At 41.2% G+C, this 260,000-nt stretch overlaps 10 protein-coding genes and 4 long non-coding RNA genes across 32 annotated transcripts; 4 read left to right on the top strand and 10 right to left on the bottom strand.

Annotated features, from left to right (window-relative positions):
- Window positions 1-14,302: 14,302 nt before the first annotated feature.
- Window positions 14,303-23,030, bottom strand: il17rel (interleukin 17 receptor E-like). The gene is made up of 18 exons (XM_035528598.2): window positions 22,709-23,030; window positions 21,485-21,512; window positions 20,959-21,102; window positions 20,466-20,572; window positions 20,088-20,205; window positions 19,832-19,876; window positions 19,570-19,709; window positions 18,994-19,065; window positions 18,848-18,902; window positions 18,584-18,747; window positions 18,427-18,471; window positions 18,173-18,230; window positions 17,676-17,812; window positions 16,302-16,367; window positions 16,140-16,197; window positions 15,660-15,779; window positions 15,243-15,305; window positions 14,303-14,822 (listed from the first exon to the last, which is right to left on the bottom strand). The coding sequence occupies exons 1-18, from the start codon at window positions 22,805-22,807 to the stop codon at window positions 14,668-14,670; spliced, it is 1,674 nt and encodes a 557-aa protein (XP_035384491.1). The 5' UTR covers window positions 22,808-23,030; the 3' UTR covers window positions 14,303-14,667.
- Window positions 23,031-27,582: 4,552 nt separating this feature from the next.
- On the bottom strand, window positions 27,583-30,680 carry LOC145659934 (uncharacterized). Its single transcript, XR_014126116.1, has 4 exons — window positions 30,557-30,680; window positions 29,743-29,820; window positions 29,390-29,433; window positions 27,583-29,245 (listed from the first exon to the last, which is right to left on the bottom strand). It is a non-coding gene; the product is annotated as an uncharacterized LOC145659934 (long non-coding RNA).
- Window positions 30,681-31,195: 515 nt separating this feature from the next.
- On the top strand, window positions 31,196-51,899 carry LOC113573553 (protein phosphatase 1H-like). 4 transcript variants are annotated; one of them, XM_081723397.1, is made up of 11 exons: window positions 31,196-31,595; window positions 35,352-35,517; window positions 39,431-39,772; window positions 42,203-42,315; window positions 43,111-43,195; window positions 43,687-43,805; window positions 46,016-46,079; window positions 46,828-46,935; window positions 48,060-48,211; window positions 48,657-48,748; window positions 49,125-51,899. In XM_081723397.1, exons 1-11 carry the CDS (start codon window positions 31,369-31,371, stop codon window positions 49,271-49,273), a joined length of 1,617 nt encoding a protein of 538 aa, XP_081579523.1. In that variant the 5' UTR covers window positions 31,196-31,368; the 3' UTR covers window positions 49,274-51,899. The 4 variants fall into 4 exon arrangements, with proteins under 4 accessions (XP_081579523.1, XP_081579524.1, XP_081579525.1 ...); XM_081723398.1 differs by lacking the exon at window positions 35,352-35,517; XM_081723399.1 differs by lacking the exon at window positions 39,431-39,772.
- Window positions 51,900-52,767: 868 nt separating this feature from the next.
- LOC113573571 (uncharacterized) lies at window positions 52,768-53,872 on the bottom strand. Its single transcript, XR_003410220.3, has 3 exons — window positions 53,659-53,872; window positions 52,975-53,465; window positions 52,768-52,815 (listed from the first exon to the last, which is right to left on the bottom strand). It is a non-coding gene; the product is annotated as an uncharacterized LOC113573571 (long non-coding RNA).
- Window positions 53,873-55,343: 1,471 nt separating this feature from the next.
- On the bottom strand, window positions 55,344-74,649 carry usp15 (ubiquitin specific peptidase 15). Of its 9 annotated transcripts, XM_027003887.3 has the most exons (22): window positions 74,447-74,638; window positions 73,450-73,577; window positions 73,041-73,171; window positions 71,021-71,147; window positions 69,901-70,046; window positions 69,558-69,619; window positions 69,012-69,101; window positions 65,362-65,506; window positions 64,792-64,965; window positions 64,308-64,466; window positions 63,505-63,729; window positions 63,241-63,324; window positions 63,057-63,151; window positions 62,729-62,917; window positions 62,467-62,579; window positions 61,412-61,687; window positions 61,030-61,100; window positions 60,816-60,931; window positions 60,197-60,346; window positions 58,431-58,534; window positions 58,245-58,333; window positions 55,344-57,401 (listed from the first exon to the last, which is right to left on the bottom strand). In XM_027003887.3, exons 1-22 carry the CDS (start codon window positions 74,533-74,535, stop codon window positions 57,171-57,173), a joined length of 2,994 nt encoding a protein of 997 aa, XP_026859688.2. In that variant the 5' UTR covers window positions 74,536-74,638; the 3' UTR covers window positions 55,344-57,170. The 9 variants fall into 9 exon arrangements, 8 of the variants coding, with proteins under 8 accessions (XP_026859688.2, XP_026859689.2, XP_035384331.1 ...); XM_027003888.3 differs by lacking the exon at window positions 69,012-69,101 and having other exon boundaries at window positions 74,447-74,636; XM_035528438.2 differs by lacking the exons at window positions 73,450-73,577; window positions 74,447-74,638 and adding an exon at window positions 72,219-72,278 and having other exon boundaries at window positions 73,041-73,170.
- A 1,564-nt stretch (window positions 74,650-76,213) lies between these two features.
- kdm5a (lysine demethylase 5A) lies at window positions 76,214-91,310 on the bottom strand. Of its 4 annotated transcripts, none has more exons than XM_027003889.3 (27): window positions 90,105-91,310; window positions 89,570-89,647; window positions 89,049-89,171; window positions 88,364-88,534; window positions 88,009-88,209; window positions 87,267-87,345; window positions 87,048-87,136; window positions 86,734-86,892; window positions 86,395-86,514; window positions 85,980-86,138; window positions 85,536-85,717; window positions 85,225-85,387; window positions 84,987-85,106; window positions 84,452-84,646; window positions 83,696-83,877; window positions 83,198-83,322; window positions 82,901-83,051; window positions 82,544-82,658; window positions 82,057-82,412; window positions 81,476-81,614; window positions 81,129-81,308; window positions 80,227-80,943; window positions 79,576-79,704; window positions 79,258-79,402; window positions 78,737-78,957; window positions 77,835-78,284; window positions 76,214-77,438 (listed from the first exon to the last, which is right to left on the bottom strand). In XM_027003889.3, exons 1-27 carry the CDS (start codon window positions 90,249-90,251, stop codon window positions 77,193-77,195), a joined length of 5,142 nt encoding a protein of 1,713 aa, XP_026859690.2. In that variant the 5' UTR covers window positions 90,252-91,310; the 3' UTR covers window positions 76,214-77,192. The 4 variants fall into 4 exon arrangements, with proteins under 4 accessions (XP_026859690.2, XP_035384330.1, XP_081578570.1 ...); XM_035528437.2 differs by having other exon boundaries at window positions 82,544-82,661; window positions 90,105-91,309; XM_081722444.1 differs by lacking the exon at window positions 86,734-86,892 and having other exon boundaries at window positions 82,544-82,661; window positions 90,105-91,309.
- A 749-nt stretch (window positions 91,311-92,059) lies between these two features.
- On the bottom strand, window positions 92,060-96,929 carry LOC113573542 (aldo-keto reductase family 1 member D1). Its single transcript, XM_027003868.3, has 10 exons — window positions 96,816-96,929; window positions 96,408-96,514; window positions 96,080-96,247; window positions 95,734-95,850; window positions 95,563-95,640; window positions 93,307-93,429; window positions 92,970-93,079; window positions 92,646-92,811; window positions 92,487-92,569; window positions 92,060-92,235 (listed from the first exon to the last, which is right to left on the bottom strand). The coding sequence occupies exons 2-10, from the start codon at window positions 96,498-96,500 to the stop codon at window positions 92,193-92,195; spliced, it is 981 nt and encodes a 326-aa protein (XP_026859669.1). The 5' UTR covers window positions 96,501-96,514; window positions 96,816-96,929; the 3' UTR covers window positions 92,060-92,192.
- Window positions 96,930-97,423: 494 nt separating this feature from the next.
- trim24 (tripartite motif containing 24) lies at window positions 97,424-104,706 on the top strand. The gene is made up of 18 exons (XM_027003867.3): window positions 97,424-97,709; window positions 97,923-98,041; window positions 98,661-98,808; window positions 98,959-99,091; window positions 99,193-99,309; window positions 99,413-99,527; window positions 99,616-99,762; window positions 99,857-99,971; window positions 100,117-100,508; window positions 100,670-100,804; window positions 100,913-101,033; window positions 101,187-101,244; window positions 101,386-101,521; window positions 101,605-101,843; window positions 102,304-102,436; window positions 102,607-102,681; window positions 102,906-103,061; window positions 103,187-104,706. The coding sequence occupies exons 1-18, from the start codon at window positions 97,424-97,426 to the stop codon at window positions 103,838-103,840; spliced, it is 3,279 nt and encodes a 1,092-aa protein (XP_026859668.2). The 3' UTR covers window positions 103,841-104,706.
- A 2,841-nt stretch (window positions 104,707-107,547) lies between these two features.
- On the top strand, window positions 107,548-112,962 carry LOC113573551 (fibulin-1). The gene is made up of 14 exons (XM_081723177.1): window positions 107,548-107,645; window positions 107,791-108,070; window positions 108,162-108,312; window positions 108,488-108,550; window positions 108,658-108,750; window positions 108,840-108,977; window positions 109,078-109,215; window positions 109,467-109,610; window positions 109,722-109,847; window positions 109,928-110,053; window positions 110,140-110,259; window positions 110,413-110,544; window positions 110,676-110,799; window positions 111,570-112,962. The coding sequence occupies exons 1-14, from the start codon at window positions 107,548-107,550 to the stop codon at window positions 111,949-111,951; spliced, it is 2,115 nt and encodes a 704-aa protein (XP_081579303.1). The 3' UTR covers window positions 111,952-112,962.
- Window positions 112,957-140,603, bottom strand: LOC113573526 (potassium voltage-gated channel subfamily A member 1). 2 transcript variants are annotated; one of them, XM_027003835.3, is made up of 2 exons: window positions 137,671-140,603; window positions 112,957-114,561 (listed from the first exon to the last, which is right to left on the bottom strand). In XM_027003835.3, the coding sequence occupies exon 1, from the start codon at window positions 140,326-140,328 to the stop codon at window positions 138,643-138,645; it is 1,686 nt and encodes a 561-aa protein (XP_026859636.2). In that variant the 5' UTR covers window positions 140,329-140,603; the 3' UTR covers window positions 112,957-114,561; window positions 137,671-138,642. The 2 variants fall into 2 exon arrangements, with proteins under 2 accessions (XP_026859636.2, XP_035383640.1); XM_035527747.2 differs by lacking the exon at window positions 112,957-114,561 and adding an exon at window positions 124,821-125,766.
- Window positions 140,604-142,201: 1,598 nt separating this feature from the next.
- On the top strand, window positions 142,202-150,331 carry LOC145659920 (uncharacterized). 3 transcript variants are annotated; one of them, XR_014126091.1, is made up of 4 exons: window positions 142,202-142,633; window positions 143,122-143,359; window positions 143,866-144,115; window positions 148,038-150,331. It is a non-coding gene; the product is annotated as an uncharacterized LOC145659920 (long non-coding RNA). The 3 variants fall into 3 exon arrangements; XR_014126092.1 differs by lacking the exon at window positions 148,038-150,331 and adding an exon at window positions 144,216-146,184; XR_014126090.1 differs by lacking the exon at window positions 148,038-150,331 and having other exon boundaries at window positions 143,866-146,184.
- LOC145659919 (uncharacterized) lies at window positions 149,075-152,078 on the bottom strand. Its single transcript, XR_014126089.1, has 3 exons — window positions 151,682-152,078; window positions 149,426-149,508; window positions 149,075-149,204 (listed from the first exon to the last, which is right to left on the bottom strand). It is a non-coding gene; the product is annotated as an uncharacterized LOC145659919 (long non-coding RNA).
- A 23,281-nt stretch (window positions 152,079-175,359) lies between these two features.
- On the bottom strand, window positions 175,360-182,694 carry kcna1b (potassium voltage-gated channel, shaker-related subfamily, member 1b). Of its 2 annotated transcripts, none has more exons than XM_027003920.3 (2): window positions 182,090-182,694; window positions 175,360-181,650 (listed from the first exon to the last, which is right to left on the bottom strand). In XM_027003920.3, the coding sequence occupies exon 2, from the start codon at window positions 181,459-181,461 to the stop codon at window positions 179,974-179,976; it is 1,488 nt and encodes a 495-aa protein (XP_026859721.1). In that variant the 5' UTR covers window positions 181,462-181,650; window positions 182,090-182,694; the 3' UTR covers window positions 175,360-179,973. The 2 variants fall into 2 exon arrangements, with proteins under 2 accessions (XP_026859721.1, XP_026859722.1); XM_027003921.3 differs by having other exon boundaries at window positions 175,360-181,640.
- A 14,165-nt stretch (window positions 182,695-196,859) lies between these two features.
- LOC113573529 (shaker-related potassium channel tsha2) lies at window positions 196,860-205,965 on the bottom strand. Its single transcript, XM_027003841.3, has 2 exons — window positions 202,371-205,965; window positions 196,860-198,668 (listed from the first exon to the last, which is right to left on the bottom strand). The coding sequence occupies exon 1, from the start codon at window positions 205,633-205,635 to the stop codon at window positions 204,199-204,201; it is 1,437 nt and encodes a 478-aa protein (XP_026859642.1). The 5' UTR covers window positions 205,636-205,965; the 3' UTR covers window positions 196,860-198,668; window positions 202,371-204,198.
- Window positions 205,966-260,000: the final 54,035 nt, after the last annotated feature.

The raw sequence follows: 260,000 nt of genomic DNA, 5'->3' as shown, positions 1-260,000 counted from the left end.
CTGTCTAGGGTTGACACACACTCATACTGACGCATCCATGCTCACATAAACCCATACCCTGTCCTATGCTGACACACAGATACTCACACATGTACACACACACACGCCCACATATGTGCACAATGGGGCTTCTAACAAGTGTCTGCCTCCCCTGGTCGGGCAGCCATCGTTCTCCACTCGGACGCGAAAGTCTTTCATGTAGTCTTTCAGTTACAATGCTGCACAGAGGCTGCACAGAGGCTGCACAGAGACTGCACAGACACTGTACAGAGGCTACACAGAGACTACACAGAGACTGTACAGAAACTGTACAGAGGCTACACAGAGACTGCTCAGAGGCTACACAGAGACTGTACAGAAACTGCGCAGAGGCTATACAGAGACTGTACAGAAACAATACAGAGGCTACACAGAGGCTGTACAGAAACAATACAGAGACTGCCCAGAGACTGCACAGACACTGTACAGAGGCTACACAGAGACTGCACAGACACTGTACAGAGGCTACACAGAGACTACACAGAGGCTTCAGCAGTTCTTTCATTCTTTCAGGAAGACTAGTCTCCATGTTTACATTTGACAGTCATGCAATTAGTTGAGTAGTATTAAATATTTCTTAATGGAAACATAATTTCACCCTCCAGTGAGTGCTTCGTCCTCCATAAAGTGTTTAGCTAAGCTGTCAGGGAGATCTCTAGCCTTTAACAGGTCACAGAATGGCCCTCACTCTCTCATCCTGTTCTCCTCTCTTTTCCTTGTTTTAATGGAAGGAGAGCTTGTTTTAATTTTGTCAGCAGCCTCGTGTTAACAGTGAAGTGTGATGGCTAACCGCCCCCCCACACACACACACACCCAACACACACACACTGTCTGCACTAGTTTCCATAGCACTTACCAGCAGGCCTTCAGCACCTAGTGGCATTTAATGTCCCTGTTGCATCTTGGGAATTGGAGAACAATTACATGGCAGATCGCCTGCAGTGAACAGTGTTCAGTCTTGCCCAAGGTCTCTCCTGGGAATAAGGTCTACTTATTAAGACCAGTGGATGAACCGCAGAGTCACACACATACCACCATATTACACACAGAGTCACAATGTACTGGCAGCTCAGGTAGACTTACTAAACGCCTTGACCTACATACTCTCTTCCTCCAAGTCATAAAAGAAATGTTATGAAACGTAATGCTAATGGCCACAAATACCGCATTACCTGCTGTAGAGGGGATAGGGGCTGTTTTCAGGTCATTCCTGCCCATTGTTTCTACATGAACGATGCATGTAATTCCATGACTTGGCCTGTTGGAGGTGCTGTGAGCCCAGTGTGTCTGGAGCATGCCGTTGGTGTGAAGCATGATGTGCCACTCTCTCTCCCCCTGCCTTGCCACGCTCGCTGAGGACATCTGATGGGCTCCGGGCACGGGCAGGCAGGCGCTCTGCCAGGGAACCATCACATGCAGGGAGCACGCATGGCTCTGAGGCTCTGCTAAGGGGGCGGGTGGATGCTATGTGCCTGACTCCTGATAGCTGCCTGAGGGAGGCCCCAAGGGCAAGAAGCCAGGATCAGGCAGTGTGTGGCACTGCTGGCATGGTTTCCCACGTGCTGCTGATATGTGACCAGTTTAGCGTAAAAACAGGAAATAAACTGGCAATGGCAAGGGCTGCTTTGAGATCAGAGGAGAGCACTTTGAACTAGCACGGTGGTGCATGAAGGTTTTTGGGGGGCTTTTGGGGGGGGGTCATCTGCTGTAGATTTTTCTTTCTGTAACTTACAGCTTTAATGTTAATCTTAAAACAAAAGAGGCTTCTTTCCTCTGATATGCACCTGAAGCTGATCTGACCAGCATGCGGGTTCTGAAGTGTATTTCTGCAGCGTTGCCTGCAGGTCTGTTCCTTCCAGATTCTCTAGACAACCCCTGGTCAGAGGTCATCTGGCAGCCGTCAGCAGATGGCCCTCCCCCAGCCGCAGCCTGCCGGGAGAAGGAGTGTGCCCATTGTGCACTCGCATGGCTAACATAACAACAAACACAGCCACAGGGTCAGGAGTGTGAGTTGGGTGACAGAGGTCAGCAGGGTCAGAGGTCGAGGTGGCCACAAAGCCGGCCTCTCTGTTGAGGTTAGGGGTCCCATGGGCCCGTCTGTTTCTTTCATGAGCTTTTATTGTTTGAGCGCATGTGACCTGGCATTTATATGCATGTCCCTTTGGATTTAAAGGAAGAACTCGCTATATAAACTGTAGTTGATTAATAAACCCCTGCCCCAATAAAAGCCATAGTAAACCTCATCTCTGTGTGTGGTCATTTTTTCTTTTGTACGTGTCTTGTGAGTGAGAGGGAGAGAGAGTGAAGCACTGTACTTCATGGAAACTATGATTCTAATGGAACCCTGGGTTCTAATGAAAAGATTCCCTTACTATGTTGTCTTAAGTCTAAACAGACACGTGTGTGTGGGGTCACCCCAGGATACAGCATGAGATCATAGAACTTCTGCGTGGCTTTGCCCGGCCTGGCTCCCATTATCTTATAAAGGCTCTCCATGCATGCCTTGTTTGCTTTAGTCAGCTTGGGTTGGTACTGGCACTCGGTAGACGGATGCAGGAGGTAAATATGCCTGACTGCGCTACCCTGTACCTGGGGCCAGTGTGCGCTGCTTTCAAATGCAGAGAATGAAAAACAAGAGGGCCATTGTGTGTCGGAGGCTTACCTGTCCATCAAAAGCCTCGCACGAGAGCCTTACATCTCTCATCTCTCCATCTCTCTCCCTCTTTCTTTCTCCACTCCCATTTCCCACTAATCTCTCTCCCTCTGTGTCTCTCAGCTTGCCTGTCAGAGCCCTCTCCCAGATTCAACTCTGCTTTGGAACCTTCAGCCACCACCTTGGACTCTGGATTCATAGCTGGTGACCTCAGGGTGGACTGTGCGTGCTCACTGGCGGGCCTGGTCTTATGTAAAGCCTCTCAGTCAGCAGGGCGGTGCTAGTGACAGGCTCACATAATGCCCAGAATGCTGGAAAACATGGATTAGGACGTCAACTCTTGGTATCAGTGCCCACACTGGGGATTGTTTTACACCTTATTAACGGCCACCAAAGAAGATATGGATTTGACAAGGGGATGGTTTTCATTTTTTGTGTTCAACTTCTCTCCATCCCCACCTAAAGAACATAAACCCCTGATAATATGGCATGATACTTTCTACTTAGCAGGCCGGTGTTGAGGTTATTGAGGTCATTTGTTTTTGTTGGGTTTTTTTTTTTTGTTTATTTAAAAACTGCAGTGATAGTTCAGTACATGCAAGTATAGCGGTTAATTAAGAATATTGTAATCTGACAGCAACACATTATGTCTTCCTTTTACAAGTCACGTAATCAATGGCCTGGTAAAAATAAATAAATAAATTCAGGTGACGCTTCCAATGGAATTCTAATCGAACACTGCCACCTTCTGGTGTGAAAGTGTCAGTATTTGAAATGCATCAGCTATTATTCATTTATTTACATTTATCACAACCCTAAAATAAGCAATAAGACTCCATATTATTAAACTGTCTCAATAATGGAAATAAACAAATAAATAATAAACAAATTTATATAAAAAGCCAAAAACAACTGGAATGAGCTTCAGTGTTAAAGGAGACAAAAGACAGACAAATACGGAAGTACTGCAATTTCTTTTTTTAAATTATTTTAAATCACCAGTTCCTAAACATTTACGCTAAACATTTAAGTTGAGGCTTTAAAAATGTTTAGTACTTAATTCAGTAAATAAGAATAAGATCTTACATATAGCTAGCATGTCTCTCTGTTGTGGTCACTTTTATGCTTCAAATGTAATGCGAGTGTTAACCACTACACAATCCAATTTGCTATTGTGGGTATCTGATTATAACCGGAGACAGAATCATTTAATTGCGTGAGTCTTTCTCTTTATTGGGTTACTCCTCAAAAGCCCAGTGGTAAAGTGAAGGCAGTAAGTAATCTGACGATAATAGTAGAAACTTAGGCCAACAACACATCGCTGCCTTGATGAAGTGATGCAAAAAGGATAATCAAAACATGCGCCAATGTCACGGAAATTAGCCATAACCGGGATTCTTTAACTTACTATTTTTGTAAGATTTATGTTTAAAGAATTATAAATTTGAGGTAATTAAAAGAATGCTTAAGTTCTGCTTCTCGCTGCAAGTCTTAAGATGGCGCCGGTGAGGTCGGCCGTCGTCACGACTGCTCCGTCCACACCTGGCACTTTTTTCGCTCTTCCCGCTACCCCTGATTTCTCCGCAGCTCTTCTCTCTACACCACGACGCGTATCTCGTACAGCAGAGACGCCCTTATTTCTCTTAATATACATAGCACTCACAGGAAAATAATCTCCTGAGCGTCAGTAAAACAAAGGATCTGATCGTGGATTACAGCAAGAAGCAGGAGTGGCATTACCAACCTGTGAGGATCAGTGGAACCACGGTGGAGAGAGTAGATAGTTTCAGGTACCTTGGTGTTCACATCTCGCAGGACCTGTCCTGGTCCCGCCATACCAACTCCCTGGCAAAGAAGCTCGTCAGCGTCTTTACCACCTCAGACGACTAAGAGACTTCAGACTGCCCTCCAAGGTACTGCAGAACTTCTACACCTGCACTATCGAGAGCATCCTCATGGGGAACGTCACAGTCTGGTTTGGGAATAGCACCAAGCAGGTCAGACAAGCACTCCAAAGGGTAGTGCGTTCAGTAGAGCGCATCACTTACACGGAACTTCCTGACCTGCAGACCATCTACTACAAGCGGTGCCAGACCAAGGCCAGAAGGATTGTGAAGGACCCCACCCATCCCAACAATAGGTTATTTTCTCTGTTGAGGTCAGGGAAGCGCTTTCGCTCCCTGAAGACCAAGACAGAGAGACTGAAGAGGAGCTTCTTCTCACAGGCCATTCGGGCCCTGAATCAGGGAAACTGATAAACTGTGGGGACCACCACCACCATGTAACATAACTGTATATATATTCAATAACTGTATATATATTCAATTACCACCATGTAACATAAAAACTGTAAATATATCTTTTTACAAAATGGATCTGTACATTGTGTACATACATATATACACAACCATATACATTGTACATTGTGTATATAAACATAATATACATATATTGTACATACATTGTTAATATATTTTGTACATATATAGAATATATATTCCTCTTTGGACAGAGCACTCTCAACCATTTCACTACGAGTTATATTGTGTATGACTATGTATGTGACAAATAAACCAAACTTGAAACTAAATCATTTATTCATGTTCTAAGAACTGTTAAGAGCACGGGGAATTGTGTTAAAATATGTGGCAAAACATATCCTCTAAATTTTGAGTAAAATATGTCTCCATTATCCATTAATAAAACAACACAGTGAAAGCTCACACTGGTGCAGCTTTGGGACAGACATTGTCCCTAGATATGAGATTCCATTGTAATTGGTTTAAAACTTTTGTCTGACTCAATAATAAACTTGTTAGGTGTTCGTACTGGAATATCCTACTATCATTTTAAAACTACAGCGTATGCATGTCTGTTGTTGTTTGAATGTAAAATGTTTGCATATAATATGAAAAAGACTAGTAAACAAAATTAGTTGCAAGAAAAATAACTTGTTTTTGCTTCTTGTGTCCTTTATAATATTTAAGACCAAGATGCTTTTGGGCATCAGAATTTTAACCCCTTGAAGGTTGATAACTTGACTTTCCCCCACTTTCTCCTAATTCTACAGTACGCCATTACAAATTTTGCTGGGTCTTGTAGACTTTTCCAAACATGTAAATATCTTAATCTGTTTGAACGTTTCAGGCTCTTGCACACTTATCACAGCCGTATCACGGATCCGATTTTATGGCACATTGTTCGTGCCTGGGCAATTTCATGTCAGTTTATGGGGGCTCGACACCACCAGTCACAGATCTTGGAACCATTTAATTAGAACAGTTAGAACTGAAACAATTAGTCACCTCAGTTCTCAGCATGACCCATCATGTCTTCCACTGTCTGTTTACGACTAAGGGCATGTGTGTAATGCTTGCTTTGGGGTCCATAAAAAGTAAGTGAAGTGTTACACCACAACTTTGGGCATAACCCTGCGTGTGCTTGCCTTTGCTCCCAGCACTCCACTGTGATGTCACCGACCTCTGGCAGCGGCTGCCGTTAGTGTAGCCTGGAGGTGTTTGGGATCCATTTTTCCAGTGGCAATAGAATCTAATTATACTCAAAAACAAAACATATATACACAAAGTCTATAAGATGCATGTCTTCGTTAAACAGCAGAGTGGAAACCCAGTTATTTTTAAATAGTGTTACACATTCACACGAAATTGTAAGTGTTCTAATTTGGTATTCACTGTATTTCGTAAATAGAAAAACTACTACTCCACAAAGGACCACACAAAAAATACTGGCACCATTTTATGGTTCCAGAAATTGTGCCAACCCTAATTATCCGGTTTATGTGCGTTTACAGAGTGAACGAAGAACCAACAGGAAACTTGATGTCAGGTCTGAGCAACAGGTGTTCAGCTATGCTCAACTTTCACAGTTTGCACTTGTGTTATTTTTATCAGCTGAATCACCACTACAGGCCATAATTTGGACTGATTGCTCTGGCTAAAAAGCGAACATAAGAACACAACAGAACAAAACTATAAAGTGAGGCTCATATATTTTAGGATTGCTTACAATGCCAAAGATCCTTGGGGTTTCAAATGGATTTCAGCACTTTGGGTTTCAAATGTCACATTGATTCCTAGGGCTAAAATGCTGTAAGCTTTCCTTTCACTTCCGTACCTGAAATTAAAGCACAGTTTGTGCATTGTCATTCTATTCTAGAGCACCTGAGGTATTTGGATAGAAAAACAACTCTATTCAGTAAGGAAGTCCTCTTTGTATTTGATTGCACATCCTTGTAGGATAGGGACATCCTTTTCTGTGATGCGTCAGGAGTAGGTGCTGTCTTTTGTCTGAAATGCTTGTTCTGTTAGATTTAGGTCGAGTGACTGGTTTGTCAGTAAAATAATTCCCACCTTTGGGGAAACAAGCTGCATTCCTAAAGGTGAGGTTTGGTTTTGTTGGTTTTTTTAAAGTAGGGAAGCCCTTCAGAGACCTTTGTCTCATTTTCTATCAATAGCAGATGAAATAACAAAGAAATAAGGAAATAACAATTCATAAAACAAATAAACAAATCATAAAACAAATATATAAAGGAAATTTTAGTAATATTGCTAATACAAACATTTTAAATAAAAATGTAAAATCACAAATATATATTATTATAGTTTAAAAATAATTAAAAAGCAGATTAGTCCCATGCAAACAAATCAGTTAAAATACTTAAAATGATTAACTGAAACAAGTTTCAATTTTAAAGTTTTAAAGTATTTCAAAGAGAATATGAACAAGAATAGCAAATGCTAGTTTTGAAGCCAGTTTTACTTATTGTAATGTGAAGTGCTTTCTAATAGATAAAATGGAGCAATATTAGCCATTCTTATATGTCAGTATGGGAGATAAACCAACTGTAACGTGGGAGGCTTGTCAGGATGCAGAAACAAGCCATGTAGGACATGGTGGCGTTTATTTACACACACAGTGAAGACAACATAGCACACAGGCTAACGTATGGTCAAACACGACAAACAGTACCTTATATACATACACAGTAAGGACATAAAATGAGGAACATGTGTGACACACGGGGAGGGCATGGCCATGCACACAAAGATACATAGACACACACACACACACACACAAGGAGACATCTGGGAGGAGGGGGTTGTGCTGTAACAGAACCCCCTACCCCCAACAGCATGACTCCCGGCACGCCAGCCTATCGGGCTACAGCCCCCAGATCAACGCCAAACAGTGAGGCTGGAGGACTGAGTGACCTGACATGGGTCACGGGTCACGAGAGCAGGACAGGAAGGAGGGGAGGAAGACCAGGACCAAGACAATGACAGACGCAGGGACAGACGCAAAAGGGGGCAAAGTGAGCAGTAAGTGTGACGGGACGGGTACATTAACAAGCCCACACTGGGTTGTGAAATAGTCCGGGGAAGCTGGCAGGAACCCCAGCCAGTCCCCCGGTCATCGGCTGGGTTGAGGTCCGACTAGCCTGGGGGGATCGCTCATCGCTGCCTCGGGTGGCGGCGGTTTCTCTGGCTTTGGGGAAGACAAGCCAAGAAGTGGACCAGAAGAGAGATTTTTATTTTATTTATTTTATATACAGAAAGTCGAGTATCATAGATTTATCGTTAACTTTCCAAATAAATTCTGAATGAGAATTTATGTTCTAACCATATGTACAAATATTTATATACTGAAACTTGGTCAATAAAGGCACCAGAAATGCTAATGTGCTGACCACTACAGTCAATTTTCAGGGCTTTCAATTAAAATATATATTTTTTAAATTTAAACTTTAGAAAATATATATTATTTTACATTATGTCAAGATTCTTAAATATTTTCAAATATCCTTGTGTGTTTTGGGGTGTACAGGTATAGAATCATCAAAATACAAATTATACTTTCATTTCTTAATTTTGTGAAAAATGTAGAATACATAGTTTTATAATTTGTTGAAACGAAATCAAGTATTGTGCATGAATTAGCATTAGAGTATGGTCTGAAAATGCATAAACTTCTATCCTCTATGAGGAAAGAATTTCAGGGCCAGATAGCTCAGACAGTCTGTCTTACATGGTCAAGTCATAAAATATTCCTAAAAGAACATGTTCTCTTCTGACCCAGACAAAATACATACACCACAGGTAAATATGAACATACAGAAACCTTCCTACTGGCAACCGCTTAAATGGGTGAAGATTCCTCATGGTGAGGGAGTCGTGTAAACCCCAGGTAGACATTTAGTGGTGCTATAGAGGTATTAAGAGTGGGTGAGACTAATTAGATGGGCCAGCACCGTGGAGCGGAGTGCAGGGAACAAAAGCAAATGCATACAGGATTACGTCCAAAGGTTCCCCCTATTTCAGATTAACACAATTAAATGTTATCTTTTCCTCTAGAGAACGGACTGCTTCGTGTTACAGAAAATGCATTCTTGTAATGAAATAAAGGTTTTTCTTGAGTTTTTAATAATTGTTGCACTGTGTCCTTCAGTTGTCCTGAATCTATGTTGTAGAAGAGAGATATTTCTCCACAACAGTGTCATATATGACATTATTAATATACAAAAATCAATCAATCAATCAATCAATGGGCCTGTTATAGACCCCTGCATGACACCAGTGTAATCTTAATGAAACCTAATTGCATGCAACCTGGAGATACACACTGGGCTCGTTCTGTAAAGTCATTTAAAGCTTTTATAAATAATCTAATCAAGCCAAAATTATGAAACTATATGTAAATGCAGCGGGTAATTCACTCTGAATGTATTAATATCACTTTTTGTTCACAGCCAATACTGAGTACCAGTTTTTAGTTGTAAGCCAGTATGAGTGGAGCAGAAAGGCTTGTAAGGCTGGTAATTGGTGACACTGTCTGTTCTAACTGCCTTTTTTTCATTGGCAATGTCAATTTTTGGCTCTTTAAGGAAGTAGTTGTCAAGTGTATTGGGTCGTTTAGCTATTTCTAGCCATTGACCAACGTGCCTTTACCATATAACTAATTTCTAGAGAGAAACATTACAAGCTCAGCCAATCTGTTGATCATTATTACTACCCGGTGGACCCTTAGTGTCATGTAGATCAGTCTCTGTTTATAGTACTTAGTTTTGACAGATGTCAATATTCCATAATTAAAGTGAATTGACGAACATTTTAGGGGAAGCAAATGCCTTCCCATGCACCCCCAAATATCACCTGTGACTGTACTCAATGGTACCAGTATTAACCTACTGACAACATCCCATTTTGCAGCTAAAAGAAGATGAAAAACTATGACATCTTTTTCAAATGTCTAATGGCTCTGACATTTGATGCTATTTTATCTGTTAGTTTTAATACAGTACACATTACTGAGAGCTTACTGGAGCAGCTCTGCTGGAGGAGGACTAGTACCAGCATCTCTGGTTTGGGCTGTCCTCTTACAGCATGATTATACATGTCTGCATTCTCTCCCTCCTTAAGAACTTCTACTAATCTCTTATTTTTCAATTGATTTTATTACTTTTATTTTTGTTTTAGTATTTTTTTGTAGTTGGCTGTGTCATTTTCTGTGCAAGCAGTGCTATCTGAGAAGCAATATTTTAAATGACAGATGTTTGACAAATGAAGTGTAATAGATGTTTGACAAATGAAGGAAGTCTACTTTAATCTCTCCAATAGGGACGTAGGCACTGTTGAGCAAATGAGCTCCCCATTCTGTCATTCTTCATATTTGTTAAACAAAATGTTCATTTGGTCTTGTGTGTTTTAGGCCCATTTTTCCACCCTCATGAAAGCCTGTTTTACATATTTTAGCACTTTCAAGTTTCAAGTTTGGTTTATTATGTTTATTACTTGGTCCTTATGTTTCCAGATCATGATTTCTAATTGAAGTATGTGGTTTTATTTGGGGTTTTTTTGTTTGTGTGTGTGTGTGTGTGTGTGTGTGTGTGTGTGTGTGTGTGTGTGTGTGTGTGTGTGTGTGTGTGTGTGTGTGTGTGTGTGCGTGCCTGCAGGCATGTACTGCATGGCACACACGTACATGTGTATAGTGTTTCACATTGTCAATGCTTCCAGGTATTAACTTTCTAACCATGCCATCCCATGTTGAAAACATATTCCTTAAGCATATTTTACATGAACCAATACACCTAACTAGCTTCATTAACAACAGTGACTGAAATAAGAAAGTAGGCATACAATATCAATTTCTCTCTTTCTGTATTCCTCAGTGTCACAAAAACCTACCCACTTAAGCATGAACACTGCCATTGTGTCATTGATACGTCAGCAGTGCGTAGAGGAACAGCAACTCTCTTCCTCATGTGGTTTCAGCATTTTAGGCCTCATGCTGAGAACCAAGCACTGTATATTTGGACTTATGGATGAACAAATTCACTTGCACAAGCATTGCTGGATAAAGGACCACTTCAGCCATGGAAGGCCACTGATGTTTTTTAACACACACTTTTTTCCTTGGTTGTACCCTATGCACAGCGTAAAGGTTCAGGTACAGTTCGTCTGATATATGACACGCCCTTTGTATAGTCTGCATACTTCAACTGAATCCTTTCATCATTGGTTATATAATAGGTTTTGAAGAAGCCCTTTCACTTCCTTCCTCCAGCAATCAAACCATTCATAAACACAGGTCATTGGCTGTTTTCGTATTTTTTACACACGCTTATGTGTGTAAGCATTACACACAACACCTCATTTTCGACTTGTTTTCAGTTTTTAGACCTGCATGGCTTTTTTTTTGCCCATCAGAGGACAGAAAGCTGAGACCCAGAATCCCAAGGTAAAGTACTACTGACTTTTACATGTCCTTCTCTATGCTCAGTCTTTAGTTTTCCTGTTGTTTCAGATACCCATGTCCGTCCTGTTTCATTTCAGGATGTGGCTGATGAACAACTGGAAATGTGTGAAATCAGAGCTAACCATTAACGGTCATTGTTATAGGGTATGATGTATGCCCTCCCCAGACACATTCATCTGTACCATTGGTACAATAATGTGTTTAAGATTTTTATAAAAGTGTTCAGTTATCGACAAAGAAATCAATTAAAGAAGCAGTTTGGCATTTTTAAAGGAGAGGTTTGGCAGCAATTATACATCTACTGTCAGGTGAATTAAAATTCCATGTCTTTCATCAGATCAGTGAGACTGAATATGTCTTTAGAGTCAAAGCTAGTAAGTTAACTCACTTAAATTAACTAGAGGTCAAGAGCATAGCATCAGAATTGCTAAGCAAATGCACTGTTGGATCTAAGCCATGAATTCCCATAGCTGGATTGAGGCTTCAGATATGTCAAAGGCTTTGTTGGGTTACATGAAAATACAGCACTTTTTGAAGGTCATTGCAGCAGGAATCAAATCTATGCAGCTCAGACATCTACGATAATGTACGATTAGCAGGCTGAGTATGAATAAAGGTCCATGTGGGAGGAGGTCTCAAGCAGCCCAATGCTCTCATTAGGTGCTTTCACACTAGAATATTTTTCTGGACCCAGGACCACATGCAAGTACGAAAGGTGTTTTAGAGGCCAGGGTTGGACCAGAGAACTGATCTCTGGTCCTCCTGAAATCCATGGTCTGGAGTTCAATCGAATGGTGTGGTTTGCTGCATGCTAGGAGCTATCCACTCCCGGTGCCTCATGTTCTCTGTGGTTAGAGATAAACCATAGTCCACTTTTATTGATGTAAGTGAAGCCATTATCTGGCCATTGGAGGACTCCATGCCCAATAGCTGCAATGGTCAGGAATAAAAGTGAAGTATCTAAAGGATGAAAAGCGTTTGGCCACAGGCTTGCCAGAAAAAAAAGCCTATAACTTTAGAGGATGTTTTTAAGTTAAGATTAGCCCAGGCTATCACAGAACCCACTTTACACAAGGCTAAGACTGAGCACACAACTTCTAGTAGACAAAAAGTATAGTCTACATATACTTATTATGGGCAGCATGCACATTTCAAGTGTTTCAAGTGCAACACTTTGCTAGAAAATGTCGGGATGAAAAGGGCTTTCTAGTGTGTGACCTCAGACAGAACCCTCAGTCACTCAGCAATCCATGGGCAGACCATAGATTCACCTACCAGTGAGGTTAAATTGTAGTTCACTATTTGAGTGTATTATTGGCAAATGTCCAGTAGAAATTGTGAAAAGTAGAATGTCACATATTCTCAAACTTGGTAGTCAGGTTTGTTATCTATTTGGGAAAGAACATCTGTTTGGGTAGGATGAGTACATGCTGTATACTTGATACCACACCAGCTGGGAAAGTAAAGATTTAAAAGAGATATTCCAGGAAATGAAGAATGTCAGCAATGTTGAAAAAATGACCTTTGGTAAAGTAGCTATAAAGTACATTGTGCGCACCAAAAGGGAATGAAACATATTTCAAAAGGGTTCTGAAGGCATGTCATTGGAGCCAGTCAGATTAGCCCTACCTGATCTGATCATGGTCCCACCTTTCATCTCTTCACAGAATCACTGTTCCACTGTGAAGTCTTCCCAAGGTACATTATCTCGATTGACTGTGTGAACGTGAAAGGTCACCCAAGATAGTCTGAATGGAAAGTTTCTAATAAAGTAAAGAAATCACTCTGCTGTGTTCCCAGTAAAAGAAAAGGAATTACTGAGGCAGCCATTTTTTGAGGGCCTCTCAAAGATTACAGGCATTTCTCATGACATAGTGAGCACGTGGCTTCATGTGGGTTGTCATGCAAAGAGAACTTTTAAGATTGTTTTATTGTGGTTTACTAAGTGTCAAAAATTGAGCAGTTAAAAAAAAGTACTCACCTGTGGTGGTAGAAAGCAAGTTATAGAAAGTTCTTGGATATGCCAGTAGTACATAGCACCATGCAGAAAGAAAAACTAGAAACGACAGTGGCATGAACTGCTTTCCCTTGAATAGCCCATGTCCAAAAAGACCAAAAGGATATTTTTGAAGATTAGTTTGTTGCTGTGAGACAGAGTTCAGACACAGAGCTCTTTTATTTTTCAAATAAGAAAGAGAAGATGACCCCAGGAAGCAAAGTCATAGGGAAACATTTCCCTAAACATCCTCTATTCTAATTTCCCTTTTCCGCACTGCATCTTTCCACAGCAGGACTCTTGCTCTTGTTAATACTTGCTTGCTCTTACTCGCTCTGCATCTAGTAGCCTACTTAAAGAGTACCATCAACGAGATGCAGGTACAATCAATTATAATTACTCACCTTACTGTATCTCAGAACAAATATTGATTAAGTCACTTCTATTATACAGCATGCAGCTTGTGATTCTGGGAAGTGGCATTGGACTGATGGAAACACAGCCTTTCAGGTATACTGCAAATTTCAGGAAACTGAATGTCTGAGCTTTTCACTTTTAAAGTGGTTGCTAAGCACCCCTCATTTCCTTCTGTTATCTTTCGCTCTATATTCGGCTGAAGGGAGTAGAATCCTGTAGTCTTATCTGGTGACTTACATGTATCAACATAACACTATGTTGTGTGTTATACATAATTGCTCAGGAAGGATGAAAGATTCTGTCTTAAAGCCAAAGCAGGTATCTCAGGTTCAAAGCTAAGATCTCCCATGGAATGACTGTCACATTTAAGTTTCTAACTGCCACAGAACACCTGGTAACTCTTAGGGAACGTGATTTGCCAAAAAGCACATTTTTATTTTATCTCAGGAAGCTTAAAATGGGATGACACACAAAATATCAATATTTATTTAGAATTTTTTCAAACAGAATGTCCAGTATCACTGGATATTCATAAATGAGCTGCAGTCATTAAATTTCAACAGGAACAGGCATAAACAATAGGCATCTCTCAAAACATACAGGACATATATCATATAAATAAATGTATTCTACACCTCAACATGAAATGAGAAATGTGTGCAATGGTCTTTTAAAAAAGGAGGATGACAGCACAATAAAGGATTTTCATGAAACACTCCAGCAATGCATAAATAAAGAATTTAAAAAAAGAATACAACTAAGTATATACCGTCTTTGGCAAACTCCAGAGCTACACTTCAAAGTGCTCTGTAAAGCCTTCCAGTAGATTTGACTTGTCACCATGTCTTAACTGTGGGCTTCCTGAGTGGCATGGCACATGAAGACAGGCTTTGCACGCAAGCTCAGTTTCTAAGCTTGACTTCCCAGTCATTGGAGAACATGAGCCTGAAATGTATTGGGAACAATATTGGTCAAGGAATTACATATTGTTTGCAAACTGAGTGGTTTGCAGGTCCTTAAATATGCTTTGTTATTGGTTGTGTTTTGCACAAATAAACATTAAGGCCAATAATGCCCTGTTCTTGTTAAATAACATGAAAGCAACTAGTAACATGGGTTTCTAATTAGCTCAGTTTGGGTGGTGGAGAGGACTACAGATGGGATCTGTATTCATTGTATTCATTGATAAATAATTAAGTAAAAAAAGTATTTGGGTAGTGAATCAGATTTTTGTGCCTTACTGTACTTGTGCTTCTTAGTGTTTGCTAAATCTTATTATGTTTTAGGTTTTCCAAATGATCTGCTTATGCTGAATACAGTTAAAATGAAAATAGGTACTTAGAAGTAAAAACATATTTTTCTTACCTGTGTGAACTCCTGGCAAGCTGACATTATCCAGAGCCTTGCTCACCGATTTGAACTGGTAAACTTGAAATTGAACATGGGCATCAGCGCAAATTACAGACATGTTGTTCATTGCGTTCCTTTTTTTCTACCTTGTATGTTATGCATAGGCATGTCTGGCAAGTCAGAAGCATTACAACTGGTCTGTCTGCGTGTGACGGGACGCGACAAATCACACTGATCATATACAAAAGAGTAAACAACAAAAAAAAAAAAAACAGACTAGCCTGCTATGAAGGCATGGGCTACTAATATGCTGATGAATTAATGCATTCAGATATTCACACGTCTGGGAATGATGTTTTTTCCCTACTCTGCATGAGTGCAAGATTTTTGCATTGCTATGTCACATGAGCACAGCCATGCAAAACAGCTTACCAGTCATCGCAATGGCCATGACAAGAGTAGCCATGACGATAGCCATAGCCAGGATCGCCGCCAATGGCACCACGCATTCGAGCCATCCAGTGCTCGCGCCAGCATATTCGAAAGGTAGGGCTGTGGAGAGAGAAGGCGACCATTATGTGAAGACAACTGTCGCCATCAGATCTTCCCACAGCTTTATTTTTCACATGTGGAAAACATGTTTGCCTCAGGATTTCTACTTTTGTTAGAGCTCGGGCATGTCTTAAGGTGACGTCACATATACAGTCACAAAGGGTGCTGTTAGGCATGTTGGGGCTTGCAGGGAGCACAAACATTCCAAAATGCAGAAATGACCCACCTTAGAACTGACAGATAATATCTTGTATGACAGGAACTGATAAACTTTGTACGTTGATTGCAATTTTCTCAGGTATTCATATTCCTCTTAAAGAATAAAAAGTCCCGCAATGAGTAAACTGGATAAAAACTTACAACATGGGAGCTGGCAGTAGAGAATGGTGATTCCATATTCCGTATCTGCCCTCTTTGCCTGAGTAAGTAGAGGATTTAATTAGCACTGTCATTTAAGAAGATTTTCTTGTGGATACTGAAGTTGGTCACATGAGCACTCAGCCTCCAATTCATCTCTCTTACCTTGATGCAGTATCCAGGCTGGCAGAGATCCATGGTCAGATTGGGTTGCACAGGCTTAAATTTCTCCTGTTAAAGCAGTAGAAACATGCTGAGCTGAGGTCTACCATGTCTTAAATCTTGAACCTTCCCCCTCCAGTATTATTAATTATTGTGGCTCTGGCCTTGGCTTTGGCTATATTGCCGAAGGCTGCATTAGGCAAATGAACCCTAATAAATCACAAAATTCATTTAATTTGTTGCTGAAATTTTTGCAGTGAATATGCTGAACAATTTCAGACATTTCTAACAAGTGTTCTGTGGATGGTTTGATGAATGTCGACATTTGTGAAATATGCAGCAAGATAATCAAGTCAATATTTTGGAGAACAACACATTTAAGATGTAGATATTCAAAGGCATGTTATGAAAGGACTCTTGGACTCCTGAATTATATAGTTGTGCCAGATGACTCATTCCTTCTTATCTTGTACTGCTGGGAAATTCAGTGCAATTTTAAAATGGGCAATTAAATAATGTGGCTTCTTTTCAAATGTACAACAGTGCTTTTTTTGAAAGTTTCAGCATGCTTCCATGCATGTTGTCATTATTTAAATGTAATTTAATAATTCATTCATTTTATTATTAAGAATTCAATTGTAGATTAATCAAAAATAATGCCGTCACTGTAGATTTAAAAAAGCTAGTTTCTTGGGCAATGAGCGAAAGAAGAAGATTGCAGTCAGAGGCGCTTGATATGAGCTTTCTCTGCTGGGTAGTAGTGCTTCTGCTCGGTGACAGGGTGAGGAGCTTGCATGTCCCAGAGGAGCTCAGAGTAGAAGCACTGCTCCTCTATGTTGAGAAGAGTTAGTTGAGGTGGTTTGGCATCTGGCCAACTCTTAAAGCTTACCAAGTAAAGCTTACCACTTACAACAAAGCGATTTAAAAAAAAATCTTTTAGCATGGTGGATCATGTTTTTACCACAGTGGAATGTACAAATATTGAAAATGCCATTTTTGGTTGTTGCAATTTGTATTCACACTATGTCTGATAGGCCTTCACTATATCTTTTGTTATTACTAGTTTCATTTATTATTTCCCCCTCTACATCTATCTAGATATCTTTCTATTTATCTATCTGTCGTGAGAATCATTAACGTGTGTAATTCTGACAGTTTGTTGCCTTTGGTGCATAGTCAGTTACTCAGTTATGTTTTGTTTAGACAGTGCTAATCTTTACAAAGCTTTCATACTATGAGCTTTAAGACGATGATGATGTGACAAGTATAGCTAATCACCATAATGGAGATAAATCTCTACATATATCAGAAATGTCTCATTATTTGACTGGATATTGGCTGGAGAGTTCCTTTTACAGGTCCATAACTCTGACTTACCACATCAACTAAGGAGGTGTGTGTGTTTTCACACATATCAGACCCAGTCCTGGAACATGTGCTCACAGAGAGACTTGCCCTGACCCGTGATGTCACAAGCAGCTGTGGCTGACTTTCTTTCACTTCCAGGTACCAGACTAAAAGACACATATGCAAAGGGAAGTTTTAAAAAGGTCATATAAATGTCTGTTTACTTACACTACAGAGTTTATACATTAACCTAGTGGTTAGCTCTTCCCTAGTGTATTGTGCTATGTAGGAAGGTTGCAAAGTATCACTTTATATTACATTATCATATTATCCTCTATTGTCAGGCATAAACTACACCTGAACAGCATTATGCATCCAATTTATTTACTCAACTTCTATAAATACATGTAAAAAAAAAGATATATATATATATGCATTAAAAAAATCAGTCACTGTATGGCTCAAGTAACTTCAGTAAACAGGGAGTTGCAGCAGTAAATTTGTATTAATAAAGGGAGAGTAATTACCTGGGAAATCCCCCTCCGAAAATGGGCACTTAACCCACACCCCAGCCTCTGTCTTGAACTAAGGTTGAAACACAAATAAGGTCACACAGTCTGAAAAATGGGTGATAGTGTTATTCACATGATTCAACCCAGCGTGCAGTGTGGTGAGCCTGATGCAGTACTGTACCTACATGGTAATGTTAGCGCTGCCCTTTAATCATAAAAAGCCAGAGTGCGGTTGATGAAAGGGAAGCAAATGAAAAGGTAACATTTACCTTCATACAAAGTCGTGGGTGAGGATCCACTGCTGAATATGTCACCTGAAAAAGGTTGTGTGGTTAGGAACAAATTAAACGTCTCTGTACTCTTAATCCTTCATCTTTCCTTTCTTTCTTGTGTTTGGTTTTTCTTTAGTTTCAGTGACAGGCTTACTTTTCCTTTGACGTAGGTCTGATGAGAATGGGCGAGGTCTTCGCACATGCCCCCATCGTGTAGTTCGCACAGACTCACGACAGCATTGATGTGGCATGCTGCTTCCCATGACAGTGTCCCTGTCACAGGGTCAAAGGCTATGCCCGACCACAGCTCCTCAACCCCTGAGGAATGACAGGGTTAGAGTCGCCCCAGCTCACCGGCAAGAAAGCTGATGCCTCTGTCTGTGCTGCTTACATGTGCCTTAACTCCAAGTGTACTTACGATGTTTGAAAGGGCACACCTGCACTCGCGGCGCATCTGTCATTACTGACCAGCCCTAGAACAAAACACCACCACATAGCAAATGCTACTCAGATACCTCTCCTATTGTTGTTAATGTATCAGACTGACATTCTGTTTCCGGTTACCTCAATACACAAGCACGGCACAGGTCTGGAATACTTCAAGGTAGCATTCTTCAGTGGATTCTCCTTTTTTAACTGCAAGAAGAAACCCAACTTGGAATTTTGCACAACTCTATTTTTGGAAAGTCACATGATTTTCTGTACTAGTTTTCCTGGCCAAGATTGTATATTGTAAACAGGTTTGATGACCTGGTTTTGTAGGGTGTTTTGTAGGGATACACTACTACCTATGGCCCCTACCCATGTGCATGTCTTGCAGCTGTAAGGCCTGGTGTTATAAGTGATATGTTTCCCTTGTTCTACTTCCCTACGGGTATGTTAGTGTAGCAGAACCTAATGCGCTGCCACTTTCTGCTTAAAACATGGCAGCATACATCATGAAGTTTCAAAGCCAATCACTGGACACTTCCTCCAGATCTGTTCATGTAAATGTAAATTATGTAAATGTTCAGCATGTGGAAGTCTCTGCTTTATTCGGCTCACTAAGTTCTGATCAAAACCGAGAATCCTGGCTGACTGATATTAGGTGGAACATGACTCTTGCCACTTCCCAGAAGGACAGTAGTTAGAATGACTCACCAGCACATGTTCCCCAGTGCCTGTGCAGAGGAAGCCCTTGTGACATAGCCTTAGGTGATAGTCTCTGTCCTCCAGCATCTCTGACACACTTACGGCCAGCTCCTTCCTTTCCACATCCACCTCATAGTGAATCCTCCCCGCTTTCAAGACAGGAAATATTAAATGTCATGCACTCTTTACAATACTGAAGTTACTGTACAAATAAGTTTTTGTATGAGCATAGAGAGGATGGTTTCTTGGAAGTGTTATAGTCTAAACTTACTGATGCATTCAGTAACACTTCTTCGTATGTCCATGTTGCTGCAATCTGACATAAGTAAGAAATAAAAAGTACAAGTCAAAATGGACCCATTCAAATAGATTTTCTGATCTATGTCAGCAGATAAATCTACCTTTAAACTGGTTCAAGCTTGCACATTTCTAATACATACAAGTCTGTATCACTCAGAAAGTGATTTTTTTACTTAGCAAAAAGTAAATGATACTGGAACCTCCTCCCCTCCCCCTCTCTTCCATACCTGGAGCATGGTGTAATCTGAAAACATCCATGTCACAAAACCATGGCCAGGTTTTGAGAGTTATATGCATATCTTGCCCTACGCCAACTTCCAGGCAGTCATCCTGAATATTCACCTTCTGTATGTAATTGGACAAACGTCATCGACTGTTAGTTTGAGTGACATATATAAGCAAAGTTCTGATAAACACAGTTGTTTTTAAGAAACACGGTTGTTCTTTGCCTCATCTGTCTATGGCACAGGAGTAGAGTGCACTTGTACTTGCATGCAAGAGTTTACTGCTATGCTCCCTTGACATAACTAATCTATGGAAATATGTGCTATGAATGAATGAAAGTTTAATGTATATTGTTGGCAACACAGCCTGCGCAGTAATACCTGCTTGTCCACCAGTTTTGCTCGCTGTGTTTTGGGGAAGTTCACAATCCTGCAACGCTCCATCAGCCCTGCTGCAAACGTGCAAAAGTAGATCCCATGGATGTGTTCTGGAGGAGAGGAACAGACCTGCAGTCACACACACGTCAACAAGGCCAGTAGCAGCAGACGTGAAATATGCGATGTGATATGGAATTTATTAGCAGTATAGCTTTTTGTGTAAGTTTGAAAAATAAATGCTACAGAAACTCTGCTCACTGAGTTGGACCAGTGTACTAATGCAGAGAGAAAAAGTGCTTGGGTTGCCACCTTTATAGGGTTTCAACCTCTAACTGACTAGTTCTACATGAACCCCTACATAATCGGTTTTGAATTAACTGCTAAAACTAATGTCAAACTAATGTAACTCCCATATTCAAGTCTGCAGGAGGTGGTTTAACCCTGGTCATTTTGCTTATGATAGGACGGGTGTGTGAATGAGACAGGAGCTATGTACCACTGATCTGCAGAACAGTGCTGACTCTGAGATGGACAGAACACCGCTGGCTCGAGTCACACCTCATCACCGTAGAAACACTGGTGTTGGTGAAAACGTCACTGCTCATGCTGTCTGGGGGTTTCTTGCAGAACCCAAATGACACTGGGAAAGCAAAAAGCCCAAAAGGCCCAGGTCAGGTCTCATTCTGACCAAATGCATGGGGGATTTGGGTAATCCTCTGGTCTCTAATCAGTGTGCATTCTGTTTTAGGTTGTCAGTTTTTAGTTAAGTGGAACAGAATAGGGTTTGGAAAGAGCTAGAATGCAATTAAGAATGACTGACACAGGAGGAGTGAGGTATGAAATATTTTTTTAAATCAGTTCTGTTCCAACCTTTGACAGTACACTAACTAATAAATGTTGAGGGAAGCTTCTGGCTTCCTGTAAAGATTACATAGTTATGAGATAAGAGCGGCAATCACCCACATAACCAGTCCCACACACCCACTAGTAGAAGATTTAAAAAAAACAAAATCACTACTCACCATGAGATTTGGCTTTGCAGCGAAGTCCCTGTAAAGAGAGACACCCAATAGTACAGCTCAGCACTTCTGCTTTATCATGACGCACACCGCAGGAACATATCACACACATCACGTCATGCAGTAAGAGTCACTAGCCATTGATGTCACCATAATGGATGGGTCTGGCATGCAGCCAAGCAGCAGGAAGCTCAGAGACAAAAGGGGTTTTCCCAGTGTGCTTTGTGCAGCGCTACATCCTGGTTCCACACCGAATTCAAGTGCAATTGCGGCTATATGTGCAGACATCCATATCGATAACGTCCTCACTATACCTTTTTATGTCTATTACAACAAGTAATGCTTCCTTGGGAAGACTAGAAATTGGATAAGCCTTGTAATTATATAAGTCCATAATTACTGTAATATCTGTTCACAGTGTTCTGGTGAAAAAACAGAATCGAAACAGGAATAGGAAATGTCACCCATTGTGTTTTCCTTAGGATGTATCATTGGATAAGTACAGTAAGTTGTAAAAGCACAGGGGAGGAAGTTTTGACTTCACGCTCAATTGACATTGCCTTAGATTTCTTTTTTACACTGTAAAACATTTTGTAATCATTTCTAATGACAGTGTTGTAAGTGGTAAACCATTTTACCCCATTAGTAAAATGGTCTTGCATGAAGTCCATATTAATGTGCATGCCAAAGTCACTGGAATACACTAAATATCATATAAGGGTTAAGATAGAGCTGTGTTACACTGCTAGTTCTAAAGTGTGTAGAATATGTATTGTGGCATTTTCAAAAGCAGGCATTTGTATTTTGTTGTCAACTCATTCTGTCAAATTAATGATTAAAGGTTCAAATATTAATAATGTTCAGAGGGATAAATATAGCCTAGATTACATAATGAGTAACAGCTATGCTACACACCCATGCATACATCCACATGCACATACCTATCCACCCACAGTCTTCTGTTACTATCTTTGTACCATATTTCCAATAAACACTGATTTAACGTAACGTATGCCTACATGCCTTCAGCTTTTTAGACTTTTTTACTACTACTGTGACTACCACTACCTCATACTTATACTGAACATAATTTACCAGCCTAGCAATAATAAATTCAAGTCAAATTTGACTTGAACTTGTTAGTGCTCTGCATTAATCTCTAATAGATTTAGCATAAAGAAGTGAACTTCTAAAGGAGAATATAATTTATGGTAGAATTTCAGGTACCTGAGAGCAGTGGACTCCGCACTGCTCTATCTTCTCTATCCTTTCTCCTTGCACTCTGGAGCTGTAGAAAGCTAGCAGCAGAAACACCACCTTCTTCATCCTGATAAAAACTGAATCTGGGTGAGAGCTGAATTGAGTCAAGAAACTGCTCAGGAGCCCAAGCCCGTTTGGTGATAAAGTTAGAGAAAAGAGTTTTGACAGAGCAGCTGGAGACTGGGGCTACACGAAGCTTAGACTAAGGGCAAGCAAAGGTTGTTATTCCAAACTGTAGCTCTGCTCTACCTGTTCTGTTTATAAACCGAAGCTCTGCTCTACCTGTTCTGTTTCCTCCTAAATCTTTGCAGCCCTCTGAGTCAAAGATGAGCTTTTAATATGTTTGGCCAAGAGGAGGGAAAATAACCCGCCCCATAAGGCTTGCTCTCCCTCCCTCCTCCATCTAGCCTCTCTCTCTCTCTCTCTCTCTCTCTCTCTCTCTCTCTCTCTCTCTCTATCTATCTATCTATCTATCTATCTATCTATCTATCTATCTATCTATCTATCTATCTATCTATCTATCTCTCTCTCTCTCTCTCTCTCTCTCTCTCTCTCTCTCTCCATATATATATATATTTATATCTGTCTGTCTCTTTGTACACATACACACTGTTTGGCTTGTAGTAAAAGAGGAGAGACATATCTAGATACAATGTTGTCTAGTACCTACACAGCTTAGAATGCAATTTCAAGCTGCTTGAATGGATGTGTATTGAATATAATGTCCTGCAGGGATATTGCGCCCTTTGGTTGTTGCATGTATGGATTGGTGGTTTCTACAGCAGGGTTTATTTGGGATAGAGGTTGAAGTGGTGTTGAAAAGGTTGTTGAAAAATGAGAACTGAGCAACTGCTTCTGATTGGCTCTGAATTAGGTCAAACCTCAGACTTGCAGTTTTAAAGTTAAATCAGGTCATTTTGAAATGCAAGTTGGTCTTTGTGCAATATACAAATAAAACAGATATCGATATTGCAAACTCTACAGCTGCAATCTCTGGCTGTAGATACTTTTGAGCAGTCTTTTTTTTGTCATAATGCCAGTAATGTTTAAACCAGTTTAAATGGGCAACCCTGCAGTCATATAGAATGTGTTAAACTGTACTAACAGGTAACTGGTTTTCTGTAGGTCAGATCAATTTATTTAATAAAACAACTGTGCTTTCTACTTAAATTGATACTGGCTATTTTTACAAGTCTGGTAGCATAAAGTGTTATTTTATAGTTCTGATGAAAGTTGCTAGTGTCTGCATCTTATAACAAAAAGTCCTGAACTACTGACATGATCCCATGCCCACTATTGGGAAACCTATATTGGTTTTATCATTGCATACAGCCAATTGGCTGCTTTATTACTTGATGTATATTTTTTAACAACTCAACTACCACCCACTTTGTATTAATTTCCTTGTAATAGGACAATCAATGAGCCAAAGCCTGCCAGAATTAGTGGCCAAAGCCAAATCTGACACAGCAAAACAGATATACAGTGATGAATGCACTCACATGATGTGTAGTCACTGTAAAATACCATATTAGGCACGCAGGGATGACTTCCTTATAGAGAGGTTTCCTGATTGGTTAACACCACTGTTGAATTTGTAGTTGCTGATTGCAGAGCCAGAACTGTCAGTGAGATCTTTTCCCCTGAGCAGCTATTTTAGTGATAAAACTGTCCATTCATCCTGATGGTTAATAAGAAAAACCACAGCTTTAAATGTCACTTTTATTGTAGGACATTCACACTTTTTTTTTTACATCAGAAGTGAAATTTATATTTTGTCACAAGGGCTATACATATTTGGCTAAGCACAGTAAATTGTAGATTGTGTACATATATACACAACCATATACATTGTACATTGTGTATATAATCATAATATACATATATTGTACATACATTGTTAATATATGTTGTACAAACATAGAATATATACATTTCTCTTTGTATATATATATATATATATTTCACATATATAGAATATCTATAATTCTCTATGCACCTGTTTTCTTTTCCTCAGTTTGGACAGAGCACTCTCAACCATTTCACTGCGAGTTATACTGTGTGTGACTATGTATGTGATGAATAAACAAAACTTGAAACTTGAAACTTGAAACAGTGCTGAAATAGCAGTCAGAACAACAAAAGAAAAGCCCTGTCATGTGATCATCTTTACAATAACTTACCTGTGGGTCTATGTAATTTATGTCACAGTTCCAACAGCCTACATTTCATAGTTAACTGTTGTTTAGAGAACATTTTCTTCATCAGTTTCTGGTTCATACATAATAGGATGTAATGAAAGATCTCACCACCCCATCCCCTTCATAAAAAATAAAAAAGTATGCTGTATGCTTCAATTATCTCAGATAGAACTATTCAGTTTATCCATCCACCCTAACAGTCAGCCTAGACTCACATTCTAGGTTGAGGATTCACCAGGGATTCCATTGAGAATCATTAGTGGTCCTTTGTTTCTCATAGTAAACCCATGCATATTTATTGTAGCAAGATGTACTTGCCTGCAAATGTTTGACATTACTGTCTTGGAAATCCAAGGATTTTCTATACAAATTTGGACAGCTTAGTCATAAAATAATGTCCAAATGTATTGTACAACTTGAAATGTCTGCAATCTTGTATGTCCATGTTTGTCCCTTAAACAGGTTGATGTAATTATTTTTGCAGTTAGCTACAAAATTCATATAATTAAAAACAAACTCCACCAAGTTTCTATGCCAAAACGAATACCTTTTCAGTACTCAGTAATAATTGTTTCTTCCCAGTAAAACTGTAATTTCTGTTGACCTTTATTGAATCGATAGGTGCAGCATCTCTATTTTTCAGCCTAGTCTACTATATCAGATCTACCTGGTATCCCTCCACTATACATGAGCCACTGTTGTGTCAGACTGAAACCCCCACACAGCTAATGCTAAGTGTGTTTTAATGGTCAGATGAGATTGAAGAAAGAGGAAAATGTGCTTTTAGGCTCCTCAATACAATGTGTAACTCTGTAGAGTCATTAAAGCTGAGCAACAGTGAGTCTGCAACACTGAAAGTAATGTCAATGCAGAACTAGATCACAACAGCCTGAACAAAGGAAGTGTTGTTTTTTTTAACTAAAAGGTCACAACGTCTCAATTGTTAAACATTTGCATAGTACCATGTTGGAAATGGTTGATAGGTCTGGTTTGCTTTCAGGAGTCATTTTGGAAATGATTAAAGTGTGAATCTGAAAGACAATTAACTGAGTCAACTAAATGCAACAAAAGACTATTTTTTAAATGTCTTACCAGCAGCTACCAGGAAAAAGCTAGCCAAAATGGCAGCTCCACTGCAGTCACTTTCTAACAGGTTTGTTTAAGAAAAAGGACAGAGTCATTTTGCTAACCCAACACAATAGGTAACAATGAAGTAATTCCTATTATTTAGTGGTGTCTAATGTACTCGGGTTGTTTTTAAGACATCTGCACACCAGCACGGTCACATTCCATGTCATGCAGTTTGACCCAGAACACCAGCCACACCATGTTCTGCATTCTATTGATGTTTAAGGAGCAGTCTGCTTCAAATATATGCTATTTGTGGCCCAGATGTATAACCGATGTAACTGATTACACCACCCTGCGGGTAACTATGCCTACTAGCCTAATAAGGCAGCACTGGTGTCACAGGAGCAGCACAATTACCTTCTCAGTTTCCCCAAAATAGAAATATTACAATTTCAATAAAATGTATAAAAATATAAGGAACCCCATTTAAACGCAAGGCAAGATGTCAAAATCCCCCAGCAGCATTCACACAGGAGCACTGAATCCAAGATCCAAGTCCCATATACATCAGTCACATAGCCACTCCTCCACATCTATTTGATTTGTATGGGTCACATGGTCAGGGGATCAAAATACAAAGAAGTGCACATTGCCAGTACCGAGATCACTGACTGCTGCATGCCATCCTAAGGTCAGACTCCATTCTAATGGTATCTCACTTCCACACTATATTGGCTTAACCAACTGTAGTGTCTACTTTGACAAGCTCTTGTTATTGCTAATAAACACATCTTTCTGTGAGTTTCCATTAACTAAAAAAGAATCACAACAAACTCAGTGCATGCATACCAATGTTATTTTGGGGGTAGCACCTTGTGCATGGCTGTAAGTATCAAGATGATTGCCCCTTTAGTCTCCCCCCACTTTAACTCATGCTGCACTGCTAATTGGGTTGCACAGATTTGTGGCTCACACCAAACTGGTCCGCACTGCATGGTTAAAACCCGCCTATTCCACACAGTCCAATGAGTCTCACATGTCAATTACTCCACACTGTGCTGTACAGTGGTTCACATCACCCTATCTAGAGGACCACAAGTCCATGCTGCATAGCTTTGGGTTGTTGTTGTTTTTTTTCCTAAGGAGCTCAATTTGGACCATATTTTGAGGTGTTTGATTTCGCATACTCAACCAGACACTCACTCGCAGACTGATGATAGACTAAACTAATCCCCTGTACGTGCGTACTCAGGCCACGGCAGGACGTGCCGAACAATTACCTAAAAAAAATCAAGGCGTCTATCCGCCAGCCTTTAGTGAAGCAAGGCCGCCTGAAAGAGTAGCGCAACCGGCAGACTCTCAACCCTTTCGTCCGGTCTCCCACCCCTTTTATAACGGACAGCATTCGGGGCTAATATATTACCCGCCGACATACAGATATTGCCAATATAATTTAGGAAAATAGAAAAATCCTTATTGGTGTAGGGGCGATCCTTCATACAGTCCAATTAACAAATCAATTTCATCTGTAATCAATATCGATCAGTGTCACAGCAAACCACAAAACCACAACAAAGCCCAACAAAATAGACGTGAAAGGAAACCACACGTTATGAGCTACAACGTTACAAAACAAAATACAGTATTGATTACAAATTACAGTAGGTTTCCCCCATGCAACATCTAGAGCAGGTTTTATTCCCAGAATGGATGTGTTAAAATATCCATATTTAGGCGTAAAGTGAGTTTATTTTAATCTAGTATTTTTTGTTTACTTTATTTGTAAACAGTTGTACGAGCTACTATAGTCTGTTTATGAAAGATAGTTACCGCACATACATTCAACATAACACGGCTTTTTTAATGCATTTGCTGGACCTTAATACAAATCCGAATGTACCTTCTTCTCTTCTTCGGTGTTTGCTAAGCGCCTATAATAAATAGAACAGCAGCGATAAGATCGTCGTTGAGTAGTAATGGTAAATTAGCCTTCTCCACTCTGCCATAACATACTGGTATCATAATTTCTTCCATACGCACAACAAAGCACCATTGTAAGGCGCTCTGGACAGAAGCGTCTGCCAAATGCTGTAAGAGTAAATGAACGTCGTCTATAAAGTGTACAGCTCTCATGTCGGCACAATTAAGCAGTGACTTTAATGAGCTCGCCTACTAAATAAGATGTATAAACCTCTTCGATAAATGTTTGCCTAACATAGACAAAGGTCTCCACCTAGTGGCCGCGATACAGAATTTAACAGCTCAGTTCCAGAATGCAGATCTCAAGGCTATTGTACTGCACACAGTAGTTCCCTTAAGACTTGTATGTTTTGGATAGAAGAATACACATTTGCATGTTGCAGTACGCTTTGAATCATTCTGTGTTACATTTTAAAAATTTATTGTAAACAGCAAACATGGAACATAAATATGTTTTTACATTATTACTACTACCACTACTACTATTATTATATCAAGATTTTTGTAGATAAATTGTTTTCCTCTTTGTTATTATACAAAATGTATGCTGACAAGTAGAATAACTCACACATACACATATGCCTTGGCATATGTTTTAAATGCCTAGATGGGTAACTGATCGACTACCAAAGTGCATATAGGTGCAAGATCAGTCAGTTAATGCTATTAAGTTTGTTATTGTTGTTGTTTTTGGGTGTTTTTTTAAACTTATATCTTTTTATGAGGCCATGTTAAGGATAACCTGTATTAGGACTACAATGTTGAGTCTGAAGACGAGAGTTGTCAACAGTAATGAATGAATAAGTGGCTCATTCCATTTAATACTCAAAAACCCACCCTACAGCATTGCCACTTTAACTAAGAAGCACAGTTAAATATCCATTCTTATCTATGCTGTGTTTAGACTTATTTCAGATTTTGCAGTCAAACCTTAAGAGGAACCAAGCCTCAAAAACATGGCATGGAACAACACAATGACATAGATGAAGTGAACAAAAAATAACAACAAAGATGAACTAGGAATTATGATTACAGCGAGCGGAGGATTATAATGGCATTATAGTCTCTAAGAGTGACTTGGCAGTAGTGTACCAATATCCAGGACCACGTCTGGTGGAATGTCAGCTCGGAAAGTGTTTCCTTCGTCAGGTGGTAGAGACCGATCCAGGGACAGGTGGGCAGGAAGGCAAATGACCTCGCAGTGGGAGAGACATGGACTGGGCAGGGAGGCTCAGTCTTAGCTGAATCGCACCTAAAGGAGCAGGGAGAGCTCAGAGAAAAAAGAGAAAAAGGCAGGAAGAAAAAGAACGTATATTAGTAGATATGCAAACAAAGGCATATGTAGGCATAGTACATATCACTGAATGTTGGCTGGAAGATGAAGCAATATAGTTACCATCCAGCTCAGTTTAAGGATCGGAGGTGTATCGGGGTCCAGTTCTGAGGCAGGGGGCATAACCCCAAATTGGGGTGTTGAATAGATGTTCAAAAGGGTGTTGAAAACAGAGAAGACAGTGGCAGAGAATAAGATGGGAGAGAAGAGGTTAGACAATACAGAGTGATAGCAGTAAATTGTCACTTACTATAGTGATGAATGTGGTAAAATAATAGCCTACTTAAAAGATGTGCATGGGTCAGAATGACCTGGCAGTATTATTGCATGAGTATAGCAGACTAGCCAAAGGCTTGTGCAAACAGATAAGTTTTCAGTCGAATTTTAAATATTGAAAGTGTGTATGAATCCCATACTGAGGTAGGAAGTGCATAGTTGGGGTGCCTTATACGAGAATGCCCAGCTGCCTGCTGTGATTTTATTTCAGGAACAGTCTGCAAGACAGCACCCCATAAGCAAAGGGTACATGCAGGGTTACAGGGTTCAGTAAATTCTCTGAGATACTGAGGGGCCAGCCATTTTAAAGCTTTATATGTCAAAAGGAGAATTTTATAGTCAACATGGAATTTAACCGGTAGCCATTGCAGCAGAGAGAGAATGCAAGTGATGTGCTCAAATTTTCTGGTTCAAGTGAGAAAACTGGCTGCTGCATTCTGGAGTTTATTAAGTGGATTACTAGAAAAGCCAGCTAGAAGAGCATTTCAGTAGTCCATCAAAGAGGTTATGAAGGCATGGAGGACCTTCTCAAGCTTTAAGGGATAATATCTTTCGCAGTCTGACAATATTATGTAGGTGGAAAAAAGCTTTTTTGACTGTGTGCATCTAATGACTGGAATCAAAGATAATACCAAGTTTTTTTTACATTTGTTGATGGATTATCTAAACAGCCGACCAGATTATGAGGTTTGAGATCTTATTTTTTGCATCTTTCACAACCCTTCACACTGCAGGTAGAAGTGGGCCAAAATCCGATTTTTAAATTAGTATTATTATTTGTAGGCTTTTCACTATATATTTTTAGCATCGTATATTCAACGTTAGTCTAAACAGACCAGGCTCCTAGAATGACACGCATGTGCAAAATTACAATGTTTCATGTGGCACACTCATCCAGAGGTAAACCATTCAAATGGAGTGCATAATAACAATTTGTTTAAAGTTAATGCTCACAGTAATCTGCATTGGAGGCCGCCGTTAAAAAATCAAGCGCGCTTTAAAATGTTGTTTATCCTGTCAACTTCCTCACTGTTATCACCTCTTTCCTTCCCGGCAGTGAGAGAGTATGGCGAATGTGGACTTGGATTGACATACACGTCGCATATATTTGCTGGGGACGTAGCTTTAGTGACTGCCCTTTGCCCCATAGACCACAAACTGCGAAAAATGTTTCCGTGTCATGTGAAAGTGAACTCAGTTCAGTAAGATAAGCCCATATCGATCGCTTGTGTAGTAAATCTACAGTAACAAGTTAGACCAGGCTTAGTAGCATACAAATTGCAACTCTGCCTTAAGACCTCTACCACTTACAAAATAACGTTTTCACTGTGGGGTCAATACATAAGAATTTTCTTTGAAGCTGCGTGAATGTGAGACGGATTCTAACTTATTCCGCCACACAAATCAACGAAGGCTTACACTGGATTTAGAACTAAGTCAAACCTGAATAAACGTACGAGTTAACTAGCCTAAAACTAACCAGCACAGAGGAGTCCTGTGCGACAGGGACATGGAGGCTCACACGGGCCACCCTGCAGGTCTGAGCGATGGTCCAGCCCCTCGCCAAGTCATGTGACCGCTAATCGCGCGAGTATTTCCGCGTTCACAAGGACTCAAGCAGCGGCTGAATGAAACCTCGAAGTGGTGTGTGTTTGTTTGTTTGTTTGTTTTCCTGATAACGACATATCGAGAAGCTGGGGTTGGGTGGGGGGAGTGTTCAGGTAAAAGTACCCGCGCAGGTCATCGCACGGATACGCAGCGCGAACATGCTCACCCGCGTCAAATCCGCGGTGGCCCACTTCATGGGAGGTGCCGTGGCCCCCAGCAGTGACCGCTTCAGCAGCGCGGACCTGCCGCTGAAATGGCCGTACATGCGCCCGGACTTCCTCGGGCTGTCAACGGACGAGATCGAGTGCTCTGCGGACCACGTTGCGCGACCGATTCTTATCCTCAAAGAGACGAGGAGACTACCGTGGGCGACGGGCTACGCAGAGTAAGTGCACACCCATCTTTAGACTAACAACACCGACTGCACCGGGCTGCGTTTGTCGTTATTTATTTATTTTCATCAAAGGGGAAAATGTGACACGGGCCTGAACCATGCTGAACTTGACCGACCGCGCCGCGCGTTTCATCCCGTAAGGTGTAGGCTGTTCGCTAACATCGCAGCTTCCAGCGACAGATGCATGTTGCATCCTCTCTCATCACACATACCCAAACCCTTACATCTGTACTACAGACGGCCTGAAGTAGGCGAAGGCCTGGTGTGCTATATTGTGCCTGCGTTTTGGGATTACACTTACACGTAAATAGTAGTGTATTTGTGTTTATAATTTGTGTTTTGTTACTAGGGTTTTTTTTTACCCACTTGTCTGGTATTCTCGTCAAAAATCCAGAACCTGATGGGCACAGTAGTAACACCTGTCTGTAGGCATCACTGATCAACAAACTGGGCATTAATAAAGGGTACACTTCTGAAACTCAGTTACCAATTAAACATGATGGAGAAACATACCAACCGATAGTTTATGTCTTGGCTTCAAATCCAAATGTATTTTTAATGAATCACAGTGATTCATATTGGGACAGTTTGGATAACGGAGAAACAGAATCAGTGAGTGAGAGTGAGCTCATTGTATTGTCAGGAAGTCCAGATTTGGCACTTAAAAGTAGAAGGTAGTGTCTCTGCAAAGATGTTGTAAGTCTGTTGATAATCATAAGAAAAGTAGAAGAATAAAAAGTTTACATATGGGGTGCTGTAGAGACCTGTCCAAAATTGCAGAAAATTGAGCTGTACTGAAAAATGAAATGTGATTATATCCAGCCGTATTCTATCTTAATTTCAGCGCGGGCAGTTACTGCTGGTGAAACGTATTTCAGATTTATATCAGGAAAAAAATTGATTGGGGACAGGAGTATTTGGTTTCAAAGCACTCTACAGCCCCTCTAAATGGTGAAATTTCTTGCTTTATTTGAAGGGACCAGTTTTCCTGCTAAGCATTTAAACTAAACAGGTGCACATTAACCTTTTCTGTATGGTTGTGAGGATGGATATAAAGGTGAAAGTGACATGATGCCAGATAATGCAAATTCTCTAATCCTCTAATATTGACATGGCAGATCCTGTTGTACTGAGAGAATTTCATGAGAGAAATGATTTCATTTTCAGTCAAATCATCCTTTGTGTGCTTGTCAGGCTAAAGCTGAAGGAATACCTTTTCATGCAGTGGTGAATACTGGGGTTATGATAAGCCTTTGAAGTTGTGAGATTCTCAGCGGGAGACCCACACAACGGCAATCTCTTTCTCTTTTTCTGTCTTCTTTTTTAGTGTGTTGTCAATGCAGTAAAATATTGTTCTCTTAACTTCAAATCCTTTGCCAGCCAAGGCATCCACTGAGGAAAGGTAAGAAATGGAGTTTGAACTCAAAACGAAGTCCCTGCCTGGATGATGGATGTACTCAGGATGTTCAAGAGCTTTATAAAGATCACACACACGGATGCATACTGAGTCATCTTTTTTGCATGCCTCATTTAAACTCTCCTTTCACATTCCTCTTTGAAGCCTAAGAAGGAAAAGATGTATTGAACAAGATTAGATGGCGCTGATGTGAGGAGTCTGTAAGTAAGCAACAGAATAAACTTGACAAGGAACATTTTATCTATAGTTTTTATTTGTGAATTGGGCAAATTTCCTTGTAGTGCTGCCTTTCATATTGGCTTTGAGGGGTCAGATGCGCCGTTATGTCGGATGTGGAAGTGTTACAGCTTTGGGTTAAACTCGTGAAAGTCACAAGTGAACACTGCCCAGTCTCTGCACAGAGGAACCGAGCCGTGTCACCAGCTGACTGGTGCCACTTTGTTAATTAAATGTAACGAACTTGTTTATGGAGAAAGGATCGATCCGTTTTGGTCAGATATGCATGCCTGATTTTTCTAATTTGATCCCATTCAAGCAGCAAGACGCACATGGCGTTTTCAGTGTTAAACGTCCAGATTTCTGCAAGCATCACTTTAGGGAATATGCTTTCAAGCACACACACTCAAGTCCTGCTCTTTTGGGAATACAGCTTTTTCAAGAGGGCAGGAGATACAATTTTGACTTATGCCACCATTTTTCCCTCAACAGTTTACTATTAATAATATGCCACTGGCCTTAGTTAGCAAAATGACCCCCTTCCCCCACCCCCTTAAAGGGAACACAATTCTATCCGACTTTGTGTGTAAATAACCTCTTAATCCTATGACTCCTTTGGTGGTTAGGCACTGTGCAAATCAAACCAAGTACACAGAATCTTCTTTGTGTCTGTGCTGTACACTAATTCACACTGCATTCAGACTGACAGTCGGTTCTTCAGCACTCATTCCACTGAGCCCTGCTGAGAGGTGCAAATCAGCTTTGCTGGAGTAAGCGCTGGCTTCAGGAAAAAGCAAAGTTCATACACATTGTCATGCTGAGTCCAGGAGGCTCGCTGTATACACCCATAAAGCCTCACCTAGAAATAGCACTCAGTTCTCTCCTTCTCTCTCTTTGATGCTAACACACACACACACACACACACACACACACATACATGACACTGTGTAACTCATTTCCACTTGTCAGCTTTCTCTTGCCATTGTCACTTTTGCCTTAGCACTCAACCCAAAATTACAAAAAGAACATGTTTACATATTTACAGGTCCTCTTCTACATGTAACCCCTATGCTTATTTGTTGCTTATTTTTCTATTACTATTCAAATCTATGGCCCAGGGGGCACGAGGGCATCATCGCAATGCTTGAGAAGCTCTGCTATGTCTGGCAGGAACTCCCGCTTGCTAGTGACCTGAGTGAAGACCATTTAGACTCACTTTACATCCAAGGACACTCCGGTCCCTGTGCAAAGAGCCCGTTCAAGTTTTGCAGAAAGCTCCTTTGAGGTTTTTATCAGAATGGCTGGATTGACGAGACCTGATTTCCTTTTCACAGAGCAAATCTGTGAAAGAGCAGCATGTGCGTTTCGCCCTGGTCGGCAGCCATGTGCATGACATCTATGCCAAGAAGACCAGATGCAACAGGCACCCGCAAATTGAAGGACTAAATCTTCAGTAGATTCAGGAAAGGACCCAATTAGATACCATGCCAGGAACTGCGGTCTCCACAAACAATTTCCTCCTATTATTCTTGCACAGGCATAAGATGGCAAAGCAAAAAGATGCTGTTCGAGTCCCTAAGCTTTGAACTACCATTGCCTTTCTTCTCTCTTATTTACTGTTCAAATCCTGCTTAAGCTGTAAATATCCAATCAACGGACTGTCTGTTGTTGCTTATTTTCACTCTTTATGTTCGTGTTCTTCTGTATTCATGTGCAATGGCGTTTTAATAAGCAAATGCTATTCTGCCTATTCTGTTTTTTATATGAAAAACGTGGGATAAAAACAACCATGCAGATGCATGAATTGAGCAGAATAAAGAAACCATGGTGAAGGTGAGAAAATGCTGACCAAAATCTACTTCAGAAATGAAAAGTCCCCAACAGATGGTTCTGGAAGGTTACAGGTCCTCCACGATTTGTAACGTTCTGGTTTGTATCTTCCATGTAAGCATGCATGGCCTTAATATGATTTCTGTCATGTTTCGAGTAGTTTGAAACGAGCCGCTCTGCGAGGTAAACAAAGGCGTGCCCTACGAAAACCTAAAATGGTCCTTGTAGCACCACGTATTCTTTCTGCCGTGGTTTATTGCGGGCATGTGCTTGTTTCCTGCCAGGGTGATCAATGCAGGGAAGAGTGCTCTGAACGAGGACCAGGCCTGCTGTGAAGTGCTCACGGTGAAGAGGCGCCCAGGAGCGTCCTCCACGCCCAGCAAGGCGACGGCCAAGAGGAGGTCCTCTCTGCCTAACGGAGAGGGCCTGGCCCGCAGGGAGAGTTCTCAGGTGAGTGCACTCCAGTGTGGATGTCCTGGTCATAGCCACAGGCACCCAGACGTGCCAGGCCCTTTTTTCCACAGGTGTACCTCCTTGTCCTTTTGTGATTTGAGCCTTTATCTCTCCAGTAAACAGTGAATATTCTTGACTCTATATCTTTTTGTTACAGCTACTCCTCCATTAATGTCGTTTGAATTTCAATCACCTTTAAGTCCTCTGATTTTGCTGTATCTTTCTATAACTCCATTGCCATTGACACATTCTTCCCTTTAACATGAGTATAATGTAAATTCACCAGTAGCATTCCCACATCCCAGCCCCACTAGGCATTGCTATTCCATTTTCCTTCTATGTTTCACCCACGTCCACTGCATCTCTAGCCAACCTTCTAACTTGTCTGTTCATATTAGTGAAGTTCTGCTGTTCCTGTGTCAGTCTCTGCAGTCACATCACGCATTGGTTTGACCTCTCCAGTGGCCACACACGCTATTGCCCATATGAGTAATGATTCTCCCCCACCATATATCCATATATCCATATATATATTAGAGAGAGATATAGATATAATACACACACACACACCCCCTATGGATTGGTCAGTGAAAAGAATGTTCAGCTGTCTCAAGGAGATGAAAACAGGAAGAAGGATTTACCACGATGGCTGCAATTTATTTTTAGGATTTGAAATGTGCAAATACTGCCATACTTTTTTGCTTGTTCAGTAGTACTGGAGTTGATTTGTTAACAGAAAGTTGGAAACACTCTCACCTGGATTTCTCAATGCAGGTTTAGGCTCTGGGATGAATTATTTCAACATTTAGTAATGATAAACCTTTTCTAGACCAGGTGTAGGCTTTGTCATCATCTTAGGCTTCGTTCATATTATCAACCGGAAATAACACAAGTGCATTCTTTTTATTTGTAATGTGCCTTAATGTGGCCAAAATCTGATTTCTTTTCATGGCTATGTGTACGCACAAAACTGAACTTTTCAAATTGGATTTGAGTCACTTTTATATGTGATTGTAGATCGGATTTGTGTCTGATTCTTGGCCATTTGACTTGACTGACAACAGTCTGATTGGCATTCATGTAGCTTTTTGACTGTACACACGTGCTTAGCATCGTCATCATCAGAGCAACAATGGAGGAGAGCAAGAACAGTCACTGCAGTAGCTGTGAGGATGGCTTTAAGCTAGCAGTCAGCCTTTTACTTTCACATGTACAGCTTACAAACTCTGTCATCCTCCAAATCACAGTGTGATGCATACATGAGCTATACATGAGCTCATCTCACAAATATCATGTTTTTTGTTGGTGATGCGGGTGACTTCTGGTGGTCAACCGATTATTTGGTCTTTAAATGCCATTTTGAGATGATTGGCATTGTCTGATTTTGTTTTTCCAGCATCAGTTTAAGGTTTTGTTTGTTTATTAATCCGAAGGTTGCCAGTTCAAGCCCCACCAACACCACCACCAAGTTGCCACTGTTGGGCCCCTGAGCAAGACCCTTAACCCTCAGTTGCTCAAGTTGTATTCAGTCATAATTGTAAATTGCTTCGGATAAAAAGCATCAGCTAAATGCCCCAAGTGTAAATATTCATAGTTGCTCTTTAACTGGTTTAGTTGTTCTTTAACTAGTCTTTCACCTTCACATAAACAACTGCTCGTGTCTTGTCCCTCGCTGTCCATCTGTGCTTGAGTGGGTGCTGCTATCATGGTGTGCCTGTGTTTGTGCTCAGCTGTTCTAATAGCTGTTCAAATTTAAAAACCATCAAAAGCAAGAGGAATGGGGTAGGTCAGACTTTCTGTTCCTTATTCCTGGGCAAATCAGGAGGTGCAGCTATTCTGCTGCATAAACCTGATCCCTTTCTGCACTCAAATGGTATTTCTGGTCCTACTTTAGATTCTGGCCAGATTTTATGCTCCCAGTATGGATGATGTCTTTTTTAAGCATATTTTCTTAACCCTCCCTGATGTGGCTTCACGCTACTTAATATTAGTAGGAGACTATAATTGCTGGCGTAATCCTCTCTTGGATCATTCTTCCTCCAGTGTGTGTATGCCTTCAAAGTCTGCCAAGGCAATCCAATCCTTCACGAAGGAGTTTGCTGTTTTTGAAGCTTGCTGCTTATTTAACTATATATACCCTTTTTCCTCATTTTCCTGGTGATTTTACTTGTATTTTTCTTTTTCTTGCTTGACCACTTCCATCTATGCCTGCATGTAAATATAACACCATTGACATATCTCCTCCTGCTCCAATTTCAGTGAATATCTGTTTTAAAAACTTTGCGAGTACATGGTAAATTAATACACGTTTATATTGTATTGAGGCTTGTCTTATAGCAGGTACATTAAAAAAAAGAAAAAGAAAAAAAAAAGGTATTCAGCAATATGTCAATTTTTAATTTTGTAATGTCTTTCTTTAAAAGTTTACATTTTTAGCACTTAGCAGACACTCTCCAGAATGTATTACAAAAGTGCTTTGTCATCTACTCATAGAATACATTATAGCCTGTATAGTTGGTTAGAGTTAAAGATACTGTTGAACTAGAATACTGCTGAAATAAAGGAGTCAGTGCAGATACCAAAATTAAGTGCAAAATTTGAAAGAAGAGATTGAAAAAGCAGTGAAGTAAGGGTTGCCACAGGTTAACAGTTTTGAGACAATAGTAAACCTGTGCACCACCCCTGGAGAGACGTCTCGGAGAATGTGTGAATGAGACGGGGCAGCCGGAGTCGCTGAGTTCTCAGGGGTGGTGCAAAGTCTCTGTCAGAGCTCAGATGTGTAGCGACTGGAGGAACGCTAGGGCTGAGATGAACTCGGCCTTCTGGACAGCAGACTGGCAATTGCAGAGCCCTCTTGCCTCGTGTATGAGTCTGAGAGGTCCGGTCTTCGTGTAGGTGAGGAACTAGAAGGAAATTGGAATGAAAAGCAGAACGTGTATGTCTGTAGCGGAGTCGCCCTAATTTATCAGTCCAGTAAGTGTTGTGTCCGCTCCCCAATTCATATCTAGGGGCCAAGGTGAAACCACACCTGCAGTGAGTAATTGGAGCTAATGACAGCTAACAAGCAAGGAGGTCCAGACAAAAAGCAGAGAAGCAAATGAATCAAAGGCTAATGTAATTAAACTCCCAGCCTACCTTAACCAACTATAAACTAGTCCAAGAGAGGGGGAAAAAGGGGTGTGTGTGTGTGTGTGTGTGTGTGTGTGTGTGTGTGTGTGGGTGTGGGTGTGGGTGTGGGTGTGGGTGTGGGTGTGTGGCTTTTTTTTTTCTTTCTTAAATGTACTGATGACTAGCAGACACTAGTCTGCTATATATTCTTATATTCTTCACATATATTCTTGTAAAACCCAATAAATCTAAAGTTTTAAAAAAAAAGAAAGGGGTTGTTCCCAGTGCCTTACATCAGGCCTGTTGATGCCTCTTTAGAGTTCTGCCTACTGCCTCAGACTCTATAGAAACACTCAGGTGAATTGATGCTTGTTCAACAGAGTCCAGTGTGTGGACACTGCTCACCGTAGAGCAGCCTCTGTAAGGACAGACACGTGCTTGGCTGGAGGAGATCGCCAGAAGCAAATCCAACAGCTCCCAACTCGGTGCTTCTACTTCTCAGTGCTCCAAACTCAGTGCTTCTGCGCGTCTATGAACGTAGTGTTACAGTGATGGTGAAATGACTCCTTTAAAGCAGGAAGGGTTTAGGCAGGGTTCTCGGGTTCTGGAAGTGTTGTCGGATGAAGCAGTGAGGCAGATGCCATGGGAACACTTTAGAAGAAAAGAACATTAGATTAAGTATGCCTGCTTACCCTCATCTTAATATGCTTGGAACTGCCTGAAATATGCAGTGGTACTTAAACGTGTGTATGATCTGTAAGGGGCCAAATGGATAAGTGTCTGTGTCCTGTGCTTTATGTAGGAGTCTGCAGGGCTGGTCTTCCACTATTGGGCACTGTTCGACGGGCACGCAGGCTCGGGCGCCGCCCTTGTGGCCTCCAAGCTGCTGCAGCGGCATGTCGTGTCGCAGCTGCAGGAGGTGGTGGACGTGGTGTGCAACACGACCTTGTTGCCCCCCACCCTGCTGGGAGTGGAGAGCGAGCAGCGTGGCACGCCTGCTGCACACCGCGCCCTGACCCGGGCCGCGTCGCTGCGCGGGGCCTCCGGCGCGCCCGGCTCCCCCGCGCCCCGTTTCTTTGCCGAGAAGAGGGTCCCGCACGAGAGCCTGGTGGTGGGCGCGCTGGAGAACGCCTTCAAGGAGATGGTGAGTGGAGGTCGGGCGGGTGGGCGGCGCTCCCCACGCCTCACAGACCCCAGATACATTTCCTCAACTTTGAACTTTGTTATTCTGAGAGGGTTTCTGCAGCTTCATCACATGATGTGCAATTAATGTAGTCGTGTGTGGGTTGTGTCTTTTTATTCCTCTAATCTGGGGTTAGGGGTGTAATTTTTGCTGTCATAAAATGTAATCTAATGTTTCACGCTACATTTTAAAACCCTTACTGATCACATGAATGTGTCTCTGTTACACAACAGGCTTAAATCCCTGTGGCTTTGCTAATGGCACAGAATTAACCGTGAAGAGCCCTGTGCTCTCCTGTCATGTCTCAGTAAGCAACACGTCTTAGAAAAAGTCTATCATCCAGTATTTAGTTTGATGTTCTGTGAAATGCTGAGGAGGAGTGTGTTCTCTTTGAAGATCGTGCAAGAAATTTCAATTATTAATTAATATTCCATTAGAAAAAATAAATCTCAGAACAGTGTTGTCCTAGCAAGCAGTGCCGTTTAGGACATATGACAAAGGCACTTCAAGAGGAGCTGTATTGCTTGTCTTCTGGTAATGCAGTGCTCTTGTAGGAGTGCCCTTTAAACATCACTGACTGTGCACCCACACTTTTCCACTTGTTTCCTGCACTGGCCTGACGAGCCTTAAAGTCCCGGCCTCCTGCTGTGAAAGCCCTTGTTTCCAAAGATACAAGGTCAGTGATGTCATTAGTAGGACTGAAAAACAAGATGATTTTATACAGTTTGTAGTTTCGCATGTATTTACATTCGTTTTGCATTTGAATGAATTGTTTACAGTCTTATAAATCATTTTATTCCATGCTACACTAGTGATGCAAAAGCACAATTTTCAGTGATTGTGTTAACATTTCTTTCTGTAGTAAAATAAAATGTGATCTTTTGCCACTAGGTGGTAGCACTCCTCAAGCATTCTATCTCTTGATACGGGTCACAGTAGCTTTATTGAGCCACAAGTCCAATTCCAATGTGCAAGAGATACGAGATGCTCGTATTCTGAAGGAGCGGCCATTACTTTAGAGAGTGAATCAAACACAGCAAGCACCAAGCACTAATATACTCATCAGATGGTTCATTAGGAAGCTCAGTGGGAGATGGCCAGCCCTGCACGCCACTTCCTGCCCTCCTGCCCTGTGGCCTTCTGCCCCCTCAGCTGCTGCTTCCCCTCCCGCCCCCTCGGCCGCTGAACTGCTCTGTCACTGCTTTCAGTTCCACATGGCCCAGATAGACATGCATGCCTGCGCACACACACTGACTCACTCCGTCTGCTGCTGCTGCCCCGCGTGTGCACCCTGGAGCCTTGCCGTGCTCATGAAATGAGCACAAACCAGAATCCCTCCAGTTTCGGGGCAGTGTCCGTAGTGTTCTGCGCGGAGGATGGACGTCGTTTGGCACATACGTCGTAGCCAAATACGTTGGCATTTTGATCGGCCTGCAACTTGTGGTGTCGTCACAAGGCCAGCACGCGTGCTTCTTTGTACACCTTTTCCGATGAGACACGGATGTGGATGATGTGCGCCTTGTCAGAGACACTGTTGGGGCCGTAGCATTGGACTACAATGGCTTCAGTAGTTTCAGAGCACCCAGAACTCCTGTGGGCTCCAGAGGGAGGGAGTAAAGAGATGAGAGAAAGAGAGCGAGCGAGAGAGAGAGCGAGAGCGACAGCGAGAGCTGCCATATTTTCTTGAAAATGAGTACAGCACACTGGCAGCATTGTATGTTCATTCCTGCCACAGTCTGAAGGACAGTGGGTGACCATATTAGATACCAGAGATACAGTGCCTTTTATCATCATCATCATCATCATCATCACCTGTTACAAAGGTAACAGTAAAAGTAATAATGGTAATAGAAGTGTTGTTGTTGTCTTTTGTTTAACATGGTAATTTCTTCATCAGAGCTTTAGCAATACAAATGTGAACCATTGAATTTAACACACAGAGCGAGAGGGAGAAAGGAGCATTCATTCAGATAAACCCTTTAGTGCCGAGTGTGTCAGCAAAAAAGCAAACTCAACAACTGATGGGAAGCTTTCTGTTTGTGTTTGTGTATGTGTGTGTGTGTGTGTGTGTGTATGCATGTGTGTTTCGGTAAGTGCTACTTTTCAGGACTTATTTTCATCCTGGCAGTTTTACAGATTTTTTTTTCTGACAAGCAGGGAGTGACTAGCAGTTTCCACTGATTTGGTAATTCACTGGGGAGTCTTCCATGAGACGGAGTGTCTGCTTCCTCTGCACCGGCATTCTCTCTGATGACTGCGTCAATCATACACACACACAGACAGACAAAAACATGTCATTCTGGTAGGGTATGCTGCGTTACCTTATGCACTTGACAGAACTAATTTCACCACTGTCTTTTGTTATCTGTTCTGTGTGTGTGGGTGTGTAAGGATGCCCAGATCGAGCGGGAAAAGTCCAGGTATAATGTCTCCGGCGGATGCACTGCACTGGTCGCCACGTTCATTCTGGGCAAGTTGTACGTGGCCAATGCAGGTGACAGCAGGTGTGTTCTGCTCACTTATTCCAATATACTGCATACAGGACTTTCAGGGGGCTTCATTACCATTTCACAGGGCTACTGGCACTGGGGACAATACTGCCTGTAATGGAGGCACCTTCCATTCCAGGCTAGGAGACTGGCGGCATTTGGAATTTATTAGAAAGTTATTCAACTTTACATTCCACAGTCACTGATCCAGAGTAACTGTATTATTAATTACAGTTCAGTAAGACGAGTAACGGTCTTTAACACTGCGCTGATACTGAGAAACCCTGATGACGAGTATTGAAAATGAGGCACCTTGATGAATTGGTGAAGATTTTCCTCCAAGGCCACACTGATGAGCTTATTGCCTGCCCGGGGCTCCTGCAGTGCTTGCTCTGAGAACAGTGGTTGAAGCGGTTCTCATTCCCTCCTGCACCTGGGCAGCCCACATTCTTCTGCATGCTGCGTAGCAGCTGTTAATGAGAGGTTATGTGGAGCGGGTCATTAGTGGCCTAAAAATATTCCAGCCCTACTGACTCGCCGCTGGTACCGCTCTGGAGAGAGAGGCCATGTGCCCTGCAAAACCAAGTCCAACGCTGGCATCAAACTGCACGTCTGCTTATTAATACACACTGGAAATCGGTCTCGTCTCCTGAGAAGGAAGAGCTTAATTTGCATGGTCACTCTAAGAAGTGTGACTACAGTTACCCCTCTCCGTTTGCAAGTTTGATGTAATTGTTAGAATATTGACTGCTCAAGTACGTGTGCATGCGTGCGTATGCGCGTGCGTGTGTGTGTGATCTTTCCCTTTAGAGCCATCATAATCCGGAATGCAGAGATCATCCCCATGTCTACAGAGTTCACCCCTGACTCAGAGAGACAAAGGCTGCAGTTCTTGGTTAGTTTGAAAAAGTTTGAAAACTAGGAAGAAACGCCACTTAATTGAAATCTTTAGAACCGAATCCATTACAATGTCACATGTGGAAAGCATAAAGAAAAAAGCAAAAAGACCTTTAAAATCCATTAAAAAACCGTCTGCATCTGCATATTCACAGCTTGTACATTTATAGCTTTCACTTCTGGAAAAGGCAGTAAAATTGGGTCTATTCTGTATTGAATGTGTATATATTGTGTACATACAGACTTGAGGGGGACTGTGTACCCAAACTCTTCATTCACCTTCACATCTGTGCTAAAGTGGCAGGAAAAAATGAAAGCGATTTGATTTGACCTTCCATCAACGTGCTAAACATTTTAAGAAAATCTGAAACATGTTTTATGCTTGGTGTGTAGTTTGGTATATGAAGTACCATATATGTTTATCATTAATAATAATCCCAGATAATTGAGGCTCGTCATGTTCCCTTGCTGTGCTCGGTTTGCGTGTAGGGTTATATGCAGCCCCATTTGCTTGGGGGAGAGTTCACACATCTGGAGTTCCCCAGGAGGATCCAGAGGAAGGAAGTAGGCAGGAGGATGCTATACCGGGATTTCACCATGACTGGCTGGTGAGAACACTGTGTGGGTGTGTCTTGTGAAGTGTACTAGGCTTTATTAAGAAAAAAAGAAATGAAAGGGGTTATTAGATGAGTAAGTAAATGGATGTATGGTGAATGAATGGAAAATATCACATTAAAGTCCTAATGTGCCCACGGTTATGCAGGTCTTTATCAGTTTCTACACCCGAAGAGCTCCTTGTGATACATGAGGCACTTTGTTGTTTAAGATTTATTGGCTTTATCATAGTTGTTTGCACACTGTTTTTGCTTGAGAAATAAAATCTCTTGGTATCAAGCAGAAGATTCCTCTCTGCTTACATTATCATTATATTCTAAACATACTCATTTTTTTAAACAATCAATTTATTGAGTTTTTCAAAATGATATAAGATACAAAGTAACAGTAAATACAATATTGAACAGGTAGTCAATACAAGAAGGGGAAAACAAGCAAACAAAAAGTCCCCATTAAGAACAAATAAAGGGAAAGAAAATACCGATGTAAGTGAAAGAAAAACACAAGAAGAGGAATGTGACATGCTCAGGTCATAAAGGTCAAGGATGGATATATTTATTTATATAAACACATGATTCCCATATGAAACCATTCATAATGCATCTAATTTCCTTCAGTTCCACAACACCAAAAAAGTCTCTAATCCATATAGCATAAGAGGTAGGGTAAAGGAGATTTTCAATGAAGTAGTCTTAATTGCCGGAAAAGAAGTACAACAAGACACAAAACGGCTTCTGCAGTTGAAAGGGAGATTGAGGGGTCACACCAAACAAGGCCACAGGGGCACTGGGGTCAGTAGGTTTTACTTTAATATCTGTCAATGATTTCAACATCTCTGACCAGCTGATACAAGGAAGGGCAGGAACAAAATGTGTGCAAATGTTTCACTGGGGAATGGTGAAATCTGACGTCTGATGATGATAATCAAGTTTCTCATAGATATTAAAAAGTCTGACTTGCGTGAAATGGGACTGCCATTTTACATGACATGAGGCCATGGTTGGCGCACGTAGATGATTTAAGCACTTTCTTTAGTGCACTATCCCAAAGTACTGGAACTACCAGAGAGATTGAATAGTACTAGGAGAAGCTGAATGTAAAGAATGGACCTGAAAATAAATAAAAGTATGAAATCAGTCGCTTTGTAGAGGGGGCTGGTCAGAGGCAAGTGTTTGGGGAAAGGTTATGGATTAGGGTGTTGCGGGACAGTGCCACACTCATCACCTAATTCTGTTCATTCTGTACCATAAAAACCTTTCTTTATTCTTTTACTTCTGTCTTGGTGCAATATTTTGAACTTTTGTTAAATGCTGCAATTTGTATGCTATAAAATTAGAGAGGTATATATTGCATGGAATTCTTTACAAAAACCATTTGGTCTGTTGTTTTCTTCTTAATCGGATGGCATTTTCTCATTATGGCTTTAGGGTTGCATTCTGAAATGCTCTCTTTGTGAGGGATGAAAGTGAGAGCTTTACAGTGTTCTAGTTAGAGACATGTTCTTCAGTTAGTCTGCCACAGGCTATGAAATGGCTAGACAACTTGATTCACTGAGCTTCATTGGCATCTGTCTGCTTTGTATGTTTGTGTGCGCACACAAATATCTATTTGTGCATGTGTGTGTGTGTTTTAAATATGCTGTAGGTTTATTCAGTTGGAGTGTAGCATGCCCCCTTTCTGTCTAGTCTCCCAAATCAAGAGACCAGAGTCAATTATATTGAAGCTCTAGTTTATTCGCAGCAGACGGAGGGTATTTGTAGAGCTGAAGTGTGTGTGTGTGTGTGTGTGTGTGTGTGTGTGTGTGTGTGTGTGTATGAGAGAGAATGTGGGAAGTGTTACAGGGAAGGGTGTGTGTGTGTGAGAAGGTCATGGGGTGATGAGGTTGGGAGCAGCTAGATTATCCAACTGCTACAGGTTATCATAAGTTCTAAAGATACAAGGGAAATCTTCTGACATGAAGTACTACACAAGGTCAGAGGGAGCAGTTTAGGGGGCATGGACAGTCCATGCCTGAAACAAAACAGAACAAACATGACTATCTTCATCCTACACTAACAGAGTGATTTTAAAAAATGTTATTTAATAATGTTAATAAATAATGTTATTTTTGTACATGAATGTGCAAACAAAGATTATGAAAGCAGTTGTGCATTCTGTGTTTGAGTTTCACTGTTCAGCGCTGTTACGTTTTTCCTGTTTGCAGGGCATATAAAACCATTGAGGACGAGGACCTCCGGTTCCCCTTAATATACGGAGAAGGGAAGAAGGTAAGCAGTCGGGGGAGAGTAAGGGGTGAAAGACACTGAAGGGAGACACAGCAGGACACAACCCAGAGCGAGACGAGAAAGTAGGAGAATCGGTTAATAAAGAGAAACGGCTGAAGAGCAGATGCTCAAGGCCGAAAGAAGCGCAGAAAGGGCGCGAAAGAACGATGGTGGTAGGAGAAGGCTTGAGCACGCGCGTGCCAGAGGACGCTGGCGTGTGTCCCCCCGAGGCGCGTCACTCGGCTTCAGCCTTAGAGCTGTCACAGCGCGGGGCCGCTGTGTTCTGCAGACAGTCATTAGCTTCCGCCATCACTCGAACGGCAGAGCCACGGGGCGGCTGTGTGACTGACACCAAGGCAGCACGTGCTCTCGCTCTCTCTCCCCGATCGCTCTGAGGCGCGAGGGAAGTCTCCTGGACATGACAGGGCCGTCTGGCACGCACAGCGTCTCTGACTGGCTTAGTCCGCAGAGGATTATGGCGGGAAAAGGCAGGCTGCCTGGGCTTTGACGTGCTGGTGAAAACAGTGGGTGGTTTTCAGAGGGGGAACTAAATAAAAGTAGTCAGGTCTAGCACTGGCAGCAGACGCCATTATGCAGCGACTCTGTGCTCTGTATTATGATGCCCTGTCCAGTGAGGACAGGATTTATAAGTGAGGTGTCAACACTCCTGACACACACAAAAAAAGTGTGTGTGTGTGTGTGTGTACACACGTATGTGCAGAGTTTCTAATGAAATGCCACGCCTCTGCAGGCTCGGGTAATGGCCACAATAGGAGTGACTCGTGGACTCGGCGACCATGACCTCAAAGTCCATGACTCCAATATCTCCATTAAGCCATTTCTCTCCTGCTGTCCAGAGGTAAGCTAGCTCCACACACTATACAAGGCAGTGGTGTCCTGAACTACATGGTACATCTAGTCCTGGAGAACACTTAATGAGGTTCATCAAAAACCTTTCCTGAACTAGAAACATTCATGAGCCACTGCTTGAGGAACATTTTGTGAAAACCCAGTTTTTGTAATCTACATGTCATATATGCACACAGATGTTTCCAGTATTCTGAACTTTATGCATGCTGGCGTATATGACTGCTCTAATAAATCTGGCCCACTGGCTCTGTAGACCTTACTACCCTCGGGTCTGCTTGCTGTCCCAGTGCAGAACGTGAATTCCCTGCCTAGCCTTGCTTGCAGGCCTCCCTGTTGCTGAAGATCTCTGGCGCTGCCTTCAAAGCCTCGCCTCTCCTCGTCTCGTCTGATCTTTATTTCTGACTCTCCCGTTCCAGCGTCTCTGTTGATTTTTAATTCGTCACGCCCCGAGTTCAGCTGGAGTTCACCCGGCACACAGCATTTCATTTGCAGATCCACTCGCCCCACTCCTGCGGTTTAGCTGTGCTTTCTCGATTTAAATCGTCTGCGGTTTCTTTCCCCCGAGAAGATGGAAGTGTTCTGAGCACCCTTGCCTGTCTTTTTCAGTCGCCTGCTGCTGATGCACCAAACAGTGTGGGCTTCACTCTGGGACTCGTACCTCTGTCCTAAGCGATCCTACATCCATCCCTTTTGCGTGCATTGGCCCACAAAGCAGGGGTGTGTTACAGCATTCTGCTGGAACACACTAGAGGGGCTTAGATTGAATCCAGTCCTATGGCTGCTTGTCTTCAGATGTCTCGATGCAGTAAAAGCTGTTTTATAGGAATCATTTACATTACATTTACAATTACGGCATTTAGCAGATGCTCTTATCCAGAGCGACTTACAAAAGTGCTTTGTCATTTACTCATGGAATATATCCTAGTACAGTACAGTAGGTTAGAATTAAACATACCAATGAACTAGAATACTGTAGAATACAGGGATGAATGCTGATACCTAGAAGTACAAAATATATAAGGTCTATCTTAAACAATAAGTGCTATATCAATGACAGTAATGTACTTTGACTGAAGCGCGCGTGTGTGTGTGGGGGGGGGGGGGGGGGGGCAGGTGAGAGTGTATAATTTGACCCAGTATGAGCATGGGGCGGATGACGTGTTGGTGATGGCCACGGATGGCCTGTGGGATGTTCTCTCTAATGAGGAAGTGGCGGAGTCGGTTACATCTTTCCTCGCCAACTGTGACCCAGATGACCTGCATAGGTATGATGTTTTGATTCGGATTACACACGAAATCCCAAATTTGAATGTGTATACAGTGCTGTTGAACAAATGAACTAATGAGGTTAAGTGAAAGTAACGTCTTGTTTCCTAAAGGCTGAAAAAACAGTACTTTAATCAGCTATATAGTAATTTCATGATTTTAGTGCTTTCATTTGTGAAGTCGTTGTCCACTGAATTCACTGGGCTTCCATAAAAGTTATGATCTACTGTACAAAACATTGTCTGTTTAAGACACCCTATCTGGACAATTTGTGCTCTTTTAATACATGCTAGCTGTCTGATAAATAAATAATGCTAGCTGTCTGATTAAAATAAATAAATAAAAACAAAACAAAAGCAGGGGATCAGAAAGATTCTGGGATGAACCTTGACCTTTTCTGAAATCTGCGTGACCAGCGTTTGGTGGCTTCCCCTCGGCCTGCAGGTACACCATGGCAGCCCAGGATCTAGTGATGCGTGCCAGGGGTGTGCTTCGGGACCGCGGCTGGCGCATAACCAACGATCGGCTCGGCTCTGGTGATGATATTTCCGTCTATATTATCCCCCTTATGTATGGTAACCGACAAGCATAGAGAAGCACGATTACCCTCTCTCACTCACTCACACACACTCCCACAACCAAAATCGAGTGTAGAGCAGTGGGAAATTAATTGAGTTTTTTTGTTTTGTTTTGTTTTTTAAACAGTTCTCCACACCCTGTAGTGTTCATGAGAGAAACCATGTTACCTGTCCCTTTCCATATTGCCACTGTGTGGCCATGTGGGGTTTTATATCAGTTTCTAGTACAACCCAAACAGTAAAGTACAGTACTTTTTCCAAATAAAGACAAGTGTTCTTTGTAGCCCAGTATATAAGTAAGCATTAATGACAGGCTTTCTGTCTCTTCTAAAAGACAGTGTCTTCTGTGCGGCTTCGTTGTTGGGTTTTCACGTCATGCAGGAAGTAAGGAAATGTGAGCAAAGTGCAATGAATCATTACTGCTTTCAGTTCATTGTTGGTTCCCTTTTCGTTCCATGCCCCAAATTGGTCACTACATTTTAGTATATTGCTTGTATAAACAGAATTCTAATGTTTTATTAATTGAATATTGTAGAAATGGATCAAAGGCTTAAGCTGTATTGCAGTATGTTGCGTGTGCACATACAAATTTAAGATATTTTGGCTCATGTTTTAGTAATCTTGATTTGCTTGGCATAATGACACTTTAAAACTAAATTATTTGTTGCTTGTCATCCAATCTCTTTGAGAGTTTTTCTTTCCTTATTTTGTTCAATCATAACCGAAAAATGTGTCGGTATGAGTTCAATGGATATACTCCACTACCAAAAGTGAAGGCACTCAGTGTCATTCTGTGCATGCTGTAGTGTTTACATTGCCAAATACCCATTTACATTTTGCTAAATAATTGTTTGAATTTTCAGTAGCACTAATTTATATATTTGCAATATACAGTTTATATATTAAAAATCTTATGTATATTTGTAAATAGTGTATGTAGTTTAGTTTATGTAACTTATATATGTTTACCTCCAGCATATATGTCTGTTATTTGCAGTAAATGTATTGTTAGGTTTGTGTCTAGGTGTTATAGTGCTGGGAATCTGCTTCTTCACTGATCCATAAACCCCCTCTGTCAGATTAGATAATGATCCGAAACCCAGTGCTGAGAGACTGCGTTAGCTGAAACCAAACCATTACCCAACATGCATGCAGACCTAAATGCTCAAACCTGCATGACCGTAGATCATCTCACCATATGCAGTGCCCTTATGGGGTGATTAGTGGAGCAGTACTGTAAGTACTCTAAGAGGATGTTGTTTAATGTACGTACGCAAATCCATGGTACTGTTTTATATAGGAAAAGAAGTTAAGGTTCCCATGGAAACTGATTAATTGCTTTTCGTTTTACTTCATTATGGGATGAATTTAGCAGGCTGGAATGTTACTGCAGGTTCATGGCTATCGTGTCCTTGCTGTAAGTGTATGTGAATTTTATGTTTTTCTTTTCCATAGAGAGGAAAGAGTGTCACATTTTGAGTGGATAGATAAGATTTTTAGGTATGTTAAATACCTTCAGAACTGTGCCATACTAAACCAAACATCCAAAAATAAAAAAAAACTTCTAACCTGATAAACATGAGAAATTGAGCTCAGGGCTTTTAAAGTATTGCAACTATGAAGGTTTAAATATAAATACAACAATTCAAATAGTTTCATTACTTTTAAATGACCTTTGTTGAATTAAAAGGTTTATCCTCCTCAGTGCATTCCTTTTCTACTGTATAGTCTTTGTGGAAAGATGGGGAATATCAGTAAGTGTAACATACACCAGTCAGCCACAACGTTAAAACCACTGACGAGTGAAGTGAATAACATTTGAATATCTCATTGCAATGGCATATGTCAAGGGATGGGATGTATTAGGCAGCAAATGGAAAGTCAGTTCTTGATGTGTTGGAAGCAGGAAAAATATGCAGTTGTAAGGACCAGAGTGACTTTGACAAGGGACAAATTGTGAGCGCTAAACAACACTATAAAACAGCATGTCTTGTGTTCCTGGTATATAAGGGTTAGTGCCTACCAAAAGTAGTCCAATGAATGAGTAAACTGGCAACAGGGTCACAAGCATTCACGGATACACATGGGGAGTGAAGGCTAGCCCGTCTGGTTTGATCCCACAGAAGAGCCACTGTAGCTCACGTAGCTGAAGCAGCTAATGCTGGCTGTGATGGAAAGATGTCAGAACACAGAGTGCTGTATATGGGGCTGCATAGCTACAGACCAGTGAGAGTACCCTATTCATCACCTAAAGTGCCTATAATAGGCTTGTGAGCATCAGAACTGGATCATGGGTAATGGAAGAAGGTGGCCTGGTCTGATGACATTTTCTTTTACATTATGTGAATGTCTGGGTGCACGTGCGTTGTTGACTTGGGAGGAGGTGGCACCAGGATGTACTATGGGAAGAAGGCCAGCTGGTGCAGGCAGTGTGATGCTATGGGTAAGGTACTGTTGGGAAACCTAGGATCTTGGCATTCATGCTGAGGTTACTTTGAAGCATACAACCTAGCTAAACATTGTTGCAGACCATGTACACCCCTTCATGGCAACGGTATTCCAGAAGGCCAGTAGCCTTTCAGCAGGATAATGCGTCCTGTCACACTGCAAAAAACGGTCAGGAATAGTTTGAGGAACATAACAGAGATCAAGGCCTCCAAATTCAGCAGATCTCAGTCCGATCGAGCATCGGTGGGATGTGCTAGAAAAACAAGTCCATTCCATGAAGGCCACCCTCAAACCACACAGGACTTAAAGAATCTACTCTACTACTAAGCTCTTTGTGCCAGACACCACATACCTTAAGAGGTATGAGGAGTCCACGCCTCGATGGGTCAGAGCTGTTTGAGTGGCAAGATGAGCATAAGCTACACAATACTTAGGCTGTTGGTTTTAATGTTATGGCTGATTGATGTGTGTATATATAGGTTTCAATAAATCTGGATAGACTCCTTGCTTCCTGTGTTTCGTTTTGTTTTCTCTCCCTCCATCCTTTACTGTAATCACACCTAATTTCAGTTTTACAGATAAGATGGTGGATATTTATGTACTGTATCAGATGAGACTGTATATTAGCAGTTATGCTTTTGGAATAAAATGGTACACTTGATTCTTCCCTGTGAATGTGAAATGTACATTTGTAAAGTGATTGAAGTAAAAAAAAAAAAAAAAAGCGCTTTGTGTATCAAATTGGAAAATATTTACTGTGATTTTTCCAGTAATAAAATTACAAAGCCATGGCTTGTCTGTTTACATGCAATTTTTAGGTTTTATTTTGTGTGTTAACTTGACTAACACGTCGGTCCTTCAATATTTCATTAAAGCAGAATTTGAACACCTACGAGTTTAGCGCAGCTGAGACTTTCCTGGCTGCAGTGTGATTTCCCCTCCCCTCCCTTTTCTGGTACGTCTTAAAATGAGAATTGGGCTGTATGAAGTTCATTTGCTTGTCAACACTTAATTTACCGCACTTACCCAGGGCGATTTTCTTTCCACAAAGGTAGGCAAGTGTGGTGTTGAGGAGTGTTGCTTAAGGACCCTTATTGGTATAACATACAGGACTTGCCCAGACTTGAGACGCAGCATCTTTACCCGCTACACTAGACCTCACCTAAGCACACCAAGCTCTTGGCTCTTGGTGTCGCGCCCGATGCCTGGGGATGTGCTAGTGGAAATTTCACTGCATGCCATCAGAGAGGAGGGAGACTTCCCGACGTTGCTACGGAGACGCAGAATCCGACAGCGATCGGGGCCATCTGGTTAGGACATGGCTGTTAACGATCTGCTTCATCCGAGCCCGAGTGTAGTTTTGACTTGGCAAAACATTCTAGTCTTGCACTCTAACCTAAATCTTAATTTCCTCTGCTGTGACTTTGTCACTTCAGTGCCGTCACATTTGAAAAACAGTTTCAGGCTCTAGCTACATGACCAAGTACTCGTCCCACCAGTTTTTCTATTTTAGGATTATTTTTGAATGCAGTTCCCGTCCTCCTGACCGCTCTGAGAAGTCACTGCTCACCGCCAATCTGAAAAAGAAATTGCTGGCTACAATTTGCTTAAATGCCTCTGATTCTAAACGCAGTGCCTGGACTAGGATAGGAAATATTTCAAGCATTTTTGATCACCGCTCGACAGCACTCACTGGTTTGCCCTGGAAAGGTCTGATTTCGAACAGTCAATCTTACCCTGGGGTGCAGGCCAGCCGTTCGGATCGCACATCTTCTTTGTGTAGGGCAGCGGGGTAGTTTCGGGTAACCCTCCAAGCATGCGGCGCCACGTGTTACAGCGGCGGGGGAAAACACCCAGACGCACGGAACTGACAGCGTAGGAAGAAAGGACTGGCCACACCAAAGATCCACGCTTTTTTAATGCAACTCGGTCATCATTTTACAAGAAAAAGAGCTTCATCAAACATCCAGTAATTGTAACTGAAAAGAACAGCCCCTACAAAGGCTTCGCCGCGCCTCCTCGTCGGTGGTGCATCACCAGCTCCAGCAAGGCAGTGGTTTGCGCAGTCATCTCCATAGCGGGCAGTGTGTCGACCCGACAAACAGCACAAACCACTACCTCAGCCAGGACGTGGCTCTTCACATCGCGCTCCTCCATGCACAACTGCGAGGGAAAGCCAAGCAGGCCATCTCACGAAACAATGCAGCAGTTGCAACAGTTATACAGCCTACAAATGACAAACAGCAGCGTGCGTTACATTAATAAAACGTTACGGAGGCTTCGTCACGCCTCGGTCCAGAACCAACACAAAACAATACAAAGCCCGCTTTTAAGAACCAGAAAATAAGACACAGCGCATGCAAAATTACGCGATTTACCGACACGAGCGACGTTACGTTGATAAACTTCATTACACTTACTGTCCATGTGCAGACCCATCACTTCATTACTGCAGGACCGATTAGGCTTAGTGCCAGAACATCGGTCCATAATGTCATACGATCTGAAGCAAAAGAAGGAGCAAATTTAAGGGGGAAGCACGTTTACTGTTAAAGGCTACCGAGTACACCTTCCGAGAGCTCCGTACGCGACTCGAAGCCCGAAACCGCGTCACGGAAAAAAAAATTCGCGGGAACGTCGGGCAGCGGGAGTAAGTGCCGAGGAGGGCGGAGGGCGGAGGCAGGTGGAGGGTGGAGGCAGCTCTCATTGGTGAGACGGATCAGACAGGACCCATGGGCAGGAGTGCAGGGGAGTGTAGCGATCGAAAACCCGATTCACCGATTTTTAATATCGATCAGCCATTTATTTTTGCTGGTACGGAAACGAAAAAAAAAATAAAAAATCGTTGCACCATTATTAAATAAAACCAAAAAGATGCCTTAAACAAGTTCTGCTGCCAAACGTGGTTTCATAAGCAGTCATCAGTTAACACGTCCAAGGTTTCCAGACAAGCAGGATGTTTCGGATAGAGGTCCACCGGCTGTGCAGGCAAAGTGTTTCAAAAGGTCTAGGTCTGTTTAGAAACGGTAGCTGGTTTACTCGGAACATTCATTTCATATTCAAGCAGCGATTTGCTGTTAGGGGTCCAATTAAGTTGTTCCTGCGTCCTTAAGGCGTTCTTGCCGTCTCCCCGAAGGGCATTGAATGAGGACGTCGCGATTACTAGCTTTAAGGCCTTAGTAACAACGTTAAAATTCAGCATCCTAGTCTAGTATAACAGTCTATATACGCATTGGTTTTTTTGGCTTTGTTGGCAATCTTCATTATAATGATCTAGAATTTTCCTGTAGGGCCCATGCGGTTTATAAAAGTACTAAATTACTGTTTATTTCTTTTCTAATCAGATAATGGCACGTTGTTGTTGCAACGACTACAGACTATAAAATTAGGACATCAGCAACTTTACAATTACTGCCCACGCAACCATTTTCTACCAGTAGATGGCATCATTGAGGAAGTAAAAAATGCAGGTGAACCCACAGAGGAGTAATAAAACAGCTCACAGGCACATCACAGCTCTAAAGGCACAAGGTTCTAGGCTGGGGTTTATCTCCAGAAATCTCCTCTGCCTGCACCACCCATTTAAAGAGGATACACAGACTTACTGCTGTATGACAAACAGCAATACATTTTAGCAAGTAGTTAAAAATTACCTGAACAGCCTTATATTGACAATTTATGCATACAACAATTGTAGTACATACAAGAGCATAAAACGTGAAATCAGAGTGAATGATACATTTTTTCACCATAGTCCAAGCCCATGGGTCAAAGTTTTAGCTTGAAAAAAAGGAACATTTCAAAGAAAATAGTCATATAGTGCTTACTGAAGTTGTGACAGCTTTATTAGACCACAAGTCCACAGGTCAGTGTGTAAATGGGAAAATATGCATCTCCAGCTTTAATTCTGCACTGTAGCTGCAATATTCACATAACTCTATATATACACCTGTTTGTATTCTATGGCACTGGGATGTAATGTCTCCAAAATGTGTCTTGCACAATTTACACCTGTTCCGCTGGTAATTTAAAAAGAAAACATTAAAGCAATAGTCTTGGTTGGCATTGCCTTAACAGAACATGCAGAAAAGGAGGACAACAGCAAAAGGCTTTACACAACTTTATTGAAGTCTGTATATAAATACACATGCACATTTCAAATGTAAACCCAAGTGAACTCAAGTGCAGCCAAACGTCAAAACCCCCTTCGTCATGCAAGGATGCCCGAACGAACCTTTACAAAAAGCAGCAGGCAACGAAGCATCCTTCAGCAGACCCACAGCCCAGCCAGACTGCTGGACTGAAGCCTTCTGCAATATATATTCTTCCGTAGTCTTCCTGTGGTCTTAAATACATTGTTTTGCAATGCTTACATATAAATAAATAAATTTATCAAATGTGCACTCACAGAGTGAACTCTTATATACAATATTTATAAGCCCTATGCAATCAGCCTCGCCCAGTCTGATTATCCTTGTGCCCACCTTCTCCTCGACAGAAGACACACACAGCAGTACCCCACTTTATGTGTATTTACCATCAAAAGTGATGAAATGATTTAACCACCTCCCCCAGAACCCAAAAACACATACAGTCTAAAATAAAAAGGCAAAAGAATGGGGAAAAAAGTAAGTTGCTACTCATCCCCATGAAAGGCATCAGTCAAATTTCAGGCAAATAAAACCTCAGTCATATACATTCCCGGCTGCCAATCTGTGAGAATTGGAGCATGTTTCATGACAGGAGATAGTAGTGGTTCCTCTGTGTTTGTAGGGCTAAAGTAGAAAGTGTGATAAACACGTGAGTGTTAGTTTGTGTGTGTGCGCGCGCGCATTTGTGTTAGGTGTTAGTGTCCATTTGGAGCATGTATGGGGCAAAGTAGACAGACACGGTGACGTGATTGTGCAAAGTAAAGGCAACAGTCTGAGATTAGATTTAAGGCCAAGGTGATGGAGGCAAGAGACAGAAACCTATTTCATCACCAAAAATTCATAATCTCAATAAAAAGCCTCTGTGATGGTGTGAAGAATGAGGCTTACTCCAGAAGCAGTGGCAGAGATAGAAGTTAAGTTACACCTTTAATCAAGGTGTTATGTTTTTGATGTAGCTGTCAAGGAGCCTAAATATCTTTATTTGCAAAACCTAAGTTATCCTAGGGAAAAGAAAAGAAAAAAAAAACCCTAATTAGACATACAGCAGCACAACTGACTAGTTTTTAAATTACATATCAGTGCTCTTTTGACGCAAGTGAAACTGCCTGTAGATGCCACTGGTTTAAAGGCAGATCTTTAAGCAGCTGAACAGAGGGGATTCTGGGTAGCCATAAACCACTTCTGCAGTTCACATGGCACTAACTATAAAAACACATGGAGTGATTGTGCAACAAAACAGTCTATGGAGTTTCAATACCTTTAAAACCCCAGAGATTTACTGTCCATCAAAGATTATGTACAGGGCAACTTAAGGATAAAAGTTAAACACCACTTTTGCAAGTTCTCTACACACACACACACACACACACACACACACACACACACACACACACACACACACATACACATACACAGACAGACAGACAGACAGACACAGGGCTTTCCACCACTCTGAAATCATCAGCTTACACAGCAGTGCTGCAGAAGTTTACATTTGGCTGCACTGTGTGAAAGAGGGGCCCTTGTGGAAAAGTGAAAAATCAGAGGGGGACAAAAAATAAATGATCAACCTGCTATGTTGGCTGTTCAAACAGGGGCTCGACTGCTCAGTTTCGGGGCGTTCTAGCTGACTCCTTGGCACCCCTGGGCCCTGGCAGGCACTGGTGAAAGCAGGGGATGGCCCTGGTACTCACTGGGCTGCACGCTCCTGATATGGCTTCTGATGACACCCTGACATCCCCCACTCCACCCCCTCACCACTCTCCAATGTTTATGCCACCTCAGTTGGTGTTCATAGTGATGTCATTGTTGGGCTCGAGGTCGTCATCCTGCTCATTGTCATTTAGGTCTTCTTCATCCTCCTCCTCCTCATCATCTTCGTCACTTTGGGCATTGGCTCCATGGGCCGAGGTGCTCTCCTGCTCCTCTGGGTCCTCGCGGTCCAGGGCAAAGTAGCCTGTGCCCTTAACCGTGTCCTGGCGCTGGTAGAACAGTACGTATGCTGCTTTGGACTACAAACACACACACACACACACACACACACACACACACACACACACACACACACACACACACACTCTCAACAATGAGCATTGTGAGTACAGTTTTTGTGTGACCTATTCCTGCTAAAAACAAGGTGACAACATAACTCCAAGCAATGCTAATACAGTCAGAAAATCCTGCAGTTGAGGAAGCTGAATCTAAACAAAACAAAACAAAACAAAACAAAACTAGGCAAACCTAGTTTAACCGCTCCATACAACACACAGAATCCCTCCATCAAGTGTTAACAATACACATCTAAATGCCTGGAAATCTTTGAAAGGAAGCTTGGAATATGAGTGGTCTCCTGTGTCTTACAGATCAGAAAAGGTTAATTGCTGTCTTCAATAGTAAATCTCTTTGTGCAGCACTAACTCGGCTATATCCATAGATAATACTGCACAGATGCACTGAGATCCCTTGCAAATGAGCCTTTAGCAAAGAGCATCAGTCTGTGACTGAAAGTGTCAGTGACTTTGTGAACAAATGCAGTACAAAATGTGCATCACAAATGTGCATCTGCTATCACTTACCGCTTGCTATCTAAAGTTCATTAGCTTGAAATGTGACTGGAGGTAGGTGCAGAAAACAAATTCATGCAAGTAGACAGCAACTAGTTTGCTAACAAATGCTGTAGTTGCATGGGTATGACCAAACGGCCCTGGCATCACTTATGGTTTTCTTGCCAGTGTTAACTACACTGAAATTAAACCTCATGGATGTGGGACTCAGTCAGCGTGCAGAACTGCCTCTTCTAGGCCAGACCCCTAGGCAGTCTTGAGAAAGACCTAACTAAATAAATAATCCCTTACCACAATCTGATCCTCGCTGACTGGAGACACGATGCTGTCATCAAAGTTGTACCACTTGCCATCATCCTTGTTCTTGGCGTAGGCGGTATCTGACAATTGCAACAGATTTGTGCGCTATGCATAAGTGAGAAATTCAAAGTGTTTCCTGGTGACTGTGTGTACACGTGCACCTGCTTTAACACTCACAGTGTCCTCCTCCCATTCCTCCGTAATGGTTGGACACAGCAATGAGGTCATAGCGGCATGGCCCAGCGTTGGGGTTAATGAGGAACTCGGACATGTCCAGATCACTGGAGAGCAACAAACCCCTTTACTATTATGTACGTAATATATATGTACAGACAGCCACTTGTACACTTTAGATATTTATTTTTATTTATTTATATATATATATATATATATTACATATTACACACAGAGTGCAAAATTATTAGGCAAGAGAATATTTTGACCATATCATTTTATTCATATTTTCCAACTCCAAACTGTATAAACTTGAATGCTTATTGGATTTAAACATATCAGGTGATGTGTATTTGTGTAATGAGGGAAGGTGTGGCCTAAGGAGATCAAACACCCTATATCAAGGTGTGCAGAATTATTAGGCAGCTAATTTTCCTTAAGCAAAATGAGCCAAAAAAGAGATTTAACTGACACTGAAAAGTCAAAAATTTTAAGTCTTTCAGAGGGATGCAGCATTCTTAAAACTGCTAAGATATTGAGCCGTGATCACAGAACCATCAAACATTTTGTTGCAAATAGTCAACAGGGTGGCAAGAAACGTGTTGAGGGGGAAAAAAAAGCAAATGAACTGCCAAAGATTTGAGAAGAATCAAACGTGTAGCGGCCAGGAGCCCGTTATCCTGCAGTGCCGTCATATTCCAGAACTGCAACCTACCTGGAGTGCCCAGAAGTACAAGGTGTTCAGTACTCAGAGACATGGCCATGGTAGGCTAAGGAAAACTGAACTCCGACCACTACTGAACAAGACACATAAGGTGAAACGTCAAGACTGGGCCAAGAAATATCTGTAGACAGATTTTTCAAAGGTTTTATGAACTGATGAGACGAGAGCAACTCTTGACGGATCAGATGGAAGGGCCCGTGGCTGGATCAGTAACGGGCAGAAAGCTCTAATTCGACTCAGATGCCAGCAAGATGGAGGTGGGGTACTGCTATGGGCTGGTATTTTTAAAGATGAGCTAGTTGGACCTTTTCAGGTTGAAGGAAGACTCAAAACCAACTCCTAAACCTACTGACAGTTTTTAAAAGACACTTTCTTCAAGCAGTGGTACAGGAAAAAGTCTGCATCTTTCAAGAAGACCATGATTTTTATGCAGGACAATGCTCCATCTCATACATCACTATGTACTCCGAAGTACTCCACTATGTGGCTAGCCAGTAAAGGCCTTAAAGATGAAAGAATAATGACATGGACCCCTTCCTCTCCGGACCTAAACCCTATTGAGAACTTGTGGGCTCTTCTTAAATGGGAGATTTGTGGTGAAGGAAAACAGTACTGCTCTCTGAAGAGTGTCTGGGAGACTGATACCTGCTGCACAAAAAGTTGATTGTCAGCGCATTAAGAAACTGACAGACTCCATGAATGAAAGGCTTATGACTGTTATTGAAAAGAAGGGTGGCTATATTGGTCACTGATTTTTTTTTTTTTTTGAAGTGTCAAATGTTTATTTGTGAATTGAGTTTTTATTATTCTCACTTTAAAAAATGAAAAACAAGTGAGCTGGGAAAATGTCAGTTTTTCCATTTAGTGGTCCAATAATTATGCACACAGATATTCCTCATTTTTCACTTTCTTATTCAGGTTTGAGGTTTACTAACATTTTGGACTGACCGAGAGCACTGTAGCTGTTCAACAATAAAATGAATCCTCAAAAATACAACTTGCCTAATAATTTTGTGTGTGTGTGTTGCTACTAGCAGGCAATTACCGAAGTGGGAAGTCCACAAGTGAGTCCAGCTTGTCCCTCATGTAGCGGCTGTAGGAGAAGCGCTTAAGGTGGACCACCAGCACTGGGGGCAGGGACCACAGGTCCAGCTTCTTAGTGGCCTGCTGGTGCTGCTTGCAGCTCGGGCAGTACCTGCAACCACACACATGCAACACACACACACGCCGGTATTTAGATGCAGTCAGAAGTGAATACACAATGATGTAAAGCTATATGCTTTTTAGATGTTGAAAACATCATGATAGCTACCCAGTGAGTGACCCAAGTCTAATGGAACAGTTAAAATTGCTGAAAGAGGGCTGAGTGTACCATCATCTGAGGATGGTGAAGGTACACATGCATAGACATGCCAAGCACACACATTTGAAGTCTTGTAGAGCCACGATTGTTAAAAAAAAAAAAAAGCACCTTCTGTTGTAGTGCAAATAACCAGTTCACTTTAAATGCTGGTTCAGCAAAACAGACACAGAACAGAAAAGAGAAGACAAACACTGACTATTCCAATAACAAACATTTTTGCTCTTAGATGACTGAATGCCCTTTAAACTAAGTGAATTTCATGGTTAATGGGGTCATTTAGAAGTGCATTTCCCAAACTCACCAAGGGTCCTCTGCCCCCAGTTTCTCTTTGGTAGTAAAGAGTTCGATGCAGTCCTTCAATTTAAAGAAGGCCTTCTTCTGGGGTTTGTATTCCATGCTCTCATGCTTATCAAAGTCCTGGAGCAAGAAAAAAGAAAGAATAGCAAGGTAATAAACTCTGTGGACGCACTCAAGGCAAAGGCAATAGACAAAAAGACTTTTACTGCCAGCCTTACTTCCACTGCACTTTCATCAAAGTACTTCTTCTTCATCTCTGGCTCCCAGTCCAGGGAGAGATAGGACCTGTCTGTGGTGGAGAGGTGGCAGAAATGTAACACAACTGTCCAATGTGTGACCACAGAAACCCTGTCACTGTGGCACAAACATGGACTGCAGTGCAAAAAAAAAACAACACAAAAGAAAACCCCCAACACTGATACAAACGCACTGGAATACACAGGAAACAAGCGCAAATAAATGGAGAAAATAACAGCAGATCCTTTCTCCTTTTTATTTCCACCTAATCTAAAGGATGTGGTCATTATTTCTGTGGTCAAGCTTATGCCCCAGTGACAGAGGCACAGTATTGCTGCTCGGATCGGCTCAAACGGGGCGTACCACTGAGGCGAAGGTGTCCCTCATCGAATCGGATCTGCCGTGGCTCCTCCTTGATGAAGCTCAAGTCGGTTTTGCCCATGTTGTTGAACTGGAATGTGAAAAGTCGCTTCTTGTGGCCTGTGAGCTGCTGGCCTTTGGTCGAGTTCTCTGGGCCAACCCCGTTCTCCAGGTCGTTGTCTCCGCCCACCGAATCCTCTGACTGGCTGTTGTCGTTCTCAGAAGGGAGTTCCTGGTCCTGACTGGACTCGTCATCCTGCTCGTCAGTCTCCATTTCACCTGAAATTGGAGGGACTATTCTGTACACAATTCTGCAAAAAAAAAAAACGAATTTCTACTCCAGTCCCATCAACACACACCAGGGCTGGCACATGCTTTGCTAGTAGTGACACTTGAAACTTTTACATGTTTTAAACAAATTCATGTTTCAAAATCCTAAAAGGTCAGACAGGTAGCATTCATTATTCATTCAAATAGCATATCGTTCATCAGTGGCACTGATTGACAGCTTTGGCTGTTAATTGGAAAAGGGTGAAGATGCAAAGCGCTCTCACTTGCAGTTCCTACCACTCTACAGGACCTTCACTTTGTGGGATAATAGTGCAATTTGGCCTCCAGCTTTCTGCTGCTGTAAATTACAAGGATTTTGCACAGGGTACATGTGCAAGGAAATGCAAAACACAGGGCCTATGTCCACAGAAAGAAGCAGTGTGGATCAGCATTAAGTGGTACATGGTGCTTTGTCAGGACGCTCAACAGCTGAGCAACGTACTTTGGGCCTGGGATCTCTTTCGACCTTGCCAGTCATTATGTTCTACCTGCTATAGACCGCAATTTAGGCTGAACAGCAAACTACTGATCAGGGCTGCCGTTGTCTATGTAGCCCCATCCATCACACTTTTAATTTAATAGGTCCCTCTGTTTAAAAAAAGCCCTTTGGAAGTTTTAGCTTAGAGGGCTCCTAGACCACTCTATATGACAAGGAAGGTATGCTTGTTGGGATTTTTGTGGACACAGTGCCAGGAAGCGAGACGCCGGCACTGCAGCTGCATGCTTACTGGGCGAGCCTTCCTCCAGTATACCATTGGGGGCATTGCCGTTGATGGCGTGCTGCTTGGAAGAGTGCGTCTCCTCCGAGTCCTCTTCTTCCAGGCCTGAGTGCACGAAGCGACTGCAAATGCACCACAGAAGAAGCACCCGTTCAAAACGTGTCCCCCAAGCTGGCCTTTTTCACCGCTGCTTATGCGTCAGAAGCTAACGAGGACGCGTCGGTCAAGGTTGACTTTTCATGGTCTGAGGGGAGGGGAGGGGGCCGCGTACCACAGGCGGAGGAGCAGCAGGTTGTAGAACTTCTCCTCACTGAGCGTGCGTGGGACGGTGAGGAGGAAGGGCAGGCCAAAGAGCGGCGTGCTGGTGTGGTTGTAGCCAGACTGCTTGTACTTCTCCCGGAGGTGCACGGGGATCACCACATGCTCCGTGTCCTCCAGCCGGTTCACCGCTACCTCGAACCTGAGGGGTCGGGTGCAGAGTGGCAAGAGGCGGGGCTTCACACAATCATTACTAAAAATGGCAAATTATCAGCAACACTGCCAACAAACACAGAAGGCTCAATGCTCACCGAATCACCGCAAGCCCTCGCGATACTCACACATAGATATCGTCCCTCTCCATTATACTGCTCAAGTTTTCATTGGTGGCAAAGATTCTATGGAACCGATGGTTGTAGATATCTGTGACAATCATCTATGCAACACCAAAAGGAAATAAAAGGTTAGTGTGTCAGCTGCGTGTACTGCTGACAAAGTGATTAGGTACAGGCTCTGACGTTTTACCTTCTCGGCAGGTACTCTCGACAGGGCTGAGAGAGAAGCACAGAGGTCTGAGATGTAGCCCACTTTGGGTACAGTCAGCTTATACTGCAACACAAATGCATACACGTGGCAAGATATTTCAACGGATGGCGGCAGAATCTCTGTCTGAGGCAGGTTGTTTGTTTGCTCTGTTGTAAGGGAGGCGTGCAAAGCTTAAACACCCTCCGCATACACGTTGTGGGGGGGGCTGAGCCCTGAGGAGAACATGCGCGCTGCACCCCGTACCTGCATGGGCTTGGTCATGGGGTCCAGCCGCACTAGGTACACCTCCAGCGTTCGCTCCTTCTTCATGGGAAGCGGGAGCGTCAGGTAGCAGAACGGGTCAAAGGTCACGGAGACCTTGGCGCACACAGGGCATACAAGGGTGGACTTGAAGAGGCCGTGGAAGATGTCCACGATGATGGAGTCATTCCTCTTGATGTGGTTTTCCCAGGCTTCTTCAGCTACTACCTGAGGGGTGGAGCGCTCGACTTCAGTTTGGGTGGGACTAAGGCATACACGGTAAGTCCTGATCTCCAGGACATATGGCTGCGTTTGTTAGTCATTACTGCAGCACTGATATCACAGCAGGCTACGATAGGAGAATGAAATGATACCAATGACAGTTCTGTGGGTGTTTCCATGAATCACAGCATTCACATAATCCAACAGATCTAAATAAATTAGTTAAAAAATACAGCAAGCCAGACTTAAAGCATGCAACATCAAGAGCTCGTTAGTGTGGTTTAATATTCTGCAAACTATTGCCAATGTAATCCTGGAATTTTTGCCCAATATTTTGCCTAACCCTGGTATTCACACTACAACAGCATTTGCAATTTATACAATGTGTAAAAAACACCCCATTCTTATATGGCATGTACATAATCGTGTGTGCGTGTGTGCATGTATGCGTGCGCAAGACAGCGATACCTTAAAGCTGAATTAATTAGCTTCGAGCACATACAGCGCAGCGTGACGTCATTTGCACTGACCATCCCCACATGCCAGAGTTGTGACGAGCACCCAGGGAGGGAGCAGGCGGCTACCTTGTCCGGCCGGCCGGCGGCGTCTTTCAGCTGGATGTAGGGCTTCTTCCTGATGCGGTTCAGGTCCTCGTGCAGGCCGTCCAGCAGGAAGGCCAGAAGCTCGTGGGAGTCCTGCTGCTGGTAGCCTGAGAATTGAGGGGCGAAGCGGCCCACCTGGGTCTGTGGTGGCCAGTGTGGTGGAGGGATGCAGGCAGGCAGAAGGGTGGGGGGTGGTGGGGGGGGGTCAGTTCAGGGACGGCAAAAGTCTTTTGTAGGCCGAGTTTTCCAGAAGGAAATAATAATAATAATAATAATAATAATAATAATATAGCAAGAAACTGACAATTAATTCTCTTTCACCGTAAAAACAATGCAGGCGGCATAAAAAGGAAAATAAACAGGACAAAAATTAAACGACCCAAGCAGTTTTAATAGGCTAATTACAAGTCACACCAATATGATTTAAAATTTTACATACATTTCTCCTCAGTTGTTCACACCTTACCTTAAAAGGTCTGGGGGTGACGTAACTGTATTTGCCAGACCAGAGCTGCTTGATGAGCTCAGCGTAAGCCTTGGCGATCTCCCCTTTCATTCCTAAAGGGTTGTCCTCATTCAGTTCAGCCTGGTACTTGTCCTTCAGGTAGTACTCAGTGAGCGGGGGAATATTGCTTAAACACTGCAGGACACGAGCAAACACCAGAGTGAGGGGACCTGAAGTGCTGCCAGCAGGACAGATAGAGCACAAAGCACCAAGGGTGCCAGTGACGCCCAGCGCCTCTCCGCCTAATTACTACAAGTGATCAGTATGCTGCCCGCAAGGCATCACAGAGGTGAACACGTCAATTCCTAACTGCCTAGCTAGCGTTTGAGAAGCCTCAACAGACTCCAGTAAAAAAATAAACAAAACATCACTTTTAGAAAACGAATTCACTATGAACTCTGACCAGCACATGCTGACTGTTTCCATGCATTAAAAAATAAAAACAACAACAACAACAAAATTCATGCACAGGTGAAACATACACAAAGACCGCAATTTACTGATTCCACGGCAGCTGCAGGCAAGTCGTACCTGTGTAGCGGAGTTCATGAAGCAGGTGTTGCCCAGATTGGATAGGCCACACAGGCCTGCCTTCTCACTGTGCCTGCTCTGTTCCGAGTACTCGTAGCTGTTATAGGGTGGGTAGGATGGGAGGCTATAGCTAGAGTTTTTTACACTGCAGTGAAAGAACGGCAGGGAGGGAGAGACAGAGGGAGGGAGGGAGGGAGGGAGGAAGGGAGCGGGAGGGGGGGAATACAGGGAGAGAAAATAAAATTAAAGCAAGAAAAGCATCTTATAGAAATAGAAACGAACAGAAGGCATACCACATGGCAAACAGTCCAAAACGAAGCTACCACATATAAAAAGCCTGAACTGAAATCCTACAACCACATGTAATTCACCCATTTCCTAGCCAGTCCTGTCTTACAAAACTACGCTCCCATACAAGCAAACATGAGCACAATATAGCAGTTCAAGCCTGCCCTGCGGCTGCGACCAGACACAGCTCTAATAAAGCCTGTCCTCTCCGTTCTTGCTCCCCCCAGCTTCCCACTACGCCCACCCCCATCCCCAACCCAGGATCCAGCAGCTAAGAAGCACATGGCTTTGCAGCAGACCTCCGAGTAGCATGCACGCCTGTGTCCCACTGAGCAGGCTGTGCGGCTTCGGCGCTCAGCACCCTCTCCACCCTGCGCTCTAACTCCACCCTCTCCGGCCTCGCGCACCACCAGCAGCACAGGAGCATCTCCGGCCCCGGGCGCCATGCCCCGGGGCCCGGTGCACAGCCCTCAGCCGCCCGGAGAGAGCCCACCCCGCGTGCAGTCAGGGGCAGGACAGGCGAGCTCCCTGGTCACTGGCAGAGCAGAGGAGCTCTGTGGGCCAGGAGTGTCATCCTAGATTGTCCCGCCCCCAGTGCTCAGTCAGAGGAAGGGAAGGAGGGAGAGGGAGAAAGAGCAGGGAAGAGAGTATAGGGGAGAGAGAGAGAGAGAGAGAGAGAGAGAGAAGGGGAGAAGGGGGGAGGGAGGAAGGAGGAGGGAGGAGAGGATATTTATAGCAACAGCAGCAGCAGAAAGCTAGTACGGCAGCTTCAGGAGTCGTTGGTACAGGCAGGGAAGGGGAGATGGAGAGAAGCAGGGAAGAACGAGAGTGGGAGAGAGAACATCCTCTTGCTCCACTAACTGAGTGTGCAGCATGCCAGAGACTCAGTAGAGAAGCTGTATTGTGACTAAGCATTTCGGAGCAGTCTTAGCTTCCTGTATCAGAGCACATCTAGCATGAAGGGGAAAAAAAACCAAGGGAGCAATTCCTCCCTACAGTGTGAAGGTCACAAAGACTGCAGAGTATGCAGAGCTACATAGTGGACAGAGAGAGAGAGAGAGAGAGAGATGGAGTGGAAAAGCCAGAAGGGAAAAAAAAGAGAAAAATGGAGGAGAGAGGGAGAGACAAGGAGAGAGAGAATGATGGGTAGAAACTGAGAAGAGACAAAAAGGAGAAGAGAGAGAAAGAGAAAGAAAGTGAAGGACGCAAAAAATACCGAGGGCCTAACAGTCTCCGATTACCTTCATCTGCCATGAAAAGCCCTTACATCACTGTATCAATGGGAAATTATGTACCGGACGCTAGTTTAATTCACACGATGCCACCCAAGGTCTGGGACAACAGTGTCTCCCTTATCATAATAAGAACACTTCATCCAAAGCATAAAGGTATTATATGTTTCAGCAAAATATTCTACAGAGTAGTCGTACCAGAACGCAACTTAATGGTAGGGATGGAGAAACTCTCAAGAGCATGCAATGAAAATGAAAACCAAGGTGAAAAGTGGAAAAAGAACACCCCGGTATTGGTACACTTAAATGCTGATGTTATCTGCTACTGAGGGCTTGGCCTGTGTTAGCATGCAAGACAGCAGGAGAGTGGACAAACACAAACAAACTAGTGAACTACGCGACACTACAAAACTAAAATCTATGCTAGCGCTCTCGCAGCCCAGCTCTGAGGGCCCGCGTGTGTGCTGATCTTATGTCCACATTCGCTGAGGTGCTGATTGGGGTTGCTAATTCTCACAGATGATCAATATGGGCATTTCTTTCTGCCTTCTAGGATCCAGGGGCAGCCATTTTTTAAATAAATAACAAAACAGCACATGGATGCCATAAAAATGAAATTCTCAACTAAAGAAAATGCACAGGAAACAAGCAAGTTCAACAAAGATAAAATAATTTAAACAGGGCATATCACAGATGTGTGGTTTAAACTTTGAAACCATCAATAGTTTACACCTACATCACTGTTCTTACATAGCTACAACAGATGGTAACACTGGCAAGTGTCTTAAAGGACAATAAAATAAAGCCAGAGTACTTAGAGGGTTTTGGGCAGCTTGAGACAGCCTGACATTGATTGTGATTTATTGACCATCTATAGCCCATTACGGAACATTTGTGCTAAACGACAAAAGTGAAACAATGTAAACCTGTGTAGGTGTTCAAGCATCATTTAGTCACAGGAAAGCTTCAATTAACTACAGTTAACTTGCATTCAGAAAGACCCACCACCAGTGTTCAAACCAAAAGAAATAACAATGCTTATGATCCCTCTATTCGCTCAGCGCTACCTTGGCCAATATTTCCAGCAACATTATCCATATCAGACATGCTCATTTGAGAGTCATCTTTTGTGCCGTATGACCAAGTATTAAGGCACAGATACATCTCCTCCAATCATGGCATAGCCTGGCTGTTTCCTGCTTTAAAAGCTGTGGACTGCACAAAATACTGAAACAGCCTGCGAGAGGTTTTAGAAACACAATTAATAATTATAAAACATTTGGCCCATTTAACACAGGCAAGAAACAGTTCTATTTGGTTCACCAAGTGAATCCACCTTGTAAAAACTATAACATTAAAAGTGTTGATATATTAGGAAAATTTTATTTATTCATGCATACCAGGAAGTGCCTCAAACCATACTTTCAGGCCAGTCTTCTAAAACAAAAGGCAGTAATACTGGTTTTTAGATGGCACTTATTTCATAACCTTATTAACTAACAGATTATTACACGTACTCTGCCAGCCTAGACTAGCCTATATTGTTTTTTTCCTATCTGGCCCCCAGTAAAAAACGACACATTTTATATGGACTGTAAGAAGGATTTTTAAGGACTTAAATTCATGTTGACTATTTCATAACACATATAAAATCCTTGAAATTGCCTTTCTACAGAGGGCATCTGTGCTGATGCTGGGAACCCTGGCATTAGATGGTCCTATCAACAATCCTGGTGCTCCACTTGGCTCATTTTGGATTAAACGGAGCAACACAGCAGCAGAAACCAGCACACACACAGACAGTCCTCAAGATGGGCAGTAGACCACACAGAGACTCCATCCCAATACTCCAAAATCTTTTCTTCCTCTTATCCCTTGTGCACTTTGAAGTATGCAAGCAGCAAAATAGCTGAGAACCTAAAAAACAGCCCTCTTGTTAACATTTTACAAGAATCCTGGTGTTGACACAGCAATTCAGTGCTGCTTCAGAGAGGACAAAGGAAAGGAGGCTATTTGGTGCACTAGGACGGCTGTTGAGAGTATAAACAAACACAGACCCATGCTGTTGTTTGGGTTATACTAGACCCATTAATGCCCCTCCCACTGAGCCACGCCCATTTTGGCGCTTACTTCCTGCTGCTGAAGCTGCTGCTATGATTGTTTGTGAGAGATGAAGGGGAGATCTTTGGTAAAGCAGAGAGATTGGAAGTACCAGATGACCTTCAAAAGATAAGAATACCATGCGTTAGAAGAAATTAAAGCCTTTATTAGCCTTAAAAATCGAAGTAAGTGTTATTACTCTGATTGATTTAAAAAGGAAAAATGTTATGGGTTATGGCAGCAAAAGAGGCAAAGTATACATCGGGCATAGCAAATATGTAGAAGTATATGACAAACAAGAATTTGAACAGAAAGTACTGAGTGTAAGAAGCAAGATAACAAAATCAGCCAAGTGCTGCAATGGCTGTAAGAGGGTTTTTGAGCCCAGTTTCTAAACAATATTCATTAACCAATATACAAATGATGGGCTACTTCTACCACTGTGAATGGAACTTTACCTTTCACTACTGCTAAGCAATCACCCATACAGAACAAGGGTGTAGAACAAACACGTCCGTCCACTCTATCCGCCTATGATGGTGAAGAGCAGAAGAGAACATCTCACTAATCACTTACTTCAGTGTGGAGGAACCTCGAGGCCATGTTCCATCCTCATTCTTCTGCTCTATAACTAGAACCTACAAAGAAAAAAAATCAGCAATCAAAAAAGCCTACAGACTTAAATTTAGAAACTGACTTTTATATCTGTGTTCATATCAATATCCCAGATCTTTGGAGCAAGTCGACCCTTGAACAGTGTGGTGGTATCTGAGCTAAGTTCCCAAAGTCCACTCTAGTGCAATATTGGCTTTCTGAGTGAAAAACTCTGGAGTCACAATATAAGTGACAGCAATAATAGCGTGATACTACTTGTAAGCACCATTGGCCTGTAGCATCTGAACTAGCCACATTTTCCTACCTGCCCCTGGTAGAGCCCAGCATCCTGAATGGTGCTGTCCGGCTTGTTCAAAGACTCAAACGTGTTGCTCATGTATTTGTTCCACAGTCTGGTCTCCTTCTCATCAGGAATGTTGAACAGTTTGCGCATCTCCTTCTCAATGGTGTCTGGGAGGGACAAATCTCACATCAGACCTTGCTTTGATATTATATACTGCAGCGCCTTGCATTGCCCCAGTCTGGGTCCACTGGAAGGATCAGTGGGCCGAGCCTGTATGCCTAGTTTTGCAGCTTTTGGTGTCTTTTTAATCCTTATAATCACGAGATTGTCATTTAATAAATCACTGAGTTAAAAGTAAACAATTGTGTTTTAACCCTCATTAAAAAGGAATCAGGTTAGCGTTCCTTTCAGTCTTAATTTATTTATTTTTAAACCACAGGGAGGTCAGGAACATATAAACTAAAATACTCAAGCAATAACTGAGCAATCTGAGCACTGAAAGTTAAAACGACCTATGCTATCAATATAAGACAACTGATAATTGGGGAACTATGCAAAATCGAGACTGCTGTGCTGAAAACACATGAGAGTACTATCCACATCTGACAGTTTTCATGCAATTTCTTATGAACATTACATAGCGACTACATGCTGATATTTGATGTTCCTGAACATATGAAATACAATAGGATTTTTGTTATCAATCCAGCTACAAAGTCCAGATATTTGTATAGCATGTAGTTTATATAGCATGCAGTGTCCTTGTTATTAACAAAACAAAAGCAGTCGATAGCAGCTGCACTGTACTAGTCCAATAAAAAGTAAGTAAAGTCTGTGCAAATCTCCTGCGTTGTCTCCTTGCCTATTTGTTATATGAAAATTAGTCAATGGGACAAGAGGAAGGGGGAAACACAGTGCACACGTAGCTGTGGATGTGTGTGCGTGAAATCATTTATGGACAAGAATCACAAAAACAAGCATGGCTCTCGTGTTTTTTTAGACCATGCGAGACAACCCGCAAGACATAATGACTGTATGAGAGTTGGAGTAACTTATCTCTCTAAAGCAGACGTGTGCTGCAGTCTTATCAAACCCCAGATATGCACCCAGGACGTGTGCAGTTTTAATGAAGGAAACACACCTATTGTGTCTGCTTTGCTGAAGCGTCTGGTGACGATATTGTCCATGTTGCTGTCTTCACATAGCTTCAGCTCGGTGAGGTAGACCTCCACTTTACAGTGCTTCACAAACATACCCTGCTCAACCACCTGAGAAGAACAAAGCAGAGGGGAGAAAGGGGCTGAGAAAGGGTTCTGCCGGTTAGTCACTACTGGCCCAATGCTGGTCACACAGCAGGTCACACAGCTTGGCATAACCGACCGCTATACAGAAGACAGGCATCTCTCTATTTCATACAGGCACCTCTCAGCACTGTCATGCTGCAACAGAAAACTTTCATGTGATTGGTTGAATCATTAAATGCTTCATTATGAAGAAGCTGTTCACAACACCAGCATTGCAGCATTAGCACTGTTCAGTAGGCCACAAAATGTAAGGGGCAACAATTAAAACTACAATTCAATAGCTTGTCATTTTGTTAATAGCTATATTTGAATTTGAAAATGTAAAAACATGCACCTGTCAAACTACAGTACTGACCACCTCTACTTTATTCTGTTAGAGGTACTTTGCTCAGAAAACAATTCCTTTATATGGGTAGTGACTATAATAAAAATAAAGATCCCTTACAAAAATCTGAACCTTTTTCCTCCTGTAAACAAAACATAACCGTAGCAGCAGCAGGTGCAAAGGCAATGAGGGTTCAGTGCTGCATAATGGCAGTTAATGCGTTAAAACAAGCAAGAGACTCTTAATTTAGCAACCAAGCACAGAGACAGCTGGAGGGTCCAATCCTATTTATTTCACGCAGCCCCTCCACTGATGGCCCAGCAAACCATAAGAACAAACTGCCCCAGAGTCTTGGTTCAAACCCTCCACAGTCACTTCGACTGAGCCAAAGTGCATGAAGTATTATTGTGACTGCTAAAACTCTTAAATGAGCAAAACTGTCCTACATTAGTCATGACTGCAACTTTTGCTCTTGCCTTGGTGTTTTCTCGCTTTTTCTCACTGTCTGTCTGCCTGTCTTCCCCTCTGTCTAACTCCTTTTCCCTCACTTTCTGACCTCAACCAACATTCCTCTTCATTGAATACAAGGACACCCCAAAACAGGCGCCTAGAATCAGATTCTAGGCCACATCAAGACCCAATAAACACGTTATATTCCAATCGACTTCCATTCAGAACCGGGAGCCCCAAAAGTGAGAAAAAGAAGGAACCTCTTGCAAGCTGTGCCTAGCAGACCGCTCCATGTAGCCTTTCAGTCACCCAGAGTCCCTCTGAAAATAGAAACGCACGAGCCACTTGACACCCCCTGCGACATACATGGCAAAAGGGGAGGATCGATCGGGTAAAGAGAAACCCCAGAAGCAGCCATGATGCCATGACTGAGTAAATTTGAACAAGCAGTATCGGAAGTGAGAAAGGCCTAAATGGCTGCGATGGTGTCAACATATAGAAAGGCACAGAGGAAATCTCTAGGTGTATTTTAAAGGGGCCATGCCTTATTTATTTTTAAATGAAAAATATTAAGGAAATGCCAAAAAAAAACCTTCAATTTTAAAGCAGCATAACCCTTTGCTGTAGAACTATGCCAACACAAAGTTTTATATATAAATATAAAGCAAAATTTGAATAAACTTGACTTGTGTTATGGAACTCAACTGAGCAATTTTTTCTTTATAATGAGGTTTTTATAATGAAGGCACAGAGGAAAAAAAAGGTTTTATGGCATAAATAAATAAGCTTATTTATTTATTTGTTTGTTTGTTTGTTGATTTTTGTTTCAAATCATGTAAATTCAATCTACCAGCATCATGTCATCTAACAATGCATATACATTCACATGTAAAATGAACAAAAGTAGACCATCACCAGTCTTTTCTAAATATGCCCTTTCAAAATGTAAAGGATGCCAATCAATCTTTCAACTTACCTGCTGTTTAACAAGTAAAACACACCATAACCATACTAACTTTAGGATTCTCATTATCAATCAAAAACATAGACCTCTACACATACTTAGACTGAAAGAGAAATACCTTTCGGGCGATTGGCTCCTGGCCCTCGGTCAGCCCATACCAACTCACTAACTTATTCCAACCGTCAGTGGGCACAAGGATGTAGTCCAATTCATCAATAAGGTGCTCCTTAATGGCAAGCACATCACTGTCTTAAAAAAACAAATAAATACTCATTGTGAATTAGAGCAGAAATGATTATGAATAACCTTATTTCACAACATTATGAAAAAAACAATGAAATTATTACATTTATCCATTAATTTTATTCAATTTTTATTGACTTCAGTCCTGTAAATCTGAGTTTTTACTGTAAATACAATACTTTCTTTTAGCATTATTGGGTAATTCTTCAAGCCAATTATGGTTTAAGCAGTATGCTTCCAGCCAGAATATTAACTCACATCACAGTATTTAAGCAGCAGCTAACCTTTAAGGAGGCCCGCATTGTCCACTGGTCCAGGGTAGACGTTCTGATCTCCCATCTGGTACTTATCCCAGCTATCAAAGCCCACATATTTTTTCCACTGTTTGAACCAATGACTGTCTATTAAGTACCTGTGAAACATCATCAAGATGGAACATTTGATTGGTTCACTTAAAGACAAACTTTCATGGACACTTGATCTTAACTCCAGGGTTCATGCAGAGGCAGGTACAACACAAAACGACCCTGACCTTTCTCTGAGAAGGTCTTTATTATCAGTGACGACTGTGCTACAGCCTACAACATGTGCTCCTTCTTTTACTCGGTGATTGTAAACAGCAGCATAATCCAAATGTTATCTAATCGACTCTTGAAGGAAATAGGGCTAGTGGCTTAAGAGTGAGTTTGTTTTCTTTTTCTGCTAACTCATGGAACAGCGTAAGACTAGTTATTAACTCAGTACAGAATTAAAGGAAATAAGTATCGATCCTCGTAATTCTAGAGATCTTACAGAAGTTTTAACCTGCCTACAAATAACGCATACAAGACAACTGAAGTAACATCAAAACACTCCCTAACTATAGTGGATTCTCTAGTAACCTAACAAGTTTAGGCTTGCTCTGGGAGGCTGAAAGTCTACATGACAGGTGCCTCTCTCGTCTCCGCCCTGACAGACGCAACGCTAGCCAGCTACTTGGAACCAGCGCCAAGCCTTTAGGTGAACCAGTTCACGCGTTTTGACTCGGCTACGAGGACAACCTGTGACTCTGATAGAATATCGTAACTACGGTTTCACTGGGTGTAATTTACAGAGGAAAACGCCAACAAAATTCGAGCGGTCGGTGTCAGACGGACAGGCCAGCTGGATAACCGTTACGCCGAGCGCGCTGTCAACACGGCCTGCGCCGCTAATTTTCAGATAACCTCGCGTTTGACAACAGACGACACAGCCAGCCGGCAGGCCCGGCAGCTCTGAGAACGTTTGCTGGTCAGCCCTCACCAAGTCTCTCCTTTCCGCAGCTGCGTTTTCACCAGCGCAGCAACCTCTCCTCTCTGAGTCTCCAGATCGGCCGCTCCTCCCTCCGCCATCTTTCCTCAGACATCGCCCGCTGCATTGTGGGGCAAGGAGCGTCGCTGACGTACGTCAGGTTCATTAGCCAATCACCATTAACCTTCGCCTGGGGGGAGGTGGGGTCTCTTCATCGGGGCAGGCGGACAACTGACGCGCATGTTTACAAGACACCCGTGGACAAAATACGCCATCTACAGGTAGCAATTGTAGTAAATTATTATTATTTTATTTATTTATTTATTTATTTATTTATTTATTTATTTATTTTTGATTATTAAATACAGGTCAGGGAAGTTAAAACAAAGAAAAGGAATTGGTGTTGATTATTCGGCTTTTATCTTGAAATTCTCACGCACACCATTTTCAGGCTAATAGTTACCTGCGCACTGATAGTAATTGTACCGATTAGTTTTTGTTATCTGTTAATACAGCTAATTCGGGTGTATAATCACGTTTATATCACCGAATTTTTAAAAATAAATTTGAGCGTGAGATGTATTCTGGTGTGCCAAAAGAATTACAACCAGATATTTGTGAAAAGTGCTATTATTAATTTCACATCCAAGTTCCACCTTACAAAAACAGGAATATTATCTTTGGTCCCTTCACTGAAAAGGAAAGAATTATTCTCAGCCTAAGCCTTTTCTGCAGGTTAGAGACGGGTAGAGGTTTGGATTATTACTGTGCATCAGTGAGAGACACAGGTACAGGTTTGGATTTTTATTGCAACCTCCTCTGAACTGCCTTTCCCACTTAAAATCTCTCTTGTCATTCAGAAACACAATCATGATTCTTTTTAGTACAAGGCTATGGATCATGTTTCAAAACTTTTGGAAAAACTGAAAGAAACTGAACTATTTTAAGGACCAAACATTTCTCAGGACACAAATACACCAACCTAAACTCTATGAATATTTATAGCAATTTTTTATAGCTACTTTATCTCAATTATTATAGGTCATTAATTATCAAAACTGCAAGGGACTGCTAAGAATCTTTAATTCATAAATCAAGTACTTTATACTTTCATGCTGAATTTTCCCCCAGTTCCTATGCTTTACTTATAAAATTCATGGTGGTGTGTTTTCGATCATTTAATGTCAAATAGGCTTTTTATAGGCCTGCCAATATTTGCATATAACATCAATGTTGGCTTGTTGTAGGAAAGATGTGTTGGCGCATATGACAGTGTGCATAGTTATCCTTTTTCCAAGTTACCACCATCTAGTAGGTTGTTTACTGTTGCTGGTGTAGCAATGCTGTTTAATTAAGACAATGGCAATCTCACTGAGCCAAGCAGATAGGATGCAATTAATTTTAATAAGTTTGAAATAAACAATGGCTGCTTGAAAAATCAATGGTACTTCAAAGAATCAAACACTGCTCTACAAAGCTATGTATTTAAATTCTTCATCCATTTACATTTAATATGAAATCACTGATACTGTCAGAACAACGAGACATGCTAGGCTATAAATTCAAGTTAAAAGGTAAAGTAGGGCTGAAGTTCTACACGAAATTCCTTAAAAAGTAGGCAATTTGGAGCTCATTAGTTTCCTCTTTTGCTTAAAAGATACACATGTGGAGTACGACAAAGTAAATCTATCACAACCCACCACAAATATCCAAAAATATGTATTTGTAAAATCTCTCATTTTACATATATTAAATGCTCAAATAAAACAATAATCTGGCTTTGTTTCACTAGGAATAGTTTTAATAAAGTTGAGCAATGAAAACAGCCACATTATGGATTCCTTAAAACCTATTTACATCATAAATATATTTAACTGCATACAACTATCCAGGTGCTACATGTTGAGTGGCAACTTGTTTATTCACCAGGTAGATCAAGATGAGCAGGTTAGTAATCCTCCTAGGCTGTTGATGGGACATCCAAAGCCAAGTAGATCATTGGGGGATACCGTAGGGTCAAAATATTATGGTCTGTGAGTACAACTGTCAACATGGGGGGGAAATCATTAGGCAAGTTTAAACAATCTTGACAAACAATATCCCACGTGTGTGCTGGTAGGTTGCTGGTGTATGTGGTCGAGGCTCAACCTAAGCTCTATAGTCAACCAGTCTGGAGGGTGAGGAAACAAAATGAAAAAACAAAAACAAAATATGAGCATTGAGAAGACTGATGTTTGTTTGGCCATGACATTTTTTGGGTCTATAATTATGGCAGGGGTATTCAAATCACAGGTCTCATGGTCCTAGATTTTCCACTCTTTCCCTTTACTTAGCAGTCAGGTGTGATGGCAAAGTGGCCAATCAGTTATGTTAACATTTCCTTCAGCTATCTGTAATTACAAAAGATCTGCATACCCCTGGATAACCCTAGACTACGGCGCAAGATGGAATGTCTCCAGTGTGCCATTTGACCAGTTCTGAGTTTCTCCAGGCCTGTTCATCAAACATCTTGATGCAAGTGATAATCCATGATTAGAATCCACCCATGCAGACACCATGACAGACTACTGCTCATGTAACATAACTCATCCTTTTTGTTTATGCACTGTGCAGCAGTGAGGTTGCAATTATGCATCACAGTCCACCAATAGGTTCAAGAGGGGATTTCTGGGTTTGTATTTTGATTGGCTGCCCTAAGGACTGGAGCAAAGAAACAGAGCAGTTCTAGGGACCGTATGTAGTCCACAGGCTGTGTGGGTTAGCTGCCCTCCTGGGGCTCTGGCTGGGACAGGGGAGAGAGTGTCTGAGTACTACAGACGGGGGATGTCACTACCACAGCCTCCACACCCACTTTAATGCATGCCCCGCCTCCAGGAAGTGCTCCCGCCTTACGGGAGCAGGCGGAGCAGATATAGTCTTCGTTTTCAGCCATCTCGCATGACACACCGACGCACACCTGATGGAACCACTCATCACATCCGCCATCACACTGAACCCAGTCCACCTGAGACAGAGAGAGAGAGAACCATCACTCTTAAGTTTCACAAATGTGAACAGTTTCCTTCTGAGGACATTCAATAATAATGTTACACAAATGTAGGCAGCAACAGTGTGTTAGGATGCAGTGCTATTAAAATTCATTAGTGAGTAAAAATTACATGCATCGCAATGAACCAAAGTTCAAAGAGTGAAAAAATACTGAGGAAATTCCAAAAGCATGTAGGGCTTAAACTCCACAACCTCCTCCCTTTCCCCAGTGATGTACCCCGTCCTATGTACACTGAAGCCATATCACTTAAATCAAAGTAAAGGAGTGCACGTGGCAGCCTTCTGCGTCATAAGCACTGCCGTAAGAAAGACCAAAAGACCACCTTGTGCAGCCATCGCTCTGCTCACTAACCTTGTCCCTGCACGGCCTCTGGCAGTTCTTAGCGGCGCACACGGCGTTCTCGTCGTTCGAGTCCTCCGCTCCCGACCAGTCGTACTTGGAGGGGATGTCCAGGACCTTCTTCTCCTTCTTCTTCTCCAGGCTCTCCTTGGCTAGCTCGGCCTTGGCCGCCGCGGCCCTCTCCTTCCTCTTCCTCTCCTTCTCCTCCTTGGCCAGGCGCTTGGCCAGATGCTTCAGCTCGCGTGACTTGTCCGGGCTGAACTTGAGCTTCTTCTTCTTGGGCTTGCTCCCCGCCTCCAGGACGCGCTTGATGTCCTTGCACTTGGGCCGGCCCTCCACGCCGCCGCCGCCGGCCGCCATCAGCAGCTGCTGCTGCTCGGCACGCTCCAGCTTCCTCTTCCTCTTCCTCTCCACGTCCTTCACCTTCAGCTTCATGGGCTTCTCCAGCAGGGGCTCCTCAAACTGGGGGGGTGGGACACAGCACAACAGGGGAAAAAAACCAAAAAAAACCAAAAAAAAAAGAACCATCGCGTCAGAGGGCATCAGGACAATATTCGCTATATTTCACATTCATGGCATTTAGCTGACGCTTCTATCTAAAGCAACTTACAATTATGACTGAATACAACATGAGCAATTGAGGGTTAAAGGGTCTTGTTCAGGGGCCCAACGGGGGCAACTTGGCAGCAGTGAGGCTTGAACTGGCAACCTTCTGATTACCAGTCAAGTATCTTAACCACGGAGCTACCATTGCCTTAAATTACAATAAATGGACAAAATGAGGAAACTTCAAATGAGTTATGAGGAGAGTAGGAAAGTCTCATGCATGCCAGACTGAACTATCACATTCTGCCTCCCTGCCTCTAGCCCAGAGCGTACTGCCGCGGCACGTCATGGTGCATCAACGTGCTCACCTCCATGATCTGCAGGAAGCGATCCTCAGAGGGAGGGTGCGTGGCCTGCAGGATCCTCCAGATGTGCTGCGTCTCATCGAGGGAGACCTCCAGCAGGTCGCCCTCCATCATCAGCTCCTCCAGCTGGGCCTTGGCAGGCGGGGACAGCTCCAGCACCGGCGGCTCCAGGCTGCGTGGCACCAGGGGTGTCTTCCTGGGCTGCTTGCGTGGGGTGGTTTGGTCTGGGGAGGTCGGGGGGAAGTGGTTGGGAAATGTGATGTTGAATTGTGTCGTAGTAATACGATAAAACAAGTTTGCTAGGATCAACCATATAACTAAAGTCATAGCAAAAGAAGCAGGCAGTCCAGTTGAGGAAAGCAAGCCTGATTCAATAAATATGCCGCAAGGTACGGGATTTTCCTTTAAACATGGTTACATGTTTTTTCTTTGCAAAACATAAGTATGTCTGTATTTTATATATAAAGTGTGGATCATATAGTATATGGGTTTGTCAGTCATGTTGTACATGTAGCATTGCTTACTCTGGGGGCAAGACTTGGAGGCAGAAGAATAGGCATGTTCTGCGCAGAAGGAGGGCGTGGCTGGCCACATGTGACTGACGACTTCTTCCGATTTCACAGGGATCTCCTCATCACAGAACAAGTAGGGCTTCAATTCCCCAGAGTCCTGAAGGCAGGGACACACACTCCATTTACACCGACAATGCCTGCAGCACGCTTATATAGTACGACAGCATCACACTGAAACGATGAGGACTTATTTTCCACATAGATTAAAATCAAATAATTTTTAAAAAGAAAAAAATTTTATTTTCTGCACAGGCCTTTCAATAACACCACCTTTACGTCATAGCCGTAAGTCTCGCGGATGTCCTCGTCAGAGTCGGTCTCCTCGTCGTCGTAGTCCAGGGAGGCACGGGGCGAGGTGGCCCTGCTGAAGCCTGCCTGCTGGAACGTCTGGATGTGACCCTGGGATGCAGGGGAGTGCAGCGGCACACCAGGAGACAACAGCGCCGGTTATACCGCACTTCAGCAAACACCCAGGAGGCGCAACAGCAGAAACCGTGACCCACAGCAGGCAAACGCCGCCATGCCATGTACAGCGGGTCAGTACTGGTATTTCTGTCAGTAACTGACGTTATCATGTTATCAATTCAGCTCAAATATATTTGTATAGGATTCAGACAATGGTCACTGTCCCAAAAGAGCATTAGGCACATGTGGGGTCAGACCTCCAATGGTCAAGCAGAAGGGAACAATGGAGAGGAAGAACTAGCACCAGACAGACACCACGAAGGAGAGTAAGACAGCCGCACTCCTCCAGTGTGAGTCACCAGTTACAGGCGTGAAGGTGCGATAGATGAAATTTACATACGCAGGACAAAAATAAATATGGGAGATAATAAAGAGGAGGGAAAAACAGGAGAAAATCAGGAAGCCAGGATGACGCGCGCGTCAGATGCATAGCGGGGCCGAGCTCGCCGACCTTACCTGCAGGTCTGGGTTGGCGGCGGCCTTCTGCAGCTCGGCGTTGATGATCTTCTCCGTCTTCTCGCGCGCCGCCAGCTCCACCATGCGCTGGCTGAGCACGGATAGCTTGGCCAGGGCGGACGAGAGCTCGTCGGTCGCCAGGGCCTGCCGCGCACGGTCCTGCCAGCTCATGGCGCGCTCCGTCAGGCACTGCAGCGCCTCGCCCTCGGGCAGTCGCACAGGCAGCTTCTGCAGGGACACCAGCAGCGACAGGATGGTCTCCAGACGGGGCCGGCGCGAGCGCTGGCACAGCGGGCACAAGAACTTGGCCTCCTTGCTGCCCCCCTGCCAGCCGGCCGCCAGCCGCTTCTGCGAGCCCGTCTTGGGCAGGGGCACGCAGGCGCCGTGGAACCAGTCCTTGCACAGCTCGCACTGCAGCATGAAGCCCACGGCCGTCTTGCGGCACAGGCAGAACTTGACCTCCTCAATGCGGTCGGCCATGGCCATCTTGGCCAGGTTGGCGGCGCGCAGCGAGTGGATTGCCTCTACCTCCTGCTGCTCCTTGGCCTTGAAGGCTGCAACTACAGCGGCGGGCTCGCACACCTCCTCGCCAACATCGTCCAGGTCACTCAGGCTGTCCAGATCCCCGCCGCGTTCCTTCTCCAGCAGCTCCTTGGCCCGCTTGCGCTTGCTCTTGCCTGTGCCGTACACGCCGATGTCCGCGCGGGGGCTCAAGACCTGCGAGAGGAGCCACACAACCGTTTTCACGGGTCAGTTCGGGCTGTAGGAGTTCCACACAGGGTTCCACATGCTGTGCTGTCTTCAGCGCTGCTACACCCAACACTGACATGTTCTGAAAACCTGACGTGTTTTGAGATTCTCTTCGATTGACCGTTCAATCGAACACTTGCGGAGGGTCTCACCTGCAGCAGGGTGTAGGTGGAGTTCTTCTTGAGGAAGGTGCGAGCCGTCCTCTCCCTCCAGGCTCGGGCCGAGGCCACCTGGGACTCCACCTGCGGCAGGGCATCCAGACGCACGGGAATGGACCGGCCCCTTGCCAACAGAGCCTCCAGCTGGTCTAGGTAGGCGTAGTTGCTGCCATTCTGTTGGAACACCGAAAGCAAAACAGATCATTACTGCTACAGAGACCCTGGTCTCCTTGAGCGCTTTTAAATCAAGCACCAACACACAATTGTCTTCCTCCACCACATAGTGTATGCGCACTCACACACCTGTGATCTGTGACCACAGATGTGGGAATCTGATCTACCTGGATGGCCTCCACTCTGGCTGTCCACTCCTTGGCTTTGTGCAGTGCTTCTCGAAGGGCCAGCACATTGGGCAGGTAGGCAGGAATGTTCTTGGCCTCTATGACGATGCTTTCAAGGCTGACCATACTGTGCCGTGGTCTGAGATCACAGAAACATCAAACGCTGTTCAACTCCACAACTGATAGTTCAAGATGTGAAAACAAGACACGCTTTCTTCGGATGTGAAAACCAGACCGTTTTAAATTGTACCAAGGGATTCCTAAGACACAGTTTGGCCTCAGGATAAATGCTGGGGTTTTATATGAGGCCTGACATTAGCTTTTTATGGCAACAAATTCCATAATATAAACAGGCAAACGTGTATGAGCCTCAATCATGCTTACTGGCTCTCTGCTGCTGACACTGGATCCAGTTTAAAAATACAACCCCACCCCCTCATGGGGTGTCCAAACAGATCTGACAGAACCCTTGCCATCGATCCTACTTAAAACTTAACACTGATCCTTTATGCTGAAGGATTAATGGGTCTGCCTAAGGGATCTTGCGCTGAATGCTGTCTGAGGAGTTCTGAGGTGGTCACCTGGCCTGCAGGCAGGCCCGAGCCTTGTCCTCCCAGCGCTCGGACACGGTGAGGATCTCCTGTAGCTCGCCCATGGCCTTCTCTACAGCGTGGTGCGGCGCCAGACCCACGCCCGAGTCAATGAGGCGCTTCATGAGCTCGAGCGTGACTCGCTGCGGTTCCTGCAGGGCCAGGCGCACCTCATCGAGCCAGCGCGCCTGCTGGAGCTCCTGCTTGAGGCGCGGCAGCTCGGGCAGCTCCACGTCCAGGCCAGCGCCCAGGTCAACCAGGGCCTGCAGCTTGGCCGAATCGGGCGTCTCGTCAGCCAGGGCCACCTGTGCGCGCTCGTGGAAGTCCTCCACGTTCTCCAGCAGCTCCTGGAGGAGGGAAGGGGGGGGCAGGGGAAGGTGAGACAGAGGAGAGAAGGTGAATGCGGAAATCTCTTCACAGGCTTCAGCTCTTTGGCTTTAACGTGGAGGAACGTGGGGCAGGGTGTGCGTGTGCTCACTTTGACCTGACGCGCCTGGCTTATGACGCAGGGCAGACGGAACAGCTGCTCCACGAAGGCCTTCAACTCATCCACCGTCAGCTTGGTGCGCGTGCGGCCGCTCTCTGGTCGCTCCCTTCTTCAAGCACAGAGAGCAAAAACATCAGGCAATCAGTAAGTCAATCGGATAATTGCTCTCAGACAATCTCGCTTTAAACATTTTCCAACTCTCGGTCAGTCAAGGACAAAAGGCAAAAAGAAGTTCACATTATTTTCACACCATGAGAACGGTTTTCGGATCTGGCCTGATCCGACTTTGCCTAACGCAATAACGGAGGGATTAATGGCTTGGCTTGGTAGAGGTGCCGAGTTACACACTTGGTTCTCTGCTTGTGGCTGAGGAGCAGCTGGGCCACGGAGGAGCAGGTCTCTGCCTCCTTCACCATCTCCCGCAGCTTGCGGAACAGATTGTTCTCTGGGTACTTCCTGTCCTCTGCGTCCTCTAGCAGCACCTTCAGCTCAATCAGATCTGTGGGAAGGAACAAGAGGAGGGATGAGGGTGTGGAGGAGTGTGCCAGTGTGTGTGTGTGTGTGTGTGTGTGTGTGTGTGTGTGTGTGTGTGTGTGTGTGTGTGTGTGTGTGTGTGTGTACGTGTACGCGCGCACGTGCATTTACCTTTCTTGTTCTTGTGATCGGCTCCCATGGCATCGCTGACTCTCTTGGCCCAGGTGTCATAGGACTGGGCGCGTGACTTCACCCCATACAGCATTGCAGGGAACTCCTCCTGATCGTACCTGAACCTGTAACACACGCACGGCTCCATAATGGCCCCAACGGTCTGCTATTTCTTGCCACTTCATGCAAATTAAACAAGAATTTTCTCAAAGTGGAGAAGTAGCCTCAGTAGCACACAGGAAGCATCGCCCCGGTAGGAAGAACTGAATCATTCCTGACTTCGTTGTCTCTTTAACCTGACCCCTTTGCTGTCAAGAAGCTTTTTTTAGGTTCACTGACTTTACACTGCAATCCTTCAGGGGTGTTGTGCAAAAATAAAAACTAAAAAGACATCCCACAGTGCATATAACCCATAGCTTACACTGACGCAAGTCCCAAACACACACATGCCCACCAGTACGTTCATGTGCATGCCTGTATGACAGCATGACAGCTGACCTGAGGCACTTGTTAGCAAGAGGGCAGTCGCACAGCTCAGCGGCGTGGTGCAGGCACACCAGGCGCTCGGGGCTGCACGGGCACGTCAGCGCTGACAGGAAGCAGGTGGTTTTACATCTGCAACACTGTCGCTCATCGTCGGGGACCAGCTCAAACACCTCCTGCTCAGAGCACAGCACCCCCTGCAGGCAGAGAGTGGAAATAAATGTGTTTCCCATCTAATTGTAACTGGGAAACCTTCCACCTGACACTTAGGATGAATAGAAGATTGAGTCTGGTAATTTTCACCGCTATTAGGGCTGTGTCCTCCAAATCGAAAAAATCATCTAATCATTTGCGGCCTTCTTAGTTGATCTTGTTGTGCAAGCAGCATTTTATCTTATGAACATTTCAGTCTTTTTTCAGTCTAGAATCTTTGTTTACGTGCACAATACACTGTTAAACTAAATCATGTTAAACTGCAGCATGTAAGGCTTTACTTCAGGACTTGCACAGATAAAATAAAACACCAGCAGTTGAATAGTGTCTACAGACACACTGAAAAGGTTCAGTGTTCTTTAAAACGTACGATTGGTCATCTAGAATTTTCCCCCCCATCAAGCTGCCTACACAAGCACACTAGTAACACCTGCTGAAAAGCATTTTGCGTTTAACGCAATGTGAAGATGATTTTTTTTACTGGTGCAAACCCAGGCTGGTTTTCACTAAAACCAGTGTGATGGCAGCTGGGCCAGGCTGTCCGTCCAGGCGTCTCACCATGTCCTGCACGGCCTGCCGGAGGCTGCTCTCTTCCTCCATCAACTCCCCGAGCTCCTTGTGCACGGCAGCGGCCAGCTCCACGTCTAGGCTCTCCGGGTCGGCCGCCATCTTGCACAGCAGCTCCTCATGCGAGAAGACGCAGTGGCGCTGCAGGCGGCGGTAGTGCGCCACGCACTGGCGGCCCAGGGGCAGCTGCACACAAGCGTAAGCGGTCGTAAGCGGTCGGGCCGACAGACGGGGCGGCCTGCGGTCGGCCGAGCGCGGGGACACGGCGGGAACTAAAACAAGGATTTCCGCCCCAAGCTTTCGATCATTCGGGGTGGACCTGGAAAACCTAAAACCAGGCTTGCATCCATGCGTAAATTGAAGGCGTTTACGTAGCTGCCGTCACTGACCAATGGAAACGGTGCGTTGTGCAGATTCATTTCAGCAGCACGTGAACAAATATGGGAAATCTACTGAGCACAACAGGTCTTTGATGGTCAACTGGCAAGCGCTCCCTCAAAGCCGATATACAGATGGACAGACATACCCAGTCTGCAGTACAGAAGTTGACAGCTTCAGCAAAGTTGTAGCCCTGGTTAAAGCCGCTATGATATGCCCTTGGGAAGGTAACCACAAACTCCCCAGCACACTGGTTGGTCCGAAACACCTGTTTAGTAAACCAAGCAAAGAGAACAAAACAACTTTAAGCTTTTGATGAAGCCAATGGAAAACTAAAATCAGCGATGCACGTCATCACAAAAGAAGACAGAAGAGTGTAAACCCACTGGCACGCCATGCTCCATGAGAACATTGGGGTTCATGATGGTGACCAGCTGGTGCAGCAAGTCTGGCTGAGAGTCGAACAGCTCCGGGGCTAGCTTCTTCATCACTGCCTCCAGCTGTTCTGCTGCATGGGCGGGGACCCCGTACCACGTCTTGGGCTCCCCCCTAACATCAGCCACGAACAACACTTCAACCACTTCGTCAGCCCATCATCACAAGACGCCAGCTCGAGGCTGAACTACTTTTTGAACTTTCAAGAGGAGCGTTTCTATTGCGCCACCCTATGAGGAGATGGGTCTCACGGGCATCGTACCAGTGCAGGTAGTTGATGGAGTAGCTCCAGTGGTCTTCAATGTGCCAGCAGAAGGAGGAGAAGCACATGCCCACGTAGAGCCAGGGTACCTTCATGCCCGAGATGTCGGCATTGATGTGGGCGAGCACGGACTGTTCCAGCACAGGCATGTTGTTCAGGTTCCAGCCGGAGTTGGCGTAGTCCTGAGGAGGAAGGCACCGCCAACACGGGCAAGTGGTGTTATCAGACACGCTGCATCTACGTCAAAAGGTACTCTTATTGGGTTGAATATTCCGCTGCTTCTTGACCTAAACAAAAAGGGGACGGCGATGCAGGCGGCCTAAGACCACCTTCCAGTGTCCCAGCAATCGGAGTGGTAAATACACACACTGTTTTCATTAGTACCATCAAAGATGTCTGTGTGCTTACTGGCTAATGTGTACTCTGAGATGGCGAAACGCTTACCTCCTCGTCCCCCAAGAGTCGTCTCTTCCCGTCTCGGACAGGAAATCCACTGCCCACTTCTTTGGAGCTGATATCGGCCCCGTATTCCACGATCACGTCCTCCTCAATGCTGCTCACCAGCCTCCAGAACTCCTTCTCCACCAGCTCAGTGGGCACCATCTGAGATGAACAGTCACTCTCAAACCACATTTCTTAAACCAGACTGCAGATGGGTAGTACCATTAGCACCGGTCCTGTTAGAATGTAAGCTAAACAAAGAATTAAGAGACTTAATCCTAATGCTAAAATGACAAAAATGCACAATTTGCACACGATGGGTTTTCTGGACAGTTTTCTAACTAGCGATTTCTACGCGACCTCTTTCTTGGACCTCATTAGCAGCTGCACTAGCTGCGGCGGACTTCATGGTGCTTACATGAACTGGCATGTTGAAGTAGTCCGACTTGAAGTGATCTGCCATCTCGCCAAAGCTCTGCAGCGTGTACTCCCGCACCGCCTGCTCGAAGCCAAACGCCTCCCGAGGTTTGCTGCACTCCTGCGGGGAGAGAAGGGGCAGTGCTCACCCAGCAAACCAATCACCCCAAGGTACCACACACACACACACACACAACATGCTACTGCCAATGACAGCAGAGAGTGGAGTGATGGAAATAAATAATGATGGAATGCAATAAAATTGGCCACAGGGGGGTCGGGTAGAGGCTTATGAAATCTGCACTAATGTGGGCAGGGGAAGAAGGGTAGGCTGGCATACCTCTGCCACACACTTGGGACAGCGCCAGTCACCCTTTGGCACATCCTGAAGTGGTGGGATCAGGCAAAATGTGTGGTAGCTGTCATCACAGCCATCACACAACAGGAGGCGGTCCTCCTCATCACCCCGCCCACAGGACATGCACATGTATAGGTCAATCTAGGAGTGTATACATGTCTCTCAATTTAAAAGCAATTTTAAAAAAGCTAGTGATTAGTGCTGTTGGTCTTAAACGTACTATTTCAATATTTACAAATCACAAAGAAAACACTCAAAGAACTACGTATGGAAAAACAAACCAACACAATACTTACAAAATTAACTTCTAGAGTTTCCTTGCGTGGACGCATCTTAATAGCAAAAGCTTGTGCCTTGAGGTATCTCTGTTTCTTGAACCCGTCATCTGTGTTACAAAAGCCCAGGTGTCAAAACTTAATTCTCAAACCTCAAAGGTTTCTTTGTGCAACGAAAATGCAACACTTCTTCATCCAAGCATCTGCCGGGAACAACTTCGGCGAGCGTGGGAAACTTACCGGACGGGATGATCTCCAGGCCGACCACCTTAGGACTGCTGCCAAAGATCTGCAGGCTTTTGGGCTCTTTGTTCTCTCGCTGAAGGAACGCAAATAACGCAAAAAATTAATGTGAGCATCTGGGCACTGTCCTGGAGACATGCTACAAAGTGAGCGATTATGCTGGAATGACAAACATGTTTCCCCAACCGGGCGATCTACAGGCGCCAGAGAATCTAGGACGAGCAAGGAGTCTGGGAGCACAGCCAGACCAAGCCATGGTGGAATACATGAGTGCATGTGTCATCTAGGCAGCTACAGTCATCATTTAAGTTGTTTGACTAGTACAAGATAAACATGTATACAGGAGTCCCCAAATTACCACAAATAGTCCACGTGTCAACACTTTTTTCAATTAAACTAATTTAACCACAAAATAGTTCACAACAAAAGACAAAATAGCCCAGGCTGGTAATAGCCATAGATAATATAAAGTATAAACAATATACGAAATGCTGCCCAAGAACGTACAAAACCACACAGATTTGTAAGAGGGACTTTGAAAGTTTTTTTCAACACATTTTATTTATCTTCTTTGACCTTAACTGGCATAACTGGTGGAAGGCCAAGGTAGATAATCGCAGAAAAAGACTCCTGTGACAGAAAGCTGTTGAGTTTGACAAAAGACACAAGGTAACTAGCTCTGGGATTTTTACTTTTTAACATTGTAAAAGCTACAGGTGTTGCAAATTACAGAACTGACCTCAGACTTCAGACGTCGTGAGCGCCTCTCAGGAAGTGGGTGCTCTTTATTTTGTGGCCCATCTCCCAGACCATCCTGTTCCCTGCCTTCCTTTTCCCTCTGCTTCTCTTCTTCATCCTCCTCCTCTTCCTCACAGCCACCCTCTATTCCTTCATCCACGTCCTCGGTTTCATCCCCGTCCTGGTACAGCCGGTTAACGCCCTGCAGTTTACAGATCCAGATTACTTACATGAAGCAAGGTAACAGAAAGAAAACAGAAAACATGCTTCAAACACTGGAAAGGAAACTGAAAACACGTCTTCAGTCCTAAATACTGCCAGCTGTACACAGTCCACAGCAGAGTAGTCAAACTCACAGAGAGCGAAGCTCCAGACTGGAACAGCTCATATGGGTAAAGGATCCTCTCAAAGTGGGTGCGCAGCAGGGAGCCAATACTCTTCCCCGAGGGCAAGCCCATGCGACTGGCTATCTTGGACCACCGCTTCTCCTTGCAGACAGCCTCAAAGCCTCCTTCTGCAGACACAATCTAGGAGGAACGGTTCACAACTTTGTTTAATGTTTTACCTTTTCCTGACACAGTTGGGAGTGGCAATCTTTTACCAACACGATGTGAGAAAAGGCTGCACGATACAGTGAAATATACTATTCCGTTCATATTAACACATTGATGCTTTGGCATGTATGCAAATAATCAAGACCTCCAGAGAACGCTCATCTGCAGTGTCTGACACTGGTCAGGATGCTCACAGCATACAAGAAGAAATTGTGAAGCTCATTTAGAAATTGCAGCCTTCTATTAGTAATGCAGAGGACAATATTGTGTTTTCAATTAACGACATTGTTCAGCCTTTGTGTAGGAATTTGAATGAATCAAGTGTTGAAACACCATTTTGGTTCTAAAAGGTTACAGAAGGCCAAGTACGATTAAATCCATCAAATAATTAGTGCTCGTCAAACGTTAAAGTTTAAATGCTCCGTCTCTAATACTGGGTAAAGGAGGAGGATGTGTAGTAGTTGATTGGGGGGGTGGAAGGTCTTGCCTTGCTGAGAAGGTACAAGTCAAGGATCTTTCTCTCCACATGTGGAAAGCGCAGTTTAGAGCCCTGAAGTTCCCAAAACTTGGCAATTTGATCCAAGAAGTTGAGTTTGACTCTGGTAAGGGCCTGAAAGAAACAGCAACAAACAGAGTAACTGGAGAATAATTCTCATTTCAGCCACTTCTGTCTCATCTTTGTACTTTTAATATATGTGTACAGAGCCATTCTCTGGAATAGTTCACCCAAAAATAATGGCTATGATGAAAGGTAATAGGTGCAAGTAAAGGCAAGTTTGCATTATGCAAATTATATCATATTAAGCAAATTACCCAAATTGCAGGTTAGTCACTGTTAACCACCACTTGTATACGTTCATGAAAACATTCAAGTAAACATAGACTAAAGGGTTAAGAGGAAGCTACCGCACACAAAGCAATTAAGAACAGTGAGGAACTCGCAAAACATGCTGAACACAACATGCATGCAGACAACGAGGTGTGAAGTGATGCACAAATAAAACTTACCTCCAGCTCATTCAGCCTCTGCACTCGTGGCGTAAAATGAAAGTTGCGCACATCACAAGCAAAAGGGGGCTGCCAATCCTTCAAACCCAAAACAGAAACCGAGTAAGATGAATAGTACAACTAACTTGGGGGTTACTTGGGATGGGTTTAGCCTACATCACTGGAAATTCAATAAACGATGCATCTTCCAAGATAAATCCAAGATAGTGTCTTCCAAGATAGACACTGTTGTATCTAATCCCAAACTGACAGCCTAACTTAAAAAGGATGCAAGCTGAAAGCTATAAGCTTCTGAAAATACATGCCATCATAATTAGATTTTGTGGTATGAGAATGATAATGTTCAAAACTATTAACAAAATATCATTGTATATCATTATATACTTGTATATATTAGGCCAGGTCCACAGTGAGTTAACGTACAGGTCTTTAGGAACCCACAGGTATCCAAACCCCACTGTATTGTAGTCCAAGGCTAATAACAGTATGCACTCAGAGCCCATCACTGCATGTTGTTGACACAATCCCACCTTACCTGGGGTGGTCGGATTTTGCAGATGCCACTTTGCTCCGCTATGGGTCGTATCTTGTTTATAAACCCTAACGGATCCGAAAAATCCTCCCAACTCGGCTCAAAAACCGGGCACTCGGGGGGAGGTACGAATTCGGCGTAGGAAGACATTATTGAAGTTCTCTTTCGTTATTAAACCTACAATGTTCATACATGTAGAAGTATAGTCGCTATCGTCTCCAAGTCCGGTGTGCCACTATTCCTCGCATGATTATTCCGCATTTTTAAATAAAAACCTATATACTTTTTTTCTTCGCCACGTCTATGGCCTCCAGTGTCCTTTTCATGCAACATCCAAAATACTGTTCCACCTGCGTCAATGTTTTTCAGGGTAGAGAAGGAAAAGGATTTAAACACAGTTTGCCGTTGTCCTTCGGAGACGCTTTCTCCATCCTATGAACTCAGCGGATTAGACACAAACCTCTCCACCACACCCATGTTTAAATGTTAAAAGATCAACTGTTGGCAGTCAACTAACCTAGAATAGCTACTGCTAGAAGCTAGCTAGCCAGTCAGTCTCGGTGCAAAAACATAGCAGCTACAAAACTGATGTATTGGTAGTCGTTAGCTGATCATCTAGCCAGCCACTACACACTTTGTCCAGTGTTTCATTTAGCTAGCTGACTGTACTGGTGCTGTTTTCTGGGCACTAGTGACATATCGAAGCCCTGACCATCATCCAGATGAGCTGTTAGCTAGTAGCCACAACAGGCTTCTTGTCTCCTCGGCTGATACGTAGCTGTTTCTTGAAACAAATGTTAGCCAGCTAGCCTAGCTATTTAACCTAAGTTTGTCCGAAATTGCCTCTGATGCGATCGGCTAGCTAGAGTCACAGCTAGCTAGCTGGCAATCCAGTGAACACAGTGGCAGTGAGAACGCACGATAACTGGTCGCAATCTACCGCCGGGTCGTTTGCACTACTAAAGTAAGATGAGCTCGGTTAGCGTCCGCTAGCTAGCTGACTAAATACAACTTTATAGCCAACGTAGTTGAAAGAAAACGGAATACTGTGTCTCCGGCGACAACGATCGTAGACCGTCGAGTAAATGCGAGAATAAATTTGAATCCAAGCGGAGTCTGCTCTGGTATTCAGGCGGTCTGAAGCTGTCTTAAGAAGCTTTGCCGTTAGCGACTCCTGGACTTGATCTTTGTTGTGCTTAATGCGCTACCCCGATCGCCCACTAGATGCCGCCACCTCATATACGTCCTTAACCTAGGCGTGCTAGTTTATCATGGCGTCGTCGAAAACGATTCTTTGTATTTTGAGCTGGATAAAGAAATATTGTTGTTTCTTGTATTGCGATCAACCGGACATGTTTACAAATATCTGTTTACGACTAGATCATCGCTAGGCACTTTGTCTTCTACGAACGTCCAGCTACAGGCATTGTTTCTTTTGCAGCTGCATGCAATTCCTCATGATAGACGCTATTTGGACAAAGAAAATAAAGTAGAGTGAAACAAGTTTAAATCACAAATGCGGAAAGTGTAATTGTTTTTAATTCCGTTTGTTTGTGATATGCATGTGTGTCTTATGTCGATATCATAACGCATTAATAAATAATGACGGGCTGAAGGCCAAATGCATAACTTCCGGAGCAAAATCGGAAATCAGTAGAAAACACTCACATGTTATTTATTTTTATCTATAGTGATAAAGCAAGTGTAATTACTGTTGCGTTGAACCACAGTCTAAGGTGTCAACCCTGGGTTAAACCATAGACCAACAAGAGGCAGTACCGCCACCTGCTGTGATGGAGCCTGAGATGAAATACAAGTAAACCCTCACACGGTCGTTTAATCCGCTTCCTTGGATGTCACTTGATGCCATTTATTTATTTGTCATTTACTTATGGCACTTATTTAAACAATAGAGAAATTTAATACAACCAGTTAAACAAGGGAAAGAGGTGCCAATGTGTGGTAAATATTATTTATTTGCACATAGTAAAATCAAATGTTATCATACTAAATACAGAACCAAATATATATCATGTTTAAATGGTGCAAAGCTGTTAATTGTTGATAATGTTTCTGTTTACATTACAATACCTAATAATAATCATGGAATGGGTATTCCGGGTGATCACTCCACCTTGAAAAATGAAACAATTATTGGTCAGTACTTTGATCTTTTTTGAACTCCTTAAATGGTCTTCAGTCACAGTCTGTACTGCAACATCTAATGTTTTCTCTAGTCAAACACACCTAAATCATGGCTTAATAATTACCTGAGGAGTTGTATTGCTTGTGGGGGCAGGGAAAACACAGGTATGTGCAGTGGGGCTCTCACCTCTACTGCAGTAAAGAACCTTTGATTTAACTGGTAAACAGCCTGTTACTTACATGAGAAGCTCCACAAATCGGATATTTTTGTTCAGACCTTCTATTGCTCTCATTTCATCATCAGTCAAAAAGAAGTCAAATATCTTTGAGAAAGAAAGGTAAAATTAGAGAATGGCTTCACAGAAAAGCTACATATCTCAGTTATGAGGGCTTTCAAACCTCAAAGTTTTCCTTGATGCGCTTAGGGCTGAAGCTTTTGGGAATGACCACCACGCCTCTCTGGACATTGAACCGCAGGGCAATTTGTGCTGTGTTCTTATTATATTTCTTGGCAATGGCCACCAGAAGCTTGTCTTCTAGCAAAGGAGGATTCTTTAAATTCACCCTTTAGAAAGGCACAGAGAGAAAGATCATTGCTATCTTATGTTCATAGGAGCAACAGTCTGTTCATAGTAGATCACAGATGGGATTTTTCAGTCTATGTTTGTGTGAAACCATTTCTATAGTTACATTGTATTTCTAGGCTAGAATAACATATTATACCAGGACGGATCTCTGGATGTTCCTAGAGGGCTGTAGCCAACAATGATGATATCATTCTGCTTACAGTATTGCATCATTTTAGGTTGAGTGAAGTATGGGTGGCATTCAATCTGTGGTGATTAGACAAAAAAAAAATTAAGAGTTTCTACAGATAATGATTCTTCATTGTGACAATACTAATCACTAGAAAGTAACAAATGAATAAGAGAAGACTTCTACATGCTGTTAATTCTACACATCACAATACTTTTAAGTATCAGTTTATATTGGAAAGTTGTTTTGTATAAGCAACATATTTCCTTACACACATTACTGTGGTGTAATTGCTGGGTGTTACCTGGTTTGTCACAGGTTTATACTTTAGACCAGGCTTGTTCAGGATCAGCTCCAGTTGTCGCTTATTGAAGTTAGACACCCCGAGAGATTTCGTCAGCCCTGCATCTATGCATGCTTCTAAGGCCTAATGACAGGAAAAGGTGCAGGACATTGTCAGGATACAATCGTCCTTAATCTTTGAAGTCACATACAAACGAGTGTGGATTCGACTGCTCTGAGTGACATGCAAACTATTTCAAACCATTTGACATTGAACCCATGGTGGTGATTTGAGGACAGTTGATGAATCAGCTTCACCTGGTTGAAAACCGATGCCTCAATAAAACATCGTTTGCAAGGGGCATGTCTTATAGTGCTCTCATATACTATTTACATTAATCACGCACTGATTTACCTATGTGCAGCGCTAGTAAGATCATAAAAGGCAAGTCATATATTCATTAAACATGGAGGACAAAAGAAAGGAAAAAAGGCTGGACAGAGGGAAAAAAAGAAAAATCAGTAAAGAGGGGCTAGAGGTGCTTGTCTCTTTATGTTTAATTTAAGTTCTGATTATTAATCAAGATGCAAGTCTGTGAAATCCAACAGACATATCCAAATTACACACTGACAGTAACCAAGCTGAATTCCTACTCCTTTAGTACAAGGATCCATGTGTACATAGAAAACACCTAATAAAAGAAATGAATATAACATAGACAATAGTAAATCAGTAAAAAAAACCCAAAAAAAACAACATTGAGTAAATGTATTAACAATTTAAATTTTAATTAAAATGCACTAATCTACTTTTATGGCCTATTAAGATATTTAGTGCACTGTAATGATCCCACAATGCACTACAATAAGTAGTGTTCGAACTATGTACCCTAGTGCGCAAGGGTACCACGTTGTTTGGACTGAAGATTTGCAGGTAGCATCTCTGAGATGGCACAATGGAGACATATTCAGAGTCCTCGTGGGTCTGTTATAAATGTAAGTAGCAGGTTAACTAAATAAAAGTTTTCAGCTTTTCAAAGTTCTTTCTGTAATCACAAAGGTTTTGTTTAAAGTGAATTATATTTGATTGTCAAATAATTTTGTGTTAAACATCTAGCTAGTTACAGAGCCAGATGATTGTTTATATTACCTCATGGACCAATGAAGACGTGGTGAAGACATGGTGCATGGGCAGTGGTAGTTCAGTGGTTAATGCACTTGACTAGTAATCAGAACCACAACCAAGTTGCCATGGTTGGACCCCTGAGCAAGGCCCTCAACCCTCAATTGCTCAAGTTGAGCTCAGTCCTAATTGTAAGTTGCTTTGGATAAAAAAGTGTCAGCTAAATGATGCAAGTGTAAATGGTGATCTTAATCTACCTGCTGGGCATGTTGTTATATTGTCAAACGTCTCACAATGGAACATGTAGTATAATGTTCAAATTGTTACTGACATGCAGTCTGCTGTCAAACAGCAATGAGTTAACATGGATAATGTAGTGTCTGAAATAATTCACAACCTTGATGAATTATTTTGTTTATAATCGTGCTCTATGTGGGGATCCAGATTTTTGCATGTAGGGGATAGTGAATAGGGCACAGTTCTGAGCACAGCTCATGTGTGATAGAGATTGATAGGTTTCTGCACGTGTCTGTTGATGATTGTTAGGTTTATGGAGGTAGGTGCTTGAGCTTGCTGAAGTAGCATGGTTTGTGAAAAGAAAGCATTAAAGTTAACCTTACTTAATTGCCATTAGTTAGAAGTATCTAGTTTTAACAATTACCTAATATTACCTAACACCTTTAATATTTAATGCAATCAATTTCCTCCAACCCTTTTCCTCAGTTTTTGTAGTGTACAGCTGTTGTTGTTGTTTTTTGGTTTTTTTACCAGTACTACTACTACCTTTTTTTCCATGCCATTATTCATATCAGTAATGATACTGACAATTTTGCTGACAGTAAATATTTTGTGTGCTTGTTTCACAATCATATTTGGTCATATGAAATTTTAGCAAATAAAGGCCAATGAGTATTTTTTTCTCCCTGAGGAAAATACATTTTAAAAACTCCACTAAATTTCAAAGGTCACTGTAACCTTTGAAGTCGGTAAAGTAAAGTAATCTATATGGTTTAGTCTTCAATCTGATAAATGAAAAAGGTTTTGTAATTTGTAGAACTTTGTTTTTATCCTATTAAAGCACCTGGCAAAGTGTTATGATTATTAAATATTTATTGAATTAAAATGGAAAGTTATCTAATTAAGACATATGCTTACCTCCCATGTAGCACAAAGGTCTGTCTCATGGTAAACAATCTTTCCATTCTCATCTTTGGGATAGAAGGTATCTCCTGGCTAGGAGAATTGGATAAAAATATAGCCATCTAATTATCAGTTCCTAAATTTTTATTTGCATTATAAGAATTTGTGATCAGGACATTGTAAGACCTTGAAAGCCATGGGCAATTCGATGATGTAGAGGTCCACATATTCCAGCTGCAGAGTTTTGAGAGTTCGCTCTAGTGCTGGTCTTACAAGCTCTGGAGGGTGAAAAGTGTTCCATAGCTGCCACAAAAAACAACAACAACAAAAAAAACCAAACCAGACTTGCAACTAGCAGTTGGATTGTAGCTGGGTTGTAAGGTACTGAATGGAATTCAGTAATAATAACCTTCAACAGTGAGCAAAGCTTTATAGGCATTCCAGCATAGAATGAGAATTAACCTGCAACTTTTGATGACTTCTATTTAGTAGTAATTCCCCAACCGATGATCATTTTGCAGAAGAAGGTTACCTTTCCGCAGTAGAAAATGTCCTCTCTCTTCACAGTTCCATCAGCAATTTTCTCTCGTATAGCTTGACCCACCTCATGCTCATTGAAATATACTAATGCTCCATCAATATGCCTATATCCAATCTCAATGGCCAACTTGACCGATTCATATGCAGTTCCCTTAGGAGTCTATTAAAAACAGTCAAAATGGTTAACTGTGTGTAAAAGCAAAAAGAGAGAACTCTGTGAATGATCTATAGTAAATCACTAATCACTGCGGAAATAACAGAAACATTCGCAACATCAGTGAAAAAAATATTATTGTAGAATAATTTATATGCCTTCTTACTGTTCGAGGGTCTCCATAGGTTCCTATACCCATGAGTGGAATTTTGAACCCACTACTCATGGTGACAGAGTGATTTGTAGCCGTCAAATCCATGTTTCCTTTAGCACCTGTGACAACAACTACACTGGCTACCAGTTCATACAAGAAGTACCAACTGTCAGGGCAAACCTGTTCTGCAAGTAAAACATTATTCACAGAATGTATAGCTGCAAAAGTTAATTAGTAATGGAAGCATGGTTGTTGACCCCAACATATAACTTTTATAGGGTGCCTGCAGAAATTCAAAGCCCAGTATAACCTATTTGTTTTTCATATTTCACATTAAAATATCTGCAATATATTCATGAAAATACTGAACTTTTACTGAATTATTATATAAACTCACTGTCCAGTTACTAGTTTACTTACGAGGTGGGACTAGACTTCAGTGAGTTCTGCCAAGAAAAAAAAAAAAACGCGTGTAACTACGAAGAGCGAAGTTCGACCTCTAACGCTTTCCGTAGCTGTGCGAGTGAGGCCTCGCACCATCTGTTGGTTAGCAAGCAGCGATAAACAACTTCTCTTTGTTAGCCACATTTCTAGATATGCTTTATTGATGGTAGCATTCTAAAGATGGATTGCGAATAATCTATACCTTTACTATATAAAGTCAACTTCTTCATAACCTTTTCTGTCGGATCTCTGACGCTAATCTGTAATTAAATCAGCGTGTAGCTAGCTAGCTGGTCGTTAGGAGCTAGCTAGCTGGCTGGCTAACGTTGCTAATGTGGACGCGCTTCTGTAGTTGAAGCAGTAGCGTTTAATGTGGACGCGCTTCTGTAAAGCAGTAACGTTTAATATGTGCAGATTTGTTTGCAGGATCCCTTTCTAACGTTCCCGATCAAGTCCCATGATGTTTTCAACATGCCATTGTTGAAATCGACTCGACTCCGAACATCCCGCTTTCTTATGCGTTATTGTCAGTAGATGCTGTAGCTTAGTCGGCTAGCTTTGGTCGTACGTCGTATTTTGAAAATATGGAGGAAAGTGGCGAAAAAATAGATTCGGAAGACATAGTGATTATTGTGGAAAACGAGGCGGAAAGTAAGCCTATTCAAGAGGCGAACGCGAAGGAGGAGAGCAGCCAGAGTTTGCTGGACATCTGCCCCCTCTGTAAACTGAGCTTCCACAGCAGGGAACCCAAACTTCTACCCTGTCTCCACTCCTTCTGCAAAAGATGTCTCCCTTCACCATCGAGGAACTTGTTATTTGCCGATCAGGGGACCAACCACCAGATGCCAATTGAGAGCCAAGCCAAACCACGTGTGTTGATGGGTTATCATCTATTCTACACTTGTCATTTCTGTTTCTCCGTGTTTGCGGCCTGTGGAATGCTATCGTGAGCGGATTAATATAGATTATTAGTTTTCCCATCTGGCATTTTAGATAACTTCAGTTAATCATAATGATGATTTAAAAGAAAATCTTTTGCAATTGATGCCTAACTTCTGCTTTTTTAATATCTTCATTTGACAGTGAACATAATCCGATGCCCAGTGTGTTATCAGGACTGCAGGGAAGTTGAAGTCTTGGATAACTTCTTTGCCAAGGACACTATGGAAGTGCCAAGCAGCACAGTGGAGAAGACCAGTCAGGTGCAAAAATATGCTCAGAGATATCAAAGTGCTCTTTGTTAATGTATTTAATTAGTCACTAATAACTTAATAGTCTTGATGAACAAGCCAAAGGACCAACATATAAAGTAAGCTTGGAGACTAGTTGTGAAGAATAACAGGCCCTGTTAATGTCCACCTCATATTTAGCAACTATTAAGTTTTATGTGGGGCTTAATGGGTGTGGAAGTAATGTTCGCCATGGGCTAAAACTGCAGTGGATGAGCCATTTAGCTTTTTGTTACCAAAACAAGCGTGACTTGAGAAACAAGAAAATCAGTGGGAAAGTTAAGATCACTTGCAGTAAACAAGCAGATGTGATATGATTGATTACAAACAAAAACATCCAAATGGAGCATGTGGACATATTATGGTTTAAGGAAAGTAGGCATGTAACCCCCACATGTAACTTGACTCAACAGCCCAATGCAGGAAGCTGACATTGCATTGAAAACTGCACTCATACTAAATACAAAATTTTGCTCTACAGGACGATGAAGTTACCTCTGGCCCCTTGAGTGAATAGAGCTGGTTCAGTCTGTCTAAGCTCGTTTTCTTGCTTCTCTTGCTGTTATTACACTGGTCCTTCTTTTGCCTTCAGCTCTGCATGAGCTGTGATGACAACACGGAGGCAACTGGCTTCTGCGTGGAGTGTGTGGAGTTTCTGTGCGTCACTTGTATTGAGGCTCACCAGCGTGTGAAGTTCACAAGGGACCATACGATCAGGCAGATGGAGGAGATGTCTTCAGGTGTTCATGCCTAAACAGTTTTTGTTTATGGTATAATATAAAAAGAGTAAAAGAACTGGACCATATAGTTTACATCAGTCCTTCATGTCTTTGCTGATTTTTCTTTGGATCCCACTTTCAGTAAAAACACTAAGATAATTTTGATTACAGAGGCAATGGGTGCTTCCACACAGAAGCCCGTTTTCTGTGAGGTCCACAAACAAGAGCCTTTGAAGCTGTTTTGTGAAACGTGTGACCGCCTCACCTGCAGAGACTGCCAGCTCCTCAAACACAAGGACCACAAGTAAACCGCTTAATCTAAACCCACCCCTCTTGGAACTCTTCTTGCATCTTTGCTGTGTGCTTTGGTTTAACTTGTGCTGGGGGACCTGCTTCATTTTGCAGTTACCAGTTTCTGGAGGATGCATACAGGAACCACAGGGAACACCTGGTGAAGATGACGGGCCAGCTTCAAGAAAAAAGAAAGGCCATTGGGGAGGTGTCTGACACAATAAACAGCGGGTAACATGCCTTCTTGGAGTGCAGCTTTGCACGTTGACAGAATGGGTGCCTGTCAGTCACATGAAGCGGTCATGCCTAATGTTTATATCCCTCCTTTCTACAGTCTTCATCAAGTGGATGAAAACCGCAAGGCTGTCGCCAATGAGATTAAAAAGGCCATATGCAATCTGATAATGGAAATTAACAGAAAAGGGAAGATCTTGATCAATCAGCTGGAGGTAGTGGCTAAATGTTTCAGTTAATAAGCACATTAATAGGCACAAACAGTAGGACTGTAGCAGTGTGTGGGTAATTATGTCTGTTTAGGCACTGACAAAGGACCATGAAATGGTTCTGAAGAAGCAGCAAGAGGACATCTCCTCCCTCACCAAACACCTTGATCATGTGATCACCTTCACAAAGTGGGCGACCGCCAGTAACAGTGGCACAGCACTCCTGTACTGTAAACGACTGGTAAGTTAACGGCTCGGTCAGGAGTTGGCGCTTGTTGTTGATTTTGCTTCTGGCAAAATTCTGATTTTGCTTATGCTTCTTGCTCCATTCTCAGATCATGTATCAAATCCAATACCTCCTGCGGGCAAAGTGCAACACCTCCTATGTTCCTCAGAGTTCAGTTCGCTTCCAGTGTCGATCTGCCTTTTGGGCCTCAAATGTTGACCTTGGTAAGACTGTGGAATCAATGAGCTTATTAAGCTTGCCAAGAAGTGGTGGATATGAGGAGGGTAGTTGGTATAATCTTAGAAATACAGGATGGTTTAACTCATTTATTTTATGCATGTATTTATTTGAACTTTTTCCTTTTCTCAGGTTCTCTACTGGTAGAGAAGGCCCCTCTGCGCCAGCCCAGCGGGCCACAACCATTCCCTTTTCAGCAAATGAATGCCGGTCCCAGACCGGATGGGCCCACGGGGCCCTTCCCAGGGTCCCAGGCTCAGCAGCACCAGAGACAGAGCACTCTGGCCCAGCTGCAGATGCAGGTGGAAAAGCTTGCCCAGCACCCCAACCGCCATCTCTCACCCAATCATTGGTCGTGGGGCATGCGGCCTCCCGGGCAGCCGATGCCTAGCCGGCCTATGCAGGGAGGCTCCCCTTCCCAGACTCTTTCCAGCATGCCTCAGCAAGCGTGGAGGTACAGTGCCCCACACCTCAATACGGGGAGTCCGCCGACTTTGCTCCAGAACTCAAGCCTCCCACAACAGGTAAGGAAGCAGAGTGGTTCTGTTGCTCTTTCTGATTTTTGATTCAGCGAGGTAATGCTTGTTTGTGAAGGATGCATGCCTGCAGGAAAAAGCCTTCTGTTTTGTTTTGGTATTTAGTCAATTGGGGAAGGTTTTTAAACTCTTATTTTCTTTTGCCTCAGACTTTGAGAGGTCTCATCAACAATTCAAGCTTCCCTCCCAAACCCATGGATGTGCTGCAGGGTAGTCCCCGCTATTCCCAGAATGCACCTCTTCCAGGTGCTGGCCCCATCCCCTCTCAACCTCCTCTCCTTCAGGTAGGAAGCCCATGCATTCTAGCCCTATAAAACCTGTGTCAGATGTGTTTGTTGTTGATAATCTTGCACTCACATCCCACTTACTCTTGGGTGTGTGTGTGTTTGCAGCGAAACATGATGGAAGCTGCATATCTCAGCAGGAGGAGTGAGCCCAGTAGCTCCTTGTCTTTATCTGCCCCTAGACCCAGTTATCCAACCAACCTGCCCTCAGCAGCCACCGACAGAGTTGGTGTGTGTTTACCAGAGGCTGGTCAATTTTGTCAGCCACAAAGATACTTAGAAAATGGAATGTTGTTTGTGTTTGTGTATATTGGCATATTGTTAACTTCCATATGATAGTATGTCATGAAAATAAAATATTCTTCTTCTGGTGTGTCCTTAGTGCCAGGAAGTCAGATTTCTCCAATGTCTGTTGCTCCTTCAACTGATGCTAGGGCTGGGTAAATGTGCTCTTGAACTTTCTAATGCTTTTCAGACTTTGCTCAATTGTCACTTTGCACTTATGTCTGTTCCAATTGTCTGTGTGTGTGTGTGTGTGTCTGTGTGTGCGCGTGCGTGTGCACTGTCCTTCCTCTTTTAAGTGTTGGTGCCTGGAAGCGGTCCGAGCCTCCACCAAGTGCACCATCAAGCCTCCCTACCAAGAGAAGACGGAAGTCATCTCCGGGCCCCGTCATCGTCATCAAAGACGAGCCGGAGGATGACGACGACGTTCATTTTGTAAGCATTCCCGCTGTGTGACATGCCTCAGGGGTCAGACTTTCTGTCCGCCTGACCCCAATTGTTTTGTGTTGGTTCCTCAGGTCCGGACAACCACGAAGGCCAGCCTTCCGGACAGCACCGGTGTGCAGTCTCAGACCCCGCAACAGGAGTCTCCTCCGGCAGAGGAGCAGCAGACGGAGAGGACCCCCGAACCCGAGGAGGACCCTAATGAGGACTGGTGCGCCGTGTGCCAGAATGGAGGAGAACTGCTCTGTTGCGACAAATGTCCCAAAGTCTTCCATCTTAGCTGTCATATTCCCATTCTCACTGCATCTCCAAGGTATGGTGGTGTGGGCTTTTTTTGTTTTTGTTTTTTGTTTTTTTAAATACTGCCAGTATGTTGAAAAACAATCCAGTACCACATATTTGGGCTTTGGCTTTGCAGTTGTAGATTAATTGTTATCATAATTAGGAATGACTTATACAAATTTCTTTTTATCTTTAATAAAACTTAAAACTATCTTTATGCAACTTGCACACCTCCTTAAACATCTAGAAGCTCACAACAACAGAACTCAAAAGTTTCAGTAAGTAAAATGTGAAAAATGGAAATATATCTAACAGAAATTTTTGATTATGTAATATCAGATAGCATAAGAACCCTGATGAGGGTTTAAGTTTAGGACTGTACTTAACCTGAACCTATATGTGAGAAATAGCTGTAAACTATTCATACTGTAGAGTGTCTTGTTACAGTTGATTACCAGCCTGTGATCCTTTGGTGTGTGTGTTGACTGTAGTGGTGAGTGGTACTGTTCATTCTGCCGCGACCTTGACTCGCCTGAAATGGAGTATGACGTGGATGGTGGAGGTGACTCAAAAGATGTGAAGCAGGACCCGGATTCAGACACATTCACGCCCGTGGACAGACGCGTATGACCCAGAATTTTTACCACCCCCAATTAAAATTTTATTAACCTTTTTTTTTTTTTTTTTTTTACTAATACTGAATGCAACTTGTGTTCGGATTAATTAAGTGTAACTATAATACACTGGTCTCAATACTCTTTGCTTCATGAACTTTGTATGTTCTTATCAAACAGAAATGTGAGAGACTGTTGCTTCGCATCTACTGCAATGAACTCAGCACTGATTTCCAGGATCCGGTGACACCATCGGTATGCCGATCCACTTCCTTAAGATCCCCAGTAATCTTAGTTACCACTTTAAAATCATATATCAGAATCTTGTTTGGTGGTCCATGTATATTCTCTGGCAGCCACATCCAGACCTGGATGACTTACTAAAAATTCTATATCTGTAAATGTTAGGACAAGCTTGTAATTCTGTGAAAATGTTCAGAAAGATTTTTTCAGTAATTTGGAATGTTACTCATTTCTAGTCCATGCCAGAATACAACGAGATTATAAAAACCCCAATGGACCTGTCTAAGGTGAGGAGCAAGCTAGAGGATAAGCAGAGCCCTGGTTACAAGAGCACCGACTGCTTCGTCGCAGACATGAGGCTTATATTCAAAAACTGCGCTACTTTCCACAAGGTATGATGACTGAAATTTTCTCCTGACTGTAACTGAAATATGTTTCTTGGTTGGGTTTGGTAACTATACGTTTAAGGTAAACTGGAACTTGAAGTATGTGCATGTGCTTGCGGGTATTGTTTCAGGAGGACACGGAGATGTCGAGCGTAGGAGCTAACCTGGAGAATTATTTTGAAGAGCAGTTGCGGCTGCTGTATCCAGACCGAACCTTCCCCGACGTGAAGGAGGAGGGGGCTGCTCCAGAGCCACAAGCTCCAGAGCTGCAAGCTCCAGAACCGCAAGCTCAAGATTCCCAAGCTCCAGAACCGCAAGCTCAAGATTCCCAAGCCCCAGAACCGCAAGCTCAAGATTCCCAAGCCCCAGAGCCGCAAGCTCCAGAACCCCAAGCTCCAGAACCCCAAGCTCCAGAACCCCAAGCTGCAGAGCCGCAAGCTCCAGAACCCCAAGCTGCAGAGCCGCAAGCTCCAGAACCCCAAGCTGCAGAGCCGCAAGCTCCAGAACCCCAAGCTGCAGAGCCGCAAGCTCCAGAACCCCAAGCTGCAGAACCTCAATCTCCAGAACCGCAAGCTGCAGAACAGTCTCAGTCACCAAAGGGAACCTCCCCGGATCCCCTTGCAACAGAGGAGACTGGGGAATCCCCCATCAAAAGTCTTCCCGAGGGAGAGCTCCAGTCTGAAGACCCTGCTGAAAATACAGAGAGCTCTGAGAATCCAGAGGCAAGTGGTAGTCCTATAGATGCATCCCAGGAGCTCGATGGCAGGAGCGATCAGGATGGTTGATCTGTCTACTTGGGAAAGCTCTGCCCTTTTCTGAGTAGAGAGAATCTCTCTCTCTCTCTCTCTGTCTCTCTCTCTCTCTCTCTTCCTCTCTCTTCCCCCCCGGAGCATGAAATTACAACTACTTTTGGAGAATACAGTGTATTAGTTCTGCAATAATAATATTGTATACACAATTTGAAAAGAGCAATACAGCTCCTTAGGTTATGTAAAAAAGGCACAATAAATGCTAATGTATAAAAACCAGTAGTATGAATTACATTGTATGTTAATGACAACTACAAGAGAAAATGGGGTGGGTGATGGAAGGAACTGCATTAGTTAAACTACGATACAAACTATACACCTTCCTACAATATGTATGCTTACAATATGATGTTCCAACTCCAAAAAATTAAACATTAGTATGGTTTTAGATGTATTTATTTGTGTAGTATTAGAGATATTTATTTGTCCTCTTGATTTTGATCTGGTGCTCTGGCGAAGAGCACACTTACAAATAAATTCCATGAGCGGTGGAGTTTTGTATAATGTTATTTTAATCCAAAAGATGTATGTGTTTAGGGGGTGGGGCAGACGTAGTGGGACTCTTAGGTACAAAAGCATTAACCCTTGTTCTTAGTCACTTAAACTTTGGGCTGTTTATCTGGAGCCACTCGAAGCCCAGTTGTAGGCTGCATACTAGTTTCAGAAGCAGCATCATTTACCTGTGTTGTTCGTTGTGCAGTCTGTGACACACTGGTGCCCCCTGGAGGCCAGTGTGGCAGCCTGCGAGTGCAATCCCGACATACACTCAGGTTACTCGAGTTAAACAGAATTTCATTGGAATCAGTTCTCAGATGTGAATAAATTTCAGTTTTTCTGCTTCACTGCGAGTGTTTTCAATGTGTGTATCCTTGTATCTATGTCTGAAACCGAGCTAAGCCAGAACCTGAAATTTGTGCTCCAGGACAAAGATAGGAGCCCTGGCTGTAAGCTATCAGGTGTCCTTCATTTCTGGAACATGGTTCCTGTAAAAGTATTCCCTACTGTGAATGTGAGAAAGAGGAGCCATCCTTCTTTAATGCAGTTTTGAAGCTATATTACCAACACAAGATGATGTATGCCAAACTACAAATATAAATGCCCATATAAAAAGCAGCATCAAAATTGTTTCTGCCTATAGAGCTTTTAATGAAAACTTGTAATGCAATGTTAATTCAAAGATTAAGTCATAATTGACTTCAGTGCATCAGCCATTGTGTTCCTCATTCAGTTACCCTACTGTTAATCAGGGAATACTATCATAGCTGGTGCAAGACAGTCAAGTACGGCTTGATCATTTTACAAAAACTGGCATCTTACAAAGTTTATAGTCTATAAACCTTGGAAAAAAAGGGCAGTATATTATGCATTTTTCCATTACAATTTAATCATTTTCACTTGTTTTCACTGTTAACACTGAAGTCACTTTTAATGGGTAATGTTCATTAATAATTTTGAATATTAAGTAACTTTTCTTGTCTCAAGTAATTTTGACAACACTCCCAAATATCAAATGAGCTACGTTGCGACGTAGGCAAATTTTGATAACTTTGGCAATCAATGTTGGCCTATTGGTAAATATTTCTCTTTACAGCCGTCAAAATGCTTAACTGATCTTACATTCACCTGGTCATTAAACATTTTAAGGACTGAACTGACTGTTCCTCAGAAAGAATGATCAATGAGAAGTCTTAAAACAGTTAATTTGATCACTGCATTTGGAGTTTCTGTTGCCTCGAGCACAGTCTGGAAAGAACGATCAAAAAAGGGCTGCGCTCGCGCCAGATAAGCGCTGATGTGATAGCCGGCGGTCGCTCCTCTAGTTTCGGGGATGCCGATAAACACCATTTCTCATTTCCCAACACCATTTCTCCATCAGTTCTCATTTGTGCCCGCGAAAGCCAGAAGGGCCGCCACATTCTTTCCCGTCCCCGAGAGCGGAGAGGAAGCAATCCTCCGGAGAATCCAAAAAAGAGGGAAAGAGACGAGACGATGGCTCCCCAGTGGATTGCGATGTTCTGCACTTTGTGTGGAGTTATAATCGGACAAGGTACGATTAAATCGACTTTCCCCCCTTCGTGTTGTCAAAGAGTTGCTTTGCTACGTACGCTAATTTAATCAGTCAACTAAAACGGAACTTTCCCAATAGACAAAGGAGGGGCTTCTGTTAAATTATGTTAATATATAAGCACATTACATAAATCCCGTTATTATTCATTCATTTTTGGTTTCGCAGTAAAGTGTTTTTGTAGAACAGGGCGTGGTAATTATTATTATTTTTTTTGGAGGAAAATAACTATTGCAAATTAACATCAAAGTTATAAGTTCCTGTCGAACTGCAATTGAGCTATATATATATATATAAAAATTTTTTCTCTTTAGCGTTTGTAAGTGTGCCGATGTCTTTGCAAGAATGCTGTAGCAGTGGTCGTGCGTGTGCTCGGGGCTATCAGCACTGTGCTTCCGTTGCCTATGTATCCCACTCCTCTCCCTGCAGGTGAGTGACACCTGGTTTTGACATCCATTACCTTTAAAACCACCTTTAGGGGCTCTAAAGCCCCCTCACATAGTATTTTAAAACAGCTGCCTCGCTGTGAGAAATCATCAGAGCTTAATATTACCACACTTTAACAATCATCAATGCAGTCTACAACAGTAACAGTATCTGAAAAGACGATGGCTGCAGGATTTCTGAGGCATACCTCTCCCTCCCTGAAAAAATAGACTGAGCTCATCTGTCACGTTAAAAAAGTGTCATGTGAGCCCTGTACTTCATTAAATTAAATTATTCAAATATATATATATATATATATATATATATATATATATATATATATATATATATATATATAGATAGATAGATAGATAGATAGATAGATAGATAGATAGATAGATAGATAGATAGATAGATAGATATATATATATATAGATATAGATATAGATATATATAGATATAGATATATAAAGTGATGAGGGATGGAAACAGTTACAGAATAAATGTGTCAGGATGAGGAACATTGCCTAGTAAAACGATGTTGAAACAAACCAGAAACCGATCAGATACTAATGATTTTTATTTTGTTATGATAAGAGGATTTGATCATGAATGTTTGAAGGAAATAATTGTGTATTTGCAAACAAATATATAAACAAATCGAAACCTGCTACAAGCAGAACAAAGCATTGTGCCAATACAAGACAAAGTAAAAAGCAAAAGAGGTAATTATTAAATTATTATTTATATCTTAAGGTTTTTCCCTCCTTAATACATTAATTATAATATATACTATCTGCTCTGCCTGTAATACTTGGTCACAGGTGTTGAGGCAGGCAAGACATAGAAGATTTTAAACCTGTCAGACACAAATTATTTTAATTATTATTAATTACAAATTACAAATTATAATAATAATTATTTTTGAATCTAGAAGTCTTTACACTGATTCAAGATGTAATCACTCCCACAAATAATATACTGTCTGCAGTGACCATACGCTGCTGTGTCTTGTTCCCTCGCTCTCTCCACTGTGCCTGAAGAAGTCATTGTTACACACTTGCTACAAGGTGTCAGAGCACCGTCTAGTTAAGGAAGTCAAGAGTTCTGTGTATTCAGGCAGGTAACGCTAGCACTCCTCTATGCCATGCTAGGCTGGTGCAGAAACACTGCTGTGAGGCTGCAGTACAAGATGGCATCTGTGCCAAAGGAATCACCGCTGCCAAAAGACCAGGAGCGTGTGAACTCTCTTCCTTCCAGGGAGACCTTTGGGAAGTCAAAACTGCCAAGGTGCGAGTTTATTTCTGTAAACAGGTGTATGCAGCATGTGCTGAAAATATTCACAGTAGCTCCTGCACGTGGATCTGTACATAACATGACGCGGAACACTACGTCTGCTCTACATGTCTACGTCTGCTCTACGTGTCTACGTCAGCTCTACGTGTCTACGTCAGCTCTACGTGTCTACGTCTGCTCTACGTGTCTACGTCAGCTCTACGTGTCTACGTCAGCTCTACGTGTCTACGTCAGCTCTACATGTCTACGTCAGCTCTACGTGTCTACGTCAGCTCTACGTGTCTACGTCTGCTCTACGTGTCTACGTCAGCTCTACGTGTCTACGTCTGCTCTACGTGTCTACGTCTGCTCTACGTGTCTACGTCAGCTCTACGTGTCTACGTCTGCTCTACGTGTCTACGTCAGCTCTACGTGTCTACGTCAGCTCTACGTGTCTACGTCTGCTCTACATGTCTTTTTTTGCACCCCCACACCTGCCGTGCCCCTGCTGGATATCTCCCTCTGGCACAGATGTGCTGTGAATGCTGTGAGCTGGGCATGCTGATGCAAAAAGAGGCTCACGACTGTGAGCTGCCGATCGCGCTGAGCACCCCCTGCTGGGCCACGGCTCGGGCCTGCTGCCAAGATGGGCGTCGCGGTCCGGCCCTGCCAGCGACACCAGGTAAAGGCTCTCGCTTTTTCTCTGCGTGTGAGAGGACCGCTTTGCTCTCGAATCATGACTTTTGTTTCTAAGTGACCCGTGCAACTTATTCAACACAGAGGTTCAGGGTTAAAATAATGTTTGTGTGTGCGTGTGTGATATGAACCCATTATAAGTTTACAACTGTTTTTATCAGTGTCACTGAATAACACTGGCCCTGGCAATGGAGGAAACACAGAGAGCACTCACTTGTGTGCAGGCAAGGATCAAACTCTACGTAACCTCCATCACCTCTGTTTCATTACTGGACTGTAGAGTTTGTGGCCAAACAACCTGAATTAGATCTCGTGCGTTCGATATTATCAGGCATTTCCAGATGTTCCCAGCTGTGCATCGGAAACGGCTCCTGTGCCTGCCTGCAGGGCTATCGTCTGGGGTCTGATGGTTACAGCTGTGAAGGTGAGTCCTGTGCCTTGCTGTCCCACCTGTGAGACCCGCTGACCTCAGATCAGTGAAGGCCGTTTCTGTCCCCTGCCGTTTACCCTCAGATTACAATGAGTGTCTGGCTGGAGTTCACAGCTGCAGCCTGGGTGAGAGGTGCATCAACACGGAGGGATCCTACCGCTGCCAGAGAGAGACTAGCTGTGGCACAGGCTACGAGCTGACCGACGCCAATGCCTGCCACGGTTAACGCTCATGCCACGTTGCCCCACATCAGCACTTAGGATGATGCGGAGTGTTTCAAACGTTTAATTGCATTGTGTGTCTCACGTCTGTTTCCTTTAGATATAGATGAGTGTGCGATAGGGACACACAACTGTGGCCCTGGGTTCACGTGTCAGAACACTCCTGGATCGTTCCGCTGCCATCCGCAGCAGCAGTGTGGGGTCGGCTTTATCCAGGATGCTGTTGGAAGCTGCATTGGTCAGACTGTTCCGACTGTTCAGACTGTTCCGATGAAAACACCGCTTTGTACAATAAAGCAACATTATATAAATCAAAAATGATATAGCATAAAACTATTCAAATAGAGTAATTATTTTAATTCTTTCTGTATAATTTGATTATCTTTTGGAGTAATATCTGAAGGGCAATAATCAAACATGAACTTGTGTGCTTGCGCTCTCTCTCTCGCTCTCTCTTTCTCTCCCTCTCTTTCTCTCTCTCTCTCTCAGACATAAATGAGTGTGTAAATGAGGACAACCCATGCCAGTCTGCACACACATGTATTAACACTGTGGGTTCCTACGTCTGCCAGAGGCTCTCAGTGAGCTGTGGACGTGGATATCACCTGAACAAAGAGGGCACGCACTGCTTGGGTAAAGAGAGTCAGTCATAAAATGCTCCTCTGGAAGGAAAGCCTGGCTTGTACATAAATAAGATGGGCCATGCATCGGTGAGTTCTCTCACTCTCCTCTCTCTTTGGTCAGACGTGGACGAGTGCGGAGGGCGTGGTAAGCCCTGTCAGGGCCACAGCTGTGTAAACGTGCTGGGCTCCTTCCGCTGCGAGTGTCGCTCTGGTTTCACGTTTAACAGCATCAGCAGGGCGTGCGAGGGTAAGGGCAGTGTACCTTGTTCACATACCTGCCTCGCATACACTAGACACGTTGTGCTTACTCGCGCCTCCTCCTGGTAGATGTGGATGAATGCATGAGCTACCTGGCGCGCTTGTGTGCGCATGCGTGTGAGAACACTCCCGGGTCCTACCAGTGCAGCTGCCGTGCCGGATTCAGGCTAGCCAGCGAGGGTGGGAACTGTGAAGGTGGGTGGAGTTAAGTGGTGTGGTGGGTGTGGGTAGGTTTGCGAGCACTGGTGCATGCTAGCCTGGATTCTTCCTCTCCTTTCTAGACGTGAACGAATGCGAGAGCAACCCGTGCAGCCAGGAGTGTGCCAATGTCTACGGCTCCTTCCAGTGCTACTGCCGCCACGGTTACCAGCTCAGCAATGCAGACGGGGTTACATGTGAAGGTACAGAGCCCCAGGCATTCCAGCAGTTGCGGGAGAAAGATTCCTGTGATTCTGAAGGATTCACATGAAAGTATTGATATGAGCATTCAGTTATTCAGTCAAATGCAGCATGCATTTGTTTGCATGTGTATGAATGTATGTTCTAATTTTTAGATATTGATGAATGCGCTTTGACTTCTGGCGGTAAAGTTTGCTCTCATCATTGTTTCAACACACCTGGCAACTTCCAGTGTTCCTGCCCCCCAGTGGCCTACACACTTTCTCCCAACGGACGCGTGTGTCAGGGTAAAGGCGGGAAATCATGCAGTCATTTTCTGGTGTCTGACATAGGCGTGGCTCCGTGGCAGCCTGCATTCGGTTGGGTTATGTGAAGTTGCGTGGCTCAGAGTGACTCTGGCCTTGTGACACTTATGTAGATGTCGACGAGTGTGCCACAGGGGCCCACACCTGCTCCACCACACAGAGCTGCTTCAACATACACGGTGGATTCCGTTGCCTGTCGTTCGAATGCCCGCCCCACTTCCGTCGCATGGCAGACAGGTGAGTTCCGTGTTAACCCTCTACTGCCATAGGGGAGAAGTGTCAGGGAGAGAAGGCCCAGAGGAAGGAGAGCCAGATAGCTGATTGTGAATGAGAATACCAGCTGCGGAGGGATAATGTAGCAGAAATGTCAAGACTTGTAGCCAAAGTGGTATCATGTGACAGTGCCACATTTAAAGTAACTAAGCTCTTCAGGACAATCCATCCTACTGCCAATATTTGTCTATGGAAATTGCATAGTCATGTGCCTGATTGTATACACGTTAACAAAGGGTATAGCTGAAACACCTAAACTCAGTAATTAGGAAGGGTATACATACTTTTGGCTATATAGTGTATATGCACACACTCAACAAATTAACCTTGGTTGTTGGACTTACACATTGACAATGTGATGACGTTACATTAATGGTTACATTAACATTAATGATGTTTTTGAGTAAATGATTAGTTCTTCTCTGTTTCACATTTTGTTAAGGTAACAAAGTCAGTGTATGCTGACTCTGTTTACCTGAATGGGAGCATGTGACAATTGAATTAGGTATGAGCATGATGCATGTTATAGGATCTAGACTTCTATTAGAATGTAATTACAGTGCAGAAATTGTCCAGAAGCCTGCATTGCTCTTTGAGATGGCAGTGCGGCATGTCTTATGATCCGAGGTCATCTCCGTACAGATCACACTGTCGTGTTTTCCTGCTGCTGGAATGCTGTTTTCGCCTTATCCCGCGCTTGCTTGTCGTTCCGCCCCTTTTTGCTGTTTCCTCAGCCGCTGTGAGCGCTTGCCGTGCCGAGGGAATGCTGCTTGCTTGTCCCTGCCGCTAAGGATCTCTTACTACAACCTCACGTTTCCCACCAACATCCCCACACCCGCTGCCGTGTTCCGCATGGGACCGTCTATGTCGGTCCCCGTGGATGATGTCCAGCTTGCCGTCGTCGACGGTGACACTGAAGGGTTCTTTGACGTCCTGAAAATGCCCAATGGCGTGATGGTTTATCTGCAGAAGCCGCTGGATGAACCACGAGATTTTCTGCTCACAGTGGAGATCACACTGAGCCGCTACAGCATTGTGAGCCGATTCATTGCTAAAATTGCGGTGTTTGTTGTCAGCGGCTCACCCGTTGTGTCCCAAGTAGTGTCAGAGCTCTGACTCATGTATGATGTACTTTTCCTATTTCTTAGTAGTATTGTAACATTACGGAACTGCAGTCTGATTCGCTGCAGACTCTTTTACACCCGAAGCCGTGAGGTATGTGATTTGAGTACATTTATATCATAACAATAAGTCTGAATAGAATACATGAAAGGGGCCACATACTTTTATGCTTAGCACGCATACATACTTCACACACTCAACATGATACACTTAACATCTCCATAAAGCACCCTGATGTGCCGTTGACTGTGCCGCAAACAGGCTTTGGAGGTCTTTAGACGCTATTGTTTGATTTACACATTAACAGTGATTTCTGGAACACTCTATAAATAACTAACCTTACTATTATGCTTACAAGATTATACTTAAGACAGATTTTGACCTGCAAAATTCTTTTCTTGAGCTACAAAATATTACAGAACTCTTTGCTTCATCGAAAAATACTAATCAAAACATTCATGTCAATATGAATATTACAATATTACACGTGGTTTGACATTATTTGAGATATAGGGCTTTTGTAAACCTACGTGATGATGGTTTAAAAATGGCAAGTACAGACTGTGTCCAGTAGATGGTGCTGCAGCGCTGTATCAACCTTGTATTTTTTAAACGCTCTACTGAACAAGGAGACAAGAGGCCATTTTCTGGTGGTGAATTTTGGATAAAAAAATCTATGACTTTTCTGGGTGATGATTTTTAAGTGTAAATTCACAGTTTCTCAGGACCCATTTGGGCTCAGTGCACATTTCATTTTCTGATGGACAATATTCTGTTTGGCAGTGTTAATGTCATAAATAATTAGAATGATGCTGCGTAAATAGAATAGAATCTATAGGCCTAGGCCTAAGTGTAGTACTGAACAGACTACTGAGTACTGAAGCTTATGCATCCTTCTTCATGTACTGCAGTGCTTATTAAAACACTGGGAATGGTGTTCATGTACAAATGATACATCTTAAATTGTCTCATGGGTTATTACTGTATTAAAAACAAACATTTTTAATCATACACTATCCTTTATTTTGCTTATTCACTGCCATGATATCAACAAATGTAACAGATATATCCTTGTAAACACATTGCAATATTTAAAGGGATAAGGTTTGAACATGTGAAACACTTAAACTTGCAACATTTAAAGGGATGAGGTTTGAACATGTGAAACACTTAAACAGGTTGCACAAAGAAAACTTCATCAGCGTTGGCCTCTGACCAATATGGCAGCTCGGCTTTCTTCTCGGAGAGCTTGGAGAAGGAGGTGAGTAAAGGTCGGATGTCGAACAGGAATGTCTGCATTTACGGCTCACGCTCGTGCTGTTCGGTGTCAGCTTACATGAGAGCTGGAAAAAAAAAAATGCAGTGACGAGACCCCAATCACAATTTTCAGGTGGGAGTGATTAAAAGACAAAAGGAGGTGCACAGAGGTGAATGGCGCTGGCGGGTCAAAAAGAAACACTTAATCGGCGGGTGTAATAACGGTAACATGCTGAAGAAGGCCAGTGTGTCCACAAAAGGGTCAGCTGTGTCTGGGGTAAGTTTATACGTCACCAAGTGCAGGGCTGACTTTATTGTTTCTTTAAAGGTTTGCTTTATCTGGACTGTCCTTTTAAAATAACCTAATAGAGATTTATTGATTTGGGGAATTCATCTTCATTTCTAGCTAATAGGAGCTTATAAGGATGCAGGATAATTGTAGAATGTCCTCTGGGAAATTTTAGGATAGGTTTTGTTCATGAATAAGTTCGTGATAACTTCAGAGCACACAGTACAAGGGTAGCATCTTAAAGGAGAACATATTCACAATCGCAGGTGAGGGGTTAAGGTCATAACACAACCAACAGTCTTTTATGAATAACCATATTGTCACACATACACACAAATATGGTGGCTTGATATACAGATAACTTACAAAATATTGTCAGCTAAAAAAAAACCCTACTGACCACATATAGATAGAGGACTGTAAACGTCAGTGACTTACAGAAGTCTGCTTGTTCTCCTGCTGTAACCTGAACGTGTATTCAGTGTATAGAGAAAATTGAGAGAATAGTTTGAGTCCAGTTTATCACTCATATATTCCAGACTAAATCATCCCTTGTACTAGGAGAGTTGTAATATGGCTTTTGCCTTGATTATATTTTCTGAATATATTGTGTCTAATCTTGAAGTTTGCTTAGGTTTCTTTGTGGGCAGGACATTTCACTTAAAAAAAATAGAGACTAGGAAAATGGCATTACAAAAATATAGTGACTGAGCACAGTCATCCACGATCTGCTTCCACATGACACCTTCACATGTTTGATTGATATTGCACTGCAAAGATGTCTCCTCTGATATGGTGTGAAAGGTAACACACTGACTCAACTTCAACACAGAAAGCAGGATTCCAGAAGTCCAATTAGCAGAGCACAAGCAGAACTGGAGTCATCAGCAGTATATGGTGTGGTGCACGTGTTCTGCACACCTCGGGAGTATCTGAAAACCTTTTTGTCCAGAAGGTTTGATCGAAGGCACAGGTTTCTAAATGGATGTGAACTGGATCTGAAGGTGCTGTTGTGATGATTACTAAGCATTCTTCATGTTTCCTTTTTCACATGGGATCTGTGCAAGAGAAAGAGGGTGAAAGAGGTGAGACATAAGAAACATCTGCAGACATTTGTCATAGATACAAACATTTACTATAGTGCTATGCTTTTCATGTTTGAGCACGATCCACCATGCTGATCCAAGTGGTATAATTCAGTGTCAGGATCTGAGTATTAGATCACAATAAAATGATTCAAAGACTGGTGAAGAATGCCTAACCTCAGCACCTAGTGAATGGAACAAAAAGGCAGCCAATGTGAGTTATTTTTACTGGGTAAAGAGTTCAGGCCCATTTCTGCTGAATGAAAAGTCTTGAGTGTAATGTTTCCTATCAGCAGCTGGCATGCAGATGATTTAAAAAGCAGAGAAAGGTTAGAATTTCCAGACTTGTCAATAAGTACCTGTTTGATGGTTTAGTCTTTGTTAAAAACATTAACTTTCCTAATGATTGAGGGACTGATTCACAGTAACAATTACATTTCCATGCTATGTCTAGAAGTAAGAACATGAATATGAAAATGAGCTTTGTGTAGATTTTAAGAGCAAGGGATGATTTTCAGTCTAGTTAAGGCACCTAACTAAACTAGAATATTTGGTGTGTGTGTGTGTGGGGGGGGGGGGGCAGTAGTGTTATAAGAAGCGCTTGCTTAGGAAAGCATCATAAAATGACTCATTTTGCCCCGAACCCACAACTGACAGGAGCATGATTCTTGATATGGTGCTTACAGTGCTATAAATAGATCTACTATCCTCTCACTCCTACAGCATTTTCAGTCAGATCAAAACCGTGTTTTTTTCAGAGGCCCAACCTACAACCACATACCTCTTCTCTGCTCTGATTTATTTTTTTGTGTTTATTATTGTACTATTATTATACTATATATACATATACTATACTATACTATAACTATGTTATACTATAACACAGTAAAAGTAATCCCCTATTAGCCTGTTCAGCTCCCAGATAACACCAGGGTTTGTGGGCCATATGCCGAGGGAGGACAGTAGCAGTTCACATGTGCAACAGTGGGCCCTGTGCTTGCATCGTGACAGCATCTGGGGTGTTTTGCAACCCATACTAAGGAAGATACACTTCTGCCTTTGTCCCTATGAAGGTGGCTTCTTTACTACCAGTACAAAAGAAACAAACTAAAAGTGAGGTGCCTCGAGAATAAGATTCTATATGTCTCAATTTTCATGTACATGTTTGCAGCACAGATTTAGTGAGAGCTGCTATACTCATGTGCAGATGAGTTTTTGAAAACCTCAGAGCAAATCAAATCATTGCACAGGTATGGAAAATAAAAGCAATGATACTGTTTACTTAAATTCCAGCCTTACTATGTAGCTATTATGACATTATTTAGTTACTATTGTGAATGAATCAATAAATACATTAAACTAAAATGCAAGATAGCTATGTAGTTACAAGAAGCAGATGTTATGCAAGTGGTTAACTGTTTCCGAATGTCTCTAGAACATTTTTCTTCAAGAAGCTGTTATGCACCTTATCCAAGATCTTTTTATCCTGTGTGACATCTTCTAATTATGTCAGCTACGACATCAGCTGTCCCATTGGCACATGCAGTCTGTTTATGTGAGCCTGTATTCAGTCTCCATCACTGGTCTAGTGTCCCATTGCATTGCTCCCATAGCTGACTGGTAGTCTTCCTGTCCTCTGCTGGAATTTATTCCCCAGCTCTCTGGTCACTGAGCCTGAAGAAAACACCACTGTCTTTGGCTCTGCCCACATGCCCTCTCCCCTCCCCTCCTCCTTTATGTCCCAGACCTGTGCGTGAAGAGGATGCTTTCTCCTGCCAGCACGAACATTTAGTGTCCTCAGCTGCTGGAGGGAAGGCAGGCATGAGCCCGAGTGTGGCTCATTACTGACTCACGCGAGCGAGAAGGAGACAGGGCAAAAGAGCGGGGGAGAGAGAGGAAGACAGAGGTGATTGCCGGCAATGAACCCAGAGATGATATACACGTGAACAAGTCTGATGATGGTTGATTGGTTAGCTGTGAATCTTGTTCCAAGCATCCTTTCAAAATGCAGAACATTAAGCTACAGTTTGGATGTTGTTGCTGTACTATATCATGGTGCCATTACTTTCACCAGTGCACTGTTGTCTACATTATTCATAGGAAATTCACTGGTTGATAGTAGCATGTCCAGTCTGGATAACAGACTCAATCTCTCTAAATCATGACATCCTCCCACACATCTCCTTTCCTCCTCCATTATTCATCCTCTCTCTGGCTGTAGTTCGGCCTGCCTATTCTTCCTCCATGCATGCATATCCTCTACCAGAGCTTTGCCACAATTTTGCCTGTTACAGTGAACACAAACACTCACCTATGCGCGCACACACACACACACACACACACACACACACACACACACACACACACACACACACACATATACACACACACACACACACACATATACACACACACACACACACACACACATACGCACACACACACACACACACACACACACACACACACACACACACACACACACACACACACACATATACACACACACACACACACACACACACACACACATGCATGCACACACAAGCAAACTGTGAATACTAGAACCTAGAATGTCTTGAACATAGACTGTTCTAGAATACCAGAATGTAGAATGTCTCTCATTGCACTGTGTACTAATACGGGGGGTAGGAGAAGTCCTACACTCTTGAGAGTAATTATCTCGACTGAGAAAAAACATGTACAAGTTGTTAACATGTCATGGCCATTGGAATGCTACACCTGAGAAAACACAGGGATTTTACAATATTATGTTGTACCTAAATGTGTCACATTCATAGTGCTCTCATTTCATTCATAAGCTCTGGAACATGTCAGTGATGCGCACAGTGGAAACACTGATGCTTGCTGTTCTACTGCTTGTGACCTATGGCCTAATTTAGATCTAGAATGAAATATGGAATTAAAGGTGATGATTAGAGGGAGAAATTAATGACTAGACTGCCACTATTATCCTTAATGATCTTCATTGGATGGCCTTAGGCCTCAATCTTAACATGGTCATGTCTTGAATCAGCAGTTCTGTCATTAATTTGCAGCCCAGAGCACTGCATGAGGGGGTGAGGTCTGAATTATATTGCATTACAGTGGACTACAGTGGCTATTGTGCTAAATCATGTGGTCCGCATCCTTAGTATATAAGGGATGCTTATTTATCACATGCTATTTATTGCAAGCTTTCTCACTCCATTCACAACTGCCTTAACACGGCACAGTTTCTGAGTCCTCCCATTCGCTGTGTGATTCAGTGCGTTTTTTGCAAATGGTGTCTGTGCCAATTTTGAAAAAATGAAGAGCTGAATGAATGGACTCTGGATGGTCACATATCAAAGCCTTCATCTCATGGGCAGATTGTGTAATCTAGGGCTGATATTAAGATAGAAATGGTGATGTTCAGATGGTTCCATCTAGTTATTCCCTTAGGACTATTTATATTACTATGTTGTCCATTTAATGATGCAAAGATGATTAACAGCAGACTTATGTGACTTTTTCAGTGTTATAGAGGAATTCACCTAGAAATATAGTAAACTTATTTGCATCATAAAGATAGCATTGTTAAATATACAATATATTTGTATATGTGTGCAGTCTTGCTGTGCTTGTCAGGATATATTTCAGTATCTGTTTCTAGTTTTAGTATCTGTTCAAGGTTTTTAGCATCTGTTCCTCTGAAAATGTGGTACACTTCATTACTGCAAAATCTATTTGTTTTGCAAAGACAATAATATAGAAATGTCATAAACTAAAACTTCCTCTATTCCATTAAGAGAAAGAAGCATAAAAACAACAACAAAAAAACAAAAAACAAAACAAAACAGATAGGCCATCAGGAATTCTTCCTGACATATTCTGGTAGTACCCTTCAGATCAGAGGTATGTTGACCCGTGTTGACAAGGTTACTAAAAGCCTTTACAAAGACACACACATTGCCAAGAGATATATTTTTCCACCTTTTGCTTTGCCAAGTGTGAGAATGCCCTTGGGAAGGTTTCGAGGCCAACAGAAAGGAATTATGGGATGTGTTTATCATGTTTCTTAGCAAGACCCATGATGTCCCTCCCTGAAGAACGTGTCAGGATGATGGTAGCTTGCAGTAGTACTTTTCTGCTTAGCTGACTCTCTTAATCCTAAGAGACTGATCATTTTTTCATGCTCTAGCATTTGTGACTAATTTTTTGTGATATGTAGTTAGTTTGATAAATATGAGTATCATTTAAGCAGGGACAACTTCCAAGGCTTCTGGTGGAGAAAGTATTGAAGTCCATGACTTGTTCAAGGTAATATAATCTGATTGAGATTTATTTGAGTATATCTAAATACAACTATCCTACTGACAAGAGAGTGACTGATTTTAAATTTAAATCAAAAATATAATTCCTTATGAAATATTTTAGTATCTCCTTGAAAAGACATCAGAATTTATAATTCAGATTCTTGCCTTTTACATTATACTTTACATTAGTGTGGACTGCTAGTTTGTTCTTTGAAATTTTATTCAGCAGTCTTTGTATTGTTCTGTATGCACTGTCCTGCCAACAGTTGTTTGACTAATTTACTTCTGATAAAAAGTGGAGTATCTGTTAGGTCTTTAACCTGAATAACAACGTTAATGAGTTATGAAAAGCCCTGCACCATATCCTCATAGTTGTTTCATTATAATGATTCATTATAAATTATTCAATATATTCATTCATTAGAAAGGGTCTCAGTGCTTTATCCAATATTGAAAGGAATTTTATAATAAACCCACTCTCCTTCACACTATCCTTATTTTTGTTTATATCCAAGACACTCACAACAGGGTGACTCATCCCACGGTGGAGTCAAACACCAAACCTCATACACAGAGGAACAGTGTAATCTTGAAAAGCTTGAAAAACCAAACCATCAGTCCCAACAAACACAAAACACCAGGTTGAATGGAAAGCAACCACTGGACCTGCAGAATTACTCCAGTAAGAACATCCAATCCCCAAGGTTGGGTTTGAACCACTGCTCTTGGGATTACCAAGACAGCACATCTCAGAGATAGTACATGAAAATACAACAGAAACAACTAAGAATGTCAGGAGAACGTGGGCTTGCCTTTCCCAACCAAGAAGGTAGACAGCCAAGGAAAGATATGAAGAGACAAGGGATGGGAGAACTCTGGCAAGGGGTAGAAGGAACTTGAGAGGGGTTGAGGAAACAACTCAAAGCTGTAGAGAAGCTCAATAGCTGGTGGAAAGCAGCCCCAACAGACAGCCTTTTCCATCTCTTCCTGAAATACCAGACCTTTCTTTTGCCAGACCACTGACCTAAGCACCAAGGCACCTGTAAGATGCTCTTAAGTAGGCAGGAGGACAGGTGTGGCTAATTGCATATTTACACCATGAGCCACCCATGCCTCCCACTTCTGGCCAATGGTGGACTAGCAAACGCCCAAGGCGGAGCCCTTACAACACTCTTCATCTTTCTTTTCACCAAGACACTGTCATTTCAAAGTGAAACAAATCTGCTTGTCTTGAAAAATGAGGATGTCCTGATGCTGTCTCTTCTAAATTACTAATGAGGCAACAATCTAAGATATTTTATTTTATGCATTTACACATTTTTTTTTTCTCATCCGTGGGATTCTTATTAATTCATTATTCACACCTAACAAATATTACAATATTAATTAGCCGTTTTCACAATAAATGTCAGTGCCATCTGTGCTCTAATAGCTTTCCTATTTAAAGAACTTGCTTCAGTGGCTCTAAATCGCACTGCAGTATGTTTAATCTGTTTCCACCTGAGTTTGGGGGTTGGGGGAGGTTATGATTACCTGCAAGAGGAGCCATGTGTCAAAGCAGGGAAAATATGTAAATGTGGGACTTATGAGGTCCCCAGTGTTAGGCCTGAGAGTCACTGTTCTGCAGGTGTGCACCAAAGTAGAAAAAAGCTTTAAAATGGCATTTTATCCGTCACTGTACCTTGGGCAGTGATGGTGTCTCAATAATTGCCACAGTGTGTTTATATTTTTAACTATGTATACATGATTAGTGTGGTAGACTGCTGGAGTAAAAGGTGAAGTCAGAGTTTCTAGGGTGACTTGAGTACAGGTTCCTCCCAAAAACCTACTTCAGTATGCACACCATTCCATTCCAAAATTATGTCCGTGTTTCTAATCTTCCATGTTCTGTTCACTCTATTAGTGCCAAGGCAAATTTGGTTGATTTACTACATATTATATAATGTCATAAAGTTGCTATGGAGGACAGTTGTAGGGGCTGGTGCAGATAGCTAGAGAAACAGGGAGAAGTCATTTAAAGGCAAGAAAGAAGAAATAAATCAGAGCAAAGGCTCAGCACTAGATGCTTGTCAGGTAGAGTGAAATGATGAGCGAATGGGAGCTGGGAGGTGCCAGCCACAGTAATCCATCTTAATATCTCCGTCGGGGTGAGAACAGCCAAGCAGGGACTAGCTTTACTCTCTGGCTGCAGAAATCAATCTAGGGCACATGACAAGGGATTATTTTATTGGTCCAGGCACCAGCGAGCCTCTGGGTACCAATGATATCAAAGCCTTAAGAATATGGGAAGCGGTTTGAAAGACTTAATTGGCAGTGATTGACAGATGTTAGATACCTTAACCAATCACCTTGACCAATGTCACTCTTTGTATTTTTGGTTCAAGAATGCAATTTGAACCTAATTCATATGGGACATTGTGAAAACTACTTAGTAATGCAACTACCATCTTAGAATGCAGGTACAACAGTATTAGATCATGCATTGGAAGTAGTCAACAAGAATTTGTTATGAAACAAAAAATTTAAAAAGCAAACTGACCCCTTGGAGAATATTATATTTCAAAAATGGCACATTTTGGACCACAAAGCACTTCTATTTCATAGCAGTAAATCTATATGTATACTTCCATTGCTACTGTATGTACAGAAAAATACCTTCCAAAAGCAAACTGTGTAAGACAGACTGAACCGTATAAGACAGACTTAAAGCTGTCCATTTTGATGTCTCATCCCCAAGCGTGGACTAGAGAACATATCAGCTTTTTTCTTCAGCTGTTAGACATAAAAGATACATCATCCTGACATACAATGGGTTTATTTGCAATGTACTCTAGTTTGCAGAGTAGCTGTGTATTGGGTAATTAAATCAGTGATGTCATGCATGTAATAGGTGCAGAGCATGGGTCATGTAGTGATGAGAGCACCATCCATCTGAAAGGATCGTCTGATATACTTGTACTGTAGGTAAATGCTGCCAACAAGCTCGACTCTATCAGAGCTAAAAATAGCTCCTCAAAGTGGGAAGGTGTGGGTAATTAAGCATGATATATTTTAGATGGTTGTTGTAATCAATATTAGAGACAATATTGCATGTTCCTGTGTGAGTGTGTGTGTGTGTGTGTGAGCGTGGGTTTGCCTTGGTTAAAAGTGTTTGGTGTTTGGTTTGCTTTGGGTATGAGTCTGGATGCCTGACCAATGTGAAGAGAGACTTGAGGAGTATATGTGAGTGACACTCAGCACAGTCCTCCCAGTGAAATAGGGTGTTGCGTTAATCAGTGTGCAATGTAAGATGTTTAAGCTGTTTAAACAATGTTGCTGATCACTCTTCAGAGGGGCACAACACAGTGTGGAGCGGATAGCTGATAAAACTTTAGCTATGCTGCACACCAGCTCTGACAGCTTTTTGTATTGAGCATCTATTATGTACAATTCTGATTACCTGGTGTCTAACAAAAACTGCTTCTGAAGCTTTTTTTGTCATCTTTCTGTCTTGGTGTTTGACACTGATTGCTACAGACTCAGAAAAAGATCACCTGCAATTCGACATTTGGTTAAAGTCCTTAAGCCATCATAGAATGAGCTATGTGCATTACTGTCTCTTAGAACAGATGTGTGTGGATGCCACGGCTGACCCTCAGACTGGACCCCAGGCAATGTTCCTCAATGCTTCTCTCTCTCTTTATTGTGAAGAAAAACATTAATATATTTCAGGAAACAAAGACTATTGTTTTGGTGGTTATTGGTGGACATTGACGGTTCTTGATGGGCTTGACATCAAAATTCCATCCCCTGAAGCTCCTGACCTTCCACCTGGACTTTATTTGAAGGTGGCAGTTACACTCAGTTACACCACTGGTGCAGTGCATGCACCCTGAGTAAACAAGACTGAGTTTAATTGATTTGTTTGGGTGCGACAATGTAAATGAAGCACATAAGTAATGCAAAATAATTTAAACCCATTTTCTACAAGATCCATTTTACCAAATTCAGCTGCATCTATGCGGGTCATAAGAGTTTTCCTATAGACACTACTGCTTAAAGAGAAACATCTATAACTGCCAAACATTTCCATAGTGAAACACTGAATTACACTGTTATAAAAAATTAAGGGAACACTTAAATCACATATCGGATCCTGATGAACAAAAGATTCATGTTGAAAATTTACATATAAGTTGTGTACTTTGTTGATAACAAAATGATGTAACAATGGTCAATTCGGGCTGGATTCAGAATCACAACAAATGTCTAAGTAAAAAACTGAAATCACAGGCTGATCCATTTTGCATGAATGTCATCATGTCAACTCTTAATGTGACTCAGTAGTGTATTTGTCCCTCACATACCTGTATGTATTCCCAACAATGTCTGTGTATGCTCCTGATGATAGTGTCCTGGGTGATCTACTTCCAGACCCGTATCAGGGCATCAGTGAGCTCCTGGTCAGTATGTGGTGCTACTTGTCGATGTGGGGTGCAATGATACATAATATCCCAGATGTGCTCAGTTGGATTCAGGTCTGGAGAACTTGAGGGCCAGTTAACGGCATTAATGACGTCATCATCTAGGAACTGCCCACACACCGGCCACATGAGGCAGGGCATTGTCCTGCACCAGAAGCAATGCAGGGCCCACTGCACTAATGTAATGTCTCACAATGGCTCTGAGGATTTCATAACGGTACCTAACAGCAGTCAGCGTACGGTTGGCTATCATGTGCAGATTTGTGCAACCCCCAAGGACACGCCTCCCCAGACCATCACTAGCACACTACCAAACTGGTCATGCTGGATGATGTTGCAGCCAGCACAGCATTCACCATGACATCACCATCACATGCTCAGTGTGATCCTGCTCTCATCTGTGAAGAGAACAAGGTGCCAACGGTAGACCTGCCAATTCTGGTGTTCTCTGCTGAATGCTAATCGAGCTGCAGAGTCGCTGGGCTGTGAGTACATGTCCCACCCTCATGGAGTCTGTTTCTGACAGTTTGGTCAGAAACATGGACGCCATTAGCCTGCTGGAGGTAATTTTGTAGGGCTCCCTCAGTGGTCCTGTTCCTACTTGTATGAAGGAGCAGATACTGCTTCTAATACTGGATTGATGCCCTTCTACAGCCCTGACTAGCTTTCCTAGTGTAAGGGCCTGTATCCTGGTATCTCCTCCATGCTCCTGAGACTGTGTTGGGAGATACAACAAACCTTCTTGTGACGACAAATATGCATGAGCCATCCTGGAGGAGATGGATAACCTGTGCAACCTGAATGTAGAGAAGAATCAGTCAGGAAGGATAAGGGGAGACTAACTGTCTGTAGCCACTACCTGCAAAACTATTCCCTTTTTGCAGATTCTCTTGCAGTTTAACTGACTTGGTGTGATGATTTAAGTGTTATTTTTTTGAGCAGTGTATTTTAACTTTAATGCTATTGCGACAAATTACTTTAGAACCCTAGAAGCCATGATTTCTCATCACAGGAAGAAAAGCTTTGTTAACATAAGCACTATTGACTGAGGGCAGAAGTAGGACCAGAAGTGATGGCAGGCTAGGTAAAAGGTCTAACTGTCTTACCAGGACCCTTGCCACTGGTAAACACACAAACATATATCAAGAAGATTCCAGGCAAGTAACTGCAGAGTACTGTAGTAAAACATTGTCATGAAATACACAAGGAAACAGGACCTCCGAAACTTCCTGTTTCTCCGTCTACTTCACTGCAATTTTGGCTAAGTATATATTAAACGTTGTGTTTGTGTTGAAGGTATGCAGGAGTACAGAAGGTTTAGTTATGATCAGTATGAATTAAAACGTTTTTCATATAATATCATTTATCTTCGTTAGACAGTTGGAGGAATGTTGGACATGTTATTATTTTTTTTTTTTACACTCCTCCCAAACCCACCAACATGGAGGCAGACATAAACAACAGCCTGACATTCAATTTGTGATATATTAGTCAGCAACATTTATTCACGTTTAATTAAACAGCAAAGTTGTGTGATGTATATGGCATTTAAAGATAACTGGTTTTCTCCTGGGAAAAACATATCCACCACTTTCTCAATCTCAGCTCACCACGCAGATCTCAACAGCTTTGTCCAAAAGGCAAATCCTATTTTATGCTCAGATGCTAAACTTCCACCTGTTCTGGTATATGATCCTAATGGCAGCTCAGCTCTGGGTTGTAAATAGTATTGGGCAGACATGGCAGTAGTAAAAGCTGTGAAGGTGGCCAGTGCCTGCTGCCCTTTCTCACCCCTCTGTGGCTTTACAACCCTTCAAAGACTGGCTCAGGGCATGTACGCATAATCCACATTCCAAGCGTTCTTGTGGGCAACAAGGTTTCAGGTGACTAGGGTAACCAGTTTGAGGGGTGATGGGTCCTGGGGAGTAGTATGCTTGTGTGTTCTTGGACTGTGTGGCATGGACATGGGGTTTTTGTACAGGACCGCAGGTAGACCACGGATCAGTATTCCGTAGAGGAAGAGATACACACACAAGGAACACATAAGCAAAAGAGGACGACTCATACTTTCAACCCAGGAATGTCAGTTGTCTAATTTGCCTTTTAGAGGTGATGTCTACCCTTGACCTTTGAGTAGCCTTAATACATACATTGGTGATTCTAGGAATGTATACATGGGATGGCCATTGGGTGTCCAAGGCAACTTTAGGGGGCCCAAGTCCAAAAAAAAAAAAAAAGGCCAAGAAAGAGAACACAGTAGAAATGACAGATGCATAGTTTGAAACAAATCTCCATTCTCAATATCGGTCGCTTCATGAGACTGTGAGTTGGGTACACATTCGAATCAGACAATGTATTGTGGCGGGCGCCCACTGCCCAGAAAGAAAACTCTCATGACACCTGCGCCTCCTCGCAGCCTGTGAAATGCAAAAGTAGAAGAATGTTAATGTTGTTTAAAAGAGCGGTTCATTTTTATTTTTATTTTATTTTTATTATTTGTTTTGTGTGTGTGTGTGCGTGCGTTGCATGAGCTTGGGCTATCTCCCTTAGTTTGTTAGCATTTTAGTGTTATTCTCTTTGCATGCGTCTGTCATTTTAATTGTTCCATTCCCATTTTGCCATCTAACAGATTTTAATTCTGTTTGGGCTATAAAGGTTCTTTTTTTGGTTAGTATAACTAATGCGTTTTTGTGCTATGTATTAGAGAATTGGCGTGCCGCTGCAGTAAGTAGCCTTTAATGAGAAAATAAATCCATAGCGGTATCATACAAATCCCGTCTGAAGGAGAGAACCGAAACACAGCGTTTAAAAGAAGCAGACGGTTTTTAGTCTGTTTGTATAGCAATTTCACTAGATAGCCACCCAACTGTCGTACCAGTTAAGCCAAATGAAGTTCTATCAAGATTTAAAATAATATGGTCTGTGGTCGGCTAAATAATAGCATAGCCGTAGCGGTCGGCTAAATAATAGCATAGCCGTAGCCGTAGCCTACGGGTTGAAGCTGTTTAGTCTCTTAGCTACACTTATACATCGCATTTTCTGCCTGCTCATCAAACTTTTTTCTCTAAGGTTTTTCTAAAGGCTCGTTGGTTTCGGTCATGCGATGAAAGAGAACAGCACTGCAATACATAGCACATGACCATATCGACACTGGACAGCAAAACGTCTAGAAAACAAACGTTTTATTAAAAGATTGATTTACTTTCCTCCGCGATGAGTCTCAAACCGAGTCAGGAGTTCGCCTCATACTCGAATCCTTATCTCTGTTTTGCTTAGCTACGTCGGGATTCCTGGAAATGAATGCATGTGGAAGAGACAGTGGTAGCTACCTGAGAGTCTAAGAACACATGAACAGAACATATAAGCAAGGTGAGATTTTTTTTTAAAAAAACTACATGTTACGTGAAAGAACATCCAGGCCACGCCACTGAATACATAATAACACGAGTTATTTGCTGGCTTATACTGTAGTACCATATGATATTCATGGCATAATAAAATATATAACGTTTTTTTTTTGTTTTTTTTTTGGTTGTATGTTTAATTAAGTGTATTTAAAGGAATATTTGCAGTGATCTCCCCCTTGTCAGTTTTCTTTACCTCAAGCACAGAAGTTTGGCAACGGCAAGACTAAATCTTGCACATATCTGTCAACAGGAGATTAAAATGAACAATGGAACGTGTGAACCATATAGGTACATATTCTTAGAGAGGCACACAGACAGTGTTCCTAAATCCCCCATAGTGGCTGCCAAAGACCATGTTTCTTAGCCAGTTACCCTTACTTGCCAGGATTCTAGATATGTCCTGAAACCTGAGAAGGTTAAATATTTCCATGTGTCAGCTACAGGGGTGAACCTTTGAGGAGGGCTATTGTTGTTGAACTTGCTGACTGGTAATAAAAATACAAAGGAAACCATCAATAATATTTGACATTAACAAACCTGTAGAAAGTTTCTGAACTGGTTTTAGATTGACTGTAGCTTGTTAAAATGAGAATTCAAATGTTCTGCATTTGATTTCTTGGTAGAAAAAGACTTTAGAAAATCTGGTAGATGTAGGTGGGATTCTATTGAACCCTCATTCCTGAGAAAATGCAAGACATTGTTTCTAAATGTTAAAAGTTAAAATATATGAATTCATATTGTTTATGATAATGTGTTGTAGATACTGAAGATACCGCCACTCACGAAGCCAGTTTTGACCTTGCTATATTCAACTCCATATTAACTGACATCACCATTCAAAATTTCACATGCAAAAGCTACTGAGATAACAAGAATAAATTACTCTTCATACGTTACAATTTTCAGTTAAAAATGACCAACCCCAAGAAGTTAACCATTCAGAATACAGACCATTGTGGTGTTCTTATTGAAATACAAAACAGGTCAAATGTAGTGTGCGCACCTGTGTTAGCAGTTATCAGGTTATTTGTGAGCTCATTTGGAATTAGCTGTCATCTCCTTAACTTTTCTGTGCTGACACCCATTGTCATATGCTACAGCTGACAAAGGCAGCTTTTTATTTCTTATATATGTAACCTAAATACCTTGTGCCAAAAGCCAACATAATCTCTTGTGTATTTAGCTGACCCTAATAAATGAGGTCATATTTTATTGTTTTTTCCCCTGTTCCTTTGGGAGTCATTCATTCTCCACTTTTCACCTGACTTTCATCTGAAGTTGGAGAATAATCGCAATAAATATAAATGTATAACCCACCTTTTTAGAAACACTAACATGCACCCACACTCACTTTATTTGGTACACCAATCTAATCCCATCTGTGGCTATGCATAATCTTATAGCCAGCCCTTGTCTGGACTAGTTTTTCAAGAGCTCTGCGCTTTATTGTTACTACCGCTAAAGAATTCTAAGTGGGGGGGGGGACTCAAGGCCTGAGCAAGGCCACACCTCCAGCAGCGCCCAGTTTCTTTGCTCCCTCTCTCTGCCTCCCTCTTCCCTTTTCTTTCATGCTTCCCCTTTTCCCTGCTTTGTCTCATTGTCTCATCTTTTCCTGTCGCCCTTTTCCTCCTCTCCTTCTCTCGTCCCTCCTTCTCCCGCTTTCTCACTTTCTCACTTTCCTGCTTCCCTTCTCTCATGTTCCACAGTTGCATGCTGTAGGGATAAACAACACCACTGCGCTGTGGACGCAGAAGAGCGTCTGTGTGTGTACACGCATGCGTACGTGCTTGGAGAATGTGGTGACTGTGTGTGTGTGTGTGTGTGTGTGTGTGTGTGTGTTTGTGTGTGTGTGTGTGTGCATTTGAGTGCATGTATGGGGAGAGCAGAGGGCAGGAGGGAGGATAGTTTAGATTGAGGTGTGTGTTCAAGAAAGCACTGTAGGAATACTAGTGAGAGTGCAAAACAGAAAGATTGCACAGAACAGAGGGAGAGTGTAAGTGCGAACCCTTCTGTGTGTTCAGCACAGCAGGAGTGAGAAGATCTGGAGGGGTTTTTGTAGTTGTTTTTCTGCGCATTTATGCGTGCGTGTATGTGTGTCTATGTGGGTGTGTTTTTGCACCGAGCTGTCAAGACAGTGTCATTCATGGATAACTGTCATTCCTCCTGTCAAGAAAACCTTCATAGCAAATAAAAGCAGATTTGCCATTATTTCCAAAATCTTCATCTGCAGAAAAGGCAGTCTATTGCAACTGAATGGAAGCATTGTAGTGACAGCATGGAAACATGGGCCAAAGACCAAACAGGCTGTCATCACTGCACTCAACACACACCAACTCGAGGCAGCATGTGACGGGAACGTTCTTGCCTTCTGCAGGCGTCCTGACATTGACGTCAGTGACTACCAAATGGTCTGTCTCGTTTTGTTTGCAACACTCGTCCATATAGTCACTTCTCATGGCTTACTTGGTGCCTGGTCATTCTGAAACAGCACTTCTTTCTTCCAAGCTCAGCCCCAACGCCCCCATGCACAGACTGATAAAGAGCAGGAACGCTGAAGCCTCAGAAGACCATAGGACATGTAGCGAAGATTCCATCTGCTTTGTGCTGTGTTTCACACCTAGAGATGTGGCCAAGCTACTCAGACTGTGAATGGATGTTGTGGATGAGTTTCATGGTATGACAGCAGTCATATTACTTTTACTGGTTCAGTGCCTTTTTATCACAGAAAAGACCTAGAAATAGCCTTTTAATGATATGTAGTAAGACGGTTAGGCTGCTACACTCAACAGCCATCGGTGGTGCAATAGAACTTTTGGTATTAATTCTAATTTAATCCAGTAATACTGTACAATACAATATTGGTAATGTGTTGTTAAATCTTTTGATTCAGTATTAGTACTGATAATACCAAAATGTATTATTTATTCTATACCTTGTTTTCATGGAAAGCTCATTGTCTCTTTTAATAGCCTAGCATATGAGATCATCATTTGCCTGTTTAGAACGTGAATTTCTGCCAAAAAACAGTTCTTATATGTGAAAACAAGAACTAAACAGCAAAAATGATTTAAATAGTTTAAATTGGCTCTTACAAGACCATTCTAATTATTGCCAACCTTTAAACCTGACCAGGACCAATGAGATGTCTCTTCTTTTTTAACCATCCTCTTTTCTGTATTGACTGAATGCCCCAGTGCTTTCTGTGAGTGGCAAGAAGAGAGGCAGCTGTGGGCAGAGATGAAGGCGTCTTATGTAAGAAGGCCTCGTGTCGTGTCCTCATTGCCTTGAGCTTGTTCATATAAAGCGAGCATAACAGTCACAGTCAAGCCCTATGAAGCCCTCCCTTGCTGAGATTAACACTCAAAGCACCATTTTAGCTCATACACTACAAAATAAAATGGCTCCACAACAGGGTACAGGGGCAGGGAGATTTAGCAGCCCTGAATGTGTTTTTACATGTCTTGTGCATAGCTGTTGTGAAAATATCTGTTGAATAATTTCACCCTTTGCAAACTATCTGCATGCTGCAGAGACAGACCAACTGATTAAAATAATCAAGATGTGGAGAGTGGAAGACATGCCCAGATTAGTGTTGCACATTGAGTTCAGCCATAATTACACAGCCTTCACTGCACACAGCAAACACCATCTAAACTAAACTAAACACCATCTTGCAAGCATTTTAGTCAGAGCGCTGTGTTCGTTATCACGTCGAAAGCATAATAAATGTGACATTTTTCAAGGTCCACTCATTTTTGTGTTTGCAGTAGAAGCAAAAATATTTGACAACTGTGCGTGGCAACCAGAATCATCTTTCAGCAGTGTGCAAACTACAAATGCTCCAGTGTATAAATGTGCAATGTTCTTGTACATCCTTTCTCTTCTACAATGGGTGTGACCTCAAGACATAACACTGTCAATGACTTGGAAGCTATTCTGTGAACAGGAAAACAGGAATAAATAGGCAGGTATGCAGAATATTAATGAGCAACTGCTGCAGCTCCATTCTCAGCCACAACCCCAAGGGATTAACATGAAGTGTTTGGGCTAGATTTACTATGTTCATCTCTATTACTATCAGATTGGAAGTTATATAAGCCAACCAGAGGCATATGCTCTATGAAGGATTGAGTGTATGTGTGTAAGTGTATATGTGTTCCACTTCAGTAACACTCTTGATTGGGACTGTGCATAACTGTTCTTAAAAGCATCTAATTACATAATTTTTGTCCCAGTAATTTTCCTTCACCTCCTGCCTTTTTCATATCCTTTTCACATTGCAGTAATTCCCTCCAAAGTCACATGTCAGAACCTCTAAACTTTAAGGGCAAATCTTTAAAAACCTTGGCTCATTAGGCTTTAGGCTTACAAACATGTTTTGTCTATTTTATAAAGGCCACATAGGACTGTAGAACTCTTTCCTAGATACCATGCAGCATCTACTCTCTGCAAAACTCTTCAGCTCATGCCTGCCACTCCCACAGACTGCTGGTAAAACTTTTATGGCAGCCAACTTTTCCAGTTCCGTATTTACACAGGTAAGCAACAGAGAAGAATTTAGTCTTTGGTAGCAGGAAAGGTTCAGTGCCACTTGGGTACAAAGCGGCTGGGGTACAGAGCATACGGCGCTGTGAGAAAGCACACCTCCAGATATAAGCCAATGTCGCCTACAGTGCAATGTCACATTCTGCAATGTTCCCGCTCATGTGTAAACGACGAGGAGAATGGAATGTGAGAGAAGCTCTAGGCACTGAAGAGGAATCTGATAATGGTGCATTGACAGTGTTTCTTAACAGAACCGCCAAGATAAAATGCAGGAGAGCATCACTGTGGGAGCCTGTGAGGTGCAGAGAGGAGGAGGAACAAACTGCTACAGGGGTTCTTGCAAATAGTAGCTCTCTAAAGATTCAGAACCTGTCTAAAGATTCAGAACCTGTCTATAGATTCAGAAAATGTCAATAGTAACTCTAAAGATTTAGAAATGTTCACAGATATGAGTATTAAGCTTAATTACAGGTTATCAAATTCCAAGTTATTCATAGCTGCATATTATTTTGACTGCTTTTACGTAACAAAAAGCGGGAGTCAACTTCATATGCCTCTTGAAGGGCAGTGCTAATGCTACGAGGAAGAAAATCATATATATGAAGCATAGACATACAATCCTGCAGTCCAGAAAGATTCTTCTTATTTAGTCTCACATTGTTGGTATTTATATCATTATATCAGCATAATTATACTGGGCAGACATTGCGGACATTGGAACAAATTTGGTGGCCTTGTTTGGGAGAGCATAAGGAGGGGACGGGGGGATCTCGTGTGCATTTTGCAAATTTCTTTGAATTTTTGTCTGAGGGATGTGACCCCCAGTCTTTCCCTCCTGTTGCACTGAGGACACTAGACCCATCCTGTGAGGTAATGCTAAGGGGCGAGACATTAAGTTAGACTGGATCATGGCCCTGGATCGAGCTGCATCCTGTTTTCTACAGCACAAAGTACAGTACATTGCATATGAATTATGGCAATCTGAATACACATAGTAAAGCATACTGACTTTTAGAATGTATGCACTACGTTTTAGTTTGCATATAAACCGACTTTTGATTTTTGTTGTTGTTTTTAATGTGATTAAAAGGCAGTTTTGTTCCCATCTAACAAACCTCCACCGTTTAAGACACTAAACATGAAGTAATATAAAACAAACAAAAACAACCAAAACAAATCAATAACAAAAAACAACCAAGGCCCCCCTCCCCCTACACACACATACAAAACTGAACTTGGAGAGGCTGATACTAAGACGTCTACTACAGAGCTGTAAAACTGTCCCCTTAATTAATGGCTGTCTCAGAGCGTGGTGACTAGTTTTCCTGGTGAGAGTAATGGGAGTCATTGCATAATGCAATTGGCAGCAGAATTCAGATGAGGCGGCCATGTTCAGGATCATCTGGTGCAGACGCTGTGGGAATCGGTAGTGAAATCAGAGCACATAATTAGTGTTACTCAGAGATGATGATTGCACTGCAGGTTGCCAGGGCAATTTTTAGGTGATGTGCACATAAATGATCATTAGGTTTCTGTGAAATCTGAGGATGGTGTGTCTCATGTACAGTTTAATGTGTAAGTGATCCCTGCTTAACTAATTTATGTGTCATTACTTTTTACTTACATTGTGACAGGCTGTCAGCTTTGTTTAATTACAATTAACCTCTTGACAGCTCTCAACACTTTGTGTTAAGTGCTGCTGTGTATATTGTTGTATAAAGGCAATTAATATTGCTTCTGTTGTGTGGGCATGAGTAATGTTTCATGGGTTTTTAGATACCTCTTTCAGGCTAAGAAAATCCCTTAAATCAGATATAAGAGTCTATGTCCTGATGTTTTTGATATTCACTCCCTGTAACTTAGAGCTATAATCACTTATGATCACAGTAATCAGCATATTAGAAATACATGTATTTTAATGGTTTAACAATATGCTTTATCAGGTAAAAACTATAATCAATTAATCAGAAGTGCTGAGTTGTTGTCCTTTTGTATTATAGTGGATTGATTCTTAGGTATGTTCCCACAAGGACTCTTAGATGTACCAACAGTAATATGCTGGTCATTCCTGCTACACGAGTAAAAAGAGTCCATGTTCTTACTATAGCCCCAAGTTTCAGAATTTTCTTCCTAGTGATCTAATGACATTTAAGCACATTTAAAAAGAGGAAGACCAATTAATCTGTACTAATTAACATTTAATTAGCATTATCTAATGATACATCACTGCTGCACATTATTTCTTTTAGATTTTTAAATCTTTTTTTTAGGTTTTATCTTTTTTTTGTGTATTATATGTATTATATGTATTTTGCATTATATGTAATTTCTATATCTTTCTAGAAAGCACTATATAAACATAGTTTACAAAACTGCTATATGTATTAGGATTTGACATAACAGATAAGAAGGGGACATCTAGCCAACTCAAACCCCAAACAAATTTTGACTGGATATATTTTCACCATTTCCCTTTATTTAGCATATAGTGTTTGTGTCCTCTATACTTTAATGAACACTTCTCTTGATTCCAATACCACAGACTCTATGGTGTCAGTGACAAGTGAAGTCTTTTAAAGCAATTTCACAGAGGTACAGACTGGACAACACGGAGCCAAAAGGCTAAAACAGCTTCATTCATTTGATGATCATCATTCTGCCACACAAAGGCATGCTCTGTAAAGGGTCTCCCTTGGCTCTCCATGGGGCCTCCCGACGGGGCCCCTCAGGCCTGCTGTGTACCCCGTGTTTTGTTCTTCCCACATCCTAGATTGCGATTACCAGCAGAATGTTCACCTGATGTAATGACTGCAGTACAGGCCACTTTACGTGTCCGTAGCTTCACTAATGAGAGACTGAGACACAGCGAGGCATCCAAGAGGGAGACTTGTCGGAGCTGGGATACTCAATTTAAATGCTCCGTGCTGATGACGGGAATGGAGCCGTCATAAAAGATCCTACTGAAGCTGGCGGTATTTGTACAGATAAAGCTACAGAACCTACTTATGTTTGTGGCAAAAGAAGAAAAACTTTCAATCAGTATATGTTGCATTATTTCAGAGCACAAAGAGGTGTTTGCTTATACCTGTGCTTTTTCACTGTTAAATATGCTGCTTGCTGCTTTGCCAAAACTGGAAAAAGTAGGTTGTGCACAATCTGGTTTACTATAAATCTATGGCATTGCAAAACAAATTACTATCAAACACAGATAGATCTTTTGCTGGGCTCGAATTATTCCACACACAGTTGTATTACTAATAGATTTGTTTTTTTTTTAACAATCTGAGTCATGAGGCAGTTTCGGGTCAGGTGTGCGTCTCTACAGCTTGGTCCACATGCTTCAATTAAGGAAGTGTGATTTTATTCAAAGATACGAGTTTCCACTCATACGATCACTGATTTTCCCGCCAGCCAATGAGTATACAGTATTACCATGTACACATAGAGTTGGGAACCTTTTGTTATGTAGATATATGTACACAATATGGGCAGTGTATATGTACACAGTGTACAGTCTTAGGTTACTGGAAAATACTTAGAAGGTTCTAGAATCTAACTAATTTGGCTATACTAAGCACAGTCTATTGCTGTGCACACTTTATCTCAAACCTCTCTCTAATACTACCACCAGGGAACATCATAGAAAGCAGCTGACAACAAGTTATTTTAACCGATCACTGGCTACTTCCTCTTACCCTGTGTAATATACTAGCGGATGTGCCAGCCATTCCGGGGCACCCATGCCATGGCCTTTTGCTGTTAGCTTGCTATGGTGTAAGACCTTGCACAGCACCAGGATGTCACAGTTCTAATCACTGCGGCTTTCAGAATGGATGTTACACCTGCCAGTCACGTTGACCTCCATTAGCAGCCTAACTGTGGATGGAGTTTGGAAACCCAGTGAGCTCATAAAAGCAAACTTTCTGCTTCCTTTGATGTCATTCACTGGCATAGATTGCTGGACAGTGTATTTCTTACATACTCCAGATTGCACTAAAATCATACTAAAAGAATTACTAAACTACTTCAAAAATACAAGAACCTGATCTCATGCTTTAATGAACCTCCTTCAGGGTGACATAATGAACATTTAAAAAAAATTGCCTGCAGCATTTCTACACAGAAAACACACATCAAGCTCATCCAACTGAACTTCAGCTTTGAAGAAATTCATGTGTCCCTCTTATATAGCTTATATGCTTGTATGTGTTTGTTTCTAATTCTGTTTTATATTACATTTGATAGATTTACACATAAGGTTTCTATGATTCTTTTGAATGTCTCTGTGCCTCTGAAAGCAGCCTTAAGGTCAGGAGGTGATAACATGCTCTGAACTGAGGTTTCTCAGTCTCAGTCTCAGTCTCCCGACTCGTCATTGCCGAATTTCTAACACCATATTGGTTGACCTCATCTGTGCTGCGGTGACCAGTCAAAGCCATGTAAGAGACACCTGCTGCCCTGAGCTCAAAGCACTTGTCTATAGCTCAACAGCTGGACAAGTCCTCCCAGCTCTGCTGGTGAAAGACAACACCCTCCAAATAGACTGTCCTGGAGCAGAGGCTTCCAGTTCCAGCCTGCCATTCCCAGTGTATTTGCTGACAACCACTTCCCCCCAACTGTCACTTTCTTTTGACCTTCTGCAGGTTCCACGTGCTCTCTATAATTGCTCCATGGCTCTGGGGTGTAAGGCTCCAATCTCATAGCGCTCTGTGCAGACCTGATGACATATTCTTCAGTAGAGATTCTGTATTCTGTAATTTTTTCAATTAACCCTCTTTTTGCAATGACCTTTCATGAACTGCCAAATATGTTTGGCAACCAGTATGGCTTGTGTATCTTGTGTACAAAACTTGGTGAATCCTTAGAATTTTATATTTGAGGCCAAGCCATGAAAAATGCATCAGCTTTCTTTAGAACTGGGTCAGCTGCAGCATGGTCCATTTCAGCTGGGTGTTCCCACATTTCAAGGCCTCACCCTGAGACCCAGCTGGGGCAACCTTCTGCAAAAGGCTTCCGTTTAGTTACTCTCAGTTGTGTCAAACCAGAAAGCGACAGTGTTTAACGTGAAGCTAGAGACCCCTGTGAAAGCACCACTTCACACTGCAACGCTGTCTAAGGAAGGCACATGGGTTCAAGACCCAGCAAGGGCAACCAAAAGCAAATTTACAATGATATGGTGGTTGTTGTCTTGGCTATGTCATACTGGGTTTTGTAAATTAAACTAACACTGTGATAATGTGCACCTTATCTTGGTATTTACATTTCTGTTGGGTAATCAACCTCTCAGAAAACAGTACTATTGTAGTGACATGGATGTGTTAAAAACTGCCATTCACAAAAGTGAAAAATGTGGAGAAAAAAGGATCTGGTAAACATTAGCACATATGCACGACTGTCCACCCCACACAGGTAGGAATACATATATAACATATAAATATTCGAACAAACTGTTAAAAAAATACAAAGTCCAACTTGTATTCTGTCACTACAACATGTTTTCAGCCTTAGTCTTATGTAAAAATTTAAAAAGGGAAAATGTATCAGGTTATTTGATAGCCGTATCTTATAACCTAGGATGATATGATTATCTGAAAGATATGAATGTGTCGTAATGGAACGTTTTTATGCAATTGGACCTTGTTCATGAGATATCTCTTTCAATTCAGACCAGTCATTTATATGCAATCACGTAACATGAATAATACATCTACAACCAGTTATATTACCAGTATGCTATCGTTTCTAGTCTAGACCTTGTGTTATAAAATCGTTGTGTGTAAAAATTAAAACTAGGCTATGTCGCGTTTATTAATGTTTATTACTGACTGATTGATTGAAGTCCCGTGTCTTTGTATCCCGACGAAAACTAAGACAGACGCGTGATAACGTCGTGCCCCCTAAAACTTACTATAACTATAGTACAATATACTATAGGAAAGTATATTTCAACGTTTACTTCAATAAATATTCACGAATATCGTCGCATCTTAGGTCATCTGACGCGATTCTGACTGTCTTGACTTTTTCTTGCCGCCTACTCTCTTGCGCGAGCTTTCGCGCGCGTGTGGTACTGAAAGGACAGCTCCTCGTCGTCTGTCACCTGCGCCCGCAAAGCTTTGCAAGCAAATGGACAGTTCTGTTTGATATGTTCTGACACATGAACGTCCAAGATGCATCAGTTTTGGACCACGAAACCTTCTTGTTTAAAAGTAAGTAACACTGTTTTAGGCCTTTAAGAAGTGGCACCATTACTCGAATGTCGGCTCTCCTTATCCATGCCCTTAAGAACCAGGGAAAAATATAACCTTAGGATAGTGTACAACAATCTCTATAGTTCCAAAAATATGGAAAGTTAATAGAGCTACTAACCTTTAATCTACGCCAAACAGTCCTACAGGAGGAGGTCATCTTGAAGATTTCGGATATTCTCAGAGGTTCAGCATTTCGCATTCCTATGAAGGAAAAGTTCTTCCCTGTACACTGTCATTTGTGTCACTGGCCTTTCTCCCTTTCAAGACCTCCTGAGTTGAATTTCCAGGTCAGCAAAGGTGTGTTATCCTTATATTTCAGCAGCAATATATCTCCGTTTTCCTTACAGTCATCATGTGAAGTGTCTCTGATGTTTTTGATATATTTTGAAATAATAAATAAAGACTAACCGCTCATAGCTGTATTTAGTTTTGGGGATGTTAAACTACGACTCTCACATTACCCAAGTAATCAAAGAGCATCATAAAGGTTCTTTGAAACCCCCTATTACAGTTTGGTAGGATTACAGAAATGTGTACATGATTTCTTATGCGTTTGATGGAACAGGATTAGCAGTAAACATAAGACTGACAAAGACGGTACATTTACGAAAATAAATGGCCCATTTTGGCTTTTTGTTGAAGACAGTGTTCTAGGACACATCTATTTACAGGAACCGACATTATTATTGGTGGTACCTCAGTTAAGGCCTACACGTCTGTGACACGCACAAGCGTTTCACGTCAAATGCACCACCGTGTGCCTCAGCTCCACAGTCAGATTTTGACTTGATCCTTTAAGTCTGTTATTATAAATCAAAATAATGTACAATAATGTGTCCTAATGAAATTTGTGCCTAAACTGGTGTCCGACACATTTGTTCATCTGTAAATGACTCCAATGTCCTTTCTTAAAAATACCCTTGTATGAAACTTTCCAGTACTGCAACAAAGTGCTGATTATTCGATTATGCAAACACTCAGCGCTCCTTAACTTGTGGTCTCTGAGACATTTAGCCTATTGACAAAAATAAAATCGCAGGTTAGCATCTCACCCAGTGTGGCGGTTACTGCCACATATGCGCGATAAGTATTATAAATCTGTTTCTCTTGCGTCTATGCAAAAGGCATACAGAGAGCTTCTAATGTCCATGTTACTGTTTGCTTTGATGTTAGCTTTTTCCACAGGCGTGTTAACCCCGTCGTTATTTTCCACGTCTCCCGTGGACTTCAGAGATGACCCACTCCGACTGCGTTTCATGTCGTTGCAAGGGCTCTCGGGCCCACTGACCGGTTCATCCTTGAGTGAGGCCTGATCCTGGTCAGTCTCTCTGTGATAGAAGTAGTTAAAGTTAGACACGATGACGGGCACTGGCAGCGCAATAGTCAACACTCCTGCAATAGCGCAGAGCGAGCCGACTATTTTGCCCCCTACTGTTACCGGTCTCATGTCACCGTAACCAACAGTTGTCATGGTGACCACAGCCCACCAGAAGGCATCTGGTATGCTGGAGAAATGGGATTCTGGCTCGTCGGCCTCGGCGAAGTACACGGCGCTGGAGAAGAGGATAACGCCGATGAAGAGAAAGAAGATTAAGAGGCCTAGCTCTCGCATGCTGGCTTTCAGCGTCTGACCCAGAATCTGCAGGCCCTTAGAGTGTCGCGACAGTTTAAATATTCTGAACACCCTGACGAGCCGGATAACCCTCAGGATGGCCAGTGACATCGCCTGCTGTTGGCCGTTGTTGGGCTCCTGTCCCTGCTGTTCCACCAGCTCCGTGCCGACCGTAATAAAGTAAGGCATGATGGACATGATGTCAATGATATTCATAATGGTTTTGGTAAACACTGACTTGCTAGGACAGGCGAAGAATCTTACTATCAGTTCAAAAGTGAACCATATCACACAGGTAGTTTCAATAATGAAGAAAGGATCAGAGAAGGTGAGAGAGGGTCGAGCCTGAGTACTATTGTCCGCTCTGCTTGTCACCGGCAGTTCTCTTTCATCACGGAATTCGGGCAACGTTTCCAGGCAGAAAGTGATTATAGATATGGTGATTACAATAACAGAGACGATGGCAATGCCTCGGGCAGGACTGGAGCTTTCTGGGTACTCAAAAATGAGCCATACCTGTTTCTGAAATTCGTTTTGTGGTAAGGGCTTCTCTTCCTCTTTGATAAAACCTTCGTCCTCTCGGAAACGCTCCATTGCCTCTTCTCCGAGCTGATAAAATCGAATTTCGTCCGCGAACACATCGATCGACACATTAACAGGTCTTCGGATTTTACCTCCCGACTGATAAAAATAAAGGATTCCGTCAAAACTTGGTCTGTTGCGGTCAAAAAAGTACTCGTTCCTGAGTGGGTCAAAATACTTAATTCTTTTATCGGGGTCTCCAAGTAAAGTGTCTGGAAACTGGTTCAGTGTGCCCAACTGGGTTTCATACCTAAGTCCGGCAATGTTGATCAGCACTCGCTCGTTGTTCTCATTATCCATGTCCATGCATAACATGTCCTCATCGAAGAGATGTGGACTGTGGTCGGCGCGCAGGAGCGCGTCCATAGCATTTTCGCTGCAACTGAAAGTATTGTTCATATCGTTAGTTTTCCATGAACTTGGCTGTGAACTTCCAAGCTTGTTTAGCTCCTTGCCGTAGTCCTCACTTTTCCCGGTTTTGACGAAGGCTGGCTGATCCAGCGCGTTCTGTCGGGCTTCTCCGGCATTGCCTCCGCTCCCTTTCGCGCCGCCTTTCTCAAAACTCACCAAGGCTATCTCCATTTCGAAGCCATTAAATATTCACCTGTAAAAGACCTGTAGAGTTGGATCCCAAAATCCCTCGTTATCCACACGTTCTTTTCTTCGCCCTCAGACTGATGAGTTCCAGATGAAACTGGCACAATCCGAAGAGTCCCTCCTACTCTCCAGTTGTAACTACATATGTGTGCGCTGCAAGCGTAACCCAGCGCGTACTCTGTGGTCTCGACAAAGTGAATAATATCGCAAGAGGAGAGCGAAGTCCCGGGTGAGCAAGTCACGATTATTCCTGACGTCAAAGCCGCCGCTTATTCACGGCAGACAGGGAATCCTCTGTCTTTCAGTGGTAGTGCATCGTGAACTCTGAGAGCGAGTCAGAGAGGGAGGGATCGGATCCTCCTCTCCCGCAAAGACTCACCTGTCAGATTTTTCTTTTTCTTTTTCTTTTTAATTTTTTTTTACGTCGTTTCATGTTCCAGATTACTTTGTGTAGCCAATATATTGCATTATTGCAACTTAAGTTTAATCTTTTTAGACTGACATCATGTTCTACACGTTATTCGTTATGTATTATATAGAATAGTCACACATTTGGTTCTATATCCTTTTTTTAATACTCTTAGTAATAGGTGATGGGTTATCTCTTATGTCTATAATCTCCCATTTGTCATTTAATGTTCCTTTTTCTCTTACTTTTTTGAATGCAGGGCATGTTTACTAGGCAACATGCATTAATGGATGGATGGATATTGTTATGCCTGTGTCACGATCAGTCCCTCCCAGTTTCCGTGTTCCGTGTTTTCCCTGTCGTGTGTACCTTAATTCCATTCCTTAGTTTCGTTTTCTCCTTCCCTCTTTTGATTTTCAACACCTGTCCCTTGTTTAGTTCATGCTTTTAAACCCTGTCTTGAGCCCTATCTTTTAGGCTGTTCATTGAATGTATGGTTATTCTAATGGTTAGTGCTTTGTACTCCGTAACTGTGGTCTCCTAGTTTGTTATAGCCTGCTTAACCTGTGTGCTTCCGTGCGTTTAGTTACTCGTGTATCCTAGCCCTTGTCTCGTTTGTCATGCATCCCCGTGCTTTCCGTATCGGCTCTTTGACCCTGGATTGCCATAACGACTCTGATTCTGGATTTGCGTTTATTAAATCTCGCGCTTCTCCGCACATGCGTCTGTCTCCTTAGTGCTCACCGTTACAGCCTGGGGTTAAGTTGCATCGCCAAATGCTTTGTATGTGTGTATGTATACATTCTCCACCCCACCCCCCCCGTTTCTGATATGGGCATTGGCCTTATTGCCTTCAAAGTGAGACAGTCAAGGCTATACGTAGACTTGAGTACTGCATAAGACAAGAAAATACAATTTTTGCAAGAAATTAGAATCACCTTCATCCATTTTTGATATAGTTACAGCATCTCTAACTTGCGCCTATTGCTCAAGAAAGCGATGAAACAATAACCTACCAGATGACTCTGGTCAAAGGGCCGTTGAGTTGCATGCTTTTCTTTAGGCTGTTTCATGAAGTTGCATTTCTTAACTGTAACAGTTAAGCTGCAGCACTGTACATTTCTAAAAATATAGAATTTGCTGCACAAACATGGAATTGTAAACCAAACTGAAAAAAGAAGTCTGTGCAGGCTTAAAGTATCATTTTCATTGAGAGTTTATGTAGGTGTCATTAACAAACAGTGTCATTCTCTGCCCACCTAGAGTCTTTCTCCTCACCAGCTTTTTCCAGACCAGACTGTATAGAGAAGCCCTCGTGTTTTCTAGAACTTCGTAAACAATGCCACCTCATGTGCTCTCCTCATATGAACACCTCTTGCCTAGCAGCTATGAGCCAGTGGGGGATAACCCAGTGAGAGAGAGCAGGAGGGGGGATGTTCGCTGAAGGGGAGTGGAAAAGAGGAGTGAGAAAATGAACGAGGAGGTAAATAGTGGTGGGGGGTCAAAGAAAAGTGAGCACAGAACAACGCAGAAGAGGCAGCAGGCATGCTTAAGCAGAGAGCTGGAGAGAGCTGGAGAGAGAGACTTGGACGTTTTGGCGTGTAGGAACAGGCGTTGCAGAGGAAGAAACATGATGCGGGGTGGAGGGGGTTTGGCTTCGACAGAGTATGCGGGTAATCCCAGCTAAGTATTAGCGCTCTGCTGAATATTGTATTGGGGTAAGCCTTGTGAAACAAGCCAGCCCGGGAGCTGGACATTTCTCATTAGATTAGTCTAGAGTAGTCACACTCTCTGCTGCCAGGCTGCCACGTGACCGGACGGATGAAGGGCAGCATGGTAGTGCTTAGCAGGAATTGCTAACCTGCTACTTGCTCTGTCTGGGTAAGGATTACACATATGCTCATAAAATCCACCTTCCCTCACCGATGAAGCTTCTTTTAGGGAATTGGTGACAAATTTGATGCAAATATCCATTTTCAGATGCTGATTGATGACTAGTGAACAAATGGTTGTGAATTTGATAACCACTAATAAAATGCTGTCGTTGTCAATGTGCATGTGAGGAAGACGTTTAGGCACCGAAGCAGCATCTGTAAATTGTGAATGATGCCTAATGCTGTCTGTTAGCTGCACAGGTTATGTTCTTTCACAGTTGCCTGAATGTTGGTCTCTAAAAGGGATAAGCCTTTTATCTGACTTTCTAAACTTATTCCTCTTTGACAAATTCATTTAATTGGCACAGATTGACCTTGTGTTTCAAAAGTACAAATGACTCATTGCATGGTAACAGAATGTACGACCAGGGTAGTACACAAGTTATTACTGCAAGGGTGACAACACCCTCTGTGCATCTTATTCTCTGATTGCAGGTTTGCTGATGTAGCATCTGTCAGGGCTGTTGGATTGCTGGACACAATGGGCATGCGTCTTTGCCCATCTGCTGCAAATCCACCACGCATTCCTGAGATCTACAACTGGGAGCAACCTTTTCCTTCGTGTCTTACATAATCTCACTCACACACACCCACACACACAAATGTATGCAAACTCGTGCACACGCCATGCCTGGCCTGGATAAACTGATGTGAATGTCACATGTGTCTTTTGGTGAGTAATTGCTTGATGACAGGTGCACTGCAGCCACAGTGGGCCAGAATTTGCCTTCAGAAAGCAAAGGCAGAAGCTTAGTAGGCGCATTCTATTAATGCATCTGAATCACTGCACATTCCAATAAATGCAGAAACAGAAAAGCCATATAATCCTTCATTAAACAACATGGCAGAAAATGCATAGGGATGTCCTTAAGTAGGTTAACTTCCTTTTCGTGTATAAGATGTGAATAAGGTATTAAAATCTTTATTGGCAACTGTATATAATCCTCAACTTTAGAGTCATTACCAACTATTCATTGTAATGGTTCTCTGTTATAATGTTTGTTTATCACTAACTGATAGCAGTTATAGGCCATATTTTGATTATGGTTATGAAACAAGTACATGTAATGGAGCTACAGGTTTATATAGTGATTCAAATGTGCACAATGCTTCATGCACTGTGTCGTCAGTGGATCTTGTGGGATAGCTGTATGTTTAAACACGCGCTGAATTTCACAGGGCTACCAGCATGGGTCAAGCTTACCACTGTTGTGTTGCTACATACTTCGGACCTGCATGGGACATGGTTTTGGATGAGCAGGGTCACAGCTGAGAAGTCAAGCATGAGGAGCGTGACGGCGGGCTTGCCTTTCCCTGTAACATGAAGACAGGAAAGAGAAAAGGAAGCGGAGAGGAGGATGGAGAGTTGGCTTGGACGTCACCTCTTCTGCAATAGCACTGGGACAAAGCCCAGCTCCCTAGCCAAAAGGTAGGAAAATGCAGAGACCTATTTAAAAGTTCCTTAGCTGGATTAGGTGGGAAAGCATAGGGAGAGGGATTTATATATAAATAATTTCTTATCTCTCTAGCCCAGCTTCAACTAGAATCTAGAATAGGAGAGGTGAGTAAGTGGGCCCTGGCCATCATGAGGTTCTAAGCACCACATATAGGTCCTTTGGTTACACGAACATGACACCATATGCTCTTTACTTCAGTTTTTCTTTATTAGCACCACCCGCGGCTACATGACTGAGGTGAACCAGTTGGTACAGTTAGGCACACAAATGCAAACACAGAATAAAAGTGCTTTTCTTTGAGCGCGCGGCGCCGTAATTAGCCCAAACAGATGTGAAAATATAATTAAGAGGCATAGCAGTTGTCCTGATGAACTGCCCTGGTGAGACAGCCCAGGCTTTGTTCTTCGCCTTTAATTGGTGGGACTATTTCCGTGTAGGTTGGTGTCAGGTTTGGCGTTGAGTGGTAAACTCAACTTTGTGTAATGTCTGATGCAAGCCAGTGTGAGTGCATGCGCATGTACGTACATGGTTGTTTGTGTGTACGTTTATTGGTCTGTTGCTTGTAACTATGTAAGCCTGTTTGAACATGTGTATTTTCTTCACTGTGTATGCTTGTACTACAAGTGAAAGTGTGCGCTCATGTCTGTGCATGTGTGTGTGTGTGTACGCGCATGCGCGCTTTTGATGAGGAGCTCAGGGAAAAAGCCTGATGCTGAGCTCTCTAGTGTTTCAGGTCTTGTTGCCAGCAGCAGAGAGAAACTGTAACCATAACAACAGGTAACCACTAACAACGGGCATTCAGTGCTGTAAGCGCTCTAGTGAGCACCTCTAATTGCAGTGGAAGAATTCAATGGCTGGAATTAGCAGTCTGGCCCTGATGATATCCCCACCGCTGTGTTTCAAGAGTCGGGAAACAATGCCAGCTTTTTCCACTCCAAAACCCATACAGCCATATCGCTGCAAAACCCCTGCCTGCTCAGACATTATCACTCCAAAGTTGGTAGACTGTCTAGGAATCTGAAAGGGTTCGAAGAATCTCTATGGTGAGGTCAGATGTCTTGCAAAACACAGGTTTAATTGTTAACTATAGCTTTTGGTTTTAACTATTTTGATGTAGTTATATGAATATGAATTGTGTGGGTAGCTGTAAGAATTAGTTTAATCAAATATGACATTTGAAGTTTTATTCCATTATATTAAAACCATTTGAAGATATTCACTTTATATTCTTTAGGAATAATTCAAACTCTTCTTATTGCCTTTAAGCTGTGCACATTGTGCAGTTTTACTAAGTATATGGGCACAGTTTCTGTATTCATAAAAATATATCATGCACTGTAACCCAATTGTTACAATATCTACTAGTTAGGTGAATATGAAACCATAATATTTGAATAATTTGCAGCTTCTCTACTCTGGTGCCGCAGGGCTGTGGGGCTGCTTCACGTGAGAACTGGTTGCTTGCAGCTAAAAAGAAATGTCTTGCAATCAAGATTAAACATTAAAGATTTTACCCAGATATTGTTTTTGTTTGCATTAAAACCAGTGCTTTATCTTTTGTATTCATTCTGAAAGTCTTACTAAGACTAACAGATTTCTGACCACTGCATTTTTTTGGATTGTAGTAAGTAATCTAATCAGTCCATAAACCCCCACGAGAAGCCAAGATTTGACATATTCAACATCTGTATACCCAAATCAATGGTAATATGCATATTTCATTGCAGCATGTAGGACAACTCTCTGTCACAAAAAGAAAATGTTTTGAATCTTTTAATCCAATGTTAGCAGGGAGCGAGAGTAGAGGGAGAGAGCCTTAAAGCATCAGAAGGGAGCAGAAACCGGAAGACTAACATTGGTAAGATGTCCTGCCTGTGTGAGAATAAGCACGATTGGAAAGGGGATGTGCGAGAATAATGGTGGATGGAGAGGGGATGTGTGAGAATAAGTGTGGATGGAGAGGGGATGTGTGAGAATAATTGCGGATGGAGAGGGGATGTGTGAGAATAAGGGCGGATGGAGAGGGGATGTGTGAGAATAAGTGCGGATGGAGAGGGGATGTGAGAATAAGTGCAGATGGAGAGGGGATGTGTGAGAATAAGTGCAGATGGAGAGGGAATGTGTGAGAATAAGTGCGGGAGGAGAGGGGATGTGTGAGAATAAGTGCAGGAGGAGAGGGGATGTGTGAGAATAAGTGCAGATGGAGAGGGGATGTGTGAGAATAAGTGCGGGAGGAGAGGGGATGTGTGAGAATAAGTGCGGATGGAGAGGGGATGTGTGAGAATAAGTGCGGATGGAGAGGGGATGTGTGAGAATAAGTGCGGGAGGAGAGGGGATGTGTGAGAATAAGTGCAGATGGAGAGGGGATGTGTGAGAATAAGTGCAGATGGAGAGGGGATGTGTGAGAATAAGTGCAGATGGAGAGGGGATGTGGACTTGCCACGTCATGCCTGCTGCTCTTTTACAAAGACATTTGCTGAGCTGGAAACTCCAGTAACAAAAGAGAGAGAAAGAGAGATGGACACATGCCACTTACTGAAAGGTCTTTTCTTTTTCATTCACTGTACATATATTCAGAATGAGATATGAATTGCTGGCTATGATGTCTAAATGTTACAGACATTCGCCTACTCCAGAAAAGTGGGGCTTTTTGAACAAATTGCCAAGAATGTATGTATTTACATCCCACCCTCAGTACAAACAATGTAAGGTTTTTGCAACTAGTTTCCTGGTACAAGCCTTAATATTTAGTGCACATTAAATAAAAATACGAAAACTAGCAGTTTTTTCCTGAACAATTTGGTGTAATGTCAGTTTTTGTCCAGCTGATACTCTACTTAATTGTCTCTGTAATCAGCATCTGTATTCCTGAATGTATTCCCAGTTACTGTGAAAGCAGTGTAAAGGACTGCAAAGTGAACCGGTTGAAGGGAGAACAAATTAGACTCCAGAGCAAACAAATTGATTAGAGATTCAACCCTGCCTATTAAGCAAGTTCCAAGGAACGATCAGATTCACTTGCAAATGGATATGCAACAAGAGATCCAAAATATATTAAGTCATTGGGTAATTAGTCCTTTCTATAGAAGCTGGGAAGCTCCTGTAGTGCTTGTTAGGAATAAGAACAGGGCCCCTCAACTGCTGTGTGATCTACAGGAAGTTGAAAGAGGTTACTGTAAAAGATGCTTATTTGCTGCCAAGGGTAGAAAATGCCCTTGATTCCTTTACTGAAGGCAAATGGTTTTCCACTTTAGATTTAACAAGTGGATACTGGCAAAAGGAGACCAGTGCCACAGACAGAGAGAGGTCTGCTTTTGTAACAAGAACAGGTTTATTTGAGTTCAGTGTTCTTCCTTTTGGACTTTCTTATCTCCCAAATACTTTCCAGCGCATACAGACTTGATTTTGGCAAAACTACAATGGACTCCATGTTTCATTTAGCTTAACAACATGAACTTCCTAGTGCTTTCACATTCAAACCAATTTCAATATTTCAATATTTGACCTCAAATTTATGTTTTCATTCTCTTAAATCAAACAAAAAAACCCTCTTTTGTTTGGATAGTCCTGTCGTTGTTCTAGTTTACTTTTGAGTAAATTGCCAGACCTTTCTGGATTACTAAAAGTAATGGCAGCAGACACGCTACTGTTCTCTTCTGAGGGTTAGTTTAACCTATTCATTATAATCATGATTATCATCTGTATTGATTATCATCTGTATCTGTATTGTACAGTCATGTTTCCCCTACTGTTTCTGAAATGGTCTTTAAAAAGACTTTGTATTTGATTTTTCCTCTACGTAAAGATCATACTTCCAGTTTGCTTGCAGGCGGATCCTCTGCAGTCCTCCTTCCAACAGCACTCAGGCCTTTCCCTGGCTCTCTCTTCCCACAGTTGCTCATCCAAATGGGTCCTGTTTCATCATCTCACGGGACCATGGTATAATAAACCACTGATGACATGCCATGACCCTCCGGCAATGCTGTCCTGGGTTGTACAGGACTGCAGGGTCAGAGCTACAGGAAGAGGAGACATACAGAGCCATGCAGCAGATGCTGCTGCTGCACGCCACAGTTCTACTGCACAGCACCCAAGGCAATGGGCCAGAGGTTAATGCTGTCAGATCTGGCAACCAGGCAGAAGGGGCACAGGAGGGAGGGAGACGTGTGTTAACGCAGTGGCAGTGTAACCATATGCCCTCTCTGGGCACGGCTATACTTGACTCTCTCCATGAACATTGTGGAGCTTCTTTTATGCACTTCCTTGTGCATGCAGTGTGTGAGGCAGGGTCTGAGTTTCTCCCTGAAGTGTTTTTGTCAGTGTTGATGCAGATTTTATGCCAAAAATATTTTGGAGAAAACGGATGTTCTCAGCATTGAGTTCTATTTATTCTGCTGGTCAAATGATTAAAGTATGCAGGAAATAAGAAGAAAAGACCCTGGTGCATACCTTTTTGATAAGAGAAGTGAGGAAATAATTATTCCCAAGAATATTTCTCTGTAGAAACGTAATCACAACCTCAGAATCTTCCAGAAAAGCCCCAAACCCTTACTCATGGCATGTGACTGAGCAGAATAAGGGGTTGGATGTGTCTCAGTCTGAGACCTTAAAGACCAATAGGAGGAGCAGAACAGTGAATGGCAAATGAGTGAGTTCAGAGGTAGAGGGAACAGAGGGGGATAGACATCCACATTTAAAGAATGATAGAAAGACGGGACTGGGTAGAGAGAGAGAAGCAAAGAGGCAATTAGAGCATGTGGATTAGGATTGTGTTGAGGGATTCTAATCTGTCCAAATGTCTAGATATATCCTAAAGTTTCTCTCTCAGATGAAGAACAGGAATTAAGAAGGAATATAGCAGCAAAAAACAAATAAAAACACGGCTTAGACATCAGGATTTCTCAGTTCACTGACCATCACACTTAGAGTCTGTTTTCTCAGGACAACATTGGCAGTTTGAATGTGCTTGCTGTTTTTCTGTCCACAGGGATTTACAGTCACTCCCTTGCTGTGCAGATGTGGAGGAGCCAATAAGGACAGCACATGTGCATGATGTGTACTCTGCAGAAACACAGATGACACACGAACATGATGCACATGCATGCAGAAGCACAGATGCTTTTAAGTGACTGGTATACTTTAAGGAAGCTATTCTAAGTATTTATTTGCTCATTGTGATATTTGCTAATGCTATAGATTATGTGGATGCTGTAGTGAGGATGATAACAGATGTTCTGTTCCTATGAGATGAAGAAAAGGTTAGCAAGGAATTGTATACTTACTGTGAGGTCCCTTGGGAGAGACCATAGGGAGGTTGGGACAGGGCTCAAAGGGAAACCCAGTCAGAATGTCCTCTTCATTGCTCCTGTTTTTAAAAAGAAAGGATGACTAAGCATGCAGGGTCTTTATCCACACACACATGCATGCACACACACTCATATATTTATATGTTAAAAACTGCAGAGTTGATAAATATTGCTCATACATATGTACACAAAGATATAAAAATGTGTGTTTGCTTCTAAAGGGACCTTGAAAATTTACAGAGAAGAATATTTGAGCATACAAACCTTCAACTTGTACACTTATAGCATTTGCCAGATGCGCTTACACAGAGTGATTTGCGTAGTATGACGTGTGCTCCATGGACTGAAGCCATGATGTTGGTGTTGCAAGCACCTTTCTCTACCTGCTCTGCCATATGAGCTACAGGGGCTGTGGTGTATGTTTATGAATCTGCAGGGACATAACGAAGTGTTCACAAAGACCTCCTGATTAATATTTTTTAAAATAGAGAAACCTAACTAGACAATATGGTTGCAAATGTGTTTATCTTCTACCTATGAAAGTCTCCATACAGCCAGTTGGTTTACACTATTACATCCTCTGCGCTACCCATATCTGTGGCTGTTTGAGTGGAATCACACTTGTCTCAGCACTGGAGGTGTTTGGTGTCTGAAGCATTGCACTATTTTAGAATAAGTCCCTTATTCTCAATGTGCACACTGTTCACAGGTACTCCAGCAGGCTGGGTCGTCTCATGAAGCACAGCCATGCCATTCACTATCCTTCTTTGAATGACTGATAGATTTTAAACTGCTTTCTTGTGAGCTTTCTGCCCTCCATTTGCAACTGTAAGGTTAACTGACTGTAAACAGTTAACTGGCATTAAATATTTTGCACTGTAAGCCTCTCTTCAGTATGCTTTTCTCCCAGTTTTTTGGCATTTATTTTCAATGCCAATTTAAAAAACCTAGTAACATTAAGTATGCTATTTTAACTAGCAAACACCCTAGAGCTCTTGACTGGTGAACGGTTAAAAAAGTCTGTTCATATATGGTTGCATAATTTGAAACTAAACCTGGGCTGGTTTATGAGAACCTCATGAATGAGGTTCCAGCATTCCATGGGGAATGCTGTGTTACCAGGTATTGGGGCTGTCCTCACTCTCATAAACCCTCTCTTTAGTTGGATGATGCACTGATCTATGTGATACGTATACAGTAAGCCAAGGATTCTTCTCTTTCAGCTGTTCCGAGACACCTTGTATTGCTTTGGGACTTGTAGCTCAAAAAGCCACAATGGCAGACACCTAACACCACCGAGAAACATGTCTTACAACACAATGAAGGGAACCATATTTAGAAAATGAGCTCACAATGTCAAGGACAACATACAGTATGAGAGATATGGTTTATTACCAAAAAGCTATGATTTGACTTCAAATAAATAAAAAACCAAACATGTTATGGCACACTAGTGCCTCTGGTGGGCATTAGAAGCCCTACAGTTGTTTATGGTTTTCATTCCCCACAGAAGGCTTCATCCATCTTCCACTACTGAGGTTCCTGTTTGACTCAACACGAAAACACTGGCCTACTTCAAACCTTGATTCACCCTTCAAAAGACTCTGTCAATGTATACCCCTGCACAGACTGCCCCACAGGCTGCAGGTGGTACCCACCGTCTACATTCTCATTATGATCAATTAGCCTTGTTGAAAATTGGCCTGCTTATTGTATCATTCAAGCATCGCTCTTGCATAATTTTTATGTGAGTGAGAGCTTTAAAGCTGGTGAGTGTTGCCTTATGGCCCTCCTGTTCTTAGTGTCCTGATGTCCTGTTACCATGGAGACAGATATGCAAATTCCCATGGCATTTCTTCCCTTTTTTTTGGTTCTTTTGACACAGAAGCCAATCAGGCTGTTCTATGGTAACGGTCCTCTCTCGGTTTATTGAGCAACACGCATCTCAGAGCACGGCGTGCACTCACGGAAAGAGTGCTTGGTCTGTACTGTCGAACTTACAAGCTCCACAAGATGGCACTGCTGCTTTTGGATTACCACAAAGCGCAGCTTATTGAAAGGCACTAAACATGCACCTCTCCGGCATAGTCTGACCAGTCAGTCACCAGTGATGATAGGTTATATCACCAGTAGGTGATAGCCCTCCTTAGAGAGACACGTTATGGCAGTTATGCAAACTGTCCGATTAGGCATCTTTTGACATTATTTTTAAAAATGCTGGAGATACCTTACCATGCCCTGACTTCAGATTGCCAGATGAGGACCAGTCTCCATGCACTAGCCATGCCGTAGCTTGCGTGATGTGGGAATAATGGGGTAAGTGTGTTCCAGATGGGGATGAAGGCTCAGCTGCCGTGCTAAGACAGGAGGGGATGCCCACTAACCTGATGGCATGAGAGGCAGCCCCGTACCCTGGGCAAGCATACTCAGTGTACTGGGCTGCAGTAGTCTGCCGCAGAGAGCCCAGGCAACAGTGCTCGGCTGGAAGCTGCCCTCTACCGCTTCTTAGTGGTTTGATTAGGAACTGAAGCAAAAGAGTGGCGCAGTGACTAGGTTGGATGATGAATTGGCCTGGGAGACTTTACTGCAAATATATTCTAAATGATACAAATGTATTTTGCAAATGACATTAGAGATGATGTAATTTTCCATATGCTTTAAAAATAAAAAATAAAAAATTATATATATATATATATAATGTATATGTATATGTGTGTGTGTGTGTGTGTGTGTGTGTGTGTGTGTGTGTGTGTGTATATAGCATGTTTTAGAGCATCTCTAATGTGTGTGTGTGTGAGATTGTTTTAACATATCCTTGCATCAGCATCACATATGCCACTCATTCTCATATTTTTGTTTACCCACAGTTTCAGCAAAGATACTGCCTGAAGATAATTATTTTGTGCTGCAAGTGATTTATTATTGGAGGGTATTTGCGCTATATCTATATTAGTCTTTATGATCTTATGATCTGTTATGTAAGTGGAGGAGTGATATGGGAGGATCTATATCAGGCTTGGTTTAAGACAGAGAGGCATGGCAACTTCAGGGCCACATGTTAAGTTTCTCTTCTAAGAGTTTAACACAGGCAACATTGAACACTCCTTTCCGTGAAAATCCACTCATCCTTTTGCCCAATGAAGTAATCATATAAACACACAGAATGGATTTTCTCCTTGACTAGGGCACCATGTGGCTATTCACACCCCAAATTCTTTGCTGCAGTGTCAGGGGAACGTCCTGTCAGGCCAAAATGAGGTGATGACAATGCTGTGAATGCCTGTGACTACCTTTATAACCCAGTGGGGTTGGACTTGCCTTCACTCCAACCACCAACCAACTTTCCCCCCAGTGCACCCCACAAACCACAAATCCAGGATCAAACTGGTAAACACAGGAGCACTGAGAGAACAGAAGCTGTTGATCCAGGGTCCACTGTGCTATCGAATAGTAACAGCCTGCAAGTACAGTCAGGCACAGATTTATAGCTAAGTCTTTGCTGAAGGTCAACAAAAAGTTACTGGCCTTTGTGTGCTATTCTATTGCACCATGGACGTGTGTTGTGCTGAAATTTGTGGAGCTCTGCTCATTCATTTCATTTTGAAATGTGAAGAACAGTGCTGGAACCACAAACTCTCACCCAGATTCACTTCTGTCATCTGCTTTTAGGAGATTGTTTTCCAGGATATTTTGTCAAGGCTATTTTCCGTGTCCCTCACACTGCAGCTCTCCATTAGAGATACTATTAGCAATGTAAAACTGGGCCAAGGTCAAAGAGGCTGTTTCATGCAAAAGCAAAATTTTATAATGAGTACTCTACTGCTTGCACTCAAGAAATAGAGAGAGGGAGACAGAGAAGCACAGAGTGGGGAAGAGAGGAAGAGAGTAAAAAAGAAGAATATAGACAGAGGGAGATAAAGAGAGAGGGAGAGAATGCTGTGACTCATTCAGGTGATGAGAATGTGTGGCTGCTTGCTGCTTCTAGCTGCCTTGGACATTCCAACATTTCTAAAGTTCCCATATAAATACAGCCAAGCTGCTCCGGCGTGTTAAGGAGCAGAGGTCTAATGTGAAGCTGAGTTGATTTGCCACCCCCACACCCTGCTTGCCCTAAACTGCTTCCATATCTCAGCTCTCTAAAAGCTTCCTGCCTCGTAGTTCTGGCCCATCATGACCCATTAGAGGCAATCCAGAGTTGTTGAAGTCTGTGGAGAACGGAGAAAGCTAAACTCAGCAAAAAGTGCTCACATAGAGCTCAGAGAATGATTTACTTTACCTTTTAACCCCTTATTGCTGTTTTGAATATTCTAATACACCTGCTTGAATTGAATGCTTGAATTTGCATGTGGTTTTGTGTATGTAGAAAAGGTCAAAAATGTCACACTTGTGCACTCTATGAAATATAACACTCATAAGGCTTATTGTTGGGCCAAAGGGAACCCCGCCCTAGCTCTTTCCATACTGTGTGTATTTCTGGACTATGATGACATCAACAAATGTTACAATCTCACATCCAAGGTCCCCTGTTCCTTGTCCTTCCGTGTTTACTCAACAGTATAAAACTTATACGCAGAAATTAGTACAAAGTCAGTCTCTCTATTTCTATTTTCTTTGCTGATTCATCTGTTTTTCTCACTCACTCCTTTACTTTCTTTTACACACACACACACACACACACACACACACACACACACACACACACACACACACACACACACACACACAGAGTTTTGTATTGTTTGTGAAGCATTTCCACTGACATCTGTCTAATATGTTTACTGTTATTGTAGGTAAATAAAGCCATATTTTTCTTCATGGGGACCAACTATAGGTCTCCTGTGTGCAGCCATCATGGTTTTCTATGATGTGAACTTGGTTCTTCTCATCTTTTCTCCCTCATGCTCTAGGGAGTTTTCCCTTGCCACTGTCACCCGTGGCTTGCTCGCTGCGGGACTCAGACATGTGGAAAGCTGCTATGTGACAATGGCTGTTGTAAAAGCGCTATATAAATACATCTGACTTTGACTATTATGAAAAGATATGACCTATATGTAGGTCATATACATATACACATATGGACACACACACACACACACACACACACATACACACCCACACACACACACACACACACACACACACACACACACATACACACACACACACACACACACACACACCCACACCCACACACACATACACACACACACACACACACACACACACACACACACTCACACACACACACCCACACACACACACACACACACACACACACACACACACACTCACACACACCCACACACACACACACACACACACACACCCACACACACACCCACACACACACACACACACACATATATATATATATAAAAGGTGTATAAAAGGTGATTTACAGTAGAATATAAAAAACAAATAGAACAAAAGTGATGGAACAAAAGTCTTGATTGAATCCAATAATGAATATCCCAGTTTTTGAAAATATTAGAAAAAATTGGAATAAATACAAAAATAAAAGATAAAATAAAATTCTGATAAAATAAAATTCTGGAGACTAAATCTCTGTCACTGGATTTTGCGTGTACATTCTATATTTAAAGCGTGGTTTTTCCCTCCTGACCTGAGGACAGATGAAGTACATGATACAGACAAGGTGAGAGCTTTTACTGGTTTGGTCACTGGTCTGTGAATAGTGCACTGGTAACAGGTGTGTATGGCCATTAATCTGTCAGTAGTTCACTCCAGTAGAGGTGTGCTGATTTGCTCAATGGGTTAAATCTTGTTTCAACTGCATGTACCTTCCATCAAACACACATTTTAAAACAATATCAGGATAATTGGGTGTTATTCCAGTAAAGGCTTTTAGTAGGTTTTTAAGATCCATAGATAGTTCCATAATTTACTGTAAAAAGAAAAAAGGGTTAAGAAAAGATTGTGGACACAGGTGGTTAAAATTCCTGAAGCCAGAGAACCTGTGGTCAGTCCAATTGTTTGTACTCCAGTAAAGGCTTTACTTGGGTTTCGCTCATCTTTGTCATTGTGTTGAGTTAGTCTGCTATTGTACTATTAGAGATGTGAATGAGATTGGTTGTATGAGAATGTGTAACTAACTAATTTTGAATGATTTCTGGATGTATTATAAATTCTATTGTGTTGGTCTGTGGCCATCCATAGGGCTTTAATATGTCAACACTCAGACTTGGGTTTTAGTGTGCCTACAGTATTAATGCATTAATTGCATCAAGGTTAAAATGTTCTACTAGTCTGTGATGGGGGAGATTCTGAGAAGAGTAAAGACGGCAGTGAAAGTTACAAGCAAATTGTCAGCAAAATTATGCTAGCAAAGGATAATTTAAGAATGAAAAGAAATGCTAAAATAAAATAAAAAAATATTATGAACATAAAATGAATAAATGAAGAATTAAAAGAAACAATCAGCATTGCAATACTGATAAAGCAGGTAGCGCAGGTGTTTGAACCCACATATGGCACATGCATACAAAGACTGTATGTAAAGGTTCCAGACAAAGACACCATGATATCTAAGGGCCTGTAACATACTGTGTAGAATCAAAGGAGTTCAATAAAATTGTATATAATTAGTAACAGGATATTGAGGTTTGTTTATGTGAATGTTAAAGTTCTCCATGAATAATATCAACAAAATCTGGATTCTGTTTGTTGGGGAGTTCAATATAACCAACATTAGAGCTGCCATGTTTAACCTTGAGATTCCATAAAGCCTTGTGTGCTGAGAAGTAGGCAGCACTGTGCATCATCCTGTGGCAGCCTTGTATTGCGCTTAGATGTGTGAGTACCCAACATTGCAGTCATGACCACTTATGTAAGATTCAAAGCATTCACGCTGTGCCAGAGAGCCCCAGCCATTTCTACAGCCAGTAAAGTAATATACCATTGTCAACTGGGCCAAAGGTGTCACTGAGATTCAGGTCAACGAAGACAGAGAAGCTACCTGAGTCACCATAAATTCTCACATAGAAGTGCTATCTTGGTGCTGTGCAAGACCTAAAAACCATTCACGTTATTTGAGCTGGGATAATTATCCAACTGGATGGAAACTACCTTCTCAATAACTTTGCCAAGAGATATTGCAGGTTGGTCTATAGTTATTTTGCACTGAGGAATCAATATTTCTTCAGCCTGACAATAGCTTCTTTGAAGATATGCAGATGAATTCTGTCATCAAATGACTCATTTACAATATTGAGGACATCAGTCAATAATAACCTAAAACCTTCTTTACAAATGGAAATGGTAAAATGGTAATGTATATTCTCTCCCATTGTTTCATCTCTGTCTCTCTCTTTGTGCGTGTGTGTGTGTGTGTGTGTGTGTGTCCTTCCCCTCCCTCTCTCTGTGTTCTCTCTCTCTCTCTCTCTCTCTCTCTCTCTCTCTCTCTCTCTCTCTCTGTTCTCTTTCTTGGCTTAGGTTGTTTTTAACTGTGTTCAGTGTGAGGAGCTTCTGTAGATACAAAAAAATTCCTCTGAATCAGCTCTGTATCCACTGGGATCATCATCTTGTTACATAAGCTAGATCATGCTTGGAGGGGAGGGGTGAAGAGCTGTGGGGAGGGGGGGGATGGATGGGCGGGGGGGAGGTGGTTGCCTTGAATTTCACTTTCCTGCTTACTTATGCTCAGAGCAAATGTCTCTTTTTGTGCCATGTGACCTGCCACACTGCTTAATTAAGTCATGGCACATTTAATTAATTAAATTCATTTTTGTCATAGGCATGTTTGTGAATACCCTCAGCAAAGGTCTTGCAAAGTAGACAAGGTTGCTGACAGGTTTTAGGTGGGCTGCATCTAGAAGCCCAGATGACCAGAATCCAGATAAGGGCTCTTTTGTGTGTAAGTGTGATTACTGTAGTGGAATAAGAGCTCACATAACTGAGGCTTCATTTTAAAATGTGCCATCCTGGGGATTAAGAAAACCCATGATTATTCTGTTGTTGTGGTTAAAGTGGTTGGGATTGTGAGAAACATCCAGTACTACTGCTGTTATGTACAATAGTGCAGTACAAATACTTAAATTCTTGTCGCCTGCTACTCTGCGCGTAGACAGTTGCATTTCCTGTTGCATGTGGAAACCAAAACACCTGCTAGGTTTCATTTACCTGAGATTTAACAACCAATTAATTTGTCTAGACTGGGTTAGGATCACAGAATGTATATGGTCACATTCACATGGTCTTAGCTGATGAAGCTATAGTCTGCCACTCAGTGGTAATTCATCACACATGCACACACACATAAACACACACACACTCTCTCTCTCTCTCTCTCTCTCTCTCTCTCTCTCTCTCTCTCTCTCTCTCTCTCTTCCAGTGATTCCAGCGAGTTTTGCAGAATGCTGCCAGTGTAAATATAAACCCTTATAATGTTTAAGGTAGCGTCTCTCCTCTTAAAATACATTTAGGCAGAAGACAGAGGACTGAGTTATTATTGTCATTACAATAACAAACAGATATTTCGGCTTCTCTCTCTCTTTCATTTAATGCGATTTTGCCTCTCTTGCTCCTAAGATGAAGCAAAGTGCTTCAGCGTGTACTTTCCATCTGGACACCCCATCGTGCGACTTCATATCACTCTCATATTAAAGCGGAGTAGAGACAATAAACTCTACATACTCTGCGTAGCTCTGTGTGAGACACACCATCATTCACTTACACAATAAACCACCTGCCACCCTGCCAAATGGCAACCACAGAAATCTCACCATTATTCAGCAAAGGCATTTTTGTTTTAAATTAATCTCTTAGTTACACCTGACTCATTTGTTGCCTCACAACATTTTGGTTGCTTAACAAGACAGTAATACAGAATAAAGCAAGACCTATTGGTTAATAAGTGTAGTATGGAGTGGGTTTATACAATTAGTTTAGTCTTTCCAGCTGTTTGTTAAGGTACAGGTAAAGCAGCATAAAGACGGTTGTGTTTAGATGGCTTTATCAGCCCCTATTTCAGAAAACATGTACACACACACACACACACACACACACACACACACAAACACATTTATACACTCAGAAATCATCACTGTGGGTCTGATAAGTCTGCTGATGTCTTTCATTATGCTATTAATATCATACCAGAATTAGTAATCTTTAAAATATAAGATTAAGTCTGCTTTATCAGTGAGGGAGAGGTTTGTGTTTATGTACATGCTTGTGTGTGTGTGTGTGTGTGTGTGTGTGTGTGTGTGTGTGAGAGAGAGAGAGAGAGAGAGAGAGAGAGAGAGAGAGAGAGAGAGAGAGAGAGAGAGAGAGAGAGAGAGAGAAAATTATAGTCAGGATAGAAGCAGATACATTCTGTACTTTTGGCTGTACTTTTGCTGTTTTGCTCTCTATGCTCATGCAATAAAATGAACTTTGATGTAATGAACTTTGAAGGTTCTGAAACAGCACACTGAAGATTGACGGTTTTCAAGTGCAGAATTACATTTCTTCTATGCAATCCAGAAGGCTGATGATCAAATTGGAAAAGGATCAATTCAAAACATTCAAACTGCAACAGCTTAACAGTAGTATCTCAGAGAAGGAGACATGATGCTCCCCCCCGCCCCCCTAATTGTTAAACAATGTTTTTTTTCCTGCTGACTTCCCAAATTCCTTCAGCTGGCCTTCCCACCAAGATAAAGTTATATCAGTAATTGGTGTGGTTCATCTCTCATCCGATACACCGATATTACACAGGGCTTGTAAAAATAAAATTCTTATTGGTAATATAAAATCACTATGTTAGTGTAAGATGAAGATAGTTACATTCACATTAACAGTTATGGCATTTTGCAGACGCTCTTATCCAGAGCGACTTACAAACGTGCTTTGTCATTTACTGATAGAGTACATCCTAGCTAGTACAGTAGGTTAGAGTTCAAGGTACCAATGATCTAGAATACTGTAGAAATTCCAGGATCACTGCTGATGCCTAGAAGTACAAAATACATAAGCTCTATCTTAGACAATGATAAGTGCAATAAACAATAAGTACTAGAGTTTGTTAATCGACATCAGTGTAATAAACAATACTCTACAATAAGTACTAGTTTCAGTTAGTCAATATAGGCACAGGGTCAGTGGTCATTTAAATATTCCACGAATAGATGGGTCTTCAATCTGCATTTGAAGAATGCAAGGGACTTTATTGTCCGGACAGCAAGCAGAAATTCATTCCACCATCCAGTAGCCAGGACAGAGAATAGCCTCGATGCTTGTCCTCCCTGAGTCTTGAAGCATTGTATTTCAAGCCACGCTGTACTTGAGGTTTGAAGTACTCGAGGCACAGATCGGGCTTCGACCATTGACATCATGTATGGAGGGACTGGTCCATTTTTGGCTGTGTAGGCAAGCATCAAGGTTTTACATCTGATGCTTGCAGCTACTGGAAGCCAATGAAGGGAGCGCAGCAGTGGAGTGATGTGTGAACTTTGGAAGTCTGAAGACCAGTCATGCTGCTGCATTCTGGACAAGCTGTAGAGGTCTGATGGCTCTAAGAGGAAGACGAGTAAGTAGTGAGTTGCAGTATCTTAAAATGACAAGAGACTGTACAAGTTCCTGGGTAGCTTCCTGCAAGATAAATGGTCAAATCCTTTGTATGTTACAAAGGAGAAATCTGCAAGACCGGGTTAGATTTGAAACATGAGTTGAGAACAACAACTGGTTGTCCAAAGTTATGCCCAGGTTATGGCAGCTTATGTTTGTTCGGTTTGTTTCAGGCATGGACTGTCCATGCCCCCTAATCTGATCATTCAGCACTCTATGTTCTATCTCCAGAACTAACTGCCCTCTCTGACCTTGTGTAGTACTTCATGTCTTAGAAGATTTCCCTTGTATCTTTAGAATTTATGATAACCAGTAGCAGTTGGATAATCTAGCTGCTCCCATCTATATTCCTTATCACCCCTATGACCTTCTCTCTCTCTCTCTCTCTCTCTCTCTCTCTCTCTCTCTCTCTCTCTCTCTCTCTCTCTCACACACACACACACACACACGTACACGCATACGTGTGTGTATGTTAATAAACATGTTTCTGAGAGTCTTTTTTGGTCACACTGTGGCAGAGGAACAGAAACGTAACTCCTATAAGGGATAAAGGCCCACATTAAGGTCGTGCACATCCAACACATAAGGTTTACTGGGGGAATCCCAGCCAGCCAGGTTGTATGGCTTGAACAAACACCATGGTTTGATATACAGTCAAGCAGCGGTGGCAAGCGGCTTTCTGTTTCTGTTTTGTTTTCTGTTAAACATGTTTATGTTTTAGTTGTGTGCCATGACCCCTCAGGTGGTATGTGTCTTACCTCATTCACCACACCACCTGTTTGTTATTATGTAATTATGTTGTGTCCTTTGTAAGACTTTTGTGTTTGTGACCATTTGTTGGTAATTGTTAACCATTCTTTCTTTGGTTCTGGTTAGTGTACTTTTATGTTAGTTTTCGTTTTCATTTGTTTCATTAAACTCTTCAGTTGGAGACTCATGTTTGCTTCTTCTTTATTCCTGCATGTCCTACGCCCATGACAATAAGAAAGTTTACACCTCGTTATTTTATGATAATACCCATTGTATTCTTCATTTCATCCTAAGTATAGTGAGCTTTTAAGGAAGCTGCATATCCCCAGACAGTCAGAGGAACTGCATCAGGAGAGCATGGAGTGGAACCTGTAATCTGTTCAGCATGGCCGCACAACACCATGATTCTGCCCTCAGGACCAGAGCAGGCTGTGATTGGCCCATGTACCCAGAGCATGCCATGAAACAGAGCTCAAGCATATATAATGCAAACGGGAATCCGTCATTGTGATGAAGGGAGCATGCGGAAGCCTGGAGAAAGGACTGTAGGTGAGAGAGGGGTTGAATGAGACACCACGTAACCAGTGTATCCCAGGAACAGGGAGTAAAAGCAAAAGCAGTAAAAGAAGTAAAAGTCTTGATATATTAGTAAAAGACAATATATATTTGAATTTTCAATTAAAATCCAAACATAATAAGTGCTGAAACGTAATATGTACATGAATGGGTGTAGTCTACTCTTGTTTGTTTGTTACTGAAATACATCAGGAATTGGACTTGATTCACAATGTTACTTTTAAATAGTTTTGCATGTGGGGATTTTTATTTTGAAGCATATCCATGAGTAAATTGACATAAAACTCCATATTAGTGTCATGTAAAAGATTAATACATTATATGCTAACTTGAACATTCATGAATGTGTGGTATAGTATTTAGGTAAGATGTTATGAACATGTTATGTAGACACCCTTCATGTAAAGTGTTGCCCATTTACTGATTTCATAGTTGCATAGTTGAAAAATAATTGCATTCAATTTTGTCTAGTTTAACATAAAACATGAATTGTTTAATTGTAAAAAGGCTTATCAGATAAATGTTTTAAGTAGAGTTTTATATCAGATTCTAGCACATTTGATCCTTTCTATGGCCAGAAAAGGCCTGACCAGAAGAATGTTTAAACCAAACAGGAATGATTCCAAGTAGTTCCAAACATTGTCATTTTTGACGTGTCATTAGGTAACCGTGCTCCAGGGCAGGGGCCAGTTGGCCTTCCAACACAAGTTACCACAAGATCATCAACAGACTCATGCCAAGTTGAACTAATTCAATTTTAATAATGTAGTGATCTTTTCACCATCACTCAGTGTCCCTGAGTCCACTTGGCCTTGGAGTGGCTGTAAAGGCCTTCTCACTTGTACTGCTTCCAGTGGCTTCTCTCCGCCCTGGATTAGGTAGCTCATGGGCACTCACTGTATTTCTACATCACATTTAAAGTGTTTCGCAGCTTAGAGCACCTGATTCAACTTACAACATAATAACAAGCTGTTCATTGGATGCATCGGGAATGCCAGATAGAGAAGGCACACAAACATTGAGAACCACACACACACACACACACACACACACACACACACACACACACACACACACACACACACACACATATATATATATATATATATATATATATATATATATAGCTCTAAAGGAGCAAATGCAGAATACAAAATAAATGATAAACCATAAATACAATAAACTACAATTAAATAAATACAAAATGGAAAATTGTCTATTTTATAATTTATTGTACACAGTACAATAAAATGCACAAAGATAAAATACAAATTCAAAGTACAGAAACTGTTCAGAAATTTAGAGAAATGTATTCCAATAATCCAGTGAAATACAAAGGGAAAGTGTATGCTAGCCAGATCCCACCCTGTCTGTCAGAAACTCATAAGCACAGCCTTTCTCCCTGGTGTATCTTCTTGTATGGCCCCACTTTTTATGGCACTTTACTTTAATGGTCTGGAGCACACGTGTGATAGACAGACTTCCACCTATTTCTGGTGTTTTTCTATTTTTGGAATGTTTCGTGTTTTCCATCTCTAGTACACCTGACTTGGATTACAAAGCCTGATAATTATCTCATGAGTGGAATTAGATGTGTTGGCACAGTGACAATACAAACTGCACTAGGAAACTGAAAGAAAACACAGGGACAGGTTGGCGAGGCACAGGTTAAAGATATGCTTTGTAAGGAGATCTTTTCATCCAGTACAAACCTAAGCTAACATACAGTCTACAGTCTAAAATTTATTGAGTTATTGAAATCAATGCTGTGGCTTGCCAGTAGCATCCAATTCAGTCCCCCTCTAGGCTATACCAATATAGTTTTTTTCTATATTGTTAAGATAGAAAAAAAGCCTAGAAAGTAGAAAAATATTAAGGTATCAAGGCTTTTGTATACCTGCTGGTCCTCATTCCAAAACCAGTAGTTGAATAAAGGCATTGAGACAGAGATCAGTTGCCTACTATCTGTAGTATCACACTCATCGCTGATCCTGGATGGTCATACCCATAGAATAAAAACATGGTAGCAGCTGCAGAAGGCATGTAATGCGTACAAAGAGTACAAAGAGTACACATAAAACATGCTTTAAAGATCTATTACATAAATTCCATGTTCTGCATGTCATGGAGGTTTATACGCTTCATGGTGCAAACTGCTTAACAATAACACACCTCAAACATAGACCACCATGTTGGGTCACTCTGTGGCTTACAAGAGAAAGAGTGGCAGTGCACACTTGCCTGTCTCTTTGAATAGACCAATGTCAACTCAGGTATTAACTTGGACTTGGCAGTGGAAAATGAAACCCAAGGAGCTTGCATAGAAATTGAGGGAGAGGTCTGTGTGTGTGTGTGTGTGTGTGTGTGTGTGTGTGTGTGTGTGTGTGTGTGTGTTTGTGCGTGTGTGTGTGTGTGTTAAAAGGAGATTTGTATTTTGCCTTGTTTTGGATGATAAACTATCATCACATAGATATTTGTGTGAAAAAGTTTAAAGCCACCTAGCAAGAATATAGATGTTTTCATTAAAGGGGTTGTGACCTACCATGCATCTCTGACAGCCTCTGATTAGGTAACGATACACAATCATCCAGCCTCAGCCAGGAGAGAGGTAGGGTTGCAGTGATGGAATCACTGCCATCCAGGCGGCATGGCTTAGACAAGCACTATACACCAACAGCCTTCATACCTGGAATGACTCACTGAATTAGCAAGAACACTTCTTCAGAGCAGTATACCCCCATCTAGTTTATTTCCTTAAACATGTAGGGCTATTTATGTGAGACCTCATAAGACTAGTTTGGCTTCGAAATAAAAGACCTTGTTCAGTACCTCTAGTAAAGGATTAATGCATGTTTTGCTGATCTTTGTTGTGACACCATTATTTTAGGTGATTGTACACAGTGATAAGTGCATGGATAATTGTTCGGCCTCCACCCCCCCCCAACCCCATAATGACTGTTAAGTCAAAGCAAGAGTGGTGGAAACCATCCTCTCTGGTGTGGCCCATTGCTCCAAGACCAAGGGCTCTATACTGCCTGCCAGCTTTACCTTCATAGACCTCACCTATGCTTTGGTGGGGAAAGGAAGGGACAGGCTAAAGGACCATTCACAAGGGGTCAGGTTTCACAGAGATCGTCTCACCGATTTCCACTCAAACAATAGAGGCCTGGAACAGCTCTCAATAATTGAACAGGCCATGGGCATTACGCAATCAGACCATGAGTGGGCCGTCGGAGCTGGGAGAGGAGAAGTGGACACTGGGTGGGGGGGTTGCTAGTAGTGGGCGAGTGGGGTGGAGGTGCTTTGGAATGTGTGGGAGGGAGAAAGAGAGAGAGGAAACATGAGAAAAAGTGATACACTAGATTTTGATTTAGCAGTTACTCCTATACAATGATGAAATCTGCTGAAATGTTTTCTTGTTTTCTGAAATGGCTGTTGTGAGTAAACTGGTGAGCAGGAGGAATGTTTCACTGAAGCTTACTCAGGCATAAGTTAGTTGTTGCCTCTATCTTGTTTAGTTTTTTTTTTTTCTTTTTTCTAAAGGATCTCGCCTAATGGTGTCAAGGATCATTTTCTATTTAAATTTCTTCCTATATCTGCAGTATGCAGCCTAATGAAGCAAGACGTTTGTAAACATGAGCTCCTGCTTAAATGCCTCCCAGTGTGTGAGCATATGTTGGCATAAAAGATGTCTCTATATTTTTAGTCATGCCTGTGTAGATCAGCCAAGGCTCCCCATGTCCTGCAGTGCTCAGTGTGTGACACCAACTTTCCAGAATGCCATGAGTGAGGAGCATGGTGCCTCAGCTGTGCCTCTGACTGCTGCTATATGTGTACATTTGTGCATGTGTGTGTTTTTGTGTGTGTGTGCATGCACATGCATGTTTCCTTGTTCTAGCAGCTGTTGCAGCTGTATCATTGACTTTCCACATAGTCCTCTTCCCTCTTTTCTGCGCTCCTCCATTTCCACTTTTGTATTTGCATTTTACTCTCTCTCTCTTTTACTCTCCTACGCTAACCTTACATGCACCATTGCCTAAGTAATATAAAATACACACACACACACACACACACACACACACACACACACACACACACACACTCATACACATTTATATACACTCACACAAATGAACATTAGAACACTATCAACTTTCAAGCATCCTAAAATCCTTCTAACTCAGACACCTTTAGGTTCCTGTCTCATCATATAAGACAGACTCAGTGACCGTGTTTGAAGTAGTAGGGTTTTATTTTGGTCTCATCTCAAATATAACGATTAAAACAACTAAAACTCGAACACATGACATTCACAAAAATAAAAACAACAAAAACACCACAGTCATGCCAAATGCAGTAGGACACACCATCATATATCAAACTCAACTGTCTATGAAATAAAAGATTTTGTATAAAGATTATTTTCAGACACTGGTACTCTAAACCATCAGTAAGAAGGAAAAGGCTCAAACTCTTTAAAAAGCGGAAGGCAGGAATTGCTCAGTATAGCTGCTGTGCTCTGCTGGGCACTGCTCTGTCCCATACATCAGACAGCTGCCTATCAATAATTTTTCCACTTGTTTTAACAAATATAACTAACTTGTTCCTGTACTTTATGCTAAGATTTCAGAACAAAATTCTCTCTACTAGACTGATTAGACTTTTTGTAAAGTTTCTATGCTGACTCCAAATGCTTAGGTTTTCTGAGTAAAAGAAATCCTCGATTAGCTTTTGTGCAAGTAACATAAAAGAGACTTGTAAAACTGAACTTATCAAGTAATGCATATAGATACTTAAAATAATGCACAATGCTGACGTTTTTTTTTTCTTGAGACTAAGTGATAACAGAAGTTTATCACTGTTAAAGATGTATTTGGTTTTATCCACATTAATTACTAACCCACTACACCTACTCCATTTTTTTCCAAAAAGCAAACTTGTTCAACATAATTAAGTCCATCTCAATCCCTCTGAAACAAACACTCTGTATCACTGGCATAATTGAATAGCATGACATGTTTTTTCACTACCAGGAATTCATAGAATTTATCATTACCAGGAATTCATAGGACCTCTTGACCCTCTTGCAAACTCTTTGGGTGTAGTTCATTCAATATATGTGGGTCTTCTTAGTCATTTGCGTCAGAGGCCTGAAGGCAAAGGTCAAACAAATTGCCATTTTTTTCTCCTTTTGAAATCCAATGAGCTGGTACAGTAGCACAATACTGAAAAGCTTGTGAACTGTCTTACATTGGCCATCATGCCCAGGATATCTTGGAAAACACTTTTTCAAAAGTAGTTTCTGGATTATTATACCAATATTGGGTAACACTTTACACTACTCCACTACTGTTACAGCGTAACTATACACTTAATTACATCATAATATACTGAGTATGATGTGTAACAACACACTGTTGCTGTGTACTCATTCTGTACTTACTATGCACACATTGATACTGCCTTCCATTATGTAAGTACAGAATATCAATGAGTTGTACTTGTCAAATTACATTATATTTAATGGTATAGGCACACTGTATAAGCAGTGGTGTAATGTCAGGTATTATGCTGTGAAGCAGCAAGAAATCATACATCATCATACTGCTTTAGGGTCACACCAACACTTTGACTCCCCAAATCTAGCAATAAATCAAAATAGCTCACTCCTTTTCCCCATGTATGCTTCAACTTAATGGACATTACTTCATGTGAAACAGCTCTCATCTGGAATCTGGAGGGAGGGAACTGGAACCAAGATGTTTTAATGTCATGACTACCAGCAGAACATGGACTCATTCAGTCAAAGTCCCACCACTGTGCCCATGTTCTAACATTGAGATCTGGTAGAAATGTTAATTAATTAATTAATTCTTCTTCTAAACTACTTAATCCAGTTCAAGGTTACACTGGGCTGGAGCCTATCCTTGCAGCTCAGAGTACAATGGGGAACCAGTCCACTGCAGGGCACACTCATAGAAATTTCACATGTTCAGAGTGATCACCGAAGTAACTTTGAATTGATGAATGAATTGATGATTGTTTGTTTTCATATGTTATTTTCGATCTCTTGGCTTATTAAGAGAAGCCCAAATAACAATTTTAGACTCAGATGTCATGGTTTATATTTAAAGTATGCTGTAGGGAAGAATCCAGGTTCTATGGTATATGCTGCACTATGTGATCAAAAGTATGTGGAGACCCCTCCTAATTTTTTAGTTAAGGTGTTTCAGGCACACCCATTGCTAACAGAGAATAAAGCATATATCCATGGAATCTTTATAAAAAACAAAACAAAACAATAGAATTGGTCACAGTAAAGAGTTCCATGACTTAAATTTAGCACTGCCATAGGATTTTCACCTTTGCCACTAACCTGTTTGTGAGCTGCTAGCCTGCTAGATCTTCCTCAATGAAGCGTAAGTGCTATTATTTTGAAATGGAAGCACGCGTGCATCAGATTAACCAAAGATATTTACTAATAGAAATGAATAATTTGCACAAAAGTGTTACCAAAAAAAAAGAATAATAATGATAACGTGAAAATAAAGTGAGTTCAGCTGTAAAACGTTCAACAGAATGATACTTTTTTTCAAGTTATTTTTCCTCAAGTTGTCTTTATTTAACCATACTGCTGAAGTCCTTGCTACTATAGTAACCGTACTTTTATCTGAGTCTGGTTGCTTGCTCTGCTTATAGGTACAATATAAGTCAGTTTTGATAAAAGCCAAGCAGAATTTCTTCCTTCCTCTGCCTCCTTCTCTCTGCACTTACCATGCCAGCTGCAGGCCAATTACAGCAGCTCACCATCTGGCCACATGTGGACATATATGGTCTTATGACTGACAGACACACCATCTGGCCACATGTGGACACATATGGTCTTATGACTGCCAGACACACCATCTGGCCACATGTGGACATATATGGTCTTATGACTGACAGGCTCACCATCTGGCCACATGTGGACACATATGGTCTTATGACTGCCAGACACACCATCTGGCCACATGTGGACATATATGGTCTTATGACTGACAGACACACCATCTGGCCACATGTGGACATATATGGTCTTATGACTGACAGACACACCATCTGGCCACATGTGGACATATATGGTCTTATGACTGACAGACACACCATCTGGCCACATGTGGACATATATGGTCTTATGACTGACAGACACACCATCTGGCCACATGTGGACATATATGGTCTTATGACTGACAGACACACCATCTGGCCACATGTGGACATATATGGTCTTATGACTGACAGACACACCATCTGGCCACATGTGGACATATATGGTCTTATGACTGACAGACACACCATCTGGCCACATGTGGACATATGGTCTTATGACTGACAGACACACCATCTGGCCACATGTGGACATATATGGTCTTATGACTGACAGACACACCATCTGGCCACATGTGGACATATATGGTCTTATGACTGCCAGACACACCATCTGGCCACATGTGGACATATATGGTCTTATGACTGACAGACACACCATCTGGCCACATGTGGATGGTCTTATGACTGACAGACACACCATCTGGCCACATGTGGACATATGGTCTTATGACTGACAGACACACCATCTGGCCACATGTGGACATATATGGTCTTATGACTGACAGACACACCATCTGGCCACATGTGGACATATATGGTCTTATGACTGACAGACACACCATCTGGCCACATGTGGACATATGGTCTTATGACTGACAGACACACCATCTGGCCACATGTGGACATATATGGTCTTATGACTGACAGACACACCATCTGGCCACATGTGGACATATATGGTCTTATGACTGACAGACACACCATCTGGTCACATGTGGACATATGGTCTTATGACTGACAGACACACCATCTGGCCACATGTGGACATATATGGTCTTATGACTGACAGACACACCATCTGGCCACATGTGGACATATATGGTCTTATGACTGACAGACACACCATCTGGCCACATGTGGACATATATGGTCTTATGACTGACAGACACACCATCTGGCCACATGTGGACATATGGTCTTATGACTGACAGACACACCATCTGGCCACATGTGGACATATATGGTCTTATGACTGACAGACACACCATCTGGCCACATGTGGACATATATGGTCTTATGACTGACAGACACACCATCTGGCCACATGTGGACATATGGTCTTATGACTGACAGACACACCATCTGGCCACATGTGGACATATATGGTCTTATGACTGACAGACACACCATCTGGCCACATGTGGACATATATGGTCTTATGACTGACAGACACACCATCTGGCCACATGTGGACATATATGGTCTTATGACTGACAGACACACCATCTGGCCACATGTGGACATATATGGTCTTATGACTGACAGACACACCATCTGGCCACATGTGGACATATATGGTCTTATGACTGACAGACACACCATCTGGCCACATGTGGACATATATGGTCTTATGACTGACAGACACACCATCTGGCCACATGTGGACATATGGTCTTATGACTGACAGACACACCATCTGGCCACATGTGGACATATATGGTCTTATGACTGACAGACACACCATCTGGCCACATGTGGACATATATGGTCTTATGACTGACAGACACACCATCTGGCCACATGTGGACATATGGTCTTATGACTGACAGACACACCATCTGGCCACATGTGGACATATATGGTCTTATGACTGACAGACACACCATCTGGCCACATGTGGACATATATGGTCTTATGACTGACAGACACACCATCTGGCCACATGTGGACATATATGGTCTTATGACTGACAGACACACCATCTGGCCACATGTGGACATATATGGTCTTATGACTGACAGACACACCATCTGGCCACATGTGGACATATATGGTCTTATGACTGACAGACACACCATCTGGCCACATGTGGACATATGGTCTTATGACTGACAGACACACCATCTGGCCACATGTGGACATATATGGTCTTTTGACTGACAGACACAATAGTGTTGTGTCTCTGCATGTCCAACTCAGTATAATGCTGACTAAACTTTTTACTGCCTGTACCAACTGTCCTAATAGACAAATCTATTCAGAGAGGGCAAAGAGCCCTTTGTTGCCACAATCCTCACAACAGTCAAGGTCATAACAGTAAGTGTACAGTGGAAAATAGATGTTGCCATAACACTGGGTGTTAAGGTGGACAACATTAGACAGGTTTCCATCAAGATCAGAACAACAATTTCGACAGTTATGGAATAATACTTGTTCAGGTCTTAGATGGTGAGCAATAATAAGTGATGAACATGGCATAATGTGTGTATAAAGTGAAAACATCTAAGTGCTTGTTCTGAGATTTCACACCTGTTTTTATACAAACACAAATTGTTGTAAATTAAATGTCACTCTCCCTCCTTCTCTCTCTCTCTCTCTCTCTCTCTCTCTCTCTCTCTCTCTCTCACTCTATCAGGGAAATGTGGTTGTTTTTCTTGCTTCATTTTCTCAGTTTCTGAGTCAGACAGCTTTTCTGTGTTGCTTTCATAAAAATTAATTGGCCAGTTTTAGCATTACAGGTATCATGGGACCAGATAATGCATACAGTAAAGACAGTGACTAAAAATGCCCTGTCATGCACATATGTCAACCCTTACATGAGAGAACCTGGCTTACATTGCCTTTGGGGTGAGGACATATACAAACACACAAATGTACACACAGGTTGGGGGTTCTGACCAGAGCTGTGGGTGACTTGTGACCTATAGTGTGAGCACAAAAACCTTCAGACATCTCTGTCCTATGTCAGGATCCATAGAGGCCCTGTACTGACTCAAAATGGAAACCTTGGATTGGGATAGTTCCATCCCACTTATTCCTGGACACCTGCTCCCTTCCCCATAGTGGCCAGTTACTCAGAAGAGGTTACATTTCACTTAGTAGCACTGGAATTGTCATCATATAGGCCTATACACATGTGTTCATATTGCATGGATGGATGCTATGATAAAACTCAAGAAATAAGGATGGTATAAACTTCATAGTCATAGTTTTTCTTCTCTTCTTTGCCTCTTAAACTCCAGGACTTTAAGACTTGGCCCAATTGAATGAAAGAAGTTATATTTATATAGTACCTTTAAGGGAACCCAAGGTCACTTTATAATTAGCACACACAGCTTTTACATCCAGTCACATGCCGGTGAGAAGCAGCAGCTAATTGCACACAGCATACTCTTATCTGGAAACCTCAGGCCCCAGGGGGACTGAATTGGGTGCAGGGAGGAGAGAGGACAACAAAACTTCACCCAGATAGGGTCTCAAACCCAAGACCTTAGCACTGAGAAGCAAAGATTCTAACCACCAAGCCGATGTGCTGCCTGTAGTACTGAGATAATAAAATGCATGTTTGTATGTCTGGGCATTGACTAAGGTAAAGCCTAGGAATTGGAAAACAGAATGCAGAGAAGAGGCTTTGATGCAGGTGGTTTAAAGTCCTCCGTGCATTCCTCTGTGCATGCCCTTCGTGTATGCCTAATCACTCTGGCCTGTTCCCATGAAATAACTTCATTTATATTGGGAAAGATTATTGTTTTTAAATTACTTGAAAGCCTCATTGACAGTTCTGTGGCTAAGCAAGGTTCTTTATTTTATCACCAAGGACAGAGTGGTACAGAAGAACAACTTTATCTTGCAGTTGTTTGGTGGTGTGAACTGAGATCATCTTTGTTTAAAAAAGGAAAATCTTCCAATGGGATATAATGATGTCAAGCTTGCATATTGATGAATCTCAATTTGCATATATTGAATATTGTATGGTTTGGATATAATGGAGGAGATGTCTAACATTAGTTTGTAAAAGAAGGTGGAGAGATTGCAAAATCGCTCCTGAAACCTGCATACAAATTTGGGCTCTTTAAGTGATTGTCAGACATTCACCAGAGGATGCCTCAATAATGATTGTTATCGTTTACCTGCATTAAAGAATGGGACTGTCACACCGCCTGACTCTCTACCAGACTACACTACCCAGCAGCCTGTTCTTCACCCAGCCAACAACTCAGCCGATCAGGTACGTTCAATCAGATCATCCTCATCAGAGTATTGAACTCACTTGTGTGTTCAGAGAGATTGTTGTATATAAGACTGTTTCAAGCACTCATTCATTGTGAAGTATTGCCTCTACAATTTCTAAGCATACCAAGCATTATTTTCTTTGATTAGTTTCCTGTGTACCGTACCCTTACTTTGTCTTTCTCGTGGCCAATTTTGCCTGACACCCTTTTGGATTTACTACGTGGTTTTTGTATTGCTCTTCTGGCTTTGGACATGGACTTGGACCTCTTTATGACTTGGATTTTCCCTTATGTTTCTCTTTTGATTTTGACCCATACTGCTATTGGAACATTAAAAAAAAGTTACTATTAATCCACAAGCATCTTATTCTGCTTGGTCCATCACAGGGACTAGCCATTTTATTTATCTGCAATTTTATTCTTGAAATAGAAATGAAAATGGAATGAAATAGAAATTAGTATGCCAACGTAGGAATTTAGGAATGATAGTACTGTGGGGCAAGACCATTCAGTACTTTGTAGGTCAGTAGATGTTTTCTGTAATCAATATAACAATGAGCCAAAACAATGTGGCTCAGATAGGAGTAAAATTTTCATTTTTTACTTTTAATAAGAACTTTGGCTGCTGCATTTTGAACTAACCAGAGCTTATTTGTGCATCTAGTGGTACAACCACTAAGACATTACAGAAGACCAATCAGGAAGTGATAAAGACATGAAGTTACTATTCTGCATCATGTACTCATAGTATATTTCTAATAATTCCTGGGGTGGAAAAATGCTGTTCTAGAATTATTTACATGAGCTTCAAGCAAGAGATTACACCAAGATTTTTAACCATTAAACATGGAGCAACTGGAAGACCATCAATGCTTATTGCATAATCAAAAAGCTTACACTAGCTGTATGTGGGCCTAATAAGAACACTTCTGTTCTATAAGAATTAAAGGAAATATAGTTTCTCAACATTCAGTGTCCTTTACACATTCTTTGATGTTAAGATGATTTTTGTCTTCTGACTTGGCTGAGACATTTAACTCTGTGCCATCAGTGCAGCAGTGAAAATTAGCAGTGTTTATGAATAATTTCTCGCAGAGGTATATATAAAGAAAAAAGCAGGGGTCCTAGAAGAGATCCTTGGTGACACCAAAACTAACTTTGGTGTATGCTGTGAAGTCACCTTTAATATTTAATTAAAGGGCACTTAATTTATCTCCCCAAGCAGACTCAGTCAGTGGTGGAGTAGGGGCATCTGATGTTGACATTGATGAATGCGGTTACTCAAGACACAGCATTTCAGGCGTCCCCAAATTCAACAAGATCTCTTCTTTAAAATCCATTTAAGAGAACTTTGGTGGAGAAGCTACACATTTTTGCTGAGTAGCTTGTTAAGATGACTGACTAGCTAGTTAGTCAAGTTATGCATTTTGTGGTAGTTTTTCATTTATAGTACCAATGAACCCTCTAAGATAGTGAAACAGTTTTGCGCTGTTGTTTGTTAACTTTTAGCCAATGTAAATGTAGTTCACTAGATAGCTAACACCTTGTTGTGTAGCTAATTTAGTGGTTCTGGTGAACTGAGCTAAGATGAGCTTGCTTTACATCTGTGAAGTTTAGGTAGTTGTAATTTGTGAGTAGGAGTTTTCCTCTTAATACCTAATTTATAGCTAGATGATATAAAGCCACTGCATTAACTTTTAAAATGGTTTTTATCTTCTGTTATGGTGGAGATAACACTGTATGTTCTGTGTTTAGTTACCAGTTCCCTAGCTAATTGTCTTGTGTATTTCTAATCTGTCTTAATTTATATATGTCCAATTGCATTATTGTATGTAAATAAAACATTATTAAAAGACATCAAATGTGATGATAGCATTAAACATTCTACTGCAGTCTAATAAACCAACTTGACACAGCATGTTGAAATTATTATGAGGACAAATGATTGTCAGTAAAAATGTCTAAATAATGTTCCTGTGACATTTAAAATGTACATTCCATAAGACACGGTCTACCGTGTGTAAGTGGTAGGCTAAAAGTAAGTTAAATGCTTTGCTAATGCACTGTTCACATATCTATTCAAACATGAAGCTACACTGGATTATTCAAATATAATCTACAGTACAAAGGGCCAGAGTGTCCTCAGGTTTTCTTTCCAACCATGCAAGGGCCTACCTGAATTTTTTGTTTAAACAGTTGGTCTCAGTCTTCAAACAGGTGGTCATGTGGGCCACTGCTTGGATAGTTGGAATAAAAACAATCAGACCCACATTTTGCAGATAAGGCTTGACACCCTTGAGCTACCCAGAGCAAGCCATCAATCTAGAAACCTTTAGGGAAGAATCTTGCAAGATTTACTCATATATCCCACACATATTTTCTGGATTAATCTTACATCTATCACATTTAGGAGCTATTGAGTGTCTCAAATTAATTTTCTTTTTTTTTTTTTTTGGTGTCTAACATGTATGTCAAATGTTATAACAGTGGAAACCCCTCTTATGTATAAGTTTTGTGTAGGTTCTTTTATAGATTCCTGGAGTTTTCTCGTATAAACATGCAACGTCAATCTAATTTCTGGCCTCTTGATAGACCTTTGACCTTATAATTTTGCAACTGACAGTAACATTTAATGTCACTATTTTCTTTTGAGAGCAAACAGAATGACTGCTCTGTTTTGCTCTGTTCTCCTATTTTTGATGGTATGAGTGGCATTTTATTGTGAAAGATTGTACATGTGCAGTGTTATTGAAACTCACACTGCAGCCTTAGACTACAACTAGGAACGTGTTTGTACAATCATTCTGCTGTAATTGGGACTGTGAGGGATTGTTTATTGGGTACATTTTGTTACTTTAAAGGTTTTTTCAACAACAGTGTATTAAGAAATGTAATCAAAAAGAATGAAAGCTCAGATGTTTATATATTTATATATTTATTGACATGGATGCACAAAAAGATGCAGAGAACATAGGGGATGGACATCCTTGCATAGATCATAGACTATGCCTTCCCCAAAATATGATTACCAGAATAAGCCTGTTGTTGCTGTTTGACAACAAACTTGAGAAACACGGAATATTAGATTATACAATGTAAAAACAATACAGTTCAAAGGAATGTTCACACACAGCAGCCTGGCTCATTTTAATGTGTGTGTTTGTGTGCATATATGTATGTGTGAACACACAGGGAAAGAGAACTGGATGTTACATAACAATGTAACATACAGATCTTTTTATTGTGTAACAATAAAGTAATAATGGTGTCTGTGAATATAATCCACAATAATAATAATAATAATAATAATAATAATAATAATTTTGGCAGACAATTTTAAAGCAAACAAAGAAAAATATGAGTGCTGAGACAGATTCAGTTTTCATTATTTGAATTATTTGGATCATGCAATTTCTTTTTTATTTCTCTTTTTTTTAAACCATGCAGACTCATTGATTCAGTCATTAAATGAATACATAAGCTTACCACATTAAAAAGGCTTATAACAGAGGCATGGGTGAGTACTGAAGGACATGGATCTATTGATTTTCAACTTACATTTCAGTGCTTTTAGAACACATCACAAATGACTAATTGTACTTTGTTTAACATGGCAAACACTCTCAAAGAAAAAGTAAGCTGAGGCTGAAATATGATTAGAGGGCTTTTGAGAAATAGATGGCCATTCCGATAATATTTTGACAGAATTCACAAATACCATTGTCTCAAAGACAACAGTGTATAGTAATAATAACTATTTGAATGGAGGAGTGAATTATCATCCACTATTTATGACATTTGCCAATCTTCTGTATAGTTTTTTCACTAAAAGCACTAACACTCCTTGAATTTTTAGCAATAACGCTTACATACTGTCATAATAGCAGATTATAAAAAATGATAAAAGCCAAAGTAAAGGAATTTATATAAGACATACGATGTGTAGTACTAGCATAACCAAGCCACTATTATGAATCTTTTAAAAATAAGCAGAAGCAAATTAAGATAAAGGAAAAAGTCAGTGCAGAATTTCTTCTCCCTATCAATAAATGTTTTTAGTATGAAAATAAGGTCCTATATCAACATAAATTACGTTAGATTTTGCCATATCTAATAGCTGCTTTATAATCTCATTCATTTGGACTTTTGGAAAATGTTATTTTTGTTAGCATTTCATTGCTGAAATATCAAAGATAATTTTAAAAATATTAAGCACTTTTCTTTCCAAGCAATGCACAGAGAAAATAAACGTATATCTGAGCATGAGTTTCAGATATTTAATGAGGAATCATTTTTGAAGTCATCAGAAGAGCTTATTTTGTTCCTTCTACCTTATCACTGTGACACATGTTCCAGGCACAGTAGTCTAGCATTCAGTTTGCCTGTATAAATCAGAACATAATGAATATAGAGTTTAACATATTTTGTTAAATGCAATACTTTTTGATCTTTATAAACTATTTTAACATATAGGTAGTTTTATTTGGTAAGTAAAACAATATGTCTTAGGAATTAGCTCTTATCCTCAAACAAACATTAAAAAGTTAATTAATTTAGGTCCCCTTGTTTATAAAATCTCATACTTTGTTTTGGTCAATGTCAGTGAGTGCACACACACACACACACAAACATATATCAAACATATATATACGATTATTATCATAATCATAAAATGCCACAATATAAATTTACACTTGTGATGGATTATAGTGTTTTGAGATTATAGCACACAGTGGCTAAGTAGCCCAATTAACACATTATTCTTATATATATTTTTTATTTTGTCCCTTTCAGAACATGTTCAGCTATTATAAAAATCTTTTTATAGTCTCACAATACTACAAAATGATGGGAATTTTTTGAGGAATGTCATTTCTAAAAGTGTGATTCCATTTCAAAAGTAATTTCAAATTTGCCACCTTCTTTCTACTTAGGCCCTGTTTTTGTCATGTGCTTAGGACCATACATTACCTAATACAATTTTATTAAATAAGTTTCAGCCTTCAAAGTTTAAGCAATATTGTGAGTCACTACACTTTGTAACAAACTGGCAGTTAAACTGATGAATGTTTTTAGAGTGTGACATCTCCAAATATTTTGATGAATTATATGGAGTGAGACAGATGTTGAAGGATTCTAAATGAATTAAGTCCTAGGAAAAGGTACGACAATGAAATCTGACAGTAACCCTAACTTTGACTAACTTTAACTATTTATAACTTTTCATATGAGATTGGTCATGCAAATTCTTACAAATCTGCAGTCATGTTCATCTATCTATCTATCTATCTATCTATCTATCTATCTATCTATCTATCTATCTATCTATCTATCTATCTATCTATCTATCTATCTATCTATCTATCTATCTATCTCTCTGTCTGTCTGTCTGTCTGTCTGTCTATCTGTTTATGTCTATAAGACTGTGGTTCATGACCTTGGAAAAATTCCAGGCTGCAGGTTAAGCCTCTAGGTTTTACAAACACTCCATACATGCGCACACTGAGGTAGACAAACACATAAAAAGGCTTATTATGGTATGGCGCAAAAAAAAAGCAAAAAAATTAAAATGCAGCAAAAGAGATGAAAAATATATCATCCGAGCTATTCTCTGTACAATAATGATAAATCATTTACTGAGGTCTATGTACAACGATTTGAAGGGACAAATCTTGAAATAGCCCACACTATAGTACCTCTTCTGAGATTTAACTGTTCTTGCTTTGTACGTCAGTCTGATTTTCCCAATCATTATGTCTTTGCACCATGTGATTTTCCTAGTTCATTCTAGAATGTTCCATTACTAGAAAACCTCTGTAGTTATGCACAAGCTTTGCTGTGCATATTCTGACTACAATAGTCCAAATGATATTCAGATTGATCCTTGAATATTCATCATACAGTAGGTTAAAAGGAGCTGCACAGTAAATCATTCCTATTGTACTTGGAGGCACTTTTAACAGTTCTGTCAGTTAGAGGGTTAAAGGCACTATGTGCAACGTATACAGATTGTTAAATATTTATATCTTTAAAACCATAATTTATGCAGTTAAAGAGCCAATAAATATGTTTTTCCTACTAGTTTAGGCCTACATTTACAGACTAAATACAGTGCTATGATAAATATGTTGTAAAATTAGAAATGTGTTGCAAACAATAAAGGGGAGTATATGAGTGCAGGCATGGCTTTACGTAATGCATTGCCGACTCAGTTCTTGTCAGATTCATAAGAAAGGGGTGGATACATTTGAACCTTTACAAGTGTTATGTTTAACTAGATTATAGAGGAAAGTATCCCTGTTTACACAAAGTCTGTTCAAATTCTGTTTTCATATGCATTGGTGAAGACACATATGTTCCTTAAAATATTAATTAGTAAGAAAAACTTAGTGTACCTTCCCCCCCCCCCAAATTGCCATTCCTTATATGTGGGTGTCACCTCCATGCCCATTCATTGTAGATATAATACTGGAGTGTACTGACATTGCTTCAAAATGCCACTGAGATACATTTTTGCAATATACTTTGTTAAAATCTGAATTTATCCATTTATTAATCTACAAGTACATACAAAAAAGACCCTTTACCAATTCGTCAATACTGATGTCATGCATTAATGATACCGGGATACTCAGTACCTGAGTCAATTAGGCCTCTATGCTTCATAGTAGACATGCCACAGTCTCCATAATTAACTTCTCCAACCTTAAGATTAAACATTCTGCTCAGAAATGCTGTTAAATAATTTATAGCAGGAACAATGAATAAAGAGCATTGCACTTTTGGTAATACTAAATGGGATAAAGGGCAAATGTTCTAAGGGCATAAATAAATGTGGAATAAATAATTAAATAAAAAAACAAACAATATATAAATAATGAGGTACTTTTTGCATGCCATTATCAAAAAAACAAAGAATATTTTGACATGCTAATAAACTCCTCAAATCCATGTGATGTTTTGCATGGCATTGGATCTTATGGAATAAGAGTTTTAGCATCTGCAGGAGAAATAGCAGCATTGCAGATGTCTTTCAGAAAAGTGCCCCCTTGTCCAGCAGGAACTCTCAGTGCGAGGCAGGAAACCATGCTTTTCCTTTAATAATAAGGTGCATCGCTGTTCATCGGACCTCAGGATGTAACATCGCATAACCCTCAGACGCAGAGAACATATCAATATCTGCAGACGCTCGAGACGTTCTAAAGAACATTCCCGGAGGCTTTGCGCAACCTGTCATAGTAACAATCCATACGTAATTGTTTCTGTGACAATCACGCTGTTCACAGGAAGTCACGTGTCTTTCATTGGGCTTTCATTTACGTAAAATATTATTTTATGACCTCTGTATCTTATTTAGACAATTTGAAATCGAATGCCCAATGAAATATCCCTTGTTTTAAATGTATGGTTAAAATAAATGTTATGCAATAACGCATTGATGTGGGAATAGAAGGAATTCTGATATTATTATTACACTAAGTACATATACAAGAGAGATGTCTTTCGTTTCTCCAGGATTAAACTGGGGCTCTACACATCTGTTAGAAGCTTTCCCTTATTCACGCAGTTCTGATTTGTGATGGTGCAATTCCCAGTTCTTAAGTTTGCCTCCCTAAAATTGTCGATGCTGTTGTTTATGTCCTCGTCTATCTCCATATATTCTGATTTGCTCACGATAGACGAACTGCGCCGGCTGGAGTTGGAATCGGACGCGATGTTAGGATTGCTCACATTCAGGAGCTGTGCCTGCTCTTCTCCTTCAGTTTCTCTGTGGTAAAAATAGTTAAAGTTGGACACAATCACAGGCACCGGGAGTGCAATCGTTAGCACACCAGCGATGGCACACAGAGATCCCACTATCTTTCCCCCAATAGTCACGGGGTACATATCTCCGTAGCCCACAGTGGTCATAGAGACTACAGCCCACCAGAACGCGTCTGGGATGCTCGTAAAGAAGGACTCTTTCTCCTCGGCCTCGGCAAAGTACACAGCGCTTGAGAACAAAATGACGCCGATGAAGAGAAAGAAGATGAGCAGTCCAAGCTCGCGCATGCTAGCTTTCAATGTTTGCCCCAAAATCTGAAGTCCTTTGGAGTGTCTCGAGAGTTTGAAGATCCTGAACACCCTGACTAAACGGATAACCCTGAGGATGGCCAAAGATGTGGCCTGTTCGCCCCCGCCCTTCACCTCCTTCCCACCCTCGGGGTCCTCTGCTAGCTCCGTGCCAAGCGTAATGAAATATGGTATGATGGCCACCACATCGATTGTGTTCATCATATTTTTAAAGTAGGCTGCCTTACTTGGGCATGCGAAAAACCGAACAATCAATTCGAAAGAGAACCATATAATGCAGAGTGTCTCCACGATAAAGAACGGGTCTGTGAAAATATTTGGTTTGTAATAGAAAGTGCTGTTTCCTATAGTTTGCAGCCGTCCCTGTGGATCCTCTTTCAGTTCAGGTAATGTCTCCAAACAAAATATAACAATAGAAATCAAAATGACCATTACCGACACAATTGCAATCCCACGTGCGGGGCCCGAACTTTCCGGGTGCTCGAAGAGGAGCCAGATTTGTCGTTGAAACTCATTCTCTGGCAACGGACGTTCTTCTTCACGAATAAAGCCCTCGTCCTCCCGAAATTTTTCCATGGCCTCTACACCAAGCTCATAAAACTTTATTTCTTCGGAGAACATATCTAAGGGAACGTTGACGGGTCTCCTTAACCTTCCCCCGGACTGATAGTAGTAAAGGATAGCGTCGAAACTTGGGCGGTTTCTATCAAAGAAATACTCGTTTCTTAAAGGGTCGAAGTAGCGCATCCTCTTTTTGGGGTTTCCAAGTAGCGTGTCTGGGAACTGGGAGAGTGTTTTAAGTTGCGTCTCAAAGCGCAACCCTGCTATGTTGATGACTACCCTCTCGCAGCATTCGTGGTCCTCGTGGTCCGGGGAATACGAATCCTGCAGATGCCCCGGCAGCGTCGAGGTCTCATCCATATTATCTCCAGCCACCACAGTCATTCTGAAGATCGACGTCTCAGCGCTGGAGAAGATGCTAAGATTAGATGAGCAGGCATCTGGTTTCTTGACTGATTCCAGTCTCCGCTGCTTAAAATGTCAATGACTGGAGCCCATCCTGAGAGAGCTTAACGTGTCTCAGTGCAGTAGCTCCCATTTCCAGTAAACCACTGCATCATCTTCTGCTCGCCACTCACCAAGAGAGAGGCAGACAGAAAAAGAAAGGTAAATGGATAACAGGGGACCAATGGCACGATATCACAACGAAAACGCATGTTTGACAGCGCAACAAATTGCAACCTCTTGTCATGACAGAAACAAATTGATGATGAAGTGCGCAAAATGCACATATGATAAAACTCCATTAATAGAAAAAAAAAAACAGAAAAGCCTCCTACACAGACCATTCCTCTGTGCGCAACTCCTATGCACCAGCATTCAAGTTTCAAGCTGCTGCCCACCTTCTGTGCTCAGAGTGAATAAACTGGCATTGGATTGCACCTTGTACTGACAGTATAGCATAGTAATGGTATGGCATGGTTGGTCTGTTAGGGAGCTTTCTAAGACAGAATCGTCAATGAATTATGGTTATAAAACAATGCAGCAGTAAACAGTTATATACAACACTTACCTATCGTGATCTGTTAAGAGGTGCAGGAATGCGGTCCGCGCTGGTTGCAGCTGGTGCTTCAACTTTCCCTTTGTTTTAAATGTAAATATCACCTCACAGCGTGCGCTGCACTGCGAGCGTTCTTGTAATATAATACACTATACTGTCATCTTTAATATTCACGGCGTTCCTGAATAGTGTGGTTTCAAACGCAATCCGAGCAAGTTTGCGGAAGAAAATGTTAGAACGACGCAAATCAAATCTCTAGACAGGATATATAAAATCATGCTGCAGAAAGTGGATGAGTGCGAAGAGGCAACGCTCGATAGAAAGTAACCAGCACCGACTAGATATCCGCGCTTTTTTGACCGCAGCGCGCGGCTGCGCTTCAAGCGTAATGTGCGTTTGCCGCTGGAGAAAAAAAAACCGTTAGTGTGATTGAGCGAGCAGAGCACACCGGCGGCGAGTAGCCCGGCCTTCCTCGGCGCATGCCGCATCAGCACGGTTTCTCGTTTGGTTCAGTCGAAAGGACAAAACACGCGGTCACTCACAGCTGATGAGTGAAGAGCGTAAATTTAAAAAAAAAAAAAAAGAAAAAAAAAAAAGAAAAAAAAAGGTTGGAGAAATTAATCAGCACGAAGCGAAAATTACTCCGTGAGAAATGTTTAAATCATATTGCAGGTTTTCATACATACGCAGCGGAGTGAGAGAGAGAGAGAGAGAGAGAGAGAGAGAGAGAGAGAGAGAGAGAGAGAGAGAGAGAGAGGAGGGGGTTTCCGACGCAATGCAGACAGACTGTACTAACATGCGTTACCACAAGTGCTTTTCACATCATACAAACAAGAAATAACTGAGCAAGCGATGGCTCTTCTGCTTGATTTTAAGCATTAATTGCTGCTTACAGTAAATACGATGATATGACGAGAGCATCAAACTGACAGCCAAATCATCGATAGTGCATTATTCGGATGTAAACATGAAACACATGGTTTTTTTTGTTTGTTTGTTTTTTTCAGCTTACACATATTCAGAAGTTTTGTCAGTTGTTGGTGTATTACAGTTTCCTATCAGTACCTTTCTATAGCCCACTTACAGCTTTCAGCAGCACAGAATATGCATTTTCCAATTGTATTCACCGGATGACTGGAATCGCCATTATTAAAAATAATTTTCTTTACACAAATTTATGTACAGGGATGAGTTGAAACCAAATATCCTTTAAGAGAGTAAGGTCAGTGCGACATGCACGCTTGGACTGCCTTGACTTGAGTGGGTCGCTATTTCATCTTGACATTGGGTTAGAATCTCTGCATTAGAAGTGAGCATCCTAGGCACACTCATGAAGGACATAATATAACAGGTCACTCAGGTTGTGTAAATTCATTCTTTAGAATATAGTCTTTCATTTTATTTGTATAGAACGGAATGTGAAATCTGGAAATCAGCTTTTAACTTTGAGACCTCTTCTTTGTAAGTTTTTGGGGGCAGAAAGTTCTTTAATTCATGGGATTAGTTATAAGTACTAGGTGGTAACAGCCTTACTGTCACAGAAAGAGGTAAATTCTCAAGAAAAAGATTAACTTCAGCACCTTGGACAGTGACAAGGCTTGTGTCTTGAACACAGTAAGGTATTTAACCTCATGTGGTGAATTAAGTATTTTAATTTTTGTATATTGATTTCTTTGACTGGTAGATTTTGGTAAAAGGTGCAAAAACCTGTCTATAACACAAAGGTGAGTACCAGTAACTTGCAAATAACAGAACAGTATTATAAATATGTATCATAGACAGCAGCAGCAGCACCATTAACCTAGAAACAATTCATTTTGTACAAGAGACAACATACTTCTGCAGCTTTCGTCTGCTATGGACTTAATTAGATTCATTGTAATAATAGGCTTTAGGACATTTCCAAAAAATGAGGCGGCATGCACAATTAGTGAAAATTTATGCATGAAAATTTTAAAAATCGTTGTCACAAAGGCTCCCTACATTAAAAATACATGCAGTACCTCTGACCTGTGAAGCTTTAGAAAAGAAGATGCAGGTATGTATGCAGGAACTACCATCTAATAAATATTGCACATGTAATGCCCAGCTAAACTGCTTCACTGTGTGCCAGTGCTTGCAGTTGTCATATTTGACATGAGTAGAACATGGAATATTTGTCACTGTCTTATCTTTCTTTTTTACACCCAGTGCTAAGGGAAGCTCTGAGCTTCCACCCAGCCATGTCCCAGTGTACAAAAACCTGCACACCAGAACCCGATCTCCCACCCCCTCTACCTAGCCTCCTTTATGTCAGCCAGGCCATGAGCTGGCATGCTGGTCCCGGGGAAGGCTGATTCGCTTACACCCCCCTCTCAGTTTGCTGGTGCAACGGGGGCTGGAGCTGGTGTGCACCGCACTGCGCTGTAGCAAGGGGCTGTCCCCCAGCCAGTGAGAGAACGGGAGAGGCTTTTGAAAATGCATGGCGCATTCAACACACTTCTCCATGGTAACCAGGAACTACCAGGCATCTAGAGGGAGGCGGGAGAGGAGGAGGGAGAGAGAAGTGATGGAGAGGAAGGGAGAGAGAAAATCACCACCCACCCCTGCCTGAAGAGCCAGGAGCACTGCTGTGACTCTTAGAGGCTTGTTTATCATACTAGCCCATAAGACAAGGTCATGCAGAGCATACCTGACACAAGTACAAGCACCTAGACCACATTTAATTTGTTTCCATGTATAAGAAACTGGCGATCAATGGTGAACCTTGACTGGTATTAATAACACCAGGATTTATTGCAGTTGATATCACTGTGTGGGCTCGGTTCTAGTAGGTTTTTGTGAACACAAGCATCTTCTAAATTGGAAACCTTGAAACCTTCTTTTTGAGCATTAACATTAATGACCCAATGTAGCAAAGCTTAATTACAGTCACATGATAATGAATCATTTGCTATTTCACATATTAATCTGTGCACACAGCCCTTTCACCATAGCTCCCGAAAATATCCCTACAACATACAGTGGTATTCGTTCTTAGTATTATAGGAGTACTATGCTTCGGTTGTTAAATTTGCCAAGTGGTGTCCTAGCCAATTCAGTAGTACATGTGCAAAGGCAAATGATCGAGCTATGCATTTTGGCAGGCTGCACTGTATTCACAAGCTTTAGCTCAGTGGAGCACAGTGTGGTGAGATGTTTCTGAATCATTTTACTGCCGCCTCTCATCTTTTTAAGGTCACTGACCATTTCCACTTAAGTGCTTACAAACTCTTTAGTAGGAAATATGATGAGAAATACCAAGCTTTTCTCTAATGGATTAATTTGATGCACGAAACCCTAAGGCAGAACAAACCTTTTAGCTACCTGTTGCAAAACGTCCAGACATCAGTACTACTTGCTAAAAAAAGATGGAAATATGTTGTTGTAGATTTGTACATACAGTATGTACTTTTTTCTTATGTACTTTTTTCTTATGGACATACAGTATGTACTTAAATGAGTTAAGTAATTGTTTTGTGTTTTTTAGGTGTTTTCTATGTGTTTATGCCCTACTTCCCAAATGAGTAGTAAATTATAAAGTAGGCTACACTTACCCCTTTTGTAAACACTGGAAGGGATAAGCAGAAGGAGGCACAAATAAGTTTCAATTTGCCCTAATATTATGGCAAATCCTCAATATATTGTCAAAACAAACAGCAGGGTAGAAAAAGCAAGACAGGGAAAATAAGTGGCTTCACAGACTCACAATGGCACCTATAGAGCCACAATGGCATCCTGTATACTCAGGGTGGCAACGATAGACTCACAGTGGCATACTATAACAATGATTTGTATTTTATTTATATATATTTATAAATTTGCTATACTTATCTTGGTTTTATCACAGGCATATGATATGGAATGAACCACTGACCTAGTAACAACCCAGCAACCTGCTAATCCAACATAGGTATTGTACACCTGTCAATCAAACCTTTCTATCTTTCTATCTGTTAAAGTTTGTTTATTAGATGTTCTCTAACTGTTTATGCTTTTACTATTTAATATGATTTAATATATCTTCCTTTATGTCATAATTTTAGAATATATTGTTTTATAGCAACTGTTACTAGGTTTACACTGGTAAAATCCCATTTGACATAAAGAGAATTTTTCTGAAGCTCTTGAAGGTGAAAAAAATATTTAGATTGCTAGCATGATGTCAATGTTAAAACGCTTGTCTAGGTAAATGTCATTTAGCTTATCAATCGTGTTTCTATCCATATTAACTCACAAAAACATCTCCTGCCCTGTTTCAATGGTATGACGTTCCTCAAGCATGCAAATTTTTTAAATTAAGAGCTAAGAACATAATCTTAATGCAAATTAGGTATTTTGACAAAACTGGTTTGCTACAATATCTTGTTAGGTTGAATGGGATTTTTAAAGCTTTTTGTAAAGCACCAGTAACTATGACAGTCAACCCCTTTCAGTGTCCCATGGAAACACTTCCAGTGTTTTGTGACTAGGTTTGCAGTCTTTCTGAAGTTACATGCTTTTTCTGAGTTTGCATCATATATAAGAATTTGCAGCGCATTTTCAAAAATGTAGTCATGTTTATGGATAAGAAGATAAATGTGGTAGACTTAAACTAGGGTGGTAAGTTTGCACAGGTACTAATGAGTTAATGATGAGACATTTGTTATGCATGCATTTGTGTGTGCTGCCCTGGCTTGTTTGTTTCTGTGTTACAGGTTTGTGCCAGGATTATATGTGATTTTCCTCCCGCCCTTGAATCCAGTCCCATTGTTACCTTTCCGTGCCGGGATCACCAACCTGCCGGCTTTCAACTAAAAGGAGGAAGAGGAAGTGAGACAGGTTGTTTCAGGAGAGAGATTTGTGTGGTGGTGTTGATATGCTGTGGTGTCCACGCTTTGGCTTGCTTTGACTTTGTGTAATTTTGAACTCTTTAAATCTGTGTATGACCTTATATTCTGTCTCTGGCCCTCGAGTTAAATGTTCTTCCTCTGACAAGAGAGAGACAGAGAGCAAGTCTGTAATAAATATCTTTATAGGTTTACATATAAGTTTGTTTGGGAAGTGGGTTTGGTCTCTGTTTTTGGTGATAGGGAGTGAGTGTAGTGTATGTGTGTTTTCTTATGTGGAGTATTGATAGCTGTCTTGTTCTTTTCTAGCATGCCTTGTTTGTTTTGTTGGCCTTGGTCCCTCCTGAGGTTGTTTCACCTATTTCCTGTATGTTTCTATGTTTATTTTGGCACCTTATAATGCACTTGCTATTCACCTTTTCACATCATGTGTTTTTTGTGTTATGGTCTCATACATCTAGACTAAGTTGTAACGTAATTGTTGGCTTGTCTGGGATTGAAGACTTTAACTAGAGGTGGTTGAGTTTACATAGGTACCAATGAGTTAATCATGAGACATCGCAGACTTTAACTAGAGATGGGTGAGTATACTCAGGTACTAACCAGTTAATGATGAGACTTATTTTTGTTTGAGAATTATTCATTATTCATATCTGAGAACAGAAGAAGCACAAACAAGCTCAAGTGAAAGTGAACATGAACAGACTGAGATTTATTCCTCACGACTGTGGTTTTTATTCTGAGTCATCTTGCTGTTCCTTTTCATGAATATGAACGGATCACTGAGCAAATGCATGGTCTTCTTATGTGATCTGCCCTGCTCCTATAAATATATACTAATACTTTTGTCCAGCATGCACTCATGCACACACATACAACCTTATTTGTTGTTAGCTGATACATATGCATAGGAAGAGTGCAGTGTTATTCACTACACCGCCTGAATAGTTGGCTACATTTCACTGCCTGGATAGCTGGCTACAGTTCCACAGAATTACTAGTTTAATTAATTATTTCCTTTTACTTTGGTTGGCTGCACTGGAAATAAACAAGATTGTTTATAGACACGGTGAGTACTGTACCTAAGGTTTGATTATAGATTTCTATGTATAAATGAGGTCTTCACACTAAATGACGATTTGGTCAAAATGTTAACCTCCATTTTGAATGCAAACAGTAGGGGGCAATCTAACCACTTTCCTCCCTTACATAGTGGGGTATTTGTTTCAGCAGGTGCAGGAATCGTAGTTCAAATTCAGACAGGCATGAGATCTATTATTTAGTGCCCCCAACATCTTCACCCCCTTCCATCCCCCCTGAATTTCTTTGGACAATTTGACCATCAAAGTATGATTGACAATTAAATTAAAAGGCATGTTTTTCTAACTTTGTCGACATGTATAAATTTTATCTCCAGTTGGTGTTGTGGCTAAATCTCATGTAAAAGAGCAAAAACTCCTAAACTGGATATTGACAACAATCATAAGCCCCTTCAAGTGAGCCACCATCCATTTTGGGACTTCTGACCCCATGAAGTGAATTTTATACTGCCTCATGTCTTTATCATTTGTGCATTGCAAATCTTGACCACCCTATCGGAATGAAATAGGACAATGTACTATAACATACAGAGAAAGCAGTAACCACTCTAGTTCATCAGAGTAATATGCATAACCATGTGACAATCTCTGTCAATACAGATATTGAATAATTGATATTATTATCAAATTTGCATTTAAATCAGGTAAAGCCATATTTACATCAGGTAGAAACTATACTCCTTATCTCATATTTCCTTTGGTGCGTTTGAAGTGCTCTAATTGATAGCAACGTGTTCAAGTAAATCTCTAAAAATCAATGGATACAGGAATTCACACAGAGCTAATGCACAGATGGAATAGATTTTACTACATGTTGTAGACCTGCTGGTTTGCAGCTCCGGATCTCTGATTTTCCCTAGCAACAGCAGAGTGTATGAACGGGAGCGTCTGCGACATCCTGCACACGCTGTTAAAGGAGAATGCTATAGCTCATATGGCACTTAGTCGATTTTATGTCATTTGTGTATGTGTCCTGCTAGCATTTTAGATATTTTTGTGGTTTTTGGTGTTGGAGAATGCTATAATGAATGCTGTAATAATTTTTGTATCTGTTCTTTTAATGTGCGATATGTACACACATTTTCTCGATCTCACACACACATACACATACAGTCTCTCTCTCTCTCTCTCTCTCTCTCTCTCTCTCTCTCTCACACACACACACACACACACACACACACACACACACACAGTGTGGCACCATCACACCACATTCGTGGTATGCACTATGTGAGCAGAATGCATGAATGTAGTTCCCCCCAACCACGCAGACACCATCCCCGGAGTCTCATTCACAAGCACACAGGTGCTTATATAAGGCCTGAGTGCTATTTATAAAGCCTTGTAGTATGCGTGGAGGGAGAGAGAGGGACTCACGCAGCGCCTTTCAGGATGAACACTCATGCCCTGGGGGCTGCTGAGGCTGGACTCTAGGCAGCTATTCTTAGCCACACGTCCTAGCACAGCCAATCGAAAGGGAGCAGAAGTGACTGTTGTCGGGGGTGGGGGATCCAATGGATGGAGCACACAATGGTGTTGGGTGAGAAAGAGGGAGCGTGAGGATGCGCATGAGAGAGAAAGTAAGGGGGCGGGTGCACATGTACGCAGGCATGCACTGACGAAGTCAGGATTTATCACATGGAACGTGGACTTGGACTTGATATCGAATGAATGAGGGAAATAGCTGTATTCTGCAGTGCTTTGCTTTTTTTCTGTATTCAGTGTTCTGAATGTGATTTGGGTTGCTAGTAACTGGAATGTGGTCTTTGAACAAGAATGGACTGTATTTATAGTAAACCTGTATGTCATCGTGAACCAACTGTTCAGTATTGTTTAAACTACTTATTCTAATCACCCATCCTTATAATCAACCACAAAAAATACAAGTAGCTTAATGACATTGTGTTCCTCTATATACTGACAGGAATCTTTCTGACATGCTTCTGAGTGTTATCAATTAATTTAATTATTTATTGTTCCAGCTAGTAGTAATTGTGTAATTTTCCAGTATTTGACTTGTCTCCCATAGAGTCATCTTCAAAGGCCACCTAAAAGTTATTGCATCTGTTATCCACATGAAGAGAAAACCAAATAATTTTAAGTTAGACTGCATACAGCTGCAATGGCATCACAGCTGGGCATACACTATCTGTGTATACAGCCCACAGGAAAGTTACTGACCTGTTGGTAATGTCATACACTTAATATATTAATATAATATGAAATATAATAAGTTCATTAATCACTTTCATCCAAACAATGAATGCCAACATGCCACTGTAGTAATGCATTGTGTACCATCTAATGTGATGTTTTACCAAGAGTTTCATGTTAAATGTTTCAAGTTAAATGTAACAAAATGTATAAAGAAAAATACTAATATCGAATTGACAATTAATAAATGAGTTCAAATGTATTCATTCTCGTTGTTCATGTGAACCATATGCTCCATCTGTGTGACTATATGCACTCACTAGATTCTGGACTCAAATCCCTTCCATGTTGTCATATATGAGTGTTCACCTCTAGTTGATTTTCATGGAAAATGTGTATACATGTGCCTGCATACATGTCCCATTTCAGAAACTCCTGATGCCTTTACACTTGTGATGTGGTGGAGCTGTTCCTTATCATCAGACTCAGGTGACTACATTTGATCAGCAATGTATAAAAAAGTAGCTCCATTTATCTAGGTAATTTTCAGTGGTCCTAAAGCTGAACCTTGCTTTATCCCTTTGGTCGTAGCTAGGACCTGACAGAGTATATTTAATCAACAGCTACACACTGAATGCTATCAAAATTCACTGTTACTCTGTGACCAATTTTTCCTCTTTACTCTCTTATCATGTGCAGTAATTCTACTGTCTATGATGACAGGGCCTTTGATATGGCATTCACAGCTGTGCAGTGTTTGGAAGTTTTTCTCTCCTCATATGCACATCTCAAAGTGAGCAATGTTGTCACGCCACTGGCATGTGCATGTGTGCCTGGGCTGTTGCCATGTCTGTGTGCCTATCAGCTGGGCTTATGTCCTCTGTCATTCGTGGGAAGCTCTCATGGAGTGATGAAGTAATGGTGCATGTCGTAATGGAGGCTAAAGAGGTGATGGGGCCTAGATGAATGGGAGGGGATGCATCTTTGATTGCATTAACATTTTAGCAGTGTTCTGTTTCAGTGTGCTTGGGTCAGATCCATCCATATTGTAGGATGTGCTGTCTCAAACTGCTTTAATAATTGATCTGTAAATGGTTTCATTTTGCTTGAGTGAAATGAGTTTGAATAACAGAGACTGCTGAGGGCGATGCAGGTCTGTGTGTGATTGTGTGTGTGTGTGTGTGTGTGTGTGTGAGAGAGAGAGAGAGTGTATGTGTGTATGTGTGCATGTATTTGTGTGTGTGTGTGTGTGTGTGTGTGTAAGTGTGTGTGTGTGTGTGTGTGTGTCTGTGTGTGTGTGTGTATGTGTGCGTGTATTTGTGTGTGTGTGTGTGTGTGTGTGTGTGTGTGTGTGTGTGTGTGTGTGAGTGAAAGAGAGAAAGAAAGCACAGAAATTTTATGTTAACTTTGAGAGCAACATTTTTCTAAAACAAACACCAAAAAAAAAAAACTTGGTACACAGCTTAAATAGAACTGACATGATAAGGATCACACACATGTCTGGAATTCAACCAACGGAGGCAGTGTTTTTACAGTCAGTCAGTCCAGTCCCCTTTATCTCTGGTCCCACTTTCACTGTGACATTAATGTGAGCTGAAGTGTTCTTTCAAAGTGCTTACCTTGCCAAAGACATATGACCTGTGGGAATAGTGGGATATTTGCCCTAATTACTCAGTCTGAGACCGAATTAGCCCAGCAATCCAGAGGGGGTCTGCAGTAATCATTCATTGTAGCTAGTGTCTGAGACAGTGTCAGCTTGCATCACATGGAAAAAGAATCTTTTATACTAGAGATTTGAACCTTGTTTCTATCACAAGATATTGGAAATATTAATCTATCATCACATGTAATTTTCAGCATATGTAAATTTTCTGTTGTTGGGTTGAGGTAAAATGAAATGTTTTGGTTGTGTGGAGAAATGTAGTGTTGAGACTCATGTTGCCTCGAAATATAAGACAAGGCAATGCACTGTCAATACAACAAATGTAGGCTCATTTCATCAGTCCTACCTAATATAGTATAGGTGGTAGATTCCGCATTATGTGAAAATACCAAATGCCTGCCTTAAATTTATATATGCCCTCTTCCGTTTTCACGTTGACCCTAGAAAGATAATTTTATAATGGCCTATATTGAGCTAATTTCCATATTGCTCCTTGTGTGTAGATAGATAAGATAGAGAGTAGAGAGAAGGTGGTTCAAAAGCCTACTCTGTTTCTTTAGCCTTAATTTAGAAATGGCATTTTCTCTTGCACTGATCTGTCCTTGTGTGGATTTTCATCACATCTGAATTTAAAAAGGGAGTTAACTCCTCAGTGCTTCCACATGGTGGGTTCCAGGGAGTGTTCAAAAATAGATTTTCTGATCCCCTCTGTGAAAACAGCATTTCTAAAAATAGCAGCTGAGGCAGGGAAGGCAGACACGCTTCCTCTCGGGCACCGAGCATTTCAAGGGGATTCCCTAAAGGGCCTTCTGTAAGATGTGCTTTAACACATGCACCTGTGGCAAGGAAGTGATGTTTTTCATGCATAAATCCATTCAAATGAATCTTGCAAACCAACGACACATCTCCGTTGTTGATTTGTAAGTGACAAGTGGTCATTGTACCATACAGTGTATAGTTGAGCAGTTGCTTTTAGATACAGGCTTTCATTGCAGTAAATAAACACTTGTCTTGCATCATTTTATATTGTGGTTTAGATGTTTTAATATGAGTTCTAATCTTCCTGTAGGCTTTTTTCAACAAAGCAGACTTAGCCAGAGATTGCATTCCACACAATATGATCAGGTGGCTTCACATAGTGACAGTAAAACTATTTGATTCCTAGTGTTTTCGTTACCTGGAAGTGAGAGTCCTCGGATGAAGTACAGATGTTTAGCACCCTAGATTGCATCAGCTCATGATATCACCGAACTGAAAGAAAGAATAGAAGTGTCACACTAACCACAAGACACTTAGCCATTCTCAGACAGTCTGAGTTTGAATGGGTTGTGGTCAGCCGGTCTCATGCTTTCTCTCAGGAAGTCAGCATCATCCTTCTCTAACATGGTCTCTTGTGTAATGGGCAGCCTTAAGTGAAATCATTACTTTTAAATGAGGAGAGGGGCACTTGATCAAGACCCCCCCCCCCAAACACACACACACACACACACACACACACACACACACACACACACACACACACACTCTCTCTCTCTCTCTCTCTCTCTCTCTCTCTCTCTCTCTCACGTTCACACTTTCTTTCTCTCCCTCTCCGTCTTTTTCACTCTCTCCATCCTTATTTCTCTTTGACATGGCTCTCCTTTCAGGAAGGGCCAGGTGCACCCACTAATTCTGATACTCAGCTCTCTTAACAACATGGTTGCTGTATATATTCAAGTGCATTAGCCTTTTAAATTCTGTAACTAGACTTACAACTGTTTTAGAATTATTAGCAGACCTATGAATCTAAATTGACTAGTTTGAAATGGCTATATTATCCATTGCATCTGCAGTTGCTGTTTTTTTGTTTTTTGTTTTTACTGTAATATAAATCTCATGATTCAGGTTTGCATCAGCTGAAAGTATGTTATAATCACTAAAAATGTTATCAGTGGAAGAATTGTCTGATGAATGAGAAATGTTGAATAATTCAGTTTGCTATAGCTATGTGCAGTGCAGATGCTGATGCAAGATTGAGTCATTATACTTATTGCTATTTTAACTCATGGCAGATATATACAGACTATACCACAAGAAGAAAAAATAATTACACATCTTTTGTTCAGCTTTCTCTTACTTGCCTCAGCCAACCATGACACAATATCCCAGAAGAAGACAGAGACACCAGTAATATTCAAATGGATTTTATTGCGTACATATACCATATATGCTTACAGTTCATAAATATATACATTATTATTTGTATAGTATACTCTATCAATAACATTTTTTTAATTTACTAATTTATTTCACACATTTTACATATTAAACCACACATTTAATTCATCACCCAGTCATGTTAAGAACACAAGACAGAAGACACCTGTACAAAACAGCCATTTAATTTGAAGGTCTCTGCTACATTTTCACAATACGAGTGATGGTTCAGTATAGACGCAGGATGCAACACAGTGACTGCTTATCTCATGTATGTAGCTTCTCAGAGCACATACTGCATGTATGGTAAAATACTGCACAGTGCTTATTTTACTGACAAGGCTGCACTGTAATGTGCACATGTGCAGACACAAATATATGCACATACACAAATACACTCAATCACACACACGTATATGCATACACAAACAATACACACACAAACACATACACCCAGGTTGAAAGCACACTGGACCAAAGGTCTGATGAATAGTTAGCAATTTCTTAGGGAATTGTGGCATTTGCAAATGTTCTCTTTTTTCCTTCTATCTCTCTTTTTAAGAATACTGTGGTGTTGGTCATTCCACTGACATCACATAGCTCACTCCAGAAAGATGCTAGTCTGTAGCTGAATGAATTCTGAAAGGATGAAGCTTTGAATGCACATGTGCTCCTGCTTCCTGCAGCATTCTGGCCTACCTGGCGTAAACACAAATATTTAAAAAAAGACAAAAAGGAACAGACACCCATACATGCTGCTTCACCAACTGGAATACCATCCATTTTTAATAACTGTGCATTGATGTGCTCATTCTGGTCCTTATGTCATGGATCTCTTCATAAGGCATTGTGAATTCTAGATGGAAATTTGGGGGCAAGTAATAAATATCCAGTGGGTTATATTGCCTGGCACAATTTGAAATGGAGTCCTTCTAGAATACAATCCTGAAAGACTTACATTCAGTACATTCATATATTATTTACTTCTAGAGGTAATACCTCTACTATGTGATCAAGCTCATCAGTCATTGTTGTTGCTATATCAAAGCCTCTTGATACCTTTCAGTCCACAGGATCTGAGTTATTTAAAGAACATAGCCAGCTTTTAGGTACACTATCTCCCATTTATGTACATTATCTGTATCTGTAGCTACTTGCAGTCTGTAAGGAGACATTGATAACAATAAAATGATATATGTAAGGCACCATTTCAAAATATATATACAAATACAACTAAACAACATTGCAATGTGTGCAGTTTGACTATTTTGTTAATTTTATGATTTGTATGATTTTTCATGATTTGGTTATAACATGCATTATTGCTCATACAGAACTATGTACTTTTTTAAGCATCTAATGATAATGATGTAACTGTGAACTTTTTGTGTTCAACATCATTGTCCATAACAGCTTTCAAAAATATTGTAGTATATAACAGTATATGGGAATGAATTGGTCTTTCAAATTGCATCACACACTCTGAATCTACTGCTTGATTTACAAGATGGTAAATAAATATCTCAAATATACATAGTTCTACGACCTCTATAGTAGCATTGCACATTGTAGTTAAATGCAGATATTCTCACTAAATCTCTGTGTACATGCCTCATACAGTCAACAACACCATGAAATATCCATGGACATATAGCACTGCCCAACCCTAGAAAGCCACATGGTTTCTTTTCTGCAACTTGTTTTAAAAACAAATGGAAGAACATACTGTGCAAATGTCTTTGCAGTTACCTATGAAATGAAGCGAGTATCCTTGATACTGGAGACAGATTTTGTGTTTGTAAATGGTCAGGCTGTGTAGATGGTCAGGACTGGTTCCACTAGCCAGGTTCAAATCAAAGCTCACGTTCCATCTTGAAGATGTGGCCAACATTCTCATGCCTCTCAATAACAATATTCAGTTGCTTGCAGTCACGAGTGTGTTCATGAGATGAGCGTTGCAAAGCCGAACGTGACGGTGTGTAGTCCTGGTCAAACACATCAAATGCTGGCTTCACTAAAAACAGGGATTATGGGACCCAGGAGTGTAATAACAACGAGAAAACCTAGCTACTTTTTGCAGGAGGGCCAGTTGCTATCTGGTGGAAGCGATGCTGCATAACAGTTGGCTAATCTCATTTTGCGGTGGTTAAATATATGAAGCCCTTAAGAGTGTTTAGCAGATTATGAAGGGCTTGAGAAGACTAGATTATGAAGTGTTTGAGTAATATAATGGGGAGTACCTATAGAGATGTTTGAATTGTATTACTGACAACCATTAAACCTATATAGCATATCTAAAGGCCAAAGTAGGAATCGTTCTTTGTGCTTATGTAGGTGACAAATATTCATGATTTTTCTATTACAATTGAATAAATAAAGCATATCTGCAAATTTTGCTTAATCATCATGTTTTTTGTAAGTCACTCTGGATAAGAGCGTCTGCTAAATGCCGTAAATGTAAATGTAAATGTTTGTTAATATGTATAGGAAAACAGGTCCTTAATGTTAAATCTAATTAAGGATATATAGCTAAATCATTAATTTATAAGTATTTGTAGTTGTATCTAATCTGCTCCTTCTGAATCAGGCTTATATATATAGCTTGGATATAATGCTTCTACACTGTGATTGGAATCTAATTTTATACTGAGTTAATTCCTGTATAATAATATGATGAGCTGATGTGTTCTTTTCCCAGTCATACATGTTTGTTGCATGCACCTTCCCTTATACAATAACTCTTTTTTAAGGGGTATCCTTACAGAGTACCAGTGCTCACCATCTCATACACCTGCACTCTCAGTGGGAAAATATCAGAACACTGATGTATAAATATTTATTTATCAAAAATAGTGGAAAAATGAAAAGAAAATGGGAAAAGTAACATAAGAAGAACATAACGATTGTGTCCTGCTTCCACCAGGCAGACCTTGAAGTGTAAGTAAGAGAAATGCATGTCTTTCTGTGATGGTGCTCTCATACTCAGTCTTGTTTATTAATGTAATAAGGTGGTGCAATCTATTAACAGATACTGAAGGTAACTTATGGACACTGATGTGCATAGGAAAGGAAAGAACTGTTTGCTGTCTTTGTGATTTCTGAACAATAGGCTTATAAGTGAATACAGATGTGGGTTTTCCTAAACATAGTGGCTGGTGCCACTAAACTGTTAAACAATGGATTACCTGTTGATTAAGGTCAGGTACCATTATTTGTAGCTGTTTGTATTGAAGACTGCATAACTTGACAAAATGACGTGCCATGAAGGCACTAAAGTGGGCCTGAGCAGACTGACATGCAAACACACGCGTGCATGCGCGCAACACACACACACACACACACACACACACACACACACACACACACACACACACACACACACACACAAAAGACCTCAAGGATGTAGAAGAACAATGACAATCAGGTCAAGCTATTTCAAGGACCACAACTCATAGCTTCACCCGACTCGACGGCAGGGTACACATCACCCTGGACTAAACATGGACCACAGTCACCATTCTTACAGGGCCAAGCTTCTGGTGAGAAACAATCACAGCATTGAGGTAGATGTTTTATACGATGGGTGATAACAGCATTTTCTGATACAAAGGTTATTTCGAACTTATGCAAGCAATCGCAATTATAAAAGGAAAAAGAAAGAAAGACAAAGTCGGGAGGCTGCAGCTTTTGGCCTGTGTCAACCCTTCACTGAGGAGTGAGGGTCTGAGGTGTTCGCTGTAACAACCACAATTCCACAGTTTATCTGCTCTTACGGGTGCTGCTCCAACAAGGCAAAATAATCCATGAGAAAGAATAAAATTATTTAGTAAAAATAATTTTTTAAAATAACCTGTCAGCAGTTAAACTTATTTATTTCCATATAAAACATATGACACCTTAAAAAAATATAGATTTAACAATGCTAACCACACCTGTTAAGCAAAAGACATTATTTTTAATTTATGCTGTTATTGTTCCCATGTTACTATATGATTAGATCTAAAGCTGTTTTGAGACATTGGTTAACCAAGAGTGAAAATGTCTATTTATTTTTTTGATGTTATTTCCATCTGCATGCCTTATGTGGAGCATGCAGTAATTTGTTTTGGTATAGCAGATGATATGCAACATATGACATATTCTTGCTCTTAACCTGCGAGAACAATCAAGCATACTCACACATACACACATACACAGACCCTTGACTTTAGAGCACATTCTTTCCGAAAAGACATCAAGAACATGTTTAGTGTCTCAAAGCATATATGAATATGACGTTTGATTCAAGTAGATTCTCCTCTAGCTCAGCACATCTGTAAGCCACCACCTGTCAGGCACATCGTCCATGAGTGAACAGCATCCCTCTATCAAAACTCTTTGAGGCATTGTCTACTTCAGCAAGAAAAAATGTTTACAGCCATCCAAATGTCACTTTGGAGCATCTGTGTTGACTCAGCTATGCTGATGCTCTTTTTCTTTCATTGGTTCATAGCTTTTTGAGGTGTGAATCTGCTGCCTGGTCTACTGGGCCTCCGAGCCACGGGGTGGTCAGGCGCTTGATGTTCTGGCTGGTTGTCCTTGGTGTTTTTGTGTTGGTCAGGAAACCTGTGCCAAGGTTCCTCTCTCCGCTCCTGTAAACCAAAAGAAAACAGTGCTCTATTCCAGAACTGGAAACGTCAGACATGCGGGTAGGACCACATTGTCTAACTTAACCTTAACGAGGTCTAAATGTCTCTGTGCTACTCTGAAGGCAATTAGAATACTTCAAGCAGAAACATTCACCTGTCTAATCACAACTAGAGAGATTATTACCTCTTTAAAGTGTGCTTACTCAACCACTAAATGCAACTGTTAGCCAGATGTTGCAGTGCCAGGTGACAAAAGACATTGACTAGAATGATCTTTCCTAGTTACACCACTGCCAGGCTCTGATAAGTGTAACACTGCTGGTGCTGCTACATGTGAATCAATGCTCTTCTGTGACATTAAGAGGGAAGCGAAAATCAAAATGCATTTACACTTCCTACAAGGAATCTTATTGTATATTATGGATTGGCCGACTGTCACGATGTCCTGTAGCGTACTTGCTATTTGTTGCAAACCGAACAGTACAAATTTCCACTCCCATATGGAGAACACGTTTATATTAATTATTTAATATTAACATCATGAAAATCCGCTATTTTCCATGCATCACAATTACAAGTGTCAAACAACTGCCCTCATTCCATGACTGCAACTCCTGTCTTCCCCGGCACAACCTCACCAGATCCTCATCATCAGTTCACTAGTGTCACCTGTGTCTCACCTTTGCTACGCTATTTATTCTCTCTGGCTCCGTTCATTCCTCAAGCCTCGGGCGTGTTCTAAGACGCCACAATAAGCATAAGTTTGGGTTTGCTGTTATTGACAGAATGATCTCCACATGAATGATACTCTTAGTCTTCTCTCCCCAGACTAGTTGTATAATTCTTAATGGCTTCTGAGGAAATCGACAATATGCCACTGAAACAGAACTGTCCCACAGCATTAGCGACCTAGCAGGCTGCAAAGTGTTCCCATTGCTTTGGCAAAGAGAAAGAGTGAGAGCCAGTGCTGCCCGATGTGAGGCCTATTCTCTTCAGCCTTCTCTTTATCCAAGCCCTGCACTGAGGCAGGCATAGCCATACTCTATCAGTGCTCCACTAAGTTTGTTTGCAGACTGGGAAGATATTTTAGTTCCAGCACACACAAAATATAATAACTGTTGCAGTATAAGAGCCCCTCTTAATACAAGTCTCAGACCTAGATGTTGGAATGAGACTTCACAAAATCACTGTTTCTGTGAGACACAACAGTCAAGAAATAAACAGTTGGTATTGACATTGCAAAAACATTTTCCCCCTACCCCTAGTATTCATAGCACTATATGTTATATATTTCCTGTGATTTCAATTAATTTTAGTTTTGATTAAAAATTAAATATATATTTTGGGGGAAAAGGCTCCTTATTAATTAAATTTTCAATTTTTAAAAATTTTGCAGAATATGTATTGTTGATTTAACAATGCAGTCCCACAATCACTGTGATTAATGCCATGACCTGTAATGCCACAAATTCCACAGTGTCTGCTATCATGTAGCCAAGGTCACTGTCAATTCATTACCATGGTAGCAGAAAAAACAAAAATAATTCTAGTGTCTGTGGAAACACAGCTGACAGCCAGGGAGTGTTAAAGGATGAGGAGGGGGTTTTAAGACATTTGAAACTCACATGATGCTAATTCATCAACTGTAAGGGCCTTAAATCCCTGGATTATGAGGGACCCATTGCATCCACTGCTTGAAATAACATGCCCTTTTGGCAAAGTGAATCTGTCAGTCCAGGAAAGTACAGTTGATGATGAGTGCAGTAAGGGCGAAAGAGAAAGTGTGCATCTGCTAATAGTGCATTTGACTTGTTGTCTTTTGCCATTCATTTATCCCTCCGACAACCTGATTCAGACTGATGTTTTTTAATCACAAATCATTCAGAGACAAAGCAGTCATCTTCCAAATCACTTAATCTTGCAGTTAAATAGTACAGTGCTGAATTTCAAGCAGGTGACTATTTTCTTTTACTTGACCTAATTTTGTCTAAGGGATTGAAGCACAAATGGAAAATTATATATTAAAAAAATCAACCAACTTTATTTTTAAACTATTTATGAGCAGGAAAAGAGGAGTTGGTTGTTATAACACAGCTGTGTTATTGGGCGAAAAGAGAAACAAGTGTTTGGTTTTAGTATGCTGTGCCTTTTTTTTTTTATCTTTGTCCCCCATGGCCGCCTGGTTCAGGGCATGCACCCACTCAGGAACACACGCCCTGTAGCCCATGGAGCACACATGCCGGCCAGCACCATGCAGCACACCTCATGGAACATGCACACCCATTAGCCCCATGGAATACCTGTGCCCCAGCAATGTTCTTTGCTTCACCTTGATTATCTAGGCCATTTGGTCACAACATACGTGTGCGTGCTGGTCACAAAATATATGTGAATGCTGGTAAAAACATACACATGCTTGCTGGTCACAACATACATAAGAATGCTGGTCACAACATACGATGACGCTAATGGCAAAAGTATTCCTTTAATAACTTTAGGTTATTTATTTAATGAAAACAGCATGAATATTGATGTTTACCAACATTCACTTAAAGGTCAATCCACTTCATTTTGTCATCTTCAGAGTTACCAGTGGTCCTTGTAACTGGCCGTCATAAACTACTAACATTACTGTGTATAAATCCCTCAGATGCTTCCAAAGATTATATTTATCTGAGTGCATTTGGAGTGTTCAGTTAAACCGCATGTGGAGAAATAGTACCAGCTAGGTTAGAGTTAATCTCAAAATCATCAAGGGATTATCATCTTTACTTTTGAACCAGGACTGAGAGAATGCCAGTTGTATCACCTGGTAACAAGGGCCGCTGTTGTCCATGGGAGAGTGCATTTCTGCTGCACTTCTGACTTCTCAAAGCCTAGCTATGCATGAGAACACTAGGTCTGGTTTTGGTGTACTATTGCAATTGATACTTTAACACCTGTGCTTTGTTCCGTTATCATGCTTGTGTAGTCCACAGAAAATAGTCTATAGAAAATTATTTATGTTAACTGGTATTGTAAACTATTTCAAATTTCGTACATTTTTCCTACAAGACAACAGCTTGTGACAGTTGTTTTTGCATGTACCGAATTTTCCTTTGTTTGCTTACAACAGAAAGTACCACCTCTAGTGGCCATTGGCTGCACTGCAGTCACGACGCTGCAGTGGAATTTGAAGAGATGAATAGCTTTTATGAACAACTACAGGGAGAAGAAATAAAAACATTCTTCAGTTCCTGTTCTTTTAATCAGCAAAATGCAAGCTTTTTATATCGTGTGCTCCGCTCATTATATACATTTTTATTTTTAAACCTGCATTTATTTTCCTTTATTTCTCAGGTGAAATACTATTTAAGGTGGTACAATTTAGTCAGTCGTGAGCGCGAGGTCGTTGGACTGATTGTAACAATTTTCTCTGGTTTGTTCTCTGGTTAGTTATAGTAGGACAGGGGGATTTAAGAAACGCTCCATCAGCACTCTGTGACATAGGCGGGTAGATTCTGCCATCTAGTGGTTAAATAAATAACTATGGCCATGTTTAAAAACACGTGGCTGTATACTTTACACTGTTTCTGATTGAATTACATCACACACACCACCACCACCACCACCACTACCACCACCACCACTACCAACACCACAACAACAACAACATGACGACATGTCGTCGATATAGACTGTGCAAAGATCTTTATCACACCTCACCTTGTTTGTACGAATCTCTTCCACAGAAAGAGGACGTCGGTACTTCAAGGTTGAGACAGTTATTATCATGTGCCATAGCCAAAGGTCTGCAGTTATTTCCATTTTCCTTTGAGTTGACATCAGTGATTCGTTGCAGATGCTCCTAATCCAGCCAATAGGATTCCGAGTTTCAGCTCCTCACGACACAGTTTTAGTGCCAGTCATAATAGTCCTACGCTTTGAATTCGCGAACCAATTGCAAAGTGAAAATGTAGAATCGCTTTTCTCAGAATCAGCTGCAGTTGTGCACTCAAAAGGTTCATTTCCATCCATTGTCCCGTGGGATATAATTTTGTCTGCGTTATTAAACCCTCACCACCCAACTCCCCCTCACACCACCATCACCCCAAGTCACGATTCTCGAAAAAAGTGGCCGACTGAATTCAACCGTGCCACTTCGAAAGCTTACACATTGACTACTCACGAAAGAAGCCAGTTTTATTTTGTTACAATTATACATACATTGCAAAAAATCTTGTTAGGGGACTAGCTGCCGATAAAAGCCTAGTCAATCTAATTTCTTTTGCATATCTACATTACTTTAGTCGGCGTTATGAAGTAGCACAATTAAAAGCCACAACCACCCACTATTTATATCTGAAAATAATTTAAAAGAACATTGCCTTATGAGAAAAAATTCAGAACAGTCTGGAAGGTTGCTATAGAAACACTTTGTCTGCAAAAAGACCCACACACCTTTCCCATTAGATGGCGCTCTAGGTTCAGAAACGTTGTAATTCAGCACCTAAGACTAGATTAATGCGCACGTTCTTCCAAGTTTTGTCATCGTCTCAAAAACTCGATGCATCAGTCCCTGCTAGACCTTTTCTGTAAGTTAAAGAAGACGTTTAAATTCTGAAAACCAGTTGGATTTTTTAATGTTGGTCTTTTGCCTTAATTAAAATAAGATTCACAGGGAATATTTGCTGAAGCAATAATTAAGAATTAAGATAGGCCATCTGTAAACTATAATTGTACCTCAAGGACTCTGGGTGGAACAAACTGTGTTCTTATGACATTTAGAATGAAAGTGGTTAATAATAATTGTCTAATTTTTTTTATTGTTTTCATTAGCAGAGATCACGCGTTTTGCTGTTTACCTACCAATTCAAATTATCACTGTTTTGCGGGGTATATGCATTTCTCCAAACATTCGCACCAGTCACGACGCATATACCTTAAACAATGGCGCGGCTACATGTCACTTTATCATACCTGACCATACCTGACCACAGCGAAGTAAAATCAATGACCACATAACTAAAAGGGGTAGGTCGGTTCTCCGAGTGACCTTGTAATTGCAATGCCCGTATCAGAATAAACATTTTAGACAAATTGGTCCTATTATTTCTCTTCGCTCCAAAAAAAAAAAAGAAAAAGACAAACCATATGTAAACTTCTAACCCCACAAATAAAGAGGCTAATATCTCAAAAAAATTATACATTACTAAGAGTATACGAGTAAAGTGCTATTTAGCGAGGTTGGGCTTGGTTGTTCAGTATTGTTTCTATGGTTATATTTTGAGGCTGGGTGCAGTTTCTTTTTTACTTCTGCGTTTTGTTATTAATCGCAAACATGGAAGACAGCTTGAAAAAATAAGAAACCCGAACGATCCACTTCACATCTTATTATTCCACTGCTATTATTTTTAAATAAATTACCACACGGTAATTTGCCACACGGATGCTGGAAATTAGAGCTCGCCAAATCTACTCAAGCCAGAGCGCAGAATGAGAAGGGTACTCACAGAAACGCGCGTTTCTCTGTCATTAGAGCGTATTTTTACAATCATACATCAGTAAGCTTTCCTGTGTACGCTTTGTGGGGGCTGCAATTAGTGTATTTAATCGAATCTGCGTCTTCAGAGTCTAAGTAGTCTGATTTGGAGAGGGACGGTTTACTGTCACTCTTTTTCAATTCACCAAACGAGGGCTGTTGCTGGCCACATGTTACATGAGTGTACTGAAGCTGTTCTTCGTGCTCCGTCTCTCTGTGGTAGAAGTAGTTGAAATTAGACACGATTACGGGCACTGGCAGCGCAATTGTTAGGACGCCAGCGATGGCACATAAAGAACCAACAATTTTGCCACCGATGGTGACTGGACACATGTCTCCATAACCTACTGTAGTCATGGACACCACTGCCCACCAGAACGCTTCGGGGATACTACTGAAGCCCGAATCAGGATCGTCTGTCTCCGCGAAATACACGGCACTGGAAAACAATATGACTCCAATAAAAAGAAAGAATATGAGGAGACCAAGTTCTCGCATGCTCGCCTGTAGAGTCTTCCCTAAGATTTGAAGTCCTTTGGAGTGTCTCGATAGCTTAAAAATTCGGAAAACCCGCACCAGACGAATGACTCTTAAGATGGCCAAAGACATTGCCTGCTGGCCATTACTCTGGTGCTCAGCAAGCTCCAAACCTAAGGTAATAAAGTACGGCATAATTGCCACAATGTCGATTGTATTCATTATATTTTTGAAGAAGGCGGGCTTGCTTGGACACGCAAGAAATCTCACCAGCAATTCAAAGGAGAACCAGATAATACAGAGCGTTTCCACAATAAAGAACGGGTCTGTAAAGGGATTTGGTTTCTTTGCGCTCATGGTCCCATTCACTAAATAGTGTTCCTCATACATTCTCGCATCCTCCCTAAACTCTGGTAAAGTCTCCAAGCAAAAGATGACGATGGATATCAAAATAACTAGCACGGAAACTATAGCTATTCCCCTGGCGGGGCCAGAGCTTTCGGGGTATTCAAACAAAAGCCAGACTTGGCGCTGGAACTCATTTTCTGGCAACGGGCGTTCTTCCTCTTTGATAAACCCCTCGTCCTCCTTGAAATTTTCAATAACATCTTCTCCCAATTCATAAAATTTTATTTCCTCCATAAAAACGTCCACTGGTACATTAACAGGTCTCCGTAGCCGGCCACCAGACTGATAGTAATAGAGGATGGCATCAAAGCTTGGTCGGTTCCTGTCAAAGAAGTATTCGTTCCTCAGTGGATCAAAGAAGCGCATTCTCTTTCTGGGATCCCCAAGCAAGGTGTTGGGGAACTGCGCGAGGGTTTTTAACTGGGTTTCAAAGCGCAAACCGGATATGTTGATGACCACCCTCTCGCAGCACTCCTGGTCCGCTCTCTCGGGATCGTAGACATCTTGGGACAGGGCTGCCAGTGCCACAGTCTCATCTAGGTTCTCCCCGGGCACCACTGTCATCTTTCCCCCCTAAAGGGCAACGCTGTTCGCACCGCGGTCCCTGTTCGTATTGTGCCCCAGTGCCTCGCTATGTAGGTGCGTTTTGACCTATGCAGTCCTGAAGAACCGAGAAGTCCGAGCACTTGTAGAACGGCCAGCTCGCTGTCCGTTTGCCTGTAAGCCTTCTTGTGTCAGACTTACTTTCCCGTCTGTGTTGTTTTCTTTTGCATTTTCCTCACGAGTGGCCGGGCGCTTTTACCCATTACCTCCACACGCTGGCAGTCTGGACTACTGGCTGTCACATTCACAGCATTTTAAGCAGCATTGCCCTCCCCAGGCTGACGTGGGTAGACGCTCGAGCTGAACTGAGGACACACACTCGCGGGGGTATCTGTTATTTGTTTTATTGTAAACGCTAACCAAATTTAGATGTCTGGCTATTCAAGTATCGACTTAGCCTATTTGACTGAAAACATAGTATGCTTCAAGTTAACAGTAGCTTATGTGGGGTCAAGACCTGTTCGTGTGAAACCCACTGACTGGCTCCAACAATACCAGAAATTCTCTAAAAAAAAAAAAACGCCTATGTAAATGCGTACCTCAAGAACTGTAACGCTACCTTACCTTTTTACATAGGTCTCAGAGACATGCCATTTAAGACTTGTGTTTATTTTAAGAACTAGTTCACTCAGCGATATTCTCATATTTACAGCCTCCTTCATCTTCTAGATGACAGTTTATTGCACATTGTAGCTTCAGGTTACATACGTGTGTAAGATTCTGCACATTGCTGTTTGACGGTTTGCAAAACAATCCGACTGAGCAATAGAAACGTTTAAAAAAAATGTGCGTAAGACGGGTGCTTCTGGGGAGAACATGAAACCTGTCAACGTTCTCGAGATATTTATCATAATAGTAGCGACAGGGAAAACTTGGTCAGTTAGTTTACTTAATCAATTAGTTTGTTTTACTCAAATGTCCAAATCAAATGGAGACTCACTAGTCCACGGCACTGGAGACAGATAGTTGTGCGCCAAGTAGAAAAGAATGACGTAAAGACCGAAAATAGCTATTTTTCTCCGCGGGCCGGGAGAGCTTTCCCATGGAATACCTCCAGCAACAGCTGCAAAAAAAGGAGCGATTAAATGAAATATCTCTTTACATTTCCAATGCACAGAGGGCATTCCGTCTCGTTCAAAAAAGGATATGGTGAAAGTATTACTTGCAGATAACTAACTCTACAATTATCCTTTATTATTCATAAGTAGGCCCTATATAAGAAGAAACAGATACGTTAAGGTAGGCTTTTGAAGTAAAATACTTTTACACAAATTATATGGTTTACTGTAAACTCTACTTTAGGTCAACACTTGCTCTGAATAGACGACTGAGATACTCTGAAATCCTTTAAGACTCTTGAAGGTCCTGTCCCACATATCAAGCTGAATCATCCCACGATGCGTGTGGAATGTCTGATGGAGACTCACACTTGCATGTCATGTAAGATGTGACTGTGAGGGGGGTCTTTAACGTGCAGATCCACGGAAAGCACTACTCCTGGGTGCATGACCTAGGTGCAAGCTGCTAGCACACACACGCACGCACACACACACACACACACACACACACACACACACACACACACACACACACACACACACACATACATTTAGGGACAAGGCATTCTGTCCCAGGGGGAGATGACCCAAAAATTGCTGTATAAGTAAGCTTTGCATTCATCTTCATGACGTTGTAAAAAATTCCATAAACAAATGGGAAGTCTAATATTCCTAGTGCTCCTTGAAACTTTCAAAAACAGATTTATTTGTATCAATGACCAAAATAATAAAACAAAAATAATTGATTAATTAACTTGCGAGTCTTGTTAATGTACATTTCTGCTCATGCATATGCCTACAGCAGTAGCTGACAGTAGTTAGCTAAGTCATGACCATCTTCTGCATGTCCACAGTTGACATATATATAATTATTCGCTAGGTTGTAATACTGGCTGAATGCTACTAAGATGAGAATCAATACATTTGTTGTTGATAGTCACTTGTTTGTGACAGTATATTTGTTTGCAATAGTGACTTGTGTCTGATGTACATTTGTTGGTGATAGCGACTTAGCTAATGTTATCTTAAACTTGATTTTGCCATCCTAATTATTAACTACATCCTGAAGCTGGTTACCAAAATTCCATTATGAGAATTATTTCATGATGAGAATTATTCCTACACTATTTAAAATGACAGCTGACAGGAGATTAATGTTTAACGTTAATGTAATACTTATGTATGCAAAGTTAAAGTTAAATGAGGGCTACAGTTGACATTAAAACTGAATAATGGCTTCTTCTATAAACTCTTCTACTATATGGGCGCAGAACCACTGATAAGTGGAACTAGTGTTTTCTTCCTACATGTAAAAGACTTTGTTCATGCAAACACTGTGTGTTTTATGATTGGTTAACCATGTAATGTTTGACACAACAAATTCCATAAAGTCCAGCTGGCCTTTGTTTATCATATTTATCAAACATGCTTTTGAAAGAATCAAAAGTAAATAGCTAGAGGTGTTTTCAAAACTTGCCACACATCAGTAAGTTGATGCATATGTGATTAATTACAATGCAGCATGTGCTATTCAAACCTATAAAACATTGTAAAAGAGCTTATTTTTTATGTTAGTTCTTACATTACAATGCTTAATTTGATATGTTTACAGAAAGTAAGTCTATTTGACTGTCTTGTAAACCACAGAGGAACATAGATATAGCATAGGAAACACTTCCTGAAACACTTCCCAAACATCACTGTTCAGAAATCTAAAATGCATGGCTACCTGGCCAGTGACTCTATGATTATAATACCTAGGACTGGATAAAGATTTGTCTGGTAAAGATGTGGTCTAATGTTAGTTTCTCTCAAGATTTTGAGGCAAACTACCTAAAACTATTGTAGGCTGTACGGTATAGAGACATGGTAAAACAGTTTAAGTAACACCAAATGTTGAAAAGTCATATCCTATTGGACTGTGAAATAGTTTTATGTTTGTTTAGTAATATTCTGCAAAGTAAACTTATGTAAAATTAGTGAATATAATACATTTGAGTTTATGTTAATTTAATTATCTTAAACGGCTCCACATTTTTGTGTAGTTTACTTTGCATTCATTTAATTATTTCATTGATATGAACTGTTGCTATTTAGAGAAAGAATTGGGCATGGATTCATGCAAAACTAACCCTTTCATGCATGTATTTTTGTTTTTTAAAATAGAAACATAAACATCATAGTGCTTTTCGAAAGTCAAGCTGAAACGACACCCATATTCTTACCAATTAAAACATTGTAGAGAGGAACTTCTTAGTCTCCCATCCTCTTTTCTGTTGCTCTCTTTTTATCTGTACTGTGGCATGTTTTATAATTTGCTCCCAGTAAATTGTGCAGTAAAATCTCAGAAACAGTTTAAACATTTTTTCACCTCTATTTAATTCCAAGTGAGAGGGGAATCCCCCTTATCTTCACCTGGAATAAAGACCCTGTGTTATCACAGTGGAGTCCCTAAGCCTCACAGGTTTAATCTTTAATTAAGCTCATTGACATGCTGGAGTTTGCAGAAGGCCCCTGTGCTCTCAGTGACAAACATTTGCAGCACTGAGAAGAACAAGGAATGACGAGAGAAAAATTGTCTTCCAGCCTCTTTAAAAGGTCCTCTTTGACAAAAACTGTATTGTACTGTAGCTTGATTCCACATTTCTATATTCTAGAATATCCTTTATTAGTAGTTTAGCACTCTGCATAAACAATCAATATTGTCTGGAAAGGATTTTAGACTGCTACCCTCCTAGGCAATAAGAAAACAACTGTGGGGGTCTGTTTTATTCAAATTTGCATATCCAGTTCCAGTTCCAGTTTAGCTCAACGGCCCAGCCTTCACCTCTTAGTGTTTGTTGCAGTTTGCCCATCCCATACGTCATCATTCATTGTTTTAAATTTCCATTATGTTTGGCGATTAGTCCACCTCCCTACTGAGCAGCTATAATAGCTCCCAGCAAATCAGCAATTTCAGAAAATGTGCAAGCACACACACACACACACACACACACACACACACACACACACATACACACCATCCACACAGGTGACTGCATCTCCTTCCTAACAAACTCATAGCCGGAGTGGTTCACAGAGCCAGAGTGGTTAAGGAGGTACCTTTTGTTATTATTTATTTATTTATTTATTTTTGAAAAGCATCATTGATGGTTTTCTCACCGCAGTCAGTCAGGTTAAGAGTTCATCAGGGAATTGCATGGATCACTACTGCTGTCTTGGAATGACAGTGGGGGGTGGTAATATGCTGATAATGGAGTTGAAAGTGCATCAAAGTAGATGATATTCTACTGGTCTAGCAAGCATTATTTTCTGAATATGCACATAAGGTAAGTAGACATAAAACAGAAGGCAAGTTGCTCTAATAGTGAAGCGATGGTTACTTCTGTCAGAAATGCCTGTCAGTTATCATTTGGTGGAGAAAGTAACACATGTGCAGCAACTTGGCTTGAATAACCTTTCTATTTGCCATAAAAAACTCAGGTGTTATCATTAGGAATATAATAATATTTGTGTCTTCACTTAAAAAGAGTCTGGACATGCTTGCTTTGCATAGCACAGCAATGCAGTTACAGCAGCATTGCAAATACCAGCTCAAAAAGAGAAGATCTCCCTCCTTAACCGATGCACTGCAACAGATGCACATGTACTGCTCCCAAGTCCTCTTTTTGCTAAAGAGATAATTATATGCACTAATGCAGAAATGTGCATTATTACACAGTAGAAGCGAAATTTTTTATGACACAGTTGTGTTTGTATAATACAGCTTATAAGAGTACAGCCTATAGAGTTCACTCAGGAATAGATCCTGTTAATAGTAATGCCACTGCTTTCCCAATTATAATGAACCCATGCAATTGCTCACTGTGTACATACTGCATGTGTGTGTGTGCGCCAAGAACCAGTATAATAATGCAAATCATGTCGATTATCCACAAATGTAGGTCACAGGTACAGACTGCCTACTTTGGAAGAGTTGTCTGCTTGATGCTAGGAGTCTTTGCTTGTCAGATCCAGAGTTGGTTATGTTTACAGATCAAGGGCTTGAATCTCTTTAATGCTGTACACATTTTAAGATACCATAGAACATATAGGAAAGACTAAGGTGGTTGGTGCATTTTGTATTGTGTGGTGCTAGTTTTTGTTGAAAAAGAATGCAGAAGTGCATTGTATATTATATATTTGGACTGTTGTGGTACTGTAGAAAGAAGGTGTATGAACTGTATAGGAAGGGTGATTGAAAATGACCCCCCCCCACACACACACACACTCTCTCTCTCTCTCTCTCTCTCTCTCTCTCTCTCTCTCTCTCTCTCTCTCTCTCTCTCTGTGTGTGTGTGAGTGAGTGAAATTGAGAGAGAGAGAGAGAGAGAGAGAGAGAGAGAGAGAGAGAGAGAGAGAGAGAGAGAGTAATAAGAGAGAAAGGGGGCTACATTGAAGAAAACGTGATTTTTAGAACAAAGCCTCTAAAAGCACTCTGTGGCTTATATTGTTTGCCTCCTGCAGTTTTCATTAGTTCAGGTTTATCGCCGGTGTGATTAACATGACTAATGTGTACTACATTCAGAATGCTGATATGTCTCTCAGTCAGCTTAATTTTAAATCAATTACCATTTCTAATTTGACTTGAAAAGCAATCAGTTTTGATGGCACTTCATGAAAGATAAACCATAAAACACTGCTCACCATTATATAACCAGATGTATTTTTCCTCTGAACCTTCTGTTTGCAAAAGTGAATGAACTTCTACGCTAATGTCTGTCTCTGTATTTTTGAGCCACATTCATGGAGGAACATAAACATTTCTGCCAAGAAATCTACATGTTTCTGTATTTTGCTCTTCTGCCTAAGCAAGTCCACACAATATATTAGATACATACATTATTTTCTAAACCTGATCAGCTCCCATTCTGCTATAAACATATTCTTATTAATTTCATGAGTTCACACAAGCAATATGTCCTTGACTCGATTTAACTCTGCCTAATGTCCGTTCTTTGCTTCCTCTACTTAGAGGCCCTCTGTTCACCATCTCTGTGAAACACTTTTAATTCTGTGACTCAGTAGTCAGAGCATGTGTCTACTGTTACAGCAAAGTAGAACTCAAAGCCTTTACTTCCTGTCACAAATAAAACGGCTTTGAGTTCCAAGAAATGACCCCGTATCTATGCACACGGAGTATGTTCTATAGTGTCCTGACCCAATGTAGTCCAGCTGCCTGATTGCTCTTCTTATTGCTGCTGGATCAATCCACATATGTGCTGCAGCAGTTGTCAGGATGTGATTAATGTATTGAATTTGCCCACTTGTAACCACTGACACAACCAGTTTTAAGGACATTACATGTACAATGTGTCACGTTATGTAGTTGTCGGAGCTGGAAAAAGACACCTATTTGCAAAGTGAATACAGTTCCATAGCATTTATCAATTAAGCATATTCTGCAATGTAATACCTCTATGAGCTAATTAATAACTCATAATTACTAATTGAGTAATTATTGTGTCAAATAATAATCATAGCGGAAAAGGAAATCCGTGCCAGTGTTGTTAATGTGATGGTGCAATGTAAGCACAGGAACATTTGTAACATATTTGTAACATTTGTAATATTCAGGTTAATTCTGAAGACTACAGTAGAAGTGCAATTGTACTTCTTGTCCTTTTTGAAATCAGTGGTCACACTGAGATGTACTATATCATATTATTTTTTGCATCTTTCTAAATCGGTGCTGTGATATGAGTATCCCCTGGAGGGCTTCTCTCCTTTCCGGACATTGCTGGGGGGGGGTTTGTTGTTGTTTTTTGTGAACTTGGGGTAACAGCAGGAGCAGCTCTGACCGATGGAGAGTCTGACCTCCAAGCTGTGTTCTAAAAGACCCACACGTATTTTTAGCATGTCACTGCTTTTACATAACTGAGGAATTATAGCTCATTGATCACAACTCAACCATGACCAACCAGTCTGGGAGAACTGGCGAAGACATGGAGCTTATAGTCATGTTCTAAGGTTAAGACCTTTTCAATTCAGACTATTACTACTCTATAAGTGTTGCTACAAGTCCTTTTTGAACATTTTCAACTGGTTGTAATGAAGACGATAGTGGAGGAAGTAGAACAAACATAGTTTAAGGCTAATTCAGTATAATTAATTATATTTAGAAAATAAAGGCGACAGGTCATTAAACTATTGATTGTGATGGTTGCAACAATAATTTTGTTAGTAAATTCCAAAACAAAGGCAGCAATAAAGATGCTAGTGATAATATTTTAATTATTTATAGTGCTATTTCCAAGAGTGATAAACAAAACTTTTATTGATGTGGCATAATATTCACATAAGAAGGATGCAACGGAGAGAGAAAATATTAATTTGATGATTCTATAACAATGAGTCCATATGATGTTTGGGAATAGGTGCCTTTCACCTTTACTGGAGGTGCCATGTAGGCAGATTCAACAGCTAGTCATGAAAGGAAAGTCACAAATCACATGGTCTGTGTGATGTAGTGTGCCAGTGTTGGTCCATGTGCACATACCAAAAGAAGATTTCTGTCTGTGTGTGTGTTTGATGGCAGTTAATTCATTGCTTCTGTTGAAACAGCACAGGACAGAAAGAACTGGTGTGACTGTGTGATAGCTTTGTACATGCAGTTACATGATTTAGATTTGCCTTGGTACGCTTACTGATAGCGTCCTGGAAAAAAACAAAACAAAACAGGAAATTGGATCTGTAAGTCATTTATTTGCATTACTTTAGTCGAGGAGATGTCTGATACAAGCTATTCTTTAATTGCTTCATAACATTTGATTTGTCAGCAACCTTCACTAAAATACTTTTTCAGTACTCTAGCTTTCCAGTCACTAGTTCCTCTAGTTTAATATTGAATAGACAACTAGAAAAAGGTATCAACTTTACATTCTTAAATGATTTCATGTGGACAAAAAAAAAAAAGTGTTGAGGCATAAACCAAGACAAATCCATTAGAGGTTCACTTGGTATTCCAGTGAATTGACTGCCATGGCATTCACTGCCAGTACACCTTCTGCTAGTGAATTTCCAAATTATAATATATTGCATGTAATAAGTCCTGATGTTCTAGGGTCAAAGATGAATATTGTAAGGCTCAGCCTCTCAGAAGTATGTAATTTTCCCAATGCACTCTCTTGTCATACCCATCAAATGAATGACATCCAATCACCATAGAAGGGACTGGCTTCATCATGCTGCTTCTGTCTGTGCTGGAATGGAGGTCCAAAGTGAAATGAATTCAGTTCTTCCTGAGGCACTGTCTGTATCCTTGGTAACCCTGTTGCTACTGTTTCCTCCTTCCTACCACTACATGTGCAAACTGATACCCCTATGCAGTCTCCTTAAAATTAGGATGGAAACAGGTTGTCCAGTCATGATGAAAGTATACAGACAGAGGACATTCAACAGGACATTAGCTTGAGCTATTCATTGAGACAAAGCTGGGGATGTAACGGTGAAAAAAGCTGTGGTTAAGGTACTTGACTTGTAATCAGAAGGTTGCTGGTTCAAGCCCCACCACTGCCATGTTGCCACTGTTGGGCCCCTGAGCAAGGCCCTTAACCCTCACGTCATACTCAGTCAATTGTAAGTCACTTTGGATAAAAGTGTCAGGTAAATTCTATTTATCTGAAGGTGTTCAGACAAATTGGGGCTACACACTCATTTCACTATCATATGTTTGTGTGATGACATTTGACAGGCTCAATTTAAGACACCATTGAGTAATTTAATCAAGATCTACCTGATAGTGGAAGGGGGCGCTTTGAGTTGAAGAGGACATTTGGATCTAGAATGGGAGGGAAATTACAGTGTAACACCTGTTGCCAATCCTAATGATCTGTTCAAAAGGAAGGAATAAAAGAAATATGTCCAAAGTTCATGCTGCATGCTTCTGCTTTATGTAATAAATCGTGACAATGGACACACGTTTTCCCTTGATTTCGTACTACTTTCGTATTATTTATTTCGTATTACTTATTTATTAAATTTATAGCATTTAGTAATGATATGTTTAGGAGCATAATGGCTAAATGTTAAACTTAATTGAATTTAAGATCTTAATAGAATTTACTGTACATAAAAAGAACATGCATGTCATTAGAGGATTAATGTTCAGTAGTAAACAGAAAGGTTTAGCAATAGTGGAAATGGTATTTACATAATTAATATTGTAGTGCTCAAGGGCTCTTCTGTGGTGACTGAAGTTTGGAGCGACATCCCTTCTCACAGTGGGGGGCATAGCCACCCCTGCATCCCCAGTGAGATGGTTTTGCACTATGCTTTCAGCTTTCTCCGTTATGTGCTGTGTTGCTGATGTTGACGAGGGTGTTGCTCGTGTGCACGGCCCATGGCCCTCTGAGATTCTGCAGTCAGCACTGGTGCTGTGTGTTCAGCTTCTCTTGGCCTAATTCAGGGGCCATACTGCCAGAGAGCCCAGACCCTCTGCCTCTGCTCTGCTGATACCTGCTATAGACAGTTTAACTTGTCAAGCGTTTGCTTCCTGAGGTTGAGCATGGTCCCAGCTGCAAGACAGTGCAAGCCAGAACTCATAAACTTGGTTCAGACCCCCCACCCTCTCATGATTCGGCTGCCAGTAATGAACTTGAATTGGATGTTCGTCGCTTTCCAGCCATCAGGTATGCTGTTTGCACAGCATACTGATGGGCCAGTGTCAATGAGGGCAGAGAGCTGTCTTCCAATCCAATGCACTCAATCCAGAGTGCAGAGCAGCAGCCCAGTCTTCCTAGCTGTGGCATCAATGTTGAGGCTTGTCCTCTCCGATTCAGGCTCACCCTTCACTGAGAAACTTCCATTGCCACTTCCTGTGTGTGGCACAAGCTCACATTAACTGGCACACTGCTTTCTACACTGCCAGCAGGCCAGTCGCTCATTTGGGGGTTGCTTGGCATGTTGGTCCCTCCTCAAACTCCACCTCATAGTACTGTGTTTTTCGCAATGGTGTCTGCATGCTGAGGTGCCCTCTCTGCCTTGGTGCCGGCTGCTTGGAAGCTGGTTGGTGCAGTAAGCTGCATGTGCCACATTTTGTAAATGTTGCAGTTCTTGTGTTTGCAAAATATTGTGCCAGGACCCAGTTCATTGATGCTTGTTGCTATATTTTCACATGCCTAATTTGAGTCGCTCCCTTGTGTAATGGGTTTCTCCCTTATTCTGCTAGTTCATGCACTTAATTGATTCATACAATGCCACTGCATTAAATTCCCCATATCACTAAGAAGTGCCTGAGCACACACTAGGGTAAATCCCAAATGCTTGACTTCAGCACATGATTAGTCAACTGTTTGGTTAATGTGCCATGACCAATAGGGTACAATAGACTGTGCCATATTTCCCTCAGTTTGAAAATGTAGTCGATTTTAGGGGTGGAATATTCACAGTTGGGTCTGAATCTTAAAACATAGCCGAGTGTAGTCACTGGATCCTCCTAATATGGACTTAAGAAATCACTACTGATATGGACTCACGGTAAGCAAATATCAACTTATGTAAATTTAAAAGACATCCGGGTACACATGTACTTTGTTCTGGTACACAGACACAAGTCCATAAAAAATGATTACATGAGGCTTTGTGTTATGGAGAGGGAAGCTCTTAAAGCATTTGTCTAACACTAAAAGAAATGCTATAACAGTTATTATCTTAACTTCTTGCTTCTTTACCTGTTAGTTACACTTTCAAACACACAAATGGGCTCTTTTTAAGTTCAACCGATAAAAACTTGTTACAAGACATAAGACTCAGACTTATATGAAAACAAAGCCTAGCTGTAATAGCATAATTCACAATTGCTCACTCCACCGTTCAACACACAGATACCCTGAGCATAGTCCACCTGAGACCTCTGTTTAATTACAGAATTAATCAGCACTCACTACACTTTTGGACATCATAACTACATATGTTAATTAACATTAGGCCCCTGCAAAGAAAAAAAAAAACCTTAAAGTAATTTTGAATTATGAATAAAGACACAAAGACTTAATCATTCCATAATTCCATATTAAGTCTTAGTACTTAATGAGTGGGTGTCCAGTCATGGGTTAATGCTAGTCTTTATGTAAATTGCATTGCCAATGGTAAATTACCATTGGTTAGGTTTAGGTTTAGGCCTGCACTCCTTTGGACATTCTACCAGTCTGTTGTCGTTAGTGCTATTTTCTATGATGTTGTGTGCTGGGGCAACAGTATCAGCAAAAGTGCCACTATCAAACTGACCAAACTGATCAAGAAGGCGAGCTCTGTTGTATGAGTCTAACCGGAGACTCTGGAGGTTGTGGCAGAAAAACGGACTCTTAATAAGCTGATGGTCATTATGGGCAATGCATCACACCCTCTGTACACTATAGTGGATATACAGAGTAGCACGTTCAGTGGAAGGAGCGCCGTGTGAGATCTTTTCTCCCCGCTGCAATAAGACTCTACAAATCTCCTCACTGCAGGGACACTACGGATCTCCTGCTGTCTGAACTGTGTTGAGCTATACTATACTCTTACATGTCCAGTTCATACTACCGTTTATACTATTATGATGCACTTATTCTCACTGTTACTTTTATCTGACCTGCTACTAAAGTTTTCTTTATTTCTACTCTCTAGACTGACCAATTTTGTCACTGTGGCTCATAATGTTAATAATATTTTTACTGAGTTTCTTTAATTATATACTCCATTAGTGCAATAATTACTTTTGCAGCTCTTGTTTATGTCATGTACATAGTCATTTATGTATATAGATATTTCGCACTCATGTTGTCATATGTTTTATTACTTAATGTTTTATCACTTATTATGTTTCTTAGTGCAATACTGATGTTTGCAGTCTTTGGAACACCTTCATAATTAGTTAAGTCAATAATTGTCTTCTCTTGTGTAATATGTACAGTACTGTGATGTTTGCAACTTCCTTAAACCAGTAAAGTATTATTTTAACTTATCTGGGTCTGAGAAACTATCCCTACATATACTTATTATATCTTCATAAGACACAATCATGTGAATGTTGTCTCTTTCATAACTGTTCAGTGCTTTGTACCCCTTCCAATATACGGGCAGATAGAAGCAAGTTCAGTCTTGCTACAAGTTGTCCAATTAAAGTTGTACATTACTAGCATCCATGAGAGAAACTGTCATAGCCAAAGTTCAGTGGCATACAAAAACTGAAAGCAATGAAGCAGTGTTGTCAGAGAAGTTAAGTCCAAAATAACACACATGGGTTTCACATCTGTCCAGTTTTAAAACTTGTTGAAATGTTTCCTTGCTACCATCAAGAACCTGCTGGAAATATGAATAAATCTTTTGGTTTGTTGCTATGGTGCCCTGTATAGAGATACCTTTTGGTAATCTCAGTAACATCCTCTACATGGCAATGTGTTGCCACAGGCTACTGGTTAAATAAATTAGCAATCCGGAACCACTGAAATCAGCAGGCCAGTATATAGCTTCTCGAGTAACAGTCCTACAGAATCATGCAGTAGGATCCACTTCTGCTGGTGAATTATGTTAGCAATTCTTTTGTTCAGGTCAAGGTCAATATTGTTAGATTGAAAATGACTTCCCTTTCCACTAGGAAATTTTCTGCTCTCTTGATCCATTCATACATTAACATTTGCCTTATCCTTAGCTGTCATCAGTCCAGGCATGTAAGGGACACAGCTTGTCAGGCATAATGATGAAGGAAGCAGACTTTATAACAAGCACAATACCTGATCACTTATGTCTGACTGACCCTAATCAAGGAGGTCTAGAAAAGAAATTATAAGTGAGGTGCAAGCTGAAGCAGAATGCTCAAACTTGAATATCATTGATGGAATCTGACACACCCAAGCAGGACTAAGAAAACATTCTATTTTCACATGACTAAGTACAAGGGAATGCTCATTGAATGTGGCTGCTGTCACGGAACACTCGCCTCCCGTGAGTCATGTGGTTTGGCCCACCACGTGCAGTGGGAGGGTCATGTTCGTAGCCACACCTGCACACATCTGTATTGTGTTAGTCTTTTGTGCATTTAAACTCTTGTTGTTGTGTGCAGTGTTGTCGGTTATTGTTGGCATAATTTGTTAATGTAAGATGTATTCTTGTTTATCCTGTCTGTTTATCGTTAATCGTTTCATGTTCCTTGTTTGTAATACGTGTGAGTGCCGTTGTGTTTGTATGTTAATAAATGTTCGTCCACGTCAGTGGAGCCTGTGCATCCTGCCCCTCGCCCTTCGGTACTCGGGCCGTTACAGCTGCTTAATCTTGACCACAAAATCTGCACACTGCACACTTCTTGCATGGTTCTGACCACAAAGCAATTTAAAAGATAAAAAAAAATCGTTTTTTGTTCCTTTCATAAATACGTGTGTTATATGTAATAGCAGTAAAAGATTCTTTGATAAGTCTAATTGTCTACTGATCATCCAGGTTTTTTCCCCAGGGGAGCATTTCTTTATGTAGTTGTTGGAGCAGCTTGTATGCCTTTTTTTTTTTTTTCTTTTTTACCATTTTTATCATTGTAGCTTTTCCCAAAGTGTTTCAAGACAGCCACCTGATTCTTACTGCCAGACTCTCACTATGTGACCCAGCAAGCACTTGTACAGGTCAGCAGCATAACGTTCATATCAGTGGTAATGGAGGAACTCTGGCATCCTTCCCAAGGCTAGTTGTTTCCCTGTGGACCCCCAACCATGGATGGCAAGCCCGACTGCTGGAACTCTGTAATTGAAACTTCCAAAGGTCAGCTGCACAACTGTCAGGGCCAGAAGCCACTGCGTTTGCACATGAATTGATAACAAATGTACCGGTAAAATTCCAAACTGTAGCTATGACAGACATATAGCAGTAAAAAGTGCATGAGCATGTACTGCTGGGGTGAAGACACAACATTGTGACTTTGCAGCTGCAGTTTAGACCTCTTAAAGCAGCGCAGTGTGGCAACCTCAATGTCTCTCTGACATGTTTCTCCCGCTTCATGTACTCTAGTGTCAGATTTCTGTGCCATGGCATGAAGTATCATGCTGATAGAGTGCTAACTTATGCTCACCTCATAAGCAGTGGGCATGGCCAGTGCCAAGGTTTATGGGCTTTAGGAGCAATAGTGAAATAAAAAGGGATTTTTAGACTTTTTATTCACCACTCAAAAATGACCACATTTACAAAAACTGACTGTTTTGCTTTATAATAGCTGTTTGTTTGTTTGTTTGTTTGTTTTCTTAATTAGGTAAGCATGGTGATGCTCTATGAAACCCTCACCTTGTACTGGCTAGAAAATGCTGCTTTGCTATTGTTTCTAAGCAGTCCTGGTGTAGCTTGTATAAGCTTTGCTTCCGCATTCTGCACTCAGAACATCAAGCTGCACGTGGTGGATAACTATGACATCAAGCTCCACCCCCACCTCCATCAGTTTGAGTGCCTCAGGGTGTGGGAATGATAATGGCCATAAGGGAAGATGTTGTTGTCTAAGTGCTACATTTGATTTGAACAGAGGCCTCACTTTCAGAAGCCTTCACAATGGGATCAGAATGAGATAAGAGCAATCGATGAGTCATAGACTTGGCGCATTACAGCCCTTACCTGCCTCATGTACAACAAAGACCTCTTTGTAATCAAAGGTAATAAAAGGTGATCATTGACATCCAGAAAGGAGCAGTTAGACGGAAGAGGTTAGCATGTGTTGCAAGTGTGTTCACTGTTTTTAACAGCCCTGTTTTGGTACACCTGATAGAATACAAACGAGGCTAAGGTCTCCAAAGAACGGGTTGTACAGTTTATTGATTATCGTAAAAGAGGAAGTGTAGCTTGAGTACACCCTGCCTGTTTTTGGTCAAAAAGGATAAAGTGTGGACTTCAAAAAAGCCAAGGACTTCAAAAACACGGAGCGTTTTTGCTGATAAATCCAGAAATACCCATCTTGATTACGAAATATCGATCGTCTGGCTAAGAGCCACATAGATAGCATATTGAACAGTCCCTCCTTCATCAAGTGCCCCTATCGCATACAGGTGGTGTGATGGGGAGGATATGAAGAAGTCCCTGTCTTTTTCCCTTGTCCTCTGACCTTTTCTCTTATTTCATCTCTCTGTTTCTATTCACTTACTCTTTGCTCTTGTGTAATTTCTGCAGACTTCCTCCCTGAATCTCTTATCCTAGTGCAGAGCTGCTAGTAGTAGCATTACGAACTAGTTATCACACTTTTGAGCTTTTGTGGGTTAGTTATTGGAATTTGATTTAGTTGCCCAGGTGTCTGTTCCTGTTCCATGGTTCCATATGTTGCTCATTACAGTGATCCTATTGTTCTCTTGTGTGGAGACACGTAATGGTGAAAATGAGCAGAAAACCGATGCGACTGACTCGGTGGCCAGTCCACATAATAATGTCCCGCTGAGTCATGGTCTTTGGACTGTAACATTTATCTTATTCATTGCTTACTAAAAACAAAGTAGTGGGAGTGCAGTGGATACAAAGATCCTGTCTGGTCTAGACGTACTCACACATGACCTCTCCTTATATACAGAACGGCAACCTTCACCGTGCTTTTCTTCATTTTATAAAAAAACAGGCTCTATAAAATCCCAAGAAATAATCGGCTCTGCCAGAGGAGTGATGATATGAGAGGGTGAGTTTAATGGTGCTGAGCCTATGGGCATTACAGCGTGGTGTGTGGGAACATAGCCCCACAGGCAGAAGACAGAGCAAGGAGGAGGGACCCATATGTGAATGAGTCCCAGTGTGTGACCGTTGGGTAAGAGTGTGAAGGCCAGCAACGCTGATGGAGGTATATGCTGAGAGTGCATAACTTAAAGGAGAGGGAGACATGGAAGGACATACATTCTGCTAATGGATGGATGCTCATGCTTTGGCCTAGTGGGAGGGAAGGGTCCCTCCCCCTAGTGGGATCACCAGCACTGGATTAACTCACCTGGATCACATTCAGCTCAATACTAAATTTAACTCTACTGTAGACAACTTGTCCTTGATTTCGCAGCGTGGGTTCTTTATAGTGGGTTTCTGTTACTCCACTGCTCTAGGGGTAACAGGTACACAAAATTTTAAGACTACATTGTGAACATATATGTTACATATGACAGTTGCCCATGTTAGCTTATATTTAGAATGAATAGAGGTACCTACAGTGACTTACTTTAAAAAAATTACATAAATATCCTTAAATCCGATCACCAATAATAGATAAAACATTAATGAGGTATATGAAAACTGCAGTATTCCCCTGTATGTTGTTGTCTGTATTGTGCAACCCTCAGATCCATATTTTTATAAATAGCAAAAGAAAACGTAACCTGTATGTTATAATTAAATAGTTCAAGTTGATCATTCTCCTGTTATTTGACCATAATTATTTCTGGATGACAGCCACTTAGATGATTATTTGTCCGTCCCGTCATTGTCGGGCTCTACTCCTCCCATGGATCAAAGGGGCAGAGGGCAAAGAATGACAACAGAACAAGAGAATGAAAAGACAAACCGAGGAGTGTGCATAGGAACAGAGAGAGAGGAAGAGACAAGAAAAGGAGAGGGTAAAGGCAAAATGAGGGCAAGATGGATAGCTAGCTAGATAGATAGATAGATAGATAGATAGAGAGAGAGAGAGAGAGAGAGAGAGAGAGAGAGAGAGAGAGAGAGAGAGAGAGAAAGAGAGAGAGAGATGAGCACGCCTTAAATCTGACAGGCTGGGTACAACTGAATGCTTAAATTACAGTATGTCGAACTTTGCCAGAAAAACTACTTGGGTCTTCAATGAACAGATGCTTTGTCTCTCTTCTCTTTCCAGCTTGTATTCAACCTTTTTTTTTAACCTTCAGTCTGACTTTTCGGTTACTCAGCAGTTGTATGGCGCAAAAGATTTCCCCCAGTCTAAAATAGTTGGGAAGCACCCCTCCTCATATACATCTCACCCTACTGGAATCCTGCTACAGACACTCACCTTCCTTTCGAGCAAAGGCGTTATTTAAAAATAGACAGTGCCTGTATGGGTGTGGGTGTGTTTGTGGGTGCAAGCATGTGCATGAGCATGAGTTTGTGCACATGGTGTTATAATTGATTTTCCAACATGTGCCCACACCCAACCAGTCAACAACCATGAGTCGTTGGCCCTCTGTAACTTCCTGCCAGCAGGCTAGATATGATATTAGATTAGCCAGCACTAACCCTGCTGACCTGCTACACCTTGACATTGTTGGGACGAGAGAACCAAACGCAATATGTTCTGCAATATGTAAAGAAAAATTATTGCTCAGATAAGCCAAGTTAAGTCTCATCTTTTCACATTAGTGTTTGAAATGAAATCTGTTCTTTTGGTAGTGTGGTGACCCTTGCCATTTCTTGCATTTAGCAGTGTAGAATGGGTTTGTCAGGACTGCTTCAGCTGCCTGCCTTTGCTTTGCAGAGAAGAGAGATTGCAATCCTTATACAATTCACCTTTTTTTTTCACAAAATCACTGACTATCATTTGGGAATATCTGCAGACTTTTCTAAATTCTCCTTTAAAATAGTTGCTCATGATGTTTTTTTTTAATAACACAAATTACAAACCACATATTAACATAGGAATCTGTTTAAGATGAGAATGATTTTAAAGTGACTTGGTCTTGTTTTAGTGACACAAACCTAGTTACCATACAAAATATAACAATGAATCTTCATCTTTTCATGTTTAATCTGCAAAAATATAGCAAAATATGAATTTCACTTTCTTTGCTTTTGCATGTTCAGTTCTATATACAGTATCATCACTGCAAATCATATAGCTTTTGAAGGCCAACACAAGGACCTGAGAGAGGAAAGACACATGTGGCTTGTCATTTTAAATGTCACCACAGTAGAAGCACAGGCTGAGGAATCTCCAGTTTGAGTTTGAGTATCTCCAGGTGATGAATATTAATAATGACACATCCCTTTGGGCATTTTCTGGCCTTTTGCAATTTTGGTTGGAAAGATAGCATGGTTGGTGTACTCTGCTTCAGTGAAAGATTTCATAAAGTCATTACTTATTGCTCTCCTCACATTTTTTCAAAAGGTTCACAACTTCTTTTCAGAACTGGTCCTACCTCAGTGTGCTAAAATATTTCGGTATATTTTTAGAATTATTCATAGTTTTTAATATAGTCCCATCACCAAATAACAATTTCAGAAGTGCTTTTATCATTAGAAGCTAAGGTAGCCAGACCTTTCTTTGAGGAATGATTATATTCATCTCCCAAACACAGCCAAGTTTGGGCCACACTTCATTAGAAGAATTACCATCGTGATGTAACACTAGCAAATCTCTTTTGCTCTTTTTCCCCCCTCACCTGTTCTCTAAAATTAGCTTATCACATTCTTGCATTTTTGAGACCAATCTTAATTTTCACTGGAGCTTTCTGTTTAATAAGAATGGTATGTGCTATACTGCTTACGAACTGTTTAGCATATTAGCCAAACTTCATCTGCAGTTAAAATACATTGGATTCACCTTGTTTTCTTTATAAGCTTATTTTAATACTCTGTGAGTCAATCTACAACTCCCAGCATGAGCTGAGGAGGCTTCTAATCACATTTCAGCTAGTGAGCTGCATGTGTTGACAGCCTAGCAACAGGTGCACACAGAGTCACTTTTCTAAGTAAAGCAGCATAGAGTGCTAGCGTTCTCCACACGTCTCACTCGGTCAGGATATAACAATACAAAGCAGCTTGAGTGCCTGACGCCTGTCAGCTCTTCCGCCCCTGACCATGCCACCCAGAGATCCTCTGTCACCAAGCCAGGTCTCATCCAATCACTTGCCCCTTGCCCTTTGGTTACTTGTATCAAACACTGGTGTTTCAAAATAGACAAGATGTTGTCTGCTCTTTTTTTATTTACCATAATCATACTTTTAGAAGTCAATACCTGTGGCATTTAGAGATCTGAAGTTGGCTCTTTGAGCACATAGCTAACTGACTGCACATCCTGTACCCATGTACCAAAATTGCAGTTGGTGGTTTGACCTGTTTATCCATGATTCACTTTCCATGAAGGAGAATGACAACCATCAGAAGAATGTATTACAGACACAGGGTGTTTTGAGATACAGAGTGTTTGGGGTGACTTACTCATTCATAATCTTGATAATTATCGATGACTAAAACATATTGGTTTATATTGGAAGTTATATATATGAGTGGTGGACCACTCCTAGCTCAGCAGTGACAGTGACATTTGCAGAAACCCCAGAAACATTGCTATGCCTGTGACCCAGATCATGCCATTTTACCAGCTCACTGTTAATATTGTTCTGAGAATTGTCCACTGCCTAAAATAATATCCAGACATCAGTAGTGGAGTGGTCAGAAAATGAACTGCATGTCAACAGATGGACTATAATCTGTAACCTGCAAATATAAAATGCAATATATAAAATGCAACTATAATGTAGGCATATCTAATGAAGTGGCTAATGAGTGTAGGTTCAAGTGAGAGTTTCTGTGACTGGGATGTGTTTTATTTGATGTCAAAGAGAATTAGTAGTTTTTCCTTTGATTCTGATTAGCTATCTTTTTTATTTTCATCTTTATGTGACTTGATTACATTAGAAAGACAAAAGATTGCCCAATGCATGTTCTCATAGCCTTTCTGAATTATCCCATTTAAAATGAAAAGTTTATTTATTATTTTATTATTTATTATTTATTATTATTTTATTTTATTATTTTTTGCCATTGCCATTATGACCCATTGTTTCCAAATATACATGCATATTTATGTATAGAGGGTGTAATGACATACTACCACTGGTATCACTGAAATTCCAGCACCTCTGCTGGAATGCAAAAAACTTGAAATAGAAATCAGTCTGGTTCTGTCAGTGCATGCACTTTAAGCCACAGCATTTAACATATACAATATTTCATCTGAATTACACAGTGACCCCTTGTTAAGGAATTCGTTTTGTAGCTCATGTATTGATTCACTCAGGCACACAGATTGCCTAAAGCAAAGCACCATATGACTCCATTTCCTCCTGTTTCCTCTAACCAGCTGCTTCCTGCTTGACCTGCATGCATGCTTGGACCAAAAACAAAAGACAGTTTATTAGGAATGACCCGCTCTGCGTGAATATCTAATTGTCACCATCATCATTGACATCAACATCATTATTTTCATTAGCACGTTCGTATGCACCTCATTCCCCGAGTCGTGTGTCAGCCTGATTACTTAGAGGAGGTGAGCTATGGGCCAAAAGGTATTTTGCATGTCTCTTTTCCTTATTTTTTATTTTTGTCAACACACACATAGCTAGTTTGAGTAGAATGAGCTCATTTGAAGACTTCAGAAAAATATTCAACCTCCTGTTCACCTCTCCTTCAGAACGTTTTCGCAGAGGCGTCGGGGTTGTCACTTCCATTTAGGAGCCTCTGTTAAATGCTGACACCACCTGACACAGACGCCGCACTCTGTGCTTTCTCGCTCATCCCTGAGGCTCGCTAGGTGTACACCCTAAATGAAATGAGCATCTTTCAGTACTCCCAGTAAGTCAGCTCTGCTAAGTGTGAAGGTATTACTTGTGTTAGACTCTCAATTTGTTGAGGATTTTTCGTTGAGGATCCCTTCTCTGTTTAGTGCTGTGACACTCAATATTACACACCAGTGATACCCACCTCCAAATTCTTCATCAAAAATGATAAAATATACACAAACTCCATGACCAAGAAGTGTGGTGGCATGTGACCCATGTTGAAGCCAGAGGTGATTACTATAAACCTCTGAGCTGTCAGAACCTGATTTTATCAGTCTCTGAGCCATATAGTGTTTACTAGCTTCAGTAACACACTGGTCTGTAAATGATCATTCTTGTAGGCCATATACCCGTGTCTGCACATGTAATATTTGTCTCCAGACTTCCAGGATTCAAGTAATGATAAATAGAGCATTCTAATGCAAGTACAAAATGAAAATCAGGGTTATCATTGTAGTAGAAGAAGTAGTCATTATTTACCATGGGAACACATTATGATGTGTCAAGAGCATGTATCATAGCTCACATATTCACACAGGGCAAAACTATTTAGTCCCATTGCTGAGAGAGTTTAACACTTTTCTGTTGTTAATTTTCAGTATCTTGATTACCTTTTTTTTTTCCTTTAGCCATGCTAATGGCTCTTTACTCTAGTCCTCTGAGGCTGAAGATCTGCTAGTGCTTATGGAAAAGCTGATTCAGACAGGGGAGGCTGGGTAAGGAATGTGTGTTTTTTATCACTCTACCAGACAGAGGCCAAGGAACAATATAGCTGAAGTCAAATGAATGTGGATTGTTAGCAGCAGTTTTATTGCAGATGATATCCTACAATAATTTTATAAGCCTTAAGGTTAATTCACTATATTAAAGTGATACACGATAACAATAAAACATCAACAGAAACAGTCACAAAACTTATGCATGTTTTGCATAAGCGCTGCCCCCCTCATTGGACCCCTACAGTCCACATATCGCCCCAACCATTCAACAGATGATGGTCCTTACCCATCTGGACAAAAAGGACACATATGTTTGAATGTTCAGTTTAGCATTCAACACCATCATTCCACAGCATCTGATTGAAAAGCTGAGTCTCCTGGCCTGAACACCTCCCTCTGTAACTGGATCCTGGACTTTCTGACTGGGAGACTCCAGTCCATCTGGATCAGGAGCAATGTCTCCAGCAATACCACACAGAACACTGGGGTCCCCAAGGGCTGTGTGCTTAGTCCACTGTTATTCACTCCGCTGACCAACGACTGTACAGCAATGCACAACTCAACCACATGATCAAGTTTGCAGATGGCATGACTGATGTGGGTCTCATGAGCAAGGATGACGAGTCAGCATATAGGGAGGTGCAGCGGCTGACTGGTGCAAAGTCAACATGTTTCTGAATGTGGAAAAAACAAAATAGATGGTGGTTGACCTCAGGAAAGAATGTGGTGATCACTCTCACATCAGTACTGACAGCTTCTCTGTGGAAATCGTTACAAGCTCCAAGTTCCTTGGTGTCCATCTTGCAGAGAACCTCAACTGGCTGAAAATGCATCCCCTTACCACCATCCTCACCATGTTCTACAGGGGGCAGTAGAGAGCATCATGAGCAGCTGCCTGATTTGGGAATTGCTCTGTCTCAGACCGCAAAACCTTGCAAAGAATAGTGAGCACAACCAAGAAGGTCATCGAGGGCCCTCTCCCCTCCATCATGGATATTTACAACATATGCTCTCTCCTCAAAGCTACCAGTATTGTGGATGATCCCACACACCCCTCACACAAACTCTTCTCTCTCCTAGTGTCAGAGAAGAGGTACCGAAGCATTCAGGCCCTTATGACCTGACTGTGCCACATTTTCTTCTCATATGCCTCAGACTCCTCAACTCCCAGTGATTGAACACTCTCCCTAATATTGAACAATACTATATTCTTAAATTAGTGTACAGGCTGCTGCATGTATATCTGTTCAAATATAATATGATACATCCTTTACAAATATACTTGGTGACATGTACTGGTCAGTGTTGTCCTATATGTTATCTGTATTTATTGTCTACACTTATTTTCTCCTTTTGTGTTGCACCATGGTTCTGAAGGAACAAAACTTCGTTTCACTGTATACCTGTATATAGCGGAAATTACAGGAAAAATAATCTTGATTCTTGACTTGACTTGGGAAACTCACACACACTTGGACATGCATGCATGAACACACACACACACACACACACACACTCCCAGTTGGTGACTGTTAAACTCCATAGAGGGGCTTATCCAGCCATGGCACCTCCTCTGCTTTCATGGTATCTGTGTCCCACATCTGTTTAAGACACTTTCTCATCAGCTCATCCCTGAGGGCCTTTGCTTGTATGTATTCAATGATGTTGTGTGTCTGATCCCTTACAGTGCATTTTACACTTTGTAGGCCCCCTCCGCCTTTAACTGGCAAGTGTACAGTCTTTGGATGTTGGATCCATTAGTCAATGGTCCTTTCTATCTTAGCATCAGCTTGAGAGGTGACTTATGGTATTTCCTCTCCCGAAACTGTACACGTACCCACCCTTATTGATGATCTGGCTGAGACGTTTCAGGTCTTTGCAGAACAGCAGTGGGGACAGTGCATCTTCTTGGTGTACACAACACTTTATGATCTCTTGGACAATTGTCTTTGAGTTGGCTTCTAGTGTTGTGCTCCAATGTTCCACTGAGTTGTATCTGAAGGCTATTACTGTCTTAGTGACTTTACACAGGGCTAGGCTTTCAAGTATTCATGTGCATGGCATTGAGTCATATACTTTCTTTTTTTTATTTTCTGTTTCCTTGTCGTTCAAATGTTTTTCTGCATAGCTCTCCTTTTTCTCCATTTTCAGAAGTCATTTTCTAAGTGTCTGAGCTCGTTATCTGCAGGCAGGTCAGAAGAACTATGAAACTATGAAAAGTTGATGTTTTATTTGTGGTTTTCTTTTTTCTAAGATTAGTGCTAAAGATAAAGGAACAATAAAAATTCCCATTGGATACCAAAAGATACAGATCAGAAAATGGCTCCTTAGGTTTCAGAAAACATTCTGTCAAAATTGTTGCAGTCTTCTACAGAAAATGAAATTTCAAAGCTTGTTATCTAGGTTTAAGAGCTGGCATTCCTATGCTGCGTGAGAAGTATCAGAGTGTGAGAGTGCTGGCAGCAGATTACTGACTGGGGAATCAGTGGAGCAGTGAGCAGCGGACACAGAGCTAGGCCAGCAGAACGCATGAACAGAACTGCAATTGTGAGTACAGATGATTGAAATAAGCAGTGGGTGTGGGTTGGAGCCAAACACAAATGACGTGCTATGTATAGCTTTGTAGTCTTGTTGTCTATCTTCACTAGCATTACCTGTTCATCTTCTACTAATGCTCATGTTAAAGATAACACTGCTGCTCAAATGCTGCAGCACTAAACCAGATCATTTGCAGATCAGATTTGAACCACTGCAAAGCATCTATGTGGATCCACTGCAAAGCCTCTATGTGGATCCACTGCAAAGCCTCTATGTGGATTTAGGTATGTATAGGCAGTGAAATTAACACTGAAAGAACAGTAAGTGCCAGCAGTAAGTGCCAGCCAGCCTGAGTGCCCTAGCAGAGCCACAGGCCCTCAGACTGGGACATAGGGGACACCCTCGTCATCAGGGATGACTTTATTAATGGCGTGAAATATCAGAAACTAGCTCGATGTGAGCCGATCATCACAGTCTCTGAGTTAAATGAAAAGCTGCCACCAATACTGGCTGACTACACAAGAGTGAAGTGAATTATTGTGCATGTCAGCAAGAAAGCAGGAGTGTGAGTTATTAAAAAGGGATTTTATAACCTCTTTAACACAATTAGCAAGCTCAAAGTTCAAACATTTGTCATTGGTCCTCTGCCTGCATGAACAACAAATATATTCTCAATGCTACTTGGATTGAACTCTTGGCTAAACAAAAGCTGTAGGTCAAACAGCCTGAACTTTACTGACAACTTTAACCTGTTTTTTGGGAAGAGAGTTTTTTAAGCAAGAAGGAATACACACAAACAAAAAGGGTGCCAAAACTCTGACAGAGAACTTAATTTTCTCAGTGTGCAATTTATCCACCCCCATTAGTGACAACACATTGGCACAAACACCCAAGGACTCTCTTGCATCAGCGGATTTTATCACTCCAGAGCCACAAGATCTTCCCCTGACTGTGGGTGGCCTGGCAGAGCTGCAGACATTGGATGTGAGCCATGAAGATGATTGAGCTTATCAGCTTCCCCCCTCACCCCACCTGAACCTCCCACAACAGTGGAGAAACTGGTATCAGATGGAATGAGCTTGTCGCTTTCCCTGTCACCCAGCCTTTAGGTACAGTGTAAAATCATCTCCAGTTCCATCCACCTGACCTTCCCCTAAGAAGCGTCAAGGTTTTCTACCACCAAAAGCTCAAAGAAAGAGAGAAGCTCCTCAACTACCATGACACCTTTGCTCTCTATTCCATCCCCAACAGTCTTTTCTCAAGTATTATCAATTTTAACATTAACAATATAAAAATACTCTTTGCAATGGTTTACAAATTAACAGATTTGTGAACACAAATGGCCCCTGAATTAGTATCACCGATACATCAATCATCGATACAGTGAATTACCTCAAATCATCTACTTGCAGCCTTGATGCCTTATTGACTAGCTTCTTAAGGAATCTGTTTCGCTCAATAGCAGCCGACATACTTCATATAGTAAACATTTTTCTTAACTCACTAAAAACTGCAATGGTGAAGCTTCTATTACAAAAGAAAAATTGGGTAGCAACTCTGTTTAATAACTACAGACCCATTTCAAATGTGCCGTTCATTGGAAAAATCATGGAGATTATTATATTTGGCAAAATCAGTGAGAGGTGCAGACTAGCTTCCTTTTTGGACTTGAAAAACCTAAAATCCAAAGTTAGCTCATAATCTTGGCATACTAATAGACTTTGATCTCAGTTTAAGCAGTCAATAAAATCAATTACTGAATCAAATCAGTTACTAAATCAGCATTTTATCACCTTAAGAACAGCAACAAGATCAGAGATTTGCTGATAAAACCAGACCTAGAGAAACTCACCCATGCCTTTACCTCTAGCAGGGTTGATTACTGTAATGAATTACTAATGGGACTCCCAAAAAAGACAAACAACTTCAGTTGATTCAAAATGCAGCTGTTAGAGTTCTCACTAGGAGCAAAATAAGAGAACATATCATCCTCATTCTTAAGTCATTACATGGCTACAGTGGCTACAGAGTTGACTTTAAGGTATTATTTCTGGTCTATACATTGTTTAATGGTGTAGGAACACTGGTGTATCTATTTGATATGCTGCAGAATTATGATCTGGGCAGAGTCCCAGATCATTAGGAACTAGTCAGTTAGTCCTGCCTAAGGTTAAAAAAAAAAAAAAAAAAAAAAAAAAGCAAGGAGAGGAAGTGTTTAGCTATTATGCTGTTTTAAAAATTGAACCAGTTGTCAGAGGAGTTTAGATGAGCCTCAACACTAGTTTTTAAATCAAAACAAAAAAATTCTTTATTTGGCCAAGCTTTTGGCTCACTGTTCCCTTAGATCCTGTAGCATTGCACTTCTAACTTTTAAGTACTACAGTGCATTTTTATTTAATTCTTAATTTATTATTTATATGTTTAATTGATTTTATGCACTTTATATTTGTATTAATCATATTTATTTTAAATCTCTTTAATCTTTCATTTATCTCTTTAAATTAACTTATGTTCATTTACTTCATAACTTCAGTTCACTTTATTTTAATAAATTATATTTGTAATGTTTTTATTTTTATATTTTGGCAAAGACCTTCCCGAGGTGATGGATCTCAGGATGTAATACCACTATAATGAAAAATGCTATACAAATAAACTTGCCTTGCCTTGCTTTGCCTTATACATGGTTGAACCATCCAGTTCTTAGATTAGTCTTTTTGGTTTTATAATCCTTGAAGACAGCTCAATCAATCGGTAGCTGGTGCTTTGGGCCTCTGGTGTTGATACCAGTCCCTTTCTGAGCAGTGCTTATATTCTTGCAAATATACTCATTCAGCTTGATGGCTAATATTCATGATGTACATTGTATCTTAGCTGTTCCCAGGACTTCTGGATGGAGACTGTGGATGTTGTTTCTGGGATCTGTTGAACCCATTCTCCCAGTTTGGGGGTCACAGCCCCTAGTGTGTTGCCTTCATCCTCCACATCTATAATAGCTCTTCTTTCAGTCCTTGGTATTTCTTGGTATTTCTCTTGGTGAAATCACTTGGGATTGCCATATCTATCACTATGGCACTCTTCTGCTGTATGTGCGCCACTATTATGTCCGGTTGGTCAGCCATTACCATCTTGTCTTTCTGTATTTGGAAGTTTCACAGGATCTTTGCACAGTCATTTTCCATCACCTTGGGGAGTTTATCCCACATAGACCTTAGAACATACAGCCTGTACTCAACACAGATGTTTCTTTACACTATGCCAGCCACTTGGTTATTGTGTTCCATGTATGCTCTGCCTGCTAGCATCTCGCATCCCACTGACATGTGCAGGATTGTCTCAGCATAGGTGTTGATAGCCAGATTCTTGTTCTTCTGATGCAGATGAATTCTCAGGACTTGCCTCACTCTTTGAAATATTTATCTGTGGCTGCTTTCATTGTGGCTTCTTCATGGTTTCCATTTGTCTGTGGGATTCCAAGGTACTTGTAATTGCTCTCAACACCTGCTATGTTGCTTTCTGGTAGTATGATCCCCTCAGCTCTGACTACCTTTCTTCTCCTTGCAACCATCTGACCACACTTATCCAGTCCGAATGACATTCTGATGTTGCTATTTTATATCCTGGTGTTGCTACCATATATCCTGGTGAAATGAATTAATGAGTTGATGTCTCATCCAATTATGTCATCCATGTAGAGGTCGTGGCTGATGGTTGCTTTGTATATTAGCTGGTATCCATAGCCACTCTTGGAGATGATTTCATTGGAGGATTCAGTGAACATCAGAAATGCAGAACAGCAGCAGGGACAGGGCATCTCCTTGGTAAATCCTGCACTTGACGGTGACCTCTATGGTTGTGTTGGGACAGCCCCGCTTTCTTGTAGTCATTCTAGGCCACACACAGGTTGGTCTGTCTGGTCTTACAGTCTTGAATGACTGTTTTATCCAGTAGTAGCTAGTGCTCCTCTTGCCAATGCCTTTCTGGACCATGTTCGGTTAACCATTCGGGGGGGGGGGGGGTTTCCATCTGTTAGCAGCTAGTTTATTTGTGCTGCCAAGCATTCATGGAGTGTAGTTACTATTTATTAAGATACAAATAGAAATATGTTTAAAATGTTTTTTATGGTAAAAGTTTTTAAAATACAATTTTCAGGACAAAATGGCTTCGACAGGCAAAAGTAAGTATTTAGTGTGTCTTCCCTTGGTACTAAGCACATCTTGATCTATTCAGGTATAGACGGTCCTGAAGTTTCTGAAATAATATTTTTGGTATATATAGGGGCAGTATTAGCTCAGTGGTTAAGATCTTGTACTAGTAATTAGAAGGATGCCAGTTCCAGCCCCATCACTGCCCTTAATCCTTAATTGCTTGAATTGTATTCATAATTGTAAGTTGTATAATAAAAACAATGCCTGCTAAATTATAACAAGCTTCTTTTAGCACTTGCTAGAGTTTTTGTTTAGATTTAAGTTGTCTTAAATCTAGTGTAAGTGTAAGGGGAGGTAACACTAAATTCTTGCCACTGTATAGCCTATTTTTTCTGATTTTTCTGTTTTTAATAAAATACAAATTTCCTGTATTTTATAGTTGTGTTGTAATAAAGAGACTGAGAAATAATTATATATGGTCATTACCATTGCTAAAACAGCAAATCTCATGGTGGTCTAAGACATTTGCACAGTACTCAGTTGACATTGCATCACAGTTGACATTGCATGTTAATCAGATAAGAGTAATACTCTTCACTTCTGGTTGGACCAATGGACCTAGATCTACGGTTCTGCCCAGTTCACTTGACTAAAATCATTTTTGGAGGCACAGGAGTAATTTTTATGACTATTAATATTGTTATTATAATTACAGAGCATCTGCTCTGTAGTCTATAGTGAATAGAGAGTTAAAACCTGACTCAGCAACTAGTATCAGAATCTCTCGTAACTAGTAATGGAGGTGATTTGGCACAATCTGTTCTTTCGGGGGATTTCTTTACACACTTACGTAGATTCTTTAACATCCCTGTTTAATCATAAGGGGAGTTCTCTCACCTTTGTCTCAGCCTCATCCATCTTACTCAAAGAATAATTTACCGTGCTGTAATTCATGTCTTTAAATAACCATCAATAAATGGTAATTGTTGTGCATATGACCTTGGTATAATATATGGTTTCGGCTCAGTAACACTGAAAGTCGTTACTGATTGTTGCCAACTAATTTCATAGCATAAATCACGTACATGCAAAAGAGTTATGAGGATTCCTTTGGGATTGTAGCAGTGTAATTTTGCTACTAGCAAAGTACATATAAAGGCAGAAGGATTCTTGCCTATTAGAGTTGGGAAGATTATTTTAAAAATTGTTTGGTCCCCTATGGTGTCAGCCAATATGGACATCACCATGCTCCCACAAGCTCCTGGACGTTCTCTGTGCAAATTCATGAACAACTCAGGAGAAAATAATTGTTAAAAATGAGTGGTACATATTCAACATATCCCTTCCTCAGCAATCCAGATGAGATAAGATAGACTTAAGATACCCTATCTCTACTGTCCTGTCCAACTGGTAGGCACCACCAGTGTAAACATCACATTTAGGTGTGGTTGTGGATTTTTCTTTTTAAACCAAACATGTGGCACTTTGTTGGAATGTACTGATAGTCTATTTAAACATTTAAAAATATACTTTTACATCGAAAATTTTAAAATATACTATTGCACCTTTGAATTAGTGTGCACAGGTGCAATATACAGGTTTGATGAGACTGATTACCAGGATGAATATGGGTGGAGGTTTTCCTTTAAAAAGCTGCTCCTTTAAAGATGGTTTTATTCTCCTTTTTGGCAGGAGCTATTTCTCCACAAAGCCAACATGGCCTTTTTGTCTCTGTTTATCAAGTTAAATGTTGGATAAAAGCTGTAAACCTTTCAGTGTATATAGCAGCATACTGTGAAGTAGCATTGTCTTTTATTGTCACTCTTTTTCATTCTTCTTTCTCTTTTCTCTCTCTCTCTCTCTCTCTCTCTCTCTCTCTCTCTCTCTCTCTCTCATTATTTAACTTATCCTTAAGGGGAAAGATCTGTTTTAGTGCCTCCATAATGCTCTATGAGTCGTTACTTTGGGGAGCAGCTTTAGGGGAGGAAAGTCTAGACATGCCTGTACGTGTCATCATGCAGTTTTGCATGTCTAGACACATTAAGCAAGTAGATGGGTACCACTTTATGTATTTGATTAGTCAGATGGTTAATGAAATACTATAAAGTAGGATTAGGGCTGTTTTGTTCAGTTCTTTCCTTTGGTGCTGTCTCCACAGATTTGAGCAAAGCATATTATTTTGCCTTGAGTCAATAACACTTATGCCCATGTGTTGTTTGTGGATTTTAGCTCTGTTTTCAAGACCATAATTCCTGACTTTCTACTGGATAAACTGTGGCAGCTCAATGTCCCACCATCTGTCTGCTACTAGATCCACAACTAACAGGAAACAGTGTCAGAGTGGGTGAAAACATTTCACACCCTCTCTTCCTCAACACTGGTGCTCTATTCCCTGCTCTTCTCTCACTACACCATTTAGTGTACCTCTGCCAGAGACTCTGTTAAACTTATTAAGTTTGCAGATGATACTACTCAGTCTCATTTCAAACAATGATGAGTCCATGCACTGGGAGGAAGTAGCATGGTGGGGTTATGGTGCAAAGTTAATAACATGGAGCTAAACATAAATAAAATTGTAGAGATGACCATTGATCTCAGAAAGAAACCCACCCCACTGACTCTACTGGAAATATATGGCTCCAGAGCCGAGTCCTACAGAGCAGAGCAAAGACAGCAGAGTAGAGTCCTACAAATTCCTAGGCATCACTATTCAGCAAGATCTCAAGTGGGACAGACATAGCACTGCAGTGATGAAGAAGGCCAAGCAGCACTTATATTTCCGGTGTCAACTCAAGAAATTTGGGCTGCCTCAAGCACTTCTGGTCCAGTTCTACACTGCAATAATAGAGTCCATCATCACATCCTCCATCTTCATCTCGTTCAGCTTTGCTTTGTTTTTTTATCGAAATGCATTGATATATTTATTACAGTTCCTGATGGTGTCAAAATGTGACTTCAATAAGGCCCAAAAGGCAAATTTTAATCTCTAACCGCTTTCAATTCTTCCACTCTATTTACAGACTAATGTCTTTTTATAAACAAAAGTTTTACAAAGTTTTGGCCCTACTTGTATTAGTTTTTGGAAAAAAAATTGATAACATTAATTGGAAGGAACTTTTGGTGCATCAGAAATATTTTCTCCTTTCAAATAAAACTGAGGAAAGTCCCTTTTAAAATTATTAATAATTGTTCCCCAGTGATCTAGACTTTCTACATGTAAACATGCTATTATGCCAGATTGCTCTTTTTGTCACCATTATGACAAAATTTGTTTTGTATCTACTGTAACGTTTTTTGGAATGTTCTTAGAAAGAAAGTCAAAATCACATTTTCTTTTCACACCCTATGTGAGTGGTCATGTTTTATATTCTATTCCTTATAAGCCTTTTGTGTTTTTTGACCGATTGTGGGTCAATAATAATACTGTTACATTGGATTTCTTTAGTTCTGGTTAGTGTGCCTTTATGTTCATTTTTGTTTTCATTCATTTCTCTTTAGTTGAAGACTTTTCTTCCTGCTTTTTTCCTGCACGTTCTAAACCTCTGACAGAATGCCCAAAAATGTTTGGAAGCAGCAGACTCAGCAGCCTGGCATGCTAGTGTGGTGTTCCCAGGAGCTCTTGCCACAGAACACTCCAGGGGTCAGGTTCATCCCACCGGGACCTGAGCACTGCCTGAGGTAGAAGTCCCACCTATTAGCTTGCTGGAGACTGCCTCTGGGGACTGAGGGCTTTGTGTCTGGAAACACCTTGGTTCCAGGGAGGAGGTTCTTCACTGGAATTTCTTGGGGGGTATTCCCCCTGCCTCCAGGGGCTGACCGGTCCACTTTTAACCATCATGCGGGCTGGCCAGTTGCTATAGGAGGCCTGTCCAGGGGCTCACTTAACAGCATGAACATGGTGGTGGCTGCCTGGTTGATCAAAAAGCCCCATCAATGTAAAAGACCACCAGTTCTGTGTCCAGTTGATGAGACGGAGCTCAGTCAACATAGGGATGTGATGCCTCCACTCTCTGTCCATGGAGTGGGGCCCAGCCAAAGTAGGGTACGCAATCTCTGTGCCCAATAGATGAGGGGAATCAAGCAACAAAAAGGGGCATGAGAGAGTCCCCCTCGAAGAAACTGGGTGCTGTCTCCACACCTCACTGCGTAGTCACCATTAAGGTCTCTGTCAAGCAAAAAGACTACATACTTCCTTATCCAGTCAGCGAGGGGAGCCCCATGGAGGAAGATGATGGCCAGCATGCTCCAGGGATGTGCAGTGTCACCATCCCAAGGGCAGCGATGGTGTCCTCTATGCCCTGTGAGACAGTGGTATCATTACACATGGCCAAATGTTGGTCATTAATAATACTGTTAAATTGGCTTTCTTTACTTCTGATTAGTACATTTTGATGTTCGGTTTCATTTTTATTCGTTTCATTCAACTCTTCAGTTGGAGACATGTGTTTGCTTCCTCCTTTTTCCCGTACATTCGATGTCCATGACACACAAAAGAACCCCCATGTTTTTGTTGTCAAAACAAGATATTGAAATATATTTACATGCCCTCGAAAAGAAAGGCATGAAGCAGACCAGAAAGATCTCATGAATACACGTCTGTTTCCAGTCATCAATTGCAAGGTAATGAAATAAAATAACCAAACACTCTGGGTAACAACGCAATGCATGTTACATATTTTAAACCTTTTAAACACAGCTCTATTCAATTCTGATGGGGTTGCTGTGTGACAGTAGTCATGGGAACCAATCATACCAAAAGAACCTTTAAAAAGGCGGAAAGAAAAAGAAGGAAAAAGGTAAGTGATCCTTATTCATTTGTAATGTAATCTTGCTAGTAATCATTGTATTTTTGATGTACCTGTAATCTAATTATTGTCTCTGTCTCTGCAGGCCAAATACTCATTGTGCTGTTGGGAACAACACAGCTGTGCTCAGTGTGGTTTACTGAAAATATATGAATTCCTGTTGTCACTTTTTTTTACATAAAGCTTTAGGGAGAAAAGTACTCTGATTACAGTCAGACAAGCAGCCAGACTGACTCCCCAATTCTCGCATTCATTTCCTATAATTAGATAACCTCTTCTAGTATACACTGCATTGTGCAGTCATCCAAATGTTAATGAATCCTTTCACACTTTAATTATAATTATTATGGTACAGCCCCCTGGAATATATTAGCAATATAGCAGCATATGTAGCAGGTGATACCTAAAGCTTGTTTTGTACCTCTCCAAGCACATTTTGTGCTACACTTGGATGTGTTCTCTTATTGTCTAGACAGGCAGGAGCTGTCTGGCACAGTCTACAATGCTATGGAAATAAAAATCACCCTCTGTGTCTGTGGCTACCTGCTAAGTGTGCACCTGTTAATACTGCTGTGTTTTTCGGGCATGCAAATGTGCAAATGAGGATTTGGCCTCCTTTTATAATTGCCATGCATGGTGGAAACTGCAGAACATTTAGGTAGTTGTGCCCTAAGAGAAGTCTCACTGATGGGTATTTCAGTGACAGAGCTGGACATTTTTTGCATGTGATAAATTACTCTCATTGCCTAAACCTTGTTGTGGATGAAAGCTGAGGGGTGGAGTGCTTATGTTATTGCTGTGTTCATCTCATTTCCTACTGAGATCACCTCTCTACTTCAAGCTGTCAAGCAAATTGTGGTAAATCAATCTTTATGTATTTTTAGATTTCTTTCACATTGAAGCTTTACAGTAGAGATCTGCATAGGTCTAGACAAACAGTAGACTTACAGTACTCTGCAGTTACAGCCCACAATAGTGAGCTGTAAAAAAAACAAAACAAAAAAAAACCTCACTTAAAGAACAAGACATTTCCTTTGATCCCTTGTCAATTCATGCCAGCCCAGTCCAGCCCAGCAGCTATAAAACTGTGCAGGGGGATGGAATCATTTAAAGATCGGACCTTTTAATCACACGTCACCAATCAATCATTAGATAATGCATTCACATTCACAATGTGAATGTTGACTAGTAATTTTGCACAGGGTATAAGAGCTTTGCCATCCATATTGTTGTGTGCTTATATGGTCTATAAAGTTTGTGTTTCCAATTTCCTCAGAAATGAACTGATGAACTGAACCATGTGTTGGGAAAATGTGCATGTAAGAGAGTGCCATAAGAAGCTGTGAGAACCATTAGCTTAATAGACACCACTGCACATTGAGTACCGTCCCCACTTGATCAGTGAAATTGTTCTAGAACCACAGATCAAGTTAAGGCCCACAGCTATAAAGGATTGAATTGGTCTTTCATCACTGCAGTTATTGGGCTCTTCTGATTTTTGGCAGTCCACTTCACACAAGTGGAGCCATCTCTGCTGTCTTCAGAAATTCTTTATCAAATCCTATTGCAGGACCTTATTTCATAAACCTAGCTTTCAGCTAAAGTCTCTTGAGTGATATTCCTGAACAAGTAATATTTTGGGTTGAACGGAACACTTCCACCTACTGAAAGTTACTATAGCAGTTTAAAAAGTGTGCTCCAACATGGAATTGGACTATGTTTTGTGCACATTTGCTGGGAATATAAACCCTTTTACCATAAGAAGCGACAAGTTTATCAAAATGTCACAAAATGACTTCTGAGAGTCTAACCAATGGAAATTTCCATGAGACCAAAATATTATGCATTATATTATAGTTACAGCCTGAACAACTGTGAAATGTGTTTAAGGGCTCTATTTCAAAAGTACATATAATCTCCCATCTTTATGTTTAATATAGAGTTTAATTTGGAGTATATGAGAAGTCCCCTGAAATAGTATTTTTGTGCTCCTTTGCTACTTGAGTCTCGATTCACATTTGGCCTCTCTGCATGCTGGTTTTGAATGTCCTCAAGGGCTTTTCCACTGCTAAAGGAGTTGATTTGAGATGAATCCTGGGGTTTTCTTCATCCCTAGGTCACAGTGAGCGACATCTGTCCCTTAACCCAGGCAGTCTGCGCTTGGGGGGATGGAATCCAACAGCCCTGCAAATATTACTGGGCAGCTGAACTGGCATTATTTTGAAAATGTTAAATGTCAGAGTGCAGCTCACAGCAAAGGGAATAGGGCGGGGGGGGGGGGGGGGTAGGAAGTAGAGAAGAAGGAGATAGAATGAACGAGCAGAGAAGGAAAGGGAGCACACTGTGTGTCTAAGGAGAAGGCTTTGTTGTAAGGTCTCTTATTTCTTTCTTGAATTCATTTATAGTATGAGCTGCCAAAAAGCATCCCCAGGGAGCCAATGTGCATGATTGGATTGTCTTCTTTAAAAGTGCGGTTAACCTCTTGTGTTCTGAAGTGATTTCAGGTGAATATCTATAACATGCTTCCAAATCGTTTTACTATACTTGATTATGCTACAGCCACTTACTTAAAGATCATTGAATGCTTGAGGGGGTTTCAAAACTGTGGCAGCTCAGATCTATTCACATCTAAGTCTGCTGTTTTGGACAGCTGCAGGCATCATCTGCATCATTTAGAACCCAGTGGTGCTTGGGCTTCTCTCAGAAACGAATGGGAATGTCCATAATGACACAGCCGTTATTAAAAGGCAGGCAGTTGTGAGCCACTTGGCAGCACCCATCCATCTCTCCTGCTACAGATGACCCCACTCTGCAACTAAGTGCACATTTTCCCCTTCGTGTGCCTAGCTGATTATTAGAACTTATGGCATGTCCTGAGCATACAGGCATTTCCTTATCAGCCTTAGATTCTCATTTGGTCTCTGGGCAATGCCAGGGCAAATATTTCAGAGGAGGGGTTTGCATCATTCAATATCTTATCTCTCTGCCCTGGTTCCTGGTTCCTTCTCTTATCACTGCACTATATGTCTAAACACTCCTTTATTGCACACTACCTAACTGTGTCTGAGGCGTCTCCTTAAGACAACACATCTGGAGTCTGTGCCCTCTGTACTATTTGGTATTAGTATCAGTTTAGATGACCAAGGGGCCATATACTTGCCATTAATGATGTGGTGCCAATTGCCCACAAAATACCAGTGGTCTTAACTGTCAGGTTACTGTTTCATGTTTTATGATAGCCCTAAAGGAATTTGTTATTCAAGCATTACATACATTTAAATTGGTATACAATACTGGTTCACACCTAGCAATGTTGTGTTGTGCTTGTGGATGACTGAGGTGCTAGTTGATGTTGAAATGATTAGTAATATAAGCTTTACCATATTGAACCTTTTCTTCATAACTGGTAGAGATTTCACAGGAATTCCTTACTTCCCCGAGAGAGGAGGATTGGTCACTTTATATATTTAATTTGTGTGTAAATAGAGACACAAGAATTTGTTGGTCAGCTAGTTGGTTCTAATTGCTTGTTTCTAATTTTTTTATGCACATGGTGACAGGGTATATCAATCCTCATAATTTGATACTTGTCTTGTTGCTATTTATACATGTTGTGATTTGGAAGCATGCATTCTGCCTACTGTCCATTTGATATGCAGAGAAAAAAACAATTGCTCTATTAAAAGAAAAGTATATACTGTTGATATATATATATATATATATATATATATATATATATATATATATATATATATATATATATATATATACACAAACAAACACACACACACACACACACACACACACACACACTTAGTTTAATAAAGCTTTAAAGCTTTTGTTCTGCATACCTATAGAAAATCATACAACTGTTGAATCTTATTTATATTCCAGAAAACCACCACAGAGCAAAGCTTTGATATTACAACAGATTTCCTATACTAACACTATTGGTTCTAATCTCATGACATTCTGGTCATGTTGCAGATCCCATGGCATCATTTTGGGGCCTACATTAATGTCAGTGTCCCTCAGTCATGCCCCAACAGTTTTCCATTTGCCCACTCCCCTCCTCTCTCCCACTGCTGTCACTGTGAAATATGCGTCTGTGCCCTCCTTTAGCCCAGAGGGGAGAGGAGGTGAACTGACAGGCAAAGGCAAAGACACTACCAACAGCACAGAGCCGAAAATATCATAAACACTCATTTATTTCATCGGGTGTAACAGCAACGATAGACATTTTTTTTCTTCGTCTATGGATGCCCTTCATGAAACAGACTCATCCTGATTGCACAAATAAGACAAACACAAACAAATTATATAGGATACAAAACAATTTGTGGCTCTTTGGGGTGAATTGCAAATTCTCTCTCTGTGTGAAACAGATAAACAGCTTGCTTGGGGCAATTTGAATGAATTTGAACTTAAGTCTATCAACAAGCTCCGTGTGAAAATATGTGGCTGCACTGTGTCTTATCCAGTGTGACTGCTGTCTCGTGATTAGCCACTGATGGTCCAGTGAATGTTGCTGTGCTGCGCTGGTTGTACTACCCACAGAGAGCAGAGATTTAGCTCGGCTGGATTAGCAAAGAAAATCCCATCATTTATGAAACTGACCCAAGACCTGCAAATGTGCACAAAACTCTTGGCCACTGGAACACAATTATTGTACAAAGATCTTTCACAGTGAAATCATGCCAACCCAGATTGTCCTCGTTAAACTTCCTGTACATCCATCACCTTTATGGCCTTTCTAATTTGAAAGTATTCAGATGGTGGATTTCCATGATCTGATGGCAGTGTGTACTGAGCTTCCTGGATGCTTTGCTTGAACAGCTGATGGAGGAGCTATGTCTAAAATGTTATGTTTCTCTGAAAACCTTGTGTACTTCACTACAATTTTGAATATCTCTATGTACACTGCATTTAATCACCTGGTATCTTCATTTACCACTATGCTATTACCATTGTTATTATGGCATGAATTGTGGTTAGACAATAAATCTATGATATCAAACCACCACAAAACAGCTCTGTAAGTAACTCTGAAATAAATGACCATGTACGAAAAGGTTCATTCTAGGTCGTTTCAGTCTATGCTTTTAATGACTGGTCATGTCTTAAAAGCAAACAGAAAGCACATTTCACCACTGGCTGTAAACATGGCATGATGTATTGAAATGAGCTAATTTACCAAACCAGCCCTGTTATGTTAACAATAATAAACCATGTTTGCATATCTGATTAATGACTGCTGTCTTCAGTGCCCTATTTTACAAGAAACTGTACTATACCAGAATTCTTCCAACCTCTACAAAAGTTACTACTAGTTGGACTGCTAGTATTAATGATGTGTAACATCCCCAACCCTTATCCCAAACACCACCAAAGCCTTTTTTTATCACTTTTTTTTTTCCAGGTATGTCTCCTGGACAAGGTAATCCTACTGTTAACAGGTGCCAACCAGAGGAAAATAGTCCCCACTGATACTAATACATGTATATGATTCTGCCTATCAGTAATTTCACATATCAGACTTTGGTTTTAATATGCCAATGCAATGTCTGATTGTCACCATAAAAATACAAATATAATTTAGTAAGGGCAGTTAGGGCAGTGGTAGCTTGACTAATAATGAGAAGGTTCAAACATGATCACTGCCAAGTTGGCCCCTGAGCAAGGCCCTTAACCCTCAAGTTCAGTCAGAATTGTAAGTTGCTTTGGATAAAACTGTAAGCTAAATTATCTAAATATCAAAATTATACTAGAGAATGTCAACATTTAGCATGGGAATTATATTAATTTATAAATAGTTAAAACTGATATAAAGATCCGGTTGCATAACTATATCATCTTGCATGGTTTGTGCCATGCAGGCTACTTGCTTCATGAGTACTTGCAACCTGGAGGTTACTGTGGAACCTATCTGTTGCATTCTTAATGTTTCACCCTAGGCTTGTATCCAGCCATTGTGCAGTGCATATATCCAAGTTCTACTGAAAAGCTTGTGTTGCACCCACAAAAAGCAAAGGCTGCCAAATATTACACAGAACAACAAACCTTACTTTAAGATGATTAGAAAGTCACACACACATACAGACACAAAACAAAACACACAAATATTATATGTGCGATTTATGCATGAAACCTCAAGAACATTTGTGAAGCCCCCTAAAAATGTTTATATGTACTTTAAGCATTTGGGATTGTTGACACAATGCTGTCATGGCATGGTCCCCTCCTCCTAGACTCCTCATGTTCGCGTGTGTGTGTGTGTGTGTGTGTGTGTGTGTGTGTGTGTGTGTGTGTGTGTGTGTGTGTGTGTCTATCGCCATGTCCTACCTTGTTAATTGGTCATGTGTCACACCTATCTCTAGTTATGTTCCTTATTAGTACGTGCATTTAAAGCATTGTTTTACTGTTGCTTGTTGTCGGCGTTTGATCCCGTGTGTACCACATGTGACATATCTAGCCAGTATTTCCACTCTTGCTATTTGCTATATTGTTTCGGTTTAGTGTGTTTTGTTCTTGTTCTTGTTGCATTTTGTTTCGGTTTGGTTTGTGTTGTTAATAAACACGTTTTGTCATGGAGACTTGCTTCGGCATCCCACTTCCTCGTCACATTTCATTAGAGATGCCTGACATATGAGTATATAACTGCTGAAAATGTACAGTGCCTGTTAGATTAGAACATGTTCATAGATTTGAAAGCTAAAATATTTTCATTTAGAATGTAGAAATCCTTTGCAGGCACTGAATCCTTTAAGAATGTTTAATTTTGCTCTTGCCAATCCCTTGTTATGTAATTGGTTCATATACAACTGCAGATTCCTTACTTCATGATTCAATATTCTTGGTGGCTTTAATTGTTCAGTTCAGCACAAAAAGCAATATTCAAAATCAGATAGTGCTTATTAATGTTTTTATTGATGTGATTTTGGTCTTTAGCTAGTTGTGGAGGCTCTTGAAGCTGTAAAGTGTTTGAGTTTTTCATTGATTGACATTCTTGCCATTTTAATTAGAGAAAATTTGTCGTCAGTGGATGTATTCCTGCAGTCTATAAGGGCTGTCCTCTCAGTGGTTCCTGTCCTACCGTCTCCTCTGTCTTGTTTTAGGTGTGTTTGTCTTAGTAGGATGAATTATTTCCAACAAAAAAGTCTAAACAAAACATGCAGTCGCTGTTCTGTTTCTCTAATTTGTTTTATTCACCAGAAATATGAATGGAATTCTCAAGCAACTTCTGTAAATATCCTTACATTGGTGTCCCAAGGCGTTCAGACTTATTAAACTTGACTTGCATCATGTAGTGTGCTCCGTACTTCAAAGAGCGATAATGGTGCATGAACATTGGTTGCTAAGCAGCACAGTCAAAGCCCATAACAAGGAGCAGGTGCCCCAAGCCCATGGCTGGACAGAGGCACGTCATGAACAGCATTAGGGCCAGTCAGCTTTTGTGTGAGAGAATCTATTTATGTCATGAGTCTCTCATGAGCAAACCTCCTATGTGGGGAAATAAATGCCATGTGGACAACTGGGGCATTCTGAAAGTCAAACAGCAGCATCACAAACTCCAAACTCCAAGCAAATCTTCCAGTGCAGTCTCCAGCCTAAATGCTTTCATTCCACAGCTCTAAATGTGATGATTTCTGTGGGCAGCTGCCACTGTGTTCATGCTGAAGAAAGATGAAACTCCTCTACTATGTTGATTTTAAACCAACATTTTTATAAAAAGGCAAAACAAAGAAGTGCTCAAACACATTCACATTATGTCAGTAGAACATGTCACATTTGCCTTCTAGAATTAGGAGAAGAGTGCGCCTGGGAAACGGAACAAACACTTATGTCATTTGGAACTTTTTAATATAAGCCTTTAATATTATTACTGGCCACCAAATGATTATTATAATTTAATTGTTAAAATATTAGACACTGGTGTCTGTTGAATTTTAAAATTGTGTTATAACAAAGAAATACATAGCGTAAATTGTAAAGCAAACAGCTTGTGTTAGCACCAGTGTTTGTGGAAGAAGTTGTTATAGATGGTGTCACAAATTTTGCCTTCAACCAACCTCTGTGGAATTACATTCCCCAGAATCCTCCTGGCCACAGTTAACGTCCGCTGAACTACATTCCCCAGAATCCTCCTGGCCACACCCAATCCTCTGAATATTAGTTGCACTTGTTTCCTGTTATGTCCTTATGTGTCTGTATATATAATCCCTTCTGTCTTGTTTTAGCCTGCCTAGCATTTCTGAGACTGTTTAGTTACTTGTTATACTTACCTGTCATACTTACCTGTCTCTGTTTCTTACTGACATGTATCTTTTGGGCTTTTTCTTTTTGGTTGCCCCTAATTGTTAGATTAGTGTTATTCTGTTACTGACCTCCGCTTGTTCTCTGACTTTCGCTTGGGATTCGCATTTTTGGTTTAGTAATAAACCCCTGTGTGCAACTCCACTTCTTATTTCAAAACTTCTTATTTCAAATTCCTATTAAGACTCTGTTACAAGATGGTGTCCTAATAGAGACTACAATAAGACTCTTCCAACAGGGAGAAATAAGTATCAAGGATATTGTAATTTAAACTGTTTAATTAATGATGAAAGTGTTTTTTGTGCTATAGATGTTTTTGATATGATAATTTCAAACTACCCAATTGATTCTGTATTGTTTGATATGATAATTAGCTTTCAGTGCACATTGTCTTCGTTGTATTCTGTTGCATTCTGGGACAAGATGAAACACCTATGGCAGATTCAGTAGTGTCAGAATACACATCAGATCACAAGATAATGCAAAATCAAAGTACAGTTAACTTTCAACCATAAAACCATCAAAATATTTGGCCTATTTTCATATCTACTAAAATTGTGCAAAATCTTTCATGTTTAAAAATATGTTGACAGTTTTAGTTGTTTTAACTCATTATACAGAAACTATAAGTGTCTTTATGTGGTCTGAACCTTTGTTTCTGAAGTGTTACAGCCATGGTCTTATGATGCTCATTAAGATGATCCTGCAATACTGAAACATGTCCACCTACCCTCTTCCCTTTCAGTTGCTGTGTCTTATGACTGGAAAGCCGGTGATGATGAAAGAGTACCTCCTGCACCCCAGGCTTCTGGAAGGCTCCGCACCCAAAAAGATGCTCTTCAGGTGGTAAGTCTGAGAGCTTTGGTTTTATGTTCACTGTACTTTGCCTTATTTTTCATGGGAATGTTTCATGGGGAACATTAACCCTAACACCCAGCACCCTCCCCCAAAACATTCGCCTTTCATCCTACCCCAAACCATAATAAACAGATAAGAGTACCACACAGGAACCTCAGAGTGGGACTACACATACTACCTGCAGTGACAAAAATAATTAGAATAAGGGAGGGTCATGCACAGATCCAATCTAAATTTAGTAAAATCATTCTAAAAATATTTGTATGTTGTTATTCCCTATAGAACACACAACAGAGGATTTAAACTATGGAGAGGTGTCAGATGCTTAATAATGATTTTCTACTGTCAAACCAGCTAAGCTGATTTGTTGGAATGTTTTCTTGATGGGTCTATGGAGAATTGTGTGCCAGTCAGTATTGTTGACAGTATCAACCTTTACAGAAAAGACATATACATTTGGGCAGTGCAACATAACATGCATGAAGGTATGCAGGGCCCCATGTGGACAGGTAGAAGAATAAGGATGGGTGTGACATGCTTACATATGAATAGATTGGTGGTTATGTTATGTCAGGCTCTATACCATCACAAACCTTCCAGTCAACCTCTCTCTTTGTCTGGCCCATGACTGTGTACCATTCCTTTTGAGCAGTTGTTTATAGATACATGGTGCATACACTTACCAAAGATGAAGAACAGCATTCATCTGGGATTGTCTAAAACTACTTGTGGTTCTTTTGGTTCAGAATACCAAGTATAGGCAGATCTAAGACTAAAGTATATATATATATATATATATATAAAGTTTTACCGGTCTATTTTTTGTGTAATTAGTTATTCAAAATGAAGAAAATTACTACTGCTGATATGGTAATGATACTATATCCTTTTTTTTTTTGCCCCCAGATAAAAAGTTTGTTACCCGGTAGTAGATTGTTATGTCACCAAGTTGGGAAGGCCTTATGTCATTTATATTTGTTCGATATATTTTTATATATTTACCCTTTAATTTCTCAAATGAAATTTGAATTAAACCAATATTTTAGAGAATACATTATTAATCACCAGTGATAAATTTTGGCAGGCCCAAGTTAATTAGGTGGTTAAAAATGATTATGTAACATCAATATGCAAATTCATACAGTATCCTGAGTGATGGATCATTAGTTGTTTTTGTCATAAGTCACTAGGTGTCTGATCCTGTTTGTCCCTAACAGCTCTCACAAAGAAAATTAATTAATTGACAGGAATTGTCACATGCAGAACAAATTACGGAGCTGAGTGCAGGTGAACAGAATCCTCAAGGTTTTAATGTCGATACAGGCATAAATATAAAGGGTGCAGGACAATAAGGACATGCCAGGACAGGCCAAAGTCGTTAACATTAAGATCAATACATTGGCGAACTTACAGGCAAACTCAGAGTAAAGATGAAGAATCTGGTGAAACAGGTCGATATGCAATCATCAACAGGAACAGAATGACTTAGAAAGGTTGAGCAACAAGACCTGCTCCCAAGCAAAGGGAGAGTGGGAACGACAATAAAAATATACACATAAAGAAATGGGGAATAGTGAGCTGGCATGAGGAGTGCTGGGGATTCTCTGCTGTGACATATAATAATAATAATAATAATACTAACTGTATAAACCAGTTCTTCAGAGACCCGACTTTTAGACTTATTCATTTACAAATTCTAGTATTTGGATAAAAACAATATCTCTTTAGAGTAAAACGTAAACTTTTACCTACCTCTCATCTATCACATTCATCCTGGATATTTTTGAGCCCTTGACACTGATACTGTTTGTAGCATATTAGAGTGGTTTGGCAGCCTACCTGCTCCTGTGACACACTCTAACACACCTCCCTACTGACAGTTTTAAAGCAAAGGAATCAGCATTAAGAAAGAAAGGTTAATTGCAGTCTGGACTTTTCTATAAAAACTGCTGAATGCTTCTTTAAGGGAAAGTAAAAGCCAGATAGTTTGCTCACTGTATTTACCGGTCTGTCCTTCCAGCTGCTACTGGGTATTTTGGGGTCTTTGGTGGGCGCCGCTCTGTTTCTGTAGCTCATTTATCATCATTAGTTTTTCCACCCAGAGCCAGCCTGTCCCTCCACCCCTCTGCCCTCCATACGTGTGTTTTGGGTGCTTCCCCAGTTGCGGTTGGCAGCTCAGTCGTTGTTCATAGCCCAACGTCCGGCTGCATCTGTCAGGGCCAGGGTGGCACAGTGCTGCCTTGTTCCTCTAGCTAGAGAGACCCAATGCCTGCCGTTAGGCCCTATCATTTTACAAGATGGCTTCAAATCAAATAGATCCGACTGACTTGTATGAGTGTAAAGGTCAATGCATTGTTTCTGTGATTCATACCCTGAGCTTTGCCAATGTATCTTCCCTAATACATGACCCCAAGAAGCTCTGCGTGATCAATAAGCTCCCTTAAATATCCTCATTGTCACAGACTGTTCCTCCCCCTTAAGTCATGTGGTACGGCCCGCCGCGTGCTGGAGGATCCACATGTACTGTTTGTGTTGTAACCACGTCCCCCCGGGATTGCACACATGTGCGCAGGGTTTAATGTTAATGTCTTGTGTCTATTTAAACCCCTGTCGTGTGTGCTCCCTTTGTTGGTCATTGTCGCTACATATGTGTCAAACCTGCTTATTCTAGCTGTAACATTGTTTTGTGTAATCGTCTATTAATGTATTGGTGTTCTATGTTTAACGTTGTCAAGGGAGTTTGTGCATCCTGTGCCGCACTCTGCGGCACTCGGGCCAGCAGCATCGTTACTCATTTTATGTTTCACAGTAAATAAGGCCCCTGCAAGCACCAGCTATTTCCTCGTCAAAATCTGGCACCTTGCTTAGTGAAATCTATTTATAAGAGCAGAGTTCAGCAGATGAGTTTTGTAAAGGAAACCATACAAAAGTTGACAAATATTTTAAATGTCAGAAACTTCTGGAATATTTTCTTTCTGTGTAAATGGTTCTGGTTGGTAGGGAGTAAAATGCTGAACTTTGATGTTTTGCTGATGCGTTATATAATGGAAGGCGAAAAACAGTCTGGCCTAATGTACTTCTTTTATGTTAACATCCTGCAACCCACTGCCCTCCTGAAACAGAATCAGCTGTTAGCATGCTCCATTAAATCATCATAATAAAACATGTACATTACCTTGACTCAACCTGAACTGAGGGAACAGATCATAATGAGTAATTAATTCTTTGTTTACAGTTGACATGTTTATTTTTTCACAAGGGTCGCAGGAGCGATAACCTTCATATCACCTGATGGAAAATGCTTGCACGTAGTGCTGCGCATATATTATCAGGCTTCACCTTGACATGCCCTGCGTGCCACAAACCTCCAGCCAACATATTCCACCATCCGATGGCATCTAAAAGAGGTTCCTGGAAGAGCCTTTCTCACAGCCACATTCCAGACTTGGATTTACAGCCCTGACGGCGCTGCTTAAAACCCTGACAAGATATATGCCTCTGCCCTCTTGCTGTTATTACAAATTAAGCTCCATTGCTGCTGTAAATGTTACAGTTTTGGCAAAAGTACCTTGTCATTGCCAAGTGAAACCGAAGTCACCCTAGAAAAAAAATGGCTGGGAAAGATTCAAACGAAAAAGTGAAGGATTTGTCAGTATGTGATTTACTGGCTCCTTGTCATCTGCTCCATTTTTGAGCGTGATTCATTATCTGCTTCCTTTTTGGCCGAAACCTAAAACTCAATATTATGGCTTTTTATGATCTGATCTGGACAACTAGCAGCTCATGCCCAGAGTCAGTCAAAGGATTTGGCGTTGCACAGGAACCGGGCACACTGGATACTGTTCAGTTTGCAGGATTAAAGACTGCAAGCATCATTATTGCTGTTGTCACAACGATGGAGTGTAACAACACATTAGACACACATCAGGGGTTTGTGTGGCCTCCCACAACAGATCAACAGTGAGCATACTGATTTCGATTCAGTGCGTCTGTGCCAATTGCAGTCACTTACCCAGCTGTTTACAGGATCAAATCCGATCCTTGAACAGCCAAGTGAGCAGCGCTCAATCTGTTCAGCTATGTTGGACAAGTGCTGTGACAGTAATCAGAGGCATGTGCTCCCTCATCTGTCATGCAGCGCACGCGCACACACCGACACACTCGCACACACTAAGAGCAGCGGCTGTCCTTTTAATCAATTACAGGCCCTGCGCTGAGACAGTCTGCAGTCAACATGCTGTGCGATCACTAGTATCAGGCACCTGGGTGGGTTGAGGACAGTGCTCTTCCCTTTCTACATTGCCTGATTGGTAAATGTGAACCTTATGATTAGACGCGTGATGATGTGCCTACAGAGCTTTCATGTACCCATCTTTGGTCCTGATACTGTATCTTTTTCCCTCTTTTTATGGCAAATCAGAGATTAAGAACCTACTTGACTAAGGTTCTTTGTCTATTTTAAAAATATTTTTCTGACTCTATCTTTCTCCCTATGTAAGGGAGTGTGTGTGTGTGTGTGTGTGTGTGTGTGTGTGTGTGTGTGTGTGTGTGTGGGCATGCATGTATACTCAATCGACCTCTGAAATTAAACCCCTATCCCTGCCATAACATCCATAACGTAAAGTTAAAAGCAGAGAAACGTGCTAACACTAAGTATCAATAAAAAAATTAATGCAAGATAAATTGTCACTGATTATTTTTTAATGAACAACTTACAAGTAAATGAACATTAATACAGCTAAAGGACATTGACTTCACTTTTTTCTTCACAATGTAAATTTAAACACACCATAGCCTTAGTAACAGTTTTCTAAATGTCTTTGGCTTTTAGGAACATGCCTTTGTCCTTGGTGAACTGGCCAACCTTGTCCACTTTTATAGCTTCAGGTTTTCAAACCTCATGTTAAAATAAGGAATAACAGAATAAGGTGCAGGTTTATATTATGGCACTTGCCACAGAATTCTGGGTGTGGGCCAGTTAATTCAGTGGAGTGGAGCACGATAAAGACTCCCATAATGCCATGCATCTCTCTGCAGACTAATTTAGCTTTTAAATTGAATTTTTATTGCATGTTGTAAATAGTTGTTAATGGTTCATTTGTGTTAAGTGTTGATTTGGTCTATTTCTGGTTTGTAGATGTGAGTACTGTCTTGGATTGTGTTTGTGTGTGTATGTGTGTGTGTGTCTTTTTGGTTAACCTCCTTCCCCCCATTTCCCCCATTAAATTTAAGTCCATTTCCTGCTTGTTTGCTGTGGCATGAGTCTTGTAAATACTTTTCTTTGCAATAAAGTGCTGTTATATACTGACTGGCCCACTGTAGGCAGCTGCTAGGGTTATAGATGTTATGGGATAATAAGGAAGTTTTAGGATAATAATAACAAATAACAAGGCAACAGGAGATTTTAATAGGGAAAATCATTTTTGATATGGTAACCATAGCAACACTATAATAATTTCATAGTATCTTTAACAGCAGTGCTATCTGAATTGTTAATTAAGATCTCGAGCTCGCTCGCTCGCTCGCTCGCTCGCTCGCTCTCTCTCTCTCTCTCTCTCTCTCTCTCTCTCTCTCTCTCTCACTCTCTCTCTGTGTGTTGTAGTGAGGTCATGGCACTAGACTCGCTAACAAATCCCTTTCAGTCTCACTCAGCCATGCACAAACATGGTTGCTAGCTCTTCTGCAGAACTCACCAATTGTTGGTTGGTGTATGTGTGTCTGTCTGTCTTTAAAGAACATTCCCAGTACTGATGTGCACTTCCTGGTCTTCTTCCCATCACAGCATACATTACATAGCTTCTAGCATAGTGAAAGAAAGACAGGGGAACACTGTCAGGGGAACACCACATACAGTGGTGTGAAAAAGTGTTTGCCACCTTCCTGATATCTTTTTTTAGACAAAAGATTAGACAAAGATAACACAAGTAAACACAAAATGCAGTTTTAAATGAAGGTTTTTATTATTAAGGGGAAAAAAATTCCAAACCTACATGGCCCTGTGTGAAAAAGTGATTGATAAATTAACTGTGGTTTATCACATCTTTAGAAAGCTGAGTTCAATTTTTCTAGCCACACAAAGTAATTGAGATCTATCAGTCTGGAAAAGGTTATAAAGCCATTTGTAAGGCTTTGGGACTCCAGCAAACCACAGTGAGAGCCATTATCCACAGATGGCAAAAACATGGAACAGTGGTGAACCTTCCCAGGAGTAGCCGGCTGACCAAAATTACCCCAAGAGCGCAGCAACGACACATCCAAGAGGTCACAAAAGACCCCACACAACATCTAAAGAACTGCAGGCCTCACTTGCCTCAGTTAAGGTCAGTGTCCATGACTCCACCATAAGAAAGAGACTGGGCAAAAATGGCCTGCATGGCAGAGTTCCAAGACAAAAACCACTGCTGAGCAAAAAGAACATAAAGGCTCGTCTCAGTTTTGCCAAAAAACATCTTGATGATCCCCAAAACCTTTGGGAAAATACTCTGTGGACAGATGAGACAAAAGTTGAACTTTTTGGAAGGTGTATGTCCCATTACATCTGGCATAAAAGTAACACCATTTCAGAAAAGGAACATCATACCAACAGTAAAATATGGTGGTGGTAGTGTGATTGTCTGGGGCTGTTTTGCTGCTTCAGAATTTGGAAGACTTGCTGTGGTAAATGGAACCATGAATTCTGCTGTCTACCAAAAAATCCTGAAGGAGAATGTCCGGCCATCTGTTCGTGACCTCAAGCTGAAGCACACTTGGGTTCTGCAGCAGGACGATGATCCAAAACACACCAGCAAGTCCACCTCTGAATGGCTTAAACAAAATGAAGACTTGAGAGGTCTAGTCAAAGTCCTGACCTGAATCTGATTGAGATGCTGTGGCATGACCTTAAAAAGGCGGTTCATGCTGGAAAACCCTCCATTGTGGCCGAATGACAACAATTCTGCAAAGATGAGTGGACCAAAATTCCTCCACAGCACTGTAAAAGATTCTTTGCCAGTTATCACAAACACTTGATTGCAGTTGTTGCTGCTAAGGGTGGCCCAACCAGTTATTAGGTTTAGGGGGCAATCACTTTTTCACACAGGGCCATGTAGGTTTAGATTTCTTTTTCCCTTAATGATAAAAACCTTGATTTAAAAACTGCATTTTGTGTTTACTTGTGGTTATCTTTGTTTAATATTTAAATTTGTTTGATGATCTGAAACATTTAAGTGTGACAAATATGCAAAAAAAATAAGATAGCAGGAAGGGGGCAAACACTTTTTCCCACCCGTGTATGTGTGTGTGTGTGTGTGCACACGCGTGCGTGTGAGCGCGCATGCGTGTGTGTGCGCATGTGTGTATATATGCACATGCACTCATCATCTCTCCCTCCCTTTCTTTTCCCTGGCTTTGCATCCCAAGTCAAAAAATAAATTATATATATATATATATATCTGAAAGCGAGAGAGAGAGAGAGAGGAAAGCAGGATTCTGAGACACATCTGCTATGTCTATGTCGGTCTTTTCATCTCCGCCCTGCCTCTACAGCATCTGTGAAGGCAGATTAGATGAGCAGCATGCTCTTCTGCTGCATATGGTGCTTGAATTTCATCCGCTGATGCAACTCCCCTAATGAGGCATTCTATCATGCCCCAGTGTTGTTTTTCAGATTTCATCCTCATAAACCTTCAGTGGGAGCCATGTGGGTTTGGAGGAATATGACCCCTCACCAATACTATGGAGTTCATTTACACATAATGGTATCATTAGTACTTCTTTACAGATAACATGTACCTTATGGAGAATGCTTCAATATTCCTCTAAATCTGCTGCCCTCTGACCTCTTACACACAAACAAGTACAAACACCTTGTAATTCCTTGTATGAGCCCTCTGAAACTTCTTGATGTATGTTTCCAACTACCTGTGTCCCTCATATTGAAACAATATTATGGACTTAGAACCTATGTTTTGGTTTCTTCAATTACATTCAGATAGATTTCAATTCAGATAGAGTTCAATTCTCCAGTTTGGCTATTCAGAGCTGTGCATGCCATTTGGTGTTGTGCAAGGAGCATGAGAGTCCATTGCTGGCACCTTTCCCATTCTTATCCCAGTGGATCGGTGTGTGTATCATGGAGCCTCCTGAGTACGTAAGGTATCAAAATAGGTATCAAAAATAGACACACTTCTCAAATTCTAGTAATTAACTGAACGAAGAGCAAGCCAAATGTACAATGACAATTAAAAGTGTGAACAGTAGAAGCTGAAGAGCTGAAGTGTCCAAACGTCTCCCAAGGCACTGTACGAGCGAAATAAGGGAGGTTGTGCTCGACTCCTTGCTTGTCCTTGCAAGGGAAGAGGCAAGTGACAGTTGCTCCGCATATATACATGCACGTCCATACCTCACAATGAAATGCTCTCCTTGGCTGTCATGTCCAACCTTCATGTTCAACCTTCATGGTATTCCGGTGAGTCTAGCCAGGAAACGCTACTCATCCCTCCCTCCCTTGCTTTTCCCTGGCTTTACATCCCAAAGTTTGGTGAATGGTGAATGGCTGGTTGATGATTTATGAAACCTTTGCAATGATGCAGGTCATTCTCAATAAAGTACTGGCCTCCCAAGTATGATCAATAGATGACACACAGGCTTCTGGTCAGTCATCTAATTCAATGGTAGTGAAGAAAGTATTCACAACAGGGGTTATATGTAATATGTTTAATAAAATAGTGAAAGGTTTCTCCTTTTCACATAATTCACCTGGAAATCCAAGAGAATCCAACAGAATATCCATGGGTGAGCGTTAAACAACACAACAAAATGAAAGTTTCCCCCTTGTCTACTGCAAGCGTGTGGTGTTTTAGAAGAGTGCTGGTGGTGATGACAGCTGACATATAGCCTGTAACCACAGGACTACACGAGTGGGTCTCAGTTTCACACACTGAGAATGATATTTTAAAGTATAATTTACAATAGCAGCACTAGCAGCTCTATATTTTGTTAGACAATCTTATTTATAGTTTTCAGGCTTTCAGAACCAATACAGATATAACTAGCTGTCTACTACTGGTTTATTCACCATACTAGCTAACTGAATGTTGCGTCATTTGTTAAACAAAAATAGTAGACAGTTGAATGACAAAAAAAAAAAAAATCTTCACATTTCCACACATTTGTCACATATTAATGCCATTCCAACTATGACTGATGCTCTGAAGTGTGATTTTCAAAAAGCTCTATTATGAACATTTCTAAATTAAAATCCTATCACACTTCTTTAACTGAGCATCCTATCCCATTCTAATAAAATGCATAAAACTGACTGCAGTTTAAGAAAATGTCCATTTACAATATGTTGAACTATACAGAAAATATAGCTAGTAGCAAAACCTACCTTCACCTTCTGTCACGGACTGCTCTGCCCCCCATAAGTCACGTGATACACGTGCAGGGGGATTCACAAATGTACTGTGTCTCTGTTTTTGTAACCACACCCCCAGGATTGCACACATGTATATAGGGTTTAATGTTAATGTCTTGTGTGTCTATTTAAACCCCGTGTGTGCTCTCTTTGTTGGTCATTGTCACTACGTATGTGTTACTGTAGATCTTTGTAACCATAACGATGGTTTGTGTAGTTCCCATTTGTGTGTGCGCCTTCGTTTGATGTTAGATGTATAGTCATGTTTTCCGTAGGTTTTGTGTGTGAGTGCCATATATTTTGTATTAATAAATGTGTTTCACCGACGAGGAAGTCTGTGTCTCCTGCCCCGCGCCCTGCGGCACTCGGGCCACTGTTACACCTTCTGTTTCATCGATTTCTGGAAAGTTGCAGAGCAGCTAAGGAATACATGGGTAACCAGAGAAACCGGCATGATAAGTGACATAATGCAGAAAGCAGCACTCATCGTCTGACATTCAGTCCTGTCTCATAACTAATCTTCATTTCCTGTCATAATCGGTACCTCTTTTTCTGTTGTGTTTTATAGGGTTCCTATCATTGCCAACTATCTTCTGTTCCTGTCAAACCTCCCACTTTGCTGACCGGCATCTAGCCAGATATCAGTGTCACTGCCAATGACAATGATCATGTAGATCCTGAAAACAGGGACCAAATACTGCAATTTTAAATGTAATGGAACCAGAAACAGTCAGCATTATTTAATTTGCTGCTTACATTCAGTGTCACGGTGCCTCAATTTTTATCAAGTATGCCATAAAATAGTAGAACCGGCCTTTAACCCTGGAAGGTTAAAGATCACAGAGTCATATGGGTAACATATATTATTCTCCTACCATGTCAAGGTAAGAGGTCACCTTTTATAGAGGGGGAAAAAAAACAGCTAAGATATAACTTATAACTTAGTTCTGAAAAAAAAAACACATTTACGTAGCTATAGGATGTCATGGCCAGATGCCAGTTAGTTTATTGGGTATGTGTGTGAAACATAGAGTGCCACCTTGTCTATGGAAGCGGTGCATCTTTGAAATTCCCTCATTTGCTCAAAAGCCCTGTGTGGCCACATGGGTGAGTAAATGAGGCTTCAAAATGCACAGAATTTCTGATGAGCATCCAAAACACTAGTGGGCCCAGGCAAGGCAAATTTGTATGAAAGCTTTTGTTGTGTCTGCTGACAGCAGAGACACAAAGGAAAGCATCTCCCTCGCTACTCCCTCCGATAGCGCACAGTGATGAATTAGCGCTGTGGAGGCGCAAATTAAACTCTGTCTATTCTCAGTTGCCTCAGATGGAATATTTCCCTCCAATGTCCTTCTGTGAACCCAAGTTGATGAGTGACAGGGAGAAGTAGCAAACAAACATGCCAAAGAAATTCCTCCATGCCCAAAAAATATGGCCACAATGTGTTTTCCACATATAGCCGTGTCTAGGATGCTCCAGAGAACTTTTGTTTTTTTCTGCAATAAAATAGTTGTGTTTTTGTCATTTGCCAGGCTTCTCTGGTCAGCCTCAAATTTGAAGACTTGTATTTGAAGGCTCAAGAGCTTGACAGTTGTGCAAGTCAACCTTCCAAGCATATAAGCCAACATCAGGACCCAAAGCCCTAAGAAAAGTAGCCTACATGTATCGTTAAGCAATATTCAGCATTTGGTTATGCTGAATATTGCATACTCAACATGAGTTTTAACAGTATGTGAATCTAAATGTTTGGCCATTTTCTTGATCCACTTTTTTTTGCATTATCCTTTTGGGGTTTTGTTATTTTTTTAGATAGCTTCTATAGATTTTTTACTGGAGTGTTGACCACTATAATGGAAATATAGGATAGTACTCTATATTAATGAAGCATATATTTTCTTAGCAGTGTCTTGTCCTTTCAAATGGTGCACATGAAATTCGACTAATATTTTTCAGATCAAATAAGGGATCGACAGAGGAATTAATGAAAAAACATTTTATTCTCATTCTCATATTTTGCACAGCAGCCAAAAAAACTAATTCCTTCCAAAGCAGAATGAAATTTCATTTCTGTCTCTGACAATGGCCTTGACAAAAAAAACACCCTAAAAAACACACATCTTAAAGTGCCAGGCTATTATAAGATGAGGACTGAATCCTGAGATCAGGGAATTTGAGAGAAGCTGGGCTTGGGTACTGAAAATATAAGGTGCAGTGCTGGTTTTCCTATAAACCTTCCTACACAGAAGCATCAGTAAGAAGGAGAGGAAGGTCATTCTGGTCATAAAATGGGACTAATTACACATGTTGGCTGTTTTCAGTTGTGCAAATTTTCATGCATCACAAGACTATATCATTGCATTCATGTACCTTATTTTCTGAAATCTTTTCCTGGAGGTCTTCTTATCACTTATACTTACAGTAGGAATATTTATTGCACTTAATGTCTAAACACTATGCCTAGTAAAATCATGTTACTATACCGTATATAAACCACCACTATAGTGGATTATTGCAGGGTTCGCTATGGGAACTGACACATGCATCACTTGTAACCATTCAAGTGCTATAGAAGCCTTTGGTCTTGCAGCCTTCATGAATACATGTGGATAAACATGGGGATTACACTAAGAACTGTTATAAAAGGACCTTTACAAGCTGAACTGTGAATCCTTTTATGTTCATGGCATCATAAGGAAAGCTGTTTTATGTCTGATTTAAGTGATTTAGGTAATTATGACCAAATTCTGTTGTAATGTGACATAGCTTGTAATATATTTATGACTCTTCTGTGCATATGGTTTGTAGCTGAGAGGCTAAATGCAGGCTAAAAGGCAGTCTGCTTCTGGAATCTGAAAAGGATGTGGTGGAGGCATATTCTTGGCTGGGATTCAGGTTCCAGTTCCAGCTCCGTGCCAGCCTGTCCACAGCTCGAGGGGCTTTAAGGACATAGCAGGTTTGCCCTCTCCGAGA

This window comes from Electrophorus electricus, chromosome 11 (genome assembly GCF_041902795.1).
Source record: "Electrophorus electricus isolate QZ-2024a chromosome 11, ASM4190279v1, whole genome shotgun sequence".
Classification (NCBI taxonomy): Eukaryota; Metazoa; Chordata; class Actinopteri; order Gymnotiformes; family Gymnotidae; genus Electrophorus; species Electrophorus electricus.
This window is presented reverse-complemented; position numbering and strand designations above follow the sequence as displayed.

Bases quoted from the DNA above. Each gene is read 5' to 3' on its own strand.
- il17rel (XM_035528598.2), bottom strand. From the start codon at position 22,807: ATGAAGAAGGTGGTGTTTCTGCTGCTAGCTTTCTACAGCTCCAGAGTG. The intron at 21,513-22,708 runs GTACCTGAAATT...CTCTCTTTACAG, and splicing joins GCGGAGTCCACTGCTCTCAG to GGACTTCGCTGCAAAGCCAA. The intron at 19,710-19,831 runs GTAAGTTTAGAC...CTGTCTTGAAAG, and splicing joins AAGTGTTACTGAATGCATCA to CGGGGAGGATTCACTATGAG.
- LOC113573553 (XM_081723397.1), top strand. From the start codon at position 31,369: ATGCTCACCCGCGTCAAATCCGCGGTGGCCCACTTCATGGGAGGTGCC. The intron at 43,196-43,686 runs GTTAGTTTGAAA...GTTTGCGTGTAG, and splicing joins GACAAAGGCTGCAGTTCTTG to GGTTATATGCAGCCCCATTT. The intron at 48,212-48,656 runs GTATGATGTTTT...CTCGGCCTGCAG, and splicing joins GACCCAGATGACCTGCATAG to GTACACCATGGCAGCCCAGG.
- usp15 (XM_027003887.3), bottom strand. From the start codon at position 74,535: ATGGCGGAGGGAGGAGCGGCCGATCTGGAGACTCAGAGAGGAGAGGTT. The intron at 58,334-58,430 runs GTGAGTGTTAAA...TGCAATTGTCAG, and splicing joins AGGAATGGGAGGAGGACACT to ATACCGCCTACGCCAAGAAC. The intron at 57,402-58,244 runs GTAAGGGATTAT...GTGTGTTTGTAG, and splicing joins TCAGCGAGGATCAGATTGTG to TCCAAAGCAGCATACGTACT.
- kdm5a (XM_035528437.2), bottom strand. From the start codon at position 90,251: ATGTCTTCCTACGCCGAATTCGTACCTCCCCCCGAGTGCCCGGTTTTT. The intron at 82,413-82,543 runs GTGAGCACACGC...TCCCTCCTCCAG, and splicing joins GCCAGGCGCGTCAGGTCAAA to GAGCTGCTGGAGAACGTGGA. The intron at 77,439-77,834 runs GTTAGTGAGCAG...TCTCTGTCTCAG, and splicing joins AGAGGCCGTGCAGGGACAAG to GTGGACTGGGTTCAGTGTGA.
- LOC113573542 (XM_027003868.3), bottom strand. From the start codon at position 96,500: ATGGATTTGACGGCTACAAATCACTCTGTCACCATGAGTAGTGGGTTC. The intron at 95,641-95,733 runs GTCTTACAATGT...CAATTCTCCTAG, and splicing joins AATTGCCCATGGCTTTCAAG to CCAGGAGATACCTTCTATCC. The intron at 92,236-92,486 runs GTAAGTAACAGG...TCATTTTTCAAG, and splicing joins CGATTTGTGGAGCTTCTCAT to GTGGAGTGATCACCCGGAAT.
- trim24 (XM_027003867.3), top strand. From the start codon at position 97,424: ATGGAGGAAAGTGGCGAAAAAATAGATTCGGAAGACATAGTGATTATT. The intron at 99,528-99,615 runs GTAGTGGCTAAA...ATGTCTGTTTAG, and splicing joins TCTTGATCAATCAGCTGGAG to GCACTGACAAAGGACCATGA. The intron at 100,509-100,669 runs GTAAGGAAGCAG...CTTTTGCCTCAG, and splicing joins ACTCAAGCCTCCCACAACAG to ACTTTGAGAGGTCTCATCAA.
- LOC113573551 (XM_081723177.1), top strand. From the start codon at position 107,548: ATGGCATCTGTGCCAAAGGAATCACCGCTGCCAAAAGACCAGGAGCGT. The intron at 107,646-107,790 runs GTGCGAGTTTAT...TGTCTACGTCAG, and splicing joins GGGAAGTCAAAACTGCCAAG to CTCTACGTGTCTACGTCAGC. The intron at 108,978-109,077 runs GTTAACGCTCAT...TGTTTCCTTTAG, and splicing joins CGACGCCAATGCCTGCCACG to ATATAGATGAGTGTGCGATA.
- LOC113573526 (XM_027003835.3), bottom strand. From the start codon at position 140,328: ATGGAGATAGCCTTGGTGAGTTTTGAGAAAGGCGGCGCGAAAGGGAGC.
- kcna1b (XM_027003920.3), bottom strand. From the start codon at position 181,461: ATGACTGTGGTGGCTGGAGATAATATGGATGAGACCTCGACGCTGCCG.
- LOC113573529 (XM_027003841.3), bottom strand. From the start codon at position 205,635: ATGACAGTGGTGCCCGGGGAGAACCTAGATGAGACTGTGGCACTGGCA.